Source organism: Poecilia formosa, unplaced genomic scaffold (assembly GCF_000485575.1).
Source record: "Poecilia formosa unplaced genomic scaffold, Poecilia_formosa-5.1.2 Scaffold9, whole genome shotgun sequence".
NCBI lineage: Eukaryota > Metazoa > Chordata > Actinopteri > Cyprinodontiformes > Poeciliidae > Poecilia > Poecilia formosa.
In genome coordinates this window covers 3,952,161-4,238,880 of record NW_006799948.1, presented here as the reverse complement: position 1 = coordinate 4,238,880, position 286,720 = coordinate 3,952,161, and the positions used below count along the sequence as shown (strand labels likewise).

At 40.0% G+C, this 286,720-nt stretch overlaps 13 protein-coding genes and 2 long non-coding RNA genes across 38 annotated transcripts in view; 8 read left to right on the top strand and 7 right to left on the bottom strand.

Annotated features, from left to right (window-relative positions):
- The window catches only part of LOC103156873 (ras-related protein Rab-19-like), a 6,216-nt gene extending 5,419 nt beyond the window's left edge, over window positions 1–797 (bottom strand). Inside the window, exon 1 of the mRNA XM_007579074.2 lies at window positions 1–797. This exon is cut by the window's left edge and continues 268 nt beyond it. The gene's annotated coding sequence lies outside the window, so the exon portion shown is untranslated.
- A 1,469-nt stretch (window positions 798–2,266) lies between these two features.
- Window positions 2,267–7,004, top strand: LOC103156866 (tetraspanin-8-like). 2 transcript variants are annotated; one of them, XM_016664462.1, is made up of 10 exons: window positions 2,267–2,563; window positions 2,964–3,029; window positions 3,665–3,778; window positions 3,887–3,961; window positions 4,034–4,132; window positions 4,787–4,873; window positions 5,326–5,385; window positions 6,285–6,368; window positions 6,495–6,607; window positions 6,898–7,004. In XM_016664462.1, exons 1-9 carry the CDS (start codon window positions 2,483–2,485, stop codon window positions 6,597–6,599), a joined length of 771 nt encoding a protein of 256 aa, XP_016519948.1. In that variant the 5' UTR covers window positions 2,267–2,482; the 3' UTR covers window positions 6,600–6,607; window positions 6,898–7,004. The 2 variants fall into 2 exon arrangements, with proteins under 2 accessions (XP_016519948.1, XP_007579125.1); XM_007579063.2 differs by having other exon boundaries at window positions 2,269–2,563; window positions 6,495–7,004.
- A 1,867-nt stretch (window positions 7,005–8,871) lies between these two features.
- Window positions 8,872–9,452, top strand: LOC107833956 (uncharacterized). The gene is made up of 2 exons (XR_001659723.1): window positions 8,872–9,012; window positions 9,087–9,452. It is a non-coding gene; the product is annotated as an uncharacterized LOC107833956 (long non-coding RNA).
- Window positions 9,353–12,839, bottom strand: LOC103156838 (tetraspanin-6-like). 2 transcript variants are annotated; one of them, XM_016664421.1, is made up of 9 exons: window positions 12,751–12,839; window positions 12,375–12,437; window positions 11,752–11,868; window positions 11,585–11,659; window positions 11,354–11,449; window positions 10,733–10,822; window positions 10,231–10,308; window positions 9,919–10,002; window positions 9,353–9,725 (listed from the first exon to the last, which is right to left on the bottom strand). In XM_016664421.1, exons 3-9 carry the CDS (start codon window positions 11,851–11,853, stop codon window positions 9,579–9,581), a joined length of 672 nt encoding a protein of 223 aa, XP_016519907.1. In that variant the 5' UTR covers window positions 11,854–11,868; window positions 12,375–12,437; window positions 12,751–12,839; the 3' UTR covers window positions 9,353–9,578. The 2 variants fall into 2 exon arrangements, with proteins under 2 accessions (XP_016519907.1, XP_007579093.1); XM_007579031.2 differs by lacking the exons at window positions 12,375–12,437; window positions 12,751–12,839 and having other exon boundaries at window positions 11,752–12,368.
- Window positions 12,840–14,362: 1,523 nt separating this feature from the next.
- Window positions 14,363–18,900, top strand: pus7l (pseudouridine synthase 7 like). 2 transcript variants are annotated; one of them, XM_016664384.1, is made up of 9 exons: window positions 14,363–14,455; window positions 14,728–15,523; window positions 15,769–15,928; window positions 16,023–16,236; window positions 16,513–16,611; window positions 17,183–17,430; window positions 17,513–17,639; window positions 17,904–17,957; window positions 18,063–18,900. In XM_016664384.1, the coding sequence occupies exons 1-9, from the start codon at window positions 14,435–14,437 to the stop codon at window positions 18,384–18,386; spliced, it is 2,043 nt and encodes a 680-aa protein (XP_016519870.1). In that variant the 5' UTR covers window positions 14,363–14,434; the 3' UTR covers window positions 18,387–18,900. The 2 variants fall into 2 exon arrangements, with proteins under 2 accessions (XP_016519870.1, XP_007579115.1); XM_007579053.2 differs by having other exon boundaries at window positions 16,023–16,242.
- Window positions 18,901–69,866: 50,966 nt separating this feature from the next.
- Window positions 69,867–98,386, top strand: LOC103156826 (prickle-like protein 1). 2 transcript variants are annotated; one of them, XM_007579020.2, is made up of 8 exons: window positions 69,867–70,170; window positions 90,422–90,622; window positions 91,283–91,396; window positions 92,838–92,975; window positions 94,935–95,138; window positions 95,226–95,412; window positions 95,692–96,690; window positions 96,796–98,386. In XM_007579020.2, the coding sequence occupies exons 2-8, from the start codon at window positions 90,434–90,436 to the stop codon at window positions 97,752–97,754; spliced, it is 2,790 nt and encodes a 929-aa protein (XP_007579082.1). In that variant the 5' UTR covers window positions 69,867–70,170; window positions 90,422–90,433; the 3' UTR covers window positions 97,755–98,386. The 2 variants fall into 2 exon arrangements, with proteins under 2 accessions (XP_007579082.1, XP_007579077.1); XM_007579015.2 differs by lacking the exon at window positions 69,867–70,170 and adding an exon at window positions 84,929–85,369.
- A 1,057-nt stretch (window positions 98,387–99,443) lies between these two features.
- On the bottom strand, window positions 99,444–167,163 carry pphln1 (periphilin 1). Of its 9 annotated transcripts, none has more exons than XM_007578894.2 (12): window positions 167,096–167,163; window positions 117,136–117,175; window positions 115,330–115,394; window positions 114,938–115,150; window positions 114,673–114,734; window positions 113,813–113,929; window positions 113,325–113,503; window positions 112,892–112,993; window positions 112,042–112,077; window positions 110,802–110,857; window positions 105,665–105,802; window positions 99,444–100,119 (listed from the first exon to the last, which is right to left on the bottom strand). In XM_007578894.2, coding segments are annotated over exons 2-12 (1,236 nt in total). In that variant the 5' UTR covers window positions 117,137–117,175; window positions 167,096–167,163; the 3' UTR covers window positions 99,444–99,852. The 9 variants fall into 9 exon arrangements, with proteins under 9 accessions (XP_007578956.1, XP_007578947.1, XP_007578980.1 ...); XM_007578885.2 differs by lacking the exon at window positions 167,096–167,163 and adding an exon at window positions 117,731–117,780; XM_007578918.2 differs by lacking the exon at window positions 167,096–167,163 and adding an exon at window positions 117,731–117,780 and having other exon boundaries at window positions 112,910–112,993.
- zcrb1 (zinc finger CCHC-type and RNA binding motif 1) lies at window positions 117,827–120,617 on the top strand. The gene is made up of 8 exons (XM_007578981.2): window positions 117,827–117,919; window positions 118,029–118,122; window positions 118,239–118,267; window positions 119,107–119,218; window positions 119,317–119,424; window positions 119,499–119,608; window positions 119,703–119,778; window positions 120,372–120,617. The coding sequence occupies exons 2-8, from the start codon at window positions 118,039–118,041 to the stop codon at window positions 120,513–120,515; spliced, it is 663 nt and encodes a 220-aa protein (XP_007579043.1). The 5' UTR covers window positions 117,827–117,919; window positions 118,029–118,038; the 3' UTR covers window positions 120,516–120,617.
- Window positions 121,873–138,619, top strand: LOC103156810 (YY1-associated factor 2). Of its 2 annotated transcripts, none has more exons than XM_007578992.2 (4): window positions 121,873–122,041; window positions 122,395–122,520; window positions 135,125–135,280; window positions 135,373–138,619. In XM_007578992.2, the coding sequence occupies exons 1-4, from the start codon at window positions 122,016–122,018 to the stop codon at window positions 135,623–135,625; spliced, it is 561 nt and encodes a 186-aa protein (XP_007579054.1). In that variant the 5' UTR covers window positions 121,873–122,015; the 3' UTR covers window positions 135,626–138,619. The 2 variants fall into 2 exon arrangements, with proteins under 2 accessions (XP_007579054.1, XP_016519918.1); XM_016664432.1 differs by lacking the exon at window positions 121,873–122,041 and adding an exon at window positions 122,161–122,289.
- Window positions 139,229–146,050, top strand: gxylt1b (glucoside xylosyltransferase 1b). 2 transcript variants are annotated; one of them, XM_016664393.1, is made up of 7 exons: window positions 139,229–139,550; window positions 140,393–140,603; window positions 140,686–140,817; window positions 140,906–141,157; window positions 141,247–141,370; window positions 141,519–141,691; window positions 144,177–146,050. In XM_016664393.1, exons 1-7 carry the CDS (start codon window positions 139,357–139,359, stop codon window positions 144,336–144,338), a joined length of 1,248 nt encoding a protein of 415 aa, XP_016519879.1. In that variant the 5' UTR covers window positions 139,229–139,356; the 3' UTR covers window positions 144,339–146,050. The 2 variants fall into 2 exon arrangements, with proteins under 2 accessions (XP_016519879.1, XP_007579064.1); XM_007579002.2 differs by having other exon boundaries at window positions 139,231–139,559.
- A 3,435-nt stretch (window positions 167,164–170,598) lies between the features above and the next one.
- Window positions 170,599–205,510, bottom strand: pdzrn4 (PDZ domain containing ring finger 4). The gene is made up of 9 exons (XM_007578873.2): window positions 205,059–205,510; window positions 183,515–183,780; window positions 182,846–182,948; window positions 178,407–178,505; window positions 176,430–176,492; window positions 174,465–174,566; window positions 174,118–174,237; window positions 172,370–173,434; window positions 170,599–172,283 (listed from the first exon to the last, which is right to left on the bottom strand). Exons 1-9 carry the CDS (start codon window positions 205,125–205,127, stop codon window positions 171,711–171,713), a joined length of 2,460 nt encoding a protein of 819 aa, XP_007578935.1. The 5' UTR covers window positions 205,128–205,510; the 3' UTR covers window positions 170,599–171,710.
- A 26,351-nt stretch (window positions 205,511–231,861) lies between these two features.
- Window positions 231,862–240,266, bottom strand: cntn1b (contactin 1b). The gene is made up of 23 exons (XM_007578865.2): window positions 240,091–240,266; window positions 239,949–239,984; window positions 239,747–239,873; window positions 239,493–239,674; window positions 239,265–239,360; window positions 238,941–239,153; window positions 238,752–238,851; window positions 238,263–238,447; window positions 238,053–238,177; window positions 237,828–237,945; window positions 237,583–237,733; window positions 237,372–237,499; window positions 236,405–236,577; window positions 236,157–236,280; window positions 235,903–236,070; window positions 235,628–235,777; window positions 235,468–235,538; window positions 235,129–235,381; window positions 234,867–234,988; window positions 233,927–234,116; window positions 233,721–233,842; window positions 233,460–233,616; window positions 231,862–233,371 (listed from the first exon to the last, which is right to left on the bottom strand). Exons 1-23 carry the CDS (start codon window positions 240,143–240,145, stop codon window positions 233,295–233,297), a joined length of 3,123 nt encoding a protein of 1,040 aa, XP_007578927.1. The 5' UTR covers window positions 240,146–240,266; the 3' UTR covers window positions 231,862–233,294.
- Window positions 240,267–244,089: 3,823 nt separating this feature from the next.
- LOC103156705 (contactin-1a-like) lies at window positions 244,090–256,381 on the bottom strand. Of its 2 annotated transcripts, none has more exons than XM_007578853.2 (24): window positions 256,240–256,381; window positions 252,318–252,473; window positions 252,176–252,211; window positions 251,974–252,100; window positions 251,720–251,901; window positions 251,492–251,587; window positions 251,168–251,380; window positions 250,979–251,078; window positions 250,490–250,674; window positions 250,280–250,404; window positions 250,055–250,172; window positions 249,810–249,960; window positions 249,599–249,726; window positions 248,632–248,804; window positions 248,384–248,507; window positions 248,130–248,297; window positions 247,855–248,004; window positions 247,695–247,765; window positions 247,356–247,608; window positions 247,095–247,216; window positions 246,155–246,344; window positions 245,949–246,070; window positions 245,688–245,844; window positions 244,090–245,599 (listed from the first exon to the last, which is right to left on the bottom strand). In XM_007578853.2, exons 2-24 carry the CDS (start codon window positions 252,370–252,372, stop codon window positions 245,523–245,525), a joined length of 3,123 nt encoding a protein of 1,040 aa, XP_007578915.1. In that variant the 5' UTR covers window positions 252,373–252,473; window positions 256,240–256,381; the 3' UTR covers window positions 244,090–245,522. The 2 variants fall into 2 exon arrangements, with proteins under 2 accessions (XP_007578915.1, XP_016519840.1); XM_016664354.1 differs by lacking the exon at window positions 256,240–256,381 and adding an exon at window positions 256,099–256,191.
- A 226-nt stretch (window positions 256,382–256,607) lies between these two features.
- LOC107833930 (uncharacterized) lies at window positions 256,608–260,814 on the top strand. The gene is made up of 2 exons (XR_001659699.1): window positions 256,608–258,288; window positions 260,548–260,814. It is a non-coding gene; the product is annotated as an uncharacterized LOC107833930 (long non-coding RNA).
- nrcama (neuronal cell adhesion molecule a) overlaps window positions 258,646–286,720 on the bottom strand; it is a 49,921-nt gene continuing 21,846 nt past the window's right edge. Inside the window, exons 3-33 of one of the 9 annotated variants that reach the window (XM_016664318.1) lie at window positions 276,805–276,986; window positions 276,480–276,497; window positions 275,977–276,082; window positions 274,788–274,981; window positions 274,580–274,702; window positions 274,320–274,490; window positions 273,474–273,585; window positions 273,099–273,283; window positions 272,778–272,909; window positions 272,461–272,604; window positions 272,248–272,359; window positions 271,911–272,077; window positions 271,671–271,818; window positions 271,470–271,594; window positions 270,950–270,979; window positions 270,307–270,408; window positions 269,721–269,918; window positions 269,555–269,625; window positions 269,239–269,464; window positions 269,044–269,159; window positions 268,715–268,922; window positions 268,487–268,609; window positions 268,214–268,390; window positions 267,992–268,024; window positions 266,879–266,944; window positions 265,952–266,076; window positions 265,703–265,856; window positions 264,109–264,240; window positions 263,951–264,029; window positions 263,258–263,269; window positions 258,646–261,598 (exon numbers count right to left, since the gene is read on the bottom strand). In XM_016664318.1, coding sequence (XP_016519804.1) covers window positions 261,364–261,598; window positions 263,258–263,269; window positions 263,951–264,029; window positions 264,109–264,240; window positions 265,703–265,856; window positions 265,952–266,076; window positions 266,879–266,944; window positions 267,992–268,024; window positions 268,214–268,390; window positions 268,487–268,609; window positions 268,715–268,922; window positions 269,044–269,159; window positions 269,239–269,464; window positions 269,555–269,625; window positions 269,721–269,918; window positions 270,307–270,408; window positions 270,950–270,979; window positions 271,470–271,594; window positions 271,671–271,818; window positions 271,911–272,077; window positions 272,248–272,359; window positions 272,461–272,604; window positions 272,778–272,909; window positions 273,099–273,283; window positions 273,474–273,585; window positions 274,320–274,490; window positions 274,580–274,702; window positions 274,788–274,981; window positions 275,977–276,082; window positions 276,480–276,497; window positions 276,805–276,986 — 4,006 coding nt within the window. In that variant the 3' untranslated portion in view covers window positions 258,646–261,363. The remainder of the gene's footprint in view (window positions 261,599–263,257; window positions 263,270–263,950; window positions 264,030–264,108; window positions 264,241–265,702; window positions 265,857–265,951; window positions 266,077–266,878; window positions 266,945–267,991; window positions 268,025–268,213; window positions 268,391–268,486; window positions 268,610–268,714; window positions 268,923–269,043; window positions 269,160–269,238; window positions 269,465–269,554; window positions 269,626–269,720; window positions 269,919–270,306; window positions 270,409–270,949; window positions 270,980–271,469; window positions 271,595–271,670; window positions 271,819–271,910; window positions 272,078–272,247; window positions 272,360–272,460; window positions 272,605–272,777; window positions 272,910–273,098; window positions 273,284–273,473; window positions 273,586–274,319; window positions 274,491–274,579; window positions 274,703–274,787; window positions 274,982–275,976; window positions 276,083–276,479; window positions 276,498–276,804; window positions 276,987–286,720) is intronic. The other 8 variants (XM_016664321.1, XM_007578842.2, XM_016664324.1 and 5 more) reach the window with 8 other exon arrangements.

Genomic DNA, 286,720 nt, shown 5'->3' with positions numbered 1-286,720 from the left:
ATCCCTCCTTTAGCTGAACTGTAGATCTCTTGGAATGTTTGACCTTTTGTAGCTGAAAGGTGATTAGTTATCTTTACGGTTGAATTGAGGCATAAAAACAAGCCCAAAATGATACTTGGGAAAAAATAAAATAAAAATGTTCCAAGCAGCAACAGCTAAGGAGGATATTTATCACCGAATTAGTTTGTGGTTAATATAGTAGATGCATCAGAAATCAACTCCTTCTATGTCTATTTCCCCAAAAAGAGAACAAACAAAAAAAAGACGGTGTTTCCTGTCCAGTTATGCATCCTCCCTCTTCAGTATCCCCAGAACGTTTAGCATGTCCTTCCTCTCTTGTGCTCTTTCAGCGGGACAAAACGGTCTCAGTTCAGCTTCTCCTTTTAGCTCCTTCTCAGGTGTTGACCCACTTTACTGCCCAAGGCAACAAATGACATGAAAATCCATCCCATTCTTTAAGTCCCTGTAAAACGGGCTCCAGTAATCCCCCCCACCCCCCGCACCAAATAATACGAATAAATAAAAATAAAATAAATCTTAGTAGTAAATAGTTAAAATTTAAGTCTTGTTGTAGCAGTCTGCAGTCCCAGGCACTTACTTACGCTCTCTTACGCACATAAACATTCGTTCACGGTTCCTCCCACTGAGTTTCTCCCATCAGTTTTTCCTGTTCTTCCTCACCCGAGTCCTGCCCTCTTCACATCACCTGTGTGTAACAACAGAAACCTGCCCCACCTGTTTTCTCTACCCAGCCAAGCCTCATACCTCATGATGCACTATGGGAAATGAAGTCAGTTGGGCAGTGAACTTACTCAACCCGCTCGTCCTGTAAGGACTGTTGCAGTAGCCTACAGCACCACCTTTCAGCAACTTGTTTTACAGATAACTTGTGAGACGATGAGTCAACGGGAATGAGATAATGTGTTTTTCTTGTTTTTTTTTTGTTTTTTTTTTCTAACCCAAGTCAAATTGTTTAGGAAATGGCACTTCAGATCTAAAGGTTAAATTCCAACCATATTTTATAATTCATTTGATAAGTTACCAAATCTTTTTACTGATTTCAATTGTCCTTATTGATAAAAAGAAACAAAATTAAAAGCTTCATGTGTTACTGAAACAGTAATAGTAATAGTACACCATTTTCAGTAACATTTTAAAGGTAACGTATCAGTACTGCAATAAAGTCCTGACCCTTCCCTTGTTTTTTTTTTTAAAGGTTTTTCTAATAAGATGCTAATAAGGCTCTTCTGCAGAGATCCTGAGTGCAGACATTAACCTTGTGTTGATTTGTTTAGCTTTTCTTTGTACCCTCACCCAGTGCCTTTGTGTTTTTTTGTTTTTTTTCTTTCTCTCCTCCCTGTCCTCTCAACCCAAAGCCAGTTGTTTCGGATTGCCTGGTTCTGCTGCAGCCTTCTCTTGTTAACAGGGAGTGGTTGCCACATGCTTGCTTCAGGTGGATTCAATATTGGACAACATGAACGACCTTTTACCAACTAGCATGAAATAGTCAACCAGATTTGATTGTGATGTGATATAATTTTGATTGGACTCCTGTATAAATAAATTGAGCCAAGTTGTTAATGTATCTATTCCTAACTAGCAATTCCAAAAACAAGTGTTTTAGCATAAACATTTTTAACCTGTAATTATATTAGAATAAAGAATCATATTTAAAGAATGTTACAACTGTGTTTGGGCTTATTTGAACCACCACTAGATATAACAATAATCTGGGATGTTAGGATTTTTCCTCAAAATTATATCTATCAATTTTCAGATTTCCCTGAGATTTCTTGGAGAAGAAAGAAAGCACTGGACCACACTCACAGAATACAAAGTGATAGTGGATTATGACTCATATACCAGTGGAAGCTTGGTTTCTTGGTCTGAATGTATAAATATTGATGGCGTTGAAGATTTTTAAAGTAAAAGACACAGCCGGAACTGGTGCTGGGATGAAAAGAGAGCCATAAAATTTATTGGAGTTCCAATATTACATTTAATTTATAAAAAGAACATGATTTATGTGAAACATCCAGAGCAGACCATTTACAGTTTGCCATGTTTTGGGATATTTTCTTTCAGGAGAATAAACTGTTCTGAAGGCAAAACATTTAGATAAATGATATTTTATAGGATTAAATCATATCTAAAGCTTAAAAAACAATTAAGAGTGGATTTCGCTTACTTAACATGTCTATAATCCTGGCTACAGCCTTGCTAATGCGCTTTTATAATAACCGGGCTGTTCATAACTACTAGACTTCTTATTTCCTACGCTTCCGGACGCCACCTGAAGGCAGCACGGAGCCAGCATCCAGCACATCACAGTGACGTCCTGTGCGGATGCAGACGACAGATGCCCTTACAGTCTCCACGGCAAGCTTCTTTCTGTTTTCTTCTTATGTAAAGAAAAACAAAGAAAAGAAAAAGAAAAACAGGGGTGGGGGCGTTTTAAAGCCTGGAAGAGTCACCAGCGAGAATGCAGAAGAGCTCAGTGGTCGTGGTGGCGGATAAAACGAGCCTGAAAAGGCCGTTTATTTTCGCTAACGCTGTACATATGGTAAGCACATTCCAGCGGCTCTGAATGCAGTTTACCCGAACAGGCCTGTTTGGTATCTTCTTAAAATGTGTCAGTTAATGTTTTTGCCTAACATAAATACTACTGTTATATGAAGAAATTGTACATTTGAAGGGGGGTAATGCTTGTCACACGAGTTACATGCAAGCAGGTCGATGTTTTGATTGGTTGGGTTTTTACTGCTTTTCTTTCTTTTCTAAATAAGTCACTGCTCCTTTAAGAAGTAACAGCAGTGGCTTCAAGAAAACATAGCCTTTAAGGATTTACGAGATAAGCTATGATATATAATTTCAGATGTCAAAAACCTGAATTAAATCTGCTTTAAATGATCTAAAAGCAAAAACAATTCATTAATTAAATAAATGTTTATGTTTTTTTCTAGGCTTTGTGTTTTTTCATGTTGAGGATGACTGTTATTTGGCATAGGGACCTCATACAAACTGGCAAGGTAAGATACACTTCTGATGTTTTTGATGTAATTATATGAATTATATGCAGCTTTTAAGCAAATATATGTTTGTCGAGGGCTGAAAAAAGCTAACAAGGCAGGAGAGGAATTATTAATGAATCCCAAATGCAAAATAGAAGCAATATTTCTATTTTGTCCCCCTGGAATAACCTGGTCATTCAACTATTTGCGAGGAAGATGTTGCGTTGTCTTCAAAAGTTAGGTTCTGAAGCTTTATCATGCTATTTTAGTTCTGCACCTGTTCAGATCAAAAATAGTAGACATTTATATAATAAACTTCATCTTTAGGGGATTTTACCTGACAGACTAACCGGAAGTAGCGTGTAGAAGGGAAGTAGTAGATTTTCAACTTGATTTAATTTTCTACCAAGTGAGAATTTTAAAGTGTGGCAAGAGGAAAGCAATGGTTAATCAAAAGCCGTAAGTCCCATTTCCAAAGACAACCAAAGACCGTAAACCAAAGCTGAGGTTCACAATACTTATTTGTGAAAACAGTTCATACCCATACATCATTTTCCTTGGAAAACAAGGGCATTTAGTGTTTCTTTGTGACATATTTGTGCAGTATGAACACTTTAGAAGGCACTGAAATGCACTTTTATTTTTCTCTTCAGATGATTCCCAGCATTTCTGTAGCAATGATGTATGTGATCGAGGTTGGCTGCCTGCTGCTGTCTGTGCTCGGTGTGTTTGGGGCCTGCAAAGGGAAGCGATGGTGTTTGATTCTGGTAAAAAATAAAAAAATAAAAAAAATCTTAAAACTCCTTGTGTGTTTTTGAGTTTCTGTTTGTGAAGGAATAATTATTGTATTTAACTGCCTGTGCGTCTGCGTGCAGTACGCAGCCGGGATGGCGGCGGCCAGTCAAACAATAATCATCAGAACGGCACTGAGTTACCAAGATGTTTACGAGGTACGATGTTTAAATCCCACGCGTTTGCACATTTTGCAAACATTTTCTTCAGAGCTCTTTGTCTGTTTTCAGAAGCGTGTTGTGCGTGAGGAGTCCAAGCTGCTGGCCATGATGCCGCTCACTGCGCCAAACAAAGCCAACAGGACGTTGCTACATAATATCCAAGAGGAAGTAAGCCAGAGAATTTATAGTTTAATAATATTTTTATATGTTCTTTAAAATTTCTGTGAAACTTAGTTCTAATAAGAACATTAGCTCAACATAAACTGATGCCTCTACCTTTTATTAAGAGTACAATTTATCAATAGTTTTCAAGAAAACTCTTAATAAAATTATCAACCCACATAAAATAAATCAATCTAATGGATTCTTGTAAATTCTGCTTACTTTTTCAGGTCACTATAATAAATAGAAATATTTTAGTAACTAATGTCTTCTGGTTTTGGTTTTGTTTTTGAAAGAAAGTTATTTTAAGTGTAGATTACTGATATTGAAGGTCTTTCTTTCTAAAGGCAAAGCTAAAGGAACAGCAGCCTCACTTAAACATAGTAGCTGAACTTTAAATAATTTTCCTATCGCCACCCAGTGGTGATAAGAGCTTACTGCATCCCTGGTGAAAAGCCACTCACTAACTTTCTCATTTAACTTTAATATAACCTCATATGCTGATGTTAGAAAGCCTTGGTGTTGTGTCATTTAGAGATCCCAGAAAGTGAGTTATTAGTTTGCTAAAACTTTGCCTTCTTGTTAAATGTTTCACACAAGTTGTTGATTAAGTGGCTCTTGTTTTATGTTCAATCTTAATCCGGTTTGTGTCCGTTCCAGTTGGAATGCTGCGGTCTCATTGAAGGGTACAAGGACTGGGGTGCATCCATCCCCGCCTCCTGCAACTGTCACTATCCAGGAAAATGTGTGAGTACTCCCTGCCTTTTAAAATATTAGCAACATAATCACGATTATTTTATGCAATTTGGTCGTCATGTTGTACTTTAATCAAAATTAATATGGTTACAAAAACAAAAGCGTGTTGTTTTTGGTCTTTTGGTGTTGTAACATTAAAAATTAAGACTAAGAGAATTAGGCTTGAGAATTTTAACAATTAATATTACAACTTTTTGTTAAGGTGAGTTTTCTACACCACAAAAAGGACATTTTCAGCTTTCTTTCATAGTACTGCTCTAAAAACAAAATACTTTGACTACACCTGAAAATATAGACTCTATACAGCGTAAAAAACTACAAGAAAGTGGCACCAGTGAGTTGTTGATTCACAATCAAAAAGTTAAGAAAAACAATTAAAGGAGGATTTGAAATTTTGCATTTTTCATTTCATAATCAAGGTTAATCTTTGGCCTTTCAACCAGGTTCGACTACGGGGCAGCGCCACTATCGGGGCGCCGAAGAACCAGTATGTTTATCGAGAGGTAAAACACGTCACAGACACAGTCTCATAAATAACTTCATCAGTTCTATAAGTGTTTGGTGTTATCCCAGAAGTTACTGTCGACAACTCTTATGTCTTAACAAATGGGGCTGCAAGTGGAAGAGTGATGAAAACATGACACGGGGAACGAAAAATAAATAAATAAATCGAGCCTTACAAATCCAGTGTGGAGCTGAATTTCTGAAGAATAAGTACCAGAGATGATGGTTGCAAATTCACTACAGGTATGCTGATTAGAAACTGAAGCCAGGTGTAAAACCCATGAAACAGGAAGTAGCTCTAACTGATTCCACAGAGGGGAAATTGTAACAAAATAAAACAAGAAGTTTAAATCTAATGCTGTTTCTAGATAACAGAAACAGAAAGTCTTCAATACAACCAGAGACGGAAGCCATTTTGTACCGACGATGCCCAAAAGGATGCGTGTGACAGCGCTACAACAATTTTAATGTGTCGGTAGAAGGCGGGACGTACCAATGCTCCACACCAAAATAAAGCAAAAAAGACTGACAACAATGATCTCAGGAGGCCTAAAAGCAACCAGTTTGTTTTTATTGATTAGATAAATGATCAATTTATCATTCCAGGATGTTTTGGCCTCATCCAGTTCTCCTTCTTTATGCGTTTCTTCTGACATTTAAGTGACTGTTGATTAAAAAGAGGAACAAACCGTTTCCCGCTGACCTTCGCTGTCACTCTGTAAACAGATTTTTGAGTGCGACAAACACTCTGTCGGGTGCGGCTAATAAAGCCGGCGAGTGAACTTCAGTAGGTGTAATTGGACACAGTGGAAAACAACATTAACACCACCCAGATCAATACCCTGTTTACGCCTGCTGCTTCGAGCCTTTTATGTTGCCGTGCTGTTTCGTCCCGCAGCCTTGCCTGCCGATTTATCTCTCCGAACTGAAGCTGGCCTTCTCCTTGGTGATGGCTATACAGTTTGGGAGCGGAGTATTCTGGGTGAGGCTTTCGCTTCGTCACATTTACGTCAACCTTCTACTTAACCTCGCTTAGCGATTAGCGAGTAAGCTGCTCGAATCTTATGCATTTTTTTTTGTTGTTGTTGCATTCTGTTTCCGTTCTCAGATCATCTTACTCGCCATGAGCATCAAGCTGATGGGACAGATCAAAAGGAAACAGGAATTTATAGCTCTCCTCCAGTCCAACAGATACGTTCCCGGCGCTTTCTAGAGGCAGCAGTACGTCTTTAAACACACACACACGCAAACACACACTTTACAAGCTCCTACAAGCGTACGTGGTTTGAATTGCCACATGGAGCTGCATACCATAGCCAGGCTATAATGTGCTGTAGCAATATATGTTATGATTTTATACATGTTACTGCATGTAACTAATGTTTGAAAAGTGATCTACATGGTTAGATTAATATTATTATATTACTGTTTGAAGCCTTACTGCTGTAAAACAAAGCAATTTTACTTGTATTTACATGATATTCACACTTTTACATGCTTCCATCATAAAGAAGATTGTGCTTTCAAAGGATATTTTGTCAAGTAAGTTGTTTTTCTGGTGCTTTCCCCCCCCCCTTGGGACATGTAACGATGTTCCTTAATATTTTTTTTAAGTTCAATATGCACATAATTACTTTTTTTTTTCATTTGTTCAAAAATGGTCTGACATTTATTGATTATTTTCTCATTTTCTGTATTCCAACCTTCCGAGATTAATTCAGTGTTTTTAACAGGTTCAGTACCGCAGTAGACACTGCTTGTTATAAAAGCTGGGATTCGAAACTGTAAAATTATGACTGCGGTTTTCTGCACTCTCCCAAGTTATAATGATGTTTGGTGAAGAAAGATGTATTTTAAATGTACTTAGCTGCTTGAAAACCCTTTGGAAATCCTGTAATATATTGATTCATAACATCTATAGCTCTAAAACATGATCATAAATGCTCTCTAAGGAAAAGCTTTCTTCAAAGCCGTTACGCTATAGGTAGATACGCCAAACAGGAAGTGAGGTTAAGGTGTTAATCAAGCACAAATATGCCCTTTTGTGTTGCTGCTTCCTTCTTCTCTTCCTTATAATGCTTTTATTTTTGCGTGCGGGTTAGGTTCTTAGTATATACCTGACCACTGTATATAGGTATTTTTCATATATTCACAGAACTGGGCTAAAAAGGAAGGACATTTGAGCTGGAAAATTATAGTTTTTTGCCATTAAAAATGTGTAGGAACCCTATACTTACTATATAATATATTATCTCAATCCAGTTGATTCAGAGGCTATCTAACATTTTATCAAAAACACTGCAGTATTTATTTATTTAGTTTTCCAAGCCCGATTGGTGCATCTTGAGCAGCTTTCAACAACCTCACTGTATACCAAAAATTGTGTTCTTGTATTATATGCAATTTTTTTTTAAAAATAGAAATTAGATGAACTTCCACATGCACACACGATGCACTTTTTGTCTTTTCTTTCCCCATTTGTTTCACTGTTTGTGATTAAAAATAGACTCTAACTTAACATGTCATCTGCAATACAATCAGTTATGAAAAAGATGATTTCTTTTGTCACTTAAGCACATATGAAACTGCATTAGAGTGAACAATAATCATTGGAAAATATTAATATTTATAAGCTTCTTTCAGCACCTTTTTTTTTTTAAAAAAAAACAGTGTTTACAAATGCTTCTATTGAATATAATCAAGTATTTCTTGCATATATAATCAGGTTAGACCAACAGAATGAGTCACATTTCTCATTGAATGTCTTGACTTCTTGTTATGCACATTGTATATAACTTAAATGTTGTCATTGCAGTTTCTTTTTTGTTTGTTTTGAAAAAGCACATTAAATGGGTGAATGATATTTGATCAGATTAACATGATTGAAGAGATGTCTTGGTTTTTGTTGCACATTGAAATGCAGTTAGACCGTCTTTTGATTTGGAAAAAAAAAATGCTGAACTGCATAGAGGTCTAGAGATATGATTGTTGGGAAATAAGTCATCAGCTTTCTAGCAGAAATTCCACTGAAAACATTTGAACGATTCACCACCATTAATATTGATTTTTTTCTGCATGAACTACCTGCAGTGAGAGAATCTCCTTGGTTATACATTTTGAAATGAAATTTGTCTACCTGTGCACTTAAACCATAAATGCCTGATATGCAGTACATTGTTTAAAGTTATGGCAATCTTATTTATGCAGTCACTGTTTATTATTATGATGATGATGATTATTATTATTTACAATGTGAACCTTAAATAATGTTCTGTAAACAGTAGGAATAAAAATGTGATTTTTGATTTTCGCTTAAAAATTTGTTGTGGTGTGATTTATTACAACTTTTTCACAATGGGGTGGCTTGGTAGCATTACACATAATTATATATATATATATATATATATATATATATATATATATATATATATATATATATATAGGAAAAACATGTATTCACAAAATAAATGGTGTGATTTTTTTTAATTCAATGTTATAAAAGCAAGAAAAAGGAGATAAAAAATGGAGTCACAATCAGTTATGAAAAAAAATCATGCTTCTAACATTGTATATTTTGTTGTATTTAAATTTCAGAGGAACAATATATATGTAATATGTATGGCTCAGTTAAAATATTTAAAAGTTGTTTCATTGAGACACAAACACGCACGCACGCACGCACACGCACACACACACACAGTGAGACATTTTCCAAACAACAAAGGCGGTCCTCCAGTATGAGGACCCCTAGTGGTCAGTGGAGGAAACAATCCTGAACATAGAACTTTCATCTAACCAATATTTCTGCAGTTTTTTTTTTTGTTTTTTTTATGCTTCGTGTATTTTTTATGATTTGAATTTGGTTTTCAATTATGTTACGCATAAGCATCAAAATGAGCACACATAGATCCAAATACATCACAGTGTATCGCCCAACTGTGTGATGAAATTAGACGTACAAATTCCTACTTTTTCATGATATTCACTTTTGATGAGAGTCACCTGTAAGTTAAAGACAACATCAACAAAAAAATAAAAATTAAAAAGTACAGCCTAAGCCACTCTAAACGCAAAGACGGTTTCCAGAAGTCTCCCCACAGGGTGCATATGCGTAATATTTATAACACGTTTGATTATAAAATAGCATCGCTTGATGCTGACAATATTTGGGAATCGCAAAAGAAAAACAAAATCATTCGGTTTTCAAAGACGGTTCCTGAGCATCGCTGAGGATGTCATAATTTCCTGCTTTTGCCTCTCGACTGTAGACCACGTTTGGAGTTTCCACCTTTTTATTCAGCTGACACAGAATCGCAATACACAGCCCGACTGATAGTATCTATGGAAACATGAAAGAAAGACAGTTCTTTACTTTGTGGCGCTTTTTATTTACTAGTCTTTGCAATTTTTGAAAGTAGCAGAAGGGGGCAGCAAAACAAAATATCTATTTGTTAAAGCCTACATGACTAGCAACAATTTCTTCTGTATACAGATGTACATCATGCAGAAATGAAAATGAGCATAGTACTTACCCACAACAATGTTTTTGCCAACATTATGCCAAGTAATGTGGAAAAATAGCGCATCTCAAATTGAATTAAGGCTTGAATGCATGGCTGGGAATGAGAAAAGATTGGTCAGTACAACTTGTCATGTAGCTTTTAGAGGATGGAAGAGTTGAAGCCTTAACGTATGACTTGTAAGAAAATCTCATGTATTACAGGTAAAAAAAAAAGAAAAAAAAAAGAAGAAAGAAACTGAATCCTGAAACCAGGTTCTTCTTACTCCTGAATATACAGAAACCATAACTTGGAAATACAGCATGCAAAGATTTTGATTGGTACCTTGGCAAAAATCCTGATGGGCTTGACATCCAAAACATTCAGTCCTGAATCATTGTGCATAGGTCCATAAGTATCTATCTACAACACAGAGACATGAATGATCAGGTGAATTATTTCTTATGACAGTTCGAAATCTTACCATGCGTTAGACATAAGTAGTGCAACTGTAAGGTGAACAAAAATTATATTCTGACAGGAAGAATCTGACAACAAATAGATGGTACATCATAAGGACAAAGCTAGTGGACCAAGAAATACCAAACTGATTCATCCAACTGCATGTTTCTCAATCAACAGTTCCTGTAAAAGATGAACAATCTATGTTTTAAGTCCTTCAAATCAGTGGAAACTGGGATGTAAATCCTTGCTAACCAGCCAAAGCTGCCATTTCAAAGCTGAGGTTTTTTTTTTTGCTGCCTAAAGGAATGCAGACCGTTTTCTTTTAACGCTGATAGAGAAATCCATTTCCTACAAAAAGGACTTGGGACAGACAAACACTCACACAGTCATCAGAGGAGTCTATATCACACTGGCACGATTCGGGAATGTTGTTTTCCCAGTCCTCGTGACTTGTGATGCCACAACAGCGAAACTGAGAAGAAAGTAAAGAAAAAAATATATTATTCTCTTCAATTTTAGAAAATGTAACTAAACATGTTAACTCATGGTGAAGAGCTTTGTTTTCTTAAAGCCCCAGAAACAGCAAGCAGGTTTTCATACAATGCCTAAGCCCCATTTATCAATGAAATATATGACGTATGTCCTACATACATCCTACTACACTTTTCTCTAAAAAGTACGCAAAGGATGTGAATACTTGCACATGAATGTGATTTCTTGGGTTTCTATTTTTAATAAATGTGCAGAAATGCGTCATTTTGGGGTATTTGTATACTTTTGAAGAAAGAGATTGATTTAATACCATTTGTATTTTGTAATGAAGAGGAAACACTGCAACCATAGCAGTGGAGTGAATTCTGTCTAATTAGACATTATTAATAGGTGTTACAATTCCAACCAATAAAGATATCAAACAAAAAGAACAATTGAAAATTACCAATGACTCAGTGAAATTCTTGGCAACTCTACAGACATTTACTTGGTGACGAACTAGGCTACTTACCTCACTCTGTGTATGGTTGAATTCCGATAATTCGCTCTCACTGACATTTGAGAGAGGCAACATGCTGAGGTAGTTATTCTTCAGTGAAAGTTCCATCTAGTCAACATAAAAAAAACAGGATTAAAATAAGAGAGGTCGATAGTTATCGAGTCACACTCAAGAGTCGTACTGCGATTTACTACTGACTAGATAGCAGACGAAGCTTCAAATTGAGAATGCAGATGGCAGTACCTCTTTCTGTGCAAATGGAAGGGATATTTCAAGAAAGATAAAGAACAGACATCCCAGGATCATTCCAACTGCAAACTGGCAAACACACACTGGCATTAGATAATGGACGATTGTTGTCTTCACTAAAAAGCATTCGTTTTTTTTTTTTTCCTGTGTGTCTTACCTACCACTATCAGAGCCCACTTTTTCTCCTTCCAGACACCAAACCCACCAATGACGGCAAAGAGGAGAGTGATGACGGAAAACCCATAGAAGCAATATATCCCCATCAAAGCATGGTCATCCTGTAGATGAAACATGTCGACGTATTCTGAACAGTGGAAAATCTCCTTTTTGCGCACTGATGATGCATTCGATTTAGTACCTCAAGAAAATCAAAAGGATTTTCTAACTGTTGTACCAACTTTCATCCGCCAATCATGTTGATAATGTGTTTCTTTTCCTTTTAGGTTTCGGAACACTTACAGAACATGTTGACAAGTGTAAATGGCAATAGTTTACATCAGCGACTTTCAGTATGTTTTACATGCATAACCATATTAGATATCGGACCTATAGGAGTGTTCTGCAATCTCCAATATCAGGCGAGGGCCTTCTTGTTGTTGTGACCGAGAATTCAAATAATCCAACGCCGCCACAAGGTGCAATAAAACAGCCAATTGTTAAAAGGTGAAATTAGCACAAGTTAGAATTTGTTGCGAGCTTCACGTCAGATTATTCACGCATTAATTTTAAGACATAAAAAACAAATTTAGCTTCAAATTTGTTTGATTTTCTGCATGTGTGTTACCTCCTCGTGCAGAATAATTCCATGACCAAAGAGAGCTATTCCCAAGGTGAAGACAGCGGTTCCCTATAATAGCAACAACACACACGCACGCACGCACACACGCACGCACACACACACACAAGAATAGGAATGAATTGTGTAGGGAGACATGATTCGTTTTACTCTTCACATATTTCTTTTGTTTCTGCATTTTTGTCACTTTGAAGTGTTTTACATCATCAAATTTCAAGATCAGATAAAAAGATATGCCTGCTGCATACATAATCCAAGTAAATTCAAAATCCAAATAATAAAATAAAAAATACTGACTCCACTGAGTCCTGCAATACCTTTTGTCAGCAAAGAAAAACATTGTTAGTAAATCGAAAACACTTACTGCTATCACACCTATCGTGCAGACGTAACTTCATTTCAACCAAACGTTGACTTTCCCCATCTTCCTTTTGCAACCTCACCTCCCAAAAGAGATTTCGAAATACGCCCAACTTCCACTCGGACAGTTTGTTCTTGTTGGAGGAATATTGGGCTGGCCCAGTGGGAGGAGACTGAAAGGAAGTCATGGTGTTTTCTTACTGCAAAATACTCTGCCCCATTTGGAACGAGAGCATCAGTGCTATAACCTCTGAGAGTTCTCTGTCGGAAGATTTCTCTGGAGCTCAACACAGATGGCGAACATCCGGGAAGACCGATGTTTTTCGAATACTGCACAGAAAGACATGATTGTTTTCTTCATGACTCACACCGCTTCATTTACTGAACGTCAACAAAATCTTGGCATACATCAAATGTTTTTCTCTTGAAGGAATTGTGTGGTGCAGAATGAATAGGAGTTCTATTGGTGTTTGAAGCTCTTTCAGCTACCCTAATGTTCCACTACGCTTTCTGTACTTCAGACAACTTGAATAATTTGAGTTAAGCTAATAATGCAAACAAAATGTAATATATTGAGGACACAGTATTTTACTCTGCAACTTCTGGTCAGGGGTTGTTTTCTGAAGATATTTAAAAGTTTCTTTGGCATTGTTTTTTTGATAACTATTTCATCTTCTGATTTCCATTGTGAAAAACACTCTAAATTTCTCCAGTGATCCTTCCTTTAAATTATGTGAAGCTTGGCAGAAATACTCCGATGACTCTGCAGCTCGGGTGCATCAGAGATGAAGAAGAAGCTGAGTAGTAGTACCGAGAGCTTGTGGACCGCTTTGTGTCATGGTGGGGGAACAATCATCTTATCTCCAACGTGAACAAAACAAAGAAAATGACTGCAGATTTGAAAAGAAACATCTTTTGGGGGGGTCTGATCTAAACTTTTGTGCAGATTTTTCCTCTAGATGAGAACCAAGAGGAAGTTGTGACACTACGCGTTCAGACCTCAGCAGGTGAAGCTCTCCTAATTTAAGTGGACTCATTTAATGTCATTGTTCTGTCAGTTTTTTTTTTTAATTATTACTGCAGAAAAAAAGCTGAGCTTAATTAATGTGGGATTTGATTCTCTGTTTAAGTTGTAATATGAATAAAACCACATAAAAAATTAAACGGAGTAGAGTAGTCAGTGTAAAAGTGGACGGTGTAAAAATGGAGACTGCTGGAAAATCGTTCTTTGTCGGTTTAAAATAAAATATTACGGAATCAGTCAAAATGACGAACAACAATAAAAGTCTCTTGTAATTGGTGGGGGGGAAAAAATCAAATCCATTGCCTTTTAAGTTGCAGTCAACACAAATTTAGTATAAAGCAATAAAAATCTTTTTTTTTTTTTTTTACTTTTTGTCTCACAGCGCAGATTTGACGTGTGCATGTGTTTGCAGTCATCGTTTATATATAAAAAAATAATAACGCAAACGCTCTCCCTTTAAGAAACGTCACATGACTGTCACGTGGTACGGAAGTAGACCTAGATTGTGTCACGGCGTGGCCGTGTTTACAAACTGCTGGTTTACACGGTGCTTGCGGCACCGTTCCGTAAACAAATAGTGGAATGATTTAAATAAAGTCATGATACATTTACAGTTTAATTTGAAGAGGGTCAGATAAGCCGCACAGACCTTTGTTTTTAGGGAATGACGGAGTCACTAGTAAAGGTAGGTCTGATTTCTTTGTTAAGATAATTCTAGATGTTAAGTGTATTTGTGATGCTTATCAATGCAATTTTGTCCGATTGGTCTATCAAGGTATTAGAAATAGCATTGTCACTGAAAGCAAAAAAAAAATGTTTTTGATCATGGATATTTGTTCAGCTTTTTAAAGTTTTTATATGAATTGTGCTCTTAATATCTGAGTATAAAAGTAATAACTGTCTTATAATCCTGATAGTTGATTTATGATCAATAACTAAATATGTTTTTTTTTAAAGGTGATAATGAAGGGCGATGAGCCTGTAAATGTTCCTGCATACTTCATCTCAAAACATGAAGGCTTCATTGGAAGCATCAAAACCTTCATCGAGGACTTTGTTGTCACCGAGATCGACATTAATGGACAGAAGGTCAAAACAGGACAAGCCGTGCAGACAGCTGGCTGCACCTCCTCAGAGGAAAACCAGACAAACACAGAGTTAAAGGAGAATCTTTACTGTTCAGGCTCGCAAGATGCTGATGTTTCATCAGACTGGGGGTCTGGTTCAGACACCCCACTTCCTGCCTTGGGAAGCTTTGATTTAGATGTTATTTTAGGCCCGTCTGTGAGTGAAGACCTGGAGCAGTTTGTGATGACCCTAAGAGAAAAACGGCCATCCGGTCCGGAGCTCTCCCTGGGCTCCTTCTCCGACAAACACCAGAGAGCCAACGTCCACCGAGCTGTCCGGCACCGCTTCCCCTTCCTCTTGACCGTCACCATCCAGCCCGAGATCAGGGTGAGGGAAGACCCCGACTACAGGGAGCTGGCCCGACTGGTCAGAGAAGAGGAGGCAGAGGACTTCTTCAGGTTCATTGACGCCAAGGTGCGAGGGTCGTCCTACACTTTTGGTCCGGACGACAGCAAGGAGCACAGGACTGCAGTTCACCACTTTCTGAACAGAAGGTTCGGGAAGCTGGTGGAGACAAAAAGCTTCAGCAGCCAAGGGAGGACGTCGATCTCAGTGAGACTGAGAGAGCACGGCAAGCCGAAGAAGAGGACAGCGGAAGAACGCAAGGAAGAAGATATTTATACTGGTAAGATCTGGCTTTTGGGCATCACCTATGTGTTGTTATCAGTATCGAGGTCAGGATTATTCTTAATTTTTAATTTGAGCTTGCTTTTTTCACCCTCGCGCCACAGTGCCTCTGAAAACTTTAACACGGGCTGTGGAATCTTTCACATTGAGAGGCTGCATGTAGTATTTTAAGTCTACGAAGCATAGAGTTTTGCTCCAGCACATTGCTAGTTGGTTGAAATGTTCCACTAATATGCTACACAGCTTTCACCCTACGTAAGGAGAACCTGGAGACACTGGAAGCCATCAGCTACATGGCAGCTACTCTCGGGGTCCTGCCGTCAGACTTCACCTACGCCGGCATCAAAGACAAAAGAGCCGTCACTTACCAATCCATGGTGGTCAAGAAGGTCTCGCCACAACGGTATTTCGGTGTCGCCTTTATAAATCAAGAGACTACTGGAAAAATCGTTCTGTGTCGGCTGCTTCATATGTAAATGTTTTGTTTTTTCCTCTAGGTTGAAAGAGAAAGCAGCAGAATTTGAGAAGAGAGGGATGCGTCTCTCTCAGATCCGCTCTGTCAACGAGCCCCTGAAGCTGGGACGGCTGCGGGGGAATCACTTTGACCTGGTGGTCCGCAACCTCAGACCACACGGAGCCTCCGACGAAAGCCTCTCTGGTGCCGACGGGGACACTCGCCTGGCGGCTCTCGTGAAGGAAGCTGTGGAGAACGTAAAGGTCTTTTAGCTTAAATCTTGCTATCATTCACACAAGTGTATCGTACAAAGAATATGTTTGGTGGTTTTACGAGTAAAAGCAAACCCTGTCATAAACTAAGTAGTACAATCAACAAAACCTTTTCGAATAAAATGTTTTTGAAGTTATGTCGTCAGAGGAAAATTTGTGATGCTAAAAAACACATTTTCATGTTACGTACTAGAGCAGCCAGCTGTTGTAGGTAGCTACACTTGCTACTCCTATGTTCATCTTTATTGTGTCTCTCTGCAGAGGAGAGGTTTTGTCAACTACTATGGGCCACAGCGGTTTGGGAGCGGACAAAGTGTTTTGTCAGATCGAGTAGGATTGGCTCTGCTGAAAGAGGACATGGTAAGACACTTGAGTGAAAATGATCCTTGACTATGTATCGGTCCATTAAAACAAACTGTATATCAAGAGTTCAAATTTAGTGGTGGTATTGTATTAATTTTAATTATTTTTTTTGTCATTTGTATTACTTTTCATGTCGTCATTTATCATCTCTTTATTATCAGTTCTGTTTCGTTTTGAGATTTTATTTTGTATTTAATTATTCTTTTAATTTTCATTGCATTACATCATTATAGGAAATAAAATATAACTTCATTATTACTATACATATATAGTTCATGTTTTTTTTTTTGTCTTTATGTGCTACTATTTTACTGCTTGTCATGAGTGCAGAATGTATGTGTAAGCGTTGTAATCTACAAGAGACGAGTTAGTGACTAGTCAGGTTTTAAACACCTCAGGTCTTGGTACTCAGTGGTTCCACATCATAGTAATCTGTAAGTAATTACTTACTTACCATAAGTAAGTAAGTAAGAAAGTACTTACTTACTTATAGTAATCTGTAACAGAACAAATAATAAAAATAATAAAAATCCCTAACTGCTTTTTTGCATTTCTTCTATTATTTCAGGTCAATGCTGTACGTCTGTTCTTCTCTCCGGAGGACAGTGATGATCCTCACAGCCTCGCGAAGAGACACTTCCTTCAAACAGACAACCCTAAGGAATCGTTGGCACTCATGCCGCTGTCCAAGCCCAGGGAGAGGCTGATGCTCCGCGCCCTGAATCGCTACGGTACCGGCCCAGATGGTTGTGTCCAGGCGTGGCTCAGCCTGCCCCACAGCATAAGGGTGTTCTATCCTCACGCCTACTGTAGCAGGTTAGCTTCAGGCAAAACTACAACTCCAAAATACTGGAATCCTCTTGGTGGTGTTTGGCAGTTCTGTGTTTGTGGTCATCAGGGTTTGGAATGACGCAGCGGCACACAGGCTCTCCGCTATGGGTCTCGGTGTCCGACAAGGAGACCTGGTGTGGACGCAAACGGGACAAAACCGAACCGAGGACGCTGGAGAGATCATTTCTCCCCAAGTAAGATCAGAAATTGAGCAGAAACAGCAACTTCCAAGGACGTTTTGAAAGATTTCACATTAAGTCCCAACAGTAAAAGACTTTGTTGAACCTTAACTGCTTTCAGCTGATCAAGTGTTCCTCATTTAACTCTTTTCATGTCAGTTTATAAGTTGCTTCTCCAAATAAAACACAAAATAAATTACCACATTGGAGGTTTTTCAACCCTTTCATACATTCTTCTTAAATATTTCACTTGCTTTTTATGACCTTTTGTCTCTTCAGATCCATGTGGTGACGCGTGAAGAGGAGCAAGCAGGAGTTTACGCATTAGAACAAGTACGTCGTTTCCTGAGCTTTACTTTTTACTGCTGCACACATGCAATAATCCAGTGGGTTTTTTTTTTTTATTATTACATCATCAATATTTTGCCATCCTCTCAGGTGTTATTGCCAATGCCAGGAAACTCCGTAAAATATCCAGAAAACGCAATGAGAGCCTGGTACCAGGAGAGACTGGCAGGGGACGGGCTGGCTGAAAGCCGCTTCAGAGTCAGCAGCCTCAAACTGAACCTTCCGGGCTGCTACCGCCCCCTGCTGGCCGTCCCGCACAACCTCAGCTACCAGCTGCACAGAGCCGCCTGCGGCCATGGCGCAAAGAAGCAGGAATCGGACCCGGAGTCTCTCGCACTCAGCTTGAACTTTGACCTAGACTCCTCCTGTTACGCCACCATCTGCCTCCGAGAGATCATGAAGTGCGAGACTTGATGGCAAAATACAAAAAAACTGTTGTATTTTATTTCTGCTGTTTATCGTCAGTGATGTTGTGTTGATGAACATGAGCATGAGCTGCAAACCTAACAAAACATAAGTTTGATAGTTTACTTTGAAGAGACGAGGCCGACAAACGCGACTATGTAAAAAATGTTCAAATTTGTCCTTTGTGCTGTTATTAAAATTAAATCCGTTCATAAGTTTTTTTTGTTTTTTTTTTTAACTCTGTTTACATTTATTTGTGAAATTACAAGTGTTTTCTAGCGTTGACATGAAGTAACTTGTACAATAGCGTTTTAATGCCCACAGTAAAATATGAATTTGTTATGAAAAGTATAATCTGCATAACTGTACTGTTAGCTCTCTAGTAAATACTGCGCAGCAAATGGCAAAAAAGACATTTTTCATTTATCACCAACTTAGTTTTGGAAAAACACTGAGTTCTTTTCCTTTGTTTCGAGTACAATTGTCAAACCCAGGAAATAAATTCCTTAAAGTCTTTTGTCAATGTCTGAATGTGGATTTTTCTCTTGCCATATCCAAATACCACGCATTTTGCCTTAATAAAGTTTTATAACTATTTTTTAAAAAAGTATTACAGACAGAAACAAGAATATCAAAGGTATTTAACCTTTTGATGTACAAAATCGCTTCCAAGCAGAAACCTAAAACATTAATTGAAAACAGCAATTGCACAACCAGTTTCAAAATCATAATTATATATATATATTATTATTATTCAAGAGGGAACTGTGAAAATACTTGAGAATTCCTTGAAGTTTGAGGCTTTGGCTTCAGGATTTTTATCAGACTAATGTATTGTCCACAAATGCCCTCTAGATGGCGACAAAAGACGTATTTTCAGCCATATGACGAGTCGTCCGTATTGCTTCTGTCGTCCGTCTGTTTCCTTTTTGCTCCGCACCCTCACGACATAAAACAGCACTTGTCTCACATTTTTCGCAATTAGTAGACAGCAACTCCTGCGTCGCATGGTTTAATTACCCTACAGAAACGCTCTATTGACTGCTGATGGAAAATCTCTCATACGTCAATCCGGAAATACCTTTTATAAGGACCTGTTTGGTTTTTTAAAGCTTTCAAAATGTCACGTTATCATAATGAGATGTGAGTTAGGGGAGGGGGAGTTTCAGGTTGAGGTTGGTTCTGACATGCAGCCTGTCATCACGCTAAAAGCACAGCTTGATGAAGTACCTGCCTTTAAGCTAAACTGTCTGCCATAGAGACACATTAGCCATAATTAGTTCCTTCACATGTTCACTTTTGATTGAAAATAACAGAAAAAGGAATTTAGAAATAACCATATCCCCCCCCCCCCAAAAAAACCCCAAACAGTTATAGAGACTTTCAAATTGGTTCCTAGCCGTGAAACTTTTTCCCAGCACAAAATTTCTAAAAAAGACACAGCAAACATGAAACATGATCCATACGAGGGTTGAATGTAGTGGGCGAACATTACATTTAGCACATCATAAACACAGTGAAACACACACGATGGGGCAATTTCATGCTGTTGGGACGCTTTTCTTAAGCCGAGATGCGGGCGTTTGTCAGAGTTGATGGAAAGTAAACTAAAGCTAAAAACATGGCAACCTTGAAGAAAGTCTGTTGTAGGCTCCTAAAGAAATCTAAACTGGTTTGGAGGTTCACCTTTCAGCTGGATAATAATGTGTAATGTCCATTCAGAGCTACAATGGAAAGGTTTACGTCATGTTCAAAGATGTAACTGTTCACAGACCAGGCCAAAATCCAACCAACACTCTCATAAACATTGTTATTCACAGACACAATCCGTCCACTTTGCCTGAGCTTGAGCTATTTTGCAAACAAGACTAGGCAAAAATGTTGAGAACCATGCCATTTTTAGCTGTAATTACAGTGAAATGCTCTTCAACACAGTATTGCCACAGTTTTCTGATTCTGTATTGTTTGAAATAACATAAAAATGGACAGTTTTCCTTCCACTGCAGCCATGTGCTGATTTGTGTCGTTCCACATAAATCCCCAATAAAGTACGTCCCAATGGGAGGATACGATGTGTGCAAAATATTAAAAAAATTCAAGAGGTGACCAGGCACGATAAGTTGCTAAAAGGCTGATATCTGTTTTCTTATGTAAAATGTCAGTGCCAACTTGAACCACAGAACAATTAGTCTGATTTTAGATTGCAGGCATAAATAGAGGGACGATTTATTTGTCCGCCTGAATACGTTCACACAGACAGAAGCAGCGAGCGAATCTGTTTTCAGCCTCGGGCGTAGATTCTTGGTCCAGCCGGCTGTGGAAAAACGTTGACCCAATTCAGCAGCCAAGATGACAAAATTATTATGCATCTTGCTCGTCAGAGAGCAGAGCGAAAAGCAGGAAAAGGAGAAGGAGGTCAGGAGCTGTGAGAAAAGTTGAGCATCAGTGAATTGTGGTGGATTTTTCTTGCTTATTGAGTCAAGAGAAAAAAGGCATCTAAGTTTTTTTTCTTTTTCTTTTTTTAACCTGATCTGGACAGATTCAAGCTTACAGTGTTTGCAACAAAGGATTTATTGTGTCCTTCAAATGTAGTGTCTGCAGAACTATTGCATGGGGCTATAAGCTGATTTTAATTCAGTGGTCCACTTATGGAGGAATTCCTCCATAGTCAATCACTTAAAAAAAACAAAAACAATAAAACTTGATGTTTTATAGTTATTTGAGACAAAGCTTTTTTTCCCCTCTCCACAAACTTAATGATTACCTAATTATTTAGACCTAAAAGTTATACACTCTACATACAGTTTATGAGTGGCCTCACTCTGACAAAAATCAGAAAATGGCCAACTCCCATGCTGCGTCAGCTACTTCAAGTATTTAACATGCTGATGTGAGTGAATTTGCGTCAAAACAAAAGCTCCTCTGCACAGTATTGGATGATGTTTACTCCTTGAAGAATGTTTTGAATTTACGTCAAACTGCTTCTGGTCTACATGCAACCCAGGCGGCGAATGTTTCCAACTAATATTGGTCAAAGCATTTTCCACATAGTAAAGATCCGATTGGACGCACTTTGTCCCCACCTATCAGTCAAAGCTGTGCCCAGTTTATGACATTTATGTCTGCTGCATGTGCTACAGTCAAATTAACAAATTCCACTTCATTTAGCAACTGCTAGCAACATTTTGTTAAGCCACCGCTACGACATCTGTGCAAATTCTCTCCGTCGCTCCGAGCATTCAGCGTGTCGAGGTGAGGGGATCCTTGTAAGTGCAGTTAGAGCGTGTAAAGTACAGTAGCATGTGTGAGAGAAAACCATCTTTTTTCTACTTTCCCATGACATGAGTTGTGACTTTTTCACTTGGGGACGATGTTAAATCACTGGACGTCTGTGCTCGCCCAGAGGCTACTTGATTATCCCGTTAGCCTACTCCAGTTAGCGTCCCACATGTGGAAAAGGCTGTAAGTGGAAAATACACTGACCTAATAACTGCACCCGTGATATTGACAAGTGGAAAGAAAAAAAAAGAAAGTGAATGAAAAAAAGGATCGATTAATGGTTTCATTAATCCTGCTGTGCTGTGGTAACATCACTGGGTATGTACCTCCAGAAAAAACAGACCATGTGCAACTGAAGCGCACAAATACATAAATATCAATTACGTTTCACGTAGTTAATCTTGTATCTGCAGTTTTATTCAAACACCAGCCTTTGTACATTGGGAATTCATCCAAGGTGGAAAATGAAAATTGTAACCATTAGCCACATTCCTTTTCTGGCTATGGATCCAGTCCTGGTCTAGGTCCCAGATTGAAACTAACAAGTGTTCTTTTTCCAATAAAGTACTGTAAAAAAAAAAAAAAAATCATAAAGCATCTGGCTGTTACAGCTTAGAAAGTGAAATTGGAGGGAGGGGAGTTGGATGTGGCCAGTCACTTTATACAGTCAGTGGAAAATGTCAATTTCCTGCCCTGTTTGTGACCCACAAAATTACCCAACTGCAGCACCCGCCTTCGGACAACACCAACGGGATTGTGGTTAACTGCTTCTCCATGGGCTATTAGAGGCATATTTGCTTTAGCTGGGAATTTTTCTCACACTATTAAATCTTAAAGTACAAAACTGTTAAACCTCTGCTGGGTTAAAGTGAGCAGTCTGTGCCAGACTAAAACAATATGTTGACTGGCTGCAAAAGAGCTGAAGGGCTCGTTATTTTTAATGCCGTCTCTCCGCTATTTTTTTGGGAGTGGTGGAAGGGGAGTCACATATTCAGTTGTTTCTCAAAATGTCAACACAGTCTGGAGAGGACAAAACAAATGCATCTCTGGACGTCTGGTCAATGATCGACGCCCCAGTCGAAGGTTCAGGGACTGGAGGCCCTTATTTCTTAGACCTTACACAGATTTAAGCTGCAGTAAAGCAACTATTTGACCCATCCAGAGGAACCACCAACAGGCTAACCACTTGCTAGCTAGCTAGCTCGCTCAAATGCAAACCACCACTGTGACTCACAGGTACAAAGCAGAGAGATGCACAGTTTCTGAATAATCCAATGTTTTCAACACAAGCCAGTGATACCGCTGCGCATTTTCAACCTACAGGTGAAAATACGCCTGATCGTTGCTGATATATTTCAGCGACGTCAGAAACGTCCAAGGCCAGACATCTCCTGTTTTCCAGCATTACAAATTTGGCAACAGCTTGAAGCAATTTCAATTCTGCTTTGACTGTTTGCACAGCAGCCGTTGTACATTGTTCTTTGTGCTCTTCCACAAAGAACGGCGGTGGAGGAAATTTGCATATTATTTGATTGGATCTTGCATCAACGGGGAGTTTGGACACTGAAATGGACTACAAATGGTAGGAGATGAACAAAAGGAAGAATAAAGCAGTTTTACACGATTTCCTTTAGTTCATATTTCCTTTAGTATGAAATATGAACATCTACAATAATAAAGTCAGATCTACTTCCACACTCGTGCACACTTTAAACTGATTAACTGTTTAACATCATCTTTGAAAGTGAATGTGATCGAACCCATTTTGTCCCTCAGGAATCGATACCATGTTTGGTGAAACATTTATTTTCAGAGACATAGTATGGCTACAATATCATAAAAGTTCATCAAAAAGCAAAGTTAGCAGAAGGTGTTTCCTGAATATACATTTGGGTAATGCCACCAATTTTCCACCAACAGATGGCACAAGTTCCACAAAGACAACCATGTTTAAATTATTGTATTTTGATTGATAAAAGTGATATTCACAGTAAAATCCACCTATAACATTTTGTTCCTCTCGTTGTCATCTCTTTTAAGCAATCAGCTTTTCAGTGGTGAAGCATGTTTGCAGCCCGGCTGGCGTCCTGTAATTACCTAGCTGACTAAATCCCAGCTGTCTCTGTGTGCATTTACAGAATGCAATTGTTCAAAAAGAGAGAGAGAGAGAAAAAGAGAGAGAAAAAAAAGAGACAGGATGCTTGAAAAGTTGGACATGCTGTGTTCGGTTTCCCAGGGAGAAAATGTTCCCGTAGACGCCGTCATGCAGCTTTAAGATTCAGACTCCTTCTGCCCTTATTATCCGACTTTTTTTGTGTGTGTTACTTCATTCTTTTTTTAAAGGCTTGCTCTCTGTCCTCCTCCCTTTTTGTAGGAATGGCAATTTTTGAATCTGTACAACTTGTCAAATTTGGCATCATTTCAAATTTATCTTTACAGCGTCTTACGCGCAGCAAATACAAAGCAAAAAGAAGTCTTTATTGTTCATACAGATGTAATTGTTTGCTTTGAATTTACATAACGGAGACTGCTTTTTTTTTTTTTTTATTAATTATTGTTATTTGCATCTGTGTTCATGCAATTTTTGCTCCTGGAATAAATGAACAAAGAAGGAAGTTAGCATTGTGGTCAGTTTAGTTGTCTCTCCACAATAGCAGATTTTCTTTGATAACAAGGGATCTCATTTCAGTACATATGAACTGATAGCCATCATGCAAAGTCTGCGGGGAACAAGGGCAAACTGTAATGTCTACCAATAACGGAAGACATTAAAGGGGCAGTTGAGGACTTTTGAAGTGATGAGCTGCTAAACGTTTATGCTAAATGGAGTAGATGGGTTTCTTGGTGTTTGTATTCAGTATAAATCTAGATTAGTCCAGGAGTACGAGACTAGCAGCTAATCGTGATACTTATTCTCACCTAAGTTGATGAGAATTACGTGAAGGCAGCACAACAAACTTCCTGCGTGAAACGTGTGCAGATAAAAACACGTCAAAGTAAATCCGATTGTAGTAACTGCCCGAAAGAAAAGCAAGGCAGGGTAAAACTGAATAAAATCGCACTAGTTTAAACTAAATTTTTTGGCTTTTACTGCATTTCTCTTTGGTGTCAGGCAGCTGCTCTAACTGGAAACGCTAAAAGGTGAGGAGGATTTTTATATTTTACATACATCTCCGTGACTCTGTTAGCTTCATCAGCTGCTGACCTGGCCACTGTAAGGTTAATGAAGAGAGTATTTAAAGCTCCCAGTACCAGTGTGGTCATGAGATTTTGACTGTCGTACTGAATAATACAGCTTGAACATTCGAATATTAAGTCCAATCCGCGTTACATGTTTCACACCAGAAGATACCACGATTAACCATGTAAATGTTTACTAATTCAAAGGTTTTAATTACTATTATTCCTCAATAATTCCTTCTAAACATGTTTTTTACACCATAGACAGATGGTGGTGGTGAAAAACGCTAAAGACAATGTTATTTTTGCTTTCTTCTGTTAAACAGTCGGTTAATGAATTTCTTGGATCGTCGCCAGTCACCAATCTCAATGGAATAATGCAAGAATGTCAAAGCACCTTCTGCGCTATGATCATGACAAAAAATAAAATAAAATAAAATAAAAATCCTACACAAGATGCAGCATGTGAAATCTACTTCTCTAATGCATATAAGAGAAGCATGACTCGGCTGAGCTGTACACTGACATGACACTAACTGCCAGCAAATGAAGCACAGATTACCAAAAAAACAAACAAACAAACAAAAAAAAATAGGGTTGGGAAGCAGAACCAGTTTAAGTGTCTAATCAAATTTAGAGTTGGAGGGTGTGAGGAGGGAGGGGGATTTTCCACCAAGAATCAAGCCTTTGTTTCGGAGCATCTGGAAAGACCTGATGTGCGTTTGTGTGTGTACGGTTGTCTGAAAAAAAAAAAATCATTTCTTTCGCAAAGGGACATGGATTTGGTCCAGTTAGCGGGAGACAACAGAAATAAGATAAATCGTCCATCATTACAGATAAACGAAAACGCTCATCTGGTGGCGTTCTGCAGCGCAGAAACAAACAGATGAGGGGGGAGGGGGGCTGCATTTGATTTGTTCAGGGCAAACGCAGTTCAGGCCACACAGAGGTAAACACGAATCCTGCTTAATATAGCTGTTTGGCGTGATAAAAAAAAAACAAACAAACAAAAAAACACTTTGTATATCTATAGTTAAAAAAAAAACAACTAAAGTTGACTGATTCCGTGCCTCAAGCGTTTTCTCCGTATTGTCAAAATTTGCTTTTGATCTTCATTTGAGCAACTCTCAAACAGTAAGTGGACCGGCGGTGGCCTGGTTTTCATTCGTCGTCTTCCCGAGTGCTCTGCTGTTCCGACAGCGAGCTTTAAAAGCATTTGGTGCGGTCAGTTCGTCTCAACGCATCTGCCGTCGACAAACGGCATTCGACGCGTCAAAAGGCAAGTCTCGACCGTGGGGTCGGTTCGACGGTCCCGTCGAATTCTAGGGTTAAACTTGGCGGCGGAACGCGCTGCTTAAGGAGATAAAACGTTCCCATCCTCAGGCCAAGGAAAATAAATAAATAAGGTTCACGACTGCAAGCTGCAAAATGCGCTCTCAAACTGATTTTAATAATAATAAACAGGAAACAGAAGGATGAGTCACAGCCAGATTGTGCTCGTGTCCTTTAGGGAACATTAAAAATGTTCCAGGCTTTCAAAGGTAATATAAACCCAGGACACAAGAGTCACAAAACGAGGCACCGCTCCAGACATCCCCGCTGTCATAAAATTAGTATCTCATAAAAGACGGATGAACGAAAGAATGAATCTTGTTAATCGCGAACAGATTGCAAAAAGTTTTTCTTTTAGCATTATTTGCCATTTTAGATGGCATTAAAAAAATACACGGCGAAAAGACGTATTAAACATAACTCAGGATCGCTCCTCTGATCTGGAAAAAAAAAAAAAAAAAAAAAAAAAGCCGAGCCAGAAGGCAAACTCTTGATTTACCCGTCTGTCTACGCTCTGACCCTCACCTATTGTTATGAGTTCTGGATTATGATTAAAAGTCTGGATCCCGCCGCTCCTCGCTGGAGACGAGACATGAGCTTCCCTCCTGGATTCTGTGGGCTTGTGTTTAACGTCAAACAGGAAAGCTTCATTAGACAGACGGTAAACAGTAACAGTTTCTGAAGGAACCACAATAACTTATCGGCGAGTCGTCAAAACAGATTAGGCGCCGCACTTGGCCTCGGTTCTGAACGAGAGACGAAGTGACCTGAAACTGCTGCTGCTGTTCTCAGAAGTATTGACAGTATATTATAAAGGGGACATGTCATGCTTTTTTTTTTGTTTGTTTTTTTTTGTTGACTAGAAAGCAAAAATTGCTCAAGATTGTATTGAACAAACTGGCTCACAATTACACAAATTCATTTGGTTGCAAGAGATAGAAAGTCTCACCACATTCCCTCAGCGTTACGTCTCATCTAACAGTCGCCTTTTGCTTCTTTTCTCAGTGTTACTTCCAGATGCAACTACAAAGTGGGTACCACAAGCTCGTAAAAAAAACAAAAACACCTGGATTGTAGCTTTCTGGCATTCACACCAGGTTAAAATAACTTCAGGTATTTATGAGCTTTAGTTTCGGTCGGCAGCGATGTAAAGCTGAGACACTTTGCTGGATGGACATGATCATTTTTGGGACTTGACACATTGTAAGTGGTTCTCTTCAGTTTTGCTTCCAACACCAGCGTAATTCTTTTTGGCATAGTCAAATCAAGCGGGCGCACAGCAAACATGAGCCAAAACTGCTTGGCTTCAAGTGCTAAAAACCCTGCAACACTGTGCAAACACTGTGAACGCATCCCTATTCTTTTTGGGAATTGTTATTCCTTTAGCAGAAAGAAAGTATGTGAGAGTTGTTGAAACATAAACGGACCTAAATACCAGGCGAAAGTGTCAGACGCTTAAAAAAAAAAAAAAAAAATTAAACCTTGGCACTCCATAGTAGTTCAAGAGGCCACACGAAGCAGCTGTTAGCCTGTTAAGGCATGTAAATTAATGCATAGTTCCTGCTGAGTCTAATGTCATCTTTGTCTCAGCTTGCTTGAACAGGAGCCGACTAAAATTTTGAAGGGGCAAGATGGAAAGCAATGCGGTGCAGAATGAAGTAGCGCCATTTATTTACGATTCCCGTTGCGTTCATCGATCAGATCAGATCAGAACAGATCAGATCAGAACATCCACACCCTCCTCCTGGTATATTTTCTCCTCAGTCCTCACAGATCCTCCTGGAGGAATGATATCAGATGACACGTTCCCACACTTCCAGTCAAGCGTGGCGGGGCGGATCAGGTGATCAACGCAGTGTGCTTAGGCCTCACGCGTGCCTCTGTGACACTGCCAGATCTGAACACAGACACCTTATACAGATGTCCTTACAAGAGTACAGATCATAAGATCTGTACTCTTGACAGGCTGAGGCTGTTCGTTGAATTAAGATGATTATTGTATCCGTGTGGGGGGAAATTTTTTTTTTTTTTAAAAAGGGCTTAAAACACCAGAAACATGAGGAAAGGAGAACATATGCTGCATTCCTGTGTCCGTGATCGAAAACCTAACAGGAAGACCAACTAAGGAGGGAATTGAACTGCTTTGGAGTTAGATTTAAAACTGCAACTAAATTAACCCGTTTGCAGTCAGAGGTTGGTAAGTAGTGGAATTTGCGTAATGTCGTTCCCAATGACCAGGCTGACTAAAACCTATTCAATGCATCCAAAAACTACAGAAAAACATTCACAAAAACGCAAATACATTTTTCAGCTATTCCTTGCTCCAACACGTTCCAGCAGCCATGTTGGATTCCGACTCTGGGAACGTTGCAGTCAACCTCTCTCAAGTGTCACATGCAGCGTTGCTCACCTTTTCAAAAACCCAATACGACCACTACACACAAACCACAGCAAGACCCGGAACTACAGGCGAGCTCATTATCAAAATTCTAATTTATCTCCTTTTTAGTTTCTAAGTTTACTTTTCACAAGTCGAGTGTTTTCTGAATACGTTACTGATTTAGTTGAATAAATGGAGACAACAGGGATCAAAACTTGAAACATGAACATGTTATGTTTTGTTCTTGCCTGACAAAAATGCAAAACATACGCAACAGTAAAATTACGCCATTATGTTTCCAAATGGTTGTTAAATGTTTGGCGTGGAAGTCTTAAAATGCTTTGGAGGTGGGCGTTAGTAAGTTTGGTATCGTTCGTCTTCTTCGCCGGGAAGAGTCGGGGTGCCTGAAGCTGCAGAGCGTCCGAGTAGTTTGGACTTGGGGTTGGCAGATTGTTTCGCAGAATAAAGAGAAAAACTGTTTGTGACAGTGTCACACTGTAGCTCCGTTAGCTCCTGCCGCTGCAGGTGTGCTCCCAGGCTCAAAATGCGAACCGAGGTTCTTTTTTTTTTTTTTTGGGCTTCGGAGCTCATGCGCAGTTTTCACGCTAAAAGTTGGCGTAATAAGAAACGATAACCTCCCCCTGAGATGTGTTCAATCTGTCCCCGACCGCCAACCAAACACGCTACGTATGTATGATAGCGCTACTGTGGGGGTCCCTGAGTTTTGTGAAGTGTCTGTCATTTTCATTCACCCAGTGAGACCCATTTATTTTACGGGCACCGCCTGCGGGAGTCTTATTTTACAGGTTGACAGTAAGGGGTGAGAATGGAGTGACAGCCATCCTGCAGTCGAAAAGAACAGCATTCGGTGCTGCTTTTGATGCTAGATATTGGTGACCACGGGTGAGGGTTTGCACATAACTTCACAGGAGGGGGAAAAAAAAGAAAAACTGTGGAAAAAGAGGAAATCTGCAACTAATCCATTTCCCACAAGCGTCGGACTCTCTTCATCTCGCTATCACAAATTCACAAAACTTACAGCCACATGTTCAAAATCTGGCTGGCAAATAAACAAACAAGCGCTTGTGATGTTTATCGTTTCTGGCTTGAGGTTTTTTGTTTTCTCTTTTTTTTTACCATTGAGCATTCGGTTTCATCACGAGAAGTCCTGCTGAACCACCCCTCCGAGCGCAATCCTGATTGAGGGCAGATTCCTTTTGTAACAATAGACAAGATCGAAGCGAAAGACAGCCCAACTGTTTTGGCCGTCGCAGAGGCTCGGTTTTTGTTCAAAGCTGGAACTTAAAAAGGAGGAGGCCAAAATCTGACACGTCTTTGATTAGATTGTACGCCCTCGAGGCACGGATTTATGTGCTTTGAGCAAGCAGGTGTTAAAGCATGCTCACAGCAGTGATTCGGCTGAGGGTCAGGTGAATATTTAGAGCGAAATTCAGAAGAAGTGGCGGAAAAAAAAAAAAAAAAAAAAACGTTTCAAGAGTGGCGATCCTTGTTACTGGGTGGTTGCTTATTAGTGTCACAGGCCATCACCTTCACCCTGGATTAAATATCCTTGAAAGAGCCTGAGCAATGGCTTCCAAATAAACATGTGACAGCGTCTTACTGCTGATGGCTTTTCCTTTCCTCCTTGGGAAAATTTAAGCAATGGTACGAACTCGATTCCCAATAATAGAACTTTGATTTCTTCTTCGGTTGAGTTTGTCCACTTAAGTTAGTGGACTCCTTGGAAACGATTCAGTCGAACCTGTTCGCTAACTGGAGTTAATTAAAAAAAGACGAAGTCAGCGGATTCTTACCAGAATCATAAGTCTGCGCACAAATTACGCTGATATTGACGATGCAACTCTCACCAGATGGTGCTGCCGTACATGCGGCGCGCAAAACTGAGTCCAATCAGAAAAAGACGTCGTCGACGTCCGCTTCGATAACAAAGCGGACATCCACAGTTTTTCCATCTCCATATTTACACACACAAAAACTCATTTTAATTCTTCTTCTGTTCCTTATAAGGATTTTGCAAACCGGTGCATGATTGTGCCTTAAATCGACTGTTAGTGCGAGATGAGAGCAACGGCAGTCCCCTTCACAAAAAAAAACATAAAAAAATAAAAATAAAAACCTTAAGGCACTTTGCTACTATTTTGAAAAATCACTTGTGAATCATTTTAGTTGAAAATTGTAGTTCAAAACAAAACCTCGTACAGAATATACAATTCCTAATAGACACTGACTAAAGTATTTCTTAACAGGACAAAAGCGGTGTGAAAACAGACTCATCATCAGGAATGGAGACGTAAATTTAAACGATCAGACTAAAAATACGAGGCAATTCCTTTTGATTTACTTTACAAGCTTTTATTAAAGACACCTGTGGCTCATTTTTCATTTTTTCCCCCCAACTTTTAATTTAGCACAACTTCAACTGTGTTGTTGTGGAAGGAAGCGAATTTGACAGGCTGTGTACTTTACAAACCAGCAGTCAGTATGTTTTTTTTCTTTTCTTCTTTTTCATACATTCCATGTTTCAGTGTTTTTTAAACTTTGGCCAGAACAAGGCGTTATCTTGAAATCCCCCTTCTCTCAGGCTAAATCCTCAGAGATTGTGTGCTTTAGACTAAACACATCTTCATGCCAGCGGAAGATATCGCCTACCTGTACCGGGCTACTTGGAATCCAAAAGTAATTTGTTGCATCTAAGCTGTAAAAACGTTGGTGTGACTTTTTTTTTTCCCCCCAGAAGACATATTTCGAACTGTTAAAAGCACCTGTGTGAATGAGGAACGCACTAAATGTTATTGTTCTTTTCGTTTTACCAGCTTATTCTGTGTTGCCAACTCATCTAACCTCGACATGCTCACATTTTGATCTTTGGTATCATTTCTTTTTTTTTTTTTTTTTTTTTTTTTGGGAGCAGCTGTCTCTGCTCACATGATGGATCTCTTTTCATTTGAGCAAAATCAACAGCAAATGCATTCCATATGGCTCTCCATGCACACCTGGTGGGAAAGATTTCCCCGAAACCGGAGTCGAAGATGGGATACATCTTCATTCTCTGTTACATGTTTTTTTTTTTTTTTTTTTTTTTTTTTTGTTTTGCTTTTTAAACCCACACGAATTCCCATAAAACTTTAAACGGCCTTTTTAATGACTACAAATGTTGACACGTCTTATTGTTACAAGCCGACGTATATCCTGGTCTCTAATCGCGAATGTATGCTGATCTCAAATTAAAAAGCGCAGCTTCTCGAATGGGAAATAAAAATAATCTCCCACTTGAAAACTGAATATTACCGAGTCTATTTCAGCGATCTTGCTAAGCAGAGCATAAACCTTTGAAACATCAACCGAGCTTAAAAACCTATTTAGCAAATCTAATTGGCACTTTTGGATCTCTGTATCAACATTGTTGCAGATCTAACCAGGGGGTGAGGAGGGGGTGGGGGGAACATAAGACGTGCCAGGACCCATCTGATGTTTGTCAAAGGCAGAGTCGCACTGTGGAGGCAGCAGTGCGCTCCCCCGACTAAATCCTTGCGTACCCTGCAATTTTCCCGGGATAACTCAGGCACTGCTTCCACACCGGGGTCAGACACAAACACAAGGGCATCATTTAAAGTCTGGGACCAGGTTCAGGGTGAGTTCAAGGGAAGCAGGGCATCATCTTCATAATTAGTCTGCCAGAGGTCCTCTGTAATCACAAAGCAAAGGCCTCAATCACGACGGCGTTCATTAGTTCTAATACGGAGCATCTGACATCAGGCCGGCGTTGGATTCTCCCTGGAGGGAAATAACCGCAACGCTGCTGTTTCATTTATTATTTCAAGTACTACATTCATGGTTACAGTTATAACGTAATCTTCACTTCTCTGTGGTGGGATGTATATGCTGACAGTCGGTTTAAATAGCCATCTAGCCGTCCCCTGATTTGTAGACATGCTACTCTAGTCTATACACCCGACTGTTTGAAAATAGTTACCTTACTAAAGGTGTTTGGTGATTAGCTTCTGTATCGTTACAAGTCGACATGTATCCTGGTTTCGATGTTTATCGGAACCAGAAATAAGGGCCAGCAAACAGGTAGGAATGGGGAAATACAGTGGGAAAACGGCACATGGGCGGTCCACTGCATGGTAAAGGGGTTTTACTTAAGGGTTCGTTATGCCCTTCTGTTGTGACTTTCGAAAAACACAAACACTCAAGGAGGAGAGAAGTTTGACTGAACTGAATTCTGTGTGTCCCAGACAACAAATTGCAACAACTTCCAAACTTGGACTGCCAACAAGAATAAAACGATGCCGTTTTATTCTTGCAGTGGAAGAGAGAGAGATCAAGAGTCAAGGAGCTTCTTCCCTTTCCTGCTGTAACACCGAGTGCATATTCCAAATATGTGGTGCTGCCTATGTGTCTTCATTAGCTTTGGGTGTTGCGGGCAAAGAGAACGAGGAATGACTCCTTGCGTCTGTCAGGAGTCCCATTCGTTTTATAAGTTAAAGCCAGATGGTAACATTTTGGGAAATTGCCTTGTCAGGAATTCTTCAGATACATCTTCAGATTCGACACCTGGTGAAGATACCGGTCACGGAAAAACAGAAAATGTTAAGAGTGACATAGAGCAGTGTACAAGAAAAAAAAAAAAAAAAAACGTATCAGAAAAACGGGAGGCGGGATGGTAAGGTTACCGGGGGAGCAAAGGGTGAGAAAGAGGAGATACAGAGAGGAGGAGTATGATTAAGACAGAGGAAGAAGAAGGTGGGGGTGGGGGGTGCTGGCTGAAAGTGTCTGGGATAGATTATCTTTAGAGGGCAATCAATCTTCCTTCAGATTTTAGATTGGGGCTGCCGAGCCAAATGCACACAGACAGACGGACACATCCGTACGCAGATAAACCCGCCGAGAGTTCACCCCTCTTAACCTCGTCTGCCTCTTTCGTTGTAATAATCTGATCTCTTCGTACACCGCCTGCCATTTTACACTCTAATGCAGCAGCTTTGTTCTTCCGAGGTGTTTTAGGCCAGGATCCCCTCCAACATATGGCTGCAATTTTGGAAATAAAGTAGAAAAAATAACAAAAATAGCAAGAGAAGCAAAGAAAATGAAGGAAAAAAAAGCGGTACGCCTCGTACGTGAAGATGCATCGTTCTCCGCGGAGAATCCCCGACTGCAGCTGGATAAACGACGGTTCTGCATTGTGTCAACAGCTTAGAGCTTTGTAAACTGTGGCATCCTGACTGGAATTCCCAACATATTTGCGAGCCGGCCCGTCTTTGAAAACCGTCCGGCCTTCCTTTTGCAGGAACGACCGCGGCAACGTGGAAAAACAAAAACAAAAAAAATAAAAACTAAACAACAAAAAACACACACACAAAAAAAACCCTACTTTTATTTAGTACCTGTTGACGCCCGTCCTCGCTGCAAACCAGATGCAGCGTGGAATCCGTGAATCCTGCATTATTAATTACTACAGCTGTCTTGATGACAGAGTGGGGAAGCTGTGGCAGTCATAAGGCATGGTCAGACATGCAGTCAAAATATGCTGAGAGGGGATTAAAAAAAATGATTTAATCATCCCGACATGCAAACTTTGGTATAAATCATCTTGACTTGATTGAGTCCGATAGAAACTCAAGTCAAATTTTTGACGACTGAACCAAAGACATTGTTTTATAGGTGCAACATGTGATTTTAGTCAAACACTCGAGCTGGTCTGACTTGTATATGTGTAGGTTAAGGCCTACATGTTCACTTTTTACAGCCCCTGTTATAACACAAATGATAAATCCGCCAGTCGCGTGGCAGCGGCTCAACACATTTAGGCAGGACGAGGCTGCATAAAGTCACTTTGGTCTGTTCCTGGGTCACAATCCATGAAATGGGGATCAGAACTGCAATCGATGGTGTGACTGGGGAAGGTCTTCAGAGGAATATACAGAAATAAATCATACTCGAGACCCGAGCAGATGTCTGATTGTTCAGCTTATCGGTGTAGTGGTAAAACCAGCTTGTTCTGCGTTTTGAAATGGGGGTACGAATTAGCAAAATTTGCTCCCTTGTTGAATAAATGCAGCAGAAATATCCAACTTAGGTCTGCCTGACTCATAAAAGAAATCAGTTACTTGGTAAAGTCCCAAGACCCGCTTTTTTACAGAAGCAAAGACTCTTCGGTCAAGATATGTATTTGAACTGATACTAAGGTGAGGGAGTTTCGTGTGTTGCCTTTTCAGAGGTCCTGAAAATATTCAGGCTTGTGAAGAAAAGGCTCCCTGTTTAGAGACCGGCCAAGAGTGGCTTCACGCCGGGATAAATAGTTAACACCTAAATCTCTGAAAATATTTCCCTTTTTTTTTTTTTTTTTGCTGTTTAAAAGTGATTGAGCGTATTCAGCAGGTACCAGAGGACTAGGATTTTTATTTTATTCTGTTTGTCCACCTCGAGAAAGTGTGCAAAATCTTACAAATGATCTCCGGGAGAAAACTAATTGAAGGAAAAAAAGCCGACTTATATCCCCTTATCCTTGTTCGTGTTTCCAGATGCGTCTCTTTTTTTTTTTTCTTTTTTTAAAATCATTCCTTCCTGCTCTGAAGAGGGAACCCTTGGCAAAAAGGACTCGTACTCGTGAGAGGACAGAAAACCAATGCGACGATGCCGGCCGTTACGGCTGAGCGCACAAAGAACAATTTCTGAGAAGGAAAACATGTTCGTAGTTTAGAGAGTCCGTCTCTGTTGAGTTTGGACTTTTTTCAAAGCGCTTGGATGGCGAGTCTTTGTACTTGACAACTTTTAGTAGATCACATTTCATCTCTCACCTTTTTCTTCGACACACACACACACACACACATACACACACACGCAACTTGCGGTCGACTGTCTGTGATGGATAAGATGTCTGCTGAGAGGTTTATCTGATTTTTCCAGCATGGGTGTGTTGAATGTGGCTTTGCTCTGCTTAACTTTATCGCCTCTTTTACCTCTTGCTCTTCATCCCTGTTCTGTTCTTCACCACTTTCACTCTTGGCTGTTTTGTTTTCTTTTTCTTTGAATTTACAGTCAGGCCCTCTAAGTTTATTCTGGGGAGTGAGCATGAGAAAAAAATAAACAAAATAAAAGCAGGTTTCGAAAAATATAAGAAAACCTATGTGAATAACTTTTGGATAAGCTCCACACTCTCACTGGCTTTACGCGAACGCTATTTCCACGCATCTCTTTGAACGTGTAAACATCTCAGGCGCAGCGTGACTCGTTGAAAACTTTCTCCGTCTGTGCCAGCTTTTATCATTTCCGAGAGTCGAGCGCCGCCTGACACTCCCTATTTGTCAGACTGGCCTCTCCGCATGTCAGAATGTCAGTGCGGCGGTTACCCGTTGCCAGTCAAAGTTTCGTTCCCAAACTCGTTTCTGTCCCACGGACTGAGTCTGATGAGGCTCCCCCCCCCTCCGCTCCCTCCAGTCATCAGACTGACGGAGACTGGTTTCGGCGCCCCAGCCGCTCAGCGTCTCTCCTTGGCAGCTGTTGGCGGTTTTCTTTCAAGTGGGAGAGATTTTTGGCGATGCTTTGGCTGCGTTGAAAGATGTTTAAGGAACCCCCTCACCCGAAGGCTATTTCACCCCTCCTTCCCACCAGCCATTCACTCCTTACCTCACACTTATAGTGATATAATGACATGACCTCTAATGGGACTCTCTTTTATTTTCTTTTTCTTTCATCAATCTATGCTCACTGTTCCCCCCCCTCCCCTTGCAGGGATCTCCTGAGATGTTTAGGCATTGGTCCATCTGATATCCAGAAGAAAACAATGCGGTTTCCCGCACTTTGTGTATTGGAGAGCAAAATTATTTCTTCCCATTACCATAAATCTACCATGGCGTGATACATTATATACTATTTCAGAGAACAACTCAATAACCCAGTAAATGCTTGAGTGATTTGTTTTAATTTATGGCCGACGTTGCTCGAGAAACTGTTTTCATCCTCGTCTTTCAAGCATAAAACCGTTAAAGTGATAAATCAGCGAGACATTGCCCCGTTTCATGCGAGGCCTGTGCGGCGTAATAAGTTTGTTCTTGTATTTCATTACTACGAGAACCGATGGTTAATGTTTTTTTTTTTATTATTATTTTATTTTATTAGGAAGTCGAGCTGAGAAGAAAAACCTCGACTACAAAAATTTTTACGGTTGTTTGAAACGGTGTTTATTCGAAGCTCCGTACATTTCGTAACGTAAACTTTAATGCATTTGGCTGTCAAACCCTAATTGCAGTGTGAGAAAAAAAAATTAACAGTTTTCTAATTATTTAATAAAGATCCTGAAACAAAAAGTGAACATTTATATTCACCATCTTTCGGTCGATACCCCGGAAACAATCCAGCGAAATCACGTAAGTAAATAGATTACACCACTGTTTGACTTAAAATCAGGTTAAATATCTGCACTGTGATGATTTTAATAGTGTTTTTTTAAAAAACAATATTAATGACGAAACCGCATTATGAAGACCAAGAACCTCTGCAGGCGGATTAGGTCATGGAGACGTTTAAAACAGATTTAGTTATGAAACGATTAAACATCTCGCTTTTCAATTCATCGTCTAAAAAACCGGTCCAACATCTAGTTCCAAGCCCAGCTGTCGGGTTTAATGAAGTACTTAATATGAGCTTGATTTAGGCTCACTTTCTTTAAAACAACAGAAACGCTGCATCACAGATGATGCTCTGACAAACAGATTTAAGTAAAGAAAAAAAAATTCGTTGGGTTCTTTTTTTTAAGGTGGAAAAAAAAAGATGGTGAAATAGGAAATATGCAAAATATAAAGCTTGCAGAAGAAAAGCATTTTTGTGGTCATAGACCATTCGAATGCCATATTGTGGGTTTCACCCGTTATTTGTCATCCCCATTGCAGCTTCAGAATGTCGGTGTTTTTTCCCCCCGCATCGTCTGCTATTTCCTTTTCGCTCTTGTAATTTGGAACTCTTCATGTGGCTTTGAGCTTCTAAACTTTAATTTCCTCTTGTTTTTGTCGAGTTACTGGCATAATTCCCTGTTTTCATACTTGTACTATCGAAGCTATCCTTTAAAGAGCCAAGGACATATTCTTTGTTAGAAGCAGCCAATTTGTTGACTTGATCATCTATCACACGATTTTCTTATGTTGGCAAATATATTGGTTCTGAAAAGTGCCCGGAGATGTAATGACGTAACGTTTTGAAAAGTCATGAAAACCAAAACCATATTGTGCCAGAAATGAGATAATTGCCTCTTGTCCTTATTTCAATAATAAATTATGAAGATACTTATATTTAACAGGCTAGACTGTCTTCACAAACGTGAAAAAAAAAAAAAAAAAAACATGAATTCCTTCCACGGTTTGAATCTGAAAATGAAATATTTTCGGCTCAGACCCGTTCCCCTTTAAACTGGTTTCGCTACAGATTATCTCATACTGGCATCGCTGTTCCTTCAATCTTTGTGTCTCATTAAGTTCACAGGCTGACCTCTGACCCCGTGGCCGCTGAAGCGCTACAAGGGCTGCTCGTCCGGGGTGTAACACGGAGCCAAGGCACACACTGAAAGTGAGATAGTTATCATTTCCAAAGTGTCCAGATGATGGATTGGGATCACAAGTAGGCGATACCCCGGAAACTGGGCAATCAATACGGGTAAGTAAAAACCACTATCTACTCAGGTCTTTAAAAATACTTCTGACTGCCATGTCTTTGATTTTTTTTGTTTGTTTTTTTTTGCACCTCAGAGTCTGATAATCCACTTGCCAACCGACTAGAAACTCCAGTGTGTGTGGCCACCGTGGTGGCGGCCGCGTCTGAGTGCGTGATGTGTGAAATTCCTCCCATACCAGACGATCACGCAGACTGGAAGAGACGGAAAGAGAGGAAAGAAAAAAAAAAGGGAGCCAGAGCTGGAGACTTTTAAGTTTAGTCACAAGTCTTATCCAATGAAACGGCAGGGCTCTGTTCATATTCCCTGCCTTCTGAACGCACAATATTTAAACGGAAGAAGGGGTTCAAAACGATGGTCTGATTCATCTTCTTAGAGATATTCCTGAGTTTTATGTCGAATGGCCCATGAGTCCATCTCAAACCAAATTACGATTTGATCTGCAGAATCAAGAAATCTCTTAAATAGAAACTTTCTGGCCACATGAAGCAACGAGATCACAAATGTGCCAAAACCTCCCCCCAAAAAAACCCGATTTCCATGACGGACAGCCCTAACCTGGACATTCCTCATGAGGGCTGACCCTATCTGATTGTGCTCTGACGGAGTAATTTCATTCGGCCAATCAATCACCCGAAGCTGCAGAAGAGATTTTGTAATGTGATAGATATGACTTTTCTTTATACATTTACTTTAGGGCACACTGAGTGTGTTATTCAGATTGGGAGTTCTGCTTTTGTCTCGTTTCCAGAGTCTTGGGAAAATACTCTTTGGAGAAGAGACCAAAGTTGGACTTTTGGTACAGAGTGCGTCCCTTAAAAACTAACTAATCTTCCAGTTATATTATGGTGGTGATGGTATGGGGCTCCAGTGCTGCCTTATGTTTTAATAATTAAAAAGAATTATGCTCTCAAGCAAAATTGTGAATGAGAATATCTCATTAAGATACAGAGTTTTGCAGCAGAACAATAATCTAAAGTACACCAGCAACTCTACATCTGCTGGTGGTTCATAAAAAGAAAAAAAAAAGAAAAAGAAACTATATGAAGGTTTTGGACTAGACCACAAGAAGTCCAGACTTAGACTCTTCTGAAATCTTGTTGGATAGCATTAAACATTCATTCCAGCTTCAAACCCTCAATGTGGTTGAGTTAAAACAATACTGGTAGGGAATGTGGAAATGTGTCATAAGCGCTTAAAAATGCTTTTTATAATTCGATATGTCATATGTACCACAGCAAGTCAAACGATTAAATCAAGAATTTATCAAAGTAGGCCTTTAAAGATTTTCAGGAAGATTACATTTTAACACTATATACAATATAATTTATATATTGACATATTATTTAAGTCAATGTGGACATTTTTTTTCTTTTTCTTTTTTAAGAAACTCACAAAATACCAAGAAATCAAACAGGCATCTCAAAGCAATGACAGACTGCAGTCATTAAAGCAAAGACAAAATGAGAAAAACTCCTTCTATCTTCACCTGTTTATTTTCTTACTTCACGGTGCAACGAGAAAACTAATTACCGCAGAATAAGAGCAGGAAAAAAAAAATCTGCAAAACATCTTGCGAACAACAAATTCTGGCCCCCCGAACTCACGCACGCACATCTGCACGCGCTCCTCGGCAGCCAGATTTATAGCATCCTCCAACATGAGGGAGACGGATGGCGGCGCATAGTTGCGTGAGCGGGAAGACGAACGGCGAAGTTATAAAGCAGAGCGCAGAGGGCACGGGTGACATTGTAAGTCTTATCCAGGCCCGCTACGTGCTCGTTGCGGCGTAACAGGAATCAGATGCCGCTTCGGCTTTGTTGTCGTACCACCATCGCTTTCATGAGCATAGAATGTTTTTGCTCCTCATTTGCTCCAGGCGAAAGGTTTGTGCATCGCTGCCTGCGCTGATGAACTTGATGACTTGCAGTTAGAAACTAAAACAAAAGTACATTATGAACAACAACAACAAGGTATTGCCTTATTGCTTTGCCTCCTCGGAAAGCCTCCATTACTGTTATGGTAACACAGTCGAGTGGAAGTCAAAACTGTTCTTCTCATCATCAACAACAACAACAACAACAACAACAAAAAAGAGATAAAGCTTTGTGTCTTCTGGTGTGCCGTGCTTAAACGCTGCCAGACTTCCCTTTATTGATTTAAAACGCTCACAGGTATTCAGCTCACTTTTATGGGTTTGTCTTATAAAAACTACATCCTCCTTCCACTGCATGGAAAACCACCTCTTAAATCACGGCAATAAAAAGCTCACTGTCTTCTTTGCAGTGTTTCCCATTATTTCTCTAGCATGGATTTTTCTTTTTTTACATTTCCCTTACCACTAATGGGCTCATCTTTAAGTTGCATTATTTCATGTTCTCTATGTTTCTTTTTCTTTTTCTTTTCTTTTTGCACAAGTTCAGTTCACAGCCGACCGAGACGAAGAATTACTGCTCTGCAAAGTGTTCTCCAATGAGCCTCTCCACACTTACTCATGGAAGCAGCAGGATGTCTGTGCAAAGTTTTTTTTTTTTTTTTTGTACTGTGAGCCAGGACTTTTGGCGGGAAAAAAATAGAACACAACACCATCCAACTTCTACAATATTCAGTTATTGTCCGTTTTTTGTGATTTTTACGTGTTCTACAGTGTAATATTTAACATGCACCGTCTATTATTAGTTGTGTATGAAATGAACTTCAAAGCAGATTTCCTGGAGCCCCTTTGCAGGAACACTTCCCACAAGCATCTGTTGAACAGTGTGTTCACACTGTAATTAACACCGCCCTCAAATTTTTTTCCTCGTCTTTTCTTTTTCTTTTTTTTTTCATGCGCTATAATCGGATAGAAACATTTATTCCACTGTACCTTTGCACATTTTATAGAATAATGTATATTTCCCCCCCACAATGAACAGACAGTTTATTCTTTTATCCATCATTTTTCATAAAGCCTTTCCTGAATTAGAATAAAGGTGGTCAATGTTTTTCCTTTTGTTTTTGCAAGAATAAGTAGAACATTTCAAATGGTAAGAATAAACTATATACAAACATACACGTGAAGAGCACATAATATAAGGAACTGATAAGAGTAACTGAAAGGGAATAATCTCACACTCTAAAGAATAATCTAGAGCAACTCGTCAGAAAGGGGAACACTAGAATACAGACAGAAACAACTGATATTGTAAAAAAAAAAAAAAAAAAAAAAAAAAAAACCCCACGAAGAAAGCCATAACAAAAAAAATCATAAGCCATAAAACCCAAACACCCAAAAATCGTGACAGGATGCTGACAAACTGTCTCCTATTCATGCCGTTAGGATTTTCATGCCCTGAATGCCTGAGATTTTACCCCATAAACATACTTTCTAGATCCAGGAGTGTGTGTTTTATTTTTCCTATGACAAATAAAAAGGTCTTGGAAAATTCAGCTCCTGGTTTCTGGTAAGAAATGTACTTTACTTGTACATTACCAAGAATCTTCAAACCCTCTTCTTAAGCTAGAGTACTGGAATCAGTATTAAGCAACATTTTTCTCTCTCTCTCTCTCTCTCTCTCTCTCTCTCTCTCTCGCATCAAACTTTTAACACATCAAACTCTTGATACAAGGTTTCAAACGGCAGTCCTCAAGACCCTTAAACTCGTCTAAATAAAGAAATAGCTCTGCTTTGTTCCTTTTCACTCACCACACAGCCTTTATTTGGAAAAACTGGAAAGTTAATTACATAGAAAATGAAGCACCCTTAGACATCTCAACCAGAAACATATGCTCTTATCAAAAGAAATTCAGGAGTTTATATGTAAATCTCATTCTGGAATGTTTATGAGGCGTATTTCTACAGCTTTGGGACTTTAGTGAACCACAGTGACACAGTCATTACCCACAATTGACAAAAACATGCAACACTGGTGAACAAGATCCCCAACCAAAGGCCATTTTATAAAAGCGAAAATATTTCTTGCTTCCACCGTGCAAGAACTGCAACACTGCAAAACATTATTTCGCGTCCACCACAGATCGTTCTCCATTCGCGCTTCTGAGCTGGCATGTGTAATTTAGAGTCTACAGAGGTGAGGAAATGCCTGCCAGGAAGATCGTATCAGTCCATACCTGCAGATTTGCAATAGAGCCTGTCCCAAACTATTAGCCAATTATCTTTCTCTGTCTCTATTTTGTCTGAGTTTCTCTCTCTCTCTCTCTCTTTGAGTGATCTCAAAATGATTTGCTCCTCTCTTTGCACCCCCCCATCCCTTGCTTTTTCCAAAGAAGAAAGCCGTCAGCTCTCACCCGTGCCGTAATTCAGTTGACTGCAAGGTCAAGCTGGTCCGTCAGCCCAGAGCTACATTTCACCTCCTGGCAAAGACCGAGCTCTCTAATCTATTCGCAATCTCCCAGAAAGCCACCGCTTACCCTTTCCAATCTCTCGAGATGGCATCCAGAATTTCTGAAATGTTGCGATGCCCTGACAGACAACTGAGGCAGTTTAATGGTTTCATAATCACTTAAAAATGAAGCTGGCCTTCATTATCCCTGATTAACGGACTTTTTGACCACGGGAACTGAGTCACAGTGACCTGGCTCAGGCTGGCTAGCCTGTAATTAACTGCAAAGGGAGTCAATGGACATCTCATATCAGCAAATCACAGGGATAATAGCAACGTTCGCAACATTACGGACACAGAGATAGCGCTGTATTTGTCTGGAATGTGGCACCGGCCCAGATAAGACTGCTGCTAATGGCATCTGAATCTCTACCTCCTTTCTTTCTCTCAATAAAATACCTTCTACTTCAATCCAGCATTTTAATTTTATGCATCAATTTCCTCCCTTATGCTTTTACTCTTTCATTGCCACAATGTCGTGCTTCTCATACTTCTCCCATTTCTGCAAAGGGAGATTAAAAACTGTCGTTTACAGTGCAGAATCTGAGCAGCATTTCATGAGGGCGCGAGCTGCCAGCGGTGCAGGCCGACGCCACTGCAACCAGCCCTTACGCACCGAGATGAAAATGTACCGTGCTGTCAAAGATTACCTGCGATAACATTAGAACTGTCGGGGCTTGTTGCAGAACAACATCCGTGGGTAGCGGAGGTCAGTCCAAAAAGTGTTGTCGCTGATACCTCTGCGTGTTTTTTCGCGAGTGTGGAATTGCACGGACCTGGGACCGGTACCCACAGTTGGAGAGAGCACATGGTGTTGGGGGGAAAACAGAAGCAAATCCTTGTTAAGCAGACCACATCCTCCTCGCCCTAAAGTCCTACATGTATAAATACTGGAGGCTAGAGTAGGGGGTGGGAATATTTATTACAGGGACAGCGAGAGATGATAAGCGCGAACATCCGTGGGAACAAAATGCTAAATATTATTTGAACAGGATTTACATTTTCCTATGCAATCCTTAGCCACTTATGGCCTGGTTAATTAGTATTTGACAACATGACTTGTAAAGCCTCCAAATGTACCCAGTCTTTATAGCGGACTGTGAGAATGGCGCTCAAACTCTAACACCGGTGCCAAGTTACAAAAATAGCGACAGCAGTCTAGACTTAACCCCGTTTTTTTTTGTTTTTTTTGCTCAAAAACCGTTACAACCAAACAGCTGAGGGGAAACATCAGAGCAGGTGTTTAACCTTTCACACGTTCTCTGCGTTTCCTACGTAAAAAATAATCTGCTCTCAGCCAGGAAATCTTCTTGAAGACCATCAACAACACATTGTTGCTCTCGAGCCAAAAAAAAAAAAAAGAAAGAAAGAAAGAGCAGACATCAAAGTGTTTGCAGGGACAACATCCCGGACCAGCATCCAACTATTCATTTTGACTGAGTTGTGTTTGGTTGCTAAAGTCAGCAAGCAAAGCCAGAAGCAGCAATTGCAAAGAGGCTCAAATTCCCGTTCTGGCTGAGGTTTACATGTGCACAGCTGTGTATTGACACGGGTTTATGGCGCTCTTTGTGCATGCAAAACATCTTCTACGACTCGAAGGTTTGACCAAACCGTGAGCCAAGACTAAAACGAGTCCAGGTTAAACCTTGGTTTGGCGATGGCTGGAAACTGTGTGCCAACATACTAAAGCCCGAGCGCCTTTCATGAAATTCCAGCATCTACTTAAAAACTTAAGTCTTCTTTCAAGTCGATGTCATCATTAGAGGCTAATTAAGTAAACAACCTTCCGGATCGTACGTCGAGTCTCTGATCAGTGCCTGTTTTTAAAGTGTTATAAAGGAGAAATTGACCCACCACCGCCTGCACGAGGCAGCGATAAAGCAGGAGTGACCGCATCGTGTTAGAATAAGCTTGGACTGCAGATGAAGTATGATGTAACGAAATAAACGCAAAGACAACTGCAGCACATTCTGCTGGTGCAACGAGAGCAGTGTAGCTCGAGGACCCTCGTGTGTCAGTCCAGTCAGAGAAACCAAAAAAAATTCCTTTTAATTAAACAAAATGAGACTGTGACTACAAACTCTTCTGTTTTGGGTTAAGTGGTTTTTCCATCATGTCCACCTAGTGTCTTTTAAAACCGAAAGGACAACAGAAATGCAAGCGACACAAGCAGATGCGCCGGTGCTGCACGCCGCCCGTCTAGGCGGCGTTTTGGAATGTTGCCGCTGAGCGGTCAATTTAAAGCTGCAAACATGTCAGCATGTGTGCAGCCTCTTCCTGTGGCAAGTTTGTCTTATGGAAAAAAAACTCTCATAACCTAACATCATGTTCAAATTTAAGTGGTTTACGACACAGCGTGACACTGGTATCCCATTGTGACCGAAGTCTTCATTTGTTTTCCAATACAGGCACTATTTGTAGGAAATAAGGTTTTTTCGAACTTTGCCGAATGCACTTTTTAGCGATAAAACAACTGAGGTTTGAGTTTTGGTGTGAGATATTCGATTTGGGTTCTTGTTTGCCTGCGTGTGCGTTTCTTTTTTTCTACGTGTGTGTGGTGAATGAGATGCCAACGGAGGACCAGGCAGCAGGAAGGAGAGAAGCACAGAGGAGAGCTGGCTGTTAGCGGAGATAATGGGAACCAGACCTTGTGGCAGAGAGAGAGATAATTAAACTGCTCAGCACAATGGCGTCACCACTTATAAACTCTTCCTGACTAGTTCAAACTTATCAGGTTTACTGTTTACACTGCACATGCATGCACAAAGCCAGCAGACTTGAATCCGATGAAGTGTTTTGTTTTGATGATGCGCAAAAAGACGATTCAAAGTACAATCGAATGCTAAAAGGAAATTGCAACTGAAAGCTCGTTAAATTAACCCATTACCCGGAGCAGCATCAAAACAGCAGCGTCCCTCTGCTGTGGTATGAAAACACTTATCGCATATGGAAAGTGATCATCACTGGTCGCTAATATGCACAAGCTAGTCTCTTGCTATGTGCAAAGGGTGGGTGTTGAAGGTTTTACCATTTTTCCTGAGCTTCGTCAGCGGAGCTACCAGCAACGCTAGCACGTCTAGAGGGGTTGCTGTTGAGAAAGTCAAAAACAAAAGCACAACAATGTCTACTCGAGCTCTGCATCCAGCATCTCTCTCACTCCCTTTTTTACCTCTTCGCTCATTCCTCACGCAGTGCCACAAGGTGTTTGCTAATTGCTGCTGGCGACAGTCAGGCGGAGCTGTTTGGGGTAAGGTGTGAGGAAGTTGTGGAGTTGGGGGAGCTTTGTGGGAGTGGGCGGCGCTTGGTGAGAACAAGCGTTTTAGGCGCCTCGGAACAGGAGATTGAAGGCTTCCTCCAAGCATGCATGAAGGAATCAAAGGAAAACTCCAGGAATGTTTTTGATGATGAACGACATAACAGATAGCTAAAAAAAAAAAAGTCTATTTTAAATAATACACCCTCTTTATTTATTTAATTTTTTTTGTGTGTGCTGCCTCTGCCTCTACTGTGGTTTAGGTCCAACTTCAACTGCAAACTTGACGCACCAGGATGTTTTAATCCATTCTTGTGTTCAGCTTAGTCAATTGCGTGTTTCTACAATAAAGGTCTGTTTCTTCACCAAAGGCGCTGGAAGCCTTTTTCCGAATTTATGGCATCAAAAAGTCTCAAAATGAAAAAAAAAAAGAAAGAAAGAAAGCAAAACAAAGAAGAAAAATTGGTGGATCAACAGGGAAAATGTTGGGTTTTACCACAGGAGTCAAATCTAAAGAGTAGTGGCTTCCCAGACATCGAAGCCACTTCCAATGATCTCCTTCATTAGTCGATTAAATGAGCTGGGCTACTAAAATGGTTTCCGGTACATTTAAGGATGACCACTTTCACAGTTCTCCTCTTCACTCATAGCACCCAAAGTTGTACAACCCAGGCTCCAAGGGGTCGCATATGTAACCCTGCGGACGGTTTCAGGGGTTCAGGGTGGCTGCAGAGCGGCAGAGGTCGCGACCTGCTGTGTCACGCTCTAATTATGATTGTCATGTTGATTGAGAAGAGGGAGAGAGACGGGGGGGGGGGGGGGGGGAATTAGCAAGCCAACATAAATTTCAGCGACGAGCACCGGGGGCGCAAGGATGAACGCAAGTTCGCGTGGGAGGGGCGCGTATGTTTGTGCGGAGGTGGGGAGTGAGTTATTTTGTCCCGGGGCGAGCGGAAACTATTGTTTAAGCCACAGCTCTCTTGTCTAAGAAGTGTTTGCTGTTGCGGGAAGGCTGTGGTTTTGGAGTCAGAGAACAGGAACGCAGTATTGCACTAACAGAAACCAAGAGAAAGTGAGGAGGGGAGAGAAACCAGATGGAGGGGCAAAAAAGGCCTGGGAGGGAAGGCAAAGGTGGATCGACACAAGAAGGGTGCAGGAAAGTCAAAGAAAAACTGGACTCCAGCCAAAGCTGAAAGAGAAACAGATAAGAGAGAGAGAGAGAGAAAAAAAAGCAGATTGATGCTTGACATAGAAGTGCACACAAAACAGTAGCAAAAGTTCATGCAGGAAGACGTGGAAAGAGGTGAATCCTCTCATGCCTACCATTTCCCCCTTTTTCCGCGATCTTTCTTAACCTCGGGCTGCGTTCAGCCCCGGGCCGGCCCGCTGTTGGAATTTACAGTCCAATGGGCCTGCCTGCTAATAAAACACATGTGGGCTTGTAGAGGAATGAGGAGGGTCTGAGAACAGCCTCTTTCTGTATCTACGCATTTATAGCTCATGCAGAAATACACACAGTGCTATGAACAAAAGCGTTTGCCCCACGAAAGACCGATTCTGTGTTGGCTTTTTTTTTTTTTTTTTTTTTTGTCACTATATCAGAAAACAGTAAGAGTAAACACAAAACTCTGTTGACAAATGAGAAAAAGAAAGGTATTCAAACTGACGTAGATCCATCTAAACTGACATTATGTGTAATGATAAACTTTAACAAGTCATTTTGGCAACAAGGCATTTCAAAGTGCTTGACATCATAGAATGCAAAGTTCAGATGAACAACCACAATTGTTCTGACTATCACACTCCCACCTCCTTACTTGACTGAAGGAATGATGCCCCTTTAATGAAATGTTGTGTTAGTCGGTAGGCTGGATACTCCAGAGAGGTTCACCACTGCTCCATGTTTCCTCTGCTTGTAAGAAACAATCTCTCATTCTGTGGTCCCAAAATTGTAGAGGTGGCCATGACTTTATTATCTGTACTTAGGTTTCTTTAGATTTAGGCCACAAGGTGTTGCTATTTGACACGTTGACTCTACAGGCTGGGTGAAGGGAATAAAACTGAAACAAGAAAATGAGGTTAAGCACATTTAATTTTCAATAATTTCTGTCCATATCAGATTTAGATAAATATTCTTTTTAAAAAAAAACCCATTTGGAAACCAAACCCTACGTTATTTGATGATAAATGTTCCATGAACGTCACTGATTTTTCAAAAGGTGAACAATGACCAAAGCAAAGTGATTTCAAAACCAAGTAAAACTAGTGCGGTATGTCTCTCTTGCTGTTAAAAAAAACTCAACTGACAAGAAGAACCTATTAAGCTCATAAAACTTGAGCTGTTTACATTCCTAATCGTAAATTGTGAAAGGTCTCCATCCTGCTTGCTCTTTAGTTTGGCCTCTCTTTTGAGTGTTTCTCTCGTGCTCTCAGTGATTCATCCCCCAGCTGTCTGCAAAATATGTCCCTGCTGTGCAAAAGCGCTGGAGGATTATCCCCTGCATGGAAAAACTTGCAATTAAAAGGTTTTATACAGTTGTTTCAGGAGCAGTATGTGTCTTACAAACTCCCTCCTGTCAAAAATAAATAAATGAAAAATGCCTGTTTCTTGCGTGTGGTACGGCTTCCAGCAGAGACCCTGCGTCCAAGCGGGGCCTTTCTGAAGTTTTTAAGACTCCGGGGGGTCAAGAAGGAGGAGACAGAGACAGAAGGCCCCTGTCACCAAAACCTCTCCAACTTCTCTCCTAACAGAGATGCATATCTGGAGAACAGAAATATGTTCAAGCTGGTCAGGGACTTCCATCCAACAAGACGTTGCTGCTCTTTAAGTCCAGGATGGAGGAGTAGCTGCAGCCTGCAACGCCATTACCTCACAACATAATCATTGTGGATAAGTACAGTACATGTTAACAATCCTCGTCTTGCAGCATCGGTTATGACGCACTGGGGGCCATCTGCCACTGATGGTTGTCCGCATTCCTCGTTATGGAAAAGCTGGCAGTCACCTCCCGTCTCTCTTTTGTAATAAAAATCCAGAAGAGCACTCCTTAATTAATCGATGCATTCAACAGGATAAACGATTAAATCAACTTTTAGCTCAAACATCGATGCAACTCAATTAAGATTGAGTAATTGTTGATATAGATGGATACAGAGTCTGAATCCGACACGATACAGATATTAAAGTTAATGCATTTAGGACAACTTGCTGAATTTAAAGCCTGGCATCTGGAGACTTAAGCGACTCGGAATGAGGCGTGCTTGGTGGGACCAGAGAATAAGCTTGAGATGACAGAACGACAACAGTTGCTAAAATACCAATTGTCATAAATAAATTACATAGACATCCTGTCTGAATCACAACGAATCACAATTCACAAAGGATCATTAAAACTCAACCGTCCTTCCAGTCATGCATCAGAAGTTTCTCAAACGTAAGAATGTTCTGTCTTCCAGTGAGTCCCACAGTCCCAATTGAAACAGTGACAAGTAGGTGCACAACATTTTCAAGGAGGGTAAATTGACCCAGACCCCTTGGTTCATTTTAGCTGGTGGTTTACACTACGGCCTGTCAACACCTGTGCCGCTCCAAATCTTTATGGCCTGTCCAAAGTATGACAGTCGCCATCGATCCGAATGCGTTTTGACATCGAGACGGGATCCTTCTAATGTCATTTTGGGATGTTATAAACAGAAAAACATTGTCGGGACGGAGTTTTGCAAACGTCACTTTGGTTTCCCAAGCCATTCTGCATCAAATGGACGTGGATAGGGGGCTTGGGGTTGGGAGGAAACTGGGTTCATTTTAAGGTCAAAGCTTAATCTGTACATTATGAGGAAGAGAGCAGACAATAATGGAGGGGTTGTGCTGAGAGGAAGGGGGCGGGGTTCCCCTGATGACATATTTCCCAATGATAGTGGGGGGAACATCGAACAAGTCTGTGCAACAGCACAGTATTTCAGAAACTCGTTGGGGGTGGGGTATTTACAGTCCGATGTTTTTGTATGATGCATGTAATTGCATACCATAAAAAGGGGCGTACTTGTGAAAGGAGGGGTTTGGACTGTTATATTGTAGCTTATATAGGTCGAGGGGCGAGTCCATTACATCAATTCGGCTTTGGAATAGATGGGAGACCATGACTAGACCCGCAAACGTTTCACTGAGGTCACTGCCTCATTAAAATACAGACATAAAAACCTTTTTATTCAATTAACCAGACTTGGTGAGGTAATCACGGATAACAATGCGAGACAGATTTCGTATTCTAGTCCTCAATAGGTAGAGGAGATTTGAAGGAAGGAGACCTTTAAGGGGTTTAATGGGCATTTTCCTTTGGCCTCGTCTGGCAGAGAAACCTCAGAGGATTTCAGGAAATCATCTTACATGTCATAGAGCTCTAGGGTTTAGTGCATTTAGTCAGACCTTAGTCAAAAAAAAAAAAAAAAAAAGACAAACTGTCGTCTTGCATCAATATGATGAATTTAAATACACTCCAGGATAAAAGCGCAGTTCTGAGTGGAATCCAGCCAGAGCCACAGAGTAAATATAGCTATAGGCATATCGATATCAATGCCCCGTTAATAGAGCCTGTGCAGACCTGGCAGTCATTACAGCCGTGTGTTGCATTAAATTAGTCTAAGATGTTATGACTTGTAAGGCAGCTATAGTTGCACTGTGAGAGTTAAAACGTCTTGAAGGCAAGTGCAGAACAAATATAAAAGCACGTTTAAAACAAAAAAGTAAGCTCACTTGTCAACGGGCCATCTTCCCTTGCATAACTGCATCACCATAAGCTTTGCAAAATGCATCTCACATGGCTGTGTCCTCTATTTCATCATAGGCGTGGTGTGGTGTGTGCAGTAGAGGATTTGATGTGTTGTTGCTTTGTTAGCAAGTGAAGACAGAAGGGAGCAAAAGACTGAAAGACAGATCAGGGTGTAATCACTTAATAGGAGGGTTGTCGGAGTGTTACATGGAGAGGTTGATTTACTGATGCATTTAAATGTAAACCTTCACTTAAACTGGTTTATCCAATACAGTTGCCAGTGAGTGTGTCGTAGTTTTAGCATGGGACACTCTGGAACTATGGTATTTCCACACGTTTCCCTTTTGTACCTACTACTTCTGTGACCTGACAAAATGTCCAACATGCCAAAGTTCAACAAAACCGCTTAAAGTCTCACGACACACAAAACAAAAAGAAAAGAACAAAAACTCCAAAATAGGATTGTAGGTGGACTTGCTAATGAGTTAGCCGAGATGATTTCACGTCATGAATATTTTATGATGCCTAATCTAATTAGAAGCTGCATGTGGTTCATGTCATTTTTGTCATATTTAGCACAGACGCTGCGGCCATTCTCCAACAATTGGAGACTGACCAAAACAGGAGATGGTGACAAGTTTCGTCATTTGTGAGTTGAAGCTATAGTCACGAATCATTTGGATGAAGGCCTTTCTGGGCAAAGGAATCCCTACATTATCATAATACAACATGTTAAATAGGTCATTAAAAAAAAAATTCTGGGTTTGCCATTTCTAGAAGAATAAAATGCCATTAGTCAGCCACTACATCAGTTTATGCTTATCTGAAAAAAAAAAAAGTCAAAAAGAATACGTTGTGAATAGCAATTAAAGACGAAAACCATATCCGATTGCTATATTTCCATTGTGAGTAACAACTGTGACCATTTAAACCATTTTAAAATAAAATTAATCCTTCCTTTGTTAATGTGCCATGAATTGTCTGAGATTAAAACTTGAAGAAATTTACCTTTCGGGCATTTTATTTTGACATATAAAAGTCCCTCGTGAATCAATCTTTCAGTTTCAGTAAAATATGGAAATAGGCATTGCTGATTAGCATTTAAACATAATGCATGTTCATCCAAGTGCAAGTATGTTACTTAAAGGTGATATTATTGTCAAAATAACTCCAGGGGCCCTTGAGTACCAAAGGGATTCCAACTGGACTGGTTGTGAGATAGACATCCAGCAACTTATTTATCAAGTACACTTCAAAGTTTAGAAAAGGCAAATAAAACAAAAACAACAAGAACAAAAAAACGAAGTCTTGGAAACATGACAATTATCAAGGTTTTCCCTCCCCAATTGCACAGTGAACTTATAAAAAATGCATTTTTTGGACTATTTTTAACCATTGGATTTTTGGGTCTCAGCAGTATCCCTTCATATTAAAAAATTATTGACTATAAAATCTGTCATAAAATGTTCGGATTCCCCTTTATTTAAAAAAGGTCCTAGCCAGAAATAATTTAATAAAAAAAAAAAAATCTCACAAATTTACTTCGGCTAAATGTACTTTTCTGTAGCCTCATTTGCAAGCTGTTTGGGCACAAGCATGCTCGTGTTCACATAAGCTGCAACATGACATTTAACTATGGTTTACATTGAGCTTAAACTGTTAGTTTGCAAATTGGAGAGTCAGAAGATCAGAACGGACAAGAAGTCTGAGCGATTTCTCTCTTGTAATGTGATTTAATCTCGGTGTAAAAGAACTCTTTTTAATGGTTGTTACAAAAAGATTAAAACCAGATTTCTGTAGGCTGGTTAGACTGGTATGTGTTTGTGGTGGTGCTTAAATCACATTTTGCCATAAAACATTCATGTCAAATGGGATTTTGTTTTTTAATCCCTTAGGACGATTTTACCAGGGTTTTCATACAAGAATCAGGTCGATAAATCTCCGATAATGTTCTCTTTACATACCGAGGCGCAGCTTAGGTAGAACCTGAATACAACACACACATGAAAGGAAGTTTGACAAGCAGACAAAAAGAAAGTCTTAAAGTCAGAGAAATCCCAAAATCCACAAACGGAGAAACGAGTGACAGCGCGGAGCTAATGTCGGCCTATCAGCGTACGCGTGAAAGTGAATGGTGTTGAGGAAGATTAGGCAAGGGGAAACAAGTCTTCCAATTAGCAACAAGCCAGCAGGTTGGCAGAGTTGCAATATGAGGAGGGTAAAGGAAAATTACCAGGAATATGTGGTCAATAGAGACGGTTCACGAAAGAAGACATAGCGTAGCTGTTGACTTCAGAGTGTTGAGTAAATAACACGGTCATTGACTTTTGGACTGAATAGAAAAGGGTGTAATCATGTAATTGTGGTTACCTGATTAACATTTCCAATCTTGCACACATGGTGGGTTTTCTATATTTGCTCTGTGAATTGTGTTTGCACCTTTAATAGCTGTGAAAGGAGGGGTTGTTGAAATACACAAATCATAATTCAACAGGAGCTTGAACAAATTTTTTTAACATTTTAACGCCCCGGTGAGTGTATATATATTGGTTTATGCTTTGGATTGGAAGGAATGAACTGCTTTTCTCATAGAAAACAGACAAACTGACAGCAGTGATCAAGGCTTGATAGGCAAGAATTTTATTTTATTTTATTTTTTAAATGCAGATTTTTGAGTTGGAATAGAAACGAGGCTGCAGCACGTCGTTTCTTGCTCGTCCCAAAGTCCCGTATTTGCTCTCCGAAATGTTCCGAGCCGTCCGACAAACGGAAAACTGTCGACACGTGACCCGCGCATAATCCCGAATGCACAGACTGCAAAAGACAAAGAGCTGACTAATCCCGAGCGCAGCAGAATGTGGAGCATCAGATGTTACTGTACAACAGCTCTTCTTTGTGTTACTGAGCCTACTGTATGTGTTGCAACCATTTTCTCACCCGCTCGGCTTGGCTCTGCTATCCGTGCATTAAAAAAAAAAAAGGCTTTCCCCTCATGTAATTGGTGTTGGCTTACACAGTCCCTGAGGTGATGGAGAGACGTCTGCTGCTCTGCAGACTAACTTAGCAATTAACCTGCCAATAAAAACTTTTTTCACTATAAACAAACATAGCATTGCTTAATTTAATGGATGAGCAGCTAGCTCTAGGCCAAAAAGCTTCTGTTTCATATTTAGGTTGAGCAGAAAAGCTGTAGGAGGGCACACCACCGATACAATTGGAATGAATGTTGCTGCGAAGGACTCCATAAAGACAAACACATGGTAACTTATGTACTTGCATCCACACAGTGATGGTTACTCATGCAAAAGAGGTTAATCGAGCAGCATGACTCCCGCCTCGCCAGTTGCTGCTGCAGTTGCTTTAAGAACCAGTGCCAGCCTGTCGATATGGGCTCCCAACCAACCAAAACTGAAAGAAAAGAAAAATTTACGGCTTTTTCAAAAAAGATAAATTTGGTCCCACATGACCAGAGCTTTGATTTCCTCCCCCCCCCCCGCCATACACAACTATGGCTTTCTGCTTACCAGATCTGCCAGAAGTGTATTCATTTTTTTCTGATCCTCTTTCTTCCCTATTCGGTCACTAGCAAACCCTCAAGGCCTTCGCTGAAAAAGCTGAATTTAAACAAAGATTTGATTTACAGCTGGTGATTGCTTGCACAGTGCATCAGAGCGAAGCCGTGCCAAATCCAAAATGCACAACGCAGTTAGAAAAACGTTGAAAACTTTACATTGTGGGTAGTCACGGCAAAAATCCCAACACGTAATGAAGTCTGTGGCCATGATGTAGAGAAACGTGAAAACGTTCGGAAGGTACGAATAGTTTTTGAGGGGCACCGTATGAATTCTGCATGAGCCGTTTGCCTCAGGAGGCACATGTGTTAAACATTTGACTTAATCAGCCCGGTATAAACATTTTTTTTGGGGGGGGACTTTTATGGGTTTCCAGGGGGTTAAAAACATGAGGCACAACACCTCGGCATGCAGGGAAACTCAAGGTATCTCAATTCTCTTGTGCCTAGTTACATAAATAATTGGAAAGGCTTTTTCATCGGGGGTAATGTAATGGGTTAAAAGTAATTATCAAGTTTCCCTTTCAGTTTCCTTTTATAGGAACTTTCATCCATTCTGTTTGGCATTTCTCCATGCTTAGATTGGGCCCTTTTGCCTTCAGTCTAAAAATGGCCTGACTGAACAGAGCATGAAGGCAAAGCTGGAGGACTCTGTCCGTACCTTATGTTGTTTAAAAACTGTCATTTTTATCCCTCCTTTCAGTAATTAACCCCCCATGGGGCCATGTGTTTTGCCCGGTACTCTTTTTGTGTGTGTGTGTGTGTGTGTGTGTGTGTGTGTGTGTGTGTGTGACTCAATCGGGTGTGGATAACTTGCGCAGGCTTTATAATAGAGTCTGTTGGGTATTTAGGGATCATCCGTGGCAAACAAAGGAGGGAAAAAGAGGGTGTGAGCGACAAATTTTGCAACACCCGGGATGTCACAGTTCACTTGCAGATGGACACCGGAGGAAGGAGAAAATAAAAGACGAGAGCAAAACGGGAATATTTCAAATTGCTCAGAAGTTCAACTAAAATTCGTTCAGGCATGGGTGACGGTCCCGTCTAAATCAGCATATGTTTTCATGTTTTCTTCCCTCTGCCTCACTGAGTCAACAGAAATCGGGCCAGCAAGTCACTGAATAGTGTCTTTATTCCTCTTGGCCTGCTACACCAAGAAGCTTCTTACAATTTTCTCCAAGGTGGTCTGCAAGCGTTCGCTGGGGAAAAGAAGGGAGTTACTCACCGAAATCTCGTCTTTTTACTCGAAATGACAAGATTAGCAATGCATGACGGAGGATGTTTCCTTGAAAAGTGGATTTGAAGGGAGAGCCGTAACATTATTATTATTATTTATTTATTTTTTTTTTAAAAAACAGTCTTCATCTGATTAGCGGGTGGTTTCCATGAGCACAGACGTGGCTTTTTCAAGGCCGCAGACCTCAAACTGTGGCGACTCTTGCCACCAATCTGCTTAAATGGTTGCGGTGTCGGAGCAACCGGGGCACACAAAAGTGAGACATAATCCAACATGATGTATGGGCTTCCCGTTGGGGTGGGAGCAGCCCGGGCGGATATGCACATCCATCAAACCGGCAGCCGATCCATTTAGCCGCTGACTAAACACTTTAAATTGAGCTTGATTGGATCGACTGCCGCAAAAAAAAAGGGGACGCTTGCAAACGAAATTTGCGAGATATGCCGTCTAAGTAGCAACACTTTGGGCGTGTGTGCGTTTGGGGAGTTGAAGGTCGTTGGAAAATGAATGGATCATTAATAACTTTGTACTTATCGAAGGTGATGGTTGAGGGGAATGTACGACATTGTGTTCCTGCACCATTGCTGGCAGTCTTGAGTAAAAGATGTTCACGAAAAGCTTCAAAGGAGTAATTCAGACCTTTTTAAGCTCGAGTTGTAAGAAAAGTAGTTGAACGATAACAGCTAGTCGTAGAGAGCTGAATGATTATTCACTCATTTTAGCAATTGCAACACAGCTGCAAATTAAAATGTTTCTAATTATAGTTATACTGGGTGATTGTAATCATCCACACTGTCAAAAGAGACTGTTTTTAAGTTTCCCAGCTAAACAAAATCCATGTTTCTAAATGTTATGTTCTCCGATCTTTCCCGGTAAACATACTGAAATTAAAGGCTGGACTTAATTTTCTCTTGTTTTTGCAAATCACAACAAAGGTCCAAGTTATTTTAGAGTTTTTAAAACATAAGCTAAGAAGCTTCTCCCCTCGTTTTGATGCTAAGCAATCTGGCATAACTTGAAAGTCTCCGCTAAAATGATGAGGAAGGTTTCACGTTTTCCTACCCGTGACTATTTGCAGACATTTCTCCCCGTCCCAGAGCTTCCAGCAATCATCAAAGCGGCAGACCCTTCAGTCCAAACATTCACCCAGTGAGAGTTTTGACTGCCAGTTCTGCCCTTTTAAGCTGCTCAGGAGAACCGATGCCAAACGATGTGGATCAAATCAAAGAATGTTTCTGTGTTTAACGCTGCGACTGTTGGCAACTTAATATCACACATAAAAACCCGTGGACATCACCCATAAGCTTCATGTGGAGGTAAGTCTGTGTTTTTGGAAAGATGACAAAAGTTCTGATGAGCTAATTATTATTTTATTTTATTTTTTGCAGGACTGCTCTTACGAGATGAAAGCAATGCATGCAACTAAGAGGAAAACGAGAGCTTCTTTTTTTTTTCTTTTTTTTTTGAGTATGGTCCACTCAAAGTTTGGGGCTGTCAGATTCAATGCACTGGTTAATATGTTGACCCAAGCCGGTCGGTCCCGGGTGTCGCCACCGGCTCCCTTAAGGGTAAAGGACCTTTAACCCCTTGCTGGCAGTCTGGGGGTCGTCGCTCTTTGACCTTGGCAGTTACAAGGGTGGATTCCCTCTGAGAAAGCTGAAGGCGGTGAGCATTCGCACTTAGCGTCCGCGCACATACATCAAGATGCATAAACAGAATCGAAAATGCCCGCTGATCTTCTGCTGCCAAGTCAGCAAAAAAAAAAAAAACTCTCCGTTATCATAATCAGGTTTGACTTTGAAGAGGTTTTTGGTGAACATCATTAAATTTCCCCAGAGTCACAAAGTCTGCCCTGGCTTTATTAATTAGTGCAACGTGCACTGAGTGATTTACAGCCAGAGACTTTGGTCTCGGAGTTGAGAGCGGTGCAAATGGGTATCATTAGTCTGCAAGACGCTCCAAGTGGCGGCCCGTCTCGCATAATGAAAGCTTTCATCAGGTATCTGGGAGGATCGGTTGAGTCAGGCTGGTACGCTTGAATACGTGCGCGTTCCTCTTCGTGAAAGGACTGTATGTTACTCGGCCTTTTCTGCTATTTAAATGCTTTACTTTGTGTGTCTATTTATTTAGTCATCGGTTTCCCTGCCTTGCTATAATCTATATCTCGCATCAGCCGGAGAGCGTTTCAGTGAGATTACAAGAACATTTACAATTAACAACCAAACGTCAACTCTGGATTTCTTGAGAACGCAAAAATCTGTAATACAAACAAGTTCTGGTACTTCTTATCCTACACTATGCGGCATTGGGATGTCTTATTTTCTGAAATAAAAATGTGAAACTTCTAAAGTGAGCTGTTCAGTCTTCCAATGCAAGTGTAAAAATAAGAAGGAAAAAAAAGAAAAAAAACCTGCTTGATGTCTTTCCTGTTTAATCATAACTTCAATAGAGTAAGATAATGGATCTCAAAAACAACAAACTGTACGCCGATCTAAAGAATCTAAAAGCAGACTGAGAAACAGAGCCACTAAGATCAAGAAAGATTAGCAAAATCATTTTTAAGATACGTTTAATTTGTGTCATGTTACTGATATTTAATAGGAATTGGTACAATCCTTAACATTGCTTTTCATGATCTCGGCTGGTTTTCTCCACATTGTATATCCAATTAAGTTTGCATGAATAAAAGTCTTTTTTTCCCCCTTTTTTTTTGCACACCAGTCTCTAAATTTCACACTTTTTAAAAATCATATTTACGCAGCGAGTTGAGACTCACACGGCAAAACTTCCTGAACTCTCTGCATGTGCACCGTGTAGATACAACGCAGCCAGTTAACAGCAGACAGCACCGGTTCATCATTAACACTGTGATTCGACAGAGAGAGAGAGAGAGAGAGAGGGAGAGAGAGAGAGGGAGAGAGATCTAACCTTATGTAATCCGCGTACATCCTGCAGGCTTGTCATCTGTTGGTGAATTAATCATTAAGTCGTGCTGCTGCACTGGCCACAGATTTTTAGATTTTTATTTTTTTTTTCCCCCCAAGCTGTGTTTCAAGCTGTTCTTTTATGTAATAAAATCAGATTTTGTCACTAAACTGAGAAATGAATAATTTACGACGGGGGGAGAAAAAAAAGAAAAAGAGCTAGACAGGTAATCCGTTAGCGTTGCTCCGTCCTCGCGGCTTATACAATTAAGATGCTATCATTTGCACAGATTAAAGCATTTAGCCATTACCTCTGAAAAAACAGACCAAAATTAGGCAAAAGAAGGACAGCTTATCCAAAGGGACATCTACTGATGGCTTTTGGTCCTTGGGGACTCATTCATCGCAGGAGATTTGACGTCAATTCCCGCCCCTTCCTGCGTCTGCGCACAGATGCTCCCATCGAAAGGCCCAAAACCTTCTTTACAAAAAAATGAAAAAAAAATAAATAAATTAATGTCTCCTTTACGAGCGAGTGCAATGCCGAGGAAGCAGCCTGGTGCGGCGGCGGCGACGGTGAATCAGAGTTGTCAGGAACACGACGAGGAGCAGCAAACTCACATGGACACGCCGAGGTCTCACACATGGAGGAACACCAGGATGAAAAAAGCTCCACCGGTCAGCTTTAGAATCGCCATGTTCACCGTTTGTGGTTCCAGCCCATCCACTTTCCAACTTTGTTTATTTACCTTCCGTAATTTGTTCTCACCACACACACACACACACACACACACACACACACACACACACACACACAAAAGTTCCTATTAACACTATGGGTTTTGTGCAATATTCCAAAAAAGTAAAAAATCAAGTTTCAACTAAACAATCTCAGCAAAAGCCTGCATTTGGAGACCTGTTCTCACAAAGTTGGGGTTGTCTTAAAACCCGTATTAAACGTCATAAAAACTGGGATGTTTTATCTTAACTGAGATATGCACTTCATCAAACTTTAAAGTAGAGTAGCGCAGACACACGATGTCTTTGGAATATATACGTTTTACAAAAACACATAGGTTATAAGGTCTGATCTGATGATTCTGCTGGAATAAAAGTTATATATATATATATGGATGCACACCTAGCCAGCTGATTATTGTACAAGACACTGTCACAAACGGGTGTATTGTGTGTCACTTAGACGGCAATTAAAAGGCTCGGTAAACAACGTGCGGGCTCCCCTGGGTGGGATCTGTGCAGTTTGTCAAGAGATGCACGCTGTGACTGGAGGTGAAATAAAAACACCAATCCAAACAATTATCCGCCGCCCTTTTCATCTCTCCTCTCACACACCTGAACCCATGTACGAGAGCGGTAGTCCGCACCCAGAAGGAGTCCCGAGAGGACTTGCTGTGGGTTTACAGTTACGGCACGATTGTCGTAGCTTGTTTTGGATGAACCGGCACTCACTTCACGCAGCGGAACAGCTTAAGTTCTCAAATATGTTAGTTTTACTAAAAGCTGAGCTGCAGAATTTATTAAAGGTAAATATATTTCAGGGCCAGAAAGCTAAAAATCTTTACAGTATTAATGAGTAAATCCCACTTTGAACACAAAAAGAAAAAAATGGTGAACTCTCTCAAGATGTAGCTTGGATCATCATGGAAGACTGAAAAGAATGGAGTGAGTACTCTTTTTTTTTTCCCTCGAAAATCCTTCATATTGAAAAACTGTGTGAGATTTGTGAAAATGAATCAATGAATGTGATGGATTTTCCTAATTCAAAACAGTCTCTCTCCTCAGTTGACTTTTTGCACCAGAGTTATAAAACAACTGGAATCTGTCACAACAGATTGTTTGCATACTAATTTTTTGCTTTAAGAATTGTAGACTTTGAATTGCAGATTAGAAATACAAAGAATGTTTTAACTGCTAAGTAGACACTACTGTAGTGCAAATAAACCATCACGGATAAAACAATGTACACTAGAACACTACCCTTGTCTTGGATGGCCATTATGTTTTGCAAATAACCCCCAATTTGTTGTGTTCCGACATCACTCTCTGGGAACATTTAACTGCATGCTTGGCTGGGTTGCTTGTTTTTATTTTTCTTGTTCTTCTTTTTTATAGCATATTTCTTTATTTCAGACCTGGAAATGGCTATAATCACCATGGGCCCGCATACAACTGAGAAGAAAAAGCAATAAAACTGATAAAAAACTTACTTAACTTACACTGAAGTGGATAGAAGTAGTGGAATTACAGGAATAAAGTTGTGTAATTGAGAGAGTAACATTGTGGAATTGAGAGAGTAAAGTTGTGAAATTGTCTTAGAAAACTAAACAAGCTATGTGTTAAGATGATAACCTTAAATTATTGGATTTTTCCCGATTATTTATTTGCATTTGAATGTAAAAATATAAAGACAGTCTTACTTTTTTCTTCTCTGGACTCACTTGCCATGCCATGGCTTTCAGTACATCTATTAGACAAGGGAGGGACAAAACACTTATGGCCATAGATTTTAAGTGGCAGAATGATAGATGGATCAGACACATGGGAGGCATGTTCAGAGAATACAAGCCAAAATTTCTGTCAGAGACAAAAATCCAACAGAGAGCGCTTTCTCAAATCCCACCGTCCTCCTCCTCCCCCTCCCCTTGGAGAGCTTTATCCCCTCTCATTGATGCTGTACTTTCCAGCCATACTTTCCCTATCCTTTAAATCCGCCCCCTCCTGCTCTGCTCTCCCTCACTTTTTATGGCTCTCCTCTTTCCCAATGTCCTCCATCTGTCTCTGCTCCTTTCCCTCGTCTTGCTGTTCTTCCCCTTCTCTCCGCCACTCATCACCGAGGCGATGACAGAACTTCCCGGGCACATGTTGCTAAAACATCCAGAGTCGAAGAGCACCAACACACACACACACACACACACACACACACACAGACCAATTCGCTAGACACATGCCGATGGGATTAAAACAACTGTCCTTCACCAACCTATTTGATGGACCGTGCATGAGAAGCAAACTGAAGTCTGTGCGTCTAATATTTTACCATCAAAGACAATCCAAAATACCCTCCATTCTACATTTCTAAGAATCTCCATTCAGTTGTTTACAGACAACAAAGCAAATGAGTAGGAACATGAGTTTGGTGTTTGCCACCGAAACTGAACTGAAAGAAGTACTCTGAGGAAGACAGCATTAAAACCAAACTACAGCTAAAATGGCTTGTTCTGTAATTCTTTCCTTCGGCTCAGTTTTTTTTTTTTTTTTTGAATGCTACGACTTGCAACAAAGAGCACAGAATAAATTTTCATGCCACAGTTAGGGGTGATTACTAACAGAACTGCACAACCAAGAAACCACTTAAATAGAACCTGTCTGACAACATGGGCTAAAAGATCTGAAAAAGCAGTATGTGTTGTGATCTAAAGAAACATGAGAACAGATGAGATAAATGGGCAAACCACATCGAAAGCCATTATCTACAAGTAGGAAAAACATGAAAGACTGGCAAACACTTCAACAGCAGCATTCATTACTATAAGAAAGAGATAGAGCAATGAAGAAATCAATTAAAGAGTTCAGAGGAAAGAAGCACTGCCAAGTAAGACGAACGACGAGTCTTATATTTGAATAAAACATGTCGATGTTTTCTGCAGACATTCATGGATAACAATATGCTTTGGGAGGTGAGTCTGGACATCGGATGTGAAGCTAATAGTGCATTTAAGAAAACAACTTTATGTTGACAAACTCAAGGCAAATTTAGATGCTGCGGCTTAACCTTACACTAAATTCGGCAAAGAAGAGTCAAACAAATTTCCTCTATAATGCAGAAGTCTTGTTGCCATGAAGGTGGTAGTCCTAGGGTGCCACAAACGGCTCTTAGAAGTGAATTTTATAAAGCGGGGTTAGTCTACTTTATTCAAAGGACTGTGTGTGTTTTGAAGCATGGTAGTGGTGGGTTGTTGATCTGGGCTTGTTTTAATTGAAAATGGAAGCGATGCGACTTGCAATCAGACTATATCATGAATTCCCTGACATGCCAACGCTTACAGAGTTACATTTTAGGCCATTTGTTCGACAGCTGAAGTTGAACAGAAATACTCCAGTTCAACAGAACAATGCCTTCAAGCCTTGCAGGAAAATTTGCAGTGGTTGCAAAAACAAATGGGAAATTACAGGGTGAAGTAAAAGAACGATTACATTGAGTTATTGGTGTTAAAAGCTCTCGAATCAGGGCGTAACCGCTTGTTTGAGCGCCTTGTGCATTTTGACTTACGAGGAGATTTATTTTGTATATTTTAAGACCATATGAGGAACCAGCTGAGCCTCCCTGATGTTTACCAGCTTGAAATAAAATGTTGCTATGACTGCACGTCTGGCTTATTTAATAGTGAATGGTCTCTCCGGATCCATCGAGTGAACACTTGGCGTCCTTATCGACCTTATATTGTCAGCTATTTGGAACAATAAAAAAAAATAAAAAAAATACATATCTGGATTACATGAAAACGATTTTCGTAAAAGACGCTGTGAATACACCAGACACGTTCCTTTGCTGCCAGATGTTTTTTTGTTTCTTCTTTTATTACTCAGGGAAAATAATGACTGTACTATCTGGCCAGAAATCTACATTTGTTTACTTTCTAGAGCCAGTTGGGAAACTTGCTTTCCCACTATTCAGAACTGAGAGCGATAGCTCAGGCACGTTTTTCTGGGTGTTGTTCGACCAGACGGCACGAAACCCAGCATTGCATTTGCACTTGTCTATATCAAGGCAGATAAGTTGTGCGGGTCCAGATTACTGATTACGTCCTCTGTGTACACAATCCCGCGCATCTATCAACTGAAACATAACACTGGTGTGAATTGCTCCGAGTGCGAGTGGTCGAAGTACTCGGCGGTGGATGAGGACAACTGTCTGTGTGTGTTACATGTGTTTTTCATTGCTTTGTTCGCCTATTTGAGCCTGTTTCTCACCTCCAAATCTCCGGGGATTTATCCAAAAGGAAGTTTGAGAGTGCTCTGAAGAATAGACTGTTCTTAAGTTACAAATGCAAGGACAAAAACTGTGATATTTCTCGACAGATTTGTCTTTAAATTTAACGCAGAACCACTTTTTGCTCATTTAGTTTTTGCTCATATATATATATATATATTTTTTTTTTTTTTTTTTTGAAGTGATAGACCAACATAAAGATGAACATATCTATGAAGTGGAAAAAAAAATTATAACGCCTTTCAATAAATCTAAAAAATCAAAAATCAGTCCCCTTTACTCCGGTACCTCTAAACAAGTGCAACCAACCACCTGCAGAAGTCGCCTAGGAAAGACTCTGTACATAATCCCAATTCATGACAAACTCTCTCAAGAACTACACTGAATTCTGAGAGGTAAAAGGGAGACCTTTATGTAATCTGGAGTGCGAACTCCAAAAGTCTCCTCTGCTCACTTCCTTGACAAGTCCTTAGAACTCAGGAATGATGATATCGCTGCCAAGCCAATATCAGATTGTTTTACACAACAATTTGGAAGTTTCTCTGCGAGACAAAAGAAAAATAAAAAATAAAAATTGTTCCCCGAGACGCTTTAGTTTGGAAAACGTTCAAAGAGTTTTCAGATAGATTATTTGTCTTATATTTTATCTCTCTCCAAAGGGCTGCAGTCTTGGGACTCTGGGGAGTATTTGAGATACTTGGCTGCTGTTGTAACAGTGACAGGAAAATTCATTCCTGGACTGCAGAAGACATTTGTTCTCCTTGGCCTCCCAAGTCGAGAGTACAGTCCAAGGTCCCTCCCGCCCCTTCGTGATCCTTTGCTCTCCTCCTCTCCTTTCCTTGCTCGCTCGCTTTCACCCTCCTTCTGATCTCGAGCCTTGCCCTTGGCTGACATCCCTCGGATTTTCAGTGTGTGGTTGTGCGCACACGTGTGATTGTGTGTAAAAGATTCCTGAGAATGGACTCAGGAGCTATGTGCTGTCACACACTTCCTCCCTGAGGTCCACAGACTAAAAGAGGAGGAAGAGGAGGAGTTGAAGATGCTGTAGCAATGAAAAAAAAAAAATAAAAGGCCAAAACTAGGTGAAGCAAGTACAACAGAAAAAAAATCACACATGATCAGATTCCACCTCCAGAGACTAAATGTAAAGCAATTGAGTGTTTGAGCGAAGTGATTCTGTGTCATGCACACTTGTTGAAATCCAGCACTTTTTTTTTCCTATTAAGCTAAAATATAACAGTGGGTCTCCACTGTTGTCACTCCCTCCATTGTGTATATGCACAACACGCATCTACTACACATTACGGATAGAAGTCTATGAATAAAATTAACTCTCAGTTTTTCATTTCTTAAACACTTTTAATTACATAACTCTATAACAAGTGAATTTTAAGGAATGTACCAATTATCTGTGTACAGATGATCATTATGGATGTTTTTGGTCATTTAAATTGTGCGTTGAGATATATCAGCTGGATTTCCGGACAAATTAGGTTTTAATTATGGGATGCGTTTAAAAGCTTTCTGCAGTCTAAACCCACCGAAGTGCCAAATATCCAAAAACAGAACTTTTGATCACAGCGAGACTTTCAGCAAATATCTTGATCTGGGGGATGAAATGTTAATCTGACCAGATTTAAGTAACACAGATGAGCAAACATGAAAGCATCTTGTCACTGTTCATATAATTTAAAATAAAAAGTTTATTCACATGTGCTCACCCAAATAAATGAATCATTCAAGCGAAGAGTTGCTGTTTCATCTTATGTGCGGTGGTTGAATTTGAGCTGAACTTACTAAAGTTGAGCCAAACTCCCACAGGACCATGTATGGTCATGGACTGTTGAGTAAAACACTCATTGTTAAGGTATGCCAGCTATGGTAGCTCAACCGCTGGAGGTCCTGCGCAGGTTGGAGGTAGCATTCCGGATGCGATTTGTGATTTTTGCCTAATTAGAGGTGTGTGTGCCTGTGTAAAGTCTAGATGTCTTGAAGTCTTGATGTGCCCTCAGCTATGGCCAAGACATCTACCTAATGGGATTACAGTTTAACCAGGCCGTTCACTTGTTGCTGCACACCTGTGAAAAAAAAGGAAGCAAACTGTCAGGAAACGGACCCCGTAGGGGGAGCGGACGATGTTGATCTACTTAATTCAACTATTACCTCCCAGAGGAGGCAGAAATTCCAGAAATGGGTAAGGGCTATGCATTTGCAGCCTTTCCTCTCATAAAAATACCTGAATGAAATGACTTGGCTTCGCTGGTGTCACTCTGTGTTCCCCATCAAAGGTCTGCTTGTCTTCTTCAGGTGCAAGTTTCTTTTGAAAGCTATGTTTTAAATAAAGGAGTATCCTTGTGAGCAGAATGTGGCGCTACAGCATTAAGACCTTAAATAAGGAAGTCTTTGTAAACTAAATGTTCAGTGTATTTCAAAAAGTGTTCATACCCCGTGAACTTTTTGACATCGTCACGTAGTTTTCCACATTAAAAAACTAATAAGAAAAACTAAAACATGCGGTTTACCTTTAAATTCAACCTACTTGTCTCATGCCATGGACCAGAGCAGCAAATAACATTTCTTTCAACAATGCGTTTGTTTTTTTTGCCACTTCCCTTACACTTCCCTAAATGCATCTCTGCTTTTTTGAAGCATTTACTGACAGCCAGCAAAGTAATAACCATGAACCTCTCCCTCAACCCTAATCCAGTTTGTCATAACAGCAGAAATAACACAAGCAGATAGACACATGATGGGGATGAAACAAATCATTGATCAGAGAGATGAGCAAAAGTGACAGTAACCAAGCGGGCGTGGTGCTACTGTGAGATCTATAGTCAGAAATTAGGACAGGGAGCAAATGAGTCCTGATCACAGTCTCCTTTAAGATGTTAAGAAACTGTCGGATGTTCGTGATGTTCAGGAAAAACAGCCCAGCTTGCCAGTGTTTGACTGACAGTTTTCCTTCAGGCCAAATCTGGGACCACTTACTTCACTCTCGCAAAAGATTTTGGAGTTGCAGAGTTGTTCAGGGTCACAGTAAAGAGAGTCCACAGAGTCATAACCAGGAGAATGAACCAATTTTTGTGTTGTAGAGGAATTAATCCAGGCTATTGAGATCAAATTTCGGTTACAGTTTAGGCTGTAAGTTTACATGCAGTCATCATGAGCAGGATTGTAGGGAGAAATGAGTACCAAACATTAAACCACAGTGGTTTTAAAACACAACTGGGTGCAGATAATAATTTGGATTTTCTCAAATCCCCACGTTGTCAATCGTTCTAGCCAAAAGCATATATAGAGTTGACAATGGACCCCTGGTATTCACGAGGGTTAGGTACCACAGCCAACCAGCAAATAGATAAAATCCATCAATACCTAAGATCCCAACTAAAAATGTTTACAGCTGCCTATTGTGATTGTTCATCAAATATACCTTTATATAGTCATCCCACTACCTCAGAAGGTAATTTCTGCTCTTGGGGTTACAGCCATTCAGTTGCAAGGAATATAAATATTGTCTTTTACGTCACCTTAAATCAATAGCTGTAAAGTTGAAACCTGGACTTAATGGGGTTTTCCAACATTGCGATAATTCCAAGCACACATGGAAACTTCATCTAGAATGTACACCCTGGAATGGGAATGCTTCAAACAAATCTATAAACGTGCGTCTTTAAACCTCTGCCTGAAATGGTACAGATATGCAGACTTGTACCACCACACATGATGTGTGGTTTCCCAGCTGGTCACGACCCAGCACAATGTCGCTCGGCTTTCCCTGCAGGGTTAAATGTCAGATAAATACCAAAATTCATTAGTCACATTAATGACCCGGTGTCTAGTTTTATAGTGTTTTTAATGTCCAGATATCACTTTTCAGAGCGCTTCTGAACCCCATCGGCCACACTTTTCCTTTTTAACATTGCAATGTTTTCATGCATCATCGCAACTACTTCACATTTGTCTGCCGCAAATTAATCACCAAACGTTGAGATGTGATGCAAAAGTCCGACAGCTTTTCAATCCCCAAAAACATGAAAAATCTGGGATAACCAAGCAGGCCGCTGCATGACAGATGGCGTGGATGCCTTTTATCCGTTATGAAAGCCAGATATGCTGATAGGAAGATAACCCGCCTTACGTTGCAGTTTGCCATTCACTGCACATGACACCCAAGCCAGCATCACAAAGTGTGCAGACCCACATCAATCTGGATTGTTTTCAAAGCAGTGTTCCATAAAGATGATGGAGAGAAAGCGAGATCAGAGCTCTACCAACACAGTGTGCCCGACTCTGTGGCTTTTATCAACCAGGCTGCGGTTCCGAACTCCAGAAGGTCGCAGGGGTCAGGATTTACTGACCCGGAGGCCGCTTTTGTGCTCTCCACACAGCACTGATCCTCGCTTCCTTTCCAGCTGTATGCGTAGGCCTATAGGCTTACCTTTCATGCCCTACTCCCCTTTTCTGTGTCTGCTGTAAATAGGCTTACAATGTTACAGATGTCTGTGAGAGGGAACACAAAGAGCTAAGGGGAAGCACAGAGAGCGGCTCTATGCTGCAGTGAGGCAAGGAGAACAGGTGGAAAGAGAGTCATCTGGATGCAGAAGATGATCCGATTTCCCAAGGAAAAGCTAAGGTGCAAGACCACTTGAAGTTCGCGCAGCACTCTCGGTAAGTTAAGTGCAAGAGTAAACAAGCAAAAGTATGCCTAAAGTATGAACTGTAAACTGCAAATCAAGCTGTCAGGACGTTGGAGCAGCCGCCAGCGGGGTGAATGAGGGCGTTCCGTGCGGTTCTTACTGTGTGGGCTCACTGGCTGGCAGGGACAATGAGCCATACTGTTTGACCTGCCCCGGTCTGTCTCACTGCCAGCTTTACGGACATTCAAAAAGAGCTACGCTCGCTCTCCTAAATTCAAAGCCTGGAATGAAAACTCAATCCAAAAGCTGAGCCCTTCAGATCCGACTTCATCTTTGGCAACATACTCAGGGTGGACCCTTTGCCCTGTGGAGTTAGGCCCAAGCTCCTTGTAAAAAATAAATAAATAAAAAATGAAACATTCCTGTACATCTGCAACCGTCCATACTCTGGATGCATAGAACCAAATCGTCACCTGATCCTGATTCCCAGAGGTATCTGCATGAGATAGTCACTGTGCTTTCTCAAAGGAAATCCGTGTTGGGTAGCAACTGCCAGTGCTGCTTTGCATTCCCACTGAAGCACCTTCTTTGGATGAGATTATTTAAAGCCAATCACTTCCTCCAGTTAACAAGTCCACAGAGTTAAATCACTTAACCTACTGCAAACCTATAAAGTTTAGTAAGTTGTTCCTACTAAACTACACGAGAAGCAGATTTCCCTTAAGAGAATCGCTTTTCTAATGTACGTTTTCCTCCACAATTGTTGGCAACCCTGCTCACGTCGAGTCCAACTTTCAATGTGACCACATGTTTTCAATAGGGGAAAAATTCCCACAATTGTTCCACGCAAGGAATAATTGTGAATTCTTTAACTGCCTAGTCCACAGTTATTTGCACCCACAACAAAGTGTTAACTAGTCCCGACAACATCTCATTTATGACGTAACTGTAGTAGTACTGATGTTCAGATTTGTTAGGACAAATCATTGTAGTTCACAGATTCAATGCTGTTCGAGGTATCTGGTGCAGATCTGAGCCTGTCTAATCACATTTACAATCCCACTCTTGGAGAAATATGCAAATCATCTGCGATGGCATGCTGCCGCTTCATCCTCACTCGCCTACACATCTCTACCGGAGCGAGACCACGTAAATTAACTTTGAAAAACCACAGCTGAGCACTGAAATGCTACAGTAAATGATGCAGGAAACGCAGTTTGACATTTTCTTTCCAAGAAAAGAGCAGGCGGTCTTGTGACTCAAGTTCACTTGGATGTCAATTAACGGCTCACTAAACCTGCAAGCAAAGGAGTGTGCGTTGTTTTACAGAATTTGCTGGATGTTCTGGCTTTTCCTTTATAGTTAGTTGGCTGTACGGATCATAACCAGCAGTGTTTTTTCTGTATAAACCATGTGCACCACTGATCTTAACTTATTAGGACTGAATTTGAGGAGGCTTATTGTGTCAGGAAAAAAAAAAAAAAAAAAAAAAAACAGCTTTTCATTTCTTTCTTCAAACTCATTTATCAGTCTGGACCTTGCCGATGTCGTTTATCCAATCCAAAACTAAATTTGCGTGTTCACTGAATAGCTGAAGCCAAGAGCATTTTCCGATTTAATTGCTGCAATTTTACTTTTAGTTTGAACTTATCTTGTCCTTATAGGAGTCTCAACTTTCCTAAAAGTGCATGCCAGGCATAAATGTTTTTTTTTTTTTCTACACCTCTCCAAAACATATGGGCTCGTGAATTGGAACCATACAAAATGTTTAGGTGCCATGCGTGCGTATGAGTGGGAGGGGAATAGAGGCGTGGGGATCGGCGCGTTTCAGCCAATTGGCGCGCAGCACCACAAATGTGTTTCGTGGACGCCTTAACTCCGTGCCAGAGCTGCGCATCACTCTGCCCCCGCGGTGCGCCCCTCACTCAACCTCTCTCCTGCTCTGCGCATCGTCATGCACCGAGATACTTCGTTCCTGAGCTCCTCCATGACTTGAGTTGTGATTTTTATTATCTTTTCTTCCTTTTTTTTTTTTTGCCCCCTCGCCCCCAACCCCCCTTTTTTTTCTATTTGCCTGGATGCGTTAATAGTTGTGATTTCTACGCTTTGATTTACGGATTACTGCGCCTGAGTTGTTTGCGTCTTTGGAGGTGAGTATGTGTTATGAGGTCTTGTGAACTTTAGCGGTCATTTTTTTAAATGCTTTTTTCTTTTCTTTTTTTAAAACTGCCTTTGCTATTGGTTGACTTTGGTTTAAAAAACCACGTTGAAAAATCTTGCAGGGGAAGGCTGCAGTTTATATTATCTACCAAGTAGAATACTTTCAACGTGAATGTGAGTGTAAAGGTGCAGTAAATGTAGGGTTCCATGTAAATTTCCAGATGTGTGGACTCAGCTGTTGCTTGTCACTCAGGTGAGCTCGTTTCATCCCCCCTTCTTTTTACAATTCTTGTGTTTTGAACTCTTGAGAGAGACCCCATCGGTGTTGACAGACCGCATTCCAAAATCCACAGAAACTCTGCGAGCCACATCTCTGCAACCGCACCGTCCACAAAGTGCTAAACCTCTCTTCCTCCTCTCCACACCTCGATTTCAAATATTTTACGATCAGATTACCGGGAAAATATATATATATATATATATTTTTGTGTGTGTGTTTGTTTTTTTAATGGTATTAATTTGTTAGTAACTATTTTTCCCCTTGCTGTGTGTGATGTAAAAAGAAAAAAGAGTTTAGAATAACTTTTCTCTTAAAAAAAAAAAAAAAAAAGAGTCCCGTGGTGGCACCTAGTGGTGGCAAATATGTTGTACCAATGTTTGGTGCTTTCTATGTTGTAGAAATATTCCCAACTTTTCTCTCTCTCTCTGTAAATAGGAAACATTTAAAGCGCAGCAACACTTTCCATGTAGCATGTAATCTGCCTTGTAGTTGGCAGATCTGGAGGTGTTTTCCCCCCGCTGTGGGAGGCAGGCAGCCTTTGCTGGGGGTATACACTCTCTGCAATGCTAAGCCTTTGTTAATGAGTATGTATCCCTGTCCCTTCTCTGTGTGTGGCACCGGCTCTGAGTGCACGTGGATCCAGGTGTCCATTACGTTTAATGCTCGTGTGCGTGCATGCATGTGTCCTTTCTCTCCTGTGTATCTGCACTTCTGTCCTACTTGTGTGTTTATGCATGTGCAACAGAAATAGGTGCTTGGACTCACGAGTTAAGCTGCTGTTAATTGGTTAGCCATTTGGACCACAGGGGAGGCTGGAGTCAGGATGAAGTCATAGGGATGTTTGGCATGATCACTGCCTACTAAGGGATAAATATATATATAGACTGATTGTTGCTAATAGACTCCCAAAAGACTCGTAACACTCCCATCCATAATTGTTATTTTTATTTATTTTTTAGGTAAATGAAACATTTTTGTCATCTAAAAATGCAGCAGTTAGCTAGATTAATGTCACGTTGGAAGGGAAGACAGGAACTTAACAACTGGATGTAAAAGTAATGAAATAATATAAATGTTTTATACACTACCAAATACGGTTAAAAATTATTTAGTGCAAAATATCCTGTTGCTGTTGTGTCTAGTTTGTGACTAAGCAGTAGTTGGTTCAACTTCAACCCCCATTTTGGAAAATGTGCAGAGACAACAGGGTGTCCAAGTCCAAGTTTGAAGTATTTTGTTGAAATAGTTAAAAAAGGAAGTGGTCCTCCATCTGCTGCTATTTGGGTAGCAAATTGTACTCTAGATAAACTATAGCAAATAAACATTACTTAGAGTTTATCCCAATATTGTCACCACAAAACTGAGCCCCAAAATCAAGAATTCCACATAAAATATTCAACACATTACAATTTCTTTGGCACACCAATGCTGTCTGTTTTTTTCCAAATCACTTATTTCTAGCTGTAGCATCCCAGTCTGTGGTTTTCTGTGGTTTTCAGCACCATCCATCCCAGGCAACTATTCAACTGTGAACCAGAAACATGCTCGTTGCCTCTCTGATGCCCAAACAATCCATGTTTTATACCCAGTTTCGACATCCGAGAGGCTCCGACTCCGTTTCAAAGGTTCATCGAAGAGCTTTGAGAGGATTTGGAGTCATTTTGCCACTCATAAAATTACTTTATAGAAGTAGTTAAATATTAACAGATTGATTATTAGTGCTTCCCAGTCTTGCCAAGAAAGTTAATGACTTCCAAAAATCTTTTTTTTTTTTATTATTAATATGGGAAGTCTAGCCCAATACCTTTTATTGGTTTAACAAATAGTAAGATGGGTGAAAAGGTAGAACGTGTCATAGGAAGGAAGGGAGAAGGATGTGATGCAGATCTTGTTGAGATGACCCTCAAGAGTCCTAGCTGTAGCTGGAGAAGTGCTCAGACTTTTGAAGGCCTCATTGACGTTTTATTACAGTGCTTTTATGACAGAACTGCTTGTGTTCTGTTGTGTTTGTGGACAGTTTTCAACCGGCAGATTTGTTTTACAGGAGCTTCACCAACAGCTCTCATCTTTTTTTTCTTCTTCTTTTTTTTTTTTTTCCTGTGAAACCCTAAAAGTCACAGAGGAAATCCAGCTTGGAGATTGTTTTGATATTGTTGGACACTCTCCTGGAAAACCTTTTTCTTTTTTTTTTCTTCTTTTTTGCTCAGCGACCAAGCATGCCTGATTTAGCACAGAAAGGTCTTGTGGAAAAACACATCGTCTGATCGCAGATATAACACTGAAGAGTTCAATATGGACCGTGATTGTGCCCAGAACTGCAGGAATGAAGTCGGGGAAAAAAATTAAAAGATCGATTTTTCTCTGTTTCTACTTGGACTTCAAGAACGTTCTGTTCCCTAGAATTTGGCTTTTTGAGCAAAATTGCATCAGGATAAAAAAGAAAAAAAAAATACACTAATAAGAACCATGAGTTCAGATTGGAAGCTTGAGTGAATTTATGTGTTAAAGTCGAAAAAGAGAAACACAAGAGACTTGCCTTTAATAGCAAGTCTGCACTGTTCTGTACAGAGTACACCATGTGTGTGTACAAGACAGTTTGTTCTGTCATACTGCAAAACAATCAGGTGTATAAATCATTCTAAACCTTCACTTCCACCTTCTATCCAGCACAAATTCATGTACACACACACACACACACACACACACACACACACACACACACACACAGCTTCGCAAACAACTCACCACAGTCAGTCCAAAGGGCCAAAACTTAAGGGGAGAAAAGTGAAGGTGATATATACCATGAGATTACCCGGTTTATGACATAAGGTAATTAGTTCTAAAATTGTTCAAGTGAAAAAGAAGTAGGTGCTTTACAGGCAAATACAAAAGCAAATAGATACTCTACGTTTGCAGAGAGACAATATTTTAGGCATTCGCTTTGGAGGAAGTTGCCGCATTGTTAACCGGCGCATCACTTCGACGCGCTCAACTTGACCCTGAAGCGCTCGTCCAGGTAGTCGAGGACCTTGCTGTGGTACGTCGTATATATCGGCGTCAACTGGTATGAGATTCCCACATTTCCATAAATCCAGAAAAAATATATATATAGCCAACCTTCACAATTTAGATGTAAAACGCACTTTTCCAAACTCAACTTTCTGGAGCACGTTGTCCTTTTGTTTATTTTAAAAGCGTAAAATAGTAAAGTTCACAACGACATCTGGGTGATGTTTTGCTGCAGTTGGTTAGGGGTTATGTAGGAGGGAAAAGACTCAACATAAGGTCAGGGAGGGGATTAAAATCTGGAAATACAAATGTTTCCATACTGTTTCCCTTGCTCAATGCACAAGATCTCTCATGTATATAACATAACCTAAAGGCTTATTTGAAAACCAAACGGCAAAGAATCTTTGAATCTTATTAAAGTTACAATATCTACACCATTTACTTTTCTACACCTATTTATGTAGAAATACTCAATAAACAGCTAGTATAATTACTAATCACTACTTAAATACCACTAACCACTTTATGCTCGTCAGACGTCAGTCTTGGTCAAGGATTTTCATGTGCGTGGGAGGGCTTGGTCAGTAGTCCTTCGTGTACAAACACTTAGTGTAATCTTTGTGCTCATTGAGTGGTTTCAGACCAAACCCTTCAGGCCGCATTGGCTCCAGAAACCTAGTATTATGGTTAGTTTGTGGGTTTGGAAAAGTAATCCAAGGCTTAGCAGACTAGGAGACACTGAGTAATGGAGTCCGAGGAAGAGTTACGCTAAATTCTGTGTCAGAACTTGCAGCGGAGTTGAAATGAAGTTGCCCACAGCGCTTTCCGGGGCAACTAAAAAAAAAAACAAAAAAAACCCCGGCGATGCTGTGCGGAGAAGTTGCTGCTGACTGGTGCCTGCGAGTGAGAGTTGATACGGCACCACCTTAATTACCTATACACAGAGCTCTATTTGATGATGATTAAAGCCACCCTCACGCGTCTGCTCAGACGGTGTCGGCCGCCAGCAAACACGGAGACATTAAAGGCAACGATCATTAGACGGTGATAAAAGACTTTAAAGTTCAAGTACAAGTAAGAGGTATAGGTGGAAGTAGGGCATCGTATAGGAAGGCAAAACCGCTTCGAAGAAAACGCGCAATTATTTCTTATCAAATGACCACCCTGGGGGTGTGGGGAAAAACAAATGATAGCTGTCTGTTTTGTTTTTGATTGGGGACAGAGATAAAATGGTCCCCAGAGCAGATTCTGGGTTGATGAGTTTCACTTCCAGACATACAACATTGCTCTTGTTGTGGGAAAACTGTAATTTCTTTCTTTTTTTTTTCTTTCGCTTGTTTTCTTGATCATGCTTTGAGTTGGAGGTTTTTCCAATGTGAGCTTCCCAATCGGAACCACTGCTTGGTCATAATTATTCTCTTGAACTTTCCCACATTTTGTCACAGTGGGACCCATAAACCTCAATGTAGATCATTGGGATTTAGAGTGGCAGAAAACCCTTGTAGCGTATGAATACATCAGACATAATTCTGCTGTAGAACAAACCATTTTTCATGAGTTGGCATTGTCCAAAGATCAGGTCTATATCCACTCTACTTTTACAAAGCACCGTATCCTCACACCTCAGCGTGTTTGACATACCAGATTTAAATGGAAGAGTGCCGCAGCCGACTAAATAACATCATGAGGAAATCTTGCCTTTTGCAAGAAAGCCGTAATTGAGCCAAAATACAAGAGGTGTGCTTGTTATTATAGGATTGAAACATGACTCAGCTTCTGCCTCTTCTCCTTAAATTTGTTTCATGTGTTAGACGTTTTCCTCTTGAGGCAAGGACAGACCCCTTTAAGTGAATGTCTCAAGTCAGCTCTAATAAGGGACAGTTTGTTGCTTCCTCTCTTCATTTTACCATTTTATTTTTGTTTTAATAAGTGCTTCAATTGTCAGTCGGGATAAAATAACATTGTGAATTTTGCTCTTTAAGCTACATGTTTCCAAAGACATTTAAGTACTTGTGAAAAATGTTAAGTGGAACCTGTTTATCGTTACATCAGGTGGTTGCGTCTCTCGAGTCGTTCCCTGCCTGTCGCAGTTTCTCCACATCTCCTTGCATCATCCCAGGGGAATAGTGGGTCTTTAATTCATTCTAAGAGGAAATGGCTCCCTCGAATCTGATGCCACCCGGAGTCAGGAAATGGACCAGTGTGATAAATGCAGCATAATGAGGGTGGAGAAAATTACAGGATTTTCACAAAATTTGCTGAAAGCTGCACATTTTTCCTTTACTTGTCCAGAAGGGAGCTTCGGGTTTTTTGTTTTCTTCTTCTTCCTTTCTTTAAAACATTGGCTCAAGCTACAGCAGTAGTCTTCCCATTGCCAGAAGGTGACAACGCAGTAAATGTTTCAGTTTTCAATGCAGTGCTGAAACCAACAGCTTTAAAAGTGACGCAATACAAATTGAACTTGAAAATCAACACGGTTGTATTAAAACAACTGAGCAGTCTAGACAAAGTAAGCCACTTTGCCCTCTATTGTCAGTATATATTTCCAAGGTAGGTGCAAATTCAAGTAAGATCATGGCATTTGGCTCCTTTTCATACCCAGAAAATTTTCAGATCATGCCTGATAGCACTTTATCAGGCATGATCCATATTCAAACGCCAGTAGTACTGAAAGAACTACCCCTGGCTGAAGTCTTAGAGCTTCAGCCTTTTCCTACTAGTATTAATGTTGAGCAATTGTGTATAATACACCGATACAGTCTAGTCTTTTTATTTTGACCGCCACACTTTCTTCTGGCCTGAAACTCCTTTATTTTGCCTTACTTCTTTCTGCTTCATAGATAAGCAAAAACTTTGCCATGCCTCATCAATTATTAATCCTTAGCAGCAGGCAATGGTGGTAATAATCAATAATAATATTAATAATAATAATAAGAAGAGGAAGAAGAAATGTTTCAGTGAACACAATTCATAATGTTCCTATAATTTTTACAAGCTCTCTGCTGCCCCCAAGTGATAAAAATATTGCTAAAATTCCTTCATTTACAAGAGAAAGTAGTCATATTCAATAAATTAGGATATGTGGCTTGTTTGTCAGATTTGAAGGACTTTTTGAAAACAACCCTCTGTATTAAACAGTTTTTATGAAGTCCACATTTCTGTGCTAACTTTTTTTAGTTTCTTTGTTTTTTTAGTCTGATGCAATAATCCAATTTTAAATCTTGTGTTTTCATTTGCTGTAAGTGGAAAATCATAATTAAGGCTTTCAATTATATTGTAATTGATTGAATATGACTTTACTTCTGTGCACAACATCTTTATCTTACAGCGATATCTTCCCTATAGCTATGTTTTGCTACACTGCGCCTCTCTAATTAATTCAATTAACAAAAATGACATATAAGAGAAAGATAAACTGGTCCGTTTTATGTCCAAATCAGTCTAAATTTTAAATTCGGTATCTTTCCAACTCCCACAAGCATATTTCGGAGAGGAAAATAGAATTAAAAAAAAAAGTTTGGGACTTTCCAGTTACTTTTTGTAAAACCTTAAGAAACAGTAATTTGACTATTATCTGCGCTTCACTGCTGTTAGACGCTGGCGTTCAATGCAACTTTCATTTTGTTTGTTGTGAAAAGGTGATTAAATGGTCGCTTGCATTAATGAGTTGGTATATGAATGTCTTAGGTGTTTACACAAATGATCTCCAAACCCCAACAGTAAAGTAGGGGCTGAGGGGAATCATTATCTCCAACCAGCCACCCATGAAATAACATGTGGGGCCTGTTTGTGTGTGTGCAGTGCTGATCTACATTTGTGGGCCGGCATGTGTTTTTTGTTTATTCTATAATTTGTATGTGTGTATTTTAGTGTTTTGGGGTGTCCTCTTTAAAGAATGTCCCCTGTATTCCGCAAGTTAACAAAAACGCAGACTGATGGGTTGCGTCTTGAACTAAAATGGACTTTTCGGCCCCCTGGGAGTCTCTGATTTGCACATCGCTGCAACAGTGCTCGGGCTTTGCTCTGAACTCGGTTGAAACCCTATCGTTTGGTTCGGAGGGGCACAAATATGTTGTATATCCCTCTTATACTACTTCCTTCCCCTAGTTGTTTCCCATCTGTTGCAGATTAGTTTCAGTGTGTTTAGAGAGAAAAGCCTTTCGGCGAGCAGGACTGATAGTAAACCCACAAGTCAGAACTGTCAGGTAGGTCCGAATTAACAGAGGCCAGCTGAGGATATGGCAATCGGAGAGGTTGGGGCGGGGGGGCGCTGCAGGAAAGAGACGGACAGAGAGAGGGAAGGGGAGTCTAAAATTACCCGGGGAGACCACCAAACGGTTCATCTGTTTACCCACTAAGCTGGACCATTACTCGAGGGCCAGTGTGGAATGCCAACGCCGATTGCCTGGCCAGATTTAAGGGCGGAGGACAAACACCCTACAAGACATGCTGCGTCGGCTCTTATGACGGGGGTTTATTTAAGCATCACAAGATGTCGGTGTGCTCAAAGCAGTTGTAATATGACGCATAGCTTTGGTCACCCTTTTGGCATTTAAATTATAAATGTTTGCTAGACTGTGCAGCTGCTTTACTCTCACCTTCTAAAATGTGTTTCAGTCTAAAGTGGAAAAAAAAAAAAGCGTTTTCAGAAAGGGTTTGTGGTTTCACACACACCCTTCTCTGACACTACGCCGTCTTGAGAACTGTGCAAGCACATGTTGTCCCAACTTTAGTAACGAGTGTGACAAAGTGCCTCGGGGCTGCAAACTTGGTCCGACCCGTTGTCTTTCCCAGCCCTTGTTATGTTTTTAATGTTAAATCATGTGGGGCGGGGGAGGGGGGGGGAGGAGGATTAAAAAAAAAAAAAAAAATAGGGTGTCGGTTGGGTAATACACAAATGTGTAGGTGTGTGCGTGCATGTAAGTGATGTGTTTGTCTGTTCTGGTTGAGTGATGTACCATCCCTCTGGGGTCCTATTATTAAGGCTATGTGTACACAACCCCCCAAACCATGGCCAAGATCTATCTCTGTAGAAATGTCAGAGGGGAATTCACACACTTAAACCAATGTACAAACAGCTTTTCCCTAAAAACGTGATGCAGCGATACTTCTTGATTTGCCTGACATATCTTATTAAACACTTGTTGTTTTTCATGCAGTCAGTTTCTCATGATAGCAAACTGCATGGATCCCGCATTGAGTGGCACAATTCATTAAAGGTCCTGTTTGTGTTGGCCAAACAACGGCATTGCGTAAATCACTCGAGCTGATGCTCACAGCGGTAAAGGGACTAAACGTAGCAACGATTTATCACTCCGAGATAAATCAGTGGTGATGTTGGCCAGCAAAAACAAAAACATGCTGAATTTTGACAGGTGCACATAAAGTCGGCCATTTCTCTCATTCTGTCAAGACGAACAAGACATTTTAGCTCCTTATCTTTTGTCATCATCTCATAGTTTCAAATACATGAAGTCATGGCAAGTTTCTTTTGTGATTCTTACCAAGCAGCGCACTTGAAATATTTCCCAATAGTCTCATTACTGAAAGTGATGTCAGTGGAAGACGTTACACCAACCAAGATGTGGGCTGTATGATGTTAATTTGTTGGGCTAGTTCCCACATGACATTTCCAAAGAAACGAGTTTACTTTCCTTGTAAATAGCAACACTTGCATTTGTGGAAATAAAGTCTTACCAATTCTTTTAGTATGAAGTCCTTTTGTCGAGATGCGTCCAACAGACCAGATTTTTGTCCATCTGCAAGTAGCATAGTGTAGCATCATGCATCCTGATCACCCAACTGCTGTGGCACATTGCTAGTCACCTGGGTACATTTTTTTATTTATTTTTTTTTAATTTGATGACATGAAAAGCAATTTTAGCCTCACTTTTAATGTAAAACAGTTTTAAAACTGCGCTGGCCAACCATGGCTATCAGAGCTAACAGCCAACTACCAGTTGTTCGTCTAAAAAGCTTAACATAACTAATGATCTGCTTAATAAGACCTTGAAAACCACCAACATAATGACGGGTATCGATCCCTTGGTTTCCGCACCATCGCTGTCCATGTTTATTTTTTATTTTTTAAGACAGGAAATATCTCCAAACAGCTAGGCTTATTCTTTATGTAAGTTGGGGAATAGTGCAGCAGCCTTCTTGACCAACACCGACTGGCCAACACACCACAAAAACTCATTTTTCGTTTTAAAGCAACATTATGGCGTAGCATTTTCGTCATTTTGAAACCCTAACTTGTTACAATTTGAAATATACAGTGATTACAGCAATTGGACCAGTCGGTTCTATTGTATGCAACATCTTTTTAGGTTGAAGCAGGCAACATGATTTCAAAATGCTTGAGTCCCTCCGCCCCCACACACACAATTAGACACACACACACACACACAAAAACACCCCTTTCAAAGCAAAGGGTAAATGACCCTAGGGGCTTTTATTAAAAAAGGAATGCGTCACTTAAAATGATCAAATCAGAGTTGGATAGGAGGCACAAGACTGCTGTTCCCCACATGCCCGTGACAGTTATGTATTTCTATAAGTCTTTAACGTTTTATTTGTTCTGTTTATCATCTTCAAAAAGGTGGTTTTATTCGCTGTATTTCTTACTACTATCGAGGTTTCAAAAGAAGTTCAATGCAACGTTTTTAAAACCCAATTCCTGCCCGTGCTTCCTTTGCAGTTGACGATTTCCTGCGTTTTATAGTGCTTTTATTGCCACTTCTGTCATCCTGGAGGTGTGCAGCTAACACCCTGCCGTGGTTAACAAATCACGGCAGAAAGTTTTACAACCCGAAAGTTAAACTACACTTGGAGAATGAGTGTCAACGAATATTAACACTGACCCGACGGGACGAACTACAAAGAAGCTCCGCAGACCTGATACGGCGGCGGAAAAAGGCAAGACGAGCCGGTGGGCCTTGTTAGGAAGAACGGAAGGTCTGCTTTCTTGGCGTGAACGGCTGCCGAGAGGCGTCTGTCAGCATGGAAAACTATGAATGGGTTGGAAAAAAGAAAAAAAAAAAAAAAACGGAATCAAAGTGGATGTGAATTGAGACGTTGCTCTGAGGGTTTTATGTGGATTCCATCTGTGTAAGCTGCTTGTCAGCCACAGAGGACACAGCTTGGGCAAAGGCAGCTTGAGTGCACTTCATTTGTCAGACAAAAACTCTTCCTTATAGATATGTCTGTTTATTTTCATTGTGTTAGTGACGACGCCGTGTCAATCTCGCGCCCTTGCCATTAGAATCGTGGGTCTACATCGCACATATTTGTGACTTTGACAAAGTGCGACTACTTCAGTCACTTTTAATTGTGCGGAGCCGTTTGCTCAGTCCTGCATGCGCCATTGTGTCTTCGCATTTTATGCGTATTTGGCTTCTGGAACGGTCTCTGCTCTGTTTGAGTTCGACTTTTATGACAAACTGCCCCACAACGCGTTGGGACATGCGGCTGCCCTGGCTGATCTCCGTTTTGAGCAACCAAACAAATTTCTCTGATGTCTTCTTTAAATGATCGAGTAAATCTATCTCCTGACAGATTAAAGGTGTGAATATCTGGTTGAATGTAAAAGTAGAGTTCAGTGGAAGAGGAGAGTGTTTGCTTAGTAAGCCATCCCTCCACAATACCAACCAACCAAAAAAAAAAAAAAAAGAAGAAGAAGAAAAGGCCAAATTATCAGGTAGGCTCTGTTCCTAAAGGCAGATAAAAGGTCCAATGATGAAGTGTATGGAAGTGTGCCGGGTGTCTGCCTCCAATCGGTGTCTAGTTTCAACTTGGATTTCAAGTGCAGAAAAGAGCAACCTGGTCTCATCTGAACTGCCAGTCTGCCAGGGGAAGATAGCTTTCCTTGGAAAGTTATTGAGGAAACTTGATCAAAAGAAGTCTTCCCCCAACTATTTTCCAATTTCACTTTGTTTGAGATTAAAATTATACGTTGGTCCAACAAAAGCTTGGCAGTTTCTTTTTGGATATGAGCCAAGCCCTGGGTGAAGAATGTGGCAAAAGCCAGGCAATTTTATCATCTGAAAATCTACAGAGCTTTTCTGTTAGTAAAGGTGGAAGAAATGTATAATTTTATCTATAACTGCATAAAAATGTTATTGTAGAAACAGCCAATCTACATGTATTTGAACACTTTCCTACTCAGCACTTCAAGGCATCTCAGTTTAGCCACAGAAACATCAGAACTTGCAGACAAATAACTTTGTCTTACCATAGCACATTCTAAAAATGTGGCTTAAAAAGGAATGTTATAAAATGATATTTTTAACGATAAATGCCACATTGTAGCTATACACTTTTAAAAATATAATCGTAGATTATCGCTCCCTTTTGACGAGTTGTCCATCAGTTTTGTACAACTAAATGAGGACACCATTCTTTCTTTCTTGAAAAAATAGACAAAGATCAAATTAAACTTGTTTTTAGACCGTCATGCCCTGAAAGTCAGACAAGCAAGGAATATTGTTTTTTTCAAGACAGTATTGTTCTTATTGCACAAATTAATACAAGATAATACAGTTGTCTTGTCTGTTGCTCTAATCAACAGCTTACTGCTATTTGTGCTGCTAGGGGGGAAAACAAGCTAAATTAATAGCTAATATTAGCATTACTTTGCTCAAAGTTGCAAATAAATCTTTAGAACGTAATAAAAAATTATTTCTCTAGCTGCATGCGATACTAGCGTGGTTACAAACTGCCCCTTGTGCTACGCTTTTCTTCATAAATTGCCAAATGTGTGAAGACTACAACTCCAAAACAGCGCAGAAAGTCAAAGCTCAATTCCTCCTCCTTCTGTTCTGTTTGGCCGGTTGAAATTCTTCCTGAGAAATCCAGCTCAATGGTAGAAAGCCCAGATGGGACACTGTAGGAAGATGAGAATCAAGGGGAATCGCATGAGAAGGAAACGGCTGAGCTAATGCAAGACATTTGTGTCCTGATATTTGTGACTGTTTTCTTGCTTCTTGATGTCGGTACACAACTGAGCCTACAGCATAAGGGCGGACGTTACTTTAAATAAAAAATTTACATTGTTTCCGTCTGCTGTTACATATGACACCACATTTACCGCTACTTTTTGTCTCAACGTTTTAGATATTGATTAAATAAAAATGCTGGATCCTCACACTATGAAACATAACAGAAGAAAGAACAAAATTACTTAATTCTTAAGATAATAAAGGGTTTGGGTTCCCATGCACATTTCTCTCTAAATAAAGATGTTCTGGATATTTCAGTATTGCCGAACTATTCACCTGTTTAACAGTAGTATTGTATGCTATTCTAATAAGTGGTACTCTGTGACTGTTGACCTTGCTACCAGGATTTAGGAGTTTAACTCCAAAAAGGAAAATAGATCATTTAATCTTTTTTAATGCATCATGCACTTTTGTCCTTATTTTTGCGCTGTTGCACACTTTATATTCTTTTTGGAAGAAGCCAAAGAGATGGGAAGGTCAGTCGTGTTTTCTAAAGAACCATAGGTCTCTGGCCAAGAGCCCAGGCCAAGTCTGAAAGACAGATTTCTAGCCATTGTCTCCCATAAAGCCACTCATCCTCGGCCCTGTCGTCTATTCATGCAGGAGCATTCTTCTCCCACTCGTTCCCCTGTTTTCATTATTAGGATTAAGTACCTCGCTGTCAGAAAGAAAAACAGAGGTTGTCTCCTCTCTACCCATCTGCCCAAATAAGATCTCCAGAGCTTCTGAAATGCATATCCAGATGAGTATCTCTGGAAACCCAATGCGAAACCGCTCTGAGTGGGGGGTGGGGGGTGGGGGCAGACAATGAGAAGCTTTTGCACAGAACTGCCAAGAGCGTTGGAGAACCTTGGAGCTTTTCTGAAAGGTTTACCTTGTGACGTAACATGACTTTCTAAATATGAATTGGAAGGCCAGGAAAAAAAAGAAAGAACTTGTCTCTCTCTCTCACCCTCCCAAGCTAATTAGCCAAGTGAGTCATTTCTCATTTGCAGCAGGTTATGGCATGCGACAAACGGCTCGGTTGCCCTGTTTGGGAGCCGACTTTGTTGGCTTGTCAGAGAAGAAGGCATCATTGTCCGCCAGACAATCGAGTAAACTCATTTCTCATCTTTGACTGTTTAAATGAAGCTGTTGCTCCTTTTCAGCCTCTCACAATGATGGATGGCGCAGAACTTGATCAAATAATCACAACAAACATCTCCAGGCTCATCTGGTGAGTTCGCGACAGTTTTGTGGGACGATCCCAAGCGATTCCTTCGGAAGGATTTCCTTCGCTGCTATATGCGCCAAATCGTTGAGAGTTTCCTGAAGCGAAGTGGTCCGTGTGACAATAACTTCATTGTGACTGCCTGGAGTGAGAGATGAGAGCGGGGGACCCCTCTCCTCTACATCATTCAGACCTCTAAAGGAAGAAGAAGCGTAGTGGGGAGGTGTGCATGGGGAGGGTGTGACTGGACGGAGACCGACCATGAGAATTTCCCCGAGATGGATGAGACTGGCTTGAGAGGAAGCAGGGTTAATATTTAACTCCTGACTCACCAACAAGACATGAGGGATTTTTAGCTGCTTTTAAATGCGTCAAAACCTTCAGCATGGGAGGAACGCTGTATGCTAGGTGTGAAAACTTTGCCAGTGAGAAGCTATTTTAAGCTTGGTAAAAATTATTCTCTGCACAAACCAAATAACTGCCCATGAGATAGTTTTTATTATGCTGCGTACGATTTATCTCCAATATGACAAATGGATCTGGGAACAGATACCACAACAGAGTTTACTGTGTAGCTGTTGTTGCAAGTTTGGAGACAGTTTCCAACTGCTTATTGCTAGTGCTATCTACTGCTAGCATTGCAAAGGGATAGTAGCAAATATTCCATGATGTTGGGCTTTAAATCAATCATGTAGTGTTTGTATAAAAAGGATCTACTCTAGAAGTCTTTCAGTATTCTTTGCACGCAGAACCATGAGTAAACAATTTGTTTCTGTTCCTAAGATAATGGAGCAGATGGGCTAACGGCACCATAAGCATGACCCTAATATAATCAACGGCTGAATGTAAATTAATGGAAAACTGGGAGAACAAATTATCTCTAATGCATTAGTCTGGACTCTCACAGAGACAGAGGAAACCACAACATGCAACCGTTTTGCATCAGTACGAGGAATCTCATATAGACGACTGTGTCAAGGAACGTCAATGAAATGAAGATAAATCTTCCTGTGAACAGCACGAAATACTGCAAATTCAAGCACTTACGCCAGTGTGATGAAAGTGAACATTTGTCTGCCAAAAGATTTTAAAACTTGGAAACAAAAAGAGAAGACATGTCATCAGCAATCATGCAGGCCAATGCGGTGGTGCTGGCTGCAGGGCCCGGTGTTATGCCGGTGGAGGAAGGGAATGCGGCGATAGAGACGATGGGTGAGGGGGGGTGTTGATTCTGAAGTGTGTGTGTGTGTGTGCAAGAGAGACTGAAGTGCAGAGACAGGCAATTTGCTCTTTAGGGCAGGAATAAGGGAGGGGCTGACGAGGCTTGGCTGCCCCGAGAGCACACAGCCACAGTGGGATCAGAGATACAGCAGATAGAGACGTCACCTCTCTGCCCTCCCTGCTCCCTTGCTGGACTTGGAAGTATTTAGACTGCCAAACGGGTTTTCTCCTCCGACTGCCTCGGAGCTGCTCTCCGAGACCGTCGTGATAGCTGAAATTGACTTTTAAAAGCCGTCTGAAGAAGGCTGGAAGGGAAGATGTCGTTTTCTGACCGATCCGGATCCGATTAGAGCATGGATCCGTGCTGCAGAAAGGTGCCCAGAGCTGGGAAGCTGAATAACTGGGGAATTTTTTAAAGTTTTGTCTCAGTTTTCTGCAACAGTGGAGAGAGACAGATGCTTTTAGCAGAGGTAAGACCGAGATAGAGTCTAAGTCTGTAATGAAAAAACAGCATTTTCTCAGATTTTTTATTTTTTATTTTTTTTGACAGTTGCAAGTGGTCTCATTTAAGCTGTGCATCTCCTAAAATCATTGGTCTTTTAGCTAACGCCCTCAAACTGTCAAAAAGCAATGATTTCCATCTATGGGCTTTTATAATAGACTAATAGACTTCCTTGAATGAATCCCAGCACATTTAGACAACATGAATGTGATTTTCTTTTTCATTAACTCTTGCTAGCGAGCTGAAGCTTCGATGGATTGATACTTTTATGCTTATCTGCCCACTCAGAGTATGTTACGCATGTATGTGTGTACAAGTTCACATTAGAACGTCAGCACAGCTACCCTCTAATGAAGCTTAGAAAAGCAGTTGAAAACACATTTAGTCATGTGGCAATGTTTTCTTGTTGTTACAAACTAAAGTGAAACACTCCTTCACATGGTTTTTGTGAGCTGTTCAGTTATTTTGTCACCTGCCAACTAACTTTGTTTCGGTTTATTGTTTCAGTTCTGCTTGGCGTTAGTGTTAGTGCAGCTTACTGCTACTGAAAGCTAGAAAAGTGGAAGCTTACAACTTTCACGAAACACGGTTGAAATTGTTCACGATTTGTTATTTATTTCTTGGTCGTGTCTCTGTGTTGGTAAAAGCCACTGGAAGAACTACTGCACAGATAGATACTACAGGAAGTTAGAAAAGTAGCAGTTTAAAACTAAAATAAATTGTTGCTTCAGAAGTTATGGAGTCGTTTATAATATGTTTTTATTCTTTCGTCTTTTGGCAACAAGTTTTGCCTGTGCCTCTTAATCCTGTTGAGGTACAAGCAAGCACTGAAGCGCAGCCAGTTGCTAGAGGAAGTTAGAAAACAAGTAGGATATTTGAAAAAGTAGCAGTTTAGTACCGTTGCTAATCACTACTTGAAGGCAATTTGTTTATTATTTACGCTAAACCCTGTTGCTACTTTTTGCGTACTATAAACATTCACGTTTTCAACGACCTGCTCTTGGAAGTTAGCGCAGTGAACAGTTCCAGGTATTTTCCAAAATACACTTATCTAAAAGTTGTGGCATAATTCATAATAAGTTTTCAAGAGATATTTATATAACTGCACCTCAGGATGTTACTTCAATATTACACTCAAAGTTCTTCACTCATATGCTGACCAAGATCATTTAAAACTATATTACCCAATCAACGTTATACAAACATCTATTTTTTTTTCTTTTTGCATACTATTAGTATTTATATTTGTCCCCTGACAAAAAAGGGGAATGTGATGTATTTTTGCTGATATGCTTTAAGTTTCCCAGCTAAGTTGGGGGAGGGGGGGGAAAACCAACTACATCTGGCCTGTGTTTACTCCGACGCAATGTTGCGACTCTAAATGGCTGTTTGAAAAAAGAAAGAAAACAACTTTCTCTTTTTAAACTCCTTGACCTCCTTCTGTTGCGTCTCCGCAGTTGCCCACATCTTGAAGAGGAATACCTTTTTTGTTTGTGTTTTTTTTTTTTTTTTTTTGACAAAGACAGCTATTGTGTTATTGCCAAGTGGTGACATGGTGAAATATGAGTTGCTGTGTATATTGGCTCAGCAACCCGCAGTCACCTTTTCCCTGTTGCTTGCGGGATGAGAGGCAGGAGAGACGCACAATTGTGACCGCGGCGAACGACGGCGCACCATCTCAAGTTCAGTCGTAGCGAAGTAACGAGGGATTTTAATTCTTTTATCGCGTTATAACTTTTTGTAATTACGCAGGATGGAAAATACAAGAGAGTTTTGGTAACTCAAAAATACTTGTGCATGAGAAATAGACATTTTTCCACCTCCCAAAATTATTGGCATGTAGACAGGTTCAGAAGCTTTAAAATAAATGGTAGGCATGGGGATTAGTGACGCCAAGTGACTGATCCTTTCAGCAGGTCTCTAAATGAGATTTGGAGATTTCTTCCACAGATAAACTTGTCGAAGTGGCCGTAATATATTGGGTCATTACATTGATATAAAACATACAGCCCCAGTTGTTTTCATTTTCTTGTAGAGGACACCAGGGTTTTTATTTAAATTATTCAAGTGTCTTAAACTTGGGTACTAATCCAGTCCTATTTTTCTTATACGATTTTGGTTGTTATATATATATATATATATATATATATATATATATGCATTTAATTATTTATTTTGGTTTAGAGTGGTAGCTGGTATTTTCCGTTGTAATCAAAGTAATTAAATATAGCTTTTATGACATTTGTTTTTAGAACATAATTGTTCATCTCTGGAAATTTGGCCCATTTTATGTTGGACAAAGCATTGTATAAAGTCATCTGCATAGCATGAAGCTGTAACTGGGTTTCATGCCATTTATTTATCATTTACTTATCACACTTTTATTTCCTATTGTGTCGTTATTATTCCTCAAGTGAACACTCAAAAGTCCGATTTGTTCCGCTGTCGGATTATGTAACCGCAATCGAAAATGAATTTGATTATTGGCAGCTTTGCACCAAAGGTGCCAATAATTTTAATATTGTAGCAATAATTAATGACAAACTTCTTTTTTAACACGTTTTCCATCTAATCTCCTCATTTGTTGATCTTAACTGGTTAAAATAACATGATATAGTACGAGTAAAGAGAAAAGCTTCTGCTTGATAACACTATCTATCTCACCATTACAGATTAGCCACAGAGGAACAAAGCAATGATCAGATTCCTTTTTGTTCAGTGATAAGAGCTGCAGCCTTGCTTTAAACTACGACTCTTATCTGTAAGTCCTACGTTCTGCCGCCTTGTATGCTAATTGGAGGAATGTTTTTATGCCCTGGGTCTTGTTCCTGGGGTGTTGCTGGAAGCCTGGGGGTGGGGGTGATGTTTTATGTAAAGCAGGCCTCCAGAGTTGTTTAGTGCAGGTTATTTTTATGGCTTCAAAAATTTTCATTGTCTTTTTTTTTTTTAGGAGGAGAAGAATTCGGTTAGCATAAAGTAAAATATTTATGTCGGTGGAGATTTCTACAGACGCGATTCATTTACGCTTGCGATTTTGGAAGTGGTACCAGTCGTCGTAATACACATGCGAGAGAAAAACATGCCGAACAAAACTATGTGACGTGAAAATCCTTGAAAAGAACACCCTCACAATTTGAAATGTGTGTGCGTTTGTCCCCGTATGTCTACACGCGGCCCATTTATCCAAAGCGACTCGCAGGTGAGGAATTTTACAAGTGCAATTAGAGGCATTGAAATTTCACACCGATAATTATAGCTCGACATGAATGTCCCTCAAAATTCTGTTCTTATGTAAAGCATTTTAATCTGCATACAGTTTTGAGGTGGGGGGTATGAAGTTTGTCGTTTTTTTTTTACCCTAACAGACAACTCTATCTGGTCTTTATTTGCATGTGAAAGATGCAGAGTTTGGGTCTTCTCTACATGGAAAAGTGGCTTTTTCGACACCTTTGGCTCTTGTTATCAGGCTGAGTTATCTGGAGAACATAGCTGCTGCGAGATAAGAAAGCTACTCCTGAAGGTGGAGGAGGGGGAGACGGAGTTGGGGAAAAACTTGATGGCCCTCCAAGCATTAGCTGGTCCCACCGTTTCTTTTTTTTTGTTTGTTTTTTTTCTTCTCCAGCTCATAGAAGAAAAGCCGTTTGCAATGCTCCTGCATGTAGATTCCTGCTGCAGTTTGAGTGCGCGTTGTTTTGTAAACTGTTGCGTCTGAATAGTTTCATGGGATTCAGTTGGATTTTGCATGAAACGAAGCTGTGCTGTGTTGCATTTCATGTCTGTAGATTTGTTCATATTGTGCGCATCTTAATGGACACTCAGTTTTATGCAAAAGATTTGTCTGATAGTTTCTTTGTCCAATTTGGGTCTCCAATGGATAAAATGTATAATAGACTGGGAGTGGCATCTTCCCCCACCCCCTCCAGACTTAGGGTGTTATGTACAAGCCAAAAAAAAAAGAAAATCTGAAATATCTGAATATCTTTTTGGTATATCACAAGTTGAATTCAGGTTTTATAACCGTCATAGTGTAATATTTAACAGAAATCTCTGTGTGTAGAATTATAAAGGTTCTTTGAGAAGTTGTGTGTACAGTAAAAAAGAAAAGTAAGTTTTGCACTGTTTACACATAACAGCGAGTCAATATGGTATTCTCCCAGTGGTTATACATTGGTTGTATGTTGTCCGTTATTTCCTTCAGTTAATATTTATTGTGGGAAATATTATATTCCAATTCCTTGAAGACCTAGGTAAATAGAAGTCCCTTTAAAACACCACTTAAAGTCATGTTTGGTTGTAGAGGGTCTTTGAATTATTAGATTTTTTTTGTTTTTATCTATAAGCAATCTGTAGATTAAATTCAACTACATTTTCACTCAAAGATACTCATTTACAATCACTGCATTTTATTACTCTGACTCAAGTTAATTCTTGTGGCTTAATTTATATTTTTTTAGGCTTTATCATGTTTTGTGATAAACCAACTTCTTAAAACTTTGTAAAACATGTCATTTGTTCCCTTTGTGCTAACTCAACAATTAAAGTAGCTTTCTCATCTAGCCTAATCCAATTATAATCCAAGGATTTTGTGGCAGCGGCCACCCGTCGGCCACCTCTGCACTACGCCCCTGTGAATGTTATTCTTGTGTTTGACATGTGAACATGAACATGTGAACTGGCTTGGCGCTAAATTGAGGAGAAACTGTTTTTACTTCACTGTTTGTTCTTTGCTCTTCGAATGTTTTGTTTTCAGCTAGAATGTTAAACCCTCACAACGCTGCCAGGGCAAAGGCACTTATCTCGTTGCGACACGAAAATAAACAATGGCAAATTGACCGATTGCGAGCAATTGAAAAATAATAATTGCGAGAAAATCCATTATCAGCAATATTCCAGCCAAACGAATGACGAAATGGCAAAATGCAGATATTTGTGTATAATTAGGCTAAAAAAAATAAATAAAAAATACATGATGGAAGCAGAGAATCAGAAAAATAAAAAGGGCCACTGTTTGTCTTCACAGCACCTGAGCGCGATGAACCTAGAGCGCAGCGACAGAAGGGAGCGTCCCGCACCCCGAGGGCCAGAGATGGAGGCTCGTTCAGGGGGGAAAGTGGGGAAGGTCATGTCCGTGGGCTTCCAGAGGAGCTCCACCTCAGATGACGACTCCGGCTGTGTGCTCGAGGAGTACGCCTGGGTGCCGCCGGGACTCAGGCCTGAACAGGTAACAGCCTTCCAAAGGGATTTAATTTGACCATTTGGAGAGATGTACATATAATCTTTGTCTTTAAGGGTATGTTTTAGAATACCAGTCTAATTTTAGTGGAAGGCAACTTGCTGACAAAGCCCGAAAAAAATCAACACATGTAATTGGAGTTTAATTGTGCAAAATTGTGTGCCATAAGCAGGAGGTTTAGTTCGAGTAAGGATATTTTTGCGCCAACATGCCCCGGCACTGAACGTCTGCTCATCCACGTTCAGCCGTGTTTGCTCAGGATAAAGACATTCGCTTCAACTCAGTCAGAAAATACTTTGCCGTGTTTTCTTTCGCCTCCGAGGACATGCAATCACCTTTTGCTCCGGCTTCCGTTTCTCCCGTCAATGGAAATTAACCGAGGCAAACATTAACATTTACAGTCCCGCGCCGTCTGCTTTTGTGTGAAGAGATTTCACAGTCGGGCGCCTGTGACTGGATATAGATTGACATGTTTGGCCCGTGGAGTCACAAAAGAAAGACACACACACACACACACACTGATATGCCCGGTTGACAGCCTAAGACTCTCCTCTCTTTAATGCCTTTAAGCAGCCGAAACAAAGGAGTTACCGTACGGCCTGGCGACGGTTCAGAGCTGCTCATGCATGCGTCTCTCTGCTCCTCCAGGTCCAGATGTATTTCGCCTGTCTGCCAGAAGACAAAGTGCCGTACGTGAACAGCCCGGGAGAGAAGCACCGGATCAGACAGCTCCTCTACCAGCTCCCGCCGCACGACAACGAGGTACAAAGATGGTTATTCAGTAAAAGAAGCAAAGTAACCGTTACGTTACTTGGGGAACGATGAAACTAACTTTTCGCATCAGGCTGCTTTCAGTTTTCCACTTACAAAAAAAGCAGACATTGTTGACAGATGGCATTCAGCTGCATAGGCAAGTTAATCCCAAATACATAGAATATCACAAAAAAACTTATTTATATTTTGTTTCAGCAAAACTCAGACTTTAAAGAAGATTAAAGAGTGACGCATTTCAACTATTTATTATAAGGATAAGTAGGATAAATAGGATAAGTCACGGAGAGTCGTTGCAATTGATGCTGGCTATTCATAGATTGCTCTATCCAAGCATATTGATGGAAAGTTGAACGGAAGGAAAAAGTGCTTCAGGGGTTAAGTAGACTGGCTGGTTAATCAATTAACTGGCTGAAAATTAAAAAAAAAAAATAAAAGAAACCTTATAACAGATGCTTTCTCTCAAACGCTGCAAGATACAAACACGTGACGGTAAAGCAAATCTCTTTTGTTTGCTCCGCTTATGATGTTCAAACCAGCTCCCCTCTTTCTCATTTACAATACTGGAGTTGACATTAGGTGATATGACGGAGGGTTATCACCAGCTGACTAACAAGAGCGGCTGGCAGGGGGTCTCTGTTTGTGCACATTTGGAAGAGGCAGCAACGGGTACACTCGCAGTGTTTGAGCGGTTTTACGGCTTCGGCAGCTTGGGGAGGCGAGGTGATGCTGGAGCGGCGGTGGTTTGGAAGGAGCGCGCGCGCGCGTGTGTGTGTGTGTGTGCATGTGCATGTGTTCGGGTGAGAGGAGAAAGAGACAGAGGCAGCATCGCTAGCTGTTGTTTACAGATCAACTGAGCCAGTTGTTAGGACAGCCCTGCTCTTTTATCTGAGCCTTCATCCTCCTCTCTAAATACAGAGGAAGGGCTTGTATATTGTTGATGCCATCCTTTCAAAGCAGCCTTGGGCAGAGAATTAGCTTCAATTAAACTCTTTCTACCACCATATTTGGACCTGCTTCACCCGAGCACACAGATGAAAGCAGTGCTAGCTGCTGGACTTGGTGCTGATTTAGCTTCCGCTAAGACAGTAATGCATTGTTTGTGCAAATAAAAATGCTAAAAATCAACTGAATGTGTTGGTGTACTCTAGATTTTTGCAATAAAATGGCCTACTTAAAGGCAAAACCTAAATCTAGTTGAGAATCTGTTGCTAGGCTTGAAAATAGCTGTTTGAGGAAACTCCATTTCCAGCATGACTGAGTTTTAGCAATTTGTCCAAGAGTTAATGCCACTAATGAGATTGCACAATGCTGATGGAAACATAAAATCAAGAATGTAACAAAAATAAAATGTAAATAATTGACCATTATTTCTTGTAATGCTTTTTAATTCCTTTTTATTTTTATTAATTTCTTTTGTCGCTTCCTACAGTTGCGCTACTGCCAGTCGTTAACGGAGGAGGAAAAGAGGGAGCTTCAGATGTTCAGCACCCAAAGAAAGAGGGAGGCGCTGGGCAGAGGGACGCCAAAGATCCTCCCTAGAGCCCTCCAACACACTCGCTGTGAAAACGTATGCATCTCCCACACACACACTGACATATTACTGTGCGCACATGCGCTGAGGTGAGATAGCAGTCACAGAGAAACCATGGAAGCCGATCCATTATCCTTTTCTGGTCCTGACTGGGTAATATAGTGGTTTAAATCACTGACATAAACTTCCTCATTAGGGCAGGAGAGGAAACAGGGAAATTGGAGGGCTCATGTTTAAACCAAGCGGAGAGGCCAGTTTCCTCATGAGGAGCTCAGCCAATTTCCTGCCAGCCATCTATAACCCAGCGTGAGAGACTGCAAATAAGTGGCCAGATTAATTAGTAATTCTTGAACAGAGTCCTAAAATCCCGTTTTTACCCAAACGAGTCACAGTATGAAGCAGGTAATTCCACATTGAGTGCTGTAATTAGAGCATGCGGAGCTGGTTGCGAGGCATCTTGACATTTTGAATGAAGTCGGGTTGAGCTCAGGACAAGAAGCAGTTGCGTTTGCAGACACCGTAAACAGAGACATTAAGTGCTGCTGATCGTATTTCTGGAAAAAAAGAAAAGAAAAAAAAAAAAAAAAAGAAAAACCGCCTGCCTTCGTTTCTCCAAACGTAAATATTGGTGTTATGCGGCTTCCGATGCGAAGAGTGACTCAACCACATCCTCTTCCAGGCGTCCTGGAGGGAGCAGATGAAGCTAATTTCCCCCTCCCCGAACATTCAGATGCAGTCTGTCACCACTCAGACGCAGAAGCTAAAATGGAGGAAGGGGGATGCAAGGTCACACACATGCTCCCCGGGATTCCAACGGACACATACACACACACACACACACACGTTGGACCGGACACGCGTATCTTTACGTCAGCTCTGCAAACATATGCTATTGTCAACCACAGGGCGTTTAATGACAACACAAACCTCATCGCTTTGCAAGGCTTGGCTTGTAGTGATATGCAACACCACAGTTTTCAAGGCCCCAGTCTGTCCAAAGTGGTCATAATGGCTAACAGCTGGGCATGCTGTCCCATAGCTCCCTATGAATGCCTTATAAATATGCCTAGTTATATAAAGACTGCATGTTCAGGCAGGCTTCAACGATCTCTGTGGAGACATGAGACCTTTTGTCAGAAGGCCAAGGCCTCTTTACAGACCTGAGGTGCTTTCCTACGAGTTACTGACGATTGGACCAGGCAAGAAAAAAAATGGCATAGGTCCCCGAATAATCTTTAGCTTCAGTATGCTCAAGGTACGAGCACATTTACATTTTTGCCGTCTTTGTGAAAACAAAAACTTAGCAGATATACAAGTGTACGTCAATGAAAAGTGAAGTTCTAATATAAGAATGCCACCGAGCTGCAGGTATGACCTTGTACCGCACAGTATATGCACCAAGTACTTCGCCTGGAGTTGCTTTTCTTTGGATAAATCGCTGCCTTCGTATAGAGTGGCATGGAGGCGGACAGCCTACGCCGCTGCTGAGGTGTGAAGGAAGTTGATCTTGCTTTAATATAGGCTCAGCCGCATTGCTGGATCTGGTGCCTAATGCATGGAATGCCGCAGCTGTAGATACATCCGTCTTTGGTGGCTCTTGAAGCGCTCACTTGAGCCACAGTTCACACCTTGTAAATCTCTACAAAAACGTTGGCATGAACGGGGCCTCGCTTCACAATCCTCTCAAGCCTGCTGTTTTTAATTCATTCCACAAAACCTTTCAGGAAGTCATCTTCTTTACCAATAACCTTTCGTCACTTACCCCACTTGTGGAGGGGTATGAGTGACGATGATTGGATTGGTGAAAGAGGGACATTTATTTTTTAATCGCCATACTCTAATTGATAGAATAAAAACTTTAATTACCAGGCGTAATTAATCTGTATGTGTTTTACCCTTTTCATTAAATGTACTTAGATTTTCAAGTTGGAGTAATTATCACCATTAGTGTTGGCAGCTTAACCTCACATATTACCTCCTGTTTGTGTTTGACAGTGTTGTGGCGGCATTAATGGAGGGGAGATGGCCATTTTTGCCTCCAGAGCAGGGCCGGGTCCCTGTTGGCACCCGGCATGCTTTGCATGCTCCATGTGCCAGGAGCTTCTGGTGGACCTCATCTATTTCTACCAAAATGGCAAGATCTTCTGCGGGAGACACCACGCAGAGCTCATGAAACCTCGATGCTCTTCTTGTGACGAGGTAATTGGCCCAATTATTTGACGCTAGCTAGCAACTGGTGCATTTTAAGTTGATGCAAACTAACGATGGTTTTGCAAATATACATAGATCATCTTTGCAGATGAATGCACCGAGGCTGAGGGACGTCACTGGCACATGAAGCACTTTGCCTGTTTTGAGTGCGGGGCGATGCTAGGTGGACAGCGGTACATCATGAAAAATGGACGGCCCTACTGCTGTGGGTGCTTTGAGTCGCTGTATGCAGAGTACTGTGAGGCCTGTGGTGAAAACATTGGTAAGTCATACTTAAAATCTTGAGAAAAAGTTTGTGATAAACATACATCTATGCATGAATTTGAGTGATAAAACATTAAACCTGTGGCAAGCATTTGTATTCAGCCCAAAGGTGAATCTATCAAGTATCACCTTGAATGCAAATTACTTGTTAAAAATTGAAAAACTTACAGCTTTAATATCACAAAATGTGAAACATATCGAAAAATATTCTATATCAATCAGTCAGACGCATGAAAACGAGATTACGCTAGCATGATTCTTACTTTCATTTCTCTAGGTGTTGACCATGCCCAGATGACCTACGAAGGCGTTCACTGGCACGCCACAGACCAGTGCTTCTGTTGTGCCCAGTGCAAGACGTCTTTGCTAGGTTGTCCCTTCTTACCCAAGCAGGGGCGCATCTATTGCTCAAAGGCCTGCAGCCAGGGGGAAGATGTACATGCCTCAGACTCATCGGATTCCGCTTTCCAGTCAGCCCGCTCTCGCGAATCCCGACGGAGCGTCCGCATGGGGAAAAGCAGCAGGCCCGCTGAACAGTGGCGACAGTCACAGCTGTTTAGCCCTCCCACTACAGTCACCTCTTATGAGCACAGGTTTGGGGAGGGTGAAGGGGACAGAGATGGCGATGGTGACATCGATATAGTGGGGAGTAAGTTAACCCGTCTCGGTCTGGAGGAGGAGAGGTTCTGGAGGGAGCGGGAGGAACAGGATGCCGGTGGAGAGGAGGATCCAGAGGAGTGGGCTCAGCATGAGGACTATATGACTCAGCTCCTGCTAAAGTTTGGTGACCGTGGTATGCTGCACCAGCATCAGCCACTGTCCCTAAAATCACAGAGCCCCAACAGTGACTCAACGCAGCTAATAAGTGCGTCAGATCCCTGGCTGAAGTCCGATTCAAAATCTGTGGGTCTTAACCCCTCGTCCCCTGCCCCCAACAGTCCCACCCAGAGCCAGACTTCTGACCAGTCTCGAGCCAACAGCCTCAGTCCAGGCTTGATGGACAAGCAGCATCTACCCGAAATGTACTGGGCCCAGTCACAGGACGGCCTCGGAGACTCGGCATATGGAAGCCATCCAGGTCCTGCCAGTGCAAGAAAGATCCAAGAGCTAGAGTATGACCAAGATCAGGAGCAGTCTGGAGTAGGAAAGCAGGCTTTTTGGCCAGACACAAGGGAGTGGTATGAGGACTCCCTGGAGTGTATTGCTGACGAGCTAAGGAAGGCTGAGAAGGGTGTTGGAGACTCCATGGATTCCCTTGCTTTGTCAAACATCACTGGTATGCATGTTGCTTAATGTCTTAAATCGGTTCTTCTTACTTTTGATCTCAATATTTGTTAGAATATATTCTAACAAATATTCCTTCTTCACTCTTTTTTTTTAGGTGCATCAGTGGATGGGGATGCACCCACAGTCTACAACCTTCATGGCATCCAGGATTCTTCCATGACTGTCGAGTGTGAGAAAATGAGCAACATGGGAACATTTAATTCATCCCACATACACCCCAGCGCAAACTCCCTTAGTCTTAACATGGAAAACAGAGTTGAGGAGGCAGAGAATGGGATAGGGCTTGGAATGAGGGTTGGTGCTCCCACAGGACTTCACGTAATATCTCCACATTCAGAGGGCCTACCCGGATCCTTTGTTCAAGCTCCGGCACTACGGAGGAGCAAGTCGCAATCCAGGCCTCCTCAAATGGTCAAGTTCTCAGAAGACACAGTGGACAATGGATATAATGATGGATTTGAGGTTAGTGTTATGAAACATCCCATGAGCGAGAAGCCACAAAGGCGAGCGTACTGTCCAGATGAACCTGGCAGAGCAAGAAGCCACTCGACAAGCCACCACAGCAGAAGCAGGCCCCAACACCACCGACAGAGCCGGCGTCACAAGAGCCGCAAAACTCGCTCGGACAACGCCCTTCACATGGTACCCGTAGAGAGAGCGCAGAGGCTGTTTGAACCTCAGCAGCAGGGTATAGTGAGTCCACCATACGGTGCAATGCGTCTTCAGAACCCTGCACACATGCTGCCGCTGGCCTACTCCCAAACTAGATCTGACTATATGCTCCGTAGCTCCAACCAGAATGACCCACGGTTTGAACATTTCATGGGTCTCCACAGAGACGAGGACGACTGGTGCTCAACTTGCTCCTCGTCGTCGTCAGACTCTGAGGAAGAGGGGTATTTTCTTGGCCAACCAATCCCACAACCTCGAGCGGTTGGGCGCTACTATGCAGAAGACTATCCAACAAGGGTGACCGCGCTCACGGCCCTCAGCCACGGGTCACAGACTGGTTGCAGAAAGGGCCATAGCTCCAAAAACTGCATCATTTCTTAGCGAACCATGCCATTAATCTTACGAAGTGCACTACACAAAGCAATAAGGTGAAGATTTTTCAGTTAGGTCTGTCATATTCTGTAAAGAGGCCATTACTGAGCTGTTTAGACACTTCTTATGTGTATGCAAAGCTGGTTAAAATGTTCAAACAGTGAGAGGATTTGAATACCAGTGGAAGTTTGGAATTTCACCAAGAGAGGATTTTATGTTCAGTTAATAGTTTTGCAATGGTAAATATGGTATACGGTAAAACCCCCCCGTCCTCCCCAGAGGTTAACAGTGCAAGTAGAGCCAAGAAACTAACCAAATAACTATTTAATGTTTACTAAGGCAACATAAAAATGTAAATAATAAGTTAAAGTTTCAGTTCTAGTATTTTATACTCATTTAAAAGTGTAAAACTTGTTTTTGCTTGAGTGAGAAGAAACGCCAAGTTGTCCACAGAAAAAGGCCACATTATTCCTGTTTGATGTTTGCAACACCTTCCACGTTATGTAATCACAAACCATGTACAGAACTGGCAGCGATACACACCTGTACTTGCACCTGACCACCAGCATTGCTCTAAGATAACCAACGTACGCTCTGTGATGTAAAGGTGCTTGCAATAAATATTTTTTTCTCCAATTGTTTGAGAATGCTCTGCTTGAATTGGGTTATACAATTTGAAACATATAATGGGCTTTTCTTCTATTTTTGACTTCAAGTAGACAAACTTTCTAAATACTAAGAAAAGAGGGGGAAATATGCATATATGAAAGTAATGAAAGCTAGGTAGTCTTGACCTTCAAAAGTCAGCAAATGGCTACAATACAGAAAGTTACTCAAATATGTCTATAGACAGAGAAGTAAAAAAAAATAAAAAAACTGACAAGGTTTTACCAGGTTGCCATTTTTCCCTAATATTTGCACTTAATCCCGCAAGATAAAATTACTTAAAAATTCGGCAAACTTTTTTTAATATATATATAAAACACTTACTATAGATTTTTCTAAATTAAAAGGACAACAAAGTTATTTCCAGTTTTAAAGTAACTTCTGCAAAAAGACAACCAATACCTTCACTTCAGTGGAGTGTTTCCTAGTTATGGAATTTGGCAACAAGAAAAAAAAGTTTATTCTAGAAACTTCGCCTGCAAAAATTTTCTATTCATATTTTTTTTTTAAGATCCTTTTCTATTTTGAAAAGTTTGCAAATTTCTCCATGTCACTTCAAAATGGGGAGACATCCTTGGCTTTCTATTCTGCAAACATGATACATAATTTGCTTAGAAAGTCCTTAAAATGTGTGAAAAAAAAAACCCAGAACGGGGCAAGTCATTCAAGTAATGTGTAATCTTAATTGCTCTGGGAATGCACATGAACTGCATGAGGAATTTTACAATATAACTTCTTTAGCCCAATTACTTTAAGTCGGCCCATCTAGAAACTTTCAATTAGTAATCAATAACTTCTGGTTTCCCTGAGGTATGAATCTGAAAGGGCTTTTTCCTTTTTAGCCACTTTTCAAAATGGGAAAGAACATTACATCTTTTCAAGACAGAAGGATGAACGTCTCGCAATCCTTAGTATATTTTGGGAATTTCTAAAAATGGTCAAGTTTTTCGCTTTTTGTTTTTTTTCAGAAATGTCGGATTGAGAAAGGCAATTTCAAATATTTTAACAGCACAAATTTTTACGACGACTTGATTTCTGTCTATTGCAGCACCAAGTGATACATATTTATTCAAGTTACACGTCAGAAAACAAAACTTACAAAATGTGAGATCATGCTTCAAAACTGAATGCCATACTAAACATCATAAGAGCCACGGAGACTTGTAGTTTTTAAATATTATTTAAACAAAAAAATCACACCAAAAAAAAACTGTAATGTTTTTACATTTTTCATAGAAAACCTGAAGGTAAAAATAGTCCATTCAAAAATAACACTGTTCGCTCCTGCGATGAGTTCCTCAGGTTGCTGTGACCTGCAGTATGTTCAAGTCCAGCAATCCTAAATCTGAGCTGTTAATCCAAAAAAAAAATAAAAAAAAATTATAAAATAAAATAGAAATCATCAGTCTCATTAAATCGGAGCAGACGTAGACGAAGCGCGTCAGAAAGAAGACGAGCTGTGGTTCACTCCGGTCTTTAAGAGTTTCTGGGACATGGCAGGAGTGACAGAGTCACAGACGGAGGGCTCTGGAAGCCGGACGTCCTCATCCAGCTCTTTGATGAAATGCTTGAGGTCCTCCAGGCAGCGCTCGCGTATCTCCCCAAGGTTCTCCCTGAGCGGGACTTGCAGCTGCTTCTCCAAGCTGGGATCCTTTGCCACCAGCATTTTGACCACCATTCCGAACGTCTCGCAATCCTGCCTGTAGACCTAAAGGACAGGGGAGATTGATTGCTTTCTTTTAGCTATAATACAAACTGAGAAGTTTTCATATATTAAACCTCTAATTTGGGGGTGAGGAACCGCCTCCGTCCTTCTCTACCCGTCATCTGGATGCAAACACTTCACAGCGTTACACTCGAGCTTACTCCTCTGGTGTGAACACATGCAAAGTGGTGTCAGGACATAAAAGACTTAATTCTTCTCTTGTACTTAATGAGCCCACTTGAAACAAGCTGAGAAACAGTAAAAAAAAAAAAAAATAATTGGTATTTGCAGGCGTTAAATGAGCAAAGGACATTTCTGCGCTTCAAAATCCTCCACAGTGAAGTGAGTCTATTATTTCTACACGTGTTTGAGTGGTAAAGCATAAACGTTGCCTTGGAAAAGCATCAATCCGTTTACCACTTTTCACATTTGAACAAACTACAACCACAAACTATTTTTGTGGGACTGTAGCAAACGGTCTGTGTGCAATTTAATCTCAGTATAAATTTAGCAGCTGTGTGAAGGTTTTATTAAAAAGGAAGTGTGAAATACGATGTCTTTCCGTAGTAGGAAGATGTCCCGGGTCGATGGTAAAATGGAGGACAATCCCGAAAGCAAAAAGTTTTTAAGATGCTGCAGAAGACTTTGGACTGTGGCTGAGATTTAACAGTCACCTGGATTGGTCAAGACACACAGCCAGAGCAACAAAGGAATTACTCAGATTAAAAAAAAAAAGAAAAATAAAAAAGAATGGCCCAGTCAAAGACCGGACCAAATCAATACTTTTGCACACTCAGTTTCCAGATTTTATTTTTAAGTCATTTTGGGGATCAATGTTAAAAAGTTGATTTAATATTAGGTAAGTCTTATTGTCTGTAGGTTCAAACAACCAAACAAACACAATGGTAAGAGTTCTAATTTTCAGTGTATTATAGGGCTATTCTATAGTTTTGTGGCATTCGTAACAGCTTTATTATGAAAATTCTGAACTTGTCAATTCAAGAATGGACTATTCTAGACTGAAATCCAATATTTTAACAATAGTTTGTGAACTTTTTTTTTGTAAACTCCTAGCAATTAGCAGGCTTTGTTAGAGTTCTTTGTTGGCATTTTAGAGCAGATTCAAGAACCGTAGGTCTGAATTTAAAGTCGTCTAGAGGTCAAACAGGTCCTTACCTAACAGATCCACACCTATAAAGTAGCAAAAGCTATACGGTTTAAAACTGCACAGAAAATATAAGAATCTGTGGAAAGATGGGCAAAAAAATCCCCCAAAAAACAAACAAAAAGAAGGCATATCTAAAATACACTCCATCCAATCTGACTAACACATTCCAGAAGAAACATTGGCTACAACTGGCAAAAAAAAAAAAAAAACACAGAACACGGTATGAATATATGATGCAATTTTCCAAGATATAAGCGTTCGCGCATGCCAACAGGTTATTCAGGTTAAATAACGGCATTTATGGGCCAAAGAAACCGACACCATTTCACAACGTGACCGATTTAATTAGCTAGTCAGTCCCATCTACCCCCGAGTTTTCTTTTTCTTGAGTCAGAACAAAATTAATTCACAGACACTGATGATGTTACACAAGTAAATGAGCTAGAGGGCTGATTCACAAACACAGTTCAAGTAAAAATGCATAAATACAAGCATGTGCCCATCAGGCTGTGTGTTGTAAATTAGGCCAAGCAAGACAGACTTTCAGTCATTCAAAAACAGTGGCTTCTGCACTGCAGGGCGCTCTGACTCACCGGCTTATTTATAGATTTTCACATCGTTCCTAGAACACAACGCATGCTCGCAGGAGAAGAGACTTCCAGAACAAAGATCTGCTGCTGTCAAACAGAGTTCATCTATTTGTAACTACAAAATAGCCTTTAAAAAGTAAAACATGTCACCCACAATCAGAATACAGAACCAAGTGTCTGTAATATATTCTATGATGAGTGGAACGTTAGCAAGAGTTGGACAAAACCTGAAAGCTCATAGGTCAATATTTATGCCCCATTAGTACAAAAAAAGTGATAATCTGCAAAATAATAAAATAATAATAAAAAAAGGTGTGTTATAGGCCTTCATATGAAAATGTTTATTAAAAGAAACTCATTATGGGGACAAATTAAATAAAATTTTGTTTCTCCCTTAGCATGTTGCGGGGAAACCACAAAGTTTTTGGTAGCCATTAGCGAGCTTTTAGCATATCTCTGTTTTTATTTGTGGAAGGAACCAAAGAATAGTATTTAAACTTTTTGCTGGTTGAGGTCAGGCCTTTGGCTAGACCATTTTATATATTAAAACAAAATCCCTCCCCTCCCAAAAAATTACAAATGTTTCAGGTTAGTATTGTTTGCTTAAGTCCCAACCTTCTACAAATACTTACAGAAGGAGAGGACAAAAAGTGGTGTTGGGTTTTAAATGATTTACTTTCACAATAGGAAGAAACAGTCACATCAATCACTTCAGAGGAAACGTACGCTGGTCATCAGGATACAGTTTCCAAACCAGATGGTGACACAAATCAAACACACCCTGTCCTTTAAACCGGATGTGTTCCACACACACCTTGTGTGTATAACATGAGTTGGGATGTTATTCACACAACGTCTGACGGTCTCGCTCAGCAGCTAACTATTTATACTATTCTCTCAGGATGCGTCCAATCAGTGTGCGGACAGCGGCTTCTATGAATACAGGAAGAAGCCGTTCCTACAAAACAATGTGCCGAAAACGAGTCCCGCTTCCTAAAATCCATCCGGTTATCCAATCAGGAAAAAAAATAAAGAAAGAAGTAGTTCTCGACAGAATGAGAGTTTCTTTCTTAAGAGATCTTGTGTGTTTACACTCGTCAAGTAGTCTAAAAATCAGACAAAATTAATGTGAAATTTATCCATATTTAATGTGAAAGTTTTAGTAAAATTAGAATTAAAAAAAACTAAGCGGGGAAATGTATTTTTAAACAGTTGTAAGAAAAATCTGCATAATTGGATTGTATTGAAATTAATTCTAACATCTATCAAGTAAGGTTTTATATTGCCACCGGATACATGCGCAGTATAAAAAAAAAAAAAAAACATCATATCTAAATTTACAACATCTATCAGTTTAACATTATCATAAGTGCAACTATTACAATTGGTAACGTTGGCTTTATGCTCTCTGTAGGGCACTTTATACATATATAAGGTTCTTATCTTTACAGCACGGCTTTACTGACACTGTAGAGGCATAAACGCATCTGTCATTGTTTTGGCAGCCTTGCAGAGAAGAACCAGATGCTTAGAATGCCAGTAGTTCAATAAATCTTTATGATTCTGCTGACCATAGGTTCAGCAAATATCAGTAAAATCCTAACAGTGATAAGATATTCAGATTCATTATAAATTAAGAGTCTGAACTCAAGAAGAAATGTGAAAGTGAGATCAGAAGATCTACAAACCAAAGTATTTATAGATGTGCACAGTCGTGCAACAAAATCATTGGAGTTGTTTTTAGAGTTATATGACAACAAACATGATATTTTGAAGGCGGGCATAAACTCTCTCAGTTGTGTGTTTGTATCTCCCCTTCGCCAAAGAATGTAGATCAAGACGGACTGAAAAACAGGACTACCATCCCCGTCCAGCTCTGCAATCTTTTTGAACAAAAACAGACAAAGCGCTCAACAGTTCTTCTGCGGCCAAATCTATTTATACTCCTAACCCAACGATATAAAACTGCCTTTGTTCCGCAGCCTGGGCAGTGAGGAGTAAAACTAACTCTTTTATAGCCTGCATGCCTCGTCACTCACTTCCAACCACTTTGGCCGAGTTTCAGATCAAGCTAGCTTCAAGATTGAGGCGGCCCGTTAAGGTTTCAAAGTCAGACAGTCGCCGAGTGTTTTTAGGAGCTGCTTTGTGTTTGTGTCTGTGAGGGCACTAAATCAAAATGGAGAGCAGAAAACCAAACACGTGGCCCATACTCGTCATGTGAGGAGGGATACTGCTTTGACTTTGGCGTGAAAAAGTGAGGGTAATTGTGTCATTACGGCGTAAAATAAACCAAGTGAGCTTACCTGAGTGGTGTTAAAGGGATGATGGGAAATTAAGGCCAGCGAACCTGACGAGCGCTCTCAGACGTTTTATAGCTGCTGGTGCAAAGTCGGTGTGAAAGCAGCTTTTAGGTTTTAGTTGGTGTACAGAAGCGCCAACTGTTCAAAAATTAATTCACCAACTAAGAGGAAAAGGAAGAAAGCAGTAGAGACATATACTCTACTGAGAAATGTTGATTAAATTACTTTTGTCTGGCAGGATTATGTCCCAACAGTCTGGTCTCTTATGAAAAACCAAATGACAAACAACCTTCAAAATCTGGAAATCATAAAAGCTTCAGAGAGCAACGACAGACCAGAAAGCTGAAGTCGTAGAAGCGAAAAAACAAAAAACAAAAAAAAAACCTCAATATTTATTTTGTTCCCCCCATCCCTGACTGTTATTTGACAAAGAGCTCTGATAACATAAAGCAGGACAGATTCTGAAACAAAATGTTGCATTAAAATGAAAAATCTGACCTACAGAGTCAGCCACATGTATCAGTATAGAAATATTTTATTAAGCTAGCATAATGACACACTGAAAAGTGTCAAAGAACTCTATGCTTTGGGTTAATTTCCCCCCCCACAAAAAATCTTTCAATGCGAGATTATGTTGCTTACCAGGGAGAGGAGGCAATTAAAGTGGCCTGTAGTGGGAGTTAGAATGAGACCACAAGGACTAAACAGTTGGGCTGTAAAAGCAGGAGGGAAGCCGCGGCGTCAGCAGTAGCACTGCAACAAAGCTGCAGGCTCGATGGTGCAGCTCGACGTGAGAGAGTGAAATGTGTCCTCCAGGGCAGAGGTAGCTCAGGATTTAATGGTTTCGAGTAAACCAACGGTAGCGTTCACTGGTCCGGGAACGGCCTTCATTAGACAAGTGAGCAGGTCTGGAACCTTTAGCCTGGGGTGCTGCAAGCTCTGTTAAACGCAAATCCTTCGCATTTATTGTGCGTATACAGATAGTCCCAAACTTTGCTCAGTGGCGAGCTTCGTTCTGTTGCACCCAGGTCAGAACTGTTACTAGAGCTACATGTAATAACGTGACACTTTTATAAGAAGCAAAAGAAAAAAACAAAAAAAACAAACTCTGAGCTTCAGAACATTATAGGAGCGTTTGCAGCAAAACCAAATCACAGACTCTCAAAGTGTAATCTTGAGTTTGTACACAGTATTAGCAGAATACATGAGCTTCATTAGCAGTGTTATTAGTTTTTGTTTTTTTTAGTTTATCTTAAGCAGCATTATTTTCATTTGCAAATCAGATCGAAATAATGTAAGGTTGGCTCAAAAGACATCCTGAAAAGACTGTTCATTAACCTTATCGGTGCAATGTAAATGCTTCTGTCTCAGCACCTTTCAAGTGCAGCACAATTTAATTTTAGTTAAATTTTAGTTTAATTTTAGTTAAACTGGGATATTGAAAAATGCCAGATCACTGGTTCTAAGTAGATTCATTGAAATAGAAGTACCTTTTCTATCTCCTTGGCTTTGGCTGCGATGGCCATGGTTCGCCTCTCTTCTAGATTCTCTGTAGACTTTTTGCTGTCTTCAGTGACCGGAGTCACAATTGGTTCCTCCTTTTCTGCCTCTGGTGGATTACTTTCCTCCTGTAGGGAGACGAGAAGAGAGCTGTATGTGAATCGTGGCTCTAAAGGGAAGCTAAGAAACTGAAAAGCAGATTAAAAATGACTGTGGACCGAAGGAAGACTTGGAAAACGCTTGAAATCGCATGACAAAACACTAAGGATGTGTAGGAATGTCGGTCAGTAACCTGAAGCCCAGCTTCAGTGGATCACCATGATCTGATCTACTGTTACCTCTTTTATAGGAAGCCAAAGTCGGTGAAGCATCGTAAAAAGGTCAAACTTAGCTCAACAGCAGCTTTTCCAACATGAAAAGTCAGAGTCGCTTTTGGCAAATGAGTAAGCTCAACTTTGAACTACAACTACAAAAGAAAAGCAGAAAGGAACATCAGGATTCCCGTTGATGTTTTCATTAAGTATCAAAGCTAATCTAATAATACTCTAGCGGTTTCTACTCATTGGCTTGTCTGGTTTTGGACAGAAACTTCCGAAATCAGGAAGCATCGCAACAAAATTAAGCCTTCTAACGAGCAGACTGGAAGTTGTGCGTAAATGGGGACGCATTCCTGCTCATTTCCTGATTCTACGAGAGTTTGACGGCCAGGGAGCAGAACCGCCCAACCAGGACTAAAGTTCGCTCATTCATTTGGGGGAAACGGGCCACGGACCAAGTCATCTTTCATTCCTAGAAGTCCAAGTAAAGACATTACAAGCGACGGAGCATCACATCCGGCTGCGGTCTAAAAATGAAAAGCACAACTCATAAGGAATCATCCAATTATTCCTTCCTATTCAGTGCCGAGCGTAGCTCCAGGGAGAAGTCCTGCGTACACTCTTGTGCACGTATGAAAGATCACATTTGTCAGGCTTCGGCCTCCTTTGCTCGAGTTAATAATGAAAGCAAGCATAACTTTCAGAGCCTTATTTGAAGTGGCTGGAAAAAAGGCTCAACTAGGTTTGCTCTCAAGCCAAAGCTTTTTTATTTTTTTCCCCACATATGGGGAATAATGTGAATGTGGTCATTTTTAGAGTATATGCAACAACAACAACAACAAAAAACACACAGAACAACAAAAAGACATTTTCATTCCAAGATATTTTTAGCTAATTTTTCTAGACAAACATAAATGCCCGCATGGTCTAAAATTAAATTAGGATTTATGTTTCCAATGTTCTAACAGTTTGCATTCGTCGGAGCTGTATTGTTGCCATTGCCTGGGATTTTCCAAACATGAGACCCTCCAAGCACTAGTACTGACTGAGAAAGTAGTGCTTTACAATAAGTCGACATGGTAGAAATTATTGCTACAATGCAGAAGCTATTACTTCATATGTCAAAAATTAAACAAGAATACAATAAGTCACAAATGGAAACAAACTTTCCCCCAATTTTAACCAAACTTCCTTCAGCTTTATAGTTTTATGTGAAAGATCAACGTGTAGCAGTTGTGAAGTGAAAACATATAAACTTAAAAAAAAAAAAAAGTGGCATTTCCTTTTCAGCCCCCTTTACTCAAATACCCTAAAATCAAATCCAGCGCAACCTACTCAGCACTGCTTTTCGAAGTCCTGTAAATTTAATCTCAGTAGAAATAGAGCCGTTCTGTGGAGGCCTCAGAGGCTTTTCAGAAGACATTAGTGAATAAACATTGTCATGAAGAAGAAGAAACACAGCAGACAAATCAGGGATACCGCTGCGGTGAAGTTCAACGCAGGGTTTGGTTATGAAACAATACCCTCGGCTTTGAACGTGTCACACAGAATCAATCCGTCTCCCAAAAACGGACAGAATATGGCACAACTCTAAACCCACCAAGACCAGGCCGCCCACCTAAAACCAGACAAGGGGAGCATAAATCAGAGAAGCAGCAAAGAGATCGGGAGAAAAAGCGGGAGAAATTTGGCAATGGAACAAACTGAACGTCCAGAGAGACCATTGTTGGAAAAATAAGCGGTAAGAAATCCTGTTTAGAGTTTGCCGTGGAAAATAGCTGCGCTGATCACATTAGAGCACAAACCTTCACCCTGAACACAACTTCCCCCACCATGAAACGTGATGGAATCTGTGGAAAGATCTGAACACGGGTTGAGACTCTTTCGATCCGGTCAGACTCGGCTAAAGACAACTCTCGACAAAGAATGAACAAAGATTTCAAAAAATGGGCAAATCTGATCGTTACCCTTCAAGGCTAGCAGCTTTAATTGCAGAAAAGGTGGTTGTACAGATCGCTGACTCGGGGTGGCTGAATAGAAACACACACGGCAGTTCAGCTCTTCATTTCTAAAACTGTGAAAAACAATTCATCCTTTTCATTCACCTTCACATTTCTGCACAGATTTCCACTGGCCTACCCCGAAAAAGTTCAAAGGTTAACAATACTTCAGCAAGACGCAAGAATCCACGAATCTTGTTATTTTACGTGGCCAAATATGAAACGGCAACAAAGAGGATTTTTGTACAGTGATGAACCTCCTGGTGACCTTTCCTTTGTTCCAAATCCAGCTCTCCACCCATAGACCACCCTGGCTCACAGCCAGAGGTGGAGCTGCTCTATAGTTACCCTCCTCTTTGGTCTCTTCAGTCAGAGATGGCTCCAGAAAGCCTGCCTGTGTGTGCATGCGTGCGTGCGTGCGTGCGTGCGTGCGTGCGTGTGTGTGTGTGTAGTACGGCCACAGCAGGCAGCGACCCAGACCATTAGAACAAGCTTTACTGAATGTGCACAGCAAAAGGCTTTCATCTCGGCCAAGGTTATGGGCATGTGCCCCGGGAACAGATCAACAGTGCACCGCAGCACAGATCAAACCTAGCAGAACCACGTGTATGCGTGCGTGCGTGTGTGTGAGGAGAGGTGGGACAGCAACAAACTTTTATCACAGCATTGATTGAACGGGACATGGGTCAGACAGAGGCATGTTTGTGTCTTGGAACAACTCGTTTGTTACCCAGCTGTTTGTGTCGTTTCCTTTTTATACTTCCAACCAAATACGTTCTTGCAAAACGCACACAGTGCTCTCGGTTTTTAAAACTCTCTCTCGCTTTGTCCCAAAAAATGAAAAAGCAGCTTTTGATTGTGGCTGTGGTAGACCAGACCTCTTCTGAACTGGTTCAGTGAAACCACAACACCATTGTGACCATAATAGAGCCGTTTCATAGGGTTTTTGATTAAAGTAAACTCACCACAGACTTGTAAAAACGCTACAAGTCAACTTCACTTTAGAGAAATGAGGTCGGCGCTGCAAAAGCAGTCTGGGGCAACGTTTTCGGAACGTCAAAAGGAAATTAAATGACCAAAGGCCAACCAGTGTGGGTCCCCACTGCAAATATATCTATTTTTTTTTTTACCTATAGAATGATTCTTTTTTCTTTTACTGAATATTGTTTGAGTTGTTTAGAACAGTATTTTTTTTTAAGTGTTTTGCTAATATTTTCACTACAAAAGCTACAAGAAGATCACGGTGGGATGCAAACAGTAAATGGAATAAACAGTTTGAGCGCTTTTGAACATTAAATTCTTTCACGTCGTTATCCGTCAACAGATTTTCCCCACTTGAGCTGTTCACCTCTGCAGTTTTAAACATGAACTTCTTAGCTGTTTTTCTGAATCATGTTCTCATTGCCCGGCCTGTCAGTGTAGGTTTGCAGTTGTGCCATACTATTTTCATTTTGGGATAATGAGAGATTTTACAATGTCTGCAGCTTGAGCTAATGTTGGATAATTTAACCTTCACCGTTTTCTCTGAGCCATGATGCCGTGATGATGCCGTTAGTTCACTGATGTTCTTTAACAAGCCTCTGAAGCCCTGTGAAGAACTGGATCTGCTGAGATTAAATGATACTGAAGTTTATAGATGCTAATTTTATTTAGTGGTATCCAAGTAAAGTGGGCTTAGCACAAATGCACATCACACGCCAATTTCAGTTCGTCAACCAGATAATTTCTACTTCTGAAAAGGATTGTACACAGAATTTATTGCATAAATTAAGTGCATCCAAGTGTTTTAATTCCCTTCTAATTTGGTAAAAAAAAAAAATAAAAGTCAAGTACTCCTAAAAAAAACAACAACCAGAAGACCAATACTGATTCACACAATAACATTTTGGTCGCAAAAATTGTTCAATTCCAACACTTATCAACCTATATAACTTACAGGAATAAACTCTGAAGTGATTAACGAGCAATTCTTTCGGAGCATTTACATTTTTTTGGTCAAGATCTGAATGAGGCGCAAAATACAGAAGCCTCTCAAATTCAAGTCCGCAATGTCGCTTGCGGGACTCGACATCGACGTCTCGAAAAAAATCGAAACGTCCAACGGACACACTCTTGATCTGAATAAGGAAACGATTGTTCAGTGTAAACAGCATAAACACATCTTAATGAGCTCTGCTGGGACTCCGCTGTCTTTGCGGTCAAGATCATGTGATAAAGTTATGACTCGGGCTACTGACTTAACCCCTTGCTTCTGGGTGGCCTCTGCTACACTCACACACACACACACACACAGCTCCCTAATCGCAATCACATCTGATCTTATTTACCCTCCTCCTCTGCGCAGCTGAAGATGGATGGCATGAGAAAAACAAACTACTATTTACAATTTGGGCAGGAGCTGTACACAGGGCAACACTAAAAGTAGTTTTTAAAAACTTGGTCAACACTTGAGCCACTTTCCTCTGCCGTTATCAGTCCATCTGACTGAAGTCTGCTTATACCACAGATAAACACAGTGCAGGCCTGATGGCTTTTTATGCTGCGGCTGAACGCTGCTTTAAAAGCCATTAGCATGCTTCAGTGGGACTGAACGCTTACAGCGAGGATGGGATTTAAGAAGTTCCAGATGCACCCTGCCGGTCGGCGTCAAAGGCAGAGAGCAGGGCGACCGATTAATAAAGTTGATTAGAGCTGCTGCGTAAGCAAATTTAAACCCAAGTTGGTTGTTTGTTAAAAACAACAAAGGGTTCTTATGGTCCACTTCCCTCGAAATATCTTTAAATTTAAGCAGACGTTTCTTTGTTGCTCACCTTGTTTGATGTCGCACTCTGTGGGGAGCCTTCTCGTGACAAGCCAGGAATTTTGTCTGTAATTTTAGGGAAAACAAAGAAGAAAGAGAACAAAGGACTGATACACTGAGCTTTAAAATGGGGGCAAACATGAAACATTATCCACCGGACAAAGGAGATTCGGGAAAGCGGTTGGGAAAAAAAGCGATGAGAAGCTGGGATTCTACGACGGAAATGGAGAGCAAGAAAAAGGAACGTAGCTTTCATAGCCAAAACACAGCAACGCGTTAATTGTGGTCACCAGTCAAGCTCTTTTGATGAATTAAATTCTTTTCTCGCATTTAAATCATTTAAGTTTTCTGGGTCAATTTAAAAAAAACACTAAAGTAAACCCTTGGCGCCCAGGAAAGAAATGTAAAAATACGCCAGTGGAAACACCGGCTTCAGGAATATCCATCAGACACGCTACACCCTCTTCCCACTACTTCCCCCCAGCATGAACTGGTGGCATCTTTACGAGCCCTGACAGACAGGACGACAGAAACGAGGAGAGGGGCTTCCTGCAGGACACGTTAGAAACGCTTTCTGTCAACTCGAGTTACTCGGACTTAACCGTTTCATTTTCCATTCAGTTTGTACTGGAAACCGCAGCTCTGACTTTCTGGGATTAGTGCGACTGATTAGAGAAATATTGCGGGATGAAAGGAAATGTGTATTTTATTTTGTTTATACTTTTCTTTCCAACAAGTGCTTTTGCAAGAATAGTTGTATTCTTGCCCCTTTTCTTGTAGAGGATAAGAAACATGCGATGGACAGTGTTCTGGTCAGAGGAATTTGAACTTTGTGACATGCATTTAAAACCATGTGTGGTGGAAACCCAAAGATGCAAAGCACCTTGAACACAGTAGCTGTGAAACAAGGCAGTGGCAGCATTGAGCTGCAGAACAGTGAAGCTTGAACTAGGATGGAGTAAAGTACAGGCCAATCGTAGGAGACTTTGTGTTTGTCTACCACAAAAAAAAAATCCCAATGACATATCCTGGGATTTGTGAATCTGTAAAATAAAAAGTGGAAAAGTTCCAAGGTTGAAAAATACTTTTGCACGGCACTGGAGCCACATCCTCTAACCTCAAACAACAATGAGTTGAGAAAGCACAATTAAAACGGCTAAACTGGGATTTCTTGCATTAGACATCAGTAATAATTTTAATAAAAGTCCAGGCCAAGTTGGTCACCAACAACTAGACTGAACTTTACTTACCAATAATCTTGGACTCAGTATAAGTTTCTTCATACCCTGCAGGAAAACCAAACCGTAAAATCACTAAGCCGAGGATGATAACTGGGGCATCCAACATGAAAAAAAAAAAAAAAAACCCACACAACTATGACCCAGTCCGTTTAATGGAAGGTTTAGTCACGTTTCTCCGCCTTAAGGTCATTTTATCATGCACCCCCTACCAGTTAAATCATTACCAAAACACACCAATATTGTTCTGCAATGTAAAGAAAGCACCTATACTAATAAATCAAAGACTTACTTCACAGGGGCAAAGCTCAAGGTGAGATGGAAAGCACAGGATAGAACCAGCTCTCAGAGTAAATTGGAAAGTTAAAGGTTTGAAGGCAACAAAAAGAAAACAAAAAAATCATGCAGCACATAAAGAGATATCTTAGCACTTTCATGTGTTTTACATTAGATCTGTCGGTAGGTAAAATGTGTGAATTTTGTCAAAAAAGAAAATGTAAAAAAAAAATTTTAAAAAAAATAATTCTATGAATTAAAACTATTGTAACGACACTGAATGAGTAAGAACAATGAAATGTGCTAGTGTACCTCACAAGAACAAGATGAGGTGATTTCCTTATTCTAATTAATTATTACCCCCCACTAGGTTATTGTATATTTAAAACTCATGAGATAACTTGCTTAAGACCTGGTGAAACATATACTAGTTTCTGGGTTGGTGTTTTAACTTTAAATGTTTACACTAAATGTCCCGATTCCAGAAAGTCTTTTAATTCGTTTAACTTTGCCGCAGTCCTCGTCGTGTTTTGTGCACGACAAGGATGCAAAAGAAAGGACATCACCCAGGTCCAAGCTCGCTCACGTGAGTTGGTGTACAGACCCAAAACGTCATGTCCGCTCTGAGGAAAGAGCGCCCCCCAGAGGTGCTCAGAAACACCTGTGTGACTCTCTGGACCGTCCAAATCTGGAAAAGCCAATCAGCCAGATTGTCAGTCAAAGACACAGAATGAGGAGAGGCAAACAAAAGAAATGGAAAACAATGGATGTACTTTCTTGTTTTTTGACTTAAAGTTTGTTTTTTGTTTGTTATTTTTCTTGTTAAATGATGCCTACATGGATTCAATCTTTTTGAAAATGTAATTTGATCTCTATTGAAAATGCTTGACATGCTTATGGTGAAAAGAATTGTAAATTGCTCCTGAAGCTATTTATAACCCTGATTTCAAAAAGGTTTAATATATATATATATATATATATATATATATATATAAACATGCATCATGTTTTGTACATACTCTTGCCTTGCTGTGTGGAAAAAGGCAGGTTCTTCGCCCTGTCCGGTGAGTAGCCTCTGCTGCTCACGCTGGAGCCGGAGCGACTGTGAGGGGAGCGGGCCACCTCGCGGCGGACAGGGGAGCGTTCTCTTAGGGGAGGAAACAGGGCTGCCTTCCTCCTGTAAGGATCCCTGTCCTCTCTGGAAGAATGACAGACGTATATTAGTTTTAGATTTGTCGTATTCCAACATTTCAAGTGGAAACTGGAAAATTGTTCTCCTTTGATATCGGATCCAGTGATTTGCCACAATTTCTGTTTACGGTTCCATTTAGTCAAAAACGCAGTGCAAAGTCGCCATCTAGCGTTTACTATTATGTACTGAACTTCATTTTGGATTAAAATATTGAACCATCTATCCTATATGTTGCGTCTTCAGCCTCTAATGACTTTCTAAAATTAGTCTGAGACGGTGCTAAGAAACGGATTCCCAGGTCGGTGATTTTCATACCCTCTGTCCAGGTTGCGGATGGCTTGCACTAATGTGTCTTCCCCGCTTTCTGGGAGCGATCTGGCAGCTGGATAAACGCCCTGGCTTCTCACACTGGGAGGTGGAGGTACACGAGCACTGAAGGGAGAAAATATAAATTTCATGAATTAATAAAAACCCTGATAAGTGGTTGCAAAACTCTAAGATGATTTTTGAAATGAAAAATACAAAACAAGTCTGGATTTTTAACCTGCCTTATTTTAATTTATAAATTTCACTGAATATTATTATATGATTTGCGGCAGCATTAAAATTGTATGGCGTTCAAAGGATAATGCAAACAGTTTTTCTGCATTGCCAGTTCATTCACTTGTAATTTTTTTATCTTCTCTGTTATTACAAAGTATAAACATTTTATTTTAATTAAAAACATAATGGACGCTGTTGTGCTAAAACACTACGGGAAGGAAATACAAACAACTTATTTATAGAAAAGTTCTGGAGGCTGAGAGGAATGTTTGGAGTTCCCTCCTGTTCCTGTTGCCCTTAGCAACTTGCTCTTCGATAAAGTGAGAACAGTTAAAGGACTTTTAGATTCTTCAATGCCAAACTAAAATTCCCTAAATAATATTACCATTGCTGTGTGAGCCAATGTGTAGTAACGGGTGATCAATGAAATTTTAGAGCATTGGTATTCATGACTAACTTATCATTGTGGTGCAGAAATGAGGTCTTTAGATGGAAAATTCACAAAATGTGTACACCATTTCAATACTCAAAATACAAAACAGGCCGGTGTAGTGAATGAAATCACAGCAAACAACCTTAGACTTTAGCAAAAAAAAAAAGAAAAAGAAAAAGACAAAAAGAGAAATAATTACCCAAACTCCAAAGATCGTCCCGCATGAGGGTCTTCTCTCGGTACTCTGTATGGAAAGTCTTCCTACAAAAAAGTTTTGAAAAATACAAATAATGAAAAAAGAAATGCAGTAGATTAAGGTCTTGTATGCAATTTAGTTTTCATCAATACTTAAAGGTAGAACAATTGAACATAAAGACACTAATGCCAACCTCAATAATGCAACATTTTATCAAAGCAAACATTGATACAGTAAAGCAAAAAAGAAGGGATTGTCTTATTTTTACCCTTCGTGCTGGTGGGATTGCTCTGCGCTCAGGAAAGTGGTGACCCTCCACTGGATAGCCCCTCTGATCGTCATGGAAACCTCGAGGGCCGCCTCCATTCGGGTAAAAACGGGGACCTCCTTCGTATTCATACCCGCCCCGACCGTACTCGTCCTCCGGTCTGCCAAACGGGCCTCTCCTCTCGACGGCTCCGGCTGCCCTTGGATACGTACCCTGCGCAGAAGCGTGGAAAGTAAGAATTCTTGGGAAAAAATAAAATGGATAAATAAGTATATCTTTTGTTGTCTAAAAAATGGTTTTGTTGGAACAAACAAAGCTTGCGACTTCTGCTCCGAATGAAAAGGGCAAAAATATATATATTTTTTTTAAAAAGTAAGTCTCTACACACTTACTGGCCTTTCTTGCATAAAGCGGTCTTCATACACCTCCCGTATACTTCTGTCTCTTCTGTATGTCACTGTGAAGAGACAACATAAAGACATCGCATCATTTCAGAAGGGAAACTTGCATTGCATAGATGTGTAAGAGTGAAATGTGTCAAGCATTTAATTCTTGTAATTTTGATGAAGATGGCTTAGAGATAATGAAAATAATAAAAATTCCTCCTGACGATACCTCAAACTCTCTACGGGGTTCAGGTCAGACCAGCCGCTGGTCAGTCAGGCACGGTGACACCCTGCTGTCAGAGCCAGCTTCAGGTGCCATTCCCTACCACTGCCGGGAATGGAAGTCAGCATCTCCTTGTCAACAGAGACACACTAATACTTCTTGGTAAATGGCTGCATTGACTGGACTTTAGAAAGCGCAGTGGACCAACACCAGCAGACTGAATGGCAACCCCAACAACTGACTGTGGAAACCCCACTCCGGATTTGAAGCAATGTGGATTCTGTGGTTGTCTACTTGTTCTCCAGACGCTGACACTTTGGTTTGCAAATTAAATGCAAAATTATTTTAACCCGATTTTGAACCACTGAGCAATTCAGTTCTTTATTTCCAAATCCCGATTTTGAACCACTGAGCAATTCAGTTCTTTATTTCCAAATCCCAGTTAACATGCTTCTGTCATATTTGGTTTAGATGCTACTTCACACAAATGCAGCCATCATGTCCACTCTTCCTATGAATACACTTGGATGCTGCACTCTGAACAACCAACTTCTTTAGCCATGACTTTTTGTGGCTTACCCTCCTTGTAGACTGTGCCACAGACTGTTTCCAGGATGCCTGTCAAGTTATGTTTGTGTAGCCTGCTAACCCACACAGAGACCATCAGAAAATGTTTGCAGGCGTTTTGAGTAAATTAGATATGACAGGAGTTTCTAATATAGAATCGACAAATGATTTATTTTAAAGACTTTAAAACACTTTTGTTACTTTATAAATCACTGAAAGGCTCACTGAAAGAGCTGCTCTTGCCGCATCAACCGTCCAGACCACCAGGGCCTTCTAGTTCTGGCCTGCTCTGCGTCTCCAGAACCAGAACCAAACACGGAGAAGCAGCATTCAGATTCTATGCACCGCAAATCTGGAACAAACTTCCAGAAAACTGCAAAACAGCTGAAGTTCCCTTAAATCGAGCCTAAGAACCTGCCAGTTTAAAGTTGCTTTTGAACCATAATAAATGAAACACTGACCAGCATATTTGAGGTGTATTACTTTGGTGATGGCACTCATCAAAAATGCATTTCTTGTTCAATTGTTGACTGCCTGGTGTTTTCTTTATCACTCTTCGTTTTTAGTATGCAAAGCACCTTGAACCGCATTGCTGCTGAAAATAATCCGCAAATAAACTTGATTGATTGATTTAACTTCACCACAATATTCTAATCTTCCAACATAACATTGGTTTTCACTATCAGTTTGCCATAACCATCAAAAGTACAAAAAAATAAAACACTTGACAGAATTCTCTCCATGTGTATTCAATCCATATATTTGTGAATGATGTGACAAAATACAGTACTTTGTTACAACACCACCACCTGTAGTTGTACTGTTACCAGATTCCCTAGCCTGCTCCACAATAATGCAACACTTTGCTTGTCTATTACATAAAATAGAATTTACATGTGTACAGGTTTGGAGTAGTATTTTTGATAAAATGAAAAAGACAGAGATTGTGAAATGCAACCCTTGTTTTGTTTACTTGTCCCTTAAATGGTGCCTCTACTATAAAGGCTTGGTTGGTTACTTACTTTTCAAGTTTGTTGCTTTTCGGGAAATACGACCTTCAATCTGTGGAGAGATTTTCAATGGCATAAATGGAATAGCTAAACATTTCTGAAGAAAGCATGCACAAACCTTTATCTGAAAACAAAAACATACGTTGATAGAACGTTTGATAACACAACAAAAAAAAAACATGAACGCAAGATAATTCAATGTGAAGCTTATAAAGTGTTATTTTACCACAAAAACAACTAGTTTCTGTTTGACTTGACCGATTTCGTTTGGGCTTGTTGTCCTGGAATATCGTAAAGAACACCTCCCCCCTGTGCCCCGCTAGCTTCGACAGCGATTTATTATTAGAACACTGTTGGTTTTAATGTATTAAATACACCAACTCAATGCAGAATAAAAGATAAATTAGAGCTAACTCGGCTAACCAGTCTGTGCAGCAAACATTCGCACGTTTTGTTTGACGTAAGTGCAGGTTAGCTTTCAGTCACTAGCGCATAAATTACCCAAAACAAATATTTACAGCACTTCTGGTCGTGCACAACCAACCGTATTTTAAAAAACAAGTACAAAAGCTATTTCTCCGAGCGGAAAATATCAAAACAGTCTCACCTCTTATCACCGTTTAGCTAGCCTAGCCTTTCAGAGTTGCAACACAAGACGTATTTATTAGGACGAATGCGTCATCAAGCTGCGACGAGCAGGCAGCGTTTTGTTTCTGTTAGCTTCGTTATTTAGAAACACAACCATTTTCTTGTTTTGACATCACCAAACTGCGATTTATTAGTGACATCCACATAGGTAAGTCTTGCATTGAACTCACTTGCGTGCACAAAGTCACATGACAACATTGAAATCAAATTGATAAGCGATTATGTTCTTTTTTTTAATTATTGTTTTGCATCAACAGTCTGTCCACTATGAGTGGGGGTTTAGCTCCAAGCAAAAGCACAGTTTATGTATCAAATCTACCATTCTCTCTGACAAACAGCGACCTGCACAAGGTAATCTGACTTTTTTGAAAATCCTTCTATGCAAAGAGTCTTAGTACAGTTAAAATCTATATATTTTAATCAATTGATATTTTTGTACACTAACATACATACCTGCGTCGTTGCAGTTATTCACAAAGTATGGAAAAGTTGTAAAGTAAGTATTGCCTTTTTTGTATTTTGTTTTATAACCATTCCACACATGAATTGAAATGCTATGTTAATTTCAACATTTTATTTGAAATTAAATACAGGTCACTTAAATATAAATTTGCCCTGCATGAATTTACCAAATTCAAAGTTTTTAAAAGGCTATCCTGAAGAAACACAAATGAATAATAATTCTGTTTTGCTTGCACTTGGTAGTACCATAAGTTTGGAGCCAAATGCCTTGCAACACAAGGCACCTCAAAGAAACCAAAAAATTGGATAGACTATGAAAGCCTGGTTCTGTTCATCTCCATGCTTCTTTCTTTCTTTCTTTTTGACTGCCAAATGGTCAGATATTGTTTTTTTACTTGTGTATATAAGCTGTTCTGAAAGTGGATGCATGGTGAGGCAAACTAGTAGGATTGGGATCATTATTAATTTATTCCATTGGTCACTTTTGGAGGGAATAATGAACAATGCAGCAGTCCTCCTGAAGTACTAACAATATTATGACCTTATGTTTGTTTGTTTTTTGTTTTTTTGTAACTTGAATGTTAATTTGAGTAATACAGGCTTCCCTGACCTCCATCGTTTCTTGTTTGATGTCACCAGATGCATTTACACTTGGACGCTTCTGGCAAAAACATTAAGTTATGCGTTTAGCTTGAATACATAACAATTTACATAATTGTAGCAAAAGAGCAACAAAAAAAGAACCACTATGAAATAGTACTGTATAGCCAACAAATTATTTGAGTTCAAGTTGGATTGATTTTTCAGAAAAGTCTGGCTTGTAGCGTTAGAAAACATTTAATCTGCTCAAAATTTCTGTGCTGTTTATTCCAGGGTTACAATAGTTAAGGATAAATTCACCCGGCAGAGTAAAGGAGTGGCGTTTGTCCTCTTCTTGGATAGAGAAGCAGCTCACAATTGTGCAAGAGCAGTGAACAACAAACAGGTAAACAACACTGAGTGACTGCTTGCATAAACTACATATTTCTGTCAATGTTTCTTTAATACGTTAACTGCATAAAGGACATTTTTTTATCCTCCCAGTTATTTGGCAGAACAGTTAAAGCCAGTATCGCTATAGACAATGGGCGAGCAGCAGAGTTTATAAGGCGACGGAACTACACGGACAAGACCAAATGTTATGAATGTGGGGTGAGTGAACACGCAACTTTGGGAAAGACGGACTTGTAGGAACGCACTTTGTAAATTCAACCTATTCATCACAGGAAACGGGACATCTGAGCTATGCATGTCCTAAAAACCTGCTTGGCGAGAGGGAACCACCAAAAAAAAAAGAAAAGAAGAAGAAGAAAAGGCCTCAACAACCTGAGCATATGTAGGAATTGTATTATAGTGAATAACTGTATTTTCATATAGCTTGGTATAGATATTATTTTTTATATATATCCATATATATACATTTCTTTTAGTGAAGAAGATGAAGAAAGTGAAGAGGAGGGAGAAGACCCTGCCCTGGATAGCTTAAGCCAAGCCATAGCTTTTCAGGTAATTCTCAGCATTGCCATATGTATAACATATTTATACTTAGCATGTGTATAACCAAAGTCTTTTGCTAGATTCGCTTCAGTTAAAATCTTGCCATAATGGAAGTACGGCAAAAAGAGAGAAAAATATGCAGAAAGCTTTAAGAAGTCCCATTTGAAGATTACCACAGCCTATGTGGCAAACATGTGGAAGAAGGTTCTCTGGTCAGATCAGACCAAATTTGAACTTTCTGGCCTATATACAAAGCAATTGGTGCAGAAAAATTAACACCCTCAAAGTACCGTTCGTTCCTACAGGGAAACACGACGGATTCTTTTGTCCAGAAAGTTGGAGTTGATGGAATGATGGATGGTGCTAAGAACTGGTCAATCTCAGAAGGAAACTGTATTTAGAGACAGCAAAAACTTTAAATGCCAAAAATCACGTCACATTGCCCTACGAAAGTTTGGGACCTTCCCACAAAGTCACCAACCAAACATTTTAGCATACCAGCATTTATGTGGTGCAAGAATTACAAAACTGTTGATGAAAAGACATTTCTACAACATAGTTTATGTCAACTAACAAACTGTGTTTCTGGGGCGTCTCTCCAGCAAGCTCACATGGAGGAAGAGGAGAAGAAAAAGAAAAGGCAAGCGGAAGAGGACAATGCCCATGCCTCGACATCCTCAGACTCTAAGAAACCAAGGATTAAAAAGAGCGCATACTTCAGTGACGAAGAGGAACTGAGTGACTAATACACAGACTTTTAAACCGCATACATATTTATCAAATTGTTTTCTGGTGAAGTCATGTTCTATGTTCTTCAAATATTTTGTTAATAAAACTATCTTTGCTTATGTGTGTCTGTACCGTACATATTTATTGCTGTCGGGGTCGGGTGCTAATTAAAAGTTGAATTCATTTGGGGAATGGAAGAAAGATATATTTCTTAACACTTTGGCTGAACCGACCATGAAGAAAAATGTTCAAAATGCTTTTCAGTTGGCAAATTAGCTCAGTTGTTTTAGAACTTGAAACAGGAACAAGGTTAAGAATTTAAGAAGAAAGAGACAAAAAGAAACAAATGCTGTTTTCAATTTTCAATTATTTAGTTCTGTTAATTGTGAGGATATCTAATGACAACATGATATTTAAGATTGGAATAGTACATCACACCAATAAAAAACTAATACAGAAATGTATGCTTATGAAAAGCAAAACCTTAAAGGTTGTTTTCAAAAGCCATTTTTAATCCAACAACTCATATTATAAATGATTGAATATGGATTATAGATGCAGAGTGACATAAAATAAAAAAATTACTTTCTCAGAAAATTTAAGTATTACATAAAAACAATGAAAAGGGATACAGACATGTTATGTCTCACTTCTGTAAGAATTACTCACTAATTCTGCAAACTCAGTGTTATAAAACATTTACTTATTGGAAAGTTTAGTGGAAGGCAAAATTCAGGCATACAGACATGCATAACAAAACAGTAATAACTGTGTACTTGAAGGGACTTTGAAGCACGAGGAGATTGTTGCGGCTGGAATTGGTGACTCCACTCCACCCACCGATGTATCAAGGATAAGTTGTAATGGTTCAATTTCTTGTTTTCAGCCTTGAACCAGAGACAATATCTGACGCATCTTATCTGAGCTAAAGAAAAAAGTGACTGAATTGTTTAGCTGTCCAGTGTTTCCAGATGAAAGAAAATTCTGCATTTTAAGTTGGTAATCAACCTAATCTCCTCCATGCCATGCTTCATTGCTGCAGTAAAACCAAGCATTGAAAGGTTAAAAAAGACATATTTTACAATAGGCAGACATTTCACATTTTGGGTTTTCATTTTCTGTAAGTGCTGACTGTCAACACTGAAACATATCAATCTGTGCACAGTGATTTTGTAATACATATGAGCTTAACTTTTATAATGCAACTAATTAACTTCTCATCAATGTAGATGCACCTGCAATTCGTTTCCGGTACAATTTAACAAGGACGAATCACTAATAGGAGTTTCCACAGTGTCCTTGAATGCAGCATTATTCATCAAGAGGAGGAATGTCAGCCTCAGGAAATAACCGGACTCTGATTGGCCACTTCCAGTCACGTGGCGATTTCCCAAGCGGAGTTTCCACGACAGCTGGAAGCCGAGCGGGTAAAAGGCGCATCGCTTCTTTCCTGAAATAATCGGAAAATAACACGACTTCTGCTCGTCCCAGCTCCTCCAGATAAACCCTGGTCTGGCATGGGCGACAAGCGGAGCCCCACAAGGTAAGCAGCGCGTCCTAAATATTTTAACCAGGGGAGGGGAGCGGACTTAGAGGCGAGCCCACGGACCACGGAGGGGGGGGAGGAAAAATGGGCTTTTCTCTTTCGGTCTCTCCCTCTCCTTCTCGTGTATGAGCGCGTGCCATGTATCCTCGGTCGGGTGTTAAAAAAACCTCATCGGCAATTACAGTGTCAGATCACTGCGCGCGTGCAGATGATGGTTTCCTGAATCCTTTAGGCTTTTACCAGAGGTTTGCTTTCGCTATCCGAAGTCACTTTTATCCCCCTCATTTTTGCTTATAAACTCATTCTATTTTTTTTTCTCTCCTTCATTTCCACATTTATTGTCTTTAAAGGCCGAAGCGTCAACCGAAGCCCTCCTCCGACGAGGGGTTTTGGGACTGCAGCGTGTGCACCTACAAGAACACGGCAGAGGCTTTTAAGTGCATGATGTGTGATGTGAGGAAGGGGACGTCAACAAGGTAAGGCGACGGATATGGCATTAGGGTTTTATGTGTTTGGGTGGGCATTAGTGGGTCCCCTGGGAGGGAGGGATGGATGGCTGGGCTGCCCCTCACCCCTTTACATCAAAACGACACTTTGTCACGATCACCTCTCTTTTAGTGTCTATGCATGGATAATAAAATTCTTTATTAAGCATTAGTAACACATTCAAACCTTATTCCAAATACAAATATGGCTTAAAATAGTTAATAGTTGTGGGCCACGTGGCTTATTTTTTTTAAAGTTTTTTCGTTGTTTGTGTAAATGGTGGGGTTGATTATTTGGCAGAGCCAGGTCTACAAAATTGGGATTTTTTTTATTTTATTTATTTATTTATTACGTTTTTATATCCTGATTTATTTTTATTCAACATTGCTTAACCCAATTACAGACTATTATTGCAAATTTAAAACAAATACAATTTTAATGCATAGTGATGTACAAAACGGTTTCTGGTAACCTTTTTATGATTAAATCTTGTAAAGCATACCCAAAACTGTGACTTCAAAAATCTTGTCAGTTTTGTCAAATAATAGCTCTAGGATTAAGATGGGATTTTCTCGGGGCTAATTTTAGCTGGATGAGGATGCTATGAGTTGGAAAAATAGCTAAAAACAGTGTCTCGATAATTCACTATTCTCATAGCTTAATCCATTGACCATTTTGGATGTGCACTGGTGGTCATCTGTCTGAAAGAAGGCTTTCGTAATTATTGCTAGTAAAGTTAAGACAATTTTGGCTGCATGGTAACATTTCCAGTTGAAGAAAATGAGCAAGACATGGAACACATTTTCCTGATGTAACCTTGGTTTAAAATTACATTCGGAACGCTAATAATAGCATAAAGAATGGTCAACTCCAGATTCTATCCAAATGGATTGCTATACTTGTCTTACACTAGAAAAAATAAAATAATTATATAAATATAATTTAGTCTTAAAAAATTATGCATGTTTTTTCTCTTTGGTATGTTTTTTCTTAAGTCAAATTTAGCAACAGCCATATATGGATAAAATTTTCAATAATATGTTGTTAGCTTCATCAGAGAAAAACGTTTCTTCTGTTATACCTACAGATAATATAGATGTATGCTTCTTTTGTGTAAAATTGCCTATTTTACCTCAATGTAATCATACCATGACAGTGTTATTCTGCTCATCCATAGATGAGTATAATCAACCAAATCTCATCTGGTAAGTTAGGTAGACTTTTTGCCTGGAAAGTCAACTCCAGACTTTTCCTCTGTTTTCTCATTAAAAGGACTTCAAACCTTAGGAAAAGATATGAAACTACTTGCGCTTTTAATACCGCAACCGTTTCACTAAAACATTGATGTACCTTGCAACTCGCCCATGCCTACAGGGAACCGACTTCTTTCAAAACAATATACACACCCTCGATAGATGGGTAATTATACCCGCACGTCGATGGCATTAAGGTGCACAGTTCATGCAGATATATTCCCTCACACTAGAAATTGGAAGCGGGGAATTGGAGTTATTCCTGAGCGATTCTCTTTGAGAAGGAAAAACAATACAAAGGAATAAAGGAGAGGAAGTGCAGCAGTGCACTCCTGCCATGGGACATGGTGTGTGTGTGTGTGTGTGTCGTTCCATGATCTCCCTCTTGAGTGAATTACTAATTCTCCTCCTGCATTAGCACAACTTTCCCAGTGATTACGCTATCTAAGACAATGGATCTTTGATGGCCTTTGTGGTTATTTTCTTTTTCCCTGAGTGTGTAATGATTCCGTTTATTTCTTTGAATGTATGTGCGAGTGGGAGGCTTTGTTGTAAAAAGAGCAGCTGCCAGACAGACAGCCATAGCTCATTACTATGCAACAGCTTAATCAGCCTGCTGTCGGAGGGACACACACATGCACGCACTTGAGCCCAGATGCGCCCATCATGCAAATTTTCAACATGACTGCATGCATATTTGCAGGGTAACACACACACACACACACACACACACACACACACAGGCAAAAAAAAAAAAAAGCTGGAGTTCAGTTGTTGGAAGTGGTTGAAGCAGCGGACATGTTGCTGTCGCCATGTAGAGGACACTTCATCGACTCATCAAAAGTAGCTTTCAGCGCTGCCAAGAAGTCGTCTAGATCCTTATAAAAACAAACGTGACATTATTTGCCTTCCCCCTCTTTTTTGTTTTGCTTCTTAAGGATGTTGGCAAGGACACAGCTGAGAATTCCCCTCCAAACCACAAATTCCAATAACATCTCCTATGTTTGGAGCAGACATGCATCTTTAATCTCTCCTCTTTGCACATCCTCAGGTCTTTCACACTGTTGCCTTCAAAGTTTATTTGGAGTTAGTGCCAGTATTTGGGTTTGGGAACTGAAAGAAGGTTGTGTTTCTATGTAGCGACCATTTCTGTGTCGGTTCATGTGTTTTGGATACTAGTACAGATTTTTCTTGGTACAGTATTTGAGATTCTAAAAATCCTGATACTTCAAAGTCTATGAATCATGCACTTTAACAAGGGGCTTATGTCCTGCAGAAGTGACCCAGGCCTATAGCATCAAAGATGTTCTTGTTCTTCCTGGGCTTCACACTGAACCCACATGGAGTATTTGTTGAATTTTAAGCTCAGTCCTGGTCTCAACTAAAACCAATTTCAACAGAAATCAGTTTCTGTTGAAATCTCAGTTGGTTTAAGCAAACTCCATGTTAACATTTGTGAATGGAGGACGGAAGCAACCTTTCCTGTTTAGTGGACTGAAATGTCATTTATAGCCAAGAGAAACAGAAAGATTCCCAATTAGAAGTTGTTCTGGAGTGAAAGCTTCTTCAAACAAGACGGAGGCTCGTATGTCTTTTACTGAACCTTTCTGTTCAGTTTTTATTGAAGAGAAAAAAACGGTGACAGCTTATAACGGCAACAGCTGTTTGTAACCTAGCAACCAAAAATCAACAAAAGCAAGATAGTGGCAAAACAGAACCAGATCCTGTTAAGCATTCTTCAAAATAAATGACTTCCTCTATTCAAATAAATCATGTCTCACACTTAAATATATTCCACTTCACCTTTGTAATTATATACAATCATGTTCAATACAATTAATAATAATCATCATGTAAATTATGCTTAACATATAATTGTAAATCAGTCACTTATCATGCAAAATATACTGAACATCATAAGTATAAAAAAGTCATAACAGAAGTTTCAAGAAACTCTGTTTTTAATTCATACTTTGGCTAAGTATGTATGTAGATATATATTTAGAGACATTTACTTTAAATAGGTTGCTGCTAAGGATCTCTTTGAAGGTCATTGTTTCACAACCAAAGTATTGCAGAAATACTGTGACACTAATGTGATTGTGCCAAAAAGGCTGCACAGAGATTAGTGACCAAACGCTTCAAAAGAGTTGATTTCTCTTTGAGCTCACTGAAGGTAAGCAGATTTTTATGTTTGGTACTAAATAAGAATGACTGAGCCGTAGCTGCAAAGCAATGAATTCCTGTCTGACAGGGGCATAGTGTGTGCACATGTCAGAAGAAGCATCTCACAACAGCAGCTAATGGGACTTTAAATCGGCCACTCACACAGTAACAGCACTGGGTTGACACGCGAAATATCACAAAAAAGATATGAAAGCATTTGCTTGTAGACTTTAGTCCAGACATCAGGATAAATGTTTTATGCAAGCAAAGCTTAGCACATCTTGTAGAGTTTAGCACATCTTGCAGCCTGGATTCCAGTGGCGTGGGAAGATGATCTGCTGCAGGGGGTCCAGAGCTGTCTGCTGACTGAAAGCAGCGAGACGAGCCTGTGATTCTGACTGCAACCAAGCAAGCGCACATCAGCAGAACTGGACTCTTATCGGCGGTAATGGTGTCTGCAGATGACACTTTGACAAAGTGGGAACTGGCTGATGTTTCACTAATGCCGTCAACAGCTCAGATGTCAGATTTAACGAAGCACAACCTGCAGCAGGCAGAACGTTTTGGTATGTAGTGACTTCGCAAGAGCATTTTTACCCCTTGTGTAGCCTACTTTGTGTTGGTCTCAATAAAATACGACAACTTGTGTCTGTAACGTGACAAAACAGGAAAATCTGAGGGGTTATGAATACTTTTGCAAGGCTCTGTAATCCCCGTTCTAAATTTGAAGTGGTAGAGAAATGACTTTCTTGCTGCAAACCGAACGCAGTCATTTGTGCAAATTAATACAGCAAAATGCGTTGCTCCTCTACTGCTAGCTTCTCATTTACAGTATTTAATCAAAGGAGCCGTAGAGGCGGCAGCGGACGAGGCACTCATTAAATTACCAGTTTGCTGAGAAAGAGCGGGAGAGATTTTTATCTTCCTGGAAGTGCTTGGGCTCAGTCCCAGTTTTTTGAAAACAGACGCTGAATATGGAGGTCATGGTGCGGTAGTATTGTTGTGTTGTTCGATAAATGAGGGACAAAGAAACAAGTACACTGTTACACAGACTCTTGAGCAAGTCACAAGGCCTACATGAAACCATGTAGGCCAGGATGACTCATTCCAAAGGTCTGAGTATTAATGGAAAGCTGCAAAGCAACTTAAAGTCAGGCCTCTGGTCTTATGTTTGGAATCAAAGCCAACTATGGAATAAATGCTTCCGACAGGGAGTGTTAAGGCCTAAAAACTCTTAACAAAACATTACGTGGCGTAATAATCTTCTCCATTGTCAACTTCACCTGTAACATTTCAGTGAGCTGACGAGTCAGAGCCACCAGCGACGCGCTGAGCGTTTCAGATCTTGTTTTGCAACATTACAGACTCATTCTGCAGGTCAGGACAGTGAGCCTGCTCGTGTTCCCGTTAGTCCTCTCCTGTTTGTGCTCATCCCTCTCTCTTTGCGTTTGCTGTTTGCTCTTTACTCTTTTTTTTTTTCTTCTCCTCCTCTCCCCCATAGTCGAACTGAACCTCGGGCGCCTTTCTGACAGAATGACTGATGTGCAGGTTTTTCGAGAGCTCCACCTAAACAAGCACAAGCTATTCTAGCTGACTGGGAGCCTGTCAGTATTTGGCTTTTTTTTCCCCCCTAAAGCTCACCCACACAGTGAAGGTGCAAAAACAAAAAGTAAAGAAAAAACAAAACAAAGTGACTTGTTTTTCTGTTTTCCCCTTAAGGTTGGTAATGTTTGTTTTTTTTTTTTTTTTTTGTTGAAAAATTTGACAAAATCTCTGAATATTTTTTGCAGTGCTGATTTAACTGCCCTAAAACCAAATGACAACTTTAGCTCAGCCTTTTTTCAACTTCTCTAATGAGGCAAAATCAAAAAATTGGTTGTAACTTCATAAGTATTTATAGCACCAGGAACAAAATCATGTTGTTTGGACGCAACACTGACCGCCACTGTAATATTCTTGGCAATTTATTCTGCTGATCTATAAATAAGCAATGGACAGGTGAACTGCGTCATATCAACTTTTACCAACCAAAATACCAGCTGACTGTAAAGGTTTTTTGTTGCCTTCCTCATGGTGTACATAAAAAAATGTTCCTACACTCCAATCAAAAGCCCATTATTTCCCAGGTGGAAATGTTTCGTTTCATATCAACTTTCTGCTGCATAAAATGGAGGGGGAATTATGGGTGGAGTTTGTTGCGTTTTGTGAGCAGAGGTAGTGGCAGGGCGGAAGTGAAGCCTATTTTTGTGTGAAGAACCAAATCAGAGGACTGCAAATATGCGTTTTCCACCTCTGTGATTCTACCATGCTGTAAGTATTTGAACACACACAAGGATTCTGTCCTGAGGCTCACCGTTTTGCCTAGTGTGAAAATGTAAAACTGAGCAAAAGTGGTGGATTTATTTCAAAATTGTTGTGAAAAGGCCTACGGATTCTCATCAGATGGAAAAAATGTGTACAATAAGTTGGAGATTAGTGCCTCTGTCTGTTCTGCTTTCCTATAGGGATAGATGCTTTTTCAGACTGATTTCAGTGTTTATGGCTTGCAGCTAATTCCTTTTCCCAGAAAGCTTGAATATTACATAAGCTTAATAAGATGTATTCTGTTTTAATGAGATGCCTCTGCACATGTTGTCTTTTCTCATGAGAAACGCTGCATGGAAGCCACAGTTTTCCCCATTTGCCTGCTTTTATAGTGCCAGTGTGTGTGTGTGTGTGTTTCTCTCTAATTACTCAGAACTGTGATGTTAGCGGAGAATAACGTCTCAGACAGTCACATGTTTTCATCCCCTTAGGTGCTGATAAATTCCTTGGTTTGTTTTCATTGTTCTGCCGAGCTTTTGAGGCTCAAGTCATTGAGGAATGAGTGTTATTAAACACATCCACTTCTCTTTTGTGCTGGCTTTCTCTGAATATAAATGGATGCCGTGATTACATTTTCTGCTTAGTGTCGCAGATGGGTCGTTAGTGTGGGTTGCCGGTATTAGCGCTCACACATTGTACAGACAGAAAGTGTACACCTCGAACAATGAAGCTAGCTGTTATCACATCAGCACAGCTCAAAAATTATAGCTGCCCGATAAGCCTGTAATCACTGATTATGACACTGATGCATGACGCATTGTGTGTGAAGGAAGGGGATTGTGTGCAGCACAGTGTGGTCAGTGGGCTGCAGAAGGTGTCATAAACCAAAGGACACAGAGAGCCATCTGTCTGTGTATTACAGACACACACACACACACACACAAAATGGTAGCATGTACAGGCAGGAAAAAACATTAATCATCGGGTTGGAGGAGCTCCCAGGAGCAGCGTGCAACCTGCTGCTAAAAAAAACAAAACACACACACGCCGTCATTGAAGGTAATCAACTGGGTGGAAAATATGCCATTTCACAATCATCACTGAATAGCGAGATGAGATTTCCTTCTAGCTGCCCACCACCGTGCTGCATACGTGCATGCAGACCAACAGCTGTTCCGAGGGCTGTTTGCTCGTCACAGTGTGCTCGACAAATTATGGCTCGTAGTTGAAACATCTGCAGAGCCATGCTTTAGATCCAAATCATTAAAAGATCAACAGATCAGCGGGGGGGGAAAGATCAAAGTTTGCTTGCAGTGTAGAAAGATTCCTTTCTAGCCCTTGAAACAGGATCATATGTGCTGCTCCCTAATACAGTTTACATAATGGATGGTATTTTTGTGGAGATCTATTTTTATCTATTTCCTGTTACTCTGCTTTTTTTAAAGTTCATTTTCAAAGGCTTAAGTGTGTTAACTCCAGTTAAATCACTGAGGCAAAGCTACATAGATTAATCATTTTTAGTATATACAATAGAGGGAATCTCCCTTGTTTAAGTTCACTGGCTTACAAAGAAAGGAACAGCCTCTGAAATGATGAAAAACACTGAAATATATGTTCCATGAAAAGCAAATTAACCTGCAAAGATCTGAGAATGATTGAATGTGAAGCTAGCAGGTTCACATCCTTATCCAGTTGTCAAAGTCCAGACCTTGAACCTGACTGGAGGGCCCGGAAATACAAGGTATTCAGTTGTTACTGACATTGCTGAGAAACCCAATGCTCATATGGACTGGTTATAATGAAGGTTTTAGGTCAAAGCTTACCTCAAATTTAACTCTCACTTCTGCTAGTTTTTGGAATACATTTTCATCCAAGTAGTAGTGCAAAACACATCTGCATCTCTCAGGAGGACGATGGTGTAGGGTTAGCTACACCTCTCTAAGCAGCACCTTCAAGGCTCAATCAATTTCCTACATTCCAACCTTTTCACCCTCAGGCAAATCCAGAAAGATGTTAAAGAACATTAGGGGCAAGATGATAAGGAGGCCTTTTTTCATACGTCTACTTAAATTGTAAGGGTTCAATATGTCCCGACTTCAGATTTTGTTGCTCAATTTAGTTTTTGAACACACACTTTTTCCAAAAACAAAGGCAGGCCTGTTTTGGCCTTTTTAAATTATTTTTGAAAATAATATTCAAAAGGACAATTCCTTTACTTCTGGTTTTTAAACAAGGTTTGGTTGATGTACCAAATAAAACATTGACATTTTTGCTGATTATAAAAATCTAATTTAAGGGATCTACTTAATCTAGAATATTCTATTCCACAATTGTCTGCGTTTTGTAGACTCACCAACATTAGATTGTCTAGATGCTAAAAAACTATCAAATGGCCTTCACCGCATAGGAATACCACTTCGGCACTGTTTTGTGGGGAGAAGAGATGTTACGAAACTCAGAAAGACCTAATAACTGCATCAGAACGGTTCAACGATCACAATAGACGCTTAAAAATGTGTTGTGCCAGGTAAATGTGCACACACACTGTTTATAAGTCTGTCGGCAGCAATAAAGTTACCATCTGTTTCCAGCCCAGGCCATTAGTGGAGGAAGAGTGCGAGGTCAGTGAGTGCATCGGAAGGAGGGAGAGGAGTGTGAAAACCCACACTAAGATAGTGATAGATAGCATGTGTGTTTGTGCACAACATATTCAGGATGAGGTCAGCCAGAGTTCCCCGTCAGTAAAATGTGAGGGTTCAGGTTTTTTGTTTCAACTGCGCATGCTACAAGACAAAGCAAGTTGGTCTCCAACCATCTCCTTATTCTAAAATAATCCCTTGTTTTGGAGGAGAATCTTTTTTTTTTTTAAACAGACTGTGCGGTTTTGCTTGGAAAAGTCTTGTCATCCAGTTTTCCCTTCTGAAATCCAGGTCTTTGGTTTCTCCTCACAACATCCCAATTTTTCCACATGTGTAACTGTTGCAGAATTGATTGCCTGAGTGGAGCAGATATCGACTCCCAACTACTCATCCAACACCCAATATTGTCAAAGAGAATGAGCTGTTAGCATTATGTGCTGAAATTATTTTCGGAATCGATAAACTCTCTCTCTCTCTCTTTCTCTCTCTCGGACTCCTAGTCAGCAGCCAGAGAGAGCTCAGGAAAGGGCCTAAGTGGTAAGACAAACACCGTTTGATTGGGTTACCAGAGCCAGTCCTGTTTAGACTGGCTGCCTTCCTTCATACTAATAATACATCAGCTGATTGCATTGAGGTTTTGACTTCGCAGCAACCCCTCCTTCCATTTACTTATAGCAACCATCTCAGAGTTGATACGAAGGCAAGCAGACGCAAACCCTTTTAACAAAATACCTCAAGCTGGACAATAAGACACCGTCTGTGCATTTCCTTGCTTGTTTTCTTTAAAAGAACTGAGGCAGCCAGAGGGTCAGTGAGTTCACCACCATCACGTCAGAGTTGCTACAACAGAGCTAGCGGCAACCCTGAAAAGGCTTGCGGGCTTTGTCACAAAGTGACACAGCTCAACATAGATAATATGGACCAGGTGTACTTTCTATGGCAACAAAAAAAAAAAACATTCAGCTTAGTCGGGAAAAATAGGCAAAAGTGCAAGTTAACTACTTTATACTGGGTGTCAAATGTTGGCTGCGTTTCTCAAAATGGCTTTTCAACGATATTAAAGGGGAGTAAGTCTTTGACTGTTGTCCAAATGGAATATTATCGTGCTGATTTTATTTTATTATGCGATTGATTTAGTGCTTATTGTGACAGCGTCCTTCTAAAGCAAGTAGAGCACGGTTTAGTGTTCTCTGATTTATTGCATTAATGAGGAGTAATAGACTTAATGGGTCTGTAATGACAGTAAATTACATTGCTGAACAAAGGAATTCCATATAATCACACTTTATTGCACCGTCTTTCATTGTTGCAGGAATATTGAACATAAAGAAAGCTTCAAACTCTTCACAGCTCTGAAGACTTGAAGGCATCTATCTTTAGTTTAACAAGGATGTCAGCAGTTTTGCTGCATCTTGCTGACAAGACAGACATATTAAAGCATCTCACTATCTCCTCCCCATCAAGACAGTTATGTAGGCCAAGAGACCCATTTGCATTTCACTCTACCCTTGCTTGTTCCAAATTTGATTCTGTAAAGACACTGATAAGTCTGAGAAAAGGCTAATAAGAGCCTTTTTGAAGCTGTGCCTAAATTTAGGTCACCCCAGAATCGCTAAACAACCATTTCCCCCCTCTGAAGAAGACAGCTGACCGCATATTCCCTCCTTTTGCGGAAAATGGCCAAAAGCTGCTGCATTAAGCCGAACGGGCCATAGAGACTCATTTTGGTCAAAATCTGGCCCGGGGTTCTGCAATACTTGTCCAAAAGGGCCGACACTGCAGATGGTTTCGGCTACTCTGTGTTACCAGCCTTATGATTAAATTTGGCAGCTACAAATATCCATTTAATTTTCATGAAACCAAAGTCTGCAGTTTGTTTCTGGTAGAGCTGCTGTGGTAGAGCATTCGTGAGCTTAAATCAGATGCATATTTTGATACATTTACCAATTCCAGATTAGGGAAACTTAGTAATTGTAAAGAAATAATAATAATATAAAAACTGTTTTGATGCCACATTAAATTTACATTTTAAATAAAGCTATTGGTGTTTTAGTTGTAAATATATCTATGTATCAAAAGGCTGGCATACAGAAATGGAAAAACTTTGCTCTCAGGTTGAGTCCTGTAACTGCTCACTGCTCTCAGTCTACATTTCACTTGGCATATTTGCATCAATCTACATTCATTGTTGCAGTGATGTGCATAAATGCACTTGAGTGGACAATTTTGCATCTGTTTTTTTAAAGACACTATTGTCAAAATAAATGACACCCCCGTTTGTGCAGCGTTTGTCCAGGTTTGCTTTGGGAAGCACAAACCAAAATCATTCCTGAAAACAAACTTACAACTTTATGGTGCATTCAAGGAACAACTTGTAGATTAGGAAGCATACAATGGTCTAAAAATGGAATCTGCAACTCTCCAGTTTCTAAGTACATGTCAAAAATTATTGGTGGGGCTGATGTGCCATTAGATTTCCCTTCCTAGTCCAGTGTAAGGATTCAAATGACCGGTAGGGAAATTCTTCATACAGCAAAAAGGGTTGAATTAGCTAAAAGTAAAAAGTCTTTTCAGTAACTTGCAAAATATACAGAACTTTAATGTTAATCGGTGTCAACAGGCAATAGTCCAAACTGAGAAAAACAAAACTAATTTAGACCAAGCAATGCAATTGGATTTATCTTATAAGGAGCTCAGTTAAATCTTATATATGAATGTTCATAGATTTCAGTTAGCAAACAGGACTTCAACTTGTACAACACTACAACAGAACTGCCATCTTACCCAGCAAATGAGATCAACCAAACATCAGGATAGTAGCAGAAGCTCAGAAAGACAATGACTAACAACATGATTAACAATTAAAAAGAAATCTTAGTGACATTTATCCAGAGCAGCATTAGCAATATTCTAACCAGAGGAACATATGGATTAAATAAAAGAGCATAACTGATTACCAGCATAACTGATTACCAGCCAAGACCAAATGATAGAAAAAGAGAAGAATAAGTTAATAGCCAAAACAAATAAAACATGCTGAGGAACAGAAGCTGCAGCTTACCGGTCATTTGTAAAATCCTCTGCATTGTCATTCAAAGTGGAGTAAGCTATCCCTAGATTGTTATGATCAAATTTATCACCACTTTCCCTTATTGTCTTCTTCTTGACTTTTTTATTGGCGGTTGGCAAAAAACATCTGGTATTCATTACCACCACCTACTGGTTTACCTGCATATTCCAGGCAGGAGAAAAACTTCAAAGACAATGCTAATTTGGTTAAATGTTTTAGTTTTCCCTAGCAACAAAATGCAATTGGCTAATTAGCCAAACTAAGAGGGCACTTTGATCGATGTCTCAGCAGAGAACAGACGAGTATGTCGAAGGAAATTCACTATTAAATGTGAGTTAGTTTGTAGGGTTATGCAAATAAGTAATTCAGATTACATTTCAGCTCACAGTATGAAGGAAAACTGGCTACAAATTTTAAATAATGTTTGTAGATAATTTTTGTAAGTCAAGCACTGTGTACCAGTCAAGTACAGAATAAAGATGTCGGTGGTTAATACTGTGCTTTAGAAAATCTAAGATTATTAGTGGATAATCCAGTCCAAATATCACAAATCAAATTATTTTTTATGATTTGTAAAATAAATTTTCCAGATATCAGAAAGCAGTGAATTTGCCTTTAAGCTCCACACTGCCAAATCAGAAACCACCTTTAACCTTGTTGGTCGATGATTTGTTCAGTAGATAGATGAGACCTGACTCCTGCCAAAGCCTTTGACAGGTTTTTTTTTTGTTTTTTTTTTGCTGTCAAATGTATAGAATGCTACAAAAACTGCTGCAGAAAATCCATAGATTTGAGTTTGCAGAAGTGTCAAATTTAAAAAGGGAAATTCAAAGAAATTCCATTTGCATTAACCTGAACCAATATTATCCTACATGTATCTAACCTGCAAGAGTTTTAAAACACCTCTGCAGAAATTTTATGCCTCTTGGATAGTGAAACGTGTGCACTCGTGCATTTTTAATATGCCATTTTGAGCCAACATTAAAACTCAGCAGTACCGTCCTTTCTAGTACCAACAGGCTTTTTTAGCTCTTCATTACAACAGTAGGCCAGCGGGAGTTCATGTGCTCTCTGTGATTTTCCCTCTCATTAATCTGCCACACATCTCTCTTCTCTCTGCTGCTTCATGTCTCTCTTCAATACCCTCCTCCCGCACAACCAGGAAGCCTCGTCCCGTCTCCCAGCTCGTCTCCCAGCAGCAAGTAACGCAGCAGTTTGTTTTACCATCACAGCCCAAAAAGGAAAAGAAGGAGAGGGTCGAGAGGGACAAGAGTGAAAGAGAGCCAGCACCCAAGAAGAACAGCCACAAGAAGATGAGGTAAACAAGTTAATTCTGGTTTTAGGGGTCAGTATGAACCTTGCACTAGAACTAAGGATTATACATTGTTTACGCTTTGGTCCCCCTACTAGGCCAAGATTAAAAAATATTGACCGGAGCAGCGCCCAGCATCTGGAGGTGACAGTTGGAGACCTCACGGTCATCATAACAGACTTTAAGGAGAAGGCCAAGCCCTCGTCCACATCCACTCCTTCCTCCAGCTCGGCCTCGTCGGCCGACCATCACAGCCAAAACGGCTCCGGCTCAGAAAACACGGAAAAGAGCCTTTCCCACTCTTCCGTATCCCGAGGAGAGGGAAGCTCAGTAAACGGGGAGTCCCTCTGATTCCCCCCCAACACCTCACAGGAAACCTGCGTCTCCAGGGCCCTCTCCATTGTCACTAGTGGAAAAACTTTTTGGGTGGGAAAGGACGATGTTTTGAAGATTCTGTTTTTGAAAGGTAAGATTTGTTGTTTAGACACCAAAAAGATTCTCCACAACATTACGAAGACATGTTTTGCTGAACTGACAAAAGTCTGCTGCTGGAATATGGACTTCCAAAAAGTTTGGTCCTAATGAAGAACTTATTAAAACTTGGGACAAACTTTGGACAGAGCACTCGATCACCTTGAGTTGAGATTTAAGGTTTCTTGTAAGAACTGCACAGTCCTACTGTTATCATCATCATCATGGTCAGCAGCTTCTTCTATCCCAACCTGGAGATTTCCGGTTTAAAAACTCAAAGCATGAGCTTTCTCTGTCTCACCAGCGACTCTCGAACCCTACAGCGAACCTTTACCGTTGATCTGGAAGCTTCTTTCTAGCACAACAGTTTATTGCAAAATACCTACAGGAGATTTGGTAATGAAAGCATGATTGAATATGTAAAAGTCGGGTGAAAGTCACACTGATCTGAAAGGTAAAACCTGGAGTTGAACAATGTTGCAAACAATCTGCTTTTTTCCTCTCTACAGAGAGAGAAAGTCAATACAAGGTGTTGTGTGGTGGAATAAAATATTAACCAAGGGACTCCCTTCACTAGACACATCAAGACCTAAAGTACATTTGTACTTTGAATCTCAGAGTAGAAACATTCCATCAGGATGCCTGTTATGCTGCCACTTTTGTTTTTTTTGTTTGTTTTTTAAACATTGCTATAGTAAGAAGTCAACATCCACTCACGATCATGAATATCACATTCATTTTGGGCTTTGTGATTAGAATACAAAATAGAGGTTTTAAGAAGTTGAAGTATTCAGAGGTAGTCCTTCTTTTCTGCCAGTCCCACTCACATCAAAACATAAACGGAGCCTCAACATGATGCTTCCTCCACCTTTCTTGACAATTGGTACTGTATTTTTTCCTCCAAACTTACTTCTTGTCATTGTGACTAAAAAGTTTCTTAATTCTCTAGGACTATAAAGCTATCCCAAACACACATCAAGCCTCGTTTTGGAAAAGTTACCTCGACATTTCTGAATGGTAACCCAAAGCCTTGACCTCTACCTTAGCAAACATATCTAGATTAAGATTGAACCTCTAAAATTCACACTTGGCCTGTGAAGAGTGGATGCAAACTTCTTACTGCAGAGCCGGCATGAATCGTACGTCACAGCAAAGGCATTCCCTGATGTCAGCCTCTTTCGGCACCATGACAGTCCTTGTGAATCTTCTGGGGAATGTGGCGAGTGGTCGAGGTGCTGACTCAGCCTCTGATTCCACTCGTTTTTGGCCAGCTGCCTCCACCTTGATGCACTACACCAGTCTAAAACTTCGTTCGTGCTCCTCCCCCCGCCCCCTCAACCTTTTCTCTACAAAAATTTAATAAACTGTTAACATTCATAATGATACACCAGGGATCCTACTTGTCAAATTCCCTACGATGGAGATTTATATTTATAGACACATATTCTAAAGGCTGGAGATGTGCAAATATGCAACATTTTTGTGCTTTTCTTGAACTGGAGCTCGTTTCAAACCAGGGTTACTGTTAAAAGTCGCTGATCGCACAAGAGGAGGAAGATACCTCAGCTAAGTGTAAAAGGTGGTAAAGTGACTGAAGCTGTAAATGACTCCAGTATGCTTCTTGCAACCCGTGTGATCTGCAGAGAGGGCTCAAGTCCTTGTGAAAAAGCACAAGAAGCCCATTTTTACCACTCGACGCAAGAGAAAAATAAGAGTGGACTTCCCGACACGAACTTTGACAAAGCGAGGACTTCAGAAACTGAGAAGCTTTAGAGGACAATAATCTCCAGCAGAACCACCACAGATGAACTCCACCGTAACCTCTAAGACCTGTAGAATAGTTGAACAGAGAAAATAGCTTTCTATAATATTCTACTACAATGTTTGGATGTGGTTATATTCATCATATCAGTGTTGTCGAGATTTTTACATTTTAGCTCACAGCCAGAGAAGTGTCACAGCATGATATTATTAAAGTCTTGATATATTGTGGAAAAGGCAGCGTCTCTTAGTTGTTAGGACTGTTTCATGTGTCCATTGCATCCACCACTCTAGCTGGGACTAGGTGTGTGAACTCAAAGATTCATTTGTGGCAAAAATGGAAAGAAATTGCAACTGTATCACTTATTGGTAGTGGGTTTTTTTTGGTTTTTTTTAATTATTATCATTCGTCATGCTTTACCATGCTCCTTTGTTTAAACTGTGTTTATTATGTGTCTAAATAAGTAACTTACCAAATTAAAAACAAGAAAAACTCGTCTTGCGTATTGTACACACACACACCCAGCTATTATTTCAGACATGCAAGTGCCTGTAGGCCCCAGCCTTCTTTTTCTTTTTCTTTTTCTTTTTTTTTTTTCCCAACTTGGCTACCGGACTGGGAATAACTATTACTGCTTCTGTTTTCCTCACAATACACGTAAGATCAGTTTTCATCAAAACAGACATTGCTCAGTCTCAGGGCAGATGAGAGAACTCCAAAGCACAGCAAGCTCAAGTAAACATTCGTTTTATATATTTTTGTGTACTTATATTTTCACAACTTTTGATCAAAATGTCTTTTGTTTTAACGCACCTGTATCGATTGTCGATGCAATTTTCTCCGAACTTAATGATAATTCAATTGACCTTCAGGTCTGTCTGTCAAACGTACCCCACTCATTGAGAGCAAAGCCAAACTGAATGAGTCCTTTCAGGGAACCCTATTCATTTTTCCGCTCCCACCCTTCCCCCTCCAGAGGGTCTCTGCTGGGGAGCGGTTTCAGGTTAAACACCGCGAGAACAGAAGATCTTCTTCCACTGTTCCCCTTCAGAATAAAGGCATGTGAGCCAAAAACTGAAGTGAGTTTTAGTTGAGTATTATACGAGTAAAAATCAGACTCTTCAAGCCGTTCAAAGTTGACCATTCCTGATCACTTTGTCGATAACCACCAGGAAGAGAATCAAGAGATTGTGACTCTTCTATAAATTTTCTGATTTAAGCTTCTTTTTTTACTTGCATTAGAAAAAAAGATGCATTTGGAATTAAAACTAGCAAACATCTAACAATTTAAAATAATGAGCAACACAGGAAGTACAGTTGCGAGGGTTAGTAATTGAACATCTGAGATAAAGAAATTTAAAATCTTTGAACATCAGTAATAGAAGAAAATATGATACAATCATTTACAATGTTTACCGAAATTAAAATAGTAATTAATACAATGTATGTTGTGCTTAGTGTTTGTAGATTGTATTATTTTTATGTTTTTGTGGTGTAACAGATACCTGTTGTAAATTAGACAGACTCAAGAGCTTTTTCCTGTATAAATAAAGGATTGTATAAATAAAATCTACAAATGCAAAAGAATAATAAGGTCCACTTAATGCTTCATGAAATAAACGATTAAAACAGTTTAGCTTAAAATGCTTGTGGAGGTAGTTGTTGATCTTCAAGATTACCACCAGAGGGCGACATTGTCTTCGTTCGATTCAGTCAAAAGGGTCTTATTTTCCAAAGCGCAACAGGAAGAGCTTCCGCAAGTGGTCTAACTTCACTGCTAGCCAAAAATCAGAAAACGTTAGTTTCTATGTCATGACTTTAGTTCCGAGATGCGTTTTCGAACACCATAATGCGGCGTTACATACGTGCACTGCTGTTGTGCACGGTGTTCGCCGTGTTTTCGGGCTTGTATGTTTACAGCAAGCTGTTTAACACGGACGTCTCGGCCGGAGGACACGGAGCGAGGAGGGCTTTCATCCCACTGAGAGGCACCGGAGGCAGGCGGGGGTCCGCGGTCAGAGCCGGGCCCCAGAAACCGCACTGGTACAATAGGTAGTTCGGGGTATTATTATTTGGGAATTAGGTGGGCTACATTTAAAAACGTGTTCAAATTGCATGTTTGAAAGCGTAGTTTGAGATCCAAAAGTTCAATCCGAGAGATGCATAGGAATGTGGCAGTGATTAAGCACTCGTTGCAGAAACATCAACTTGATCTATATTTTTTTAAAATGACTTTTTGTAATAAATAGATCTTACATAATGAATGTGTTTCGGACATTTTTACTGCACCCATTATTTTGTGTAAGAACACTGGTGTTATATTTATAGATGCCTTTAGGGGTCGCTGTTATTGTTCTTTAAGTCTGAATTAATTCAGAAATCATTCATTTCTTGTGTAATTTATTGATCTGTATCGACAGACTGGTCAAACTACAAAGTGTGGTTTTCTAGTGAAATCAAGCAAAGAGAAATCTGAAAAGTGTGTTTTTTGGGGGGATATGTCTCTAAAGATCTAGAGTGAAATTCTTGTCCATTCCTTTTGGTATATTAGCTGAGATTCAGCCAGGTTGGATAGAGAGCCTCCATGAGATCTAACCCACACCATGATGCTGCCACCACCATGCTTCATTATGGGGATGGTGCATTCAGTGGACATGTTAGTTTTCAGTCACACGTAGGGGTTTTGCATGTGGGCCAAAAAGTTAAATTTCGGTCTCATCGGATCAGGGTTCTTTCTCCATGTCGCCATATTTGTTTGCTTATTGACCTTTTTTGTGAACAAGCAAAAACAAAACAAAAAACAAACAGAAATAATATAATAGTATAAGTTTAATCTCTTTAGAATACCTCTTTCTGCAATATAAAGCTCAAGTCTTTCCCCTCAGGTATATCATGCGTCAAAGTGGGGGGGTAGAAGATGCGGGGAGCGGCGTTCGGAGGAGACCCGAGCCCACCATGCACCTGGCCGTGGTGGCCTGCGGGGAGAGGCTGAAGGAGACCCTCACCATGATCAAATCCGCGGTGCTTTTCAGCGTCAAGCGCCTCTACCTGCACGTCTTCGCTGAAGATCAGCTCCACGCCAGCTTCGTGGGGACTGTGAGTTACGTTCCGTGTTACTATCGGGGAACTTTGCCTTTCCCACTGCTCGTCGTCAGCACTTTGTACCGATGCGTTTCAGCTGGAGTCGTGGCCCGATTCGTTCCGCTCGAGGTTCAACTACACCGTGTACTCCATCAGCTTCCCCAGCGAGAATGCCGGCGAGTGGAAGAAGCTCTTTAAACCCTGCGCCTCTCAGAGGCTCTTCCTACCCGTGAGTTGCTCAGAGAAGAAAATATATACTTGGAGCAGCCTCGAGGTCAACATCTTTGTGATGGGATTTGTGATTTGTCATTTTGTAGCTGATCTTAAAGGACATTGACTCGATCGTGTACGTCGACTCCGACATCCTCTTCCTTCAGCCCGTAGATGGCTTATGGGACTTCCTGTCCCAGTTTAGTCCTTCCCAGCTGGCGGCCATGTCCCCCGAACACGAGGAGCCCCGCATCGCCTGGTACAGCCGCTTTGCAAGGCACCCTTTCTACGGCAGGACGGGTATCAACTCTGGGGTCATGCTTATGAACATGACAAGGATGAGAAGCACCTTTTTTAAGGTGAGCTTCCTTCTTTTGACCACAAGAGGGCCCCATTCTCCTGTGTCTGATGTCCACCAACGTCTGAAAATGCTCGTTTGTGTTGACAGAACGATATGACCCGAGTGGGACTGCGCTGGGAGGAGCTGCTGATGCCTCTCCTTCAGAAATACAAACTGAATATTACCTGGGGAGACCAGGACCTTCTCAATATTATTTTTCATCATAATCCTGGTAAGCGTGCACATCCTTATAGTACGGATTCTGCACTTTCAGATGATGCATTTCAATTAAAAGCTTCAAAATTGAACGCATACTTTGGTAATACCATGGATTTAACCAGTGAGTGTTACCTCTATTTTTTCTGTCCACCTGCTCTCAGAGTTTCTGCTGGAGTTTCCATGCAAGTGGAACTATCGCCCTGACCATTGCATATACGGCAGTAACTGTGCCTCGGCCGAGGAGGACGGCATCTACGTCTTGCACGGAAACAGAGGGGTTTACCACGACTACAAACAACCGGCTTTCAGAGCCGTTTACGAGGCAATAAAAAAGGTGTGTAAAGTTGTCATCAAGGGCCTGAGACTGCCAATGAACAGGTTTTATTTTGCATTTCTGTGTTGATTCGGAAGTTGCGTTTTACAGTATTTTTCTAGATCAAAGACGGTTTCCCGTGCGCTTCAGATCCCCCAGTAGACTCTTTTGCTCGTTTTCATACTTTGCTTCAATTCAGATCACTAGATTTCATATCTCGAGGTATTTACCAACTAACCTTGCATTTCTAGGTTGTATAACACTTATTTCAAAGTTGGTCTAGATAAAACACAGCTAATTCAACTAACGTATTGCCTATATGGAAAAGAAATCAAGGAAATATCTTTATAGTGTCAGACAACAGAATTGATAGAAATCAAACATATCACTGTACTTGAGGAGGGGTGGACATTTATCGCATTGTTTGTTTATTGTGAAAAATTTCTTATAAAAATTTTTGATTTATCGTCTCAAATTTCAATTAATGATTAAAAAACTGGGAGTTTTATTGTAAATGTTATTTTTACTATTTGCTTCATTGTTTGTTCCACAAGAGAATCAACAAATATCAGTAAATGAAACTATTATTTAATGTAGTTAGTGTGTGCAGATTAGTGATACAAGTCGAACTTCTTTAAGAAGAACCCCATTTCCCAAATGGAAATGTTTTACAGCAGCATTTAAAAAAAAAGTAAAAGTAGTACTAAATAGTTTTTTCATCATAATTTCTATTGTTTTCACAAAATGTCATGATAAAATTCTAAATACAACTAATATGTAGCTTGAAAACAGTTACTAGAGTATTTTTCTATTCCAAGTTTGCCTTCCTTCAGAAAAAAAGAAAAGTCCCTCGCTTGTAAAAAGAAAAAAAAAAAAAGTCTCCTGGGTACATCAAAGTTTAAAGAGCGGATTGACAAGGCCGCTCTAAGTCTTGTTGGTTTAATTTAGCTCGACAACTGATGAAAGCCGTTTCCACCCTCGGTGACCCAGCTGCTGTCCTCCGCGACCTCCTGCTTCTCTTTCCGGGATGAGATTTTGGATTGCTGCTGACCCCAAAGAGCAAAAGGGCTTTAGAGTTCCCAATTGCCTCGTGCAGGAAAAACACCAATCTTCATCTTCGGCAGACGCTCGGATTGAAAGCTAATTTCCCCCATGAGGATGTTTATGAGTTGCTTTCCCGCTGTTTAATGATATCGACGACACAAGTGGCATTTACTTAATGAAGCCATCAACACTGCGAGTCTCATTGCTTTCCCATTGAACGTAGATCAAACTGATGGTTTATCCATACCTTACCCATAGCCTGGAGTTAAGACTGTAAGCTTTACAGGACGGGATCAATGACACTACTGGACACGTGTACTACCGGCTGTGCACATGCACATTTTTTCCCCCCACTCCAAACACTGCTTTTTATAGATTTGTGATCAACTCTGATTTGCCAGGAGGATCTGAGCAAATTGGTTAATCTTCTGTGTGGTTAAAATGTCTGGGCAGACTATTTAATCCATTTCAGTTTGCTTAGATGCAGCGGTACATTTATTTATTTATTTTATTTTTTTTTTTTTTGCACCTCATAATTGATCAGAAAGGAGTGGAAGAACATCATCACAGAGTTCCTGCTCGACAACAGAGAAATGTTTCCAAATGTGTTCATGTATCCGTCAATATCTACTTTCCTCCCTCCGTCATCGATCTGTAGCTCCATCCATCTCAAGTTTGGTGCAAGTTTCCACCGTAACTGTCCAACCATGTTTAGTTTTACCCTATTATCCAGAATGATTTACAAATAAGGACATTTAATATCATTGGTAGCATTTCAATGTTGTCATTCCAACAAATGAAAAGAGTGATTTTCTGTAGCGTGGCGTCACTGCTGGCCGACAATCCCTCGACCAAGTCGTGACACTCATGTCAGCAAAAATTATTTTAAAGTAGTAATAATAATAATAAAGCCAAAGGTTTAAATAAATACACTTTAAGACATACTGATACACCTCTACTTGTTGTCTGCAGTCCTCCTTCCCCTCTCTTCGTAGCAAAAAGTCTGAGAAGCAGCTGTTCATTTTTTATTTTTTTTTACCATTGGCGATGCATTTGGAGCGCGATTCCAGGCACGGACAGCCACACAAAAATCAATAACACCAACTGTAAATGCAACTTTATGAGCAACGGGCCTGTCTGGCTTCGGGCTCGTAAAAAAATGCCGATCTCTTTGCGACCCAACATCAAGGAGCCCGACCGCAAGCAAATGAGCTGGCATAAAAAATGTTAATTCCCCTTTGATTTCCTCGGAGCATTGTAAAGAGCCCTTCATTATTGGGAAATCGTGAAACCTCTACTGCCATCTCTGGTTATTACTGGACACTAAGCCTATAGAATTACCCGGAGACCGACTGTGTAGAGCAGTTTATGTTTAGCCGGGTTTACCGGTCACGTTTACGGGCCCCGAAGGACACGAGTTTGCCTCGAACCTTACAACATCCGCATTCTTTTGTCTTTCCAGTATTCTTTTGGATCGGACCCGGTCGCTTCTTTGCTGGATCCTTTGACGGAGGAACTACTGAAGACGACTCACACCTACTGCGGCAAATCCAATGCGCTCTTTACCAAGAGACTAGCGCTCAGTCTGGAAAACATAAACAGGAAAACTCCACATGGACGATGACGTCTACGGTAAAGTTGAGTTGTAACGCACTGACAGAACTTTCAAATCACAAAACTTTGTGATAACATGCGATGATGCAGTGAAGATTTGACGTTCTGTTGGAGATCGGCTCCTTGGAGCGCCGACCAGAGGATGGCGTAAAACCACTGAAACCTGCTGCAAACAGTCCAGAGCTAAGAGGCATATGTTACAGATGTATAGTTATCTAATCCAGTATTTGTTTTTGTGGCAGTGTTGGAAGAATTGACATCTCAAAAGCATTCTTTGATGTAGCAAGCCTCTTCCGTTGAGGAAATGGAAATCTTCTTGATGTACTTTTAGTTCTAAATCTGATTGAAAGTGTAAAAACTAAGAAGAAGAAGAAGAAAGGCACTGGAATTTCCATATTGGAGAATTTATTGAACTTTTATTAAAAGAAAGTTGTAACCACTAGAGAAGTGGATAAAAGGTTTTGATATCAGTGTGCAATGGACCACTTTTTTTTTTCATTCCTTTTTCTTTTTTATAACTTTCAGAAATTACTTAAACTAGGAACCTCCTGACTCCAGGACTCAGGGTTGGTGTCAGAAGCCCAGATAAAACTTAACTTCCGATACCTGTTGTTCCACCGTCTGTTTCTCTATCAATTGTTCAAATTCTTAGCTTATTTTCATGTACACATCTGGCCAAACTGTACTGTAGGCCATGCAGACTTTTTGGTTGCTTTAACCTGTCTGTGTTTTCCAGTGTTTGACAAAAAGTAGCTTCACCTTGCAATCCGACTCAGTCTTGAGCTGATTTGCCCGCTATGCTACATAGACGATTATTCAAGTTGAAGAAAGAGCTGGGGACAGCAGCTGAAACACTAATTAAAATTTATGATACTCAAAACTGTCATTATTTCACAGTAAACTTGCAAATTAATTGGCAGTAAAAATGGAACAAAACATGAATTTATTGAGGACTGCAGTTGTGGAGTCAGTTGTATGTCTAAAAGATAAATGGTTAAGCTACTTGCACTTCCAATGACCCACTGTTAGAATATTACAGTAGCTTTCTTAAACTAAATAATCGATGTTGGAGGTGCTTAAGGCCGTCATGTAAAAACTCTGCCTTGAGGAAAATGGACGAGAGACTTCAGTGTTCACCGTTTTACGAGTGAGTTAAGTGCTGCACTGTTGGAATACTAATGTAAACCAGATAAAACTGATAGAACTGTTAATTTACTGCTTATAAATTGATTTTAATTATGTATTGAAGTCTAGGGCTGGTATCAGGGACCGATGATCCTGACATGCTGAACTTCAATACGATGTTAGTAAAAGTGACTGTACATTGAAAATGTTTAAACATTTAGCAGCTCTTTACTTGTTGGTGTCACATTACCAAATCAGATGTTATATATATATATATATGATGAAAATGTGGGCAAAGTACCAAAATGGAAATTCTACCCTTTCAAAGTTTTCTTTTGCAAAGTGATTTCTTTTTTACAGTTTTAAAAAAAAAAGAGTCATAGCTCTTGTGTTAATGTGTTTTTTAAATAATGTGTTGATTAGTATTCAGGTGTAAAAAAAAAAAGACTGTTGAATGTGAGAACAACCCACTTCTGATACCAAAGACTTGCTTCTGTAATGAAAGTTTGTGCATCACTGAATGTATTTCATGTTGTAAGGAGTTAAATGTGTATTATTCAATGTTGCTGATTTTTGGGATTTCATTAAAGAACATTTCAATTTTATATCTATTTCGACAGTACTTTATGTGGCCACCAGGGGGAAGCATTTTTCAAACGTTTATTAGCGGTCATTACTTGTGCTTTAAGTAATGAAACCTATTTTCAGATTAATTTAAATTAAGAAGGCATACTGCCCTGTAAAATATTCATCATCCTTGAAATTTTGTTGCTTCACATTTAACTGAATAAAATCCATGAACTTTGAGGGACTTTATTCCAATTTTATGTGGTAGACCAACATCATGTTTTAGATAATTGTAAGGTGAAAGGAAACTAGTCATGATTTTTTTTTTTTTGTTGTTGTTTTGTACATGCATCCATAAGAAGTAAAGTATTTAGCTCCTTGTTTATTTTCAATATAAATCCAGCTGTCCTTTATGTGAAGGTTTTGGAGAACAGTGAGAGAAAATTAGCATCATGAAGACCAAGGGGAACACATCAATGGTACGGTTTTGGAAAGCTTTAAAGCACTTTTGAAGCTTTAATCTCATGGAGCACTGTACGCCAAGAAGTATTTTTGGTGTACAGTCAACCTAAGCTTTGCAGGATGGGCAAAAAGACCATCCTGCTGCAAATACCTCTAGAGTCAGGTGGGAGATCTTGATGTTGGGATATCTAAACCGTGGTTGAAAACCAACTCTGAACACACCATGCTCCCTGTGAAAAACAGTAGCCGTCTCCATGTTTTTCTGTAGTCGGGGAGGCTGGCCAGAGTTGGTTAGATGAGGGTTGGAACCAAATACAGGCTACGATTGGAGGTTGACCTTCCAGCAGCGTAACGATCCTAAAAATGCAGCAAAAGCCACAGTGGAATGACTTCATTTAGAGATGATCATGATCCAACGCCATTGTCCTTACACATTTGCCTTGTATTGTGCAGCTCTAGTAAAGCTCAAACTATAATCATGTGTTAGAATGGCTTAAACCCAAATATCATTAAGAATTTTTAGTAAGACAAGAAATTCACTTCACTCATTTCATCACAAATATGTGAGAAAGGTATCTTTTGCATGGTATTGTAAATGCAGTGCACAATTCCACTTTTAAAGCAAGACTATTTTTTAGTTTTTCTGCCCGTTTCTTGGTAAAACAACATGTTCTGTTGGCCCTATAAAAGTTCTAGGCTGAAGCCTGATGCCATGTTTCAAACACCGTCTCTGACAGATCAATGACTTCGCCGATAATCTATGACTAGGCCACCCAATTCAACACTCCTTGCGCCTCGGCTCCAAGCCGCTCATAAAGTGTAAGTGATGGACCAATAACACAGCCCCCCCTATAGGTGCCCTATCTCTGATATCCCATTGACTACAGCAGATGAGTTTATGCTTATTCCCGTTATGGCGCGGCATACCGTTGTCCATTTATGGCTCCAGAGTTAGTTTGATTCATTACGCCATAAACGTCCCTCATTCATCACTATATATCCATATGAAAGCTTATCAATTACCTTTATTGACCTGTGTGCTTTTAAAGCAACGTGTAGCACTCCGGGTCCCCTCGGGTGGGGGGAGGGGGCTGAACGCAGCCCGATTTTCAATAGTTCATCTTCCAAGGTTTAATTTCCCTGAAACCACATGTTTTTATATCGTGATAAATTTACTCAGATTGGATTTCTTTTGAGCCGTCTCTTTTCCCGCTCCGAGAGAAACTAAAATAAATACGTGACCTCCAGCTCTCGGAGCGGGTCGAGTGGAAGATGCTCGGGGGAAAAAAAAAACAAAAAAAAAAACAGGAACGTTGTACAACTGCTGAACGCAAGTGTGTAAGTGCGTGTCCGCGTGCGTGTGTGTGTTTGTGATGGACAAAAGGAAGAAATAATGCGAAGGGGGGGTGGAATCCAGGTGAGGTTGGCCATTTTTCGGCATTGTCAGTGGAGAGCAAGGATGAGCGAATAGCGGGAGGACGGAGAAAAGGCTGATGGGGAGTGTTAGTGATGAAAGAAAGAGGCTGTCGTAGCCGATACAGCAATTAAGGTGCTTTGTGGCTTCGGAGCTCGATCTTTCGGAGGCTGACTGAAAACAGAGTTGAGCTCTCAAAATTATATCATCAAAAGGAAAAAGAGAAACAGGCCTTTCTCTCTAGCTCTCTTTTTTTTTTTTTGGTAGGGGGAGCAAACACGTAATGTGTTCTTTGATGGCACAGTGTAAAGCCACCACTGTCGCAAAGATGGTCCCATTCATGGCACAAAAACAACCGCGGAGAAAAAGAGAGGTCCTTGTAGAGAAACAGACTTCGTCTCTGTGGTGAATTACAGGCGGATGAGTGCAGCATCATCAGGCTGCTTTAATGTTAAGGTGGAAATTTTCCCATTACTGCGTTAGTGTTAAGATATAACAAAAAGAATACGCGCTTTCCTTTCAGATGTAAAGTAAATGGGCAATCATTCTGTTCTAACAACATCTCACGGCTTCTGATGATCAATTCAACAGCTTCTTATTACCATTTCTACTACTTTTGCTGTCCGGTTGTGTTCAAAAACAAATACTTCATGTTTAGTCACAAAATACGGAGGTGAGCCTCATACATCGTCAGCTGGCAAAGGAGGTATGTTGAACCTTGGTCTGGTGAAAAAAGCCGTCTTCTGCCATGGTTGCCTCCATTTTCATGTCAAGAAATCTATAACCAAAAAAAATAATAAAATAAAACAGGTACTACAAGGCAGTGGAGCTGTTTAAAATCATTTTAAATAGCTAATGTATAGCATAATTGTCAACTCCAAATGCATAAACTTTCCTCTTAGAATAACGCTGCAATGATACAATAAAATAAAATAAAAAAATTCTCAACGTTTCTAGAAAGACAAGAAAAAACAAATACAGACTGGTCTCCATGGTTTCATCACACTGTCATTATTTCATAAAAATAATATTAATTAGGACAATAGCAGCTCTGCCTGAGATCCAATTGTTCCTCGAACTCAAATAAGGTTTTAATGACTCACTTCTGGCCTATAAGACAATAAATTACCAATCAAACTGCGTCGAAACCATTTCACTCAGCGAACTTGGCGTGTAAGCAATATTTGTAGTGTTTGCTTTTTTTTTCCCATGTGCACTTTCATGTTTCCCATAAAAGAAAAAAAATTAAAAAAAAAAAGAAAAACATGACACCTGCCCAATTTCTGACAGCACAAGCCTCATACAGGCTCAGGTAAAGGACACGCAACCCACACATAACTCTGCAAATGCGAGCATGTTTGTCACACTGTATGCCTCGAGATCGCACAGTGGGGGGGTCATTTACATGCTGTAATAGGGTCTGCATGTCACAAAGCTGGAGGAGATGAGAGGCCCAAACAACCCCCTCCTCCACATCCCAACAAGCAGGATGCCATGTTCTGTACTCATTTTATACATGTTTGCAACTCCTGGGGAAGGTTTGATGCCCGGAGAGACGGAAAGCGCAGCTTTGCTCCCAACTGAAACTGAATTTGCTGCAGCGTTTTTCTCGCAGCGCAAAGACGGACAGAGGAATCGACTGTCGTCACAAGCAGATTGCTTTATTTACCTCCGCCGACTGTTTACTGTGCATGTTTGACAGGCTCTCTCCACCGCAAATGCCACAAGGAGCCGTGCCAGGAGATGCCCATCCAGCTCCGGAAGAAGATCAGCGTTTGCCGTCCTCCCTCTAATGTCTGCCAAAGCCTTAAGTTTTCATTCGACCCCATGCTGCCTCTTCTGCTTTGGTCTCTGACCCAATTTCTCATCCTGATCTGCGGAAGAACTTTTCCATGCAACTCTAAACACACACACACACACACAAAAAAAAAAAAACCCTAATTTGCACATTGATCAGAGAGTATTTGGGATCTTTACTTGGAGGAATGCAGCGTTTTCAAAAAAGTCAGATTCTCGTCACGTTTTGCGAGAATTGTTGGCGTCAAGGACTTAAGCCGCTCTGCCTTACTCCACTCCACAAGCCGTTCGTGTTTAGAAATCAGGTTGTTACAATGCGACAAACATTTCCAAGCCCATGAAGCACAAAGTTAAGTACTTTCGAGTATGCCGGGTTGCAGAGATGCAACAAAATTAAGGTTGGAAAAGGTTGGGTGTGTTTTGAGGGGCCGTATCTGATAAACAGGAAAACATGCAAGTGGGGAAAAAGGACAGACCTTCCTTTATGTTACGTTCAGACTACGAGGGTCCTACTGATACATGTGAGCAACAAAACCTCTTAAAATCAGGAAGCAGGTACCATAAATTGGTGACTATGTGTTGTCTGCAGATTCTCATGGACTATAGTTTTCTAGAATAGAAATATGTTAAAGGGTCAATCATTGAGCTGCAGAGCCACAATTCCCCCAGACAGTGACTAAAGTAAGCTGATTTATATATTTTTTAACACTTTATTATTTTACTACCAAAGTTCAAAGCTCTGCTACAGCTCCACCACCTTCTGTGTTATCCAATACTATTCTTGGCCAGTGGGATTATTTGAGGCTCCAAGAATTGATAAAAAAAAAAAGAAGAAGAAGAATTTAACAGGGGACAAAGCTTTTCCCTAACAAGCCATTTTGCTGTAAGACCAGCTCCCAGTTCGGGTTTAAAAGTCAAAAGTCCACTTTACTCATAAAACTTTACCTTTTGATGAAACTTAAACTTACAACTCACTTGGGGGACCATTATGGTGCTGTTGGTCCAGAGTGACAGGATTACAATCGTACATTCCCCGTGTATTCTTCTCATCCACTCTCTGTATGTCATTATCTTTCTGGGTCTCTCATCCAGAGTTTGGTTTTTATTTTATTTTCTGTCTCTCCATGTACCTTTCTGAAGATATTTCTGTTCCTGAGTTGTATTTTTCCAAGATTTGCTGCCAGCTTGACGGCATGCTAGGATTTTTTTTCTTTTCTTATTGTTTGTTGCTGTCTGTCTCTCTCTTGCCATTTTTTTTTCTCCCCTCCTTTTCCTGTCGCCTTACCCTCAGCGGTTGAGGCGGATGCCCCCCCCCCCTCGCTGAGTTTACTTTTCTTGGCAATTTCCTAAAGAGTTTTTGTTTCCTCCTCCTTTTCCGTCAAAGGAAACTTTCTGTCTTCTTTTGTAGACCAATTTCAATGACATTTTTATTGATAAATTAATTTTGTGCTCAGATAAAAAAAATGTTCTTTTTTATGTCACATCACCCCCTCCAAGCCTGACCTTTAAAATTCACACAGGTTCCCATCACTCCTCGAATCCTCCCTTAACTTAACTCTATGCTCTCCCTCTGACCCCTCTGTGACCCCTTTGCATCAGTACCTGATGCTGGACTAAACAATCACAAGCCTGTTTCGGTTTTAGTGAAACATTTTCATCTCTTGCATCATTTAGAGTGCAACGTCAACATTAAAATTGCTTCTTTTTTTCATTTCAGAGAGAGCTGGTGTTCATGCCCACCCCCTTTTAATGCCACCCTGGGCAGCTGCCCATGCTGCACCACTAATCCCCTACTTAAGCCACACCTTTCAGCCAAACAGACAGTGACAGTTGGTTTGTCATTACAGAGCCACGGAGGGAGCTCAGCGTTCGTGATGACGGGGTTAGGGCTTCGAACTCAGATCGACATGATGCAACCGAACAGAAAGTGGAAGCAAACAGCAGAACTTTCCAGCCATCTACGTTCTTGTGTGTCATTGTAAACAAGTGGATGGCTCGGGTATAAATTTGCATGCATGTGTCTTTCAATATGTGTATGTGTATACATACACACACACACACACTCTTGCATCACCGGTGCTCTAGCTGTTCTACAGATGTGAAAGAAACTTGAAGCCAAAGCAAAGAGGCTGCTGAGATGGGAGAATCTGTCATCAGAAATGAGTGAACCTGCTGCTTTGATATTTCTGCCTCTCTGGACCCCTCCTCTGCTGCCTCTCCCCCCGAGTTTCCTTTTCTTTTCCTTTTTTTTATCCTCATAGCACAACAATAGATTCCCCGTTACTGCCCTCACCGTCCGCTCTGGAGATATTGGCCCCCAGAGTGAGACGACTCCGAAAAGATGTCAGGCTCCCTGTGTGTGTGTGTGTGTAGTCATGTGAGTATTTATCCATTTGTGCAAACAAATGTCATAGAAAGCAGATGTGCTTTCATAGTCACTCGAAGTGTGTGGGTGTGCGTGTGTGTGCGCGCGCTCATTGGGACGGCTGGGAGGTTTCATTGTAAGCTTATCTTCTCCTTTCCCCACTTTTTACGCTCTTCTCAACACACCTTTTTCCTCTCTCTCTCTCTCTCTCTCTCTCTCTCTCTCTCACACACACACGCACGCACGCACACACACACACACACACACACACCCCCTCTCCCTTCCCTTGTGGGCTTTTCAATTAGGTAATTACAGTGGCAGTGAATAGAGCCTGTCTGGACACTGGCGCTCCATTGTAGAGGCACCTGTCCCCCCGTAGACAGCAATTACCTGCCAGGCTGGAGGGGAGTTGGAGGCTATTGTCTGCGTGCGTACGTTCGTGTGTGTTTGCAAGTGTGTCGTTTCTCGCGACACGTCTCATCTGTGTATGTATTTGCGTCAACACACAGGTCTGTTTGTGCTCACACATGTTTAGGCTCTAAAGACTCCATTGTGTGTTTGCCCAAGACGCTTTCCATATTTATATCCTGCAATAAAGGAAGTTTGGGGATGTAATTTTATCTGAGCTCATGCTTGCCCAGGCAACCATCAGCTTTATCTTTAATTATAAATATTCCACAATGCCAGCGAGACTTCGGGTGGTATGTGATCAGTGTGCAGCGGGAGGTCAGCTGCAGGATTTTTTTTTTTTTTTGCCTGCAGGGCACACCGCTCACATAGCTACCACCTACGAGCAACACATTAAAAAAGCGCTATTTAAACATTTTGTTAATATTTTTGGCAATTTAGCGAGTCGTAGCAGCAATTAAATGCAAAAAAAAAAAAAAAAAAAATTTAGCGAGTCGTAGCAGCAATTAAATGCAAAAAAAAAAAAAGAAATCCATTAAGAGAAGCTATTGAGTTATTAAAGCATGGGGCTTGAGAAGGAGTTAACAGCTTGAACTCAAATTTACATCCATAGTAGTTCATCAATTTAAACGGAGTGTTTTTTTTTTTAATACATTTACTTTTTTAGAACTACAAAGCAATAGCAATTTCTGGGTCCAACATGATTCTGCAGAATACCAGCCAATAGACAGCTAAGCAAAAGTCTGCTTTTTTAACATGTAGTGCTGTAAAACTAAAATCTTGTCATGCAAATTTCTTCTGTTTTTTGCCTTTTCAAAAGAGAAATTTTAATATCAAAGATAGGTGGCTAACAACTGGTTGTGCCAAAATCGGAACCAACGTCTGCCATCAAGCGTTTACTGTAGCAAAATGTACCTAAAAATGTTAGATACTTTTAGAATTGTTCTGTTGTGGAAATTAAAATAAACTATTACATCAAAAAACTGAAATACTGCTAAAATCTGCATCTTGTTTTGTTACATATGCACCTAATGGCATACGCTGGTTCATATTAGCTAAAGTTAAAAATGTGAAGCGAAACTCACAGTAGCATTCCTGGATGTTTTAAAGGTTATTTTTTTTATTAAAGTCCTGTTTAGGCATGAATCATCGTAATAATCTGTTAGTATTATGACTATCCTCAAAAACATAAAACCAACAACAAAAAAAACAAAAAAACAATTGAATCTTTTTACCACTTTCACACTAGCACGAGTCATAATTCTAACACCATTCCCAACAGTTGACTTCCTTCTTTAAAGCAAGAAGAGCATTAGCTTTTGTTCAGCCAGCTGACCAGCAGGGTGCAACAACAGATTGAGGGGGGGTCTTATTGTGCTATTCTACTCTCACATCCTCAGAGTGGCATTTGTTTTCCTTGGTGGTGACCTGCTGTCAAGAGCGGAAATGAGGACGACTGTAGATGTTGGCTTCTAAGATAGTGCTAAGATGGTTTCCACTGTTTATATTAATTCATATTAAGGTATTAAGTGTTTTTAGATGAGGATTTTGTAGATTTTAGCTTTTAGCTATTCACCGATTACCATGAATAGCTAAGATAGCTAATCCCAGTGAACACCGGGGGATCCACTGTATATAAAATATGCTTAAATACTGCTTTGAAAACACTTTCCAATACAAAAAAAAACAAAACAAAAAAAAAACATGTATTAAATTACACCTCTAACTACTTGTCTACTCATGCAGCAGCAGCACTCAGGCAGCAGAAGTGTGTTTGTCCAAATTACACCCTGATGGATCTTGCGCTGCTGTGTTGCTCCCCAGTGTGTTAATTCACACTTGGGTTCGTTTTATAGTGAGCCTATTGATCTGCCTGGCCACACATGAAAAGCCCGAAAAGCTCTGCTAAAGCAAAGCAAAATGTCTACTTTCAAAAAACAGCAACGGAAGGGCAGCAGAGTGATTCTCTCCCATTTCAGAGCGCAAAACCCCCATCAGCGGGGGGATTTTCCCCCAAAAGTCTTTGTCGCCAAACGAAGATTTTGAAATGTTCATTAAGTGAACAGGTTGTGAGCATTTTTCATTAGTTCATGCTCATAACACACATGAGCGCGTCACGTTTTAATGACGCGTCTCTGTGAAAAGTCGTTTGCAGCCGGAGTTGAGGCGACACAGCATGAAGATTTACCGTCAGACGTGTTCCATCGCCGGCTGCTTTGTGGTTGTTAAAATGACATTGATGAGAACAACCACCCCTGGCTGTGGTCCAAGCTATGGCAGCCCGGTGGGTGCTTATCAGCGGTGTTTATCGAGCTTTTGCTCTCCCCGTTGTTCCGAGTGGAGGAAGCGAGGCAGGATATGAGGCTGACGGTTCGGATCAGTCACCGATAAGCGCCGCGCCGGACTAACGACGCTTCCTAACGAAAGGAAATCTGACAAGGCATATAATTAGAAAAATCATAAATCATGCCCCTCAAAGATGGATTCAGGCTGTGTGAAGGTGGAGGAGGAAGTGAAATATAATTTCATGTCTCTTGCCAGTTCAAAATGTTTTTTTTTTTTTTTTCTCTCTTTAAAGCTTATGTTGGCAAGTCTCCATCAGACTGCTTGATTTTTATTTTCCAGATTATTTTGAAGTTGACCACCATTGCCCCTCTGCACTTCGGCATACTTTGTTTTTATCCTCTGCTCCAAAGTCCTCCTGGCACCCATCAATCTTCACTGCTACTAGCATTTAATCTTCCCCTCAACTCGGATGGCATTTGCTCCACCATCCTTTTGGCCTTCCTATCCCAGGCTTCTCGTGACCACTGCAAAAACGAGATGCAACTGATCGCAGCCGTTACCTCCGTCAAGAGGTTTAATTTATTGCTTCTTCCAACAGCAAAGTGGAGTCACTCTATAGGGCGTTTGAATAAATCAGCAAGATTAGGACAGTGATTTATGCACAGACTATTTACCTTTCATGATCAATTAATTGCTACGTGTAAGATTAAGTGTTTGGCCCAGATTTGATGCATTGCTGGCACTTCCATTTCTTTAGACCGTTTTAATTTGCACTTGATCAGATGGGGAGTGGGACTCTCCCCCAGCAACACGCTTGTTCACTCCACGGGGTCCGAGTACTCCGTCCTTTTAGTACGTGCAGATAAATTTGACCCGAAGACGTACTGCAGCGCGTTATGAACATCTGGTAATAAATTAGCTTCTGCTTGTTTGAGCTGCCAGCGTCGAACCCATAAGACGCCGAAAACGCGTCGACAAATTTTAAAGCGGCTGGTATCACTCACGGACGCGGCCTTGCTCCACGGTGACAGCTTAATCTCAGGGCCAAGACTACGCATCAGCCGTTATCAAAATTTAAGGTTTTAATCAGCGCTGGCTATCATAACTGGATGACGGCTGAAATAGGACTCCCACTTGCGGAGAGAGTCTTTTTTTTTTTTTTATGGTGACACTCAATCAGAACAGAATGAAACACTTTGAAAACACAACTTTACTGTCACTTTGCTGCGAGTTACGATTGGAAGTTGCCAACATCATCTACGTTAGGATGGTGTTTGTGTTTACGTTCCCCTTTGGGGGGAGAAAAAGCACACAAATATGATATTTATGAATGTAATTATTATTATTATTTTCATTAGGCTTCGACAGTCTACTGCTGGGCGTGCGTCATTTATGATCGTCTCCAAGTTTCCATTTTTTGGCTGATGACTTCGTTGAAAACGGGCTCAGTCCAGAGCGTCTTTTCGAAGCAAAATTTTAATTAAATCATAAATTGAATCTCACCAAAGAAGAAAATGAAATTCCCTGAAAAAGTGGGGGGGTTGCGGTGAGGGGTGGGGAGTCTCCAGCTATCTTGAGGAACATTAGGCTAATGGCTGAACTCTGTCCAACCCTGTAACACACATTTTATTGCAGTGGATCTTAAATTAATTTAGCATTTTGAGTTATTAACCTCCTAATTAATGAATCCTTCTGAACACGGGACCTCTCATTGGATAGCCAGAGAACGGAGGGTGTCACTGTAGAAAGATTAAGAAGTTATCATTCAGGATGACCTTGAGGATGTTATCACAGATTGGTTATTGCTGAGATTCCTCCTGGTCCACCATCGAACCTCAGTTGTGGACGTTCATTTCTTTATCCTTCCGTCTCGGTGTGTAGCCATGTCTCAATTAGCTGTTGACAATGTGAGCAACTTATCTTCTCCACATCCTGGTGAACTGTTTCCCAGCTCACGAGGTTTCTATACAGTCTACAAAAGTATGGAATTTGATCTCAGGTTTCACCCAAGTCTGGATAAGTATGGGAGTATGAAACTAAAAATATTTCTGGAGTTCAACTCCCCTATCATTGTCCTAATGTGTCCTCCTTGTTCCTCCCTTCTCTTTGTCCCCTTTTCACATAGCTACTATACAAGTTTATTAAAACTTTTATTTGTAAATTGTGTCCCAACTCAGGTTGCAGTCAAGATACAAAAATTAATGGATTTGTAGTGACAGGAAAATATATCTGACCATCATTTGGTTTATATACAGATTTGGATTTGGACATAATTTGGTTGATGGGTAGACCAGTTATGTGAAAATATTTCATTTTGGCAAGGTGCTGCAACGTCTGGATTAGGAACAGTTGGAGAATAAGTGACGGCATCGCAAGTGTCTAAAGGACGTTGCAGACGGTTTCTTGAGCAACTGACAGCACGTCGTAGTGGCGAGTGAAGTGACAAATATCAAAAGACATTTTGGATATTTTACAGTGAATTACCAGACTTTGACAGCCTGGCAGGAATTAGAGTCTTTGCCTTTTTATGTTTTGTGTTTGAATGTATTTTTGTACATGTACATTTTCAAAAAAAAGCAATCGGCATCCAAATGCTCGCAGCGTCACCAGTCCCTTTCTTGTGTGCTTGGAGCAGACACTCGGATATAGATTGTTGAGATCTACAGCTCTACAGAGAAGTAATTACAGCTTCTAATTGCATCAACTCGGAGCTCTCCTGGGAGCAACACAGCTCCAAAACAAAGACGAGATTAATAATGAAATGATGAGACATGAACTATCAGAGGATGATGCTCTGGGAGGGGAAGCTGCAAATTTAAAGATGTGGACAAGCGAGGCCTTAATCACTTTATCTGATTGGTATTTGGAGTCATGAATCTCAATTAGCAGGCCTTTAGGATCGTTTCTTGGCATCTACGCCGAGTCCATCTCCATGACTGGATGTTCGCCATTCATCAGGCAGAGTTACTGTGATGCATTAATGGGCAAGCGATGCGAGTCGACAAACTTTAACCGTATATCTGCGAAACACAAACATCCGCTTCTTTATGTTTTTGCATCGGCTCATTAGATTCAGTTTCTCCTTTTCTCAGGTTGCCGTTTTGTCTCAAAACTGACAATGTCCTTTTTGTCTCCACATGCTCACCGACGTTGCCAGGTCTTTGTCTACCGTAATTACTGCCAAGTAGGAGAAATTGGGCTTTTTACCAACACCTCCTTCACTCAGCAAACCATATCTTTCATCTTTATTAACGCAGCTTTACAAAACGGTCGCCTTTGTACCTGCTCAGGCTATTTTTAATTGCTAAGAAACCAAACTATCTGGGTTATCTGTGGATAAGCAGTTTAACTCTCTCATTTAAGTTTTCTTCACAAGTTTTGTTAGAATGTGGTTTGGGCTTGTATAATTAACCAATTTCATGTAAAAAGCATTCATAGTCATTGAACGTTTCTCAAAGTCAGGAATAAATACGAACATGAAAATTTAGTTTGCCACTATCCATGCAGGAGTTACGGTAAACTTGTGCAACAAGACGCTCTTCAAAGATTGGATCGAAGCTTAACTTTTTTGGCCCACTTGCAAAAAAGTCGCAAGTAGTGTAAAATTAACAGTACTGGAAATGGTGGTGTAAAATTAACACTGCACATGACCTTGAGTAAATAATCAGGATGGCGATGGCATCGTGCTGTGAAGATGCGTTTATTCAGTACCAGCTCAGAGTTCACAGGAAACAGAGGGCAATACTGGAAGAAAAGCGGCTACACTCCAAAAAAAAAAAAACAATGGATAGCATAGCAACCCTAAAGATGGAACCAGAGATGCAGTGGAACAATTTAATTTTATCCAATTGAACTTTTTAGAAAAATGGAAGATTTCAGTTTTTAGACACCCTAAGAGAACTGTAGTTACAAAGCATGAATCTGGATTCACACTTTTTTCAGATAAATCTTTAACCTTATCCAGCTTAATTATCTACCCTTCTGTTTTGGTCAATCACATAAAATCCTAAGCAAAGATATTAAATCTTGTGATAGCAATGTGACACAATGTCAAAATGTTCAACCGGTATTAATAACTTAAACAGCATCTACTGTCACTAAGCAGGCAATGCTCTTGAAAAGTGGAATCAAGGAATAACAGAACTGGTTTTATCATTATTTCCATTCTAGTCCCCCCCTTTTTTTTTCGCTCTCTAGATGAATTAAATTGCATGAAGCTCCTTGCACAGCGCCTCCCTGACATCACCTGGGGTAATTCTGAGGGAATGCTAATCTGCGATTCAGTTTGATAATATGCCTATGAAATATTCACACCTCTCTGCTTCTCTCAGCATTGATTTCAGCATCCTGTGAGCGGCTTCTTTGTGGAACGCATGTCTGATATTGGCGGAGGCTCCGCGGAGGAGTGTGTGTGTGTGTGTGGAGATGACATGTGGGAATCACTTAGACGAGTATCCTACTTGACAGTTGCTCTCCACCAGCCAATGCCTCTCACCTAAGGCACAGGCACCGACATCCTTCAAAAGCGGTCTGCCTGTCGTTCGCCGCTAATTGATTTGTCCTTGGATAGAGGTGTCTGCGGAACACTTTTAGGAGGATATGCATTTTGACAAACGTGCTGCGAAAAACCATGTACTGAACAAAAAAGAAAAAAAAAGGGGACGGGACCTCGACAACACAATGCTTTCGAGCATTTTGAGGTGAATTATTAGCTTTGTGATGTGTTGGATTGTTCCATCGAGCTTCTTCATAAAGTGGAATGGGAGCAACTTAACAGCGAATCTGGTTGTTATGAATTGCACACTCATTATGCTCATCTTAATGGGTTTCACTTCCTCAAATTTATGTTGATGTTCCAATTTAGTTCAGCTTCATTTGACATGTGCATGTCAGATTTAGAGGTGTGATATTGTATGTCATGTAGTAAGGCTGACAAGTAAAAAAAAAAGTTGACATGAGTTATAAAAACAATGGAGTGGTGAAGGAAAAAAGACGAGAGAAAAACAGTGGCTAGCTACTGAGATGTGCACTCTATGCACATTTTGAAATTTTGTTTTGTTTTTTCTTGTCTTGAAAGTTTACAGCCTAAGTGTAAATTAAATGAGACCAGAATACCAGTGAGCATATCTGTAAATAAATAAATAAATAAAAATTGAATTTGATGTTGTTTGTTCTGTTAGGTTACCATGTTTGGAACTTCTTTGCTTTTTTTCTTCCATCTTTCTACTTTTTGCTGTGATTGAAATTCAGTAAAAACCCTCTGTGGGTTGCATCTTTAGTCAAAATTAGTTATGCTAAAAATATTTGAGCTGTTTAATAAAAAACTCGACGTAATTTCAGGTATTTGACATTTTCCAAACATGTCAAGACAGACCGCACTACCACCAAAAAAAATGCAAATTTTAGGAAGGCAAAATGGTGTTAAAAAAAAAAGATGAAACAATCAGCTGGTTATTATTATAAATGACCGCCATTTAAAAAAGCACCAATAAATTTCGCCGATTATACAACATTTGTTTATTTAGCTTCTAGCATTGGCTAATATGTGCTGGTAAGCTGTCTTGCCACTGGGTTGATTCTCTACAATGACTCAGAATATGAAAGATAACCTACTGTTTACTGGACACCTTTATAGTTAAGAACTAATACAGCGCAGATTGGTTCACTTGCGGAAAGACGGGGGGAAACGCCATTAAACTGATACTGTAATAGCACTTACAGAGCCTTGTTTTTAATCGAGTAATATTCGTGAAGGAATTCACGCAAGACCGGGAAAGGAAAAGGCAACACACAGGTGGAAGTGACCCTCTATGACTTGTGAATACGGATTCAGAAACAGCTACTGTCCGAACCACCCAACATGCCTGAAGCACCTACATGAATACGTTGTCTTTTCTGACACCGAAAGCATCGCGTTTCTTTGGGAGCGTGACCGCGGAGGGTACAATGAATGCAGAAATCGGGCAATTATTCAACAAGACGACGCACGAAGCCTCGAGCTGAATTGTTGTAGCCTTTTGAGCTCGAGTTCACTCATCACAGGGGGATTTGCTTAAGAGATTCGTCTCTCTCTGAATAATAACTGCATACCTTATGGCCCCTCCTTCCAAAAAAGAAAAGAAAAAACAAGAATGCTTTAATATCTTTCAGTTCTCTCGTATTATAAAGCTGAGTCAGACGGGTTTGTTTAGCAGTTTGTCTTGTCTGCTTTACGCCGCGTGATCCGTCATTGTCAGAGCACGTCTAAAAACACTTTTCTATTCAATATTAATGCATCAGCTTTCAGCGTGAAAAAGAGGATATTTTAGGGTAATAATAAACAAAAGTTGACCTCTAAATATGAGAAGCATCTCGATACAAGAGCCATAACAATGCAACACTCTGCTCTGCTTATTACCATGTACAGTAGCTCCCAGTGCGATATGCTCTTTTTCTCTCTCCCCCAGCTGTCTGGGATGGCAGAGGAGGCTTCACACAGGACCAGTAATTGGTGTGGCTCCGAGGATCTATTCCCCGGTGTTTACGCCGAACAAGGAGAGCGGCTAATGTTATCGGTGTCGGAAAAGGTTAAATGCCTACGCTGGCATTAAAATGTAATTAACGTGGAGAAATGAAAAAGTATTGCATCTCGAGCTAAGATATATATATTTTAATATTCCCCAACTCCGATAACAACAAGCTCTGGAGATCATTACGAGACATACTCTCTGACATTGGGTTCTGTTTCAAATAATGCTTTCTGCACAAAATCACTGCGTACTGGAGCATGGGTCTACGTGGAAACGAAGCAAACATTACTCTCGGGCACAGGCCCATAAAGATGCAAGTTTAATTATTTGATTGTGGTGAAGCCGAGTTTCCTGTATACCTGATAACGGAATGAATGTCTGTTGTTGAATGTCTGATTCCTGTGAAGCTTCGGGCTAGAGGGGCTGATTAGCCATTTGCATTTAAATTATGTGTCGACACATGATGCGGACATATGGCTCAGGTGATTCTGAGGTAAGGGGGAAGCCGAGATGGAAGGAGACAGACGGTACAGCTTTAAAAGCAAAAGAAATAAATAAAAAAATTTAATCCCCCACCTCTTCTTTCCTTAGGTGACCCTTCCCTCCATTGCCAATGAAGGATTGAAGGATTAAAGGTCTTAGCTCAACTGTACTTTATTGCTTGTTAACAGGGAATCAGCACCCTGAGGAAAATTCTCAGGTTATTGTATAGGAGATTTAGGAAGGTGAATGAGTGGATTACCTTATAATGGAGGGCCCAACAGGGAAGGAACGGTGTTACTAGACAACAAATAAGAAATAACTACAAATAAGTGGAATTATTTCATTTGTTTCTTTTTTTTGACACACAGAATAATGAGATGGCATGTAGTTTTATTTTTGTCGTGGCTCTTTGGGTGTAGCTTAATGTGCGACTTCAGCACCAATGAACCCAACTCCAGAGATTTGTGACATTGGTGAAATCAGCGTTTGCTAATTTTAACAACTCAACAGAGAATTTCTTTCTTTCTTCTCGAAGCAACAACAAATGTGAGAAATGGAATCATGCAAACACGGCAGGGAAAAATTGAGGTGAAATTTTGGGGGGACTTCCTACAAAGTACTTTAAAGGTATTAGTATCCTGTTTCCGTTTCCGTTTCTGTCATGGTTGATATTAGCCTGGTAAAAACCAGCCCCTTGTGCCACATTTTGCTTCGTCCAGAGAATCTGGGCTCTCATCTGTTGAAACAATTACTTCCTGGAGCTTTAGACTTTGTTGAGGTTTTAAATTTTACCCAGTTGCTCAGGTTTGCCCGCGACGTATATAATGCGACAGTTAAACACTAAGAAGCTTAGCGGATATCGCCTGCGCTGTAAACAATCATCTTCCTCTGCAAAGAGAAACGCAGATCCGAATGAGGCTGCTGTCATGTTCACTTAGTGTTTTTAAGCGTCTTTAAGTCAAAAATTGACTGGAGAGAATCCAAGTCAATGAGGAAAGCCCAAACTGTGCTGAAAGTGAGAATTTTTTTCCTCTGAGAGGAAATGCGCAGGAAGGCAATGCCCTGGCGAAGTAAATATAATTGATGATGAATGATGTCTATGACCACTACATAACACAAACGTATAAAGAAGTGAATGATCACTATATTGCTTGATAGTTTTTCTAAGACTATTCTGGTGTTGCAGTTTTTGGGAGCAGAGATTATTCAAAAGGTAAGGTTCACTCAACTTTACTTTTCCCAACTGACCGCAATGTTTAAGACTTTCCCCACTGAGAATTATATTGCTTGGTCCAGCAATAAGCAAAATGCGAGTGTTACAGTAAATCACAACAACTGTTTTATTGATTAATGGCACGATGAGAGCCCAAAGCAAAACATGGAGTGTACAGATTTGGTCTGTATTGACCGGCCATTAAGTAGAGATTCAGAAAGCTCTGCTGTCTCATACAGTTAATTAGCAGAATCAATTCCAAAGCATACAGTTCTCTGTCATGTTGTCAAACAGCCTACTACGGTTTTTGGTGTTTTCCACAAGCATATTTTATTGAGTTTTTTTCCTTTTTACTCTTCAATATATTGTATTTTCCCTCTCTGCCAAGTTTGAGCATTGTCTTGAACTCTGCACATCGTTAACTAGTCAGACGGAGGGACAGCGAAACCAAACCGATACGTGCCACAGAGAAAAAGTGATCAGTCTTTGCTCAGAGTGATCCATTTACAAAAGCGTTTTCTTGCTTTGCTTTCAGAGACCACAAAACGCTTCGGCTGTCGTGTCTTCGGCCGACAGACGTGCACCGAGAAGAGTCCCCAATATTTTCCTGATTTTTTCCCCCCCTCTTCCCAGTGGTGGATGCTTTCTGCGCCCAGCCCTGCTTTGTTGGCCATCATTATTTCTGCTTTTTGTTGCTAACCTGTCCCTTTCTGCAGCTCTGGGATCATTACAAGCCTGCTCCTTCACTTGTCAAACTGCCAAAAAAGGGGAAAAAAAAAAACAAAAAACCATCTTGGACGTTTCGAGCTGCTGCAGCCTGCCAGCCTCAACGGCTTTGAAGTAAAAAGGCCTATCATTAGAGAACACCTTCCCTGTCCTGAGTTTTGGACCTAACCTTTTATCTGTAACACAGAGCTCAAGGGTTCCCTACCTATAGACTACATGCATTTCAGAAAGTTTGGCTTTCATCTCTTTCGACAGACCTACAGACTCTGACAAAGATCGATGTGTGAAAAGACACAGAAAGGTAGCAAATTTAACTGGTTGGGAAACAGAGATTTATTTATAAGTAATGTATAAAGAATCTGCTTCCCCAGTGCCATCAGTTGAATGTATATTATTGGAAAATAACTCTTAGTTCACATAACTATAGTGGATGAGGCTGATGGATAAATAATTATTTCACTAGCAACAAACCAATCACATCTTGACTTGTTCAGAAGCATTTTATGTCACTTATAGTTCTTGAAAAGTCAAATTGAGCTTTTCAAGTACAAACATCACGCCCGACGTCGAGCATAGTGGATAATCTGTGATGCTGTGGGCCCGTTTCTCTTCCAAGCGTCCTGCAAAAGTTGTTCGATGACATGACATTTTCAGGACTTTAAAATAAATCGACATCCAAGGTAAATTATGGGAACGTCGGGCAGAAAATAGGTTGATAACCATTATATGAATAATACAAGATCCTGTATTATGCTGTGTATGTTTTTATGTGGTTACTTTTTAACATGGAACCGTTTTCTTTTTTCCCCCTCAATGAACAGATCTACTTCAATTAAACGCTAAATTTTCTCAGTTTTTCTAAATAAGTCTGTTTCCTCATCTCTGCTATCTGGAGCCGATAACGGTGGAGAATGACCGGAGATAAGCTGTCCTTCTCTGGGCGGATCTTGAGCTCTATTAGGACCATCAGGAAATCTACACTGAGATAAGCTTCTCATTATGCAGGCAGCAGCAGATCAGATCTCAGCGCTTTAATTGTGTAATAGGACTGGAGTTGCAAAGGAGAAATTTCTGGAAGCTTAGATAAACCCTCGTCCTCTTATAAGGTTTCGACCTTTTAGAGTTGCAGGATTTCTGGTATTCCATACCTAAATATTGTTTTCCGACGGATTACTGTTCCGTTTTCTTTTACTCGTCCTTTACAATCGAATAAAAAATATATTTGTTCAACAGATATTGCCAAAATCGCAATAATTAGTTCAGTCAAGCTAACAAAACAAGGTTTTGATTTTCAACAGCAGACAGTAGAGTAAGATTGACGGCTGTCAATCCAACTTCTACAGTTTTTTTTATTTTTATTTTTATCTAAAACCAAACTCAGCACTAGTACTGAGGTTATATAAATTCCCAATATTGATGGAATGTCTTGTACAAAGCTGCTTTTAACTAAATTCTTCCCTGACGTAAACCGGCTCCCCTTCACTCCCGATGTGATTTAACCACATCCGTCTGCCGCTTCTCGTAAATCTGCAGCAACTGTTTCACGTTTCTGGACTTGTTGGTTTTAATTTACCGTTTTCTTCCTTCTTCGCTGCTTCTAAGGGGCTGTGAAAGACAGAAGCACCATCTGTGCCCTGTTGTCTGGTCATACAAAATGTATTAACAAAAATAACAGACATGTCTTCTCAATGACTAAGGTAATCTCACGGAGACATTTCTCATTCTGGAATCAATTTGCTTTCATCAAGTCTAACGGCTCTTGGTTATAGGGAGCCACTTGGAGGGAACCGTCCATTATTTTTGTGGCAATAAACTTTTCGAAAACACTTCAGCGTCTAGGGAGACATACTGAAATAATCAAAAGAGCTCTTTCTAAATGCCGCACCTATTTCTTGGACGCCATGTTTACTTCAATTTACACCTTTGTGTCATCTTGTAATTTCGCTAAGAAGTTGTACCTTACCGTAAACATTGTCTGAGAGCTGTCCTGGTTTTCAGTAAGTCATAATTGGATTCCTGCAAGTGTAAATCTACATAAATATGAAGTTGCATCAGCTAATTAGAGCCGAGTACAAGTAAGCAGGGCTATCGAGGCACAACTTTGCACAAGCTTTCAGAATGCCTAACATGCAAAGTTACTGGACTTAATTATCCTGCAGATGACATCATGACAGGCCTAAAACACAATGCAAGTGACTGGAAAGCATTACATCACATCCTTTTGGTCTTTACGTTTGTATTTTGCGGGATTGTCAGACGACCAAACCTAAAGCTGTGCTTTCAGAGTAGCATCTCCTAATGGCACTTTACAGTCGGACCTCTATTCTTGTCTTTTCTTTTATAGAACTTTATTCGGCTTTTTTTTTTCTTTCTAAAATAAAAAGGCTTTTCTGATGTTTGCTGCCAAAAGAGCAACACAGAAAAGTGAATGGAAAAGATTGGGCTTTTAAAAAAACTAACTAAAAACCGTTTTCTTAATGTCTCGTACTCCGCTCAGGGTGCACCAAACTCTCCAAGCGGAGCAGAGCCGGTATTCTCAGCAAAGCACTCCACACCAGCGAGCCCGTAATGATGCTTTCAGTGAACCAGCAAGATCAGACGCAGTCAGCCGGATCAATAGTTGAGCACATCACTGTTCAATCAAAGCCTTTCACCCCACAGGATAAACCACGCTTCAGATCCACTGGGTAACGAAACCACGTGGAAGCTCTTTGTAATGTCACTACTCTGAGACACACTTTTTTTTTTTTTAACGAAGTCGTCTTTAAACAAACACAAAACAGAGTATTTTAGATTTGTATTATATACTGCGTTGTAGTACGAACAGGCAAAAGGGAAGCAGGATGTTACGCAGGAAAAAACCCTTAACATCTCTCTCCAACCATCCCATGAAAGGATAGTTTCGTTTTATTTTTTTTATTTTTTTGCCTCCTGCTCTTTCTCTGAATTCTGTCTCAATTATCTCAAGCGTTAAATCTGCAGTGGTGCTGGGCCTCTGAATATTTTATAATTCTCATTAGGCAGAAGTTGAGCCACCTTTATTGGGAATCTTACAACTCTGCATGACTTTGCGGTTGGAAAACAGAAGAAGAAAAAAACCCGCTGTTAGTGCTTTCTGGTACGTCTTTGAAAGGTATCGGATAAATGCATTTGTTTATTGTATATTCCCAACAAAAGGGGCAGATTTGCCTCTGTGTTCGCCAACAGATTTCATGCTGCCGTTTTTATCGCATCTATTCTTTGCTGCTGTGGCAGATCTCAATGTGTGATACAAGGAGTAACCCAGCTCTCAAAAAAAATGTTTCCAAAATGATACAGAGCTTCACTTTTTCCATATTTCCTTATATTAGTCTTATCCTAAATTGTATTAATCTCGTCAAAATACTTCAAATCAGAGCAAACAATGTGTTACCTGAGGAGAGTCCTGTTTGTCTTGTCAAGCTGTGATTTGATGAGCTGATGAGAAACAGGTGAGCTAGCAGGTTAGCCCATTAGTAGGCGGAGTCAACTGGTGCTAGTGCGACGTTCAAAGACATGCTTTCACGACTTTGCAAATAAACATCTTTCATTGTTGCTAAATGAATTTAGGCGTTTTTTTTTTAAGTTGCTTATCACCATAAAGAACTACAACAGGAGTTAGCATTCAGTGAAATATTTCATCAACCAAAACAAACATTTAAAGCATTTAATAAGATTGATCAACAAAGACACATATAAATAGCGACTTTTGCGGAGGTGTCCTTCATGACAAGGCGGCAAAAAAAAAAGGAAAAAAAAGCCTACTGTTAATTAGAACTCTGAATCAGTCATTAGTGTATAATTGGGGCCGTGAATAGAAGTTTAATGAATGGAAAATTAACTGTCATTAACCAGCTCTAATCAGTCGTTTATTTTAGATGGAGGCATAAATACTGATTGTATTGCATAGAGAATGTACAATGGACGTTGTTATTGTTGCTGCGCTGACAAATCCCTCCCGCCCCCCAAAAAACAGATAATATTTAAATGCGCATGTCTTTCCAAATCGCATACAACCTATTTTGTAAACAAGAGACATATTTTTTCTTCCACCTTAATAGGTTGTGATGAAGTTTATCCCCCTGACCACAGCATATTTAAAGTACAAGTCAGTTTTACCTACAACAGCAGCCACGCATTGTTGACCATAATGCTACTTTAAATAATTTGCATTTGTTAAAATTATTAGCATTATACATTTACTTGGTTTTGACCAGTTTGCTATTTCCTCTGCTCTCAGTTATTTTTTTTCTTTCTGGATTCAGTGGAACTAGAGGGTGGAAAATAGACATTGGTTTACTTTGTGGTCAGACAACAAAAGCTAAGTAAATTAGAACTTAGCATATTTATTATGTCAGACATGGCTAACTTGATTGTACTTAATATTATGGACGCTTCTTTATTGTTGTATGACTGGTTTAAAGAAGAAAGTTTGTATTTGAAGATATAGTTCTCTTTCCTTTATACTATTTAATGTTTTAACAAGATAAAGAGGGAAAACATAAAAGTAAATAACCATTTTGTCATGGTGTGTAGTGGTTAAGTTGGACCCAAATGCAGAAAGACAGATAGATGAAGAATGTTTCATACACAATAATGAAGAAAACTTACAAAAATCACCAGGAGCCAGAGCAAAACAAAAACAGGAGTTCAGAGGAAAGTGACAGCAGGGAAATAACAGGATATAACAAAAGGAACCAGCAAGGAGTGACTGAGAATGAGTGGTACATATAGTGGGGAACTTGATTGTGGAAGCAGGCAGAGGAGAGAGAGAGAGAGAGAGAGAAAAAAAAATGGCACAGGGGGCGAGGGAGGGAGAGTTCACAAACTGGGTAAGTAGGAATCTGACTCTAACAAATAACCAGACAGAAGGAACCCAATAAAACCAAAGGACTGAACCAAGGCAAAACAGAGACAAAGCGGATCTAATCAAAGAATATAAAACTAAAATCAATAAAACAAAACCCCAAAAACAACAACCTGACACATTTATCTCTGTCCCTTTTTTCTGTCCTGTTTTTATCGTCTTCTGTTTTTCATCTTGCTGTACTGAACAATCAAATAGATATGGCACATTTTGATAATATCCCTTTTTTTTATTATACTGAAGCTTCAGTCGACTACCTCCATACATAAATACCATATAATCACCTTCAAGGACTCAGAGTCACACATAATGTGTCACCTGTTTCTCATCACAACGTTTAAGCTCTCGTCTCGGCAAAGAACGCCCGACTTTGTTCTGGTTCCCCTGCTAACTTCAAAGGCATCGTTAGATTAAAGAGAGTTGTAGGCTTGTTTTCTCCATCTCCTCTACCTTTACTGCTCCACTTTAACTATCGGGATCATGATTTCATAATCAAAACTGTGCAATGCTTTTTCATTATTAAGCTTATCCGACAATTATACACATGCAAATTGTAACTAAACAGTGTAAAATGATAGTAAAAAAGCCAAAATCTCTGTACTACTCAGGAATGAGAGGCTGTATCTCTTATAGATTCTGACCAATCTTATTCACATTATTTCTGTCTTCTGCTTTTTTTTTTTCTCTCCTACCAGCATGTGTGCGCTCATCTTGCCTGGCTGTGTTTTTGATAACATCAAAGTAAAGTCGGTCTCATTTTAACCAAATAGCTGCGATCAGCACACGTGTCAGAACTGCGGATATTTTGGATATGTTGTTAATGTATTCATCGACCAACAGCGCTTTATGCAAGTGGATTCGTCAGTCCTTCATCCACAAACAACAGAATGTCATCTTATGTAGCCTTATTTTTACTTTTTTTTAAAAAGGATTGTGATATCCACGCTCTCAACTCACCATTAACTATTTTCTGATGTTTTATTTATTATTTCCAATGCCTGAGTCTGCAAAAAAGCAATAAAACTTTTATGCTGTTTTTTTTCTTTTAGATGTTGATTTTCTGTCATACCTGCTGCCATATAACATACCTGCTGCCATAAAACATTTAAGAAAAGTTGTAATACTTTGAAGCTCATTCCAAGGCATTGCAGCCTCAAAACCACAGCTATTTTGCTTTTATGGATGAAAACGTAAGCAAGGATACAACTGGGGGGTGTAACACAACATTCAAATACACCCAATTATTTTTCCTCTGGTCCTTAGAAACCGATTGGAATGTTTGGTTTTTTGCCACACAGATACAGTGGCTTCGGATATGATATATGGGGAAGGCAGGCAGGGTTTGAAGGAGGTGGATGTGTTGCTTACCTGATTTAATATTATGCATAAAGGCTCCAGTGATGAGGATGCCAGTCTGAAGTGTCTCATTAATTCTTCAGCTCACTGGGCTGTGGACAGGGGCAACGGAGACTTCACAGGTGTCTCTTTAATGCGTTGAAATGGGAGGATAGTTTAGCTTTAATGCTTCCTGTTACGGCACAGCCATGCTATTGCTCCTCACATGCACACGTCCCAACCTTCCACGCTGTTAGTCATGTCCAATATGAATACATGAATACAGTAAAAGGCAGCAACAGGGCGAATCACCATTCATGCCATTAGGCCACAAGACACTAAATCTTATGGCCTAATCCAGGACTCCCAGGCTTTGATTGCCTAAGAGTCCTGGAATAAAATTTAAGTTGTTTGATGTGGTAAATGAGGCTGAAGATTTATCTTAATCATAATCATTTTAATCAGAAATAAACTTTTTTTAATGCAGTGCATTGTGTTAATTAAATTGTGCTTTTTAATGAAAGCCAAAATACCCCAAAATACAAACAAAGATTAATAACCCTCACCCTATTTGGAGCATACCTTACAACAAAATAATATACAACAAAATATGCAGGTGAAACTTTAAATCATCAGTCCTAAATGTCTAAAGTTAAAAGAACATAAACATAAATCAATATATACACAAGGACAATGTTTTTTGTTGCTTTCTTTATTCAGTTTTACAAACATTATCAACAATTACTCAATTTGCAGTAAAAACAGCAGTGCTGAAAGGCTGAAAATATGATACAAAGTCTTCCCAGCGCATTGAAAAGTGTTGCTTTCCCCAGGATACCCCACATTAAGAGAATCTGAGGAGACAATTAACTTAATTTACAATAAATACAATTAGAAAGTAAACAATATAAATTAAACTCAGACGATTTCAACATAACTCACAGGTTCATATTTTAAAGTATCAGGCGATGATTTCATTAGCAAAGCATTGAATTCTTGATAATTCAGTTTTAACTGTAAGCTGAGGTAAAATTGTTTCAAAGAACCCTTCTAACTTATGTCTAAAGTGTCCCTTTGACATAGCATGTTGACATTTTTAGTGATGTAAACTGACAACTCTGACAGTCGATGCAGTTGCGATGTAAAGGAGTTGTCTCCAGCAGGGTTTTTCCTTTTGAGATTTCTTATTTCCTGTTTTGCTGGTCTGGCGTACAGCATTAGCTATAGTACAATCAAATAGTCTCACCTCGACAGTGGCGGGTTTTGGTGATACAAATATAAATAGGAAATTATGATAATCGTTTACGATACAATTGACATTCTGCATAAAAAAAAAATCTTACAAAATTTGAGATTACAAAGTGTAAAAAATACTGCAATCTTCCCCATATAAAAGGCCAGCTCGAATGAGGCAAGTAAAATTGCTTCATATATTATGAAACATAAAAATGACAGATATTAAGACACAAAACAGAGCGTACAAAACGTTGTCGGTTCGTTCACGCTTTATAAACTGATTGAACCGACATGCTACGAGGCACCACCATATCACCAAAAAAACCCCCAAAAAACGTTGGTCCGGCTTAAAAGCGTCTTGCGTCGTGTTTTAAATGACTGACGTGTGGTACTGATTGCTGAACATTCGTCAACGGTTAGCAAGAAAGTTGCTCAGGGAATGCTACAGAGTTTCTCACCCACGACATTTCTCCCTTTACAGTGGTTTCAAGGAGTGATGACTTCTAAAGCAAAGCAACGATGCACCTGATTTTAAAAAATATGCCTGCATCAAGTATTTAAACAACGTCCCTTAAACAGTGGTGACAGAAAGAAAGGCATTATGAACAGTAGACCCCTCTGGGACCCTCGCCCCATGGCTCATCAGCTCTTGGATGGTCATCCAGTTGTCCAGAATCTTTTTGTTCCGCTTCTTCATCATCTTTTTGTGACTGAGCTCCAAGATGTTGATCTCCTTTTTGCCCTCGGTCCCGCTCGCCGGTCCCTCCTTTAGGCAATCGAGACGGCTTTTCTGCATGAACTCCCTCCTCTTCCTTTGCTCTCTGGCTCTTGCCAAATGCTGCTTCCTCTCCTCTTTGCTCCAGTAGCGGCCCATCTTCATCTCACTCATCGCGTCGTCATCTGTGGTCATGCCTCCGCTCCTCTCTTCTCTGATTCTGAGCGCCCGCTCCCTAAGTATGCGGTCGCGAGCGGGTCTCCTGGCGACATAGCGTGTCCCATCTGCGCGGACTTTGACTTTCCACTCCAGGCGAGGCTCCCCCGTACGACCGTTGCGATGCATGGGATCTCGACACACGCTGAGGAGACTCAGCTGGCTCTGTGAGTACTCCAGGGACGAGTGCTGCTGGAGCAGCTGCATATAGCTCTGCAACAAAGATGATGTTCGCCACAGTTATTCAGAAATGCTTTATGTAGATGTGCACTACATAGGTATGTTTTCATAATACAAACCTGAAGTTGCTTGGATCCTCCCTGGCCGTGGTAGGTGCCCGTCTGATATGAAGCGCCATAAGGAAGAGCTCTTCTCGAGTCTCTGCTCCTTCCCTTTTTGTCGCATCTTTCATCGTCCGCCGGTAGAGCTGGGTCCGACTCAGACCGTGACGGATTGCTCTGGTCGGGGCTGCTGGAGATGACTGGACCTTGATCGGCTGGCCTGCACGGCCTATGTGTTCCTTGAGGCTTGGGGATAGGAATGGGATTGGATGGTGCAGAAGAGGCAAGCCTGAGGTTTTTCTGGTTGGTAATGCTGATCTGTCTCTGCAGCGAATGATCAGGGGATCTCTCCATGCCAAGAGGCGTTGACCGGGCACTCTCCGCTGTGTTGTAGGCACTGGAGCTGTCCTTCTCGCGAACTCTGTCGCTGTCGGACCTCTCGGGGTACTCATGAATGTCCGCCAGCCTCCCGTGCCTCTTTTGTCCAGTTTTCTGGTTCGTTCCTGGTGAGCAGGGTGCAGACTGTGATTGCTCAAGCTGCTGGGACTTGCGTAGTTGATGGGCTTGCATGATGCTCTGGCACTCCAACTCAATGCTGCGCAGCTCTTCGTTCAGCATCTTCAACTCCTGCTCTACCCCTCCCCCTGCACCAACATCACCTTCACTATCTCCATCCCCTCCACCTTGCCCAGTGAGACTACATTCTATGCTGTGTCTAATGGAGTACACCCCACATTCGCCCCCGTTTCGTATTTGGCACTTGAGTTCTAAAAGTTGCTGGAAGCAGTTCTCTAAGCCTCGGACTCCGCAACCACTGTTACGAATACTCACTACGCTTTCGTTGCCTTGGCTCGTTGAATGGGTTTTTGTGCTTTGAGCGTGTTGTGGTACAACGGTCCCTCGCCTGTTGTGTGGATGTTCTGACTGCCATCGATCCCTCAGGCACTGCGCTGGGCTCCTCCTGTAAAGTCTTGCCAACAAAGGCTGGTGCTCGGTACTGTCTGTGCTGCGCCCAAATCCACTGTCCTGATTGTTGGAAGAACAGGTGGCCGTGTCTGTTGTGACGTCCTCATCGCCTTGAAGCTTTAAATTAAGAAACAGAAGACTCTTTACTCTGCGTACAAGAGGTAAGGCATCATTTCGGAGATGGCCAAAAGTAAAACAAAGAGGTTTAAGTTGCTGACGTTGGATGCAAATTCGGAATATTGCATGTTAAAGCTAAAGGAGAGGTTGAAGCCTTTCCTTCATTATAAAGACATGAAGGATGGCTGGGAAGGATGCTAAGGATAATTTATTTAGGGAGCCCCAAAAGTTTGGCAATTTGATCGTCTTCACACCAAAATAAAAGTTTTCAAATCACCTTGGTTCAGTGGTATTCAAATAGCAGTGGAGTCCTTTAGTTCATAGAGTAGTTTTAAGCCCATGCGAAATGGGCCTTAAGGATAATGACAGGGAAGTTATATTTGTTTTGATTTTTAAGTCCTTTACCAGTGAGCAATAACCACAACCATCAAGATATGTTTAAAATATAACACAAATATTTGAAATGGAAAGATAATATAAATTACAGCTTGAATTAATCAATACAACATTCACGTAAACTATGGGTAACATGATGTTGATAAGAACAAAAGCATGTCTCCTCTAACTTCCCACCGCCTTGGTGAGATCGATACTGTGGTCGCACACATCAGTTGCAGTGCTGTCGCCATCCTTTCTCCGCCGTCTCTCTTTTTTTGTCTCTTATTCTGATTTCTTTTACTCACCTTATCTGCCATCTCAAAGCTCTGTTCCCTCTGCTTCCTCTTCTCCTCCAGAATCTCCATCTTCAGCTCCTCAACAAGCCGCTGCTGCTCGTCATCCAGCCACACAGCCTCCTCTTCCAGCTGCAATCACGAGATCTTGTCAGAGTCCTCTCTGAGCTTTCGCACCCATGAATGTACACATCTGTGTGTGTGTGTGTGTGTGTGCGTGCGCGCGCGCAGGTACACTAAACAATCACTTTGACAGGAAAGAAAACCAAAAGGCTCTCAAGCAGCAGTCGCTTTTCTCTGACATGACAGGTTGTCAAAGATGGGGCAGGAGGGCTGCGTGTGTGCGTGCGCGTGTTTACCTGGATCTCTGGCCTTGTCACCAGGAGTCTGATGCTCTTTGCTTCTTCGCTTGACAACAAGGCGACGGCTTTCTCCCGGTCTTGCACTTCAAAGCCATTTATCTGCACACCAAAGACCGACATTGCATACGAGGAGGAAAATTAGCATAATATACATATGTCCTTTAAATTACACGCAATTAAGCCGCGGGAGAAGATGGATTAGGTTTTTTTTGTGTGGATCATTGATCTTTCTTGACTCTAAGCCTCCTTGCTTTCTTCCCCCCTATCCATATATTTTCACTCTCCATTAGTCTTCGTTTCCACACACTTCTTTTTTAATCTCTCCGCATGTCTCGTCTGCCGTCCGCCTTCCTTCCTCTCCGCTGCCACTTGCTCCTAATATGAATACACAGGAGAGGCTACACACTCTGGAGAGGGAGTCAATAGTGGAACTCTGCTCTCACCAGACCATCCAGACATACAATTAACTGTTCTTTGACAGGTGGCGTTCATCTTTTCCGCACTAGAGTAATGGGGCTGTCAGAGGAAGATAATAGGGCCAGGAGCATAGCAGGCCGTATCCCACCCAATCACTCATAGGAAACAAACAACACACTGCGAGAAGGGAGATACTCAGAGGTCAATATACAATTAATAAAGAGGATTCAAAGTCTTCTACTTGGACTGAAAGCTACGTAAAATGTCACTTTACCGAGATAAGAAAGGGATCTGACTTAAACAACCGTAAGTAAAAGGGAATTCGTAGACAGTAGGTAACACCTTTATTTAGGAGTACAGCTTTGATATTTATGATACACAAATCTGTTTTTTAATGATGATCTCCTTTGCTTCTCAAATTAAAACATTTATTTCAATATAAACCCTAAAGTGAACTCAATACAAATCCAGTCCCACATCATCTGAAGACACGTTTGTCTTCCAGTACCTAAGATCAAGAGATGATTAAAAGTGACGTTTTAGAAATAGACAGAGATATTGGCCAGTGACCGGAATCTGTCGATTTTTAGTTTACAGGACCAACACTCCAAAAAAAAAAAAAAATTCTTTTAACATCAATGAGCACACTGTGAGACATGTTGAAACATAGGTAAGTAATTGTCATCAATACTGACTGGTCAATATCTGGCTTTTTTTTTCTTCCAATCAGTGACACATCTTTGCGTTAAAACATTTTATGAAGCACGACTCTTTGGCAACGAAGTTGTTGCTCAAGGATGAAAGCTCGTTTTTATTGTATTTTTTCAGAATAGAAGGAGGCAAACATTCAGCTAAAAAAATAATAAAACAAGCTGAAAGTTGTTAGCCTGTGAAAAGAGTGAGCCACTTATAGGCAAGTCTGGGGTCAGGGGGACATTCATTTTCAAGTTTGTTACTCCAGTGTTTCAGTGTAAAAACAACAAACACCAAGCCAATCTGATAAAATGTGTTAAAAAAAAAAAAGATGTATATTCATGGACATGATAACAGATATGCTTCAGACTAGATATCAAAACTGAGATCACCCTTTTGCTTTAAATGCAATTATTTGTCCACGTTTCTTAGCGTTTCCGTTCGAGTCAGATTTACAAAGAACGACCTTTTGTTAAAACTGAAGCTACTCGCAGTAGCTTACCTCATGGAAGGTTTGCATAATGAGGGACAGAGAAAGAAAGAGTTCTCACAGATGATGTAGTGCCTGCGAAACTGCAACTAAGGACTTTAATTTCCCTGATAAAACGAGGTGATTAAATATACATATCCTTGCCCCAGACTCGAGACACCAGCAGCTCAGTTATTCTCTTACAAGAATGTCATATAAGGGTAGAGTAGCTATCGGGAGGTTTTTTTTTCCTCAGTCTTTTCTTTTTGTTAATTAAAAGGGTAGCGGTTATTTGAGGAGTACTGGAAAAAAAAACATGATATTTCTGAGAATATGACATAACCTGATGTTAGTGGATCGTCGTCACAGAGTAAATAATTCACCTGCAGAATGCGGTCTCCTTCCTTAATGCGTCCGTCTCTCGCTGCTATGCTGTTCGGCTCCACCTGCACAAAAGAACGCAGAAATCAATGCCGACAGTCAGTCATTGAGCGGTGTCTGTATTCTCTGAAATACAGCCTGAAATGTCTTCACGCTCTAACTGCACTTTGATGTACGCTGTTTGCAGAAAACACAGTTTTTCCCCCCATAAAGGAGAGATACATTTTTTTTACCTCATTCTCCAGCCTACATTCTTCCTATGTTAAAGACTGAGTCGGTTACAAACAGCTGCAGATTTAACTTCTTTTTTTTTTTTTGTACATAAATAGAGAGCGTCACTTGTGTTGGGGACGCAACAAAAAGAAAAGTGGGGGGACTGAGAAAAAAAAAACAGAAAAAACAACAGAAAAACTTAAACAAAAACTTGCAAATTTTAGGCTGAATAGCTTAATTTATCCTCGTCTTCAAAGGTATCCCGGTGGATATGCACGCCGACACCGCACGATCATAAACTTTGTTGTTTCCCCTGTGTGCAAGATCAAAAGTCTTAGTAAGGTGTGCAAAACATAAAAAAAAAAAGTCAAAATAAGATCACGTATTTCCCGAAATTTGCATCAGTGCTATCCATACATGCATTTTAATGAGAGAGATTCTTCATAGCGAATACACAGACACAAATACATGTGCTCTGTTGGTGGAAGGCAGTTTCCACAGTCTGCTTTCAATAGTTTTGGAGCTTTTTGTCAGGTTCAAGAGAAACAACTGAAAAAGCAGAGCAGCAGCAGGATATAGTGCCTTACAAAAGTATTCATTCCTCTTTCAACTTTTGCATAAAATTAAAACCATCTCCGATTCCTTTTCACTGCAACGATGCTGCTGCTGTGCCTCACAGTCGAGCTGGTGTATCCAAGTTAGCGTGTGTGTAAGACTGGACTAAAAAGTAGCATTTTGGTTTTATGTCACCAGAGCACCGTTCTATTTGATAAGTTCAACACTTGGATTATTATTTTATGATTAGCAGAGCAGAACATCTATTTCAAGTTGCATTGGACTTTATTTACAGTAATGTTTTGTGGTTGTAAGTTGACAAAATCGCTGTACCTTTTGCAGGGAACGACACAGCAAGCATGTAACTGATTCAAGCTAAATCGACTGCTGTAATTCTGCCATCTGTGCCCTCGTGCGGGAAAGCTAATCCTCACAGCAGCTCTTACTTTTCCTTTCAGCCTGTCTTTGTCTTCATAATAGGATTGAAACTGCACCTGCAGTCAGACTGAATGATTTCCTAATTTATTTCCCGTCGCCCAAGTTCCCCAGAATTCCGTCATTCATTTGGTTTTCTCTTGGATAGCTCAATAATTAGTTTCCATTCCGTCTTATCAACGCTGTTGCAATAGGGGGATCTTTTTTTTTTCTTCTTCTTTTTTTTCTTTTCTGAGCTGACAATCATGTGAATTAGGAGAATCTCTGTAATACATTCCTGTCTGGCTTTGCATGTTTGGTATTTAGATGAGTGGCAGTAAATGGCAGAAGAAGTCATTTCAAACTTTGAGAAGAAAAGGAAGCAAGAGCCGCCGCCGCTGTGAGCTAATTAAAAGAATAACAACATGCTAAAAGGTGAAAAATGAGAAAGGAAGGAAGTGAATCATATTTCAAACATGACTTCCTTTTAGGCCATGCATGTCTCATTCCCTGTTGATGTTTGGCTGCAAAACATTGTTCTTTTCCGCCTCCCTCCGTAATTCAGTTCAACTCGCTCTCCGCTTTAGAACACAGATACGGGAATGGGTCTGGGATTTCGTAAAATCCTCGTAATGACTTCTCGCTCCAAAGAGACTAATAATGAGTCCCAAAAATAAGAGCTGTCCATGAGTATTCTGGAATTTTAAAAGTGTGACTTTTAAAATGTCTACTTCAATAAAACCAAAACAGGAAATAGTTTTATGTTGCACAAAGCTGTAATAGTGGTTACTAAGTACCTGACTGACGTAAATACCGGTGTCCTCCTCATCGTCGGTCCGGTAGCATAGCGTCAGACCCAGCTTATCCTCTCTGTTCGCCCGACACAGCTCCACTTCCTGTTAAACACAAGCAAAAGAAATATTTTAATTATTTTTTAAAAGACATTGCAGAGACAGTTGGTGACTGAATAGTGAAAATGAAAAAGAAATGCGTCAAAATCAGTCGCGAAATTTGGATGAGTCATGCAGACTAAAAGAGCTAAACTTTTATGACATATTTCTAGCTTACATAAAGATAATCCATTAGCTTTAGGTTTGCAAAAATGGCAAAAATAAATAAATAAATAAAATGCAAGGAGCTTCGTGTGAAAGAGCTCTAGTTGTTCTTTTACAGAGTCATTGTTTTGCTTGAGAACATAACTTTAATGACGTTTCAACCGTCTGTTGGTTTGAGGTTGCAGGTAAAGGATCTGAGGTAGCCAATTCAGTGCTGCTGTAAAATTTGCACTGTGCAACCGAACACTTTCAGTCCAAGCCTAAAACTCCTCTCACCGCTCAATATATCACACAGCTTTTACCCGACTCAGGTGGTAAAAGACGTATTGCGCATAGAGTATTTTTTACTGTTTTATTGTGTAAAAAAATACAACAGAGATAAAGCAGGCTGCACAAGGACATCTGTTATGGCTTCTATAAGCTGTAAAACGTCTTTTTACTGAAGGAGAAGTGCTCAGTCCCTGAAACACAACCCAACGTCATATTTGTCCCTCCACCAAACTGTATATTCAGCAGAATGCAGTCCGCTCATGGTGTGATCCTGGCAACTACCAAACCCAACTGGATGGGATCGTGTGGTAGGACAGGTATCATTTGTTACCGTCAAGAACACGTCTAAAACGCTCTACAGCTGAGTGGTGGTGTGCTTTAACACTGCATTTGACACTTTTCAATGTACTTGGTATTGTAACGCAGCTGCGTGGCCGTAGAAACCCAAAACATGACCGTCTCCGTTTTCTATTCTTCCGCTAACCTGAAAGACAGTTAAGGTTTATAGGTCTGTAGGAACTGAATCAGTGGAAAGTTGCAGACTTCTGCAGACTGCATACCTTCATGTAATATCTGTATATTACATGGTCTTCCATCAAAAACTAAAATGAAGGGACAAAATGGCAATGAATACATATGAATGAGGTCATAATTAAATTAAGGCACAATATGACAGGGAGACGACTGTACCGTCGCAATTCGATGAGTTATATGGGGTGTCTGAATATTTTCGACAACGTAATTTCCCTGTTCTTCTGGACGTAAAACAACAAAAATATATATTTTTTATTATTATTAATTAAGTCAAGAGTGTTTTTTAAAATTCCCTTTGACTAAATAAAACAAATGTTTCATCGATATTGACTTTGGGGTGAACCGTTTGTGTTAGACAGCAGCATTCTGCTATGGGTGGATATGAGAATGTTCCGGCAGCTTCTCGTTCACTACAGGCCTGTTTTTTTTTTGTTTTTTTTGTTTTGTTTTTTGTTATTTGTAGAGATTATAAAGTTATTCTCTTTTAAGAAACTTTCCCCCTTTGCTTGACTGTTCAGGTCTCAGATGCAAACTAGTGGTGGTCTAATACATTTTTGTAAAAATGTTATTTGTATGGAAACATCTACATTTCTAGCTCACTAATAAAAACAAAGAAGAGAAATACACGTTGAAGTACAGGCCCCCTTAATTTGCATGTTGTTGCTGTCCAAGCTCCACCTTGGGACGTGGATATTAATTAAGTCAAAGGATACAAAACTCAAAGCCAATACGGTGGAGCCATGCAGGTTGGGTCTTTCATGTCTTTGCAGCCCTCGCCTCCTCCAGGAAATTTCCCTAAATTTAGTCCTACTCACCGCTGGTTCTTTTTGATCTCTGCTGTGTATTAAGGTAATCACATAAAGATAACTCTGGGGGTAATCTTTATTAACCTCACACTGCCAAATCCATTTCGCCTCTGTGATGAAATGAAAGAAGGGTTGTGGGATAGAACGACGAGTAAAGCGATGGGGGTGAGGGGGGGGGTTCTGGTGGAGGGCAGGCAGGAATTAAACCCCCTGTCCCGTGTTTCTACTGTCAGGGGAAACAACGATAGCGGAGATTGACAGGGGAAGAAATTAATTTCTGTGGCATTTAACCCCCTGTGCAAACAGCCCTGACCTTCAAAGGTTGGGTTGCGGAAGGAGTTTATGATTTTGTAGCACAACACACTGCTTCGCACCAGGCGCACTCCTCGCCAGTATGATGAACCGGTTGATTTGTGCCTTGATATTGGCCTGCAATGAGATTAAACGTGTAATCTCTTAGAAAATTGGATGGCGTCAAAGGCTACAAGAGATTATTTAATAATTGCAGAAGGATTATGATTTATTCTGATTGGTAGTTTAACTTTAAATTTTCACAACACTCCAGGAAATCACGCTTTTTGATACTTTTGTTATAGAGAAGATATGTTAAGAAGGTGGACTGACAATAGGTCTCATCCTGTTGCTTGGTGCCACATTAAACATCTGGGAGAAACATTTCGATCGGGCATTCACTTAGCCACCACCTCATGTTTCATTCAGTTGTAATTAGTGCCAAGCACAACGTTCCCTGGCTTATTGTTTCCTCATTTCAGAGGATGACAACCGTTCAGCTGTAAGCAGCTTTAAGCATAAGAGAGATAATTTGGCCGATCGGGGTTCTAAATTTGTTTTTACCTCCTGCTAATCTGTTGTGGCAGCTACACCAAGCCTTTAATCTACATAAAAGAAAAAGATGGGGGTGGGGGGAAAGAAAGAATATTTATTTTGCAGAACATGCAAAGGTATTCATACCCCGTGGTCGAGTCCACAGGTGAGTAATCGTGCCTGGCTTGACTAGTAAAACTTACCTGAAAGGTGGGATTAAACCAAATCAAATTGTCTTTGCTTAACAGTGGAGTGTATTTGTTATACTTTTAGTTTTTACGCCTCTAGAGCGTTTCGTTTTATACTTGGCTGAATGCAAATGTAATTTCGCTGCACTGTACAAGCTTGATGAACGTGTGTGAAGTGGTATTATTTGACCTTTCTCCAAACTTACTTAAGATGATATATTAAAAATAGGTTTGCCTGAAATATATATTTTTTTTCTCATTTGTGGTTTTCAGCATTTTTATAACGTGGCACCTGCGACAAACCAAATTAAGATTTAATAATTTGCCCAACGGACACCGACTTCTGCACACCTCACTGCTTCCACTTTACTAATTGCATGGTGCAAACGATGAAAATCTGTCATTATTAAAATATTCCTTGCCTCCGAGGGAAGAAATACACCAGCGCCTTGGTATATAAATGTGTTGGAAACAAATTCATTCCAAATCGAAACTTGCTCGATCTGTCAAATTCATAACCCTGAAACTGGGCAGGGGCCTGGTAATGTTATGGTGTGCTAGATTTGGCAGAACCACCAGGTGTATCATGACAGCTGTACCCAGGTGGGCAATCAGTTTGAAGTGAAGCAAAACCTGTCAGTTAGAAGTCAATTTTTTCCTGGGCATGGCAGCCATGTTCTGTTTCCTGCAAGGGGAAAGCTATTCTTGTTTCAGTTAGATACACATGGATGGACTGGGGGAAAGTGAGGACAGCCGATTTGGTGTGTCCAACGTCTGGCAGGTGGGGGGTGGGAAGGGTGTGTGATTAAATGGGCGAATGTTGTACGGTCCAAGTTGTTCTGATAGCACTGCTATTACCAAACAAAACCCCTCTGTCACCATCCCACCACCGACCTGAACCGGGGGAGGAGGAGCGGGGGTTGCTAAAAGGCCACAGCTAACAGCAAAGGGATCCTATTAACCAAGAAAACTGTGCACTGAACCAGGAAGGACCAATTACACCACACAGGAAAACAGACAAAGCAAATAATACCCATCACTTTCAACCTGGGAGAACCTCAAGGTGGCATCATCTAAGCAGCACAATGCATCTGCTAAACACTGTGCAAAAGGTCAACTTTCTCCTCGAAGAAACACATTTTCTAAAATAAATAACTTATCTGCACTACTGTGGCCCGTACGGCTTGAGCTATAATTTTATAACCAGAGGATTTTAGGTTAGCCAAAAAATTTTAATCAGTTGTAAGAAGTAGCACTAAATCAATATTTCTACCCAAGTAGAAGTAAAAAATAATCATCCAAAAAATTATTTAGATGTAAAAAAAAAAAAAAGAATTAAGTACTTGTGCAAAAACTTTTGAATCTTACTTTGTTAAAATTATATCATATAGACAAAATAAAATGATGTGCAGGTTGCGGAATAATAATAATAATAAAATGTAAATAAATAAATCACATCACTACAAAACACCAAATATCCTACAAATTCCCATAACATACATTAAGGTTAGTGGTTGCAATGCGACAAAATGTAAAAAATGGTGACGAGAAACTCTACCTCGTACTCGTACTCTTCTGTCCTTTCCACTTCTCCTGGAGTGTTGGACATGTACTCCGGACATTCGTAAAAGTCGTGCTCCAAGGTGTGTATGGATTGACAGCTAAAGAAAAGAAAATCAACCACGATAAAGATAATTTACATAACATCGTCTTCCCATATCCACGCGTCCCATTCTGTGGAATAAATTAGATGGGCACCTGTTTATATCATGAACCAGACTTTACTAGCAGTTGTTTACCATTTTTCCATACCCAAAGTCTTTATGCTTCATCTCATTTTGTGACAAAGACATAAACAATTCCCCCCATTAAAGCCACAAACTCTGAAAATTGTCCCTGTGACTGCCTCACTGTAATTACTGACCAAGGCTGTAAGATTTTCAGTTTTATGAGGCAAAATGAATTCATTTCCTGTCCAGCAAAGCTCCATAAACAGCATCAGAATGGGTGCCGTGTCAGGCCGCCTACTATATCAGTCCATTGGATTTTAATCGCCTAGCAAAAGCCTTCATTAAGGAAAATGGATGTAGCACACCGAAGCAATTACTGTTTGCCAGTTCGCCTGTGCATAATCATATCACAGTGCTTGGCTTTGCTTGGGGTTTCCACTCTGACAGAGCTGCTTAATAGCTATTATAAAAGGAATGCAATGAGTGCTTTCTCTCACCTGTCGGAGAGCAAGAACGGACAGATGTCTGGGACTGGCGGGGTGGCGGGCCGGAGCTTGGCCAGCGCCATGATGTGCTCGAATGTGATGTCTGTTTGTGTGCAGACGTCGACCACACACACGTCCTGCGCTGCGCCGCAGCTCCTTTGCACGACGGTGGCTCTGGCGGGGGTTCGCCGGAGAACCTGGACAACGATGGGGTCTCGCCTGATGGCCTCCACCACTGACTCGTCATGTTCAACCTTGGAGAAGTCACGCCCGTTCACCTTGGGTGAGAAAAAAAAGAAAGAAAAGGTCTCATGAGGCAAATCTCACTTTTGAGCGAGAGCAGCTGAAAAACTTTGAATTGGCTCACGTTGGAAAAAACAACAAACTATTCATGTTGGAGATGTTTCGCTCATCAGAGGTTTCTTGTTTAACCCTTTAAGATATTATTTTACCAGAAATAACCAATCATTTGATTGAGCCATCCAGCAGCATCCTTTCACGCATCGACATCTGCATTTTTTTTTTAAATAGTACCTACACAATCCCCTAAAGTCTGGCACCAAACAGCATCCATTAAAGTATAAAAACTGCAAAATGTAAATTTGGAATATCTTTTCACTTCACAGTGTGTTCCCCAGTAGGCTGAGAGATTGTAACTGCTCACCAGCTGACTTTGTTTTTCAGAAATATATTTTTCTAGAGTGTGCATATTGTCTCTAATTCAAATGCAAGTCTAGCCTATTCTTACTCCAATCTATCTAACCGAGATGCATTATTTACTCTGAAATTCTACTATTAAGCCCGTTAAGTGCATAATAGCGATGCTGATTGAGACAAATGAGCAATAAAATGGAAACAAGCACCATCAAGTACACCATGTATCATCAGAGACACAAGTTTTAACGAACGTTGCATTTATAATTCACATCATCAGACACAGTTGTGCAACACTGGGATGGGTAGAGGAGAAGCTGTTTGTGTGACACGTCGCAGTGACTGCGTTTGAAAACATGCGTATTGATCCGCACATTTATTCAAACAGCTCATTTGTATTGATCCGGAGGATATGCAAAATATCAATTTGCTTGGAAAAGGTTTAACGGACATGCGTGTCAATCGTGAGCGTCGATATTACTCAAACACGACAGTCTGCACAATTGTCAACAACATCTAAGTTGTCTTTATTTTTCTGATATTTTGTTGCTGGACGGAAAGGTCAAATTTTACAGTGTTAACGATGAATTTGCGTTGAAACATTATCTTTTTACAGTGGCAATTCCTGTTATCCTACAGAGGGGGATTTTTCTGTTGCAAAGCAAACATCCAATAAATTCAAAATAAAACCAAGCAAAGTTCAAAACAACTTGAAAGTTTTACTGAGTGGTAGAAGGACATATTAATCAAGGCATTAACTGGAAGCTAATTGTTACCCGACAGATGGGACAATGACAAAGCTTAATGGCTTTGAACAGGTTTGTCTATTCGAGCAGCAGATGTTTCTGTGCATCATCACGTTATACATACCCTGGCATTGGCAACAAGTAAAAAACCAGAAGAGAAAGGTTTTTAGATTTTGCTATTTAACTGAATTAGAAAACCCTGCCCCATCAATTTATATGTAAAACAATATTCAAGTTTTGTTTTTTTGTTTTTTGCAAAAAAATTACATTTTCAAGCAAACATTTTACATTTTAGCCTACATTACACATTAAGACTCCTAATAGCTTCAATACTTAAATTAGCTTCAGCTAAAAGACAGATTGAAGTGTGCAGTGTAGATTCCTATGTCTCGCTCCATTTATTTCTTCTTCTTTTGTTCCTGTCCCCTTCACCTGCTGTGTTGATTCTGTGTCATTTGGCCATTTTTCCTCAGCTCCACCAGTCACGCACCCCACACAGTTCCAGCACATTCAGTTAATTACACTCTCATCTTCTTTGTTCCAAAACCCACCCTCATATTTACTTGGTTATTTGTCAGGTTCATCTGCTTCCCCAAAATGGTTCTCTTCTCTTTTTATGCGCTTTTCCCCCTCTGGGTTAGCCACAGTTCTGTGGTTTTCCTTAGTTTATTATTAAACATCAACTTGAGCCATCATGTCGAATACCAGGCCTATAAAATGGAGCAGTAATTTTCAAGTTCCATTTGCCTACAATATTAACCGGTTTCAATTCTTCTAAAGAAGTTCAACTTTTAAATTGGATATTTGTAGTCACAACCTTGTATAACTACTCTGTCGCTTTGAAAGATGGCAGCTGCCGGCAGTGTTTCTCGGTTCCGGTCCTCCAGCCCCCCCTACCCCCCACACTGTCCTGCCTTGCATATGTTTTAAGCGTTTTCCCTTCTGCCACACACCTGGCTTGAATCTGTGGGCGATTAACAGGCGTCTGCGGCGCTCGATGGCCGCAGAAGAGGTCACGCAATCATTTGAAACAGGTGTTCTGGAACAAAGCACATCTAAAATATGAAGGGTGGGGAGATAGGTGTGGGGGGTGAGGATGGGAATTGAGAAACACTTGCTGCTGGGACCTCCCATGCATCTATCTGACTTCAGACATTGCTTTCTAGCCGGACAAAAGAAAGAAAGAAAAAGAAAAAAAAACACAGCAGTCTCCTACTTGCATATGTACACTTGAAAACTAATTTAGTTGGTTTGCTGTTGACGACAGGACACTTTGTGACTGATTATGAGCTTGCTACAAATGCTTTGCGGAACCAGGAGCCAACTGCTGGATTTGTTGAAACGGCTGTCGTTCTACCACCGCTTTGCTTGAAGCTTTCAACGTACACAAAGCATATTGCACATGTCAGCCTTTAAACGTGACAGGGTTTCTATCAACTTGTCACTTCAGATGGTTTAATGTTATTTCCAGTCGTCAATGCAAACAGCGTGTGATAACAAAATCCCTAAGATAAGGGCCGCGTGCGTGCGTGTGTGCTTGCACTCGTGAATGGATGTGTTTGCTGAACTGAGATAAGAGCGAAAGCACTCAACCTCACAGCTAAATCTGACAGATATGGTGTCATTGCGAACAAATGGAAGCAAACGCAGAATGCACAGAAAGTTTTCACGCACAATTTAAGCATTCTGTCGTCCCCTAGAAAGACTTGAAGTGTCTATACGTTTGCATTCACGATGTTTGACTGAATAACTCCTGTCTCATGCTGAAAAGGGTTACAATGAACTATGAAACAATGAGCTGCCCTCGTCCATTCAGCACTGACCTTGTCCTCCCCTGCGGCAGTCGGAGCCCTCGCCACAATCTTTCGTTTTACCCCTGGATTTTGATTTCCGCAAACTTCTGCTCAGGCTCACAAAAAGGCCGTTTTGATATTCATGGAGGCGAGATGTCGCGAGGAGGCAGGAAACGCAGGTGGCATGCGGCTTTAATCTTCCAAATCTCATTTCTTTTCCCTCTTCTGACTGCATTGTGAGGATTCAGAAGGGCTCACTGTTCATAAATGTCTCATTTCAATAATAAAAGTCTCTTACGGACGATATCATCCGGTGCAACAATGGGAAAAATTATCATGTTTTCGCACGTTCGAGTGACAGGTGTGCGCATCGTGTGGTTATACGATCGGTCAATTGAATCAGGCCCGACGTGCGGTCAGGATAGTGTGGGGATATTGACATGCATCTTACAAGCGATGCAAAATCCCTTGAAAATAAGCGAGAGCTGAAATGAATGTTTCATTTATTCATTGTTGTTTAGAGATATGCTTCCGATGAAATCTAATATTCGTAATATGCCGGGTAAGAGACATTTTGGTGTAGGTTTTTCAGTATGTCATTTTTAGCTGTTTTGATAATTTTGTATTCCTGACTATATGACACAATATATTGCAAAGTTATTGGAAAAGGGGATTACTTTTTTTTCTCTTGGTAGATAGAACGTATACCTCTTTTATCATATTTTGGCACCAGCCCTTTTATGTTTCCTCAAAGTGCCTTGAAAGCTTGAAAATGATGCATGGCTTTTCAAAATATTCCAAAAAGTGTGCCATATGTTTGCACTGAGAACCCTTTACTTTTGATAGCTCTATTAAATAGAGAGCAACTAAGTCCCTCCAGAAGTCTCTCCATTAGAGAACACGATCCATCTGGCATTCATTGAACCTTGTTATAGCTAAAATTGTTCTATGAAGGCCTAAGAGATTTGTTAGAGAATATTATGGAACAGACAGTATGATGAACATGTATGGGAAAAAGTTGCAGAGATGCTCAGCAAACAGGTGGAAGAAGGTGCTCAGGTCAAGTGAGATCAAAATGAAACTTTCTGGGCTGCACACGACATCTCATGTGAGGTTAGAAAAACTGTTACTCCACATACGGTGGTGGCAGCATTAGACGATGATGGTGCTTGGTGAAGGGAACGTTGTCGGAGTTGCTGAGATGCAGATAACTCTAGGGAACTATGAGAAGAAACCTGTTGAAGGTTTCAAAAGATGTGAGCCTGGGGCAGCAGCTCTCCTTACAGTACAGACAGACCTACAGCAGGTTGGTTTGGGTCAGTACAGTCGATGTAGTAGGTGTTCCACATCATGACTCCGAAAAAAAGGTAATTAAATTTAGGGGGCCTAAGAGTGGTCTGAAATCATTTCTGAAACCGGTTTCTCCAGGTCATAATTACAATATCTTATGACTTGGTTTTACAGCATAAAATCCCATCGCCTCAAATATAAAACTCAACAAAGCTCTTGCAGCAACATCCTTTAATTTCACACTTTTCTTCACATTTAAGTTTTTGGTTAAACTTAAATGTTTAAGTTTAAGCAAACGACCGACCCTTGTTCACAGATTTTAAAACGTTTACCACCTCAGGGCCACAACAACAACAACAAAAAAAACCCTGACTCAAATGTATTTACTTTGTTTATTCTTAATTACATGAGCAACATTTCACCCTGTTTTGCATTTGTTTTTAAGGCAGGCTTGATCATCTTTTCCAATCAGCAACCGCTCGCCGCGCATCACGGTGCTCTGCTGTTTTACATTTCTGTATCACACCAATTAATCAAAGTGACAAGGTATTTAATGAGAGGCAATTAGAGTGTTAACCAAAATGCAAATCAGACAAGGACAGAGAGAGAGAGAGCACGTGTGGGGTGGGGAGGGAGAGACTTTGTGTTGGTTTGTATGCATGTGTGCGATTAGCTATGGCAACAGGTTCAAGGAGATTTCACTCAGGGCTCTAACTGAGTGAAATTTAGTCCACTTCTTTCCACCTGTTCTCCTCCACACCCCTGATATCATCTATGTGCATGCATGTGAATATGCGCACGAGTTGCTATGAGTGTCCTTGAGTTGTTTTTTTTTTTTTTTAAAGCAGACAGTGGCTCCGGCACAACAGGCGAAAACAACCAATTAGTTCTGCATGAGAAAGTCAGCATGACAAGATGAAACATGGACTTAACAGCTGCTGTCGAGGCGGATGTTAAGTAGCGCGCTTAGGTCAGTCTCTTCTACATCACACGGGATCTGTGTGCTTCAGATTAGAGCATGTTTCCTCCAGGAATCGCTCTCCGTAGAGCCGCCTGGCTTCAGATGTTAGATCTTGCAGTCGGAAGGAGCCTAAAGATGAAGCCGCACCTTTCAGTTAAAGACTGGCAAGTCGTCAAGGAGTTTCACAGCTACGGCTGGCCTGCAAGTCCCATATGTCCATGTTCAGTGATACTTGCTAAAAGTAGCATACTTGTGTATCGTCCCTCAACTGGTTATTCTGTATTCAACATTCCCATCATGAAACATAAGTGACACATAAGTGTCCTTTAATCTGATTGATTTTGCTTCTCTGCAGCTGATGCTTCACCGTCTCTGTAAACTGGTGTCTGACGCATACTTCTGATCACTTGGGAGTTCTACTCTTAAAACTACGCGACAATGTAAAAGACAAGCCCCGTTTTCACAATTCACAACTGTCGCGTTTACATTTTTGGGTATGCGTAGTTGCTCAGGTTTTATTTAGAGATTGAAAAAGCTATAGAGTAATGTCCAACCTGGTAGAAAACTTGTAAAAAGTCTACAGAGTACTTGAGTCTGTGGCAGAGGTTCACCTTCCAGCAAGACAACAATAGCAAATGTACTGCCAGTGCTACAAAGCATTAGATAGAAGCATATCTAGTGTTGGAATGGGGCAGACAAGCGTCCCAGTGTTAATTCAGATGAAAAGCCCTGTGTAGTTGGCAAATCCTTTCTATCCTGAGCTTGAGGTGTTTTACAGAAGAATCAGTTGCTGCAGTGAAATTTCGGCCCACAAAGTACTGAATCAGAATAAAAATAGATTGTGTGATTTTTAACTGGGATAGTGAAAAACTCAGAGGGTTTTTTGAATTTTTTGTTTCCCTCTGGAAACCCTAAGCCAACATGAAGTATATTTTTATTCAAGAGTAACATTCTTAGTTTCGTTTTAGAATAAAAATGGCTCAAATGCCTGTATTTTAAAGTGGTATCTCATTTTTTGCGCTAGCAAAGGGCCTCTTTATGGTCTCACCAGTAAATTCCATGTTTTGTGTCATAAGCAATCCCTCCTCCCCCCGTTCTTTTCCTGCCACTCTCATCGCTTGCCACCTCATTTGAACTAGTTTGAATATCGTGTCGTATGTTGCCGAAGAAGTCCATATGCAAGACATTTCTTCTTCATACGTCTGTGGTATTACACAGGTAGCTGAGGCATGCAGACCAGCATCAGAAGCTGTTGACTTGTGATTGTCATTCTGAGCAGCTATTTCTGATGCAAGCGAAGGGAAATCAAAGGTTATCTGTCAGTGAATGCATTAGGAACCCTCTTATTTCCTCCTCTTTGTCCCACTTCTTTATGCAAGACAGCCTTCCTTTCAATTAGGCTTCATGAATACAGATACATCTCACTGTTTTACTCCTGCAAAGAAACACATTTTGTCTTGCTGTCTCTTTCCTTTCCTTTCCTTTTTTTCCCCAAGGTGAAAACAACTTTGTCTCAGGACTACAAATCTCTCAACAGCGTTCAAGAGGTCTTCAGCAGATCCAGTAACGTAATCCTCAATCTCTTTTGCCTTATGCGAATTGTATCTTAGTAGTTTTCTTAATTTACTCTCATAAATGAGCGATGCTTTCTCCTTTGTGCTCCCGTACATCACGCGATGCCATTTAACTAATAGGTTGTGTGTCTTTGAGCAGCCATGGATGCCACGGGTTATGACAGACTGCATCAGGAAGACATTCATTACCCTCACCATCCTAGCAACCAAATCACAATAACTGCAATCCAAATGTGGGCACCCAGCCTCGCTGCCACACACTCCTTATTTCTTGTCACCGACGCATAAATTAGCCTCCCTTTTGTCACATCAGGAGGCTGGCAGGTTTGAGAATTGGCTCGGTTTGTTTTCCTCCTCGTGACACGTGGAGCATTAATGTTGGGACGGGAGCAAAAAAACAACAACAACAACAAAAAGCTCTTCATTGAGAAATCAATAAATGCCACTTTGATTCCCACATTTGTACATAAGCATGTAGTTTCATGTCTGCGGAATGTCTGAATGTGTTTTATTAACATTTCGACCACATATAATTGGGTGTATTCTCGCTGATGCAGATAGTTGCCTTGACTGACTAATGTAATTGGCCCGTGCTGCAGCAGGACTCTATTGTTGCGCCGTGTCCTCCCCAAACTCATTATATCACCGTTAATCTCTCATCTGCCATTAGAGCAACAGCCAGTGAGCCGAGCGTAACAATAGAGTGTCCCGTCTTTGAGCCCCACAACCCACACTGGCAATGAGTTTGAATTAGGCTCTCTGGGGTCACCGATTAGACCCTCATAATTCATCCAGATGGCTGAGTTCACAAAGAGGTTATATTTTACTCCCCTATTTGAAAGCTGAGTAACACAGAATCTCCATTTAACTACTTCAGTTGCTTCTCTATTTTGGCATCAACTTTTCTTTTTCTTAAGGTGGATATTCTTTTGTCAGGATTTATTTTGAATTTTATACATCAACAAAATGTCTCAAATATGTAGATGCTTTACAGCACAAAAAGGGATAACTCAAGGCAAAGGAGATGAAGAACAGCCAACCAGCTGTTTGTGAGCATAAAGTTAAATCAAAATTGCTTTTTAAAAAGAAATTTAAATTTAAATGCTAACAGATTACATTTCATAAGAGCCCTCTCCAAACATTTTTCTAGATGTTTGGAGAAAAATGTTCCTCCAAACATTTTTCTTAGATATTTAGCCAGAATAATTTGCTGGAAAGGCATTTTTTTCCTTGTGACTGAGCAAGATGAATGAGAGATTGTTTAACTTTGAACACCAAATGTAAATTTTTTGCCAATAAACTTGCTCATAAACGGACTTTCTTATGCTAAGTGAGTTCTTAAATGTTACAAAAAAATCAGTAGTTTTCAGCAATTGTGCTAGTCATGCCTAGTCTTGTTTTGCATTTTAACTGTTGTCATTTTCAGCACCGTAGATGTCAATTGAACTGAGAAGCAAGTTTTAGCAACTTTTCCTTGCTTCCCTCCAGAAGATCTACTTTTTAAACTGAAGGAATAAAATCCAGAGTGTGCACCAGGGGAACACTAAAAGCTGAGCAACAACTGGATATCATGCATACTTTTAAAACAGATAATCTTAGAGACTGTGATGTTAAAGGCTAGCTGTAAAATCGAGATATTAAAATACTAAGAGAATGTTTCAATTTCCATATTTTTCCTTAAAAAAGCAATAGACATCATTATGAAAGCACCTTACTCCCTTCACAATAAAAACTGTGGACCAAAACTAACTTGCAACCTTAGAAGTAAGGAAATAGAGGCATCACAAAAGGTCAAAGCAAACCAAACATTTCAGCTGCTTTTAACTCATATCTGACATTCAGGATGCTCATTAGCACCCCATTTATTTCAGCTTACTTAGATCATCGTTGCACACAGTCATATTATTCTTCTTCATACGAGCCCAAAAATGGCTAAAGGCAAAAAGTCAACTCTAAATGCAATCGGGAGCATAATTAGCAGAAAAGCAGCAGCCTGGGAAGTGAAAAACCCCACTAAAGAGCGGGAAAATTAAAGATTTATGTGCTGCTTTTTGCATAAATACAAATCTTCTTATTTCCCAGAAAAGCCTAGAGTGTGTGAAGTTTTCTCTCCTCCCGCCAAACTTTACCCTTTTTTTCTAGTGATGCGTGTTTATGTTCACTGGAAGCACCTAACACATTAGCATTATTCATAACGTGAAGTTTCCTCGGTCTGCCCTTTGGTGGAGAAGAGAAACGACTTTACACTTCATTTACACTTCACACTAGATGTGAGCATGAGGAGAGCTGCGCCTGTAATGAAAAACGCCTTCGCCAAACAGATACCTAGTTGCTTAAATGAGAGATTTTCCGTCGTTTAATTTGTTCCTAATTCAACCGGATTCAGTCCGAGATTTAACAATATTTCAGTGTGACTGCAAATCTTTAAATCTGACCACGCAAATCACAAAGGTTGTGGTCTTTTTTTGTTATTTTCTACAACCAAACATTTGCAGAAATTAGAAAAAAACCAAAACTTATTTATTATTATTATTTTTTTACATCTGTCACTACTAATACTCCATTCATATTATAAGACAGATAATCAGTGGAAAAAAAAATTGAGGTTCTCTGCCTTCTGGCAGTGCTCCTGTTGCCATCTGCAAAAATACACAGTCCTCAGCCATAAACAACCAATCAAAGCCAGGAGGAGGGTCTTAGTGCTGTCAGTCAAACGAGCCAACCATGAATGCTCAGGCTAGTTAATATAGCCGCTGATGACAACATATAAATATTTTTCCTCTTACGGTAAGTTGTTTTTATTAGTAAATTGAGCAGCGTATACAAATTCTGGATATTTTCATTTTTAGCTGAAAAGATCCGAATTCAGAGTGCCATGAAAAAGTCTGATATGGGTCACATGTGGGCAAAAAAAATGGATTTGGGTCACAATTGCCTGCTGTGTGTACATAGCCTAAGTACCATTATTTTTGGATCACTGGTACAACATTTACAGGGCATTTTCATACATTTCTTAGCAATACTTTTCTCACTGGCACATATGTGCAATATGTATTGTGTCTAAAAAAATATATATACTAGTCCCAGGTGGATAGAAATCCTAAAGCTGCGCATCTATGCCACAGAAATGCAAGGAAAGACACAAAACAGTGTGGCAGGGTAGCTCCTCATTAAAAAGTGTGTCGCATGTTTCCACGTAGAACCAAGCAGGGCTTCAACCGTTCTCCACCCTCAGGACATTTCCCATATCAGCATAAGGCTTACGGTTACACCTCCCACTAAATGTAATCACCCCCCTGCTATGCAGATGGTATAGTGTTATTCTATCTGTAACTGGACTCGGAGCCAGACTCTGAGTGGGCCTAATGACTTCTAAACCCAAGCTGGTTAAGCGAGAAAGCAACACTGCCTCTCTGGTGCAACCTGATCTCCCTTTGGACCACCTGGTCCGAGGGTGTACACAGAAGCTGCAAAACACACTCGACGGCGGTGTAAGAAGAAAATATTTCAATGCTTTTAAGCGCGTTTGTAACGTTTCACGAGTAGAATTGTTTGGCTTTGAAAACAGGACGTAGCGAAAATACCAGAGCTTTAAAATTCAAGCAATCTGCTGTGAATCTCTGTGAAATCCAACATGAAGCTATTATTTATGTTTGTCGCCCCAAACGATCGCATAGCAGAGATGTTCTTGGCAAAAAAACCCCCAGAGATTTCACCTGTTTTATCTGATCTGACAATTGGTCAAATCAAAGATCTAATCTCCAGATCCAACTGGAAGAAATATGTAAACGTGGAGAGTGCTGGAGGTTCTCTACATCTTCAAAATTATGCCCCAGTATTTCCCTCCACTCCTCTAACTGCTCTACGTCCAGGGAATTCTTTGTGCATATTTCATGTGTATGTCTGCTCTGCCGTTGCAAGCAAATGCCTCCACTGCATCCATAACTGCTCCAGATGGTTTATCTTAGCATCTGTCTAACCTGACAAAACATACCCTGCAGCATGTGGCCATAAGGTGTGTTATTTGGTTATTCTGGCAGAAGGTTGACTTCGAGCTGTATAATAGTAATCGTCTGAAAGCGGAGTGTGACAACAGACAAAAATGACTATCTTTCCGGGCAGGATCGACACTTCCGTGACTTCAATTGATGTCTTTTTCTCTGCAGGGTCATTCTAACAAAACAAATCTGTGGCACCGCGGAAGCAGAGGTTGTGCCCAACTATTTTAACGAGTGGAAGAGAGGAGAATCGACAGGCAGGGGAAGTGAGATGGAACAGACCTGATGCTGTTTGATGACTGATAGGCAGTCAACCTATCTGTTTTTGAAAAGGTTTAGAAGAGAATGCGAGGATTTAACAGAATCTGGTGTTACGAAACGCATCTTTCAGAGCTTCTGTTGACTTATTTTAAACTTTAAACTCCATGCAAATTTCTTAGGACATTTGAGTATGTTTCTACTATGTTTGTACATTTAGAGACTGAGTATTTTGCCGTTTTTGTATATCTCTTCTTTATACGAAAACGTACGTCTCAGTCGCATTCCTTCTATGTGACTCTTGCCACAGATTTTGAACTGCTTGTGAGTGTGGACTTTGACTGGGCCATTCTCATACATGAACAGTTTGATTTCCCCTTTGTCAACACTGACTAGATTCGCTTTCCCTGTTAAAGAGTCGCATGTCTGCCACCATGGTTAACGAGGATTGTGCGTCCAGGTGGTTCAGTGTCGAAGTAAAGGAGTCTGAATATAAATGTGGACCAAATTTTGTAATTATCCGCTGCTTTATCTCAGTCTATCATTCAAAATCCCAATCAAATACATTGAACATTGTGGCTTATATAATTGCAATATATTGCAAAAAAAAATAAATAAATAAAATAAAAATAAATAAATTCCCTGCCTTCCTTACATCTCATTGGATTGATCTTTGACATAATTCATAATCACCGACAGGTTAAAAAGTGTTGATCGACCCTTGAATTGCATTTTTACACCGTGCAAAAAAACGGAAAAAGGCAGTAAAACTGACCCTTTGCGATCATCGTTCTGTGTGATAAATCGAAAGTGCAAATATGCATATCTGCTTTTGTACTGTGCAGTGGATTCCACAGGCATCACATGTTCATCCTTTGCCTCGTCTGAAGGGAGGTTAGAGAAGAGGCAGCGAGGAGAGTGACTGTGCCCAGGGAAAGGGCTTTTATCCCAGGCTTATCAGAGCCAGCGCAGAGGGAGATTGTTGGCCAGTGGAGCAAGACGCCGATTGTTGCTGCCTTCGCCTCCCACCCCCGTCTCCCCAATCAACACTGGACATCCCTTTCTCCCCTCACTAACACATGGAGGAACAAAGTGTATGTTTGCTCACGGGTAGGCAGATTGGAAGATAAAGAAACATCGCAAAAATTGGGCAGAAGCATTTTAGTCTTTGTTGATCACTCTGTCGCTTTCTCTCAGTTTTTGAAACTCAAGTAAAAAGTCTTACCTTACACAGGATGTACTTCTATACAGTACAGTTCCTTGTGTTACTGGCAATGAATATTCAACCTTTTGCTCTCCCCAGTTCTTGGCGAGCAACCAGAAGACATTCTACCCACGGTGCCAGCGACGAGGACATATGCACCTCTAAATCATGTGGTATTATCACCATGCTGAGCTCCAATGAGCAGCTATAAACATGATGGAAGACACCAGATGATCAGGGTTAAGCAGCAGAAATCATTTCCATCATGTGTTGTTAATTCTTGTATTTCTTATGAAGAGAAAATATTTTACCTGGTTAAATCTAACAGTTTGGTGAAAACAAAGATTGAAAATGTTTTGGGAAAAAAAAAGAAAAAAAGAAAAAATAAACACGTTCAGGGCATGCAAGACTGTCGAGACGATTTACGGTGATAGGTAAAAAGGTCACCCTCTGCGACCCACGTCGACAGGCGGACGACGTACTTGTTAGGATGAAAAACGCAAGAAAGATGGAAAGGTCAGCACATTGAATGGCTCAAAGTCCCATCAGAAAGATTGAAAAAGACTGAAACAGAAGAGTGCTTCTTTCACAAATGATTTGTAGTATGTTTTACAACCTCAACATGTGAGATCACTTAAATTATGCTGTAGCTTTGTGAAAAATTCTTAATAAATAAACTAGCCATAGCCTCTCTGACGAGTAGCTACACATCTCAACAAATAAAGTTGAGCTTCAGGTCCGGTTTGGGCATATGGATGTGCCGGCTGTGCGGGTCTGACCCCAGCCTCCCCTGCTCTGCGTGGCACTTGCAGGACACCTCGGGGGGGGTGGTGGGGGTGAGGGGCTGGTTGTCTAGCCTCCTCTGTTCTGTCTAACAGGCTGGACATGGGGCACGGCATCTGTCTCTAGAGGAAATGCTCACACCAGAGATTGGCCTGGTTCGCAACAAGAGCAGACCGGTATACATAAGGTGTGCAACGGGGGTAAGGTGGATATTTTCAGAAAAGGACCTACAATAGTAATTTATAGGGCATGTGTGTAATACATGGTTTTAAAAAAAATCAATTTGTAACCACTTCCCTTCCTCCTCACTGTCCTGATGAAGCAACATTGCAAACCAAAGAAATCCCTCAAATACAGCAAGGCACGGGCCACTTATGCTCAGTTCACATGCCAAGATTTTCAGTCCGATTATTGTCCTGTTTTCCCCGTTCCTACAGTCGTAAGGACACCCTGATTATTTCGACTACTTTGAAGATAATCTTAGGAGATATTCCTGCCGTTTGCAATGCGTTAAGGGAAATCTGGTTCGCTCAGAAGGATGTCGGGATTGCTCAGGTCTAAACACGGAGGGCCATTCATAATACACAGAAGACAAAGCTGCCATGGCACACCAGAAAGTCTAATGGAAGTTGGAGATGTCTTTGGATCGTCTCTTCTCTGATAAATAGATCTGCTTCTTCCCAGTCCGCCATGTTTGTTTACTCCGAACTCACATTTGGTTTCGGGGGTTCTGGGAAATTTTCTGTCCAACATTTGACTTGTTGGTGAGTGAAATTGGTTGAGTTACAGATTCAAAACAACCAAAAGTGTACATTATTTTTCCTCTTTTCATTGGATACTAAAAAAAAAAAAAAAGTCCCAAAGTACCACATTTTCACTGGGTTTATGGTGCTTTAAAGTGATTTGACAACATATTTTTGGACAAGGCATTCTTTTCAATCATCACACTTTTTTAAAATATATTAAAATGCTATAAAATCACAACTGGATCCTGGTCGTTATTTTAATAGACAACAGAATAACATAAAATAATGTACATTTCCCCCATGTACTGATAAGTTGAGTGGGTGTAATTAATATTTTTTCTTAGGTCTAAATGAGTACAATAATGAATATATGGCATATATAATTGTTATATTGCTGCAATATGTTTTTTTGCACTACTGTTTTAGATAAAAGCAATTAGATTATGCAAACTGTTTTTTGCATAAATGATGCCATTATGATAACTGGCATCAAGGTTATCATACCGTGGGAATCTCAACCCTATCACACTCATACAATTTGCCGTCTTCTGCGCTTTTGTTTGACACAATAGTGCTGATTTCGGTCAAACTAAAAGCACAAAACATATGGGCCCAGTGAGACACTAAAGGCCAGAGGCTGTGGGACAATTTAACACAGCCACGAGCAAAATACATGGAATAGCATTTGCTACACCCTGAATGGAGCCCCGCGGAGCGAGTTTGCAGAGCAACACGCTCGCACACACCCACACACCAGTGCACGCACGCACGCCATCACGAATGCAATGCTGAATGTAAATGGTCTGACGAGAGTTATAAATCTCTCAGTGGCCGCTGGGCAGCAGGGGTCGAGCACCCAGCGCTCCTGTCAGAATGGTGCAGCTGTGTGTGCAAAGATAGCTGGTAGTGTGGAGAACGGGCCTGCAGGGTGAAAACTCAAATTGGTCTCTGAAAAGCTCAGTTACTTTTCCTAACAGTTAGAGGTCTGTTCACAATATTACATGTCAGGTACAGAGGGAAAACCAATACCCTAACTCCAAATGGCTGCCATTCCAGCTGCCATTGTTTCAGCCTCTAAATATATTTTACATCCTTGAAAAGAAACTCTCCCAAAGGGTGTTATCGCGCTAGAAGCTCGAATTGTATAATTCATCTGTACCGGTGTAAAATATTTAGCTGTGTGAGAGTTTAGCTTTCCAGTGTCAACCCACGGGGAGAGTTTATGAACTGAAACTGGCAGGCTAAATGCTGACACCGTCAAGAAAGAAAGCAGCCGCTTCAGCACTTTCCTCCCTGGCTAATAAATGTCTTTAATTAATTAAATGAAGTACTGTCCTGTACTCTTGAATTGAGAACTGGTACAGTAACACAGAAACATTAAGGAAACTACATTTGCTGGAAAATGCATATTGGTTTATAGTGAACTATTAAGCCTTTTAGCAAATGTGCAAAGGGTAGTTTATGTTAATTCTGTCATATTATGTGGCTCTTTTTTTTAAAAAAAAAAAGAACCATTATGTTGACTTTTAATTATTTTAAGTTTTCTTTTCCTTTGACCCAGTCACAGATGGAGTTCCTGGTGTGATTTGGATCACCGTCCTACGTATACTTAGGATTATATGAGATCCACCTAATGAAGGTTCTGGTAAAGAACAGGATTCACGGTTCTGTAAATGACAATTTGTTGAAACAGCAAAGTAACCGCAGACAATCACACTCCCTTCACCATGTTTGTCTAGCAGACTGTCTGTTCTCCACTTTCCAAGTTTCCTTTATTTGTGGAGAATTGCTGTAGTTTTGCCGGCTGTCCAAACTCTTAGAACCGTCTTTGAAAACATATGCAGACTGATAAAAGTCAGTTACACAGATCCGAACAAAATGTGTTGTTTTTTTTAAGATCTTTCAGCTAACTTCAAGTTGTAGGTTCTATCTAAGCAATGATCTGATTTTACAGGTGTGGTGGTGATTGAAAGTGGCACTGGCTCATGAAATTTAACTTGATTTATTTAAATATTGTTGTTGTGTACTCATTCATCCAATAATAACAAAAAAAATTCAACGGTTTAAAAAATTTGGCAAATATAAACCTGAAACCTCAGATAATGTGTTTTTTTTGTTTCTAAAACTAGACCACAGTTTTTTTTTTAATCTGCTAAGCTCTCAAAGCAACCATTTCAAAACAGCCTACCACCGACAGACGACAGAAGGACACTCTTCAACAAAATTTCACGTTGCTAAAAGCCACAGGCCATAATATGATGAGGTAAGCCACACATAACAGATGAGCCTCTAGACAAGTGTTAATAGGACACCCTTTGCACCAGTCCCCACCTGGCTTTTAGGGATATTATCAGCTTCCCGGAGTAATTCACAAGCATAATTAGCTAAGATTGTCCCGCTGTACTTCTATGTTGAGTGTAAAATATGGGAAACACAATTATTGTGCGTCTGCTGAAACTGAATTGAGAGACAGCAGAAAGTGAATTCTGAAGTGGAAAGGAGAGCAAAATTAATGAAGGTTACAGAGAAGGAGAATTACGCAAAAAAAAAAAAAGGAAGGAGGAAAAAAATGACGAAAAGTAAAATGAGACGGAGGGATCGTTGGGGAGTCTCCCTGGATTTGCAGAATCCCCCTTAGCCTCAAGTTTCAGGCCAAAGTCACACTGACACACTTGCAGCCTGATGAGCATTATTTTTTTTTCTCTCTCCTTCTTTCTTCAACACTAAAAATGAGAACTGTTGGTGTCCTCTGACAGTCGCAAAGATCATTTGACTGTAGTGTGGTGACTTGTGCACAGGCAAATAATACTCTCTAGGACATTTGGCAAGTGTAATTAGGGATTAAAATGCATCATTATGGCCATTTTAGTGTTTGTTTCAGCCAATCTTGATGTGAACCCAATGTTTTATGGTTCACCTGCTGTTATTTTACACCATAAAAACTGCAAAAGGCTCTTCTGTTGCTTTGGCTCTTTTTGAGTGCCCCATACAAATCGAGTTTACTTGTAGAACCTCACTGAACACAGGCACCATAAAAATCGCCTTGTTTTACATGTAATTTCTTACTGTGAGTGTTATTAGTAACCCGTTACTGACATGGTGATATAATAAGAAAAATAAATAAGAAGCTCCCCAACTGACATGATGCCAAATGTCACTCATTCCAGGGAGTTTGTCAACAACTAACCAATTGGTGGTTGCAATTTGTTCTGAAGTACATCCACCTTATGTGGCAGAACTGAACCACTGTCAACATTGCCAGAGTTCATCATCCTAACGCACCGTGGTCATAGAAATTTCAAGGGAAATAATAGGAAATCATGGACAAACGTTGTCAGTGGGGAACATGCAATCCGGACAGCCGTTGCCCAGAACGCTTAGAGGACGGGATACGATTTATTACGTTTCCAAAACCCAGGATGTGGAATAATGCAAGTAAAGGATCAAGGCCTGAACCCCACCTCATGTCTGGTTGAAAGAAACTGTGATCGACGGCAACTACCACATGCTCACCTCCACAAAGATAACCGGTAGAAAATATCCAATTTATTGTCAAAACTTACTGACAGTCTAATCAATGATCAATAAATTAAAGTACTTATGTTTGTAAATTTCATATCTAGCTCTACGGGAGCATGAAAATATGTGCTGCAGTAACTGTGGTACAATGTTTTCATTCTACTTTTTCTTTATTTTCAAGCATTTTCCTGAAGGCAGATTTTCACAAGAGGGTATTTAAGTCATTACTCATAATGCGTCCGGCGGTCCAACATAGCATTCACACTCACATCCAATAAGACTTTCTGCCCCTCATTCTTCCTCTGACTGCAAAGGCCTTGGGATTTAACACCGATTTCTCCATCGTTTCCCGCAAATAACCTTACAGACCTAATGTAGGACTCAGAGAATTTTGTTGCCTCTTCTCTTTGCCTCACTGTTGACTTATAAGACAAAAATGTCTCAAAAAATATCTCAGGTAAGGCACTGAGTTCCACTATCTCTGCTAAACTGTTTGTGTGTTGAAGGTCTGCTGTACTTCCGCATGGGGGCGGAGTCAGCGTCACTTCAATTGCCCAACCTTGTCTGATTGGTCAGTTTTACTGCACCAATTACAGAGAGCATACCTCAAAATTGAAACCCTAAAAATTATGTTATGAATGAAAACGTATTTGCCTATCAACAGATGTTTCTATTAGCATTCAAACTTGGCATTAACCCACTGCTCTAAGTGGTCAAACAATTTATTAGCTTGAATGAATGAATAAATAAATAAATAAATCAGTAAAAAAAAATAATATCCATACTAATGTAAAATTAAAAATGAAAACAAATCACAAAAAAGTGAAGTATCCATGTCTTTCCAGTAGGTGGCAAGGAAAAACGAGCCGCTCCTAAAACGTAAGAGGTAAATTCTGTGAATCATTCTAAATTATCATTATTAGTTGATGTGCTTATGCAGTCACTCTCAATAATTACATTTAGCACAGGAGTGAACTTTAATTGGAACATAATGAGAAAAACATTTAGAAAGATGTATAAAAATAAGTTAAGACTTTAGTATTCTTGCAAATACCAGTAATAGGCAAGTTTCCACTACCAAGGTATACCAAGGTATTAGAAGCTGTCATACTGTTACCATGATCCAATTTAAAGTGCTTTTACTGAGACCCCAGTTTGAGCATGTAGTAACACATCATAAAGCCTCCACTACATGCTGCTGTGCACTGCCTGTCAGCTCGCTTAAAGAAGGTCCCCACATGTTGCCCTTGCTTTCAACAAAGCTAAATTCAGCCATCGAGAAACATTTGTGGTTATGAAAAACACAAAAACTCACCTAAAAAAAGGTTAGTTTTTAAAAACATACCGGCCAAGCAAGGACCAACTTGTCAAAGACGTTAACTTACTTAGTTTGGCTGGCTCCCCACGCAGCAGGCCTCATTAACCAGTCAATGAGCTTGTTAGGCTCCCAGTGTTGCATAAAGAGAAAATCAGCACTGTACTAAATTTTTTTGCTTTGGTTTATGTATTTAAACCAAAATAATAAAGGTTAAGCCTGTCAATACAACGACTGCAAACCTGAATCTCTTTGAATACATTTTCAGCTAGATGAATATTTGCTGCTTTTCCATTCCAAATACAATTCATGACAGACTCAAGGGCATCATGCTGTGAGAACCAAATACCGGTTAATGCCAAGTTTAGGACACAAAGACAGTTTTGTGAGGTACAGTATATCGTTATGCCATTGTGAGTTTGCTTGAGAAAGACTTTGTTTTTTTTACAAATAAATTAGAGCTATAAGCACAGGAGAAAATATATAAAAAATATTAATATTCATGTGCACATGGCTTATGAAAATAAGTTGTTGCTTGTACAGACGGATAGGTGATAAGTAAGGGTTTTTGTGGAAATGTGATATCATTTTTGATTTGAACCTTATAATTCTTAACCTTTTGTTCAGTTTACTGTCTGTTTAAACAGCTTAAGAGGCTTGGATTTCACAGCTGGTCACATAATGCACCTTCTGCTTTTGGTTAGGCGAGTAAATTCCTTTTTGCATAAGCAACAAAAAGGAGCCATGACCTCCTAGAGTTTCCTATAATTGGCATGGGTTACTTGCTTGTCTGCTTCCGAGGCATCCAACATAAACAGCACAATCCAATTAGTGCACGGGGTAATAATAAACATAAGAGCTATATGATTTCCAGATGGCAGGTTTCCGAATTACATTCATTAGCTTAAGCTTTTCAACACTAATGGAAGATCATAGAATTTATAACATTTTTATTACTTTAGAGAGAGAGCGAGAGAAACAAGAAACAATTGAGATATTCACCATAAACATACTTCATGTCAGCAGCTAAGAGCACATTCTGATGTACTTGTATCCGCAGCTATGTGAAAGCACCGGCACGGTTTGTAATTTGATGCCTTTGATTGTGCCCTGCTGAGTTTCCCCGCTGTCTGTAACAGTGTAAGATACTAAATGATGAATGAAAGCTGGCCCTGATGTTTGCCTGTACTGCAATCAGAAGACCAACAGCATGTATACTTCACCAACAATCTGTCCATTTATCCCACATCAACACAGTCCAGTTATCAACAGAGCAAAAGTCAGAAATGTGGCATCATATCGCTTAATTGAATCATGATTAATGTTTCCAAACAAATCAATCTCGATGATCAACTTGACCTTTCCGTCAAGCAAGATTTCAGAATTCTGTGTAATTCCCTGCATTAGACTTAAATAGAATCAGCACTTAGAATAACCAGGACATCAATCGAAATAAAAGTAAAAAAAACAACAACAAAAAAACAAAAAAACAACAAAAACATGGTTGAGAGCAAATTATAAATGTGATCCAAAATAAAAGAAAAATATTAAGCGATTTAATACCTACTGCTTAATATCTATGGTATGTTTGTTAATTAAGCGGCAGAAACATAAGAAAAACATTACATGAATGAAACTGCAAGTGAAACTGATAGCATGACCTACATTCTCAGCATCTAATAATTATTTTCTACTTGGGGTCTCTTTTTTAACATATTACTCTAATCATCAGATGGTCAGTTAATGGATAAAAATGAGTTGTAATTTGATGCTGTACAACAATGTGAATTCCACACCGTTGATTCCAACATACATGCACTATTCAGAATAGAATGCATAATAATAAGTTGCATGTAAAATGTGCTTAATTTCCTTATGTTTAGACCAGCATAGCACACATTTTTGAATGAATTTAAAGCAAGATGGCTTTAAACTCATTCAAGAGTTTAGAGTTTTCTCAGAATTCCAAAGAAAATGTTCTTAAAGCTTATATTTTTGGAATCTTGGAACGCTCTCTGGAGGTACAGCGGCTTGTTTTGACCACATCTAATGTCTGATGAGGAAGTTCTGAGAAAACCACAAGAAGCAGTACTTTCAGTGTACAACAGTTGGTATTCATAAATTCTGCAAGACTGAAATTGTGCCTGTATAAAAGTATGTGGTTACTAGAACAAAACTAAAATCCATACAAGGCAACAGAAGGAACCTTTTGGTAAAACGTAGAAATAAATCCCAATAGGATTTTCAAACCAGCAGCAAAACAATGCCTATCTTACAACGGGTCAGTAACTCCCCCCTCCCCATCCTGAAAAAAATAAAAATAAAAATAATAAAAAGAACCAGCAAGACCTATTTGGAGCTTGGCTTTTGAACTGCACTGCTTCTGTAGCGTCATGGGCAGAGCAGATGTGTTGATTTCCCCTGGAGCCAGTGCAGGAAGAAGAGCTGAACTTGTCCTCACATCTTCTGCTGCTAAGGAGAGATAACTAGCTCCATTCTCTTTGAAGGAGAACGAAAACATGCATGCTCTCAAACTCTGCCTGCCTGTTCCAAAGTGACTAATTTCTCTCCACTTTCCTGCATATTCCTCTCACTTCCCAGCACTTGCTTTTGGGAAATCCATCTCTCTCCGAATTACCCAATTATTTCGACCAGGGAGGGTTCGCGTCGCCTCACAGCGCTGTCATCCTTCGTTCCGCGCCTGGTCTAACTTACCTGTGCAATCTCGTAGAGCAGTTTGTAGTGTTCCTCTCGTTTCTGCAAGGTGCACAAATTGCAGCCCATCCTAGTTGTCAGGGAAACGGTGCCGAGTGCCCGCCGGAGTGTGTGCGCTTGTCTGAGGCGTGTGCGAGCTCCCCCCAGGGCGATCCACACTCGGGCTCCTCTTCTTCGTCTCCCTCACTCTTCCTTCTCATCCGTGTATCCTCAGAGATCCTTCCCTCTCTCTTTCTTTCTCTCTCTCTCTTACACACACACACACACACACACATATGCTACCCAAATTTTAGAGTTTTTCTTTTTTGTATCCCTAATGAGTATATAAGTCTCTAATTAACTCAGTAAAATGCACCTGGCTTCCCGTTCCCTCTTGCCTGTCCCTCCCTCTCCCGGCTCTCACTTGCATGCCTCCATACACTCTTCTCTCCGCCACCTCCTCTCTCAGTGTGAGCGTACTCTCGTCTGTGCACACACTCTTGGCTCACAGAGACACACCTCCTCCTGTGGCAGGCTGCCTACACATGCCTGCTCCCACTTTCAGTTCATGAATAGACAGCATCCTTATTGGCTGTTTAAGGAAAGGAAGGTGGCTGGCTGAGGGCGGACAGGAGGGGAGTGGTAAAGGGAGTGGACCCGTCTCAACTTGTGAAGACTCAGTGATTGACCACTGGTTTGAAAAAGCACCCGTCCACCACCTCCGGATCCCTCCGTTTCCAAAAGCTCGAACCAGGCAGCTAAAACGCAATCTCTGCAGTTCATCAAGTTGGCGAGGGGGCCATTTGTCAGCACGCACATTTAACAAATGGATCTGGCATGGAAATCAATCTCATTTGGATGCAGTCGGATAGCCTTTTGCACTCGGCTCCGTGTTTTCCACGAGTGGTATTTAGTGGCTGCCATAGATTTACAGTCAGCGCGCGACGCTTCCCCCGGCATATGCTTCCTCTCTCCGCCCGCAGTTAGACAAGGGCACTGAACCGGGCTGACACACAGGAAGAAACACAGACTAATATTGATTGGCTTCAAATTAGCTTCCAGCACTGCTGGTTCATCTCTTCAGAGTAGGGGGAGACAGAAAGAAGAGGAGGAGGAAGAAGGATGGATGATATAGAATTGCAGCTATGATTAATTAAAATGGCAGTGATGGCATTTATCACATCCTGGTTCTTTTTACGCTTACAAGTAGGAAATCTGGTCCACCAAATGTGCTACTAAAAAGCTGAAAAATCCCCGAGTGCGTGTATAATTATCTGCAAGTATAAGATGTTTAAATGGGCATGTATCTTAATTTTTAATTACTTTTCAGCTTAAAACTCTATTACGGAAATATCCTGAAGTTGTTGTCTGAGCAGAGTATCTTGGGAACTTAAATCGGCACTCTATTGACTTCCCAAAATCTTTGAATTTTGGGAAATCAAAAACTGAATTCCCAAAAACAAAATTCACAAATTGTAATGCTTTTGTCATCAGAAAATACTTTTTTTTTTTAATGGAGAATGTTTCCATTAAGACACTAATTTTTCTTATACTATTTTTTTTACCCATGTCATTTTTACCCTATTACCATCTCATCCGATTTGTATTGTTGTTATTTGCCCTTTAAGCTGCTGCTGGATAGTCAAATACATAATATGATAACTTTAATATATAGAGTTGCTTGAGAAAAATTGCACAGTTTTAAATAATCCTTCAACTAAAAAAAATCTTGAATAAATCCAGTTGACCTTTGGTCATATGGGGGATAATCATCATCATCATCATCATCTTTCATATAATGTGGCGCCAGGCTGTGTAACAAAGAGCAGTTCTAGCATCCTGTTGGCTTTTATACCAACATGGTAAAGTAAAAAAGAAATGCAAAACATCGTAAGTCTCCATTGTTTATCTTTACATGAAATGACCGCTGTGCACTGGTGAACTACTTTAGCTCGGGAAGCAGGCAAACCGCGTCTGCAAGACAAATCGTTGCCATGGCTAATGAGCAGAGAGCAAAGATGCACCATCCTTCTTATCGCCACCTAAACAGGAATAAGGCCTATAAAGGGGCAGTCAAGGGTGTCCAGGCAGATCCAGATATAGGTTCCCAGATAAAACCCGACCCTTTGTCTAAACCCACTCTCAAGCCAAGGTGCACGGTGATGAGGTTACTGCTCTTTCCACTGACCTTTGCTAAACAATTGACCAACTAATCTCAGAGTTAGGTTTTTTTTTTTCATTGGATCGTCTGCCTCAATGTTACTTTCTTGAAAGTGCTGCAGTTTGGAATGTGGAAATGGATTACCTATATGAACAGACTGCACTTTCATAGGGTCTTGATATATTGTCTTATTGTTTAGCCGCTGCAATTAGGTGAACCTCTAAAAAATGTTTGCGGAAGCGGTAATATGCATGGAATCGTGTGAAAAATGATACTATGCTTCTTTCTCTCTGGATGTACTAACCACAAAGAATATTTTCACTAACATCCTGTAGGTAAAGGTGTTGTCGCAAAAGTTTGACACCAGGTAAGGATGTCAGCACAGACATTAAAAAGCAAATGTCAGTTTGCAAAAAGAGATATACCAAAAGTAATTTTTTAATTTAAAATGTCAAAAATAATAAGAAAAAAAAGCCATACAAACAGGGAATTGCATAAATCTTTAGTAAAGGTGCCATCGTACCAGACCTTTTTTGTTGTTCGTGCCAGTCTCTTTTCATCATACCCTGAAATGGGCTCCCTGTCAAATTTCATCATCCTGCCTTCTTACTGGGGCATAAATGAGACACTGGACAGGCTTGTGCTCCCTTAACATTTTGAATTGACTTGTGTAACTTTGACAGCCGTGGAATTTGGAACCTGTCGAAGAGAAATTGCGGGGTACCAAAAAAAAAAAAAAGAAAAAAAAAAGGCACCTCATCTTTGATGTCTGGGAGCAGGACTGGCAATAAGAGCAGCAAAGTTGTGTCATACATGTAAGGTCTCGTGCTCAATAAATTCTCTGACAGGTAGTTAACTTTCGGGGCAAAGAGGGTAAGGCGGTTTCAACTATTTGCACCAACCATTTTACATTTCATGGTGAAGTCTGTTGTTTGGTTCTGCTGGTCTGTCAAAGGTTAACCAGAAATAGCTTGCTAGAGTTGGAAAGTGTGTCACTTCAAAGGAAGCCTTTACCGCCACATTAGCATAATGTCCTGTATGTTTGACGATGATGGAAAATGTGCCACTTAGCTCAGTTTTGTGAGCTCTGAGCCATACGGTGACGTGTACAGTTTGTGAAGAAATTAAAGGGGTTAGGATTCACACTGACAGAACTTTGGGGTGATGTTCAAAGGATCCCAATAGCAAATCTGATAATGTCTTCATTCTGTTTGTAAAAAGGCTTCAAGAAAACCCGTGGCCTGTGTCCTACTTAGACCGAAAACAGTTCTGTTCCATTCAAAACTATTTTATTTATCCCGTAATATCATCCAAGTATCCTCCAAGAGTTGTTTCGGCAGGAAGGATCCCTGCAATAGATCTGAAAACGCCTCTGACTGAAGTTGCAGCTGTTGTACGAGAGTCTCATTCGTGACTGTCGTGATATGCTGCTAACTCAATCTCCAGGCAGTACTGATGATATTCCACAGTTGTCTCCCTCCCATGGAACATGGCTGGAAAACCTTCCAAAGACTCCCAGGTGGTATCCTGATCAGATAACCACCCTGACTGACTCCTTTTAAAGCCGAGGAGCAGAACTGGATTTACTCCAAGCTTCCTCCTGAATGATGGATTCTCTTTCCAAGGTTGAGCAGAGTTCCAGGAAAGAAGCCAATTTGAGACAGTTTTAGTCGGGATTCATTTCTTTTGGTGATGATTAATTTCTTCATACGCGAGGGTGCACAAAACCAAACCAAGAAATCACTAGAACTTATCAAGAGCTTATCATATCGGCTTTTTATCCACTACAATCTACTGCAACAAGCCATCTAGCCATTCATTTTACCGTTGCTCATGAACAAGATCACAAGATTCTTGAACTTTTCTGTTTCAGCAAAAGACCTCCAGTTTTGGAGAGCAAGCCACCTTTTTCGACAAAAGTCAACATATAGTCGTCAAAATGAAAACGTCAAACCTTGAGATTCTCAAACCTGACACCTCCCTCGACAAGATTACGTCAGAGATCCTCTCCATGAACGCCACATGCAGGATCGTGGCAAAGGGCAGGGAACACGTTAGCAAATCCTGATCAAGGGTTGTGTCGATATTTTAGTTTTCTGTCTTAACTGTCAAACACATAACCATCTCTCAACTACCTGAAATAAGGAAGTTTGTCGTTTCACCAACGCATTGACGTCACTGCAGATATGGAAAGATCAATACAAAACAGCTAAGCATCTCAAAATCAGCGGTGTGGGAAGTGCCTAAGGGCGACACACGCAGTCCTCTCACCGGCCATCACCCATTCATTATTTAACAGCCTAAACCATTTGTCTACATGAAAACACAATTAGACTGCTACTCACATTATGAATCTAAAGGGCGAGGGGAAATAATGGTACATGATGGTAATTGAAAAGCAAAGGTCCAATACAATTTTTTTTTTTTTTTTTTGACGTTCTGGTAATTACATTTTAACTATTAATAATTGTCTAATTACTTTGCAGAAGGCCAATTCTGAGTTCCAACATTCATGGTGATTGTCTTTCCTCCACTGCATTGTCTTCTGACTCTGACCATTGACGCAAAACGTCTGACTTCGCAAAATAAAAAGAACGAGAGATCCCAGCCAGTTAATTGTAACGTGAAGACAATTGCAGCGCAAACAAAAGGCTGACGATTCGCACAACAGAGGGGAAGATAAAGCAGCTAAACTGGGATGAATTTGGGAACGAATTGTTTTAAATGTGCAAACTAGCAGTTGTGTAAAAAAAAAAAAAAAAAAAAGAAAAAAATATGAAGTCACTGTAATTTATCTCAACGTTGAAGCATAAGTATGGTCTCTGAGCACCATAAAGATAGGCAAATCCTATTTTGATAAAGTCATTTTGCAATGCACAAATGAAAGCAGCTATTTAATGAGTAACGGTTTTGTTTAAAAAAAGAAAAAGCTAAGATAGACAAATGGATTAATTTTATGCTGGTTTTTTTGTTTAGCACAAAACGGAGGGCTTCACATAAATATATGAAGCAACTAACAATCAGAGATGGGACATGACTGGGGGGAATTCAGGATGCTGTGTTTTTGAGAAGCCAAGAGTCAAACTGGCATCTGAACAACTGACCTCACGACGGGGTCAAGTGATCCATAACAATGGATTTGTCCTCCAGCAGTGGAAAACAGGTTCAGATCTCCTTAAGCAGTTCTCCTTTGACTATTGAACAGTGGAGCAAAAAGAAAAAAAAATACTGACTCTAAATGAACCTTTAACACAGAGACTTTTTTTTGCCACTTAAAGCTGACTTGTTACCAAATGCCAACTGGAGTGAATGTTAAATCTCAGACTTTTCAAAAAGATAAAAACACACACATTTTCTTTTAAGTTGATGAATATCACCCACTCAATTCTTTTTCATATCTTTTGAATCTCATTTAGGGTTTGATGAGCTGCCTGTCCCAGCAGTTAGTAAGTCATTAAAAGCTACAGCTGGGGGTCTAAATAACAACACATGGTACCAGAGCAGTAGTTTAGAAATCATTCACTTGGACCACTTAAGTGACAAGGATAATATATTGGGAGAGAGGTTAAGTATATTGATGTACAAAGAGATCAAACAGTTAGACAAAGATCCCAGGGTGAACTAAACATTGCATTCATTTATGGTACAATTTTCCTTTGTTTTCATGTGCACACATGCAAAAAAAAACACAAAAAAAAACCAAACAATATTGGTTGTATTCTGAACACATCTGCACCGATCAGAGCTCGTGTGTCACCCAAATGAGTCCCCATAACCAATGAGAGAAGAGGAGACAGAAAGAAACGACTATCTGTCCTTTAGCCCTGGGGTTTGAGCATACACAGATCTACCCTGTGTGCTCACAACCTCAGATTTACGCTGCAGTGCCGCCGGGCTCTGGGCTTGACCCCGTTGTGTTAACCCAATAGCACGGCTCCACTAAAACTGATTAGAGAAGTCTTCCCCTGCTGCTTCCAGGCCTCACTCCTGGACTAATGGCACAATCGGGCCCCTTAAACTTTCCACAACATCTGTGCCAGTATTGAACTGCGAGGACGAATGCAGCAACAGGACCAGTGGAGAGCCGTTGTTGACCCGAGGGAGCGAGGCAGGAAGACATACAGGAGACGGGGAGACAAATATAGAGACAGAGGGACGCAGTGGATGGGTAGAAAATAAATCTGGAGATAATTAGATTAGTCCATTGTATTGATGCCCCAAGGTTTCTATTCTTATTTCTTCATCTGAATGCGGTGCACAGCATCCTCTCCTCAGCTTCATGCTCCAAAGTGCAGGAAGGCCAAACCAGCTGTTCACTTATTGTTCAGGTGCTTAACAGGATTACAGCGGGGCACAAGGCCAATCTTCTCCATGCACACACGAACGCGAAGGGGTGTTCGTACTCCGACTTGACCTAAATCTTCAGAGACGGGTCGAGAAGCACAAGGACTCATCGTCCCCCAGTTTTTATTGATAAGGAGTGGAGTTCAGCTGAGCATGTGGGTCCACTGTTTTTTGGGGGCCATTCAAGAATGCTAAGGGGTTGTAAAAGCACACAAAATGTTGTGTACAAGAAATCCTACATTCTTGTAAGGACTCTAGCTACTTTATTTTATAAACAATAAAGGAAAAATGTAAAAAAAAAAAACAAAAAAAAAAACAGCTGTCTTTGGAATTTCATAGAGAATTTCATTAAATCAGTACCAGGTATTTGGCATTATTGGCAAGAAAACGTGGGGCTATCGTATACAGATGTCATTATGCCATTTATTGGGATTTTTTGTCATGGTAAGAACATTTCTGGTAAGTGGATTAAAAATGATGTGTAGTTTTTAGAACAACAAAAATGAGTGTTCATTTGTACCACTAGCTTAACCTGAGTTTTAAAAAAATAAATAAAGTCCTTTCTCAGGGTTACACCAGATTTGGGCTATTAAAATAAACATCTAACTTTTCATTTCCTAAAGGTTAAAACAACAACAACAACAACAACAAAAATGGTAAAAATTTTGTTCAAGAAGTTGAACAAAATTTTCATAGCTGAAACTTAAGCATGTGGGAAATGCAATACATTTTCGCTTTCTCATCATTCTGCCCAGCACTAGGGTTCTTAAGAAGATTCATTGGAAAATGCTTTTCAAAAGAAGCTCACACTCCTCTGATTCAACATCTTTCTATGCGTATAGACTCTCCTCTAGAATAAGGGTATTCGTTTTTTTGATCAGCACACCGACTCCGTTTGAAAGGACTTCCCTGCTGGAAATTAATGTGTCCTTAATCTGGCTCCCCACAGATGGTGATAAAATAATGTATGTTCAGGAGACTTAAGATTAGTCATACACCGCTGAACTCGAAGTGTTCTTGCTGCCGCGTTCTGTCCAACTTCCTGCTTCCAGCTGCTGGTGACACCTTTTCTGTCTAATCCTGACTGAAGGACAAGCCGCTGTCTGTCAGACAGATAAGGAAGTGGCCTTTGTCTCCGTGATCCTCCTTATGCGTGTGCGTGTGTGTGTGTGTGTGTGTGTGTGTGTGTGTGTGTGTGTTGGGTCGCTGTTCCGAGTCTGAATGCCAGGCAGAGGTGCGGCCAAAAGCAAAAAAAAAAGCTGACTTTTGGCTAGAATAGGCACAAAAAGAGCAGATGTTGAGATGACACCCTACCTTCCATTCATAGAAATCCCTCACTGCTTGCTGTTCACACTGACATTTTAAACTAAAAGTAGCATTGATTCAGAAACTCTCACTGTCTAAGGCTATCTCACAGTGCTAATTTGTTCAATATTGGGGGGGGGACACAAATAAAAACCTAAACCTTATCTGAATCTAGCATCTTGAGATCTAAAGCTGATAGGCATCAATCCTCCAAAAACTTCCAATTCCAACTGTACCCAAAGTGTGTAATCCTCAAAACACAGGATTAGATTGAAAAGTGAAAACAGAACAAGTGTTATTATTTTCTTTTAATAATAGAAAATAATTTTACACATTAATGACTGCCCAGTTTTGTTTTGTTTTGTTTTTTTTTTTAATTTGGGCTGAACTAATTAGTCTGCTGGGTTGTAAAAGAAGATTGATCAAACCATTTTGTTATATTATCATTGAGGGGAATATAAACTGTCCTGCCTTTAACTGCTTTTCCACATTAACTTTTATTGTTTATAGTTCACTGAGGGCCTCAGAGCATCTTCTTGTGATATTTCAAGAATTGGCTTATATTCAACAATATTTATAGAATAACTGTGTATGCATTTGAAATATTCTTTGCACAATAAAAGCATGCAGTTGCTTAACTGACTCGCTCATTCTGCAATGTACAGTGTTGACTTGATAATAAATTAAAGGGTAAACACAGCCAAACAAAAACATCTAACCTCAACAGAAGTGACAAAGGATCGGACCAAGAACCAGAAACGTGCAAATTAAACAATACCACCAAAATGAAAAAATTCAACCAAAGTCCACCGACTACAACACACTAAATGTTGGATAAAGCAGCCTGGTTATGTTTTACTTCATAAAGAATATGTTTATATTGAAGTAAAGGTCATTTCACAAGCCAACCAGGTTGTAGCATTTACAAAAAGCCAGAACGCAGCTTCATTGTGACCACAGAGGTCAAAGTGTTAGATCAGATTACCTCAACTCTTCCAATGCTAATCAGCATTGGTTGGTCAGGCCTTTTTTTTTTTTTTGTTATAAATGGTAGCTAACACTAAGTATTTTTCCCCACCCTCAACTGAATGGACATTTTTCCCCATCGATAACATTCATTCACTGGCCTTAAATCAAATTTGAATCTGAAATCAATTCTAATTGAGGACTTTCTGCTCAGCTAGCCAAGGCCCATTATGCACCAACAGTTTTGAAAGAGGAGATTCAGATTTCCACTCAAATGTTATGTGTCAAGCTGCCATTTTGTAGACACTAAAAAAGGTTTAGGGTTTAACCTATTGCCAGCTGAGATTTACAACTGACATCAAATTACTGAAAATTCCCATGAGACCATCAAGATCACAGGTCTTACCTTGCGATTTCTTTTTAATTATTATTCCAATAGGATATGGAAACCTAATCTGATATTTGACTGATATTTCAACGTGGACATGATGTGGACTGGTCATTTTAGTTTCGAGAGGGAAGTGGAGGCTTTGCTGAGGTTTTCTGGCCAGTGGTGTGGCCAGAAACTCAAAGCTGCTCATTCTCTCCACAGCAGCACCGCTGATGACCAGTGTGGGGCGCTGGGTGGCAGCTCTCCGGAAGTCCACAAGAATCTCTGTCGTCTTTCCCATAATTAGGAGAGAGATTGTTGCTGCTGCGCCACATGGCCGTCTGGCTCACCTCCTCAATGTAGTTTGACTCATCGTTAATGAGCTCCACCGCAGCGGCATTGTCTGAAAATTTGATAAAGACGTACTTATATGTTGCTGTTCAGCTTTGGCTCAGCAGGATGGAAAGTAGGGGGCTCAGAATGCATCCCTGAGGGGCCCCTGTGGTCAGAATGATGGTGCTGGACTCACGGACCGACTCTGCCTATTGGTTCTGCTCTCTGTTCACCACAGCAGATTGGTACTGCGTCACTGCAGACGCAGCACCAATCCTCCCATCGATCTTCTGCTCCATATTTTTCCTCATTTTCCTCACCCCAAGAACCCTTGTAAAAGATGAAATACAACTAATTGATTGCCAATGAGTTAGAAGAGGCAGTAACTGCCACCTAAACACAATATATAAAGATGATGCAGTCGCTGAAAAGCAAAGCTGCTTCTTTAAATCAAAAGTTTCTTTTTCCTATAACCACCAGGCTGCAGGCCAACAAGCCACTTTTTGAACCTCAATCAAATGCACCAAACAAGAATGAAGGTTTTGTTAACTTCTCAAAACGATCCACATCTGTTTCAGCACCGGACAGCTCCGACAAAAAATTCACCTCAGGAAAACGGACACAATCACAACAGGAGACCGGTGCAGGACAGGACAGGTACAGAGCTTTCTCAACCGCACCAACACCGTCTGCAGAAAACAATTTCATCACATTCATGATATGGTTTTAACATATTGACGTGTCTCAGATGGCTCTGCGAGGTGCAACAATGTAATCTCTGTCACCCACCATCCAATCTATCAACACCTGGGATGCGAGGAAAATCCAGCTTAACTCCCGATTTCAATTGTTTACTTGATCTGGATGATGCTTCTACTTAAAACTTATTTCTCCGTCTTAACAAGGACTAACTGGGTTATCAGTTGGGCCTTTTTAGATAATAAAAAAATATTACTATTACTATTGACACATTGATTGTGAGTTACTAAGCTAATTTTTTTTTTATGTCTCTACCAGTCTGTGCTGAGATAAAGAAGCATGCTGCTACCACCACAATGCTTCACAGAGTGATAACATTTTCAGGACGATGCCCATGCTAGTTCCTATGCATGTGACTTTTGAAGTATTTTTTATTTTTTTTTTGCATCAGATTTTTTTAATAGTATCATGAGGGTGAAATGCTGTGCACAAAAGACAAAAAAATAAAAATAAAAATCATCACCCATTCCTTTTCTGTCATTTTATAATTACACACTATTTTATGCAGATTTGTACCAGTAAATTACATTGAACTGTTTATTCGTGTAAGGCTCTATATACGTGTGCATTACTTAGATTTGACATTTGTTATCACATATGGTGGATCGAAGTCTTAAGCTCACTTTTACCTGGCAAAGTTGTTTCTTTTTAGCATCAGCCTTGTCAGTACTTTATGAGCCAATAAAGAGCCATGTTTTTACAACCGGACTGTATGGGTCAAAATAAAAAATGGGGAAAACAAAAGAAAAAAAAGCACAGAAGGTCAGACGGTAGAGTTTTTTTTTATTTTTTATTTTTTATTGGTACATGGCAACATAGAAAGCCATATTGCTGTCAGGAGCATTTTTTACAGCATTGTTTCCCGGTTGTTAAAAAGACAAAATCCACATATCAGAGATTATTGGACTTTCCTCATTTCATAATGATCAAAAAATAATATATATTTTTTAAATTAGCTCTCTTGGATTATCTCCTCGCGTGCCACATGTTTGTTAAAATCAGAAACTGATGAAGTAGGGTGCGGCGGGATAAGATCCCCCCCCACCCCCCTCTTTTTTTTAACCTGCTTTTCTTGAAATCATGCTGTGGTTGTCATGGCAACGAGGCAATATGACAGAGCTGATGACAGAGGAGCGCTAAGCAGAGATCTGTCACTGAAATAGCCTCATATGGTGGAGCCACGCTATAATGATGTGTGCACCTGTGAGTGTGTGTGAGAGCCTGCTCAGACGGATCTTCTGCTGCGTCTACGGAAAAAAATAAATAAATATATATATATATATATATATATATATATATCTGTCTGATTTGACCTGGGAGCTCCCTTCTCCCCAGAAACATAACAAAGCGGCTGTGTCGAGTGGGTCTGACCGGAGCGCCATAGTAGCAAAAGAATGAGTGCAGTTTCTCTTGTTTTGGTGCTCTCACTGACACTTAAGGTTGCCGGCGGCAGATTAAGCTCCTCAATCAAACTGTCTTCATGCAACGCCGAGACAAATTCGTCTTTGTTCCAACATTTTAGCAAGCGGGGGTGGGCAGAAGGTCAAACTTGGTACGCAAATCGATGAATGAGTTCACTGAATTCTCCTACAAGAAAAATGATTCTTTGAAAATTGTTGCGTGGCACAGTCGTCGCCAGTGTTTTTGCAAATAGATTTTGGCTGAAACGGTTTGTGATTGAAAAAAAAGAAAGAATATGAGGCACATTTATGAGAGAATTTGCAACGCCGCGTACGTTTTCAGTTCCACTGCTGGTACGGTCACATTACGTACTCATGAACATTGCCTGTGAAACATAACCCGCTAATGTTTTTCGTGTTTTCTTGCAGCTACAACAGCTTAATCTTATGTAGGAAACGTGACCACAAAAGGGTGTCCTTCCATAAAAAAAAAGAATGAATTCACATGGCAAAAAAGTTCAAGGACAGTAATGCATGAGTACAAATAATAATAATAATAATAATAATAATAATAGTAAGCCTTCCCTTTCTGCTGTTTTTGTTGTATAAATCGAGTAGACAAAAAAAAAACACATCAAGTGTAATACATCTAATGTCACTTTACATTGCTAAGCTATATCAGGATAAGAATGGATGAACTCACGCAAAACATGAGTTTCATTAACTTCCACTGCGATCATTCGTAGAAACATTGTGGGATTTAGACTGTCACAAATTCAAGAAGCTGCTTTTCAAAACAACACATCACAATTTGCATGCAGATGGGATTAAAGAGATTGCAACAATGAAAGATCAGATTAGAGAGAGTGATGTATTAAAAAAAAAGAAACCAATTTCAACGCGATCATCACATCAGTTAAATGATACTGCTTTATTCAAAAATTCATAAAGCGCACTTTGTTCAGCAATAGGCTGATTGGTTTTCTCTGTATAGTTTATTATAATGTTTAAAACATTTAAAAACTACGCATAGTGCTCATTTGTGCCCCAAAAGACAGTACTGTAGGGAATTCTGTGCAGACCTAAAAAAAAAGAAAAAGAAAAAGAAAAAATGATTCAAACTGAATTAATGAATTTTCCTGAGTGCATTTCCTTCGTCTTCATTTGAAAAATGACGCATTCGTGCTCAAGTCTGGAGATTTCAACCAGAAATGTAGTTCATCTGTTACTTTGGTAATAACTCAAACAGGCACTACACATTATGAAAGCACTCTGTGTTCTTTTCAGCAGTAGCTGCTTCACAAAAAAGAAAAAGAAAATCCACTTTTTTTTCCCTACAAGCTCACATTTGTGCATAATTTAAATTAAACGTAAAACTGACAGTGTTGAAGGTTACAGCTTCTTTTTTTTTTTTCACCAAACAAAATGTTAATTGTTTGACGGATTTAAGGCTTCCAGCAATAAATCTGCCACACCTGATAAAGATTTGTGCCAATTGCTGTTTTGAGACATCGTTGCAGCGAGGACCTGTTGACCCGTCTTTTCGGCTACTGATTATCTTTTCAACGGCGGAGGAAAAATATGTTGCTCATTAGAAGTAGTGGAGATTGATTGTAGCCTCTTTGCTTCGGTACGGTGTGCCTGATTGGGCTGCAGCAGAGATAATTGCAAGTCTTGTTGTCTGATCAACCGGATCTCGTCGCAGTCTTTTCTCTTGTAGCTGGTCCGCACCGGAACCCGGCGCTTTACATCAGTCGGGGGGTCTCCGGGTCACCGCTTTATTCTTTAGCACTTATGCAAATATCTTCCTGATGACAGTTCCTTCCATCTTTTGCAGAAGCTCAGATTTCAGGCTCGTTATGCGACAGATGAAAAGTTTCGACTCTCTTGCTCCCAATTGTCTAATCTATGCAATCTTCCTCTTACGTGAATCTTGGTATTTAAAAAAAAAAAGAAAGCTGAACAAAGAGATTATAAAGCTGATTTAAGCAAAATCAGATGAATAAAACAGCTCTGCGTCTCACTGAAAGCCGCGATAAAGTTCTTTTGTTGTATTTTCCATCTTTTAAACGCCGACATCTTTGTTGCAACATACAGCAATTCATTGAGTTATTTTCCCCATTGGTTTAGCTAATCTAAAAACTGATAATGTGTTTAGATCATAGAAAATGTATGTGTTGGAATGATCGTAAACCTAAACCTAGAATTAAATCCAATCAAAAATTTACTAAACGCTTAAAATTGTTGCCAAAAAAACATAAAAAATTAATGTGCAAAGTTGGTAGAAACTGTTAAAAACGTCCGTCTGTAATTGCAGCTAATGGCTGCTATTGGTCTTTTTGGGCTCCTGAATACAAAAATTCCAGATATCTACTTATACAAAATGTTGAAAACTATCCATTTGTACACCATTATGTGACAGTATGTCATAGACGACCTTGATAAAAATACATGGAGTTTTAGGGTTTTTATATGACAAACTGTGCAAAGGTTTAATAATAAAAATACTTATGTTCCTGAAAAGCCTTTCCAAACATGTCACAAGAAAGAGTCCCATATTTAATTTTTTTATTACTCCTGCTAATGACCATAATGAGTCATCATTTTATTAGATGCACTTTGGTCTCCGTTGAAATTGGGGTCATATTCACGGCCACGCGCCACACTGTGATGCCCAGCTTTGTGGTAAATTTATACCACAAAGCTTTCCTGTGTATTTAACAAACCATAATTTATGAATTTGTGGCAAACTGAAATGTGATTAGAAACATGCCCACTTCAGCTGCTGCTTCTAACCAGCTTTGTGTAAGTTTAAAACAGAATCAAGAGACTTGAGCGTCATTAATTCAGACACGAACGATGTCCGTTAGTTAGAAAAATAAATAATAAACTTCCCCCTCATTGGTTTCCATTAGAGTTATTTGCATTAGGAGTACTGTAATGTATCACTGCCTGACCTTATTAACCCCAAGCCCTTGTTCTCTGACCTTTAACCTTCATTTGATGTTCTCTGGCATTGGGGGGTCACGCCTTTCACTATTTACCATTGACACCACTAACCTTTAGCACAGAATTACAGCCATTTGCTGCTCATCCCAGGAGGTCAGACATGCCCGGCTTATTATAATCTGCATTTATTTAGCTTTTCTCAGTCTCATTTAAACAGATCTCTTCCCTTTGGTCCCCTAAACGAATGGTGCCGATTGGAACGTTGAACATCGAGAAGCTACATAGTGTAGTTTTTGGGAAAGGAGGGAAATTGGTTTCGAAATCGCACCTGACAAAAAGGGCAGTCAGAAGTCGATGGGTAAGATCTAGCTGCTCAAAGAGGTTAATGGCTTTTTGAGGCAGCAGATTGGACTTGTCTGCTTCTTCAGAATGACTTTGTTCATGTTGGATCACACAGAACAATGAACACCAGAGATGGGAAGAATATGCCACAAGAACCCAATTCGAAATTAGGTTACTGGATATATTTTCCCAAAGAACATAGTAGGTAACTTATGCATCAAAACATAAGTGTTTTTGTTTCACCACATGGTAATTTGACCAGTTGCAGGTATTTGAGCCTGGAAGTGTCCAAATGCATCAAAAGTGATTCTAAACATGCATTTTTGATTTTTTTAATGAATGCAGTAGTGACTTCTTCCCTTTCCAAACATACCAATAATTTAAGTATGAATTGGCATGGTGTCACATTTGGCAAAAAGTACCCTTATCAGATCTTAAGATTCTTTGCATAAATCCAATCATCAAGATTTTTATTCTTCCAAATTAAGACGGCTTATGACAGATGGGCAGTTTTGCTCAGAAGGGGATATCAGGTGTAGTTGCAGATGTGATGGAGAATTTTCAAGAGAATCACAAGCTCCGCTATTCAACAAGTTTATAAATCTGGCTGGCAGACGGAGAAGAGCCAAAAGTAAGGAAAGGATCAAAACTATTAGATCAGAGTCCAAAAATATATATATATATAACCAGGCAGAAGCAGGTAAAGAGCATAGCTTCAGATGGAAGAAAAAGTGTCACGTTCACATTTAGCTTAATCTGCATGAAGCTTCTGGTAATCAATAATCTGACACTTGTGCCGTGACTGGGAGAGGCTTACATCCCAAACAGAACAGGTGAAGATAATTACACAGGTGAGCAAGATTAAGTGATTAGGCAATCAAGGGTAAGGGATGAGGCGAGAAATGGAAAATGATACAAAAAAAAAACAACATGGCATGACAAGAACAACCCAGAAACATTAATCTTTTTTCAGTCTGATTAAGAAAAAGCATGAAAAAAAAAAAATCTAGAATCTTAGTTTTCAAAGCTTTTACAAGACATGTTTCTACTGGTGTTTGTTTTTTGGAAATGTGTGTGTTGTGATAAATTTAATTTCTCAAGTTAAATAAATAAGGCCTCCTTTTAGATCCCTCCACAGATTAACGGTCAGATTTATGTTTGGGGTTCCAAAACATTAATGTCGCTTCCAGTCAGAAATCTTAGTCAACTCAGAACGTTACTCTCCACAGAAATCTGACAGGGGTTTGCGTGAGCTACATTTTGCAAAATACGGTGGTGTATTTATGTGTGAAAATATATCTTTGCCTGGTGGAGGACAATATGCTGGACAGATAAACAAATATAAAAACCTCTAAAACTTAAATTACTGAAGGGACACAGATTGCACTATTGCATTTAAAAGGGCTATGAAAGACTTGGTGAAAAAGAAAAGAAAATTACATTACTTCCAAAATAAAACAGCTTTTCTGCCTTAGGAAATCCACCATTACAATTTCTGAAATTAAATAAATAAATACCTGAAAGACCTTCCTTTTCTCTCTCTCTCTCTCTCTCTCTCTCTCCCCGATAGGAGACCAAAGGGAGTAAATTTGCTTGTGTTGTCACCCTTTGTATTCAGCAGCTTCATGAAAGTGTATTGTTGAATTTAACCAAACAATTATTGGCAGCCCTGAAAAAAGCATAGAAAACAAATTAAAGTAAATTCCTATTTTATTGCTGTACTGTACTCTCACCCTGAAAATGGTCAATGAATCAAACATTTATTTGGCAGTGGGGAAAATCACACCTGACGCAGATATTTGCACCCTTTCTGACAGCTCTTATACCTAATTTCTGGAACTCAAGCCTGAAGCAAACAGAGAGAGGGACTTTTGACTTTACAAAATCTCTCCAGATGTGTTTGAAGAACAAATGAGCCACACTTTGAGAATTTTATTCAAGATTGCCTTGTATTTCGACAAGCTAAAGATGGCATGCTTTCTAAAAAATGCCTCTGGAAGAGAGAAAACGCATCACAGATCCTCCATGGTTAATGAGTATCCTTCCAACATATTCATCTTTAGCTCCCAGCTGTGTTTCACAAAATTCTACGCATCCGTACTTGTGATGGACTGAAACACCTTTCATCCTCGCATACCCCTCAAACAAACGGATGTGGGTTGCATTTAAACGCACTTGTGGAAACGTGGACCCGAACTGGGGCTTTGACTGTTGGGAATCGACTTGTTACTGATCCCAATATACTTTAAAGTGAACAGTTTGGGCTGAATATTGGTGCAAGCAGAGGTAGATGGAAACTGATTAGCTTACTTGTACAAGGAGGCTAAAGTTTTGATGTGATAAAAAAAAATAACAGTCAATCCTTTTGGAGAATCTTTGACCAAGTCATACATTTTTTTTTAATCAAACCTCCATTTAAACCCAAGAACCGAAGTGGAAAAAGAAACTTTTTATCTTTAGTCGTTTTTATTTAAACTGAAAAATCTAACTGCAAAACTTCATCACTCTGCAAAGAAATAGCTTTATAAAGGCTTATTCCTTCAAACAGATGATGTAAGTAACTAATCTCTCACAGGGGAGCTCTGGTCACATCAGCGGGGAGCGAGCTTTTGGACTCAGCTAATTTGCGTAATGTTCACGAACAATGGCAGCTTCACTACGCCATCCATCAGTAGCTGACACGGGACTGCGGGAGCAACGAGGATTGACCGAACACGTTGCCTATTGTCTGGGAGGTGTTGCTTGCAATATGCTGAGGGCTGTGCGGCTGCGTGTGCATGTCGCATTAATCAAACCTACATCATTTTTCATTATCCTTTATCGAGGTCAGGCTGTAAAATGATTAATAGAGAATTCTAAGAACTGCGCGCAAACGCAAAATGCATCGAAGGACGCACTTTAACACGGGTGATGTTGACGTGTCTTGTATGCGACTGGAAACATTGCTTCTGAATGTGGAAGAAATATCACTGGATAACCTTTCACTCAAATAAATAAAAATAAATGTATGGAATTTTATGGGAAGTATTCATATCCATTGGAATTTTTTAGCTTGTGTCACATCTCAACGTTTAATGTATTTCATTGAAATTTGATGCAATAAAGCAAAGTCATGTGCTATGTTGAAAGACAATCGCACATGGTTTCATAAAAAACTACAAAGTCTGCTGAGTGTGGCATTTAGCCATCTGATACATCGCTTTCTGGATGCATCAGATGCTGCTATTTGTCATGCTTTCTTCACCCCATCTATTGGTCGGTTTCCAGTTGTACCAAATTGGTTGGATTGGTCAGTACTCTGTTAAATATCCAAAGCTTCACATGTTTTATAACCAGGAAGGGAATGTCTAAAATGATCTGGTTGCACTGGTAACTACTTAAGTGTATAGGCATAATGATGATAGCAGGCAAATATATGCACACATTTTCATTTGTGATTTCCGTAATGATGTATTGCTCGATTTCATTAATTTCCAAAAAACTACATTGAAGTTTGTGGTTATAATGTGAAAAACATCTTTAGCCAACATCAATATTTTCCCAGGCGCTATGAGCGTCCTGACTTTTTCTCTGTGGTGCATGTCTTCCAAAGACAATTAGCAGGCAAACACAGATGTTTTTCCACTCATTTTGCCATGATGTCATTAATTAAGTGACACTACAAGACAGGACTATGCTGTGTTGCCCCATGGGAAATGAAGCTGGCAGGTTCTTGTTGAGACTGGATAGGTTTTTAGTAAGTTCCCAAACATCTGCCAAGTCGTTCGTTTTAGCACCCAACTAAGGCGCAGTCTGCAGCCTCCCTCGAGATTGTGACAATTGACAGATGGCCGCAAAAGAAAACAGTCCATGCTCATCTCTGTTTATGTACCCATCTGCCTGTATGTTTACCCAAGCTTGCCTCTACATTGCATATGAGCAGTTGTCGGGCTTTTCGGCAGGCGAGTCATCCGTGTAACGACGATGTGCCCGCTTTTTGGAGTCGACGTGGTTCTGTGTAGGTGTGTTGGTCTCAGTGCAACCCTGAGGGGAGCATCCAGAGCTGAAACATCCAGATGAATACCGCTGACCCGACACGGAAAACAGATGTTTCACTGGATACAAATATTAGCACGGGCTATAAACTGGTAAGGTTACAAAACCGATAAACAGGATGATTAAAACATTCTCGTTTTTCGGTTTATTGTACTCTGTTGCGTTCAAGTACAGGCGGCTTCTTTGCTTTTAAAATACACAAGATTAACCTAAAGTACACTTAGAAACTGCTAAGTTTCATCTCTGAGTTGCCGCCAGAGGCAGTTGTATGGCCATTAGCATTTATCACCTATTTTGAATAATTCGATGCCTCTCTTGCTTTGAGCCAGGATGAGTCATTAAAAATGCATCCGTCTCAATTAAGAATACCACATTAACTCATTCTCACACAAAGCCTGTCACCTATTGCTTTTACTTGTATTTAAGAGGGTAATCACTGGAGAGCAGGTACACGATGATGTACCTCAATTTCGGTAATGTGTTAATTAGATTTAGTCGTGCTGTAGAGCGAATTACCTTAAGTTAGAGTGGTATTTTGTCAATTGTTGATGTCAATACGAATTTACAAGACATCGGAAGTACTTCTGGAACACTGATGTGTTTCTGAAAAGATCTGCGTCAACATGTTCTCTAGACTAAAACATAAACATAGATTTTATTTTATTTTATATTTTTACATTGTTTACCCTTTAATCTTACACATGAACTTCAACTTATATTTGAATTTTATCGGAGCCAGAGTCAGGCTCCGATAAAAGCATGAACTAAGTTTGGATAGTGAAATACACTGGTCACACAGTTAAGCTATGATTTAACAGATGGAGGTGGTGACTTTTCTACATCGCACTATGTTGGTTAAATTAAATCACTATTTAGAAACTTGCATACATACTTGTGTGACAAAAAAGCAGATACAAGAGAAATCTGCAAGGGGGTGCAAGTATTTTTCAGAGCCATGTATTTACATTCTCGAAGTAAACAAAAAATGGTAACAGTGCTTAATATATTTCAGTCAACATTGCTCCCCACTCGCTTTTGCTTGAGTTCTGACCCTTGCTGCTTACTCCAACATATACTGACTAACACAAGAGTTCAATTGAAATTGCCCACTGAGAAAACTCTCCAAAAAGCAAAAGAAAGGCTCAAATTTGGATCCTGAATGCAGCTCTTCCGCTGTATTTTCTTGCTGCTTTGGCAGTACCTTGACATGCCAACCACCAGCTTTTCCCCCCGTAAAGCGTGCCCCTCTGTGACCTCATAATTCATACTTCTTGGGTGTCCAAGAAGAGCAAGATAGGTGGAAAATTTTGGAATTTGAAAAGGCAGCTTTGCCTCAATTGTCAGGGGCTTGCAGACGCCAGCGCCATGTCCTGCACATTTACCCCATCAGCTCCAGCAGGGCATTATGGACGTTTACAACTGATGTCACCTGTACAAATAAAGAAGGGGGACCCATTGTTGAAGCTGACAATGCAACACATTTGATGCCATTTGGGGCCGCACAGGAGACTCATCATTCACAGGGAGTGACATTTTTACTGCTCTTTTTCTGTGGAGATAAAGTTTTACGGCTGACAGAGGACAACAATTCTCGCTAAAGGGGGGAAAGTGGCAGCTAATGCGAGCGAGGGCGCGCGCGGTGCAAGAAAACAGAAGATGGACTTTCACCTAATGCAGTGCCACTAATGATTCTCAATATAACGAGTGCGTTCAACAAGCAGAGATCATTCGAGACTGAACCTGAGCCAACAATGCCTGACGCAATCCAACATCCACGCTGACACCAGTCTGAGATAATGCAAGAGTCTGTGCGTTAAAAGGGGTTTCTCCTAAGTTGCTGTCGGGGAATAAAAATGCTAAATCCCCCACAGAGAGACGGCTTTTAAGTGGAGACAAAGAACGTACAGATGCCTAAACCTGACACGCATCTGTAGAGAGGCACCGCTGAGTCTCAGTCTTTCTGTGCATCTGCTCCCACTTCAGATTTTCACGAAGACGTTTTCACCGTTTGAAGTTGACATTTTTATCATGATGGATCCGTCATAGTAGAAAAGAAACTATAAAGGGAATATTTGGGAAATCTGCCATCTTGAGTTCCCGCTAAACTTTAATTTGATGTCTACTTTGATGCAACCTCATCCCTGTGGGAAAAAAATAAAATAAAAAAAATCTATGACTGTGAAGTTAGCACTATTAGTACATATAGTACTGCTAGTATGTGTTGGTGTTGCTATTAGTTTAAATAGACCCAGAAATGAAAAAACTCTAGACCCATGTCCTTATATAGGATCTTTTTAAACACATTTATCTTCCACTATTTGTTTTCTCCTTAATCTGAGGATTCCAACATGCTCTCAGACTCGAAGATGTATGCATTTTATCTGATGGCAATGGCGTTGGCGCTTATAGATAGCAATGTGGCGATGCTGCACACAGCGCTGCCATGCGCAGTCACTCAGGAGGAGGCAATGCTGTCATTGGCTATAATGGCTGCATTATTACTGCAGAGGCCATTCTGTGGAGATTGGGGGTCAAGGTGTTTCCATTGCTCGCACTTTTTCCTTCCTGACCTGACAAGCTTCGCATTCATCCTTTGTCAAGCTAACAGAGCACATTTACTTCATGGCCTACTGCCTGGCAGATAAGTATTAGGAGTCTCAGAGTTTTCTCTGTCTGAGGAGCTCTGCTTTTTTTACTTCCATCAAACAAAAGATATTCTACAACTGGACATTCTAAATTGATTGTGATTTCAAGTTTTCTTGGTTGTCTGTTAAATTTGTGATTTGCTTACTCGGCAAATAAAAGAATATTGGAAGCACCACTGTGACATTGGTTCAAATTGCAGGACATTTGCAAATAACACGGTGTGAGATTGTTGACATGTTAATATTAGAGTGGTCGGAGTACATTTAGGCTTAAGTTGCAAATGGTTTTCATGTTCACCATTACACTGTTATCTCCTTTGACATGAAACTATTTTAGTATTTTTTTCTTTTTGGAACCTAATGCTCATTTAGAGATAAACGGTGCCGCAAACATAAAATATTATCCAAAATATTACTCCTGTTGATTTAAGCTGTGGTCTTCTGGAATTTGCATAACAATTCTGTGCTTGCACAAACTGATTACTCTGGTTTCCTTCCACATTTTGCATGCAAAGTCTTTCATCTTATGTGCTTGTGCTGGGCCTGTGATCGACTGCCAACCTGTTCACAGTTTACCCCTCCTTTCACTATTTGCTGCCAAGATAGACTCCAGTTCCACAGCAATGATGGGCAGGAAAAAAACGAGCAAAGAAAATGAGTCCCAAGAAATCTTCTTTGGCTTTGAGAACAATACCTGGCAAAAATGACAGAAAAATATTCAATTGTCAACAACTCGTGTCATATTTTTACATCTGTGGATTAAAAAAAAGCATTTAAAGCACGTCTTGATTCGTCATATGTCAGTGACTGGTTAAAAAAAAAAAAAAACAATACAAAGAGTAAATGAATAATCAGTTTTCAACAGCTGAAGCCACAGGTTATCTGAATAAAGGCGAAGGTACAAAACAGTTCAATTAATATATTTGGAAGGACATATTTGTAGGTATGTTATGATTTTAAAAGAAAAAAGAAGTATGATTAAACTGGAAAGCAGGAGCTTAAAAAATACAACGCAGCACATACATGTATTTATCATACAGGGAGTTACTCACAATCAATCTTCCAGCAGCATTGCTGTCAACAAATAACCTGGCTAAAATGTTAATTACATTGTTAAAATTCTGAAATCCCAAGCAATGGTCTGACAAAACCAGGAGGAGACAATTTGTAGTTGCCCGTTTCTCACACAGTGAACCAGGCCATAAACTCTCTGCAGAAGAGGCAATTACTTACTTATCTGACACTGCAGCCTATTTCTGTCACAGAACTAGCTAGAGGAACCAGGGAACATGGTCCTCAAGGCTGCTAACCAGGTTAGCAGCATTATTAACACAACCCAACACCACACTGCAAGATTTGTCAGTAAGATTTAGTGGAGGGGTGCCTCCAAACCCCAGGAGCCATCTGAAGAGGCTTGTTGCTCTGCTCTGTGGGACACAAATCTTCTGGGGCCTCTCGGGTTTGAGCTAACTAGTGAGTTAGCCAGGGGGTCTGGGCAGAGATGTGATTCATGGCTCATGCCGATTACTTTGCATATGGCCTGGTTTTTGCATTTTTCCTGGTATTTTTCTTCTGTGGGATAAAGACCTGCTGCTGTTTAATGACAAGTATAGATTTACATTTATATCTTGCTCAACTACAGACGATGCACCATGTGGATATGGGGCTAATTCAGAGGAAGGAAATCTGGGGGTAAAAGGGCTAAAAGGACTTGATAATGATGCGACGAGGGTATAGAAATCACAAGCGGAGCACGCTTTGAGCATTAAGGGCCTCAACTTGATTACAAAATCCGTCTTTGTGCTCCCGCCATCACAGGTTTAATGTGACAATCAGAGCCTCCCTGATCAAATGGAGGATATCTAATATGTAAATAACTGGGTGTATGCTACCACAACAAGGAAGCTTATTTACTCTATCAAACATCTGAGACTGGCGTTTGGTAATATTTTTGGTGTCTGCTAAAACACAGAAGTTAGAAAACAAACGGTGTTTGATAAAGTTCTTCCTGCTCTGTTTCTATCAAGACCCAGTTCTGAGTCCCTGTCGCACCCGGTGAGGAAATATTTTCAGTTTACTGACAGTCCATTATTCTGTTTAGATGAAACATGTTCACATTAGCCCATGCTTTGACAAGATTTCAGTCAGATCCGATCTTTCTCCCGTTGATTCAGATTGTCTCCGATCAATTTTTGACAGGGCCAATCAGCAAACAGAAGAAGTTGTAAACAATTTAGTCAATTTTCTGCGATATTTTATAATTATGCCTGTAGTTTTAGCAATGGCAGCGGAGGAACTGAACGAAGTCATTCACTGACATAGCGACAGTATCAATTACGATTAACCTGAATTTTACTAGATGTTTCTGCTCTTATCCTACATCTCAATCTCCCCATTTCTCGTTGTGTACATTAAAAATCCCATTCACTTAAATTCGTAAGATTGGCAAAACTCCAAACTTTTCCAATGACTAATTCAACAGTCTATTTTGTCCTGAAACGTCAATGCTGCCTACAAAAGTAATGACTGAGTACTGATTCAAGATTAGCACTTTATTTTACTTTTCCACAGTTAAAGTCAGAGCTCAACTACAGTTGCACATTGCATTTGCTAATTTGAGCTGAATTTCTACATTTTATAGTCAAGAAAGTTCTGCTCAAACATTTGCATCCTAAAAATAATCACCGGCTTAGAGATAGATAAGCGTATTGTTCATCTTACACAGTCCCATACTGACGTGAATGTACAAAAATGAGGTCTAAATTCAATACTCAGCTGCACAGAAACATTTTGAAGATATTTTTGCTCATGTGAAGAAGAGGCAACCAAATGCTAAGCAGACAAGTCGCTGTTTTCTCAGTCGGACAAACAACGTATTCAAAAGAAGAATCAGACTGAGGATGTTAATAAAACCCAAAGGAGATATCACAACAGGGTTGTTTAATATACTTCCCTGAAGGAAGAATACCTCCCCATTGCTGTGGAAGGACTCACCTTTGTGTGACTGCTGTGGTTGTTTGTAAATGATAGCAAGATTGATTTTTTTTTTGTTTTGTTTTGTTTTTTTTGCTGCTTGCAGGATTTTCTCAGGCGGAGTAATTTGTTTATCAGGAAGGAGGTAAAATAGGAGGAAGAAACAGGTAATAGACGTGGGAAAGATAAAAGCCACTGAGAGAGAGAGAGAGAGAGCGAGAGAGAGAGGGAGATGTTTTTCAAAGAGCGGCTGCAGATATTACAGACATGCTATTTTGAAACTAAAAGGAAAATTGGAATTGTGTGATAAGATTTCCAGATGGCAGGAGTACACTAAACAAAATGAAAAAGACAAACGTGACAATGTGTTATCTTGCAATAAAATGGGTGTGCCTCTGTTCAAGTAAAGAAAAAAAAAAACATGTTTCTATAATGAGATTGGAATAAAATGTACCTGAGGCAGCAGTTAATGTCATGTGGGTACACTGCCATCTGGTGACTGAATTTTTACTTCACCATTTAATTCTAGGCTTTATGAGATTTTTATTTTATTTTATTGAAAATTCAAATTCATACATCTTCAAATACTCAACACTAAATGTAGCATTTTTTATACATTTTGCTGAACTGCACAATTAGGTGAATTTTTAAAAACCTATCTGTAAACATATTCCAGTCTTTACTGGTTTCCTCAGCCTCTCTTACAATATCTTACCACAACTCACCTGTGTGTTGTTCAGCTAATTAGTGCTGAGCTGCTTTCTCCTTCTTAGTCTAAATTTTGAGTACTCAACTCCAGTTCTGAAGAGCTGCTGTAATACAACTTTTACACGCATCCCTTCTCCAACACACCTGTATCAAATGGCTAATTTCCCTCAATAGCAGTCAATCAGCTCTGCAAACGGGCTGGAAACAGGCCATTTATTTGATTCAGGTGGTGTGGGGGCAGAGGCACCGCCAGGAATCTTGGGCCCCATGACTAAAGTGTGCTAAAGGAAGATTTTCTAAAGATTGTTTGAATTTCTGTGAGTAATAAATAAATTGTTTTTGTTGTGTAGTTGTAAAAAGAGTAGAGAGACAGGAAAAATCATCCACATAGGCTGAACACAGTGTTGCTCACCTTTTTCCACTGGGACAGGGAGGAGGGGTTATGCTGGTATCTGGGTTAAAGCTGCTGCTGACTGACTCATCTGTTGTTAAATGTGGTAAGAGGTACAGGTACAAGTTACATAGATGAATATGCTGTTAAATTATTTCCTTCATTCATTATATGCTAGTGAAATGGAGGCAAACAGTAGCCTGTAGCTAAGCTAACTATGCTAAATGGTTGACAATCTCGCACAGTCTACCCACTTCTCTTGGAGAAAAACTGGGCTATAAATTGACACTCCTGTCTTTTTTTTTCTCTCTCTCCTTTTGAAAACCTGATTTTATTATTTTTCTTGGCAGCACAGTAACCGCCACAGTCGTTCTCGTCTTCTACTGACTGCTGCTGAACACGGTCACTGTCAAGCGAGCAAAGCAGGAACGAACCATTTCATGAAGATCCCGGGGGTGTTCAGTGCAAATATGGATGTATGTTTTGTGGTCTGGGAGTGGTAACATTTAATTTTCACTGCTAAAATAATTTAAAAAACACTCTATGATTAATTTTGTAATTGACAGGGACACCATTATTTTTTTCTATTTCTATAAGGAAATAAAATTGTGGGATGGAGTTACCCACACATAAGTTGTGCTCTACTAAATAAAAAAAGTAGTAGAAGAAGAAGAAGCGTCCTTCTCTTCTTAGAAGTTGAAATGTTTTATTTTGTTGCTAGGCATGGGTGGGTTACTAGTATAATGCATACAGAGGTTTTCAAGAGTCACACTTTCAAAACTCTGAAAATTGTTTGCTGGGCCATTTTATACAATTTTATTTTATTTATTTTTTTATTATTATTATTTTTTTTTAAGAATTGCTTAGGAAGAATTTTGAACACACATCGCCAATACCATACACCACTAATTTCAGACTTTCACACTTTATATCAGATACTTTAATTATAGTTTGTGTTAACTATACATCATGTTTTTCCATTTTTGTTGGGGTGTCTATAGGTCACAATAAAAGTTAGATTCTGTGCAGAAACATTTGAAAAATACCACCTAAGTTAGGTTGTGCTTATATCATTTTGCTAGAATACATGTTGATTTAAAGTTTTAAAATAAAGTAAAATCAACATGGTATATATTTTGGAGAGTTTTATTGTTTGTTTGGTTTTTTTTTATCAAGGTTATCATACAGATAAAGTCTTAAACCAATTATTTCATGGTTTGTGGGTGAGATTGCAGAAATTGTATTGAAATGTGTTTTCTGAGATTCCACATTTCTTTTATTTTCATTGAGTCCTATTTTTAGCAAACGTATTTGGTTTTTACATTTTCAGTCAATGCTAATGTGCTGAAACTCAAACCTGACATCGTGAGCACAGAAGATCATAAAATAATATCAAGACAGTTGAAATCTGTTTAATAGTTTTCCAGCTTTACATAAAGGAAAGTGGCATTACGATACATATATAGCTCCCCATCCGTGGCCTTAATGTTGCAATATGTACCAAAAAAAAAACTGCTGGGTTTATGCTGTTTGGACAGAAAGCATTAAACACTTTTTCAAATATTGTGACCCAAAAGTTGGGTTGCAAAGAGAGGGAAGCTTGTTATTCTTCTCAGTTCACCATTTTGAACACCTACAAAGACCTGATCAGACCTCAGTCAACCAGAAATGAAAAAGTTGAAAATGATGCTGTATAATAATGTTAACGTCACGTTTTCCCTATGTACGTGTGGCTTTTCTGTTGGAATTCTGGCCTTACACTAACCCCTGAAACTTTTCCATATTCAATGCAGTACTCGGTTAGAAAAGCATGCCAAATTAGGTTGTTTGTATCCCAGCAGTTTTTAAAATATATCAACAATACCAGCATGGATTGTGTTCCACTTGTGAATAACTCAGACCACATACCACCCTGCAGCTGAATTTTTTTCAACAAAGGCAAATAAATAAATAAAATACACATGTATAAAAGTTGATTGTGTTTTATAAAAAGCAAAACAAATTAATCATATCAATTTGTACATAAAAATCTTTGTTTTCTAACGTCAGTGATTGTTCTTGTAGTCTACAAATGGTTCTTAATGTTTTGAGTGCAAGCTCCATTTCAACATTTAAAAATAAATAAATAAATAAATAAATAAATAAATAAACTAAGTAAAAAGATCACAAGAACAAGTGTTTTTTGTGCAGCGTAGTGGCCTTTCTATACATTTATTTCATTCTAAATAGTGTTTTAAATATAGGCTCCAGGAGTCGTCATTTGTCTTTATTTACCATGAAAAGCGTCTCTGCGTTTTAAACATTTTTGATCTTGTGTTTCCAAAAAAAATCCAGGTAAAATTCTCACTTTTTCCTTTTAGACATCATGCTCTTTTTGTACAGTACATGGTCCAGAATAAGTGCCGACAACCCATTTTAATTTGGAAATCAAAAATTTCCAGTGTATTGTCACAAAAAACAGATACTAGTTACTGAACTACCATGTGAAGATTTCTCATGACAACTCATGACAAGGTCCTATTCTTATTTGTTTTCCAAAGTCCATTATATACAATGTATTTTCTTCACTCTTAAATTTACAAACCTGTAATACACAGCGCCAGCAGCAACAAGGATAAGAAACTGATTGTGGGTGTGGTCAGAGATGCTTTACCTGAAAAAAAAAAAACAACATAAAAAAAAGTTAATAATAAAAACAACTAGAAGTTTATTTAATAACCCACTATTATCTTAATTCTTACCCTTAATACTTATCATCCTGACTGGGCCATCTCCCCCTTCATAGCGACCACGAACCATCAGTTCATAGTCACCAAGCTGAGGCATTGGGAAGTCCATAAAGTGCCAGCCAGTGATGTAGACCTTCCCGTAGATGTACCCTGTCTTTCTAAACATGACCTGACAAAGGAATAAAACCCCAGTAGACTGTAAAAAAATCCTAGCAGCTTTAAAACCTGAATGCATTCTTACTATAGAGAAGAAACAACACTAACTGCACCCACCTTGTAGTACAGGGGGAAAGAAACGTTCCCAAACCAGTCATACTGGATGTGATCCCACCACACGTACAACCATTGTCCGGTCCAGGTGACGTAGCGCCACATTCTGGGAGGCTCAGAGGGTGCTGCGGAGAAACAGTTTACATATTTTAAAAGTATTTTAAAAGCATTATTACAGATCTGATTGTCCGTTTTCATGTCGCTCTTACGTGGCCTCTTTGTGAACATCTCACAGTGTTCGCCGGGAGGTCCAAAACCTGCTCCGTTGAACGCCCGGACCTCGATGAGGTAGTGCGAATCTGGCAGCATGTTCTCCAGCCGGGTCTGATTGACTGTAGCTGGAACGAATATGCGATTTGCCCCCGGTTCTGGATCGTCATACTTTCTCCAGTATTTGATCTATGTAGTAGGATACATTTTTGTAAGTCTTGTGTTTTTTTTTGTGGATAGCATGGTAGGCATATGTAGTAACTTGGGAAATAGTGACAAAGTGAAGATGGATACAAATTTGGATTCAAGTGTGTATGATAGTGTTGTCAACATTGATGTAAAGGGCAAAGAAACGGCTAGAAAAACAAATTCATTTGAGTTTCCATTTATTTTATCACATCCTATATGAAAAAAGCAAATATGGCTACAGTTATTGAAAAAAAAAGATGATCATGAGACTGAAACTACTGCAGTACATTTTCTTCATATACTGCAGTATAAATAATTAAGTTTTTGGAAAATAGTGTGGAAGCAAAATCTACAGAAAAAGATCTTGTACAGTAACTTTAATCTACATCTGTGATTTGAAAAAAAAAACAAACAAAAAAACTGTCAAGATCGTTAATATAATTTCCATACCTACATGACATCTCATGATAAGGCATTTATTTGAATAAACTCCATGTAAAGCAGTATAAACTCAAAGATTTCTTTTCAAGAGTTGTATAGGTTTGTACCTCGAAGGTCTTGTTCACAGACCATTAAATTCATATTGAACATTTTGACCTTCTATCATGTCATTAATTATAGTCTTTATTCTGTTATGTAACGGTGCAAATTTGACTGTTGATACTATTTTTAAAACAAATCCAAGCATTTCTTGACATTTCTTGACATTAAGCTGATTTAGTTTAAAAAATGGGAGGAAAACCTCCATACCTGGTATCCCTCAATGTACTGCTGCAGTCCAGTTCCAGTATCAACCACAGGCAGCCACCAAACCACAGCTTCAGTGGAAGACACGGGCCTGGCGTAGACATCTGTGGGAGCTTCTATTGGGACTGGGTGACAAGAAAAAAAAAAAAACCATATACATTTGAATTTACAAAACTTCTAAAATTATACTGTGCACCAGAAACTGAGATTACCGGTAAATGTGATTAGAAACTGATAAGGCGTATATCTAAAACCAAATTCTCACCATCTCTTGGATAATAGATGACCTTGGTGAGGCTGTACGGTCCATCTCCTTTAACATTGAATGACTTTATCTTCACCTGGAACTCTCGCACCAGGAAGTCCTCTTCGGTCGGAATGAAGTAGGAGTCTATGTGAACGTGTCGTCTCGTCTCAGGGTCCGAGATGGTTACATAAAACCAGTCGTAGGCATTGTGAGGCTTTAACGCAACGATGTACCCAAATTTCTTGCCATAGAAATACCAGGGCTGAACAGGCTGACGATTGCCAAATAAAAAGGAAATCAATGTACATTAGAAACTTAGAGGAGGCATGAATTTAACTCGTGAGTTTGGAAGCTTACGGTCCACGTGATGACAATCTCGCCATTTCTACCTCCATATCCTGCCACGTCTGTGGGAGAAACGACTGGAGCTGCACAAAAAAAGCGGCCTTTTGTTAGCTTTTCCTAAAAATCTGCCATATGGCACAATCATAAATAAAACAATTGTCAATGTACTTACGGGCATCCCATGTTTTGATCTTAAGCGAAGGTATACTGGCCTCCCCGGATCCGTACTCATTGGTGGCGATGATCCTAAACTGGTACTCCATCCAAGGGTATAAATCTGTGATGTCTGCTTTCTCCAGAGTCCCATCGAGAAAACTTGGAGCTGAGGGACGCAATTAAGGGCTGCTTAAAATTTGACTGAACTACAGCTTATACTGGAATTGCGTTCATTGCTGTTGGCCGTCTTTGGAGCAAGATGGCCCTCTGCTGGCCTAAATCAGGACTCACATGTGCTGGCATTCCTCCAGTCATCTTCATTCAGAGCCCAGAAGTGTCTGGTCTGAACAGTGTAGTACAGGATGGGGCTGTTGTGCTCAGCTGGTTTGGACCACAAAAGTTTCACCCAGGTGTCGCCGATCTCCTCGATCCGGAGCACACCGGGAGGCCCGGGAACACCTGGAGGTTTCACGTGCAATCGATTTAAAACACAAGTGCAAACGACAGATGGTGGTCTCGGTTATTATTTTCATGCACTGAATTACCTACGACTTTCAGGTCAGCATAAGCGGTGTCGTCATCCACCACGGTTTGAGCGGTGCAGGTGTAGCGACCTTCGTGCCAAATCTGTGCATTTTTTATCCTCAAGTCACCGACTCCATCTTCACTCTGATCAACACAAAAAGTAACGGATCTCGGGAAATTTCCAACTGTGAAACATGTTTTCAGTAATTACATGCAAATTCTCAAAAACTAAAACGCTTTTCAAGGTTAAAAAAAAATGTTGACTTACCATTACTCGCTCATAGTGTTGCCACTCGGCATTGAAGTCAATGACTCTGAAGTCAATGGCCCAGATAAAAGTGATGTCCAGCATGGGGTCGTGTGAAGCAGCGCAGTGAAGAATCACCTCGTCTCCAACTCTAACCTCGGAGTCTTCAGGCGCTACAGTTATACTTGTTGCTTCTGAGAATAAAAAAAACAAAAACAAAACTAATCTTAAGTTGGACAACAATAAGGAATTACAATATTGTAAGTGAGCGTAAACATATCTTATATCTTTTGCCTTTTTCATATTACATTAAATATTTATTTTCAGTTTAATGCTAGGACTCATCATGTTTTTACCAAAAATCTTCTTGTTTGTAGTAATTCCTCGGAAGAGAATTATGCTCACTGCAACATATTTATCCTTCATTATACATAGCAGTGGGCAATGAGGAATTTTACCAAGTATTTATTCTTTCTTTTATACCAGACACAACTGAAAGTGTGTGTTTTCTAATAGCTCAAACATATCCCTGGTTTTGGGGTATTAACACACTTCTGATTAACTTAAATAGCAAGAATTTAAGTGGTTAAATTCTTTCCCGATTTTTCCATGAATTAATAAATTTACATAAAAAAACTCTAAAGGACTTTAAAACCTTAAAAAAAAATCTGACATAAAATCACAAATTTCAACTTTTTTAGACAACAGAATTGGAGACAGTAAGCCAACATAACATTTTTTATAAAACAAGTCAAATTTTGACAGGCAGTTAACATGTTGATGTTAAACTCACTTTAAATAATTTCATTTTAACCATCTGCAAAACAAAAGAAAGACCTTAAAAAAGTTCTGACTAAAGTTATTCTAAGTTTCTAAGTTCTATGTTTTTGATTAAAAACTAGTTAGCTTTAAAGGCAATAACTGTACTAAAAAACGACAAAAAGCAGAGATCTGGGTGAATAAATGCTGCTACTATGATAGACCTAACCTGTGATGGTAAGATATCCTGAACTCTCGGCCTTCCCTCTGTCGTTCTCGGCGAAGCAGGTGTAAAGGCCTTCGTCATTTTTGGTGGCGTTGCGGATCTCCAGGCTCCCATCGAACATGACAGAAACACTGCAAGCAAGCAGAATCAAGTCAGTTCATTAGAAAGTTGTTTGTGACTTTTCTGTTTCACAGAAGAAATTGCTTCTGCTGACCGTGAACTGTTGAAGAGGACCTCTTTGCCCTTTGTCCAGGTGAATCGAGGTTTCGGAGCGGCTCTCGGCTTACACTCTATTACCACGCGTCTGTCTCTGGCTCCAAGAAGATACTTCTTTACTGGGTTGAGCTCGAATGTTGGAGCCCAGGCTGGTGGGAGATGATAGGTGGGGATTTAAGTTTGAAGAACCGTCTTACAAAAATAAAAAAAAAAGGATTCCTTCCTTCGCCCCCAAGAGCTTACCAACAACTCGCAGCTCAGCGTTGGCATATTTGATGCCCCAGTAGTTTTCAGCAATGCACTGGTACATCCCAGAGTCATCAAAAGTTAGACTGGAAAACTTCAGCTCGCCTTTGCCATACTAGAGGAACCACATGCAAGAGAGGAGTGCAGTTTTGTGTTTAACGACAAAACTTCAGATTGCACAAATTCTTTAAGAAAAAGCTTACAAAGAGATTTTTTTTTTACCATATATCCATCTTTGTACCAACGGATGAAAGGGAAAGGTTTTCCTGAAGCCACACAGCGCATTGTGTGTTCCGATCCAATGTCCACTTGAGTGTTGTTGATCGTTTCCGCCCATTCAGGTGCAGCTACATGAAGATAACAAGTATTATTATTATTATTACTATTATTACTATTTCATACAAAAAAAGGTAAACATTTAACCTGTCTTACATTCCACATAAAGCCAGTTTTTATGCCAGTCCTTTCCTTTGGTGTTGATGGCTTCGCATTCGTATGATCCAACGTCTTCATACTGAACATTGTACAGATGGAGCACAGCGCCTGATTCGCTGATCTCATGATTTGCAGGGAGGTCAGTGGCGTCCACCTTCCTCCACACAATATGTGGGATGGGACTGAGTGAGCAAGGCGATAAACAAAGACAGGAACTCAATACTTAGAGAACAGTATTCACTTTTATTGCATTGCAAACGCATTTACAGCATTTAACTTTCTTTACTACAAAAATAATTTTTGCAACATTTTTAGTGGTTTTAGAGCATGTGTTTTTCAAAAACTATAGCTGCGGCTCTACAGACTAGATCACGGCCTTCCATAGCTCAGTGTTTTGTGTCTGTGTCCAGCCTGAATTTATTTGCAAGTGCTCTGCTAATTTTTATCATGTTACAAAAGCCTACCAAGAAAGCTTTAAAAACATACTTTCCAAGAGCAAAGCACTCCAATGTAATATTTGAGGCCAGCATTGCAGTGGTGTCTGGAAACTTGACCCTAATGTCAGCTGGGTACTTTCTCTCCTCACCTGGGAAAAAAACCCAACAAAACTGACAAATATAAATGACGCTAAACATTAAACTTTTTTATTTAAACCTGCCACAGATTTCGACTAACCGTCTTCTGGCGGTAAAGGGATGAGAGGGATGAACTTGGAGTAGACGCTCTTTCCTATGATGGGACTGGAGACAAAGCAGGAGTAGTTTCCAGCATCCTGAGCTTCAACCTTTGCGATGTACAAGTTCCCCGTCTTCTGGGAGACGAACCGACGGCGGTCTGTGGGCAGGAATACTGGGAACTCGTTGAAGATCCAACGATAGCTTACTTCCTCTGAAAATAAAAGCATAGACGAGAGGGTAAGGTGAAATTTGAACATCTAAACACAAGTGTTAAACAATTACAAATCCTAATTGTTTTGACCGATGAAGAGTGCATACATACGTGGCCAGGCTTTTGGTGGGACACACAGCAGAACTGCTCCCTGGCCTTCTTTGACATACACTGGTTCCCTCTCTTCATCAGGAAACTCTTCAATATCTACATGAGAAAATAAAAAACAAAAAAAATAATAATGATGAAATCTTGAAGCTTCGGATTGGTTTTTACCAATCTTTCAAAGCCAAGTTAGTGTCATAGATTATTAGTTATATAATTTATGCCTGTGCTCACATCCAAACTTGATTCGGGCCTCCTTGCTGAGAACAGTGCCGTAGATATTACGGGCCACACACGTGTACGTCCCAGCGTGTTTCTTCTGGATCGGGTTAGTGATAACCAGGTTTCCTCCAACTAGGCTGTAGTGTTCATCGGGTTGTTCCATCAGCTTGATCTCCCAGTTATCCCGGCGCCACCTGTGCAGGAAAATAGCACGCCTGTGGCGTTGCGAACCAGAGATACCGTGCACAAAGAAATGTCCTCCTTACCTGTACGTAGCTGGAGGATTTGCACGGGCCCTGCAGTTCATGGAGATCCTCTTATCGGGTGAGTCATCGGTGTAGACCACATCCATAGGCTCTTCTTCAAAAATGGGACCATAACCAGTAGCGTCCTCTGAGACAATATAAGAAAATATGTTAGTTTGTGTTTTAAAAGCTCACTAAAAAAGCCTTGGTGTTTTAAACTCACCTCCATATATTCTGGGTTCACCAAACAAGACCGCCACTAGTCAGGAAGAAACATAGAAACATTGTCATGAGCCCCAACGATAAGAATGCATTGAGTTCACACTTGACTGCAATCTGTTCTACCAATGTATTTTTAGTCTTACATGTGACGGACACAGAGGAGAAGAGGCCCAGCAGCAATAAAGGTGTGGAAGCCATGATGGTTCAGCCAGGAGAGTCCGTGCAACCGAGTAAGTTAGATGGAGGGAAAGTCGGGAGCACGGAAGGAGGAGGATGGACAGGGCATGAACTGGAGTGGGCTGAGAGAGACCAAAACAGAAGACATGTCATCTAAAAAAATGGGATTTTGTCCAGAGAGGAAGGTACAGTGAATATTCAGTTTGATCCCCCTGACTGGTGACTGGCTATTTGACATCTTAAATCAGATCCGTTTTGAGTCAGTAAATGCATCATACCTAAGGGCTACGAGGTGTGGAAGATGTTACAAGGGGATGAAGAATCAAATGTATTTCTATTTCTTTCTTGTAAGAAAGAAAAATATTAATAAAGAGGAAGAAATTGAATTCAGACTGCGCAGAGGTGTACAAAGGTTTTTTTCATTCGTATTGGCCATTAAATGTCTGAGGTTTGTTCATGTTTTATAAGGAACAAGACTGTAAGCAGATAACAGTGAGGCAGAATAATTTTTTTTGATAATTTCCAGCATTCATTCTCTGTGTATTATGTAACATGTTGGATTTGGAAATTTCAGCAGCCTTCTACATATTTAAGGTTTCTGTGGGAAAGACAGGTTTAGCAATAAAAGTTGCTCTCTTTACACAAGATACTAAGACTAAATTTGAATTTGGACTTGTTTTGTCTTTGTTTTAAAATAATAGTAAGGCCTTTTTTTTGCAGTAACTAATCTCTTACACACAAGACATTGCCTCATGTCTAAGTGTAAGTATTTAATGACTGCATTATAGCAGGAACACTGGGGAAAATGTTTAGATCATTTTTTTCTTGTCAAGAAAAATTTTTCAATTTTTCCTGTCAAATTGAACAAAAAATCAGAAATCATCGACAGAATTCTGAATATTAAATCTCTAATTTTGTCCCATTGTGGTTGACTGTTTAATCAGCATATATGAACCTGGACATGTGAAAGTAGGGCGATATGTGAGACTTTACAGAACAAAAATGCTCCAAGCTGACCTATCTATCTGCAATCCTCCTAACAAATATGAACGATTAAGGACGTCAGTGACTCAGCAGAAAAAAAAAAGGCTACAGAGACATGCTTGCCTGAATCGCAACAATAATTCCCCATAAGAGCAAAACAGAAAGAATCTCTGCAGTATGCAGTGTGTCTTGCTGTGTAATTGCACAGTAAGGAAGAATCAGACAGGCTGAGTTAGAGGTTTAAGATTAAAACAGATACAGAGGGGAGCTGCTATATATAGCAGAATGCAGAGAGTTCTGGGAGAGGGATCAACCTTCTGTGTGCAGACACAAAACATTATGCTGGAAAATTACACAACTAAATATACAAACATTTTCTCTTGAAGAAAATTCTGATTGAAACGTATATTAAATCGAGTAAGTTATTTTTTTGTTGTTGTTTTTTTGTCTGCCAGATAATTGCCAACAAGAGAGGTTTTGGGCTCTTCTGTGTAAAACTCCAAATTCTTGCTTGGATGATTAAGCATTTCATATAAAATGAAAACATAGCAAGGATGGGAACAGATACACGTTGCGTGCACCATGTGTAGAAGGACACATGGTGACCCTGTACAGTGCCTGTATAAAAGTATGTGCCTTCTTAGGACTTGTGTGTGTGTGTGTGTTTTTTTTTTGTCACATTCAGACCATCAGATAAATTAGAATATCAGACAATGTACAGAAGATGTAGTTTTCAAATAATTTAAGTGAAAACAGCAATAAATCAGGTTGGGTCAACGTGAAAAAGTAATGGCCACCGAAACCTAAAAACTATAAGTGCAGATAACTGACAACGAGTTCTACTCTTATCTCATTACTCAAAATACTTTCGCAAAAGTCTTGGTGATCTTCATGATGTTGTTTGGTAAATGTGAGTTTTTGCTAACCTTGGCAATCTTCCATGAATGCAACATTTTCTTTAATCTATAAATATTGCCGTGGACCGCTGTGGTGCACAACACCTTTTGCTAGCACAAAATTTCCCTCCACTTATAACATCCCATTTTTATGCCTGGTTACAGAAATTACATTTATTTTGAGGTGCGCTAATAACCCTCCTATTAAAATTTTAACTTATCTAAATGCACCTGTAATTCTTAAAATCAGAATCGGCTAAAATCAGCATCAACAAGTTAAAACGTTACAAAAATTAGACATCTTAAATGGTCCATCAAATTTTGATCTGTGCACCTCCAATTTAGATCTCCAGAATAAGAGCAAAAATCCTGTTTAAGGAAAAGCAAAAAAAGCGTGAATTTCTGTCTAAGAGATCATCATGCAGAGATCAAACACCAGGCGTGTTAAAATTTTGGACAATGTCATTCTTAGTTAGCAACCACAAATAACTACGAATGAGAAACAACACTGACATAATGTTAATAAAGCTCTTTACCAAGAAGAGCCATAGTTTAGAGGGGAGACCGCAGCTCTGGGTCCGGAGGCAGTTCTGATGACTCAACACTAACATTGCTACAGCACACAGCACTCAGCTGCATGCTTTGTACCACTGCAAGTCAATATGCCCTCTGTCGATCTTCAGGACAGAGAGATAGCATGAAACAGCAATGTCTCTTCTACCAGATCTCCTAAATGCAAAAACATTTAAATGTCTTTTTATGGCTTATCTATCATCCCATTCTAGATCTATCTGATGAATTTTTTTTTAGAGAGTGTTTTCATGCTTTTCCCTCTATTGATAATCCCTTCACAGATCCTCTTTGGATTTCCTGCCATGAAATTTAGGTCACACGTACTAAGCCAAGCCTACTGTTTCAGCCACTGGCTGAACGGTGATGTCTGCTGTGGCTTTGTGGATTCAGAGAATCNCACTGGGACAGGGAGGAGGGGTTATGCTGGTATCTGGGTTAAAGCTGCTGCTGACTGACTCATCTGTTGTTAAATGTGGTAAGAGGTACAGGTACAAGTTACATAGATGAATATGCTGTTAAATTATTTCCTTCATTCATTATATGCTAGTGAAATGGAGGCAAACAGTAGCCTGTAGCTAAGCTAACTATGCTAAATGGTTGACAATCTCGCACAGTCTACCCACTTCTCTTGGAGAAAAACTGGGCTATAAATTGACACTCTTGTCTTTTTTTTTCTCTCTCTCCTTTTGAAAACCTGATTTTATTATTTTTCTTGGCAGCACAGTAACCGCCACAGTCGTTCTCGTCTTCTACTGACTGCTGCTGAACACGGTCACTGTCAAGCGAGCAAAGCAGGAACGAACCATTTCATGAAGATTCCGGGGGTGTTCAGTGCAAATATGGATGTATGTTTTGTGGTCTGGGAGTGGTAACATTTAATTTTCACTGCTAAAATAATTTAAAAAACACTCTATGATTAATTTTGTAATTGACAGGGACACCATTATTTTTTTCTATTTCTATAAGGAAAACAAATTGTGGAATGGAGTTACCCACACATAAGTTGTGCTCTACTAAATAAAAAAAGTAGTAGAAGAAGAAGAAGCGTCCTTCTCTTCTTAGAAGTTGAAATGTTTTATTTTGTTGCTAGGCATGGGTGGGTTACTAGTATAATGCATACAGAGGTTTTCAAGAGTCACACTTTCAAAACTCTGAAAATTGTTTGCTGGGCCATTTTATACAATTTTATTTTATTTATTTTTTTATTATTATTATTTTTTTTTAAGAATTGCTTAGGAAGAATTTTGAACACACATCGCCAATACCATACACCACTAATTTCAGACTTTCACACTTTATATCAGATACTTTAATTATAGTTTGTGTTAACTATACATCATGTTTTTCCATTTTTGTTGGGGTGTCTATAGGTCACAATAAAAGTTAGATTCTGTGCAGAAACATTTGAAAAATACCACCTAAGTTAGGTTGTGCTTATATCATTTTGCTAGAATACATGTTGATTTAAAGTTTTAAAATAAAGTAAAATCAACATGGTATATATTTTGGAGAGTTTTATTGTTTGTTTGGTTTTTTTTTATCAAGGTTATCATACAGATAAAGTCTTAAACCAATTATTTCATGGTTTGTGGGTGAGATTGCAGAAATTGTATTGAAATGTGTTTTCTGAGATTCCACATTTCTTTTATTTTCATTGAGTCCTATTTTTAGCAAACGTATTTGGTTTTTACATTTTCAGTCAATGCTAATGTGCTGAAACTCAAACCTGACATCGTGAGCACAGAAGATCATAAAATAATATCAAGACTGTTGAAATCTGTTTAATAGTTTTCCAGCTTTACATAAAGGAAAGTGGCATTACGATACATATATAGCTCCCCATCCGTGGCCTTAATGTTGCAATATGTACCAAAAAAAAAACTGCTGGGTTTATGCTGTTTGGACAGAAAGCATTAAACACTTTTTCAAATATTGTGACCCAAAAGTTGGGTTGCAGAGAGAGGGAAGCTTGTTATTCTTCTCAGTTCACCATTTTGAACACCTACAAAGACCTGATCAGACCTCAGTGAACCAGAAATGAAAAAGTTGAAAATGATGCTGTATAATAATGTTAACGTCACGTTTTCCCTATGTACGTGTGGCTTTTCTGTTGGAATTCTGGCCTTACACTAACCCCTGAAACTTTTCCATATTCAATGCAGTACTCGGTTAGAAAAGCATGCCAAATTAGGTTGTTTGTATCCCAGCAGTTTTTAAAATATATCAACAATACCAGCATGGATTGTGTTCCACTTGTGAATAACTCAGACCACATACCACCCTGCAGCTGAATTTTTTTCAACAAAGGCAAATAAATAAATAAAATACACATGTATAAAAGTTGATTGTGTTTTATAAAAAGCAAAACAAATTAATCATATCAATTTGTACATAAAAATCTTTGTTTTCTAACGTCAGTGATTGTTCTTGTAGTCTACAAATGGTTCTTAATGTTTTGAGTGCAAGCTCCATTTCAACATTTAAAAATAAATAAATAAATAAATAAATAAATAAATAAACTAAGTAAAAAGATCACAAGAACAAGTGTTTTTTGTGCAGCGTAGTGGCCTTTCTATACATTTATTTCATTCTAAATAGTGTTTTAAATATAGGCTCCAGGAGTCGTCATTTGTCTTTATTTACCATGAAAAGCGTCTCTGCGTTTTAAACATTTTTGATCTTGTGTTTCCAAAAAAAATCCAGGTAAAATTCTCACTTTTTCCTTTTAGACATCATGCTCTTTTTGTACAGTACATGGTCCAGAATAAGTGCCGACAACCCATTTTAATTTGGAAATCAAAAATTTCCAGTGTATTGTCACAAAAAACAGATACTAGTTACTGAACTACCATGTGAAGATTTCTCATGACAACTCATGACAAGGTCCTATTCTTATTTGCTTTCCAAAGTCCATTATATACAATATATTTTCTTCACTCTTAAATTTACAAACCTGTAATACACAGCGCCAGCAGCAACAAGGATAAGAAACTGATTGTGGGTGTGGTCAGAGATGCTTTACCTGAAAAAAAAAAAACAACATAAAAAAAAGTTAATAATAAAAACAACTAGAAGTTTATTTAATAACCCACTATTATCTTAATTCTTACCCTTAATACTTATCATCCTGACTGGGCCATCTCCCCCTTCATAGCGACCACGAACCATCAGTTCATAGTCACCAAGCTGAGGCATTGGGAAGTCCATAAAGTGCCAGCCAGTGATGTAGACCTTCCCGTAGATGTACCCTGTCTTTCTAAACATGACCTGACAAAGGAATAAAACCCCAGTAGACTGTAAAAAAATCCTAGCAGCTTTAAAACCTGAATGCATTCTTACTATAGAGAAGAAACAACACTAACTGCACCCACCTTGTAGTACAGGGGGAAAGAAACGTTCCCAAACCAGTCATACTGGATGTGATCCCACCACACGTACAACCATTGTCCGGTCCAGGTGACGTAGCGCCACATTCTGGGAGGCTCAGAGGGTGCTGCGGAGAAACAGTTTACATATTTTAAAAGTATTTTAAAAGCATTATTACAGATCTGATTGTCCGTTTTCATGTCGCTCTTACGTGGCCTCTTTGTGAACATCTCACAGTGTTCGCCGGGAGGTCCAAAACCTGCTCCGTTGAACGCCCGGACCTCGATGAGGTAGTGCGAATCTGGCAGCATGTTCTCCAGCCGGGTCTGATTGACTGTAGCTGGAACGAATATGCGATTTGCCCCCGGTTCTGGATCGTCATACTTTCTCCAGTATTTGATCTATGTAGTAGGATACATTTTTGTAAGTCTTGTGTTTTTTTTTGTGGATAGCATGGTAGGCATATGTAGTAACTTGGGAAATAGTGACAAAGTGAAGATGGATACAAATTTGGATTCAAGTGTGTATGATAGTGTTGTCAACATTGATGTAAAGGGCAAAGAAACGGCTAGAAAAACAAATTCATTTGAGTTTCCATTTATTTTATCACATCCTATATGAAAAAAGCAAATATGGCTACAGTTATTGAAAAAAAAAGATGATCATGAGACTGAAACTACTGCAGTACATTTTCTTCATATACTGCAGTATAAATAATTAAGTTTTTGGAAAATAGTGTGGAAGCAAAATCTACAGAAAAAGATCTTGTACAGTAACTTTAATCTACATCTGTGATTTGAAAAAAAAAACAAACAAAAAAACTGTCAAGATCGTTAATATAATTTCCATACCTACATGACATCTCATGATAAGGCATTTATTTGAATAAACTCCATGTAAAGCAGTATAAACTCAAAGATTTCTTTTCAAGAGTTGTATAGGTTTGTACCTCGAAGGTCTTGTTCACAGACCATTAAATTCATATTGAACATTTTGACCTTCTATCATGTCATTAATTATAGTCTTTATTCTGTTATGTAACGGTGCAAATTTGACTGTTGATACTATTTTTAAAACAAATCCAAGCATTTCTTGACATTTCTTGACATTAAGCTGATTTAGTTTAAAAAATGGGAGGAAAACCTCCATACCTGGTATCCCTCAATGTACTGCTGCAGTCCAGTTCCAGTATCAACCACAGGCAGCCACCAAACCACAGCTTCAGTGGAAGACACGGGCCTGGCGTAGACATCTGTGGGAGCTTCTATTGGGACTGGGTGACAAGAAAAAAAAAAAACCATATACATTTGAATTTACAAAACTTCTAAAATTATACTGTGCACCAGAAACTGAGATTACCGGTAAATGTGATTAGAAACTGATAAGGCGTATATCTAAAACCAAATTCTCACCATCTCTTGGATAATAGATGACCTTGGTGAGGCTGTACGGTCCATCTCCTTTAACATTGAATGACTTTATCTTCACCTGGAACTCTCGCACCAGGAAGTCCTCTTCGGTCGGAATGAAGTAGGAGTCTATGTGAACGTGTCGTCTCGTCTCAGGGTCCGAGATGGTTACATAAAACCAGTCGTAGGCATTGTGAGGCTTTAACGCAACGATGTACCCAAATTTCTTGCCATAGAAATACCAGGGCTGAACAGGCTGACGATTGCCAAATAAAAAGGAAATCAATGTACATTAGAAACTTAGAGGAGGCATGAATTTAACTCGTGAGTTTGGAAGCTTACGGTCCACGTGATGACAATCTCGCCATTTCTACCTCCATATCCTGCCACGTCTGTGGGAGAAACGACTGGAGCTGCACAAAAAAAGCGGCCTTTTGTTAGCTTTTCCTAAAAATCTGCCATATGGCACAATCATAAATAAAACAATTGTCAATGTACTTACGGGCATCCCATGTTTTGATCTTAAGCGAAGGTATACTGGCCTCCCCGGATCCGTACTCATTGGTGGCGATGATCCTAAACTGGTACTCCATCCAAGGGTATAAATCTGTGATGTCTGCTTTCTCCAGAGTCCCATCGAGAAAACTTGGAGCTGAGGGACGCAATTAAGGGCTGCTTAAAATTTGACTGAACTACAGCTTATACTGGAATTGCGTTCATTGCTGTTGGCCGTCTTTGGAGCAAGATGGCCCTCTGCTGGCCTAAATCAGGACTCACATGTGCTGGCATTCCTCCAGTCATCTTCATTCAGAGCCCAGAAGTGTCTGGTCTGAACAGTGTAGTACAGGATGGGGCTGTTGTGCTCAGCTGGTTTGGACCACAAAAGTTTCACCCAGGTGTCGCCGATCTCCTCGATCCGGAGCACACCGGGAGGCCCGGGAACACCTGGAGGTTTCACGTGCAATCGATTTAAAACACAAGTGCAAACGACAGATGGTGGTCTCGGTTATTATTTTCATGCACTGAATTACCTACGACTTTCAGGTCAGCATAAGCGGTGTCGTCATCCACCACGGTTTGAGCGGTGCAGGTGTAGCGACCTTCGTGCCAAATCTGTGCATTTTTTATCCTCAAGTCACCGACTCCATCTTCACTCTGATCAACACAAAAAGTAACGGATCTCGGGAAATTTCCAACTGTGAAACATGTTTTCAGTAATTACATGCAAATTCTCAAAAACTAAAACGCTTTTCAAGGTTAAAAAAAAATGTTGACTTACCATTACTCGCTCATAGTGTTGCCACTCGGCATTGAAGTCAATGACTCTGAAGTCAATGGCCCAGATAAAAGTGATGTCCAGCATGGGGTCGTGTGAAGCAGCGCAGTGAAGAATCACCTCGTCTCCAACTCTAACCTCGGAGTCTTCAGGCGCTACAGTTATACTTGTTGCTTCTGAGAATAAAAAAAACAAAAACAAAACTAATCTTAAGTTGGACAACAATAAGGAATTACAATATTGTAAGTGAGCGTAAACATATCTTATATCTTTTGCCTTTTTCATATTACATTAAATATTTATTTTCAGTTTAATGCTAGGACTCATCATGTTTTTACCAAAAATCTTCTTGTTTGTAGTAATTCCTCGGAAGAGAATTATGCTCACTGCAACATATTTATCCTTCATTATACATAGCAGTGGGCAATGAGGAATTTTACCAAGTATTTATTCTTTCTTTTATACCAGACACAACTGAAAGTGTGTGTTTTCTAATAGCTCAAACATATCCCTGGTTTTGGGGTATTAACACACTTCTGATTAACTTAAATAGCAAGAATTTAAGTGGTTAAATTCTTTCCCGATTTTTCCATGAATTAATAAATTTACATAAAAAAACTCTAAAGGACTTTAAAACCTTAAAAAAAAATCTGACATAAAATCACAAATTTCAACTTTTTTAGACAACAGAATTGGAGACAGTAAGCCAACATAACATTTTTTATAAAACAAGTCAAATTTTGACAGGCAGTTAACATGTTGATGTTAAACTCACTTTAAATAATTTCATTTTAACCATCTGCAAAACAAAAGAAAGACCTTAAAAAAGTTCTGACTAAAGTTATTCTAAGTTTCTAAGTTCTATGTTTTTGATTAAAAACTAGTTAGCTTTAAAGGCAATAACTGTACTAAAAAACGACAAAAAGCAGAGATCTGGGTGAATAAATGCTGCTACTATGATAGACCTAACCTGTGATGGTAAGATATCCTGAACTCTCGGCCTTCCCTCTGTCGTTCTCGGCGAAGCAGGTGTAAAGGCCTTCGTCATTTTTGGTGGCGTTGCGGATCTCCAGGCTCCCATCGAACATGACAGAAACACTGCAAGCAAGCAGAATCAAGTCAGTTCATTAGAAAGTTGTTTGTGACTTTTCTGTTTCACAGAAGAAATTGCTTCTGCTGACCGTGAACTGTTGAAGAGGACCTCTTTGCCCTTTGTCCAGGTGAATCGAGGTTTCGGAGCGGCTCTCGGCTTACACTCTATTACCACGCGTCTGTCTCTGGCTCCAAGAAGATACTTCTTTACTGGGTTGAGCTCGAATGTTGGAGCCCAGGCTGGTGGGAGATGATAGGTGGGGATTTAAGTTTGAAGAACCGTCTTACAAAAATAAAAAAAAAAGGATTCCTTCCTTCGCCCCCAAGAGCTTACCAACAACTCGCAGCTCAGCGTTGGCATATTTGATGCCCCAGTAGTTTTCAGCAATGCACTGGTACATCCCAGAGTCATCAAAAGTTAGACTGGAAAACTTCAGCTCGCCTTTGCCATACTAGAGGAACCACATGCAAGAGAGGAGTGCAGTTTTGTGTTTAACGACAAAACTTCAGATTGCACAAATTCTTTAAGAAAAAGCTTACAAAGAGATTTTTTTTTTACCATATATCCATCTTTGTACCAACGGATGAAAGGGAAAGGTTTTCCTGAAGCCACACAGCGCATTGTGTGTTCCGATCCAATGTCCACTTGAGTGTTGTTGATCGTTTCCGCCCATTCAGGTGCAGCTACATGAAGATAACAAGTATTATTATTATTATTACTATTATTACTATTTCATACAAAAAAAGGTAAACATTTAACCTGTCTTACATTCCACATAAAGCCAGTTTTTATGCCAGTCCTTTCCTTTGGTGTTGATGGCTTCGCATTCGTATGATCCAACGTCTTCATACTGAACATTGTACAGATGGAGCACAGCGCCTGATTCGCTGATCTCATGATTTGCAGGGAGGTCAGTGGCGTCCACCTTCCTCCACACAATATGTGGGATGGGACTGAGTGAGCAAGGCGATAAACAAAGACAGGAACTCAATACTTAGAGAACAGTATTCACTTTTATTGCATTGCAAACGCATTTACAGCATTTAACTTTCTTTACTACAAAAATAATTTTTGCAACATTTTTAGTGGTTTTAGAGCATGTGTTTTTCAAAAACTATAGCTGCGGCTCTACAGACTAGATCACGGCCTTCCATAGCTCAGTGTTTTGTGTCTGTGTCCAGCCTGAATTTATTTGCAAGTGCTCTGCTAATTTTTATCATGTTACAAAAGCCTACCAAGAAAGCTTTAAAAACATACTTTCCAAGAGCAAAGCACTCCAATGTAATATTTGAGGCCAGCATTGCAGTGGTGTCTGGAAACTTGACCCTAATGTCAGCTGGGTACTTTCTCTCCTCACCTGGGAAAAAAACCCAACAAAACTGACAAATATAAATGACGCTAAACATTAAACTTTTTTATTTAAACCTGCCACAGATTTCGACTAACCGTCTTCTGGCGGTAAAGGGATGAGAGGGATGAACTTGGAGTAGACGCTCTTTCCTATGATGGGACTGGAGACAAAGCAGGAGTAGTTTCCAGCATCCTGAGCTTCAACCTTTGCGATGTACAAGTTCCCCGTCTTCTGGGAGACGAACCGACGGCGGTCTGTGGGCAGGAATACTGGGAACTCGTTGAAGATCCAACGATAGCTTACTTCCTCTGAAAATAAAAGCATAGACGAGAGGGTAAGGTGAAATTTGAACATCTAAACACAAGTGTTAAACAATTACAAATCCTAATTGTTTTGACCGATGAAGAGTGCATACATACGTGGCCAGGCTTTTGGTGGGACACACAGCAGAACTGCTCCCTGGCCTTCTTTGACATACACTGGTTCCCTCTCTTCATCAGGAAACTCTTCAATATCTACATGAGAAAATAAAAAACAAAAAAAATAATAATGATGAAATCTTGAAGCTTCGGATTGGTTTTTACCAATCTTTCAAAGCCAAGTTAGTGTCATAGATTATTAGTTATATAATTTATGCCTGTGCTCACATCCAAACTTGATTCGGGCCTCCTTGCTGAGAACAGTGCCGTAGATATTACGGGCCACACACGTGTACGTCCCAGCGTGTTTCTTCTGGATCGGGTTAGTGATAACCAGGTTTCCTCCAACTAGGCTGTAGTGTTCATCGGGTTGTTCCATCAGCTTGATCTCCCAGTTATCCCGGCGCCACCTGTGCAGGAAAATAGCACGCCTGTGGCGTTGCGAACCAGAGATACCGTGCACAAAGAAATGTCCTCCTTACCTGTACGTAGCTGGAGGATTTGCACGGGCCCTGCAGTTCATGGAGATCCTCTTATCGGGTGAGTCATCGGTGTAGACCACATCCATAGGCTCTTCTTCAAAAATGGGACCATAACCAGTAGCGTCCTCTGAGACAATATAAGAAAATATGTTAGTTTGTGTTTTAAAAGCTCACTAAAAAAGCCTTGGTGTTTTAAACTCACCTCCATATATTCTGGGTTCACCAAACAAGACCGCCACTAGTCAGGAAGAAACATAGAAACATTGTCATGAGCCCCAACGATAAGAATGCATTGAGTTCACACTTGACTGCAATCTGTTCTACCAATGTATTTTTAGTCTTACATGTGACGGACACAGAGGAGAAGAGGCCCAGCAGCAATAAAGGTGTGGAAGCCATGATGGTTCAGCCAGGAGAGTCCGTGCAACCGAGTAAGTTAGATGGAGGGAAAGTCGGGAGCACGGAAGGAGGAGGATGGACAGGGCATGAACTGGAGTGGGCTGAGAGAGACCAAAACAGAAGACGTTTGCATTCACTTGAGCATGTCATCTAAAGAAATGGGATTTTGTCCAGAGAGGAAGGTACAGTGAATATTCAGTTTGATCCCCCTGACTGGTGACTGGCTATTTGACATCTTAAATCAGATCCGTTTTGAGTCAGTAAATGCATCATACCTAAGGGCTACGAGGTGTGGAAGATGTTACAAGGGGATGAAGAATCAAATGTATTTCTATTTCTTTCTTGTAAGAAAGAAAAATATTAATAAAGAGGAAGAAATTGAATTCAGACTGCGCAGAGGTGTACAAAGGTTTTTTTCATTCGTATTGGCCATTAAATGTCTGAGGTTTGTTCATGTTTTATAAGGAACAAGACTGTAAGCAGATAACAGTGAGGCAGAATAATTTTTTTTGATAATTTCCAGCATTCATTCTCTGTGTATTATGTAACATGTTGGATTTGGAAATTTCAGCAGCCTTCTACATATTTAAGGTTTCTGTGGGAAAGACAGGTTTAGCAATAAAAGTTGCTCTCTTTACACAAGATACTAAGACTAAATTTGAATTTGGACTTGTTTTGTCTTTGTTTTAAAATAATAGTAAGGCCTTTTTTTTGCAGTAACTAATCTCTTACACACAAGACATTGCCTCATGTCTAAGTGTAAGTATTTAATGACTGCATTATAGCAGGAACACTGGGGAAAATGTTTAGATCATTTTTTTCTTGTCAAGAAAAATTTTTCAATTTTTCCTGTCAAATTGAACAAAAAATCAGAAATCATCGACAGAATTCTGAATATTAAATCTCTAATTTTGTCCCATTGTGGTTGACTGTTTAATCAGCATATATGAACCTGGACATGTGTAAGTAGGGCGACATGTGAGACTTTCCAGAACAAAAATGCTCCAAGCTGACCTATCTATCTGCAATCCTCCTAACAAATATGAACGATTAAGGACGTCAGTGACTCAGCAGAAAAAAAAAAGGCTACAGAGACATGCTTGCCTGAATCGCAACAATAATTCCCCATAAGAGCAAAACAGAAAGAATCTCTGCAGTATGCAGTGTGTCTGGCTGTATAATTGCACAGTAAGGAAGAATCAGACAGGCTGAGTTAGAGGTTTAAGATTAAAACAGATACAGAGGGGAGCTGCTATATATAGCAGAATGCAGAGAGTACTGGGAGAGGGCTCAACCTTCTGTGTGCAGACACAAAACATTATGCTGGAAAATTACACAACTAAATATACAAACATTTTCTCTTGAAGAAAATTCTGATTGAAACGTATATTAAATCGAGTAAGTTATTTTTTTGTTGTTGTTTTTTTGTCTGCCAGATAATTGCCAACAAGAGAGGTTTTGGGCTCTTCTGTGTAAAACTCCAAATTCTTGCTTGGATGATTAAGCATTTCATATAAAATGAAAACATAGCAAGGATGGGAACAGATACACGTTGCGTGCACCATGTGTAGAAGGACACATGGTGACCCTGTACAGTGCCTGTATAAAAGTATGTGCCTTCTTAGGACTTGTGTGTGTGTGTGTGTTTTTTTTTTGTCACATTCAGACCATCAGATAAATTAGAATATCAGACAATGTACAGAAGATGTAGTTTTCAAATAATTTAAGTGAAAACAGCAATAAATCAGGTTGGGTCAACGTGAAAAAGTAATGGCCACCGAAACCTAAAAACTACAAGTGCAGATAACTGACAACGAGTTCTACTCTTATCTCATTACTCAAAATACTTTCGCAAAAGTCTTGGTGATCTTCACAATGTTGTTTGGTAAATGTGAGTTTTTGCTAACCTTGGCAATCTTCCATGAATGCAACATTTTCTTTAATCTATAAATATTGCCGTGGACCGCTGTGGTGCACAACACCTTTTGCTAGCACAAAATTTCCCTCCACTTATAACATCCCATTTTTATGCCTGGTTACAGAAATCACATTTATTTTGAGGTGCGCTAATAACCCTCCTATTAAAATTTTAACTTATCTAAATGCACCTGTAATTCTTAAAATCAGAATCGGCTAAAATCAGCATCAACAGGTTAAAACGTTACAAAAATTAGACATCTTAAATGGTCCATCAAATTTTGATCTGTGCACCTCCAATTTAGATCTCCAGAATAAGAGCAAAAATCCTGTTTAAGGAAAAGCAAAAAAAGCGTGAATTTCTGTCTAAGAGATCATCATGCAGAGATCAAACACCAGGCGTGTTAAAATTTTGGACAATGTCATTCTTAGTTAGCAACCACAAATAACTACGAATGAGAAACAACACTGACATAATGTTAATAAAGCTCTTTACCAAGAAGAGCCATAGTTTAGAGGGGAGACCGCAGCTCTGGGTCCGGAGGCAGTTCTGATGACTCAACACTAACATTGCTACAGCACACAGCACTCAGCTGCATGTGTTGTGCCACTGCAAGTCAATATGCCCTCTGTCGATCTTCAGGACAGAGAGATAGCATGAAACAGCAATGTCTCTTCTATCAGATCTCCTAAATGCAAAAACATTTAAATGTCTTTTTATGGCTTATCTATCATCCCATTCTAGATCTATCTGATGATTTTTTTTAGAGAGTGTTTTCATGCTTTTCCCTCTATTGATAATCCCTTCACAGATCCTCTTTGGATTTCCTGCCATGAAATTTAGGTCACACGTACTAAGCCAAGCCTACTGTTTCAGCCACTGGCTGAACGGTGATGTCTGCTGTGGCTTTGTGGATTCAGAGAATCGCAGTCAGAACAATCTCTGAATTTATATATATATATAAAAAAAGAGATCATCTTCTTTAATCCTATATGTATAAATCCTGATTTAAATGTAGGATTTGGATATTAAAAAACCCTAAAAAAATAATATACTAACCACATTGTGTCAAATGCTGAAGAACTTCCAGGACACGGTTTGGGTTTTCCTGTCACAAGCAAATGGTTTCTACCAATATGCTGAGAAATCACAGACTTTAACTGCTGAATTTCACAAAGAAAAGTTTTTATAAAGCTTACTCAAAAGAAATATCAACTATTTCTACCTTGTGTGCATGATGACGAGGCAGAAGAATCAGATCAATATCTGATCAAATGTTACTATTTGTAAACACTATGGCAGTCATTAAAAAATTGGCCAGTGCTTTAAACAAAAAGTTACCCTCTCTTTATTATTTTGGTCCCAATTCAGAAAAAAAAAAAACATTTTAGGAAATGATTAAATATCTTCTGTCATATGTTTTTTTCCATCTTACTTGATCTACAAAAGGAGCTTCTGTGCATGAAAGTAAAACTATTTACAAGGATTTTTACATAAAGTAGTAAAATGATCACATGCAGCATAACATAAGTGGGCAATTCTAAAGCGAGAGGTTGCATTTGTATACAAATACTGGGGGAGTGGCCATTTAATCCTTTGATGCAGCTCCCTTCGCCCTTGCACCCTCTGCCACTTTCACCTTGCGTCTCCTCCCTACCTTTACTTTCTAGCTGTTGTGTGTTTATTGAGAAGTCTACGACTCCGACTACAGAATGACTAATTTTTTGCCCCCTAATAGTGCCGACTCCAACGAGGCCGACCGGAAAACGCCTCAAAAAGTAGCTGCGCAGCTCCTTACATCACCTCACCCTAATGACGCCGGAGCGGCACCGGTAATTCGTAGCTCTGCATTGCGGTACTCCAGAGCGGGTCCATTTCAGCACCACGGCGAGCCCAAAGCATTCCACAGAAATTAAGAGGCACGAAAGGCGAAGCGCGGTCGGTCTTACCTTCGAGACAGAAGGACTGGGAAGAGAAAAAAAGAAAAAAAAGAAAGAAGAATCAGTAGTCTGTCTTCATGGCACACACGAACCCGAACCGCATCGCCCCCAGAAACAAGCCCACCCGCCGGAACGTCCCGTTCAGGGTGAACTTTTCTATTGGCTTAGAGCGGCGCGTGAGGAGGGAGGCGACGCCGTGGCTGTGATTGGTCCATGAGCAGGAGAGGCTGGGAGGGATGCAGGAGACACGCAGCTGCGCATCCCAGACAGGCAAAGGCGTCATGGAAATGATGAAAACATAAGTATTGCCCACCTGCGGATTTTTTATTTTTATTTTTTCCATTTTATGTTGCTCTCTGCTTTTATTTTGAAGTGAGGATGTCACACTTTAAAGTTGAAGATCATAAAAGGACATGTCAATATCACCCAAGGATAAATAGGACGTTTTTCCCCCTCTTTATTTACTAACATTTAGAGCATGAATATTCTTTATTATGATAATCTTTATTTATTTATTTACATTAAGTTCTTAAAATGATCTGAAGACCCAATACATGCTGATTTAAGATCCCATCTCCACCACGGTTATAATGGATGGGTTCGTGAACTCTGAAATGGCACCACATCTTAAATACAAACCTGAATTGGATCATTATCGATGTGAAGATCCCTCATGTTTTCATTCTTAAAAGAACATAAGTGAACAACTCTCAAAATGCTGCTCAATCTCAAACATGGCTGCCTTAAAGAATAAGGAAGGAGAGCATTAATAAGTAAAGAAGGCCAACTGTAATTCTGAAAAAGCTGCAGAGACACAAAGTTTAAGTGGAACAATCTGTGAACACAACATCGATTCTTTATGCAATCGATAAATCTCGGCTTTATGGAAGAGGAATGTATACAGTTGTGTAGGAAAACATATTGGGTGCAAAAGACATCAGTCTAAAGGTGACGTTCACATTTCACGAGGAGGACAACAGGTACAATGAAAGAGGTTTAAATCACACTGTATTAACTCTATTGACTATGATCCAATCAAAGTCCAGCCCTGATTCTACAAGTTGAAAAGAAACGTTCAAATGTTTAAAGATTGAATAGATCCACTAGGTGGAGCCAAATCTCACACTTTAACACGTTGCACTGCAGCAAAGATACAAAAATAAACTGATTTGAAATCCCGAAACCAACATTTATTAGTTTTTTTTGTACTTCATTTAAAATACAAAATATTTTGCAATATTATATTGTGAAGTAAACCATTCAACAGCCTTTCATGCTTCTCATGTAGCTTCAACATTAACCAGAATGTTATAATTATATACTGTTTCAGCCAGCAACATTGTTTCCAGGGTATTCACACTGAAATGCACCAGTTAGTGTGTCCATTCCATCCTATTGTATTATCCAAATTAGTAGTATGTTTTTCATTTTCCAGTGCACAATCCTAAAAAAAAGGCATCTAATTTAGGACAATACAGTTGTCCTAAATTAGATGTGCAAAATTATTTTGAAATAATAGTCCACTTAATGTTGTTTTTTTTGGTAATATTTATATATATTAAATATAAAAAGGCAGAAAATGTGCATGAACTGGCAGAAATAGAAACAATACAGGTGTCACAAGAGCTCAGTCACAAGTTAAATCATCAGAGGTGATACCCGATACTGTAGGCTAAACATGTTTACCTGACGATAATATATAAAAGAAAAAACAAACAGAAGTTCACACTAAATCAAAGAGTGAATACTAGAAGTCGTCTAATTCCTCACAGTCTAACTTCCTCACCCCATGCCAACTCTGATCTTAACACGTCTAAGCTCAAATCAAACCGTTATTTACAATAAACAGAAAATATATATATCTACACGCGGTGTTCTGACATGTTGAAACCTAAAAACTTGATGCAAGTTATGATAAAGACATGAAAATGCTTTAAAAAACAAAACAAAAAAAATAATCTCCTATGTCCAGAAGGAGCAAACTACAGGACACACATTGGAACAATAGAAAGCAGTGTGAACTTCACGCATGCACACCCACGCACACACACACACGCAGTATGCATGTGTCGCACACGCTCGTGAACTCAGACATTCACACCTGTACTTCATCTGCAAAAACATGAAATCTGCACTCAGACTGTAATAACATATACTGCAGAAGGCAAGCAAAAATGCATAAACCAAAGTCACCAGTGCATTTCAAGAGTGCATTCACTCTTGAAATGAAACAAGCAGTATTTTCATTCACATAAACAGATACACTTGTATCCACATTCAGTATTATTATCCCCCCCCCCACCACCTATTTTTCCCAATGGTGACGGTTACAACAGGACGAGATGAGGTGGTGAAGCTGGTTCACACTGGCAGTTATCTAGTGAGCAGTTTGGCAGTAGTTTAGTTTAGGTCTTCGATGAATGAGTTGAGGAAGGGAATGTTTGACATGAACGCGTGATCTCGAGTTTCCGACCAAATGCCCATTTTAGAATTGCTTAGCTCTCAGCGAGGTGCTTTCTTTTTATGAGGATGGAAGCTGAGTAACATGATTGTCGACAAAGCCATGACCATAGAGTTAAAGTAGGCTCCTTGCACTTACTGCCACTTTTGAAATCTGTTTTCAGCCTTGTGTAGGAACCTGGACCCCTAAGAAAATCTGAATTAGAACAGCCTTCATTAACAAGTTTCCCCTTAATTTGTTCTTTATAGCTTACAAAATAGTAAAATCTGTCATATTTTCTGGCAAAAAAAAAAAAAAGGTCATTATCGGCTTTATATTAAGGGCTACTTAAAAAACAAAACTTTTTCTAAAAACGTTTTTTTCATGAGGTGCCTTTTATGAAGCTTTGAACATCCACCTTGTTTTTAAAATTTTGGTTTGCATAAATTGGCATTGAACTGTGGATCTAGGTAACTGTTTTCTACAAAGGCACTAGAAACCATGCTGACAGCTTTGTGATTACCAACACGTCGTTAAATACCTCCAATATTCCTAGCAAACTTGTACGATTAGAATATTTCCGTGAGCACGTGTACAGAAAACAAAGGTGGAGGATTAATGCCAGTGAAATTAATGTTAAGATGGGAGAGTTTTGACAGGGTCTGCACAGCGGGAAGCAATAGACAGCTACACTGGATCAGTCATTAGTGTTCAGCAACAAGGGTACAATGTAACGGTAATAGAGTATAAGGTAAATGATGGTAGAAACCAGGAGGCTACAAACAGACTGTTTGGAACCACAGTGGCTTGGAAATGTGTTGATACTTTTACTTTTTTATTGGATTTTGCCACATTACAACCTTAGCTCCAATGTATTTTTTAATAGCTAACGTAAAAGTTGCATGACTGTAAAATGGAAGGATTAGGACTTATGATAACCAACATTTTTTTTGCAATTGTAAAATAACAAAAGGGCGATGTGCATTTGTGTTCTGCTCCTTTTACGCCTTGATTTATCTAAACAAAATCCAACTATTTTTCTACATCTGCCTGTTAATCGGAGGGTGTGCCTTTCACTTTTGAACAATGGACAACAGAGGCATTCACCCTGTATGACAAAGGACATTAGAGGGCATGCAGACACTCACAGAGGCCAGATACATGGCATGCATGCTTTTCAGTTGAAGGGGGGAAAAAAATCAAAGTACATGGAAAGAACCGATGCACTGTATGAACAGAAACTAAAACTTTAAGTAAGGAACCTCAAAAGTTTCCAACTATCAGCACTTACCTTTAAAAATCACCAAGGAGGAAATACATTGGGGGATGTTTAATTTTTTGCATAAACGCTTATGTTTTGTCAAAGTCTTAAGAGTTTGGTTCGAGAAAATCAGTGAACAAACCGCATCGTGACGACACAATTCGCAAAACAAAAACCAGCCTAACTTAAGCTTCTTTGCCAACAAAATGCAAAACGACAAATGTGGTGGAAATATAACACGAGAAATCCCCCAGGGGAAAAGTTCCAGTTTCTAGATTTGGAAAGCTGGTAGAGAGACACCCCTAATAACTTTCACCTGCAAAGACAAGCTTCATGTGACTCAGCAAAGTACAAATGCATGCCACTTTTCTTAGATTTTCATCATGAAAAATATTTTGAGAAATCTACGTGTCGATTATGAATCATCTTGTGTTGGTCTCTCCTATAAAATCCAAATAAAACCCATTGAAATATAAGGTTGCAATGTGAGAAAATGTGAAAAATTTAGTTTAGCACTGCGCTGCTAGCATGCGACACCAGGCTGGCTCTCCAGGCTTCTCAGGCTCTACGACCGGACACACCTGACCTGGACATATAGCTCCCATTCTTTCTCTAGCACACACACACACACGCACAAACAGTCCATCTGTAATAAAATAAAGAAAGGCAGTTAAATAAAAACACCTACTAGTTTCTACTTTGAGTCACTCTTTTTCGCAGCTGGAATCACAATACCACTTGCTGCCATGTTTTTTCTTCTATATGTCAAACACCATATAACACTTTTCTTTTCTGCAAGTAAGAAAATAACACCCTAGCTTACAGGCGTGCACCAAATACAACGAAAGATGCAGCATACCTCTGCAAAAAAAAAAAAAAAAAAGGAGACAAGAGGAAAGTAAAATGCTTAACAGACACACAATTTGCTCCATGCAGTTGCTTATGAATGTGATTCACTTATATTAGCCTGCCTGCGGATCATATGCCATACTTCCATCAAATATATATATATATATATATTTATATATATTCGCTATATTTATGATGTTTGTTAAGAGATCACTAACACGCACACGTACACTTGGCCTTGTTTCAGTCTGAGTGGTAAAATCCCCTCTGGCACATTTCGTCTGCTTTTCAGTATTGCTCGCCGTCTCTTTTCTTCTTTTAATGGTTGTGGGGGATTCTTAAGTGTGTGTTCACTGGTAGGTCACAGTGCGACTGGGGCTGCCGGGGTGTGGAGATGAGGACATGTCAGCAGTCTTGGCGTAAAGGCAGCCTTGACCACCAGAGTGACGGCAACCACAGGGTAAAGGTAGGTGCCCGCGACGACAGCTGTCGCCTTAGCAACTGTCACCACCGGGATGATCACATTTGCCAGGGTGACGCGGGGACGGCCGTAGCAACTGCCGCAGCCAGGAGGGCGGCCGCGTTAGACAAACGAGTTCATGGCGTTGACGGGCGACGGCGCCTCCGAACTCTCGTTGCCCTCGTGCGTGTCCTTCTCCTTCTTGCCGCTGTACTGGCCGATGAAGGAGCCGTCCTCGTTGAACTGTCCGTCCCCGCCCTCCCCGTAGTCCACTAAACTGTCGTCGCTCTCGTCGCGCCGCACCGTCCCGTTGGATGGCGTCCGGCTGCCCTTCAGTGGCTTGTGGTCCTCAGTGTCACTGTTAAGAGGGCGGGAAGGTGAAGGAGCGAAGATTCGCTGAGAAATTATTCACGCCGTGGACGGGAATTCAAACAGGCTCTTCAAACACATTCACATCCTACAGCTATTCCACTGCACAAGTGCTACAAGAACATGGTGGCATTTCTTGATGCCAAATTTTACGTCTACAACAATTAGGCATGGGTCAGTTTTCAATATGCAAGATAGGTTTCTGTTTTAAACAATGACTTTCTAGAACCTTCCATTATGTTGTTTTTGCGGCATAAGGTGGTTGCTGCAGACTGACAGTCGGCCGAGGGAAAGAAATTTAAAATAAACTTTCATCTAACGTTTATGGAATGAAATTTTTCACTATTTTTAGCACAACATTTTCAACAAATACTGGCAACAACATGCAAGAGTTAGAAAGTAAGTTTAATTAAACAGCCTACTGAAGGCAAGATACAAATGAAGAAAGGATTCTATCACCAAACATCACCTGATTTCAATACTCTGTCCAGCTGTCTATTATACCAGCCCATGCCTAATTATAACTACACAAATTAATTAAGTCAACATTTACTGCACACAAAAAAAAAACAAATTGTAAGTTGTTCATATTACATTTTATGTTCCTGTACTTGTACAGTGGAGCAGCTCAGCTACATAACAGTATCATGTATAGCGTTAGTGCTTTAGTGCTTTAATGCTTGAAGCCTGTGCACTAATGGAGGAAGTCTGTCAAGTGCGTGCTGTTTGACTTGTTGCAGAGAACCTGAAATAAGAACTATTTTAGTCAATATGCCAGCAAGTAACATGCAGCAATCCAAAATGCAATCAGAATGTCTATTTTGATGCTGCATTTCAGTAAGAACTCCTTAGTCTAATCCTTTTTTTAATGCAAGCTTTTCAAGGATAATATCAACTCCGCCTTTAGATTTTTTTTTTTCTTTACCGACTGTTTACAATCAACAAAGCAGTATTTATTTGTTAAAATTATGAAAATAGGGTAAATAAAAGCAACTCTTTTTGTGTTGGACCGTTTACTAAGGTAATACAGACCCAGTTACACATGGTATTAACTGGAGGGGATAACTTTTAAGTATCTTTTTAAAACCGTAGAGAAGCTGATAACCGATTATTGACACATTACAGATGGTTTGAAATAAAGCTGGAAATGTAACGCTCCTCTGTGCTGCACTAAAACAAGTCACAAAAAAATTCTTGGACTACTCCCTTCAAATTTAGGCAAGGAAATATTTTACAACTAATGAGGATCCAATGGCATAAAAGCTTGTCTTTCCCATTTTGAAGAGCAACTAGACGATGGTAAAAGCAGATATACGCATCAGGGTGACATTATGGAACTACAAAAAATAGATAAATTTATATTAAAGCTTTTTAACAGATCTATACATATCCATTGCTCAAAAACAAATAAAAACTAACAAGGAGACTAAGACAGCTTTAAAAGACAGCAATGTCTGGTTTCCTGACACTAACGTTCAAGTTATTAAATGTTATTTAAATGAACAAGACTGTCACCTTAATGCCAGGTGTAAACAGGGTCTGCGCTGAAGCTGCTTGTCCCCACAGATTAATCCACTAAAGTTAGAAAGCGCTTTAAAAGCAACCGAGGGTTGCGTTAGGTGCATGCTGGTTTTATTGCATGTCTTACCTCTCGATTGACCTAAATCCCACAGAGGAGAAAGATAAAAACGCAAATTTACATAAACAGCACTTTGTGGATAATTCATTAGTTTTTGGCCACAGAAAATATATATGTATATATATCTCACAAAGATGAAAACTTACAAAGATGCAAGTTTCCATTTGCATCTTTGTAAAGAAAGCATGCAAATGGAAAGTAGAAGACAAACAAACAGAGCTCCTTTAATAGTTAAACCAAAGAAACTATATCTCTAAATTCCAAAATATACCTTGACCTAATAATGTCATCATTATGTCAAGGTTCTTAATTACATCTGCTAAAGCAAGATGATCTCACTGAAAAAAACAAACAAACAAACAAACAAAACAACTAATAATGCATTTGTTTCAACCTTTTAGAACTAGTTAGTGTACATGACTGGGTATTGCTTAAAGCTAAAGTACTGTGGATTAATCAAAACCTTTTCAGGATTACAGGGTCAATTAGACGGCCAATGAAAAGGTGAGTTGGTAAAACAAAAGCATGTTGTGAATTTTGCCTTGCCTCGATGGAGCGTTTGAAAATGGAGCCGGGTGAAGGGGAGTGTCTCTGTAACCTGACGACATGGTTTACATACATAAAGTAAATTAAAAGAAAACACAAAAAGAAAACACATGTATTTCTTACTGTTAGTCTATTGTAGAGAGTGTTTTCTCTCACCTGTACTCCCCGAATGTCCCATCGTCCTCCTTCATAGGCTGGATCTCTGGGTCTTGATGGGCATCTTCTTTCTCTTTAACTGCAGACACCACAATGAGAGCCTTTTAAATATGCACTCTCCGCAGTTATGCAGTTTACTGGTGCCAGCTGTGCTTTACCTGGATATTTGCCACCTTTGTTTCTCTTGATGAAGCATACGATGAGAAGCACCAAGATCAGCAGAGCGATGGCGCACATCAGTCCGATGAACCAGCCCTGCGTGGCGATGTCTACCTGCCGGTTGGGGACAGCTGGAGGAAAAGACGGAGAGAGACAGGAAGGCGGAAAAAGAACAAATGGAAAGAGTGAGAACAACCGGCTGAGTACATTTGAAGAGATGCACCAATAAATGGGCGGGAGATCTGAAAATGGCTAACTTAGCTTGTTAAAACAACAGTCGTCGTTCTAACCAACGACTGTCTGGTTAGAACATTAAAAGCATGAAATCTTTCCTATTGGCAAATTAGGAAACAAGATGCACTACAAACGTAGCTAAGCTCAAAACTTAGCTATTTTCTGTAGCAGTGGGGTGTTTAAAATTAAGTCTGAAAAAGCACAAAAGTAGAAATTGTTGAGACGAGACTGTTTTCACATAAAACATATCTTGAGCTCATCCAAGTAGTTATAAATAAAAAGGAAGCAACTGTTCTTCTGTCTTATCCTTCCGAGGTTTTGACTCTCTTGTTATTGAACCTGCTGGATTTATAAAAGTTGAAATTTAAGCTAAAGTCCATAATTTCCATTAACATACAAATAAAGAAAATTGCTACGGTTAGTAATCCTACCCACTCACATAGTGGCCACTCTTACAAATATTTATTGACTGCTCACATTGTGAGAATGGAACAAAACAAAAAAAACAAAAAAAAAACATTAAGTCTTGTTTTAGGTTTGATCAAACTGGAGATCAGAAATCTGCCACTAATCTTGGTGCATCTTTTTACATTAATAGAGAAACTTAAATGTTTGGGTGGTTCTTGTCATGGAGTCCAAAACTAAAGTTAACAGAGACTTCAAACTTTGAAATGAAAATTCAAAGATGGATCAACATGCAGATTTTTTTTTTTGAAACATTAAGTAAAATGACCGAGAGAATAGAACACAAATAACAGAAAAAAAAATGATATTAGAGTAATTATTAATGTCATATGCGACATTCATTTTGCTTTGTTCTTTTTTTCTTGAAGTTTATTTATTGTGCTTTCATATTTAACATGTCATGTCTTTCATAATCCTTTTATTGAGTAAAAAATTGTGATTTTTTTTTTCTGGATATTATATGAGTCCAGAGAGAAGATTTAAGGATTTGAACACAGCGCAGTTCAGATTCCCTCATGTGTTCTCGTCTGTGAAGATTTGAGTTTATTCCTGTAGGAGTTGCTTTCGGATTATACATGCATCACAACTATTGAGTAAAACACCACTGAAGGTAGGTCTGATTGGACACAAACTCCTCCCAAATTCTCAATTAAATCTTTTTGACAAACAAGATCTTTTCAAGAGATCAACTATTTTAGAAAAAAAGAACAAAATCTGAAACATGGCGTGAGGAGCAGGTGAAATGAAAATGACCTGAAGTAAATGACGACAGCTACAAAACGACTACATTCACGGCTGACTGCAACAGTCGATGCCTGGTGACTGAAAACAACAGAAAACCGACTTAAATCGAACACAAAAGACAGCCTTGCACCCCGAGGCACGCCGCCTCACCTGGCACTGTGACCGACACTTCATTGGTCTTGTGGACCGCCGGGCCGGCGCCATCTCTAGCTACCACGCACACAGAATAGGACGTCCCAGGCTTTAGGCCTTTTATAGTATGCGAATGTGTACCATTTACTGACTCCCTTTTCCACTCATCACCTGGAAGTGGTGCAGCGCATGGAGAGGGATTAGAGTCGGACAACGTTTGGAAGAGCTGTATGCACATGGAAAATGGAGGAAGCAAGGAGATCCCTTACTGTTTTCTACAGCATATTCCACAAATAAATTCTTATTGTGTCCAAAGTATTCCCAACTGATCACTAGGCCTTCCTCTGACACAGATGCGTTAACCGTTCCGAACACAGACCCAGCAGAAGTCACTGGGCAGACAAAAGAGAAAACAGATGTTCTTATTTAAATATGAAAGAGAAATTTCAGCTTAGAATTTTTTTTTCATTATGATCAAGTTATTATATATATATATATTTTTTAAAAAACCTACAAAATAAAATTTTAATTGCTACTAAAGAGTCAAAAGTCAGTGTATTCATGCACGTGAAGTTCGCACAATCATTTTTGCACATTTTGGTTACGTACATAATTTCAAAATTAAGCCTACAAAGTAATTTAGAAAACAAGAAAAGAGTACTATTTTTTTTTATAAGTCGCAAATGTATGTTTTTTCTAACCTTTTCTGTGATAAAGAAGGAAATAAATACAGTAGTTGTTGCAAAAACGACAATTCCTTGTAAAGACTATTGTTACCCTGGAGTACCAATCACACAAGAAAAGGTAAAAATGCCTTCATTTCTACATAGATCAATACCACATCATTTAGAAACCACACAAATATGTGTCATTTATTCGTTGATTTTAAAAAAAACTATCAAATGTGGCACTGTGTCGACGGCAGCGTGACCATTTTATCGACTAAGAACTTGAAGTATGATAAGAAACAAAAAAAAGAAAAAAAGAAAAGTCAGAATATATGTCCAGAACTTAATGTTGATCAGCAAAGGTTAGTTTCCCCAATGTATGATATCTAAAAATAACAAACAAACAAAAAAACATCTCTCTTCAATAAATAAATGACTTAATAGGTTCTTTTGGGGTCTACTTTTAAGGGAAACCATTTTTGCAGCACTCAGTGTAAGCCAGGGTAGACATGGGAAGTGCTTGTACCCTTGTGAAGCGGGGGATGTAGAGACAGAGTGATGGGGGAGGTTGGGTGAGGGGGCTCTGTGGGGCCTGAAAGGACACGGAAAGAGTAAGACAACACACATACAGAGCACGTGACAAAAGGCAACATACAGTACTGAGAAACAGAGATCAGATATTCTGTGCTACCTCTGAGCTTTGTAATTCAGAACTCGATCAAACACTGAATTGATCGTTGCATCCAGACCGAAATAAGCCAGATCTGAATTACAAGACAGGCGTACCAACAAACTGGGCTTGATTAAAATCTCTTATGTAGCAGATCAAAGACAACAGGTAGCAGAGGGTAACAAGGCGAAGGAAATACGTTATAGAGTTAGATTATACAGATGGAGAGTGCAAGCATAGCAACAAGGCAGTGTGCATAAAGGTGAGATACATACATACAGCTCATTAACATGCATAACTTTGTTTTTCTCAATGTGACATTAAATCAGATTTGAATGTTTCCTGTTCCAGCTCAGCAAGGATTACCAAAATCCTCACAGATTTTTTTTTTGTCTTTCTTCAAAGTCAAAAATTAACATACACTATAATTACTACACCATTAATCTTTGTTTGGAAGCTCAAATGATGATTTCATGGCATTGTAAGCTTCTGAAAGGTTTAACATACGAGCTAATTAGAGGCAGTAGGTACCATAGCATACCAGTAGGTATGTTGTGTTGCTTCCTTGTTGGATATTATAGAGAAATGAAAAGAAATAACCAAAGGTACCAGGAAGAGATTCGCGAACCTCCATAAGTCTGATTTATCCTTGGGTAGGGCTTCCAAATGTCTGAAGGTGCCAAATGCCTCCAAAATACCATCTATAAGGATAAATGACCAAACAAGTTGTTGATATTTAGGAAATAGAAATAATTGTAGTAATCGTAAATGACCTGAAACAGGAAACTTCTTGCCTGATTTTAAGTCACATAGTGAGGAAAAAAAAAGGTTACATGTCAATTTAACTTGTAAATATCTAGGATTAACTCTAAATATACCTATAAAATATGACATCCTAGGGTTTGTTTTGGTTTTCTAATGGAAAAAAAAAAAAAAAAAAAAAAAAAACGTGTCATGCAAACATGTTACCTTTGCCTGGCTGTATAGTGGGCTGAATAAGAGCTTAAAAGAGAAAAGAAAAGACAAAGACAGGCCTGTAAGACATTAAGTGGGGGATAAAGAAGAGCCTCCTCATGGTTGTCAGTTTTAAAGGAGTCTTTAACCCTAGCTTTTGTAAGATACTGACCTTTTCTCTCAGAATTTTGGAGTGAATCACCTCAAGATAAAAACCGAAAGCACACAAGGCCATACCTGTATCCATGGCTGTAGACGCCTCTTCTGTGATTTCAGGGCCGGGGCCTTTTCTTGTCCGAGCCTTCAAGTAAAACTTATAGAGCACGCTTGTGTTCAGGCTGGTCAGTGTGATGGTGGTCACGTTGGCTGGAAAGGTCACTTCCTTGACTGGTCCCAGTTCACTTGTGGTGTTAACTGTTGAGGAAGCAGAAAGAAGTCAGTGATGGGAAATGAACGACTACATAAAAGCAGAAGAGAAAACGAGTTATTAGGTTGTCTGGTTACCCCTACCAGGGTGGTATTTGAGAGTGTATCCTGTAAGGCGTCCATTGTTGCTCAAAGGTGGGCCCCACTTTAGCGTAAGAGTGTCCAAACCGTGGTCAGTCACACTCAAAAAAGAAGGAAGATCTGGAACTGAAATACAAAGTAAAGTCACAGTCAGGATTTATTATGTACTAGAAATCTCTGGAATGAAAGCCAACTTTTCAGAGGATAATGCTAGACCTTATATACACACACCTCCTTCGGGGGTTTCAAACGTCTTTTTGGGGCTGGGAGGTCCTTCTCCTTTGTTATTGAACACCTTGATGAAGAGGTCGTAGACGCTGTAAGGCTGAAGCCCTGGCAGCATTCCCTCACTGCGGTTACCGCTGAAAGTCAAAATTTGCTCCTGCTCGTCTGCTTCTTCCTCTTGGTCTTGCTGGCCTCGCACCCGACGGTAGTACACCTAGATAAAAGACACAAGGACATAAGCGCTATTTTAAAGCCTGGCCACCAAATGTTCTGGCTTATTTGAGTAACTAAAGTCAAGATTTCAAAGCACATTGATCCAAGAAAAAAAAAAGTACCCTGTATCCTTGAAGTTCACCTCGGACAGAGGGGTTTGATACCGGTTCCCACTGAACTTCTGCCAGTGTGCTGTTGGGAACAGTGACCTGGACTCTACCAGGAGCAGACAAAGGCTCTGCCAAGTGGAGAGACACCAGTGTTAGTCATCAGCATAGAAAATTACTTCATTGGAAACATCCAGAAAATTCACTCACTGTCTTCTCCCGAGTATCCAATCACAACTGTGGGTTCAGGCGCGTTGCCGTAGTTGTTAAAGGCCTGAACTTTTATTTCATAGGCCACATAGGTTGGTGTTCCAGAAACAATGAGCTGGGAATCGTTGAGAACGTTCTTCGAGGTCCAGTCGTCTTCCACGTCCTTTTGTCTCCACTGCACCTTGTACTGCAGTCCCGGACCGTTTGACTGAAATCCTGTGAGGGGCTACGCAAGACAAATGTAAAAGAGTCTATTGACTAACAGGCTGAGGAAAACGATTTTAAATCCAACTAAACAAAATCAAATCCTTCAAACCTTCCAAGAGATGACCAAGTTGTCAGACTCGGTTCCTGCTCCTTCCACATTTGTTGGATTTTCATCCGGAGCTGAGGAAAATCAGATAACGCGCAGCTCACTCTGTACATCTGGGAACCTTAAACATGAACTACTCGATAAGTAATTTGTGAAAAGTCCTTGCTACCTGAAGGGTTGGTCCTGTACTGTGCAGAGGGCTCACTGGGGTCGCTGTAGCCGACGTCATTTTGAGCCAGCACTCTGAACGTGTAGTAGACGTACGGAGAGAGCTGGAGCCGGGCCGTGGTGGTGGTACCAGAAACTTCTGTGAGGTTGACCCAAACTCCTGGCTGGTGGAGTAGATCCATGTATTCAATCAAAAAGTCTGGAAAAGAAAAATGGGCAATGTTACTGAGACCATATAGATTGGAAAAGTAAGGATCTTGACTCTAAACTGCCAATTTGACTACCGAGTTTCTGCACTGCAATTTGATGGCAGAGGAATAATCATGTTAGCATCTCTTTACTATGCATTTTATACTGTGTAGCATGTCCAGTGAGATCATCACAACCTGGGGTATCATAATATGAGTAAATTTCTTCATGTTTTGACTCATGCAAAAAAATGTTTTATAGAAGTGGCAACATAAGAAACAGTGTAAAGAGAGGTTCACACGGGAATTTACGTTTTTTCATTTGTTACCAGTTCAAATCTGACACCGAACAATAGTAAAGTGCAAAAATGAATGAATGAACCAATCAATATTTCGTACTCTGTATTGGACTGTTGTTTTCATCTCCAGGGATCCAGGTGAGCTGAACACTTCTCTCCATCTGGTCGGTGAGCTCCAGGTCAGTCGGAGGGTCCGGCTTTTCTGTAAGACCGGTCAGAGTAAAAGCTAGTACTCGACATCCCGCCGGTAGGCTTTTTGTTGTTAAAAACATGTCTTTATAAACATGTTTGAGTTTAAAAAGACATAGTTAATGTACCTTTATGATGACAAAAGCAAATCGTTAAAATTCAGCATGAGCCTTTTGGTGGAATGTATGTTTTGTTTTGTTTTTTTCTACATTCACTTCATGATGACTTGCGAATCACTAACACGTTTGCGTAAGTTTACCAAGTTTTTGGTGAAATTAGGGGTTTTTTTTTCCAGCAATTGTATATCTCCCACACAGGTTTTTCCACTTTTAGCTCATTAAACCTCAATGCTGAACTGAATGAAAGAAAAAAAAAGAAAAAATAAAAAACAATTAATGATGCTTATACACACACCCACAGTTCTGACAAGAGAGAATGTGAAAACGGTTTCATCGAAGAACCGTGGACATGGAGAAGAAACTAAAATGCCAAAAATGTATATCCAGGACATGACAAAATGGACCAGATGGACTGAATGAAAGCTCTATGTTTACCTAACACAACTGGTGGAGGAGGAGTTGCCTCTGATAGCAAGGAAAATAGAGGAAAGTGAAAGAAGAAGATAAGCTGTTAGTATTAAGATATTTTTGAAATGCAAGAAAAGGCAGGAAAAAACACAACTGAAGCATTAGGTTATAACAGAATCAGCAAAGATAAAAGAAGAGGACAGTCATTTGAATTCATGGAGTCTAAAGGTAGATTATAATAAGTGATTGTTCTTGCTTGAATGAAGTCCTGGGCTATGATCCAGTCCAAATTGAAACATGTCAGCAATAAATCAGATTACGTGTGATTTCCCTCCACCTACCTTCTCCCCCCCTCCCCAGGTGCTTGAGTCACCCTCAAGGCCCTGCTGCCCTGGGTGCTCAGTCACGTTGTGCACCATCACCAATCGTCAATGTTTGCAATGTTTTTTTTTCAAATTAACGTAGAATAGCGAAAAGGCAATAAAAATTTACATGTTTTATGCGTCAGAGAATAACACGTTTAAAGCCAAAAAATGTGTCAACGCACCAACAACAGTCAGTGTAGCACTCGCAGAGTCCTGATCCAGAATGGTGTTTGTGATGCAGGTGTAAGTGCCTGCGTCATCATCCGTCACATCTCTGATGATCAGACTCTCATCGCCCACCTCAAACCTGGGTGTATCACCGATGAAGATGTTTTAGTATCATTATCGTTACTGTTGTGTTTTTATCTGAAGGTCTGCTGTACCTCTGATCGTCCGGTAGCTCTCCGTTGTCTTTCAGCCATGTCATGGTGGGCATAAGGGTCTTGTCGTGTTTGACTTTACACTCAAACAGAGCACTCATTCCTCTCTGCACCTTCTTGTACGTCGGCTGGGTGAGGATGCGAGTGGGTTCTGGTGCACAGCGTTAATGGTAATCGATATTTACAGCTAGAACAGTGACTATAAGCAGAACCATTAAAGCAATATTTCTATCTCTTACTGACCTTTAACTTCCAGGAAGACATCATTCTCTTTGAATCCTAGGTTATTGGTGGCGGTGCAGGTGTACTTCCCACTGTGTAGAGGCTGGGCCACGTTGATTTCCAGTGTGCCGTTCTCATGGATCACATAGGAGTCGCCGTCCTTTATGTTGGTCTGACCATCTTTAAACCTGTATTGAGAAATTGAAAAGGACATTTTTGTTATCGTGGTTTCTGGAAACAGAAGAAAAGTAGTGGCAGACGTCTGTCAAGTCTGTTAATAATGTCTACGGATGGGACCAGAGTAAGAAAACGACAAAATGGAACAGTGACCAACTTGGTTTGGGTTTCGAACTCCTACCATGCGATGGTTGGTATTGGTGAGCCGAAGGAGGCGCAGTCGAGCAGCGCCCGGTGGTTCATGATGACTCGGTACACTTGGTTTGGCAGAGTGAGAACTCTTGGTGCTTCAGCTGTTGAGTGCACAGATAGACATTGTTGCTGGATTTCATCGCACACGTGCACGTCTGCGTATGTGAAGGTACGCTAATGGCTAGATGACTTTAAAGCTTACCCAGCACATTGACAAACGCATTAGCCATCAAGTAACCAAACTCATTGGACGCATTGCACTGGAAGACGGCACTGCTTCCCGACTGCACGTTGCTGAGAATCACGGTGTCCTCCTCTATCTTTGGGCCATTTTCTTCATAAACATCTAGGGAAAATAAAAAAGGAGACACTTTTGTCATTCCGACACACGGTTTTCTGGCACTTCAGGTAACTGCAATGCAGCATTTGATGGAATTTGCCTGTATTTTGTTTTACCGTAGTGTCTATTACAGTGAACAGATACAGATAGTCTGTTGGGTTTGTTTTTTTTTTTTTTACCCTGTATTGGACGTCCATTCACAAACCAATTAATTTTTGGCTTGGGATTTCCATTAACACGGCAGGTTAGGATGCCGGTCTCATTCGGAGCCAGTATCAGGTTCCTGGGAGCACTGATCCAGAAAGGAGCAGCTGGGGAGGGAGAATAAAAACGCACAATGAGATTACTGAGAACATGACTCCAAGTCTTTAGATATGCTTGTCTTTATATATGTTTATATGATGACGTTAGAGGAAGCTGACAAGCAAAATGCTTTTTTTTTTTATTTCAAAATTGATGAAGAGACAACAGTACATAAAATTCTTTGCCGATCTTCAGACCTTTAACGGCGACTTTAATTAGGTGATGCGCAGAGCCCAGCTTGTTAGTCGCCGTGCAGCGGTATTCGCCGGCATCGTCTTCATTCACGTTGGAAATCTTCAGCGTTTTGTTGAAGTTGGAAAAGAGCGCCCTGCCACTCGGCAGCTTCCCTGCATCCTTCTGCCATGAAATATCAGGAGTGGGTCTGTCGCAGAAAACACAAAGATCGACTTCATGAGACCGTTTTTGTTTTTTATGCAATTTGTGTTGTATGCACCACTTTGTGTTGGTTTATCATATAAAATCCCAACAAAACATGCTGAATTTAGTGGTTTTAATGTGACAAAATGTTGGAAGAAGTTCAAAACGTATTTTTAAAAAAAAAGCCAACTTACAATCCCTCAGCGATGCATTCCAGTTCAAGAGTCTCTCCTCTCAGAACCATCTTGTTGCTCGTGCTGCCGCTTGGCAATTTGAAACCGGGGCGACGCTCCCCCTCTGGATTACCTGATCACATGAGGAAACAGGTGGGAATCAGAGTCAAGCCAGAGCAGCAGCTAGCTTAGATGTTGGTCTCACCATGACATTTATAAGAGAAGCTTAGTATGTGGAGATGAGAAGTCAGGAAGGGATATTTATGACAATTAGTCAAACAGTCAAACTATTTTCTAAATGTAATAAGATGGGACAGAAAATAATTTATTGTACCAGAATAAAAGAAAGACGCATGTTTTATACATCTGTATTTATTCTTTAATATACTCTTCAATTTGAGAAGCGGGAGAGAATTGTGTTGCGTGTTAATGTAACCACACAGGGAGTGTGTTGAGGCCAAGTTAAAAGGAGCATGTTTATGCCAGGGGGTAAAACACAAGGCAGGGTTCACACTGGGAATACACCAACAGCATTCACCACTATAGAAATCAGTCATACTATAAGCAGCCAAAGTCTCATTCATTGTTTCCACTGGAATATGACAAAAGAAACATGATAACCAGGCAATACCAGGAAGTATAAAGTTGATGTTTACTTTCTCCTTCAATAACATTTTTTTAAGTGTTGCGCTGGAACCGTTGTGACACCGAAAGATGTGCACTGCATTATCAAATACATCCAGGATTACCTGGAGAGAATGTGCAGCGCTTTGCAAAAGAAGCCTCACCCTTTGAACTTTTACACAAACAGTGGCAGCCACATCTCGACTTACACAGACAAAACAAACGTTCACTGCCTGGACTTACTGTTGAGCACAACGACAGAGATGGGCTGCTTCTGCTGGATGGTCTGCGTGTATGGAAAGCGAGCGTAGCAGATGTAATCGCTCCGGGTGTCTTCTGGGAGAACGTTGGAAAAGTACAGGTCTCCGTTCAGGGCCTGGGACACCCGCTTATTCAGCGGCAGCTTCTGGAAGTCTGAGGGGGGGAAACGGCATGCCGGGTGTGATTAATGAGTCGGTGTTCTTTTACAAGAGCGCAGCAAAGTTTACGTTCAAGCGACTCACTGTTATCCATCCAAAAAATGACAGGAGGAGGCAGGCCTGCCGGGGGTCGACACGGAAGCACGAGAGAAACCCCCTTCTGCACCGAAATCACTTCATTTTTCTCCTTTGACCACAAGGGGGACCCTGCGAGTCACGATGACCAAACGAGGGTGTTTTAAAAACACAGACAGTTAGGAATAACTGACTATTATTTATTGAGGTGTCTTACTTGACTGCCTGATCATAATGGTATTGGACAGAGCTTTGCCGTGCTCATTGCTAGCTGTACACTGGTATGTTCCCTCGTAGGCATCAGCCTTTTCTCCACTGATATCAATGACCAGCGTTCCTGAACCGGGCTTCATCAGGACTTTGGAGTCCTTCTCCACATCAAAGTTGGTGCCGTTCCTTGTCCATGAAAAGCTACAGATGACAAGAGTAAATAATGTAGCTTAGAAGGAATAGAAGCAAAAAAAAAAGAAAAAAAAAAGAAAGAAATACTGCAGGCCATTTCTGAAATACATAAAACGACTAATGTTTTGACGTCAGCTTTGGCGCTTTGTGAAGAACAAATAATTTTTGTCCAAACATCTTAATTTTAATTGTATAAAAATAAATGGTTTTATTGCTCACCAGTGTTACAATAAAAGTCTTATTCATGCAGAATCTCAGATCATTTTCATCCATCTTCAAATACACAAATACACTCTGACCAGCTTCCCTGACCCTGCTGAAGAACAACTTTCCTACGTTATGATGCTTCAAGAACCATGTTTGAGCGTGAGGATTGTTGTGCTGCAGTAATAGTGTTCTGCCTCACAAACAGAGGTTTTATATTTTGAGTGAAAAGTTCAGTTTTGGACTCATCTTCATATAATCTCGCTGTGTTCCCTACAAAGTTTGTAACCAACTTTAAAAGGGGATTTCTTCTAGCATTTTTGACAATTGATTTGTTTTTCCTTGCCAGTCTTCCATAATGCCCCAATTGGTTGATTCCATGTTAAACAAACGTTCTGTCAACAGATACTCCCGCATAAGTTGCGGATGTCTGCTTCTAATTTATGCTCTCCCTGCCCAATCTGTCAAGTTTAGGTGGACAGCCGTGCATTGGCAAATTAATAAAATATTGATGTGATTTGTCATGTTTCAAATTCGTTAAAGTCTTTGATTCAATTTGCCCTGATTGTAACGTATTTGATCCAACGACTGGTGGCAAAATCAGAGCAGCTGCTAATCCACTCTTCCGGGTGTGTTTCTTAACCGCCTGATCTCCAAGACGACGGTTGCTATGGCAATTTATCTTCTCCCCTTGCCTCCAGGTTAAGTTGCCCTCGGAAGCAGTGGCTGTAATTTAGCAGGGGGCGAGCACGGCGGCGGCATGAAATCATTCAATAAGTGTTTTGGAGTTACCGTCTCACCTGGGATGAGGCTTCCCTTTGGCCTCGCAGTGAATGACGATGTTCTCCCGTGGATCAAAGATATAATCCTTCGGGGACTGCAGAGTTATGGTGGGGGGTTGGGGCACTGGCGAGACATCCGTAGAAGAGTATTTCAGACACACGTCAGCACTGAATTCAATGTAGAGATACTTTGCATAAATGAGGAGATGAACGATTCAAGCAACACGCATGCTTAGCCACACTCAACAAGATTTGTGGAGCAAACAAGGACATAAGCAGCAATCTCTCTCCTGAGTAAATGACTTACCATTGTTTAACTTCGAAATTATACTTCAAGCAACACTCCAAAGCCAAGCAAGGTGCTCAGTAGAGTTATGGGGTTGGGCGAAAAGGCAAACAAACAAAACAAAACAAAACACTCCGTGCACATTGTTACCCAAGCCACACAAAGAGGAAATCAATACATTTGAAAGGCAAAAACTCCACACAACAAGCCAAGGCTATTTTTTTAGGCAACTTACATCCTTCCAGCACTTTAGCTTTTTGTCCCCCATGACATGCCATTCAACGGTAATAGAATATTGAGGAGAGGTGTTAGAGTTTCTTCGGATGTCTCGCAAGGAACAAGCAGCAGATTAATTTGAAAGACATTTTTTTTTTTTTTTTTTTTAAGAGTTTGATAGAGCCAGCGTAATCAGCTTTCCCACGTTTAGCTTGCATTTTTGGTGGAAGAAGGTGGAACAAATGCAAGAAGAGGCTTTTCACAAACACTGAATATCAGTTTACAGAAGAGAAACACCACGCCGCATCGGTTGCAAATTATATATTATTGTGAGTGATACTTACGATCAAGAGGAACTTCAAGCCCTGCAGTCATGTGACCCAGCAATATCAATAATACAGCTTCAAGACCTGGAGTCCATTTTTGTTTCTTGTCCATGTTTGTGTAAGTCAGACCCCGAGTGATGATCTTCCCTCCAGGGTTAACAGTAGCAGAAGAGTGACCAGCTGGTGAAGAAGAATCGACTCTACAAAGGTAGAAAAACATAAATTTGAAAAGATGAACTTTATTCAACATATATTTTCTCTGTTTCTTTTTATATATTAAAGAAAGTGTAATATCAACTCACGGTCTGAAGTTTAAATTAACATTTTGATGCAGCTACCACATTTCTTTGGAGCATAATTGTCATTTCCATCATCATAAGTATAGTCAGTATGAAAAATACTTCCCTATACAGTAAATATAGAGATGGCGATAATCTGATCCAATACCAATATCGAGATCTGTACTTGAACACGGGAGACCATCAATCTACAACTCCTGCAGTGAGTTCAGTGCATCTTGCTTCTGGTTCATTAAATTATATTATTAGAAATGACTTAACAGCTTTTTAATTAATTAATTTATTTATTTATTTATTTATTTATTTTTAAAAAGCAAAGTTCAAAGCATCAGCATCAGTTTTGGTAAAGACTCTCATACCACTCTCAACTCAATCTTAAAACAGTCTACAGCAGAGGTTCCCAAACTGTGGGACGCGCCCCCTAGCGCTCCACAGTTGGCGCCGTGCCATTGCAGGGGCGGGGGAGGACGGCGCGGGAAGCCGACTGGATGAAAATAAAAAACAAAACAACAAAAAACAAAACAACAAAAAAAAAAAACACTGTATGCGCTGCGTTTTTACCTTAGAATGGCCAACTCTCTGTTATTCCTGTGTCAAGTTGATACAGTAGGGGCTACATTTCCGACATCTGTGTCCTCTGTCACTTTTATCCGCAGTTAAAACTGTTTAATCCGTTGTTAACGTGTTGAAACCTGTTTTTCCGAGCCGCCTTTAAACGCAACATGAACGCTACAACCCTGGCGCTGGGTTTACACCTGTGAAGGAGACCTGCTGCTGCTGTGCAGAGCTACTCATGTGTGTTGGAATCATGGCAGCAAACCAGCAAAACGCTGCAGCTACGTACATTCATTTTGCACCCCCCCCCCCCCTCAAAAAACATTAGCGACAGGGACACACACGTCTGTGTGTGTCCCTGTTTGGGATGTTTGGGAACCACTGATCTACAGTTTGAATTGATCCTTTCTACTGTTGAAAAGAATGCAAAATAAGACACTAAGAGGATTATTCTAATATTTATAAAGCAATTATAAATCGTCATCTGCGGTGAGTGAGAGGTGGTGAGGATGGACGCAAAGACCCAGGTTGTAGAAGAAAATGATGAATTTAATGAAGATGCTCAAAACAGTCCAGATCAGGCAGCACGGCAGAAAGATAGCACACAGCTAAATACCGTAGCAACTGACAAAACTGAAGACTGAAAATGAGAGCTATACCAACACAAAACCCGACAAGAGACAGAGACAACAGGTGGACTTAAATACACACGGGGTAATCAGGAAACTAGACACAGCTGGGATCAATCAACAGGGAGGACAGGACAGAGACTCACAGGGAAACAGGACTAAACACAGAAAATCTCAAAATAACTACACAGAGAAACGGATCACAACAGTGAATAGAAATACAATGAATATGTGGTTTGCACATAACATAACACATGGCCAAAAAATAACAGAGTTTTAATATAAAAGGATTCCGGTGTGCTTTGGTAGAGTCTAAACAGTGCTTCTATGAACACAGGCTGATGTTAAAACATCTATAAACATTTACTCTCTAATATTAATATAATTCATTTACGACTTTTTTTTTTTGTTGCTAAATTCCAACGTGACACGCTATAAGACAAGCACTTTCATCTGGCCAGTCTTTCGGTTATCCAATAATTCTGCCAGTGTACAGACACTGGCAGAAGGAGCTGTCAAAACAAACTTGATTCAGGATTCGCTTTCCTAAACAACCCTGACAATGGGTCTGTCCCCGTCCCCATTATCCAACGAATTGAGAAACAGTCACTTGAGCTACGTCAGAGTTTTTTGGGGCTTTTTGTATAATCCAGGTTGATTCGTTTTGCATACAATGTGCACAGCTGAGATATCCCTAGCACAACATCCTTAGACAAGACATGGACAAACATTCAGCCGGAAAAAAAACAAACAAGCAAACAAACAATGCTGCTCCAGATACAGCTGCATGCATACTGGCACATGCATGCACAAAAAACTCCACATTACCAGAACCACCCTGGGAAGCGTGTCAGATTCTTGGAATTACACGAGTGGAGATCCGCAAAGTTTCTACCGGGTAGAGGATCACCAAAGGGTATGAGCTGATGCGTCACAAACGTAGCATAATCATGCTAGCATTTATCTGGTAAACTGAACCATGGGGAAAATATTTTATGCAATTTGCTTCAACTTTATTCACTATTGCTTGCGGTTCACAAACTATGCAAAATGACTACAGGCTTTAATCCTCCTAATTCAATAGGCATGTTAAAATGTGTGATCAATATTCACTCTATCAGATAGGCTATTTTATTTATCGACTGAGAATCAAAGATGAAAATGTAGAAATTTACCATAATTCCCATGTTCCTCTTCTATTTCTACTTCCGATTCATGCTCTCTTGCAACCTGGCAGTATACATAATCAAACTGAGACAGACCTCTTTTACTCTTTCTGTATCACAGATATTTTCCTCACTAGCTAAAAAAAAAAAGAGCCAAAAAATTGTCCACGTTGGAAATCATTTAGCAGATAAGCGAAGGACATTTCCTTGGTCTGATTTTCAAGAAGCCAGCACATTTAGCATTTGCATCAGGGAGCATTAAAAGGCATCATCAGTCATGTGCATGCCTGCAGACCGTTGGTCAGTGTAATGCAATTGCCTGGCATGTGGGTTGTAAGAATGTCACGGCTGCCCAATGATGGAACAAATGGGTACATCAGAGCATATCTGTTGTAAAGCATCCAGTTGCCAAACGCAGACCATGACTGCCAGCGAGCGTCACATACTCAAGAGTTCAGCGCCTACCATCTGGACAAGAGTAATGGACTCTTTACAATACTAAGTATCATCCTGCACCCTGTCTCAAAGACCCCCATTAATCAGACTAACAGTTAACTGCCCCATGCGTAGCCTGCCATAAACACTGGAGCAGATGGTTTCGTTTAGAGTGCAGATGTAGTCGGGAGGTGTAAACTGAAGACAAAGAGGCAACATCAACTTTTCTAAAGAGGATTTTGTTCTTCATTAGTCTTGTACTAAAAGTTTTTTTTTTTTTTTGCATGTATATCGGCACCACAGGGAGAGGTCCAGAACTGCAAATGTTGCAGAGAGGCACAGTTGCATTACTCCCAGTGTCGTGGCACCGGAAGCTGTGGGATACGAACTTCAAGGAGCTCTGAAAGCACAGCTCAATGTCAGTGATGTAGTGTTCTCACATTAACCTTCAAAAGGAGAGACCAAAAACAGTGTATAAGCCGAGCAATCTACGCCTAAATCCTCAGACACAGAATGCCAAAGACGAGGTCTTGCCATTTTCTCTGATAAACAAATGACTCTCTAAATGAACCTTAAAAAGCACAAAATCAAATATAAATATATATGGAATCAGTAATAAAATGGATGAGATTGTGTGAGTGTAAAGGTGGTGTTAGGGTAATATAGTAGACAAACTGAGGAAGGCAATTCATTCATGCAATCAGAATATAATAGGGGCTCAGGACACTGAAGCCTTCAAAGGCATCTGAAGGTGAAATGATCATAACACATGATTAAACCCAGGTCAGTTACTGCTCTGTAGGGCAGAGGTACAGAGAGAGAGAGAGAGAGAGAGGTTATGAATACACACAGAGGTTTTATCCCACTGAAGCTAGGCAGTGAGTGTGAGCTAACACAACCCCAGGACACAGCTAATTACGCTGACACGTCCTATTGAGTATTACACTCACCGGGGGGATGAAAAGCAGGCATAAAGAGGGTAACATCACTGAATACATTACAGGCAGTTCGTGCATGCCAAAGCTCTTAATCTCTTTGTAAAAAAAATAAATAAATAAATAAATAAAAAATACATTGCAATATGATTACATAAATGTTGCATCTTATGCTCAGATTAATTACAGTAACGCTCCATGCAGCTGCAGCAGACACGGTTCTGCAACATCAGCAGCAGTTATACTGAGCTCTGCTGAGCTTTGCAACACACCACCACCAACAACAACAAAACAAGAGTATAAGAAATGTAATACTTTTTTTTTTTTTAAATAAGCCCTCCGAAATATAAAATGAATTCAAAATTTGGCGGTTTCAAAAGACAAAATGTGTAAACAATCATCCAATAGCACTCATTCTCAATAGGACGTAGTTCTGAGCTTTGATTGGAGGATTCTAACAATCAACAAATGAATTTGCTTTGATTACAAACTATGTTTTGTAGCTCTGAAATGTTTGGGATTATTTTCTCTCTGGAAGGTGAGCCTCCACACCAATCTCAAGTTGCTTGTGCATTTTTTTTCCCTTCAAGTGCTGCCATGTATTTAGATCTATATTTAGCTCAATTCATCTCAACATAAATAACTGACCAGCTGTGACTGTCTCTGTTAAAGAAAAACAAGCCCACAGCATTGTGCTACCAAAAAATACTAATAAAATACATGAAAATTTGTCAGCGTAACCTCACAAAATGCAAAACAGTTTGAGATGTTATATAGTTTTGCAAAGCAATGTTCATCTACAGTACGTCTGGATGTATAAATATAGCAAACATGAACTTTTTACCCTCTTACAAAAACAACATTCCTTCACTTGCAGAATTGAGAATATTAATGTGTTTATGGAGCCTGCTGAGTGAACTTTTCAGAGTTAAAGGGTAGAACCGTGAAGGCTGTGCTGCGTAGTGCGGTGGAAGACATTGCTTTGGCAGGTGTATTATTCACAGAACGGCACAATTACACAAACCTGCACAACATTCATCCTAACCGTAAAAAGAGCAAATGAATTCCTGGATGAACGTTTTCTTAGCGGCTGCAAGGGGGAAAGCAGATATGATAATAACAGCTGACTCAGCGAATCAGTGGGATGACTTCAGCGGGAGGGGGTCTGGGGGGGAGGTCATCGGTCATCATCCTTTATCCTTTTACCAACTCTGAGGTCAGAAAAACCATGAAGCTCTCCCTTTAAGTCATTTGTACCTTCCCACTAAAGTATGCTGGGAGGTCTCTGCAGATATTCACATACTGCCCAGATTTTTGTGCCAACACTGGCTGTATGTTGGATGTGCCAACAAAGACCATAATACTCTCATACAGACACTTGTGCCAAACACACAGCAGGTGAAAAAAAAAGTTTACATAATGAGCAGCAAAGCTTATTTCAAAGTAATACAGAGAGTAGAGAGAGCTGCTTTGGTTCTTTTTCTCAGCTCCTTATTTGAGCAGAAGAAACCCTTATCGCCCCTCAAGAGGTTGTAGTAAAATATGTATATCTCTAACTGAAGTGAAGTTACTCAGCAGAGCTAAAAATAGTACAAATAGAGGCTCGTTCTTGTTCACAAGGTTCTTCTGGCTTGTTTACACTGACATAAGTTGGTATGTTCCTTAAGCGGTGACGTCAGGCAAACCTGCAAATCTCAACTGAAGTTTCAATCATTTAAAGGACGGTAGCAATAATTAGGTAATATGTTGGACCAGTACTCTCTTCGTTCTTGCCAAAGTGTTCCGAGATCAAAACAAGCAACGTCTCTTAAAGCCGTCAGACTTGCTACCGTGAACTCAGGACTTTGCATGCCCCTCAGTTTGTAAAGCCTAAAAGCAAGCTCCTATGTTGGTCACTCCTCCTCAGCCCTCGGTCACTAACAGACACTGAAAGATCACAGCCTGATCTGACAGATGAGGGAGGAGAAAAAAGGGAGGCAGGAAGAGGATTGCAGGGAGGGATGAAAAACAATTATTTGGAGTCACGTTAAATCACAGTGACACAGATATTTATGTGACAATGTACTGACTCAGACTCTGTTCAGCAGGACTGGACCAAAAGGCATGTGCTATTATCAGCTCAGAACATGCATGGAGCTGATCTCTCAAAGACAGAATTTGAATATATTCTTTTCTTTTTTCCTTCTTCAAATACACTCTGAACCACAAAAAGCACAATCCATCAGCTACTCCTGTAGTGTCTGAGAAACTCCCCACCAAACAGCATTTATTTAAGAAATCACAGTCACAGCAAGAGGCTAAACCAAAACAATATAACTAGGTGAAATGAAAACTATAAATAGGGATAGATTTATGAATGCCTGAAAGAAGAATTTTAACTTTAAAATATATATATATTTGCTGTTTTTATAAATATCAGTGGTGATTTAAGGTGCCAACACGATTTATCACTTCTTCAAAGATATACCTCAGGGACCATTAATTAGATCCTTTACTTTTTCCAAATACCATTTGATTATTTATGACAAGCTCCCACTAGTTTCTAGAATAACATTTCTTGCATAATAAGTGAGAATGGGATCAACGACATTATTGATTTTGCTTTATCTCTGCTCTGTACACAAAGCGATCTATGCCTAAGCAATTTTTTTTTAAATTTGGTTTTCACTGCTGAAATCTGGCAACAGCTGTTATCAAAGGCGAGTCATTCTTTGCCTTGAATAAAATAAAACAATGCACTGCAAATATCAAGAGAAAACCAATATTTAATATTTATTATGGCAACTACACAGATTATAAACGTCTGGAAGAGTTCATTTCAAATCCGTTTTATGGATTTAAGATGCAATTTCAGGATTTCTTACTGTCCCAAAGCTGGTGTGTGACACTAAGGATGAAGTGGGTACACTTCTATGTTTTTTGCAAAAACAAATAAGTCAAAGATACTTAAATCTAAAAGACTCCTGTGACTTATAAGTGCTATCTTGTTTGTTTATTTTTTTTGCCCTGAGCCAGTAGTTTCAATTGTTTACCAAAAGGATTCATCTGCTGACTTCATCTAAAGCCATCACCGTTGTTGGATATTATGTAGGAAGAGTTTTTACTACATCAACATCATCTCTTCCCAAAAAAAAACCAAAAAAAAAAAACCGAAAGACTGACATAACTGGCAGGTCCCTTTGTCGCCCACAGCTCCACAACCAGATCACACTGAGCCACCTAATCAAAACAAACTATCTCAGCTTCTTTTACATGTGGAAACACACACACACACACACACACACACACACACACACNAGGACCTTGGTTTTTTCGGGTCAGTTTTTCCAGCAGCATCCACAGAAATCCTCCCCGGTGCCTGCTTTTCTCTGAGGCTTTGTGATGTGCTGATGGTCAGCATGCCCCCATGCCATGACGGCCCCCACCCGCTCCTCTGACGCTGACCCATGAGGGCTTTTGTCCTTCTGCGTTGTTTACCACCGCAATAATGCTGAAATGGCAGGGGTGTCCCAGGGTACAAAGTGACACCTCTGGGCAATAACATAAGAGGCCACAACTCCATCATATATACTTAGTATCTAATGCCTGTAATAAGCCATGGCACATCATTTCATTTATAAAAAGAAAAAAGAAAAGAAACTGCAGATTTTAAGAGACATAATGGCAATAGTGTAAGGTTGACTACAATTGAAAAAGAATAAATTATGTTACCTTTAACTTAAACGGAGTAAAGTACACATAAAATAAGACGTATACATTAGTAAGGGGAGCAAAAACCTTTCCACAGCACTTCATGTCCTTTTATTAGTAAAGTCTGAGTGTGGCTTCATTTTTGCCCTCGCAAGCTTTTAAAAGAAGCAAACAGCAAGATGTCTGTCGATCTCTCTCTAGGGCGTCCAAACGCTAAATGTGGCCAAATGCCAACTTGGGGGCAATATTGACCGGCGAAGGCATTAAGGTTTAAACAGTTAAGCACCCATCAAGTGGACATGGACAGCAGCTGGTTGAGAGACAGAAATATATGTTTGAAAATAATATGATCGTGTTTTTGCATGTATGCATACCACAGCACCCTGACGATTAAAGCTAAATCCAACAGACTGATTAGGAATCAAGCAGAAAACAAAAACGTAGGACTTTTTCTTTCCTTGGCGATACCAACAATGAGTTTAAAAGTCAATCTTCTGTGAATCTGTGTGCAGCTTCTACAGCTGCCATTGGTGCCATTTTGACAGAGCAAGGCAAGGCAGGGAAGAGGACAGTGTTCCCCACTGCCTGTCAGAATTTCTAAAAGCCCTCTTTAGAATGATGACATGATTTATGTAAGAGTTTTTCCAATTCAAGTCTTCTGCATGATTTAGCCAACACCACATGCAGAGCATCTTGGTTGCCGTAATACAACTGGGACGACTGATGAGCCATGATACCGGCACCATAGAGGTATGAATGCATGGGACAAAGTCTTGGAAAAGGTTTCCTGAGAATAATGCCACAGATGGCCACTGAGTGTTGCATTGTTTATGTCCAATATGGAAGCTGTTTTTTTTTTACTTTTAATTCCGTTAACTACTCTTTGATTTAGAGGTATCACAGCAAATGGGGCTGATTTGAGTATATATCACTTTTTCCCCCCACTGGACAACTTGATTTGTGTTTGTCTTTCACATAGAATCCCACTATGATGATGTAACATAAAAAAAAAAAAAAATTAACATTTTTGTAAGGCGCCGTATTCACGTATAATGCACCGTCTTCATCCGACGTCCAGTTACAGTGTGATATTCAGACAATTGCACACATTCAGCGAGCAGCAGAAATCTGTTTGTTTGCCGCCTGAGGCCCGACTGCGGATGTGCCAGTGGGCACATGCGAGTGTGTTCAGCTCTGAATGTGCGCCTCGCCTGTCTAAAGTCATCTCTTCACAAATTTGCAGGCAGAGTCAGTGTGGAGGCTGGCTCCGTCCATCACTGGTTGTTGTCGTTTGCTAAGTCATGTGAAATACTGAGCAGAAGTGAGATGCAAAAAAAAAAAAAAAAAAAAAAAAAAAAAAGTATTTTTCACTGTGTTATTTTTTCCTTTCAGGGAAAAATCGGATCTGAGAAAAGTACCACAATAAATTTTGGGGGGGGTTAAATTACTTTTTTTTTTTTTTTACTTCAAAGTAAATAATTACAATCATTATGTCCTAATGTTTCCTAAAAAATAACACCCAAAGGGAGTGTGTTTTACACTAAAAACTACTGGTCCGAGCACTGAACCCTGGGAAACTGAACATAACACGAGCAAAATAAGATAAAATTTACATAAATCATTTAACCGCTACATTTTAAATAATACATTTCTTTATAAAATGGTAGTCTGTGCACTGTAATCTTGGGAAATAAAGTAGTGTTGTGTAAAATCAGAATGAAAACAATGGACAATTGACAGTCAAAAGTTGAAGAGCCTCTTCACTGCATTTATTTTTAATTGATTATAAATTCAAAGCATTAGTTTAGAAAATCCCAGAAGGACCGGCCCTTCACTGTAAATTTTCTTGGGCATCATCCCACACTCTGAAAATCTGATGTAGACTTTGGTTTGGTTTTGTAGTTCCCAGGTGAACGTATGTGAACTGCGCTGTTGAAAAGAAGCGTATAAAGAGCTTGCACATTAGATTGCAAGCTCTAAAATCCATACGGGTTTCATTTCAACGCAGCACGACTATGGACACATGCTGTAAATCCTTCTGGGCCTGTAAACAAGCCAACTCTCATTGGTATTCCTGGGTGCTACTGCAAAGCGAAAAGGCATCGATGAGCCATGATACACGTGGCCTTGCTGTGTGACTTGGGGCTGCACCGCAACACGATTTACTGTGTGCAGTTCTCAGGATTCGGACCTGCTCGTCTTTCACAGCAACAGCGTCGAGAGAT

Excerpts from the sequence above, each read along its gene's own strand:
- LOC103156866 (XM_016664462.1), top strand. The coding sequence starts at position 2,483 with ATGCAGAAGAGCTCAGTGGTCGTGGTGGCGGATAAAACGAGCCTGAAA. Across the intron at positions 3,030-3,664 it reads ACCTCATACAAACTGGCAAG|ATGATTCCCAGCATTTCTGT; the intron begins GTAAGATACACT and ends TTTTCTCTTCAG. Across the intron at positions 6,369-6,494 it reads TTGGGAGCGGAGTATTCTGG|ATCATCTTACTCGCCATGAG; the intron begins GTGAGGCTTTCG and ends TTCCGTTCTCAG.
- LOC103156838 (XM_007579031.2), bottom strand. The coding sequence starts at position 11,883 with ATGTTTCATCTACAGGATGACCATGCTTTGATGGGGATATATTGCTTC. Across the intron at positions 11,450-11,584 it reads TTCCATTTGCACAGAAAGAG|ATGGAACTTTCACTGAAGAA; the intron begins GTACTGCCATCT and ends TATGTTGACTAG. Across the intron at positions 10,823-11,353 it reads TCAACCATACACAGAGTGAG|TTTCGCTGTTGTGGCATCAC; the intron begins GTAAGTAGCCTA and ends CTTTCTTCTCAG.
- pus7l (XM_007579053.2), top strand. The coding sequence starts at position 14,435 with ATGACGGAGTCACTAGTAAAG. Across the intron at positions 14,456-14,727 it reads TGACGGAGTCACTAGTAAAG|GTGATAATGAAGGGCGATGA; the intron begins GTAGGTCTGATT and ends TTTTTTTTAAAG. Across the intron at positions 15,929-16,022 it reads AAGAAGGTCTCGCCACAACG|GTTGAAAGAGAAAGCAGCAG; the intron begins GTATTTCGGTGT and ends TTTTTCCTCTAG.
- LOC103156826 (XM_007579015.2), top strand. Across the intron at positions 92,976-94,934 it reads AACACACTCGCTGTGAAAAC|TGTTGTGGCGGCATTAATGG; the intron begins GTATGCATCTCC and ends TGTGTTTGACAG. Across the intron at positions 96,691-96,795 it reads TGCTTTGTCAAACATCACTG|GTGCATCAGTGGATGGGGAT; the intron begins GTATGCATGTTG and ends CTTTTTTTTTAG.
- pphln1 (XM_007578894.2), bottom strand. Across the intron at positions 114,735-114,937 it reads CAATCCCACCAGCACGAAGG|GAAGACTTTCCATACAGAGT; the intron begins GTAAAAATAAGA and ends ACTTTTTTGTAG. Across the intron at positions 105,803-110,801 it reads AGAGTGCGACATCAAACAAG|GAGGAAAGTAATCCACCAGA; the intron begins GTGAGCAACAAA and ends GTCTCCCTACAG.
- zcrb1 (XM_007578981.2), top strand. The coding sequence starts at position 118,039 with ATGAGTGGGGGTTTAGCTCCAAGCAAAAGCACAGTTTATGTATCAAAT. Across the intron at positions 119,425-119,498 it reads CCAAATGTTATGAATGTGGG|GAAACGGGACATCTGAGCTA; the intron begins GTGAGTGAACAC and ends TATTCATCACAG. Across the intron at positions 119,609-119,702 it reads CCTCAACAACCTGAGCATAT|TGAAGAAGATGAAGAAAGTG; the intron begins GTAGGAATTGTA and ends CATTTCTTTTAG.
- LOC103156810 (XM_016664432.1), top strand. The coding sequence starts at position 122,183 with ATGTATCCTCGGTCGGGTGTTAAAAAAACCTCATCGGCAATTACAGTG. Across the intron at positions 122,290-122,394 it reads CCTTTAGGCTTTTACCAGAG|GCCGAAGCGTCAACCGAAGC; the intron begins GTTTGCTTTCGC and ends TTGTCTTTAAAG. Across the intron at positions 122,521-135,124 it reads AGGAAGGGGACGTCAACAAG|GAAGCCTCGTCCCGTCTCCC; the intron begins GTAAGGCGACGG and ends CCGCACAACCAG.
- gxylt1b (XM_007579002.2), top strand. The coding sequence starts at position 139,357 with ATGCGGCGTTACATACGTGCACTGCTGTTGTGCACGGTGTTCGCCGTG. Across the intron at positions 140,818-140,905 it reads CTCAGAGGCTCTTCCTACCC|CTGATCTTAAAGGACATTGA; the intron begins GTGAGTTGCTCA and ends GTCATTTTGTAG. Across the intron at positions 141,158-141,246 it reads TGAGAAGCACCTTTTTTAAG|AACGATATGACCCGAGTGGG; the intron begins GTGAGCTTCCTT and ends TTGTGTTGACAG.
- pdzrn4 (XM_007578873.2), bottom strand. The coding sequence starts at position 205,127 with ATGGGCTGCAATTTGTGCACCTTGCAGAAACGAGAGGAACACTACAAA. Across the intron at positions 183,781-205,058 it reads TGCTCTACGAGATTGCACAG|GTGAACGGGCGTGACTTCTC; the intron begins GTAAGTTAGACC and ends TTCTCACCCAAG. Across the intron at positions 172,284-172,369 it reads GAGGATCCAAGCAACTTCAG|AGCTATATGCAGCTGCTCCA; the intron begins GTTTGTATTATG and ends TCTTTGTTGCAG.
- cntn1b (XM_007578865.2), bottom strand. The coding sequence starts at position 240,145 with ATGGCTTCCACACCTTTATTGCTGCTGGGCCTCTTCTCCTCTGTGTCC. Across the intron at positions 238,852-238,940 it reads CCCTTTACCGCCAGAAGACG|GTGAGGAGAGAAAGTACCCA; the intron begins GTTAGTCGAAAT and ends TTTTTTTCCCAG. Across the intron at positions 234,989-235,128 it reads CATCTATTATCCAAGAGATG|TCCCAATAGAAGCTCCCACA; the intron begins GTGAGAATTTGG and ends CTTGTCACCCAG.
- LOC103156705 (XM_007578853.2), bottom strand. The coding sequence starts at position 252,372 with ATGGCTTCCACACCTTTATTGCTGCTGGGCCTCTTCTCCTCTGTGTCC. Across the intron at positions 249,961-250,054 it reads CGCTGAGCTGCGAGTTGTTG|CCTGGGCTCCAACATTCGAG; the intron begins GTAAGCTCTTGG and ends ATCTCCCACCAG. Across the intron at positions 247,766-247,854 it reads GATCAAAACATGGGATGCCC|CTCCAGTCGTTTCTCCCACA; the intron begins GTAAGTACATTG and ends TTTTTTGTGCAG.